The following is a 288,358-nucleotide window of genomic DNA, read 5'->3' as shown; positions in this document are numbered from 1 at the left end:
ATCCCTAGATGTCCCTTACAACATCATTCTGTGACTCGGTGTGAATATTTCAGTACTTACATATTAGCTCTTCATGGAGAAGATTCTTTTTGGTTGGTTGTGGTTTTTTTCTTTCAAAATATATTTTTGTTTGTTTTAAAGACTAAAACAACTTTTAACATCCATTTTTTCTGTTGGTTTCTCTTTTGCTTTCAAGACACAACGCATGCATCTCATTTAAACAGTAGGTCATTCACTATGGAAAAATGACAGGAAAAATATATTTAGTGTCAAACACTATAATAAATTTGTCTATCCTAATACAGTGATAGGAATGAATTAGAAAGCATGCAAACAAACAACATAGAAGAATTACAGGGACCTCCATGTTGACTACTGAATCTTTAAGTATTTGAAACATTTACAAGCTATGGGAACCTTGTTTAAGCACTAGTATAATATCAATGTATTAGAATTTTGATCCTCCAGCACTGGATTAAAACTCAAAATCATTCACGAAACTGAGAACTAATACTCATTTATTGTATCACAGTAACTGATTTTTAGGATATATTATAGTTTTGGGATTCAGTTCTTTGAGTAGATATTTGGGGATGGGGTAGGAGTGGGGCTTTGTTTAATGTTTCCTGTTGGGCACGAAGATCTACACTAAATTCAATAATTATATCTTTGCTTCCTTTTTTTTCTTAAGACTAAGCATGATTTGGATGAAAAATTTAAAGCAAAGAATTTAAAGCAAAGGCTTCAGTCCCAGACCACAGAACCAGAACTTTATGCTTATTTTTAACTTGACATGAAAGGGGAAAGATCATATTAACTAAAATTGACTTTGAAGTTTTCATAACATACATTAACATAAATTGTCATGTTTCCACTCAGGACAAACTTTCTTTGTTTTGTTTTGGGTTGTTTTTGTAATTTTATAGGATCAACACATGAAAATTTTGCCAAGATTATATGACAAATTTATATATGACTAACCTAAATGGCCACAATGAAGACAGGAGTCATATCTCTAATTTTTGAAACCTTACAAAAACCTTATGCTGTCATGATGATTGCACTGATCCTTCCATGGCCCTCTTTTTACTGGTAAAAATACTAAGACACGCTTGGCATTTTAAAAACACAGCACAAACATAATTTGATTGGTAAGGCAAGAGGCAATGGTTTCAAACTGGAAGAGGAAAGATTTATATTCACCAAAAGAAAGAAGTTCTTTACAATAAGAGTGGTAAGATACTGGAAGCAGTTGCCCAGAGAAGCTGTTTAAGCCCCATCCCTGGAAGTGCTGAAGACTGGATACGGCTGTGGGCAATCTGTTATATTGGAAGATGTCTCTGGCCACAGAAGAGTCTTTGGACAAGATGATCCTTAGAGGTCCCTCCCATCGCAAACCATTCTATGATTCCATGAAATTTGTTTTCAAGAGGAGAAAATTGGTGAATATGGAAAAAAACAAATACCAAGGAAATGGGGAGGAAAATATCTTCCACTCTGAAAGTTGGTATTTTGATTATCTTACGATCTTTCATGGTTTTCCCCATGCGTTGTATTCTCTGATTCAGCTCCAAGGGAAACAATAGCTGAAGGAAATATCAGAGGAATATCAGATAGTAGTCACTGTTAGATAAATGACACTATTTTCATCAAAGACACAACTCAATATGCTATTATATTCCTCCAGCTCCTAAATATACCTATATTTCTTCCCCAACCTTCTCCTAGATCTAAGCAAAGTTATGTGGAGACTGACAATATTAGGTCAAGATTTGGACCTAGTTCTTAACACAGGAGAGAATTGCAAAGTATATAAATCTACATATTATTCACACTCAGGTGTCATATTCCCTTTGCAATTCCTAAGTGTTCTGAATTGCATGTTTTATAAACATTTACAAGGAAAAAACATATGTACTGCTACACTAATAAGATAGAAAAGACATGATAAACTTTTAGAGTTTGCTTCTTGGATTCCAAATCTTACATAGTAGTCACAACAGATTTATTGAACACTGGGTCTAATTTTTTGTATGCCTACTAGTCTTAAAGTCTTTTAGTTAAAACAAAGTAAGTTACAAAAAAGAAAAAAATCTAAACTTGCAATATAAGTTCAATATAATAGTGAGCTATTTCACTATGGATACATATTGTTATTATTATTGCTGCAATATTACTGGGATAGTTGTTGCTGGCCTTGCTAATTCAAAATCTGTGTTAGAAAACTAGATTTGACTGTGAAGTGTATATGCTGTCGTGTGCATATAAGTCCCTATGATCCAGATAGATAAAAAAAGTAATAAAAATGGGAATATGGAATTGCACAAAAATAACATAGTATATGGTACTGAACACCTAAATAAAACACAAAAGATACATAAACATCGACTAGATTACTTTTATGTTCAGAAACATGAAATTTTTTCAGGTTGCAATGGATAAAAATATATGTGGATAAATTTTCAGAGATGCTAGTAACAACAATAAATTTTACTAATATATGTACATTTCTTAAAATACAAAGCTTTTTGATGTTTTTTAATTTATTAATTATCTGTATGAATACAACAAAGAATGGTAAATATTTTCAATATCAATAATTTGTTTACTGTTTTCATCTAAAGCAATTAAAGAAAATAAAATACTTTAACTTCCCCAAATAAACAAATTTTGTATGTGGAGTTATTGTTGGACCTATAATTGAAATACTGACCTCTCCCTGTTAAAAAGCTAGATTTATATGTAACTTTGTTAAGCATAAGCCATTTAAAATGAAAATTTCCACTTAGTATGAAAGTTACCAGATTAATTTATTATGACGAAAGAAAAAGGTGTGTGTGGGGGGGAATTATTAACATTTGTACACAGAATTTCAGTGAATTTGTATGCAGAATTTTCACTGAAGGTCTTGATGCTTGATGTGACGGGGAGGAAGGTCCACTGAATTACCACTGACACAATTTCTCTAGTCTACCTATTAATTCAGGTTGTTTTGGTCACATTAAAAATACTGGGATAAGTCTTTGAGTTTTAGATAATATTCATTTCAAGATCTGGTGGATATGTATCCTAAAGATTGCATCTGCAGTACTCATACTTTAATCCTTCACAATTCCTATTTGCTGTTTGAAGGATGTGTTTGATGCTAAAAAAGCAGAAAAGTTGACTTGTCTAAAAGAGACTAAAAAGGTTTTTCCTTCCAAAAAACAACTGCTTTGAGAATAACACCAGACACAAAAGACTAGATGAAGTTTTCTTTCCTATAATTCCCTCTATCCTTCTGATGGTTCCAGCTACCTTAAAGATGAACATTTCTGAATGAAATTTAAGGAGTGTAGTAAGCAAGGCATAGAGGAAAAAAGGAAAGACAAAGGTACCATCTTAGAGGAGGTTTCTAAGAAATAGTTACAGAACCTGAAGATCACTGGGAAGCATGAGATGTGAGAGTGGGGATTACAACTGAAAATGCTAGACTGGAAAAGAGAGTTTGAGGAGAAGACAGGGCAGGCAGGGAGCGAGACAAAGTCTTTTAGTATTTCATTTATCATAGGCACAGTTTAGTGTTGGGAAAAAGACACTGAAAAGGTTAGCTGGCAGAACAAGATAAAAGCGCAAAATTATGGTAGCTGTAAGTACTGATTATTTTCCTCAGAATCCAAAAATCACCTGAATTCAGTGGCTAAATAAAAAAAAAAATTAAAAAAAAGGAACTTCTTTATTATAGGTGAGTGAAAAGGTGTCCTGTTTACCAAAAAACTACCCCACATCAAAAATGATTTTCTACTACTACCACTAGTTTATGAAATCTTAAGGACTGTGAACCATGTGATTGTTACTTTCCAAGCCCTGCTAGTAACAGAATTTTTCCAGAACAATGCATTTTTTTTTCCCCCTCATATGGGTTCCTCCTGGTTTTGTTTCAGTTTTTAACACTGGAAAAGAATTTGATAAGGAAGGCCTGGCTGAGGATTTTGGAAACAACCTAGACTATGGTACATAATGGGACCTCCAATTACTAAAGAGACCACTAGTTAGGAGAGTGATCACACAGTGTGCATCTAGGAATAAGATTTTTAGATGGAGAAGGAAAGTCCTAGAAAAAAATACCCTGAAAATGGAGGCATATCCTTGGAGGTGAATGTCATGGAGTACCCAGGGACACGGTGGGTGATGCTCAAGCAGCTATGCAGTACCCACCAACATGGCTTTCCATCTGTCTTTACTAGACCAGAAATGATCTCCATTATAGAAGTGGAGACCAAGTGAGTGTGCCTTTGAGAGGTGTAAGGGACTGAGAAATTCCCTGTGGTAATCAAGAAGGGTAAAATCTCTACTCCCATTTCTTTTTAAATAAACTTTAGTATCCAGATCTGCTATGGGTTGTAATGTATCTTATCCATAGAATCATAGAATCATAGAATAGATTGGGTTGGAAGAGACCTCCGAGATTATCAAGTCCAATCCTTGATCCAACCCCACTGATTACTAGATCATGGCACTCAGTGCCACATCCAGCCTCATCTTAAAAACCTCCAGGGATGGTGAATCCACCACCTGTCTGGGCAGGCCATTCCAATGCCTGATCACTCTCTCTGTAAAGAACTTCTTTCTAATATCCAACCTAAACCTCCCCTGGCAGAGCTTAAGCCCCTGCCCTCTTGTCCTGCTGCTGATTGCCCAGGAGACTCGACCCCCACCTGGCTACAACCTCCTCTCAGGTAGTTGTAGAGAGTGATGAGGTCACCCCTGAGCCTTCTCTTCTCCAGACTAAACAATCCCAGCTCCCTCAGCCTATCCTCATAGGACTTGTGCTCAAGTCCCTTCACCAGCCTCATCCATGGCACTTTGTACAGAAGTAGTTAAACACTGTTTAAATCAGAGCCAAAGATTAAAACAAGTTGCAAAATGCATTATTTGGAATGCAGCGATTTTATTTTACAATTTTGTGTTTCTTCTTTCACATTGTATTTTGTCAGGGTCAAATTAGTGTGTTGCCTGTGAAGTCTGTAATGTCTTTTCTCCTTGCAAGACAGTAAGTCTGGAATGATTCAATTGTCTTCATCGAAGACAGCCAGATTTAAAGTCAAATTTCATTGACAGTTTTGGAGTTTTTAGTTTTGAGGGAGGATTGAATGGATTACTCAGAGTTGAAAGAACATGAGATTTTTTTCCTTTGCTGTAATAGTATCTAATCATAACTAATTGTTATTTATATTACAGTAGGATTTTTCCTTTAAAATATATAATTTTATTTCCTCCTTCTCACTCATAATTTCAGAGACTAAACTGTCACAAAATATACTGCCCAAACAGTAAGAAGTTGGAGTGGTAATTTCTCTTTGACATTGGAGAGGGAAAAAAAAATTTTGCAGTTAATATACAACAAACCATGCTATTTCCTGATGAGTTTGCTGCTTTTCTATAAATGTTTCCCAATAAATGTTACTACATGTAAACAACTTAAAACAAGCCTTACCTTTTAATCAAGCTGAAATTCTACCATGTAGGCAGATATCTGGTTCATAATGCAGAAGACATTCACTGTACTCCCTTACCAGATACTACAACATTTCCATTGACTAATGAAATATCACAGATGCAATATCTTACACTAAACAGCCACAAACTTATCTAAATTCCAAATTTTAATTTGTCAACAATATTCCACACTGAATTTAGGCTAATTTCCTAGAGCACTATGAAATTTAAATTAGATGAAACTCACCTACACTATTTTTTTTCCCTTGGAAAACGTTAGTAAGAAATTATGTTCTTTGTATATGACCCCAAGCATGGTACATTATATATTCCAATACACACCATGAAATTCATTAATATGAAGTGGGTGTGAGGATTCATCTTATTATATTTTCTACCATTCCCACTGGTATAATGCCATAATTATACCAATATCTTTATTCATTCAACAGAATAAAAAATATTGTAGGCATTATGTACATTTTATAACAGAATGTTGAATGTACAGACAGATTACACAGAAAGCTTGAATTTCAAGTAAATACTGACAGCTAAAGAATGTCTTATATTTAATTTTTCATTTATCTAATTGAAATGACATCTAAAACGTTTTACATATTGCTGATATTGCTGTAATAAAAAAGTTTTCTTGAAAATATGATTTTATAGCCAGGGAAGGCATTTCCTTGATTTTAGTCCTTGTCACATCGTTTAAAAATAAAGGTAGCCTATTTCCATTTTCCCCGAAGATTGCATAAGGTTTAAATGAAGCTGTCATGACAAAAATGTAAAATGTGAAGAATAGTCTAAAAGATTACAAAAAACTTTCACTTATACTGTGGCTCTGCCATCAAAGGTTATTTGTTACAATTTTCATACTAGCAGATGATGCAGTGTATGTCACCATGAGTAGAAAAAGAATAAAATAGATAGCAGGGTGTATGGGACAGGAAAAAGAAGAATATAATATGAATGCTCTAAAATAACCCCCCAAAACAAGCAAACCAACAAATAAACCATTTAAATATAATAGCCTCCCAAAAAAATTACCCTGCTAGCAGTCCCCAAATTTAAACAAATAAAATCACAATGGAAGGATTGTTTCTGCCACCATTAGGAGACTGTCATTAGCACTTTAAATTTATTTCTCCCAAAACACAAGATTACCTGTCTGACCTGTCTTTGAATTTGGGAAGCTGTGATGAATGACAGATAATACTACTGTGCTCATCTGCGTAGATTTTGTTTTCAGGATGAACTGTCTCACCAAGCAGCATGATTCCAGGTTACAGCAAAATTACACCACCTCTCATTTATTCCATGAACAAAATGATACTGGTCCACAGGTCATTACTTTAAATTTATGAGATAACTCAAGCAGCCTGTAACAAATATCCTACATTGTGTGTCTGTTAGAGATACATACCAGATCATTCTCATTGCTTAACTATCCTCTTCCCTATAGATCCAGCAATCTGCAGCAAAATTTTCCAGGAAAATACACTGGATGATGTGGTATCAGAAGTTCTAAGAGAGGGCAGCTACCTCCTGCAATCTTAAAGGGTTGATTCAAATACCGAGGCATTGTGCATGTCGCCATCTAAGAGTTCCCAAAGCCATTGGTATGAGACTGGTAAATTTAGTGCCTCAATTAAAGGATATTTGTGTACTTCTGCAGCAGTAGCTGCCCTACTAAATGAACCCCATCTTTGGTTTCTGAATGGTGACACAACTAATACGTGCAAATCTATATAAAACCAAATTTTGTTTGATAATTGTTCTAATACACACTGGAAACAGTAATTGAAGACATAATTGTGGTTACTCTATAAGTGAAATTATAAAGTGTTCTCTTAGCCTAGATTTAGAACGGACTGTGTCTTAAGGCAGTCCTTTAAATTGTGCCTACCTTGTCTGTGAATTGAACAGTTTCAAGTTACAGGAATACTTAACCTGAAATGTTGCATTATTAATTTCAGGTAGTTTATTATAACTGATGTTTCCATGGAGACAGGTTTTTGATATTCATTGTAAATTATACTGCTATTATTCTATGAACTCTGTGAAAATTATCGGTATTAATTCCATGGATTTTGTTCTCACATTCCTTGATAAGTGTGTTATGATGCTGACACTATTCAATTTGCAAACTGGTATTAGATTAGCTACCTTCTTCCAGACTATGTTGCAATGACTACTGCCAAGCACTTGAAATGCCTTCTCTTTTGCTTACTCAAATAGCATAAGCAAAGCTATTGTAGGAGTAAACTACTAATTGTACGATGAGAATAAAAATGACCTCTCTACAGGGTACGTGTCTAAACCTACTCCTACTACAATGTTAAGTTAGTGCTTTGTTGAGGCCGTGAACTACATGAAGTAGAAGAATGAAAAATTCATCTCTGATAAAATGGAGTTAGGCTATAAGATATCAAGGGATGCAAATGGAAATATCTATGTTTTGAGATATTAAAAGAAAGGGAATACTACACTGCTTTCCTCTCTTTTATATATTTTCATTTGTGTTTGCTATATAGAGAAAATTCTTACTAAACTGGGAAGTCAAAGCTTCACAGGATTCTAATTGATATTTATAGCACAATATCAGAGATAAACACACTGTTCAGTAAAATGAAGGGTCTTCATTCTACAAAGATATTTCTTTGCTTTCCTACATACATAAAGTTCTGTATTTTGCCTTATTTTTCAACTAACTAACCAAATAATTTAAAGTGGCCAGGAACAGAAATATTTAAAATTGTTTTTTTCTAACTTGTTTGGGTATCACCTAACAAGTTGCAGACCCTATTGTAGTGGATAATGTCTTAGTTAATTAATGCTTAATATGTTACCATTGCTATCAGTTCAGAAAGAACATGTAGCCACCATCAGGCCTTGCAAAGGATGTGGTCTCTATTTCCTCTGTTGTATGATTCTTGTCTGGCCAAAACATTTCCTGAAATGATCATGGGAATACTGAATAACACTGTCATCTATCAATGCTTTCATTTTATAAGCATTAATAATCAGTAAAATCAGCTTAGAATTATGATTTATTCAGCAGGGACACTACTAAGGAGAGTAAAACATTACTGTGAGTGAGAGGTTTTATAAAGTGTTTTTTCATTGAATACCAATCTCATTATGACTTCTGAAATTTGGACAAAAACGACATATTCTCCAGCAGAAAGATAAGAATTTTCATGAGGATGCGTTTTAAACTGAGTAAAAGAAGATGCATGAGGTTAGGTTTCACTTATGCTATTAAAAAAAAATAAATTGATATTTTATATTCTTTTAAAATGAAATTGGGAAAATAAATAGTTCTTCTGAGCACAAGAAAAGCAATGTATTGGATAGGTTTCATGGAAATTAACTTGTACCTTATCTAAAAATAATTATAATTGGTATGTTTAGTACTAACAATGAGAACCACCTTCTTTAGATAGGCTGATATCAGTTAAATATGTTTACATTTTGAAATCTAAAATGCAATTTGCTGTTATAATTATCTCTCTGTAAGAAAAACCTGCAAGAAATACTGAAAGAATGAAACTCCAAGAAACTTCTGCCGAAATTACAGTTGAAACACCTGGAGAAAAAATTGTTACCCCATTTTCATTTCACACCTACAATTTTCTTATTTTTCTTAGATAGACAGGTAGATTTTTCTGTTTAGAAGTCTTAATGTTTAGGGGTCTTTTATATCTCGTTGCACCAAGAAAAGTAGACATTAAGCAGAAAAGCTGCTAGACATCAGACAAGTGTCCTTTTATCCACAGTCTCTCTACTTATTATATTACTTTTGATAAAACTCCATAGTATTTGTAATATTTCTGGTATCACCTTCTGCTGGATAGCACAGTTCAAAGTGTATCTGCTACTTTTGTTAAACAGATTAAGCAGCGGTTACTAAAAATAAAACTTTTGGGGAAGTTAATATCTATTTCAGATATGTACTGAATAATTACAACCTAAATTAGTCTTGATTATCCTTGAGCTTATAAATTAAAAATTGAGCCTGTCAAAAGACTACTTGTAAAAATTTAAGGTAACACTTCCCATTACTTTACTGAGCTCTATATAGCATCTAGTGGAAAGTAATTATTTAGATACTTACAGTGTAAATATATGTGTGTCAGTGTGTGTATACACAAAATGCGTGTGTGTGTGTGTGTGTGTGTAGACAGTGTTTATTTATATCACTGATAAAATGTTGAATATGTATATGTACTTATTTAACTGATAAAATACAGAGGTACACATTTGCCTTCTACCAAAAATTCCTTTATATATATAGCCTGGGGGACTAAGTAGAAGAATATTACTCATTGAACATCCATAAATGCTAGACATATTTACAGTTTGAGTATGGGATTAACTATTGTGGCATTTATGCTTAATGGCAGTCATTAAATTTAAGCCTTCTAAATGAAGAAAATCAAAGTACCCGTTTCAGCTATAACCAAACGAGAACTCTTTTTCATACTGACAGCCTTCACAGATGGAGAGTTTGCTTCTACTTTAATGTTTTTAGTACCATCAGATAAGAAGAACATATTCATTAGAAGCCAACTCAACTAAATTCTAAAATTTAAACACCAGGAATTTTAAATGTGTTTCAGCTCCAAATCAGAAACAAATTTAGTTCTCAAATGCAGTTGTCTGTTTGGGAGAGAGTCAAGTATTCTGCTACTATAATCAGTTGATGACTAGGGAAGAATTCACCTGCACAAAGTTAGCCACTCTTCAGAACGACTCTTTCTTTTCTTTGCTAACTTAACTGGCTTTTTTGTAGTAGTTAATACAGGTCAATCATATGAATACTTAGCAGCTAAGCTTCCTGTGACTTTAATCTTACTGAAAATATAGAAAATAAATATTGGGAAATGAGATCTGTGTTGTTCATGTTTTCACTTTTATTGATTCTTTCATTTGCCATGAAGTTAATTAGAAGTGACATTTTCACGATATAGAAATTACCTTCTCTTGAATTTTTTATTTATTTTTCTTCAGCTGAAAGTCCTTAGCACAAAATGAAACCTCATGTCTGTTTAAAATACATTTCTTAAATGTGATAAAATAGACAAATTATGTATTTTCCTTCAAATAACTATTTAAGGGTACATTTCTGTTATTAAGATTTTTTTAAAACTTCAGAGGTTGCTGGTCATTGGAAATCTATATTTTCCATCAATGATTTCCAAAAATGCAATGCACATTGCAATTTCTTGTCTTTTTCTATACTTTCCTTCATGTGCCACATTCACTAACTCATTGTTTCTATGATCTCTTACCATTACTTTTTGCCATGAAAAAGGACATATTCTAATAAAAACTCAAAATTAGTAGAGAATGTGAACATAAAATATCTGAAGGAACCACATGCGGGACATCTTAACTTCATTTATTCCAGGATGAATATATTGACATTTCAATCAAAATTCTGCAATAATGAGATATTTTTTAAAATTCTAATGTTTCCCAATGAAAATAATAATAAAAATCCTCTCAGTGGTTGCACCAATCACAATTAATCTTCTGGATTAGCTTTACACTTCCTTGACAGCAAGCAAGTGGACTATTTTGTCCTCTTGACTGAGCACTGTCTTGTGGCTATGTCCATTAAAGCATGCATTTTCAGCCCCACTAATGTGCAATTGCATGAATGCAAACACATGGAAATACTACCTCAGGAGCAATTTCAACTATTAGTCTGAATGAGGATTAAACACAGGGTATTTGGATGGGCAGTACTGCAAGCCTAATTAAACAGACAATTGCCAATAAAGCTTTAAAACTAGCTTTATTGCACATATGAAATAATTGCATATACAATTTGGCTTTATCTTGCATCGTGGTTCACACATTTATTTTTAAATAATAGCTCACTTCTTATGGCACTGCTTTTCTCTGAAAAAATTATTTCAGATTTTATTTGTTTCTGTGTATTTGGATTTATGATTTCTTTCTTTTCAGTTCCAATATGAAAGTAGTTTTCTTCACATGTAAAAGAAAAAAAAAATAATACCATGGAAAAGTCTGGCAAATATCTTTTAAACAAAAACAAAAACAAACAAATGAACAAAACTAAAAAAAATCTGCTTTTTTTTTTTTTTGGTCAGAATAGATATTTTGCTTCTATCAGAACACATATGCACAGCCATGGGAGTAAGGGAAACTAGAAGACATTTCATATCAGATGAAAAAAATATAGGTATCATCACTGGAGCAGCATGGGCTTTTCTGGACCACTTTTAGTTCAAAAGCACTGAGTAAGCTGGAGAAAGTAGTTTCAAAAACTAATTTTTTGTATCAGTACTGAGACAAACCAGCTTAGAAAAAGGAATGCACCAACCTATATCAAACTTTCTATTTTGCCATGTCAAATGCCTCATCACCATGTGTTAATATTCACCACGCTGGTAGGCTAGACTTAGCTCTTCAGAGTTTCGATCTCCAATGGAAATTCTCCATCATCTACACTTGCCTTTTACCGCTACTAATGATTACTTTAAGCTACTCTATTTTAAATCTTTTAATTTAATTTGAGCACAGAGATCTCAGATCCTGCAAATCTAGCTCACCTAATCTGCATAAGGCAATACAGTGGAAAACAACAACTGGGAGTTCTTCACCTCGCTTTCTCAGCCCCATATCTCTTAGATTGCATGCAGGTGAGGATGCATGTCTATTTAGCCTTTCCAGTGTCTCCTACAGGTTGTGTAATCTGAAAAACAAAGATTTTTTTTGTTTTGCCTCTTGAGTTCTTGTTTAAACATGAACAAATCAATCAAGTACCTGTTTAGGTGGGAAATGTTCCATTCAAAATTGCCACTGACAAATGTGTTTAAGGAAGCGTGATGGTAGTTTGGGTTGTTTTTCATTTCTTGCTATTTGCAGCAGAGAAAGACAGGGTGAATTAATTTGGGACAGAATAGATGGGAGAGATGAGATGGAGCTAATTTAGAAGGCCTGTAACACTTTCTCTCTTTTCCTCATACCACTTATGACAGGAGAGCAAATGCACACTCATAATAATTCTGCTGGCATCAGTGGAGTTATTCTGTGGAATAATTTGACCTTCCAATTCTATTTTTCCATTTCCTTGCACCTTTTTGAAGTCACAGATACATGCTCTGAATAAACACAGTAACTGTGGTATTTGGTGGTTTATATCTACTCCTCCTGGAGGTTGAATTAACTTATTAAGTGGGAAGGCTTAATGTGGTGTGACTGGACCACCTCAAATCACCATTCTCACCACTCCCTGTTTAAAATATTTTAACTCTGCTATATTTATTATATTTTGGCCGGGCCTTATATGAGACTTAATAAGTGTACTTTAAAGGCTTCTATTGTCATTTGATTAATGCAAGTTTTATTGAAAATGCAGGTTTCAAATATAGGCACAGATTTTTTTATTTATCTATTGCATAAATATAACACTTTATTCACATTTTCTTTTGTAACCACAAATTAAGTTGGAAAAGCTTCTGGAGGTCATATAGGATACTGCTATCTTTTCAGACACTGCTAGACATCTGTTCTGTACTTGAATCCTGAGACACTACTGCTAACATCCCCAGAGGAAGCTAGCTAGCCTTTCAGCTGAACAGCTGAGCAGCTAATAGCATCCCAATTCAACTACCCATGCACTTACATCTAGTGTTATTTGAAGTTTCCCAGTAGACGCCACATGACCTTCAGCAGTTGCACCGGTAAGGCCAGGATCTCTCCTTGTTTTCTCCACCACTTCCATGTCAATGTGTCTGGTTAGCTGTAGAGAACTTTGAATGGCACTGGACATTAATGTTTATGCAATCTGAAGAACTGTAAGTTACTAAAAATAGGCTTATGTACAAGTGAAGCATGTAGTTCAAGGTTTGAAATTTCAGTAATTCTTGAGTAACACATCTTCCCATTTAACCCACAAGTTCTCCAATTACGAAGGAAATCTCTGCTTATGTTTATTTAGACCATAATCTAAATACTGTGCTCTAAACTTCAACAAGGGAAAGTACCAGAATCTGCACCTGGGATGGGGCAACCCTGGATGTTTGTACAGACTGGGGAATGGGATGCTGGAAAGCAGTGCCATGGAAAGGAACCTGGGGGTCCTGATTGATGGCAAGTTGAACGTGAGTCAGCAGTGCCCTGGCAGCCAGGAGGGCCAACTGTGTCCTGAGGGGTATCAGGGAAAGCATTGCCAGCTGGTTGAGGGAGGGGATTGTCCCACTCTGCTCTGTGCTGGGGCAGCCTCACCTTGAATATTGTGGCAGTTTTGGGCACCACAATGTGAGAAAGATACTAAGCTCTTAGTGAGGAAGAGGAGGGGCAGGCACTGATAGAAGCTAAGGGAATGGTCTGAAATTGTGTCAGGAGAGGTTGAGGTTAGATATTAGAAAAAGGTTCTTCACACCGAGAGTGATTGGGCACTGGAACAGGCTCCTCAGGGAAGTGGTCACAGCACGAAGCCTGACAGAGTTGAAGAGGCATTTGGACGATACTCTCAGGTGCATGGTGTGACTCTTGGGGATGGTCCTTTTCAGGCTCAGAAGTTGGACTCGATGATCCTAATAGGTGCCTTCCAACTCAGCATATTCTGTGATTCTGTGATTTTATGATACTTACAATATTTAGCATTTCTCTTCTTCTGTAACCATCAAATTGTTTCTCCACTTGATCTTTTGAAGGTGATTCCAATTTCATCAGAGAACCCCTGGTATGTACTGATATAGTGAACACAATTAATTTGCCTATTTGTAGCTATTTAGTAGTTATTTAGTGCAGGATATTCTGAGATATCCTGCACTTGGATGTCACTTTCCTCTCTATATATTCTAACGTTTAAGTCTTAGTCTTCCATATATTTGACACTGTATTGACCACATTTTTGGTGACTTACTTGTGTAAGAAGTTCCAGAAAAACATGCATTTCAAATCTACATGTCTTCTGGATTATTGTTTTTCCTATTGGCTGAGATTACATCATTCTCCCCTAACTCGCTGATGTTTTGTGCATAACTGCATCTCTGTTAGGCAAGAAGCCAGATGTACAGATTACCAACAAAAGCTGATAGCTAGAAAAAGAATGGTATAGTACACCAAATCATTATCTGATCTTTGCATTTTGCATTTCACATACAAACTTTTCTTGATTTAAGTCTACTATGTGGTACTTACATGGTAAATAAGTGTTGCACTAGTTGCTCATGTACAAGCCGTTCTGATATCCAGACACAAGGGGATCTTTATGGCATTCCTAAATGATGAAAATCCATCCAAACTCCTTAGGATGTGGCAGGCTGGCGTTTTGGAGATTGGATAGTTAAATGAAAGTTTATCGTTGTGATCCACTTTTAACATTAATTTTGACAGAAGTAAATAAATATCTGGACTGAATTTAAGAAAACAAAGCAAGAACTTAATATTTTGTTTAATAGCTTTTGATTATTGGGATTTTCCACTTATAAGTAAAGAGTTCTCAATGTAAAATATTTTATAAATATCTTAGCTTTCAGGGAAAAAAAAAATCAGTTTTTCTCAGTCCTCCAAAATAGTATGTTGAGGAACTAAAAGAAGCATATCAGAAAAATGAGTACTTGTCAAAAATGCTGAGTAAAGGTCATGTCTTATTTATTCACTGAGAAATAACAAGAATAAGTGCATTATGTAATCTGTAGCAATAGATCTTTACATTTCTTGCATTATATGAAAGTTATTTTATTGAGTATTCCTACTTCTGCAAAAATATTTTATATCTGTTCTAAACATTAGAGTTGGATATTTTGAAATTCTGGAGACAAATGATTTCTTGTCAGTTAGTGATTCTGCCTTTCAGTACATTGGCATTCAAAACTACTTTACATGGCTTGCAAGGAATATAAAGATTTTCTAAAAAAAAATATAAAAATGTATGCTATGTATGTAATTTGCAATTCCTGTCCTTTGTAAAATGAAAAAAACCTGCTGCTGAATAAATATCTATCACTTGAACAAAAGAATTTTGTTGTGCACGTCTATCTATAAGCAATGAATTCACTGCATTCACAGAGCTGCACAATATTATACCCGTGTGCTATTATACGGCAGTTGATGAGCAGGAAGGAGTGATTTTTGCAAAATACTTTTTTTATCAGAAACTGTCAGAAATCACATTTTTTATACCTTGAAAATATAACGAGGCATTCTGTAAGATTTAAATCCTTCCTAATTCAACATCAAAATACAATAAAATCTGTTAATTATTCCATTTAAACTGTATAATAATTGCATTTTAAAATATATGTAGCACACTCAAGGTTATTATGAAGAAACAATCTGAAACTCTTCATTAAAATGTTTGTTAAACATTTAGTCTTGCATCAAGTGTTCAGATATTCATAATTTATCCCAATGTCTGTATGTATTTCAGTCCTAATTGCAGCCGTATGAGCTGTGCTTGGGTGTTGGGGCACTACCAGCCCAGAGTCCATGTCCAGGACAGATGATAGCAAATGAAGTCAAGCCAGATCCTGTTGAGCTAGTAGATTTTAGGGAGTTTGTTGTATAACTATTTCCTTTAAGATCACTGTCCAGAGACAAACTGACCCTTATATTTTTGTGCTATAGCAGAATTTTAAAAGCATTAAATAGGAAAAAAACAAAAAAGCATTTATTTTTACTGTGCATGCATTGATATTTAATACATTTTTATTCCTAAGAACTTATAAAATGCCATGAGATGAGTACAGTAACAATTTGAAGAGGAAAGCAGATTCATATTACTCTATATTGCTTCATTTGCAAGTGTATGGATTCAGAGTATGAAATCCACTATTTTGTACATACTTGTCTCTTCCACTGCAGTACCAATTTAAACACCACTCCTTTGTTCAGTGTCATTAACAAGCAAAATCCTGTGCTTCCATTACACATTTTTATAGAGTTGAGGAGGAGACAACAGACACAATGAGGACACTATTATGAGACAAATTTTAGCTGCTAAAATGAGAGATAGCTGACAAGGCCTGCCAGTAAAGGATTCAATAGGTCAAAGAAAAAAATCAGAAGCCAAAGGAGAGAGAACATGCTGTGAAGGAAACAACTGATAAAAGACAAATTCTGGCCTTTTGGGAAGACTAAAGGGGAATAGAGGAAGATAAAGACACTCACTGTTTCTGCTTCTGATAGCAGCAGAAAGAGGAAAGTGAGACTGTCAGTACAGCATTTTCAGTAAATAAATAAATAAATACAACCATGCTGGCAGAAGTCAGGCTAAGTTTGGTATGTTAAGACATTTTAGAGGAGACTGCCACTGAGGTTTCCAACTTGCTCTTCTGCCTTACAGGGCTGAGATAACATTTGTTAAAATATTCAGGCTTTTGGCAGGCTTTTACAAACCAAAAGGAGCTTGTGAAACTTTAGAAAATTACCTGTCACTGCTTGAATACTCTTCTTCCTGTAGAATTTTAAACTTCTGTATGTTGATTCCATGTCTGCAACTCAAGATTAGTTCACATGACACATCAAGGGAACAATTTGGGTGATGTCATGTAGTCACATAACACCATTTAAATTACTAAAATGCACTCAACATAGCCATGGGGTTGGCATATATTACATGGACCTGCAGGAAATCTGTGGGTGGCAGGTATCAGCCATGTGTTAATATACAGTATCTAAAATGTCACCATGTTCAGGCACTAGAATTACACACCTGCCTTCACTTTTAGTAAGAATCATGTAGGTACCAGATGTTCTCCTCAGTTACTCCCCAAAATCTCCCTCAAGATTAGATTTTCTATCCATGCAAATAGTGACTATGCAAGGATAGTTCTGTGTTTGTGTTTCGTATACACAAGCAGGACCAGAAGGTAAGCATGCTGTACTATAGTACTAAGACCATAAGTTATGTCCAAGCAGGGTGTTTGTTTTCTGTCTGCAAGGATCTCATAGGAAAAAAATGACTCCTTAGAAAACTGTTTGGACTTCAGCTCTCAAGCCTCTAAGGTAACCTTTCAGGCAGGTATAATGTACCTCTGGTGGTATGACTTATCACATGGCACTGTAATTTAGAGGTGATATCACTGAAGTTGTTAAGGTCACACACATCCAAGCCACCAGGAGAAGAAAAAATAAAGAGGCCTAATGAATTATGTAAAAGCAGCATTTCTGTTGCAATTGCTGTTCCTATGTTTTCCAAGTTACATATTTCTCAACAAATAGCACATGCTTCAAAATTTCAGCAAGACTCTGCATGCATTCCCATGTACTCCCTTTGGTAGATAAGGTAAAGAATTTATTACTAACAAACTGTTTTCTATGTTCAGAACTATATTGAGCAGGTTATTTATAATAATGAAAAATATCACCTCAAAATAACTAATTCATTATATCTGATGACAAATATTCTTCCTCAAAAAAAAGTAATAGCATATCAACAAAATGTATAACACTTTCATCAAGCAATAGATCTAGTTTTTTGATCCAAGCATTTTGTGTCATCTAGATAACGTTGTCATTCAATCTGGATAATCAGATGCAGTCTATTCTGCCCCAGCTACTAACGTCGTCAATTTGATATCTCCTTTTTAAAACACCAGTTTTCCCAAGAGAATTAGAGTAATGCCTTTTAAGACTGAATTTGACTGAAGAGTTTAGAGTAACAAAAAGAACACAAAGAAAATCATAGAAGTTTGCCAAGATCTTTTCTAGCTATCTGTATTGAGTCTGGCTGAGATGGTGTTCATTTCCCCATAGTAGCCCTCCCAGTGCTGTGCTTTGCATTGGTAGATAGAAGGGTGTTGGTAAGACACCAGTGTTTTGGCTACTGCTGAGCAAAGCATCAGCACTGTAACATTCCTTCCTCAATCAAGGGCAAGACCCTGAGAAGGGACCCAAGTAGGCCAGCTGACCCAAACTGATCAAGGGGATATTCCATACCACATGAAGTCAGCTCAGATATAAAAGCTGAGGCAAGGATTGTCTCCAATGGCTGCCTACTGAGGAACAATTATGTGGGCTGAAGCCCTGCTGCTCAGAGGTGGACAACCATCACTGCTGATGGGAAGTAGAGAATAAACTGCGTTATCTCTCACTTCACTTTTGCTCGCGCAACCTTTTGCTTTGCTTCTACTTTAATAAACTGCCTTATCCCAACCCATGAGTTGTTTTCCGTCTTACTCTCTCCCCTGTCTGGCATCCAGCCAAGGTCAGCCCACCACATTATCCCAGATGAGTTAATGATATCAGCATCCTTCTGGAGATGTGTTACTTGCTCTAACCTAAACCAGGAAAAATCTCAAAATTGTCACCTGGTCCCCATTTAGGAAATCATATGAAAAATCTTTAACAGCAGGAATTCAGTCTGAAAGAGTAAAGGAAACAGTTCCTCACTAGATTATTATCCTATTTTTTGTCATAAATTGGCTTTTGCTTAGCTGTCTGTGTCTCCTATTCACAAAGAAATTTGTACACAGAATTGAATTTATAAACCTGGATCATTTGCTTTGGATTCCTGTAAAATACAAGGAAAAATCTTGATGTATGTTATTGCGATACACAAAATCTACATTGATGAGTTTGAAACCAGAAAAAAACACAAAAGAATATTTTAAACACCTGTTCTCAAATTGACATAAACCAATACGTGGGGAAACTATGCTACTGGGTTGCATCTGTGCTAAAAAATTTAAGATAGCACCAAGACAAAATAGCATAGAACAGCCTGTGCTGACAGTCTTAAACTCTCTGAATTTCCAAAACAACAACTAATCCTGAAGTTTCTTCATGTCCCGTGCCTAGTTTTGAATTATGCCTATGATCAAAACCCATGTAAAAGGACTTTATAAGAGCGTAGAAGGATAAATTATCAAATTTCAACCTGAGAAGATTCCCTGCCACTATTTTATTCATGAGTACAGAAATATCTTGGTTACTAAAATACTACATTTTAGTGCTTTTTATTTCAATATCAGATAATTGTGAGCAGAGTCTGAACTCTTATAACTGTGAAGCCCATTCTGAAATTAGATGACATGACTTTTTCAGTCCATTCTAACATTGGAATGATTGATCTCACTCTACCTAACATTCAGCGTGCATGAACATAGATACCAGGCGTAGTGATCCTCTTCACAAGTCAATTGTGTATTGAGCAGTTAGTGATCCACATAGCAGCTAAACTGAGTAAGTCCAGGTCTGTGCTGCACTATGCTGTGCTATGCCAACCATTATACTATCAGCAAGGCTGTGCCTTTGTCTGAAAGTCCAGCAAGAAGTTATCATGTAACTCGCTTTCTATATAACAGCAGGAATGATACACAGAGTTGTTTTATCTTGAGACAATCTTAAAAAAGCTCAAAATACCAAAAAAGGAGAAGTTCCTCTCCAGGGGTGGGACCTGCTCGGCTTACCATTACTGAATCCATCTGGAGTCTGTCTGAGAATGCAGGGTTCCCAGTATCTAAAGGAACATAAGATTTACTCGCTCTCTGTGTTAAGATTTGCCCACTATCTACATTCCTCTTTTTAGTCTGCCTTATTTAAGTGTCTGCTTTATTATGTCATTTAGTTATGGGCCTTTCCCAACCTCCTTCTGAGGTCCAGGAAGAGCCTTACACTGTCTCTTTCTCACACTGGAGCTCTACCCTAATGCAGAAAACCTTGACCAGTAAAGACCATTTCCCTCAGCTGCAGTACACACAGCATATTCACCAGTGGATATGGCACTTGGGATGTTCCATGAGACGCTACCTAGTTCTTCAAAGGAAAGGGCTACAAACATACAAAGCTTTCAGGAGTGGACTGAGGAAATATCAAAAAAAAAAAGTAAGAAAAGAATTCCAAGTTTTCGTGCCATTTGTTTTATTTTTCTCTCCAGTAAGACATAAGGAGGGGCTGGAAATATCCTCAGAAATACCCCACTGAATAGGGAGGGAACCATCTGCTACAGATTCTGGGCCTCACACAGAAGTGGGAGCAGAAACAGAGTTTTCACTGTCTTTTCCTTTTCACCTTTGTAATTATTGCATTATGCTTCCTCCTACAGACAAATCACATCCCCAGCCAAACATAAATGACTGGTGTCAGGCCTCTGAACACATACACAAATACTTATTCTGAACCTTTAAAAACCAATCAATTCTTCTGGAAACCAAGATTCTTTAATAATGTCCTCACACTTCAGTAGGTTTTTTGGTAATTTAAGAATTTAAGCCTAAGAAAGTCAGTGAATCTTAGAATGATAGAATAATCTGACTTGGAAGCGACCAACAAGTCCAACTTCTGGCTCTGCACAGGACAACCCCAAGAATCACATCACATGACTAAGAGCATTTTCTGAACACTTCTTGAACTCTGTCAGGCTTGGTGCTGTGACCACTATCCTGGGAAACCAGTCCAGTGTCCAAGGAGAATCTTTTCCTAGCGCATAACCCAAACCTCCCCTAATTCAGCTTCATGCCATTCCCTTCAGTTTTGTCACTGGTCACCACAGAAAAGAGATCAGTGTCTGCCTCTCTGCTTCTCCTTCACGAGGAAGTTGTAGACTGCAATGAGATTTCCCCTCAGTCTCCTCTGCTCCAGGTTGAACAGACCAAATTACCTCATCCATTCCTCATATGGCTTCCCCTCAAGACCCTTCACCATCTTCATTACCCTCCTTTGGACACTCTCTAACAGCTTAATATCTTTCTTATAATGTGGTGCCCAAAACCGCACACAATATTCAAGGTGAGGCTGCCCCAGCACAGAGCAGAGAGGGACAATCACCTCCCTCAACCAGCTGGCGATGCTTTGCCTGGTGCCCACCAGGACAAGGTTGGCCCTCCTGACTGCCAGGGCACTGCTGACTCATATTCAACCTGCTGTTGACCAGGACCCTCAGGCTCCTTTCCGCAGTGCTGCTTTCCAGGTTCTGATTCCCCCGTCTGTATGTACATACAGGTTTTTCCAGTTCCAGCTACAGAATCTGGCACTTGTCTTGATTTATCTAGATGTGTGCTGGACATTTTGTCCAGAAGAATACTGTGAGAGACAGTGTCAAAAACTTCACTGAAATCCAAACCAATTACATCAGCTGGATTCCCTCAGTTAAGTGGGTTACCTTGCTGTAAATGGAAATTTTTTGACAAGCAGGATTTTCCCCTCTTGAAGGCATAGTTATGGTATTAAGAGATTTTTCAAATACTGACAACTCAGAAATTGAGACTGTTTTTAATATAAAAGCCTACTTTATTGAGGAATTCACAGAATCCCAGAATGATCGATATTGAAAGAGAACTTCAAGATCATCTAGTCCAACCATCAACCCAGCACCACCATAATCACCCCTAAACCATATCCAATGCCTAACCACTCTTCCAGTGACTTTTTTTTCTAAGGTCTAATCTTAATCTTCCGAGGTGCAACTTCTGGCCATTTCTTCTCCTCCTTTCACTTGAGACAAAGCAGAAGAGACCAACCCCCACCTCACTATATCCTCCCTTCAAGTAGTTGTATAGAACAGTGAGGTTCCCCCTGAGCCTCCCCCTCTGCAGGCTAAACAATCCCTGTTCCCTTGACCACTTCTCATAAGACCTGTTTTATAGACCCTTCACCAGCTTCATATTCCTTCTTGAGGCCAATTCCTCTTGTCCTATTATTTCTTGCTTGGGGGAGAAGCCTGAATCCCACCTTGCTCCCTCCTTTCAGGTAGTTACATGATCCCCCCTCATCCTCCTTTTCCCCAGACTAAACAACTCCAGCTCCCTCAACTTGTCTTTATAAGACTTGTGCTCCAAAACCTTCACCAGCTCTGTGCCTTCTCTGGAGATGCTCCAGCAGCTCTATGTCCATTTTGAAGTAGGAGGCTCAAAATAGAACACAGTACTTGAGGTATGGCCACACCAGTGCCAAGTACAATGTGACAGTCTCTTTCCTGATCCTGCTGGACACATTGTTTCTGATGCAAGACAGGATGCCATTGGCCTTCTTGGCCATCTGGGTGCATTGCTGGCTCATATTCAGCTGGCTGTCAACCAATACCACTAATTCCCACCTGGTAGTTTCAAAACAGTCATCCATTCCCCAAGTCTCCCACAACAAGAAAGAATTGATAGCGTCTATTTTAGATGCCAAATTTCAGACAAGATGAATTACATCTTGTAAGTATCCATTTTTTAGTGAAGGGATTCTATGCAATTAATCCAAATATAGGGTATTCATCTGTCTTCAAGTTCTGTCATGGTGTTTATTTGAAAAGGCAGAATTAAATGAAGAGATCTGAGTATATCAAACTGTTAATGATTCCTAGAAAAGTTATGTGTCTTTATAAGGAAGCATAACTAAATGAAGATTTTGATTTCAGGTGCATCTTTGAGCAAAGGATCTTCTGCTATTATTAAGAATGATGACAAGAGTTACAGTTTCAGCCTGTCACTGATTGAACAGGTAGAAGTGGAGGCATGACATGCTTCAGGATGTTAATTCTTCCTTCATATTTATGTCAAATCAAGTTAGGAAGATACTGCAAAAATGTCTTTTGTCTGACAGATACTGATTTCATATGTTCCAGTAAATTAGGTCTTATTCTCTTAAATGACCTGTGTGCCCATGAACATGAATTTCACAAAGTCATTTTCAAAGGAAATGGAAAATACGATCAACATTTAATTTCTTTATCATTTATTGCATTTTGTCCTATAAAAAGGATGTAATAAAAGAAAAATTTCACATTTGAGATGGATGAGGAGATGTCCTCTGACAGTTGCTTTCTACCTTTGCTACAGGATGCTGGATTCCAACTCCCTTATTTAGCTGAATTTCAGATATCTAAGCTTTGCTAGTCAGCTTGAATTAATGAACAAAAGTAAGCCCATATAGAGGATACTACTGATTCATTTTACTTCTCTTAGATTCCTGTGTTAATGGATATATCTCCCTCTGGAAATATGTATTTCTCTGAAGTGACTACGAAAAAAGTCTAAATAGACTTATTTGGTTTTAAATATTTAGCTATTAGATGTTAGAATTTCAGTGGGATGAATTTCACTCTGTGTGAGATGAAAAAAAAAAAACACATGAAACCACCTAATTTGCCATTTATAATCATACATATCATATTGTGTATATGTATATAAAATAGTGTACATATAAACATATAAGTATGTTTATATTTTATATATATATAGTTTGCAGTTAACATTTATTAACTGTTATTGTTTAGGAAGATAAATAGATTTCTTTTGCATAATTATTCATGTTAAAGTGCAGCTAAATTCTTAAAATATTCCTTACTCTAAAACGATTGTATGGGTGATGATATGCAGAAGAGTTTCCACCAGCATCACACAAGTTCAAAAAAAAATGGTGGCTTTAAAATACATATTTTTCACACTTGTGATTACTCACAGTTGCTCTCAGTCAGTTCACATTTTTCAATGGAGAAAGCTGGCTTCTAGAAACAGACTCTACTGAGCAGACTGTGTGTACTATCAGATATACCTGTTAAGTGATGTCATAAGAGATTACCTCCACATCCACACAGAGCACAGAAAGACAATAGCAGGAGGGGGAGTACAAATACTGTGCCCTCCTTACTTTCTGGCTCATTGCAGGAGTCATCAGCCCATCAAAGCCCCACCTCCACAGAGTGCAGGGGCACCAAGGCAAGCAGTAACCTGATTTTTAAAGACACAGAGGAAGGCATGTCTTGTCTGGCCCTGTCCCAGGGCTGGCCCTGGAGAGCCTCAGACCCCATGTTCACGTGTTGGACCTCCTTTTGGACTGAAGTGGGTTGTTGGCTGAGCTTGTGGGACTAGTAGAGACTGAAATATTAATGGTTAATGACTCAAACAATTGGGTGCTTTCCTGAGGTCAGATCTGCACCCTGCAACTGAAGGGGAGGAGGACAGTTTTGTGTGTGTGGTAGCGAAACCTCACATTCCCATAAGACAAAGGGGGTGCACACCCACCACCAGAGGATGACCACAACAAACCAACCTTTGTTTAGATAAGGTTGAAGCCTGCAACTTATTGTATACCTGATAACCTGTCACTGATGTCTTAAACAAGTTGTTTTCTGGCCAGATAATGGAAAAAAGCCAATAAGAAGCAGATCCTGATGGCTTCTGTCATACCAATTTCCTCTGATAAGGTACAACTGGCTCAACTACACAGATGTGAGAAGCAGGGCCAAACATCTGTCACATCTTAGAGGGGACCATAAATCACCAAAGACCCCTGAAGCACCCGCAGACTCATTATGGGGCCTTCCACCAGAGGACTGCGCATGATCCACAGTTGCAACAGACAGCGCAAAACTCCCCTTCTCCAGCGGAGGTACCTGGGCATTCCCATTTGAACCTGAACATATATTATCCCAAATTTTTTCTTTCTTGGGCTTCCCCCACCGCCAATGGATCAAGACTGCGACCATCACTTTGAACAATAGGCATCAAAATTACAACAATCAAGTCTTGTCACTGCATCTATGGGTAGTGATATCTTTTCTCTCTACTATCTATTCTTAGTCTTTCTTTCTCTTTCTTTCTTTTCCTTATGTATTTCTTTAAGTGATACATCCTTCTGGACTAGTCAGTGAGTAGGTGAAGTGGCCCGGGAGACAGGTGGGGCGGTGCATCCCTGAGAGCAAGATGATAGGAGACTGACTCACATCCTAACCAGATGTGTGTCTGTGTGTAAGTGACAGGGGAGGAGGTGGGGAGGGGAGAAAGGGTGGTCTGTGCTTGAAACACAAGTAGGGATACAGCCTAAAGGGTACATACATCCAACTGCCCGCAACCAAAGAAACTATAATCTAGGGGCAGCTACTGAGCTGACTGCATTTGAGTCCAGCTGTTGAAGGGAACCACCTTGTGCATATGTGTACAGATATATACACTCACACTAGAAACCATCCTGCTCAGCCAAGGAGGGAAGTGGATAAGCTTACTGATGGTGACTGTGTTTGTATGAGTGATGAATGTGTCTGTCTTGTTCTGTTCAGTCATACATATATATATTTATGTTTATATATAGATACATATATATGTATATTCAGTCTAGAAAAAAAGGCTTTGGGGTGATCTAATTGTGGGCTTTCAGTATGTGAAGGGAGCCTGCAAAAAAGACAGAAAGGGACTATTTACAAGAGTATGTGGTGACAAGGGGGAATGGATTCAAACTGAAAGACAGTAGGTTTAGATTAGATATTAGGAAGAAGTTCTTTGCTGTAAGGGCAGTGAGGCACTGGAGCAGGTTGCCCAGAGAAGTTGTGAATGCCCCATCCCTGGAAGTGTTCAAGGCCAGGTTGGATGGGGTTAGTAAAAGGTGTCCCTGTCCATGGTAGGGGGGTAGGAACTCTATAATCTACAAGGTCGCTTCCAAGCCAAACTGTTCTATGATTCTGTGATATATCTGGTGAACATGTGTGCTCTATATATGCTTGCCTACTGGGAGTACGTGCTCAGCTTCACTACAGATTGCATCTGGAAACTGCAGCAGACTCACCTTTGTCAGGCTGTTGGATCCGGCCCAGTATTTTTCCCTTATGATGCGCACTTACAGAAGTGGTTCTGAAGCTGAGCTCTGCTCCACATCTGACTGCCCTGATATAACTAAGTGAATGCACAGATATGCTTTTAAAAGAAAATACCCAGGTAAATGCCCACAGCTTTAGCCCTGCCTCAGTGGATCCACTGTTCTTTCTTAGAACTTAGGGTATGCAGTATTTCATCTGTTTTCTAAGTAAATAAGGTGAGGATGAAGCATAACAAAACATGACTCACCCTTTCTGACATGTTAACAACATTGCCCTGTGTTGTATTTCCATATGTTTTACAAAAATAGCAGCTTAACTTTCCTATCACTTACAATTAAGAACAAATACTGCATTTTCTGTCCTTGGGATATATAAATAGTATGCTTTCCTCATGCCACTGCCACACTCTTTTCACATTTTAAAATTCAAATATTGGTTCTGTGAAAAGAGTCTTCCAAAAATCCAGTGAAATATTGATTACTGATGATATTTTAAAAAGTCATGTGGATCAATTCACTTAGATTTATTTCAAGTACCATATGTCTCTTGAGCCACTGAAAATAAAGAAATTTTGTTCAGCATACATTAACACTTCTCAAAAATCTAAGGAAAATAATGCATCAACTATAAAAAATTCCACAATTATTGCTGGTAGCTGTTACTGTACTTTATAATTAAAAATATTGGAGGTCTCCTACATATTTATAGTAGCCAATATTACTTCAGTGCTTATGAATAATAAAAATAGGCACGATTCCAATGTGACTGGCATGAGTTGTACATTACTACTGTTGTTCAAATTTGAGTGTGGAACTCAGAAAGCTAATTATGATTTCTCTTTTTGTGTTAAGTGATCTTCCCACTTTATTCGACTGTCTTACCTGATGTCAGCAACTGCCAGTGCCCAGGAAGGGTCACCACCAACAGTTTGAGGAATAGTAATCTTTATTAATATAAAATTGTGACAGGTTAATGTTTGAAGGTTGCCGGCAATAGTATCTGACTTCAAAAACATATTTAAAGCAATATACAGACCAATTTTAATCCCCAATAAAGTATTCAGCATGTGTAGGGTATAGTTCTTACCCAACAGGCTTCCCTATGGGAGAGAAGATAGGTTCAGCCTGTCAACTGATCCCAGCAGTTAGGATGGAGTCTTCCCTAACTTTTCCCCCATTTTTTTGTTGCTGATTGGTGTGATTTTCTCTTGCTTCACTTCTAAAGAGCCAAAAAAATAAAGTCAAAAAAATATAGAGTGCATACCCAGTGGGGGGTAGTAACTTTGGGATGGAGATGTGTGTTAGTATTACAATTAGGCTTTAATGAATCAAGTTCATTTAAGGACAGAGATTTCACTAAAGTTTTTGACTCAGCAGGACATCTTCTCCTATTTCCCTTGGCTGACAGATGCTATGTGGTTTATCAGCTGCAGAGTACCACTGCATTTCCCTCCCTGAAAGGATTTCTACAGAACCTGGCTGCAATGTCTCCGCTACATCCTCCACTCCATCCACCTTAGTAGGTCATTACTCTTGTATGGGATAATCATCCTGGAGCACAGCGATTGCATTCCATCCAGGGAATGCAGCAGTGCATTTTACCCTGTAATTTTCATACCATTATAACTTCTGTTAGGATGTGAATGTAACTTCTTGGTTTCCTCCAGTTTTTAACAGCAGCCATCTTCCCACATCAGCTCGCTCTTTCCCTTACTACTCTCACACTGAGTAGCTATATAAAGGCAGAAAGAGGGAGGGAGGGAGGGGGGGAGGAAGGAAGGAAGGAAGGAAGCTTCATCTTATGCAGCTGAGAAAGCATGGAATGCAAACTCTCTGGTTATTGCCAGTGGAGCAAAAACACTCATGAATGAAGCAATGCACTCTTAGAAGGTGAATTAACATTCAGGAACACTCCTCACTGCTATAAACTCATATAACTGATCTTCATTTAAAAAAAAAAAAACAAACAACAAAAAACAACAGTATTTTTTAGTGTTTCTAAGCAAAGTAGCTGACTGGAGATTTAAGATTGAATTTACAAACTGTGGAATCTGCATTCACTAAATATTTCATATTTTTATGATTTGCAGTTTTGTTTAAATAAATCTACCTAATGATATTGAAGGCTATATTGTAATCACAGGCTAATCCTATTTACCTACCCAGAACATGATAACAATGAGCTCCTTTGGGTGACTAAGATTTACCAAATGGTTTTCTTTCTTTCTTTCTTTGTTTATTTATTTATTTATTTTCTCTCTTTCTTTCTTTCTCTTTCTTTCTTTCTTTCTCTTTCTTTCTTTTTCTTTCTTTTTTTCTCTCTCTCCCTTTCTCTCTTTTTTCTCTCTTTCTTTCTCTCTTCCTGTCTCTTTCCTTCCTTCCTTTCTTCTTTTCTTTTTTTAATTTTTTTCTCTTTTTTTTTTCCTAAGAGTGAATCAGCTTTCTTCTTCAGAAGAATCATGTTTATGACCTTAAACCAAAAGTAAGAAAGACAGATAAGTCAATTCTTGACAGTTTCCCACAAAGACCAGACCATCTGGACACTTTGTATTTGTAACAGGTGCTTCTGGGACTTAGAGCCTTATTCTGGCCCAGATTCTGTTCTGTATGGGTGACTCCATTACTGTGTGCAACTGCACATCACATTAATTGAAGGGACTCAAAAAGGCCAAGTAAAGTAATTAGTCAGTTGGTCATGCAGAAAAGAGACTAGTGGCTTAGTGCCACTGAATGTTGAATGCACAGATGTACAGCACCATCAGCTTTTGCTCTCTGCGGTACTCTGCTAATCTCCAGCAGGTAGAACAAAGATCTGTCTTAGTCCAGGTTTTCAGTCTCCTGGAAGCAACAACATAAATATTATATCCACTTGGGAGTGAAAATCATGAGTTTGAATGACCTAAAAAAGAAGCCGCATCAGCATAAAATTGTCAGAATAGTAAAAGTGCCAGATGGGCCAAATATGGCAGTTAGGTTTTTAGGTTCCAGTCTGAGTTTTTAGGTTTATCCAACAGCAACTGGCATATGCAATAGAAACTATAAAATGTGTGTGATTTCTTTTTTTAGAAGCATATTTTTTGAACTATGTTGTTTTTCTTTGCATGTACTTGACTTTTTTTTGTAGGTGTAGCTATTTTGAGGTCAGAGTTTGATCAGAATTGTTAACTAGTGTCACCTGAAAGGTTAAGAATATACCTACTGTGCTACTCATTTCTACTGAGCAGTAGAGCTAAGTGTGGGCAGTGGGGACATTCAAAATGCTTGTAAGTGAAACTGGTTTATAGATGAGTTTTTGCTTGGCTTACAGAAGGAACTCAAATTTTCTTCTGCATCTTTCATAAATGCCATATATGCCATGGTGTTATACATCCTCTCAGAGTGGGTGTCATAAAAGAAGTCTTGATTGTTGCACTCCACTGTAATGTAAAATTTCTAGACGAAGCCTTCATTTTGAAAAACATAATTTTTACTTTCAGATCAGAACAACCAGAATTAAGAGCTGGTAAACTGAAATTATATTTTGTGTACGTCATTATTTTCACTATTATATTAGGTATTACATATACTGCGCCCTTGAAAGAATCATCTGCAATGTGCATTGCAATGTATGTAATATAATGGGATATACTCCATTATCTTCACTTATGGAGCTCACTACAAAAATTACATACAATAGTAAAATGTAATATTTGAAATATTATAGAAATGGCTTTTAATTTCTATTTATTTGAGTTATCTTAAAACTCTGCTATATTTCACATATCCTATGACAAGCAAACAGCAGTGTGAACAACTGCCTCAAGGGCAGAAGGCCCTGCATAGAGACCTTAAAAATTAGAGAGGTGGGCAATCACCAACTGTATGAAGTTTATCAAGGGCAAGTACCAGATTCTGCAACTGGGATGGGGCAAACCCAGACATTCATACAGATGATGAGACTCTGAAAAGCAGTGCCAGGAAAAGGGACAAGGGGGTCCTGGTCAATGGCACGTTAAATATGAGTCAGCACTGCCCTGGCAGTCAGGAGAGCCAACCATGTCCTGGGGCACATCAGGGAAAGCATTGCCAGCCGGCTGAGGGAGGGGATTGTCCCTCTCTGCTCTGCACTTGTGTGGCCTCACCGTGAATATTGTGTGCAGTTTTGGATGTCACAGCATAAGAAAGATATTAAGCTATTAGACAGTGTCCAGAGGAGGGTAATGAAGATGGTGAAGGGCCTTAAGGGGAAGCCATATGAGGAACAGTTGAGGTCACTTGGTCTGTTCTCTTGGAGAAGAGGAGACTGAGGGGAGACCTCATTGCAGTCTTCAACATCCTCACAAGGAGTAGAAGAGGGACAGGTACAGATCTCTTCATTCTCATGACCAGTGACAGGACTTGTGGAAAGGGGAGATTTAGGTTGGATAGAAGGAAAAGGTTTTGACCCAGGAGTGGCTGAGCACTAGAATAGGCTCCCTAGGAAAGTGGTCACACCACCAACCCTGTCTGAGTTCAAGAAGCATTTGAACAATGCTCTCAGGCACATTACTATTTATTTAATTTCATTAATGGGAAAATAATGTTGATAATTTCTAGTGAAGTAAATAATTATTGGTATAAATATAGCCGCATTGCTTTTAGTCCAGCTCTAGACTGGGTTCATCAAATGTGTTCTTTTCCAAGCCTTCTTTCTCTATGTAGGTTGAGGAGGAAATAATGCCTTTTTTTTGGTCAGTTGTTGAAACTGACAACTTTTTACTATTACTTATATTCCGAAACTATAAAAGAAAGTGGACTACATGTCAGAATAACCAGTGTTACTTTAAACTTTACATTTTAAGATGAAAATAACTGCAACAGGTACTGACATATGTAACTTCTTTTTTTAATCACTATGAAGCTTTTAAGGGAGCAGAAGAAAAAATTAACTAAGCTATAATGTTCAGACATATATCAGTGATAAACATGAAAGAAATAAGATTTAAATTGTTCTTGAAGAGTTAAAGTGAGGTAAAAAGACAGGGAAAGATACACGAACCCAAGATACTAATCTTGTTTGATATTATAGATTTCAGTATTACTCATCTGCATTGCCTGTTTAATTTGCATGAGCAGGCAGGGGAATCACATATCCTGAAAAAAAGGATTCAGAAGGCCGATCATCCTGTAAATTTTTCAGTGGGAATTGTGTATATTCATCTCTTGGGATTATTGAGCATTTTACATGTCATATTTCAGTCCCCTACCTAATTAACATACAGAACAGAGCTGAGAGACAGTACAAAGGGATGATGTGATGTGTGCAGTGATTTAAACAGAATTACCAAATCTCATTGTAAGCTCACTGGACTTTTTAATATCCTGAGCACAGAGTGTATGATTAAAAAAACCCCATGTATTAGTTGCTTCAATCGGATAACAAATATTGGAAACAGGTTTATACTTTAGTTGGAACACAGTATTCCTCTGCCCCAAAAAATTCATAAAGACTGGACAAATTACCGGTCTAATTTAAAACATTCACTCATCTGAAGTAGTTTATAGTCTTTTTCAAACCAAGCAGAGTGGTTGTCACAAAATGCATAAATCTTGTTTCAGTTGGAAAAAATTAATGTTGCTTGGAAGGTAATGAAGATTGCAGGCACCCTACCATCATATTCTTTTATTATTTAATTCTCACTCTTCGTGTGCCTTTGCTAAATTTGCTCGACTATTTGTAATTCCAAACACTAATAATCCTGGTGTTATTTGATATAAAGACCACATATTGTTTCATCTGTGGAATTCCTATAACTTAGAAATAGTTTTAAATAGTTACTCCAAATTTGCGCTGAGGTAGCTAAGAGTAAAAGCTCACTCTCAAAGTCTGTGAAAGAAAATTTCATAGCAGCCATCAATACCAATCACAAAAAAAAAAAAAAACAACAAAAAAACAAACAAACAAAAAAACAACAAAAACCAAAACAAAAACAAAACAAAAACAAACAAACAAAAAACCAAAACCCAAAAACCCAAACAAACAAACAAAAAAAAACTTTAACTTTAACCAGCTGGACAACAATGTTTTGAATGAATATAACAGATGGAGAAACATGAAAAATGTATTGATAAAAACAAAGATTGACTTGCTAGAAAATCATAACCCTACCAATCCTTTTAATTCCCTTTGGATGAACACAACTTTTTTGATCACCATTGCCATTCATTGCTGTGTCACTGCTGCTATGCCTTTTGAAATGACATCATTGAGGATAACCTTACCTGACAGATCTGCCAGATGGCAAACTGATTCAAGGATAACACAACAGTAACTACTGTATGAATTCCTTAATTTATCATAATTTTCCTGATGGATACTCCACAGATATAGCTTCTCTGAACATCTGGAAATTTCTTCATTATGTATATATATACATGTGTATGTATTTGACTGTATATATAAATTATATTATTGTCATAGTACCTAACTGTTTAGTATTTCCTAGCAAACATTAGGCATGTATCCAAAGCATGCCTGATTTTACAATGTTGTCCTCTATATTGAAATTAAACTTATAGAAATCCTACTTAGCCTGTACTTTTACTCCAATCTAAGCAGTATAATATTGTCCCAGCAGGGCAGAATAAGGAATAAACAACAATAAAAGTGTTTTGTGGCACCTTATCTCAGCTAAATAATCAAGTTATATAGTGAGAAAGATTACCAAAGTTTTTAGTCTCTAAAAGGAAATAACTTTTCTATTTTCTTCAGTATAATTAATTGAGTCCTGTGAAATTTAATTTGCTGTATATACTTCAGCACATGTAAAAATAGACAGTGCTTGTCAAGTGTCAGTATTGATTTACCATAATTTTTGTTTGAGATTTAGTACTATATTTATGTATTTACTTACTGTTTATTTACTATGTTATTCATGGACACTTGACCTCTACTCTTAGTTCCATGACTACTGCATATGAAAGGTGGAATCACCTGCCTGGACCATAGCACGGCCCCTGAGTGGAGCAGGTAAGTGACAAAGTGTCTGACTCAATAGATAAATATTCTTTAAGGAAAATCGGCAATTTATCTCTGCTGCCCCCATTTGCCATCTCCTCTCGCATGGTACAATATAACCAAATTGGAAGGAGAATCTGGACCTTCAAGAAGAGAATCAAAACCTTCAGCAAAAAAAGCAAAGCTTTTCATATGGAGAACAAAGCCTATTATCAGGAGAATCAAAGTGTCCAAAGACAGAACAAAATCCTTTGAAAACAGAATAAAATCCTTCAAGAGAGGAACAGGGGTGCTTCAGAGGAAACAAAACACCTCCAGAAACAACAGCAAAAGGCCCTCTGACTAAAATAAAGCCCTCAGAGAAGAGATTAGGACTCTCAAAGGATAACAATGAGCATTTGAGTTGAAGGAAAAAGCTCTTTAGCTTTATGGGAGAAATACAAAGCCTTCAAGGACCAGCTTAAAGCTCTTCAAGAGGACAACAAAATCATTCAGGCAGAGAAGAAAGCTCTTTGTGAAGAAAAAAATCCCTCAGTGAGGAGAAATTTCCCCTCAGTGAGGGGAACATGGCCCTTCAGATGAGAAAAAGGCCCTAGGAAGTCAGGAAAGAGCTCTCCAAGAAGAGCACAAAGTCCTCCATGAATGGAACAAGATGCTTCAAGAGAAGGGAAAAAGCAATATAAGTAAAGAATCAGATGCTTAGAGAGATTTAGCAGAAGGAGTGAAGAGCTTAGAAAAACAGTAATTTCATTGTTAGCCAGATATTGTGGTCTAGTCTTCATCACTGAAAATCATCAGCAACTAATAGATAAAACCAGGCATAAAGCAGCCTATTAGACTTAGTGCACAAATCTAACAGAAGTACTGAGACATAAGTCTTGGTACCTTAGATCTCTGAAGCCTAATAAATTAGTGGAGCAATACATAATGCATACCTGTAGACGTGTGCTTTGAGTTACTGAATATCACAGAAAACAGATTTCTTATTATAGTATTTCAAAGTTTAGAAATACTTTTTTTTTTTTTTTTACTATAGAATACTGGAGGATATTCATAGAAAATGGATTCTGACGTAATGAACATTATAGTCATGTACAGGTGAGATTGTGTCAGACTTTCAATTTTTACATCTAGATTCAACCAGTAAAATAATGTTTCTGAAAATAATTTGTGTGAAACACTTTCAGAGTTAACAAATTCTTTGCCTCAGAGGTTTTCCTACAAAGATCCACTTTTAGCATGAGTTTTGAGGGAAATAATTCAGTTTATTTGTGCTACTGAAGAAAAATATTATGAAACAAGCTTGAACACTATCTTCCTGGACCATCCACAGTGCTAATTATCTGCTTCTGCTTTGTGCAATTTCAAAGGCAACAGGTAGGGATGATTACTTCCAAAAGCAATAGTTAGATGAGCCAGGGTCTGTCTTTACATTCCTCCAGTGTCAGCCTTGTAGGCTTTGTACCCTTTGACACCTGCACAGGTATTTGTATCACATTTGAGTACTAACAAAAAATCCTCCACTATCATATGATAAAAACACTGCCCTTATGGTGTGCAAAGATATTACTTCAAAAGCCTGAAACTGGAAAACCACACCAGAATAAAGCCTGCGCACTGAGACCACATTGTGTCCGTAGGAAACCAGAGACAAGAACTCATTGTGGGGATGTGGCCAGTCAACCTTAATTGCATGTAGCCGTAACCAGACTGACACAAGTGAGTATTTGACACTTGACCTTGGGCCTAGGTCTCTGGAAGACATATCCTGTTCACCCAGAAATTGAGGTAGCAACACAATGTATTAAAATACAGAATACTGTTAGTGCTAGAAGAGAAAGTTTTCCAGTCATGGCTCCAAAATCTCAAAGAGAAGGGTTATTTCAGGCAGGGGAGCGAGGACTTGGGTAGCTAGCACCTGAGAGAAACAAATTCACATTTTCTTTCCTTTGCCAAGTGTTAAACTCTTAATATTTATATCTCTGGCCTTAGATAGGTTTTGTAAACTTGAGCACAGTGGTGTAGTAGAGAACATCATGCCTGAGAAAACTGATGCAATTTGGAAATACTGTACTAGAAAAACATTAGGTTTTTTCTTGTACAGATGGTTTCCCAGTGAGAACTCTGACCAGACTACCTTGATTTCAGTTTAGAGATTTTGGATTCAAATCCTTTGTTTGGATTCAGACACATTTATGTTAGAAGCATTGCCAGCAGATGTCTATAATACAGATCTTATTCTATGGTCAGAGTGACCATAGAAGAGAGAGCTAAGGAGAGATGAACAGTGGACTACAGTTCAGTATTTGCACCTTTGTCTGAACACAGGCTAAATCACGTGACTGCTTATGTAAATGTCATATGATAATTGTTGAATATCATGTGAGCTAAAAAACCCCAAACAAAACCTGTACAACCATAGAGCTACGGTCGGTTGATACTGTCTTATTTTCTACAGTTACATGTTCCTCCATGCCTTCCTAAATGATTCTTCCACCTGATGGTTCATATCACTATTTCTAGTTCCACCTATAACTGGTCTTGCCTCACTGGTAAAAAATATCGAAGACCCAAAACAAACTGGGAAGTTTCCTACTACTGAATGAAACAGTTTATCTTTCTACCAATCGAGGAGTCTTTTCAACAACAATCTTGTAGCTTTTTACAGATTTGTCTCCTCTTCTGTAGTGCCCATGATAGGCCAAGACACCTCAGGTATGGTGTGGCACATGTTGTGGGCAGAAGTCTCAATTCAGAGAATTTTACTTAAATTAATTATTGATCTGGGTATTGAGAAAAGGGGGAAAAAAAGAAAACATAAACTAATGAAGAAGTACTTTTCATACCTGTGCTTATTTTGACTGGTTCCCCTCCATATCTCAAACTCCCTTGTTTTCAGTTTACATTACACTCGTCTCTCTCTGATCCTTCAGTCCATGTGTGGGTGTAGGCTCAATGAGAAATGTTTTCTTTCTCCTGGTCTTTGCTGCTTCCCCATTTTTATGTATGGTCACTTAGAATTGTAGCTCCCTTGGAGATGTCTCTTTCCTGACCTATATTGCCTGCAGTCTACAGTCCCTCAGAGATGTGTGTTCTGGCATGGAGTGGTTCTTTTCAATAGTGCAACTTTGTCCTCAACAACATCTCCTTCCATGTGCCCCCTCCATTTCTCTGGAGATCTTTTCTCCATTTTCCCATGTCTCCAGTAACTGCTGTTCTTTCCTGAACAGGTACAAGTCAGGGTGCTGGGGGCTCCCCTGCCTTGCTGCAGTTTTGGCCCAAGACAAGTTGTTTACAGCGGTGTCAGAGCTTGCCAAAGTCAGCTGTGACTGGCCCAGAGTAGCTCAGAGCCTCCTCCATAGAATGCATCTTGCAGCCACCAGAGACCCAGCCAGCCTACCTGTTACACCCAGTACAGTATTCTTGCAGCTGCTTTGTTACATGAGAATGGTTCTGTCCCTGAGCCTGGACCTTTTGTCAGGTAACTCGTTCAACTAGATATAAAATGGATATGTGGGAGAATTTCAATTATGGTTTTTTTCCGTAATGGATACGCAATTACAGTTTCTGTGCTTTTCAACTCCCAAGTACCATTTTCCACCTCCCCTTTTCTCCTATTCTGCCCACTCAGAGTTGAATTGCAGCAAGGTTCTTGAATAACACTTCTAGTCATGATTTGCAAAGCCCAATAATTCACAGTTTTGTCTACACGGCAGTAAGAAATCGTAAGGACTGATTCATACAGTAGATGGAGCAGTTTGTGACCACATCAGATAGAATTTTTAAAATTTTAATGCAAAGACAAAAAAATGACTTTTGGACAAGGAATTCAGGCAGTAAGTTGGTGTAGTTAAGACATGCATTTTGAATCAAATTTCAGACTCATGAAAGTTAGACAGCCTTGGATCACGTATAATTTAATGATAATGCTTTGTTTGTCAGTCAGGACAGGTAAGGAGAAAACCCTTACACAGACATAAGACAGAACTTGCTGTTGTCCAGCAGAAAGTCTCATCTTAGTTCTTTACTACCTGTGTAGTGACCAGCTGATGGAGAACTACCACTTTCCACATGGCAACTTGTTACATCTTGCTGTCTGCCTTATGAGACACTCACACAGACCTTGCACCTAAACTCATGGCTCCCATGGCTGTGAAGAGAAAGGCGTTCTTCATGTATTCTGACAGTCTCATGTCCAAATATATTCCAACTTGTGTTGAAGTATAGAAGGCTGCTCTTCTAGAACGGTTTTCTCTAATCTCTTTCTTCAGTTGATCCCCTTGGAATTTTATGAGGCATTTACTCAGAATTAGGGACTATGATAATAACTTGGCAAGATTATGTGCTAGTGATGATAATATGCCTTTTGGAAAATGCTGCATTTATTTCTAATTACATGAGAGAGTATTTCAATTCTGGGGTTGGATATTTATATAATGAAGAAATATGGTGCTTTAATTTGTCTTTACAGCATTAATATGATTACATTTACTTGCATGCAAATAAATTAATTATTCCATAAATACATTATGTTTAAAACATTACAAAATTATTGTGTGTAATTAAAAACTTCAAGTGTGATTAACAGTGTTTCAAAGTATTTTAAATTAGCTGTTTATTTCTTGTGAAAAACTGAACACCACTGTGGCATTAGGAGTGATGATAAAGCTTCAGCTAAATCCATATAAGCAGCCATGCTCTGACTTCTCTGTGATGCTGAGGTCTTGGGTTGCAGAATGAAGTCCTGTTGGAGGTGTGGTGGGTTTACCCTGACTGGATGCCAGGTGCCCACAAAAGCCACTATATAACAAAAGTTTCATGAGTTGAGATAAGGACAGGGAGAGAGCACTCGCTGATCAACAACATAGGCAAAACAGACTCAGCTGGGGGATATTAAATTAATTTATTACTCATCAAAGCAAGAGCAGGATAATGAGAAGTAGAACAAATCTTAAAAACACCTTCCCCCCACCAGTCCCTCCTTCCTGAGCTCTACCTCCCCCCACCAAGCAGTGCAGGTAGATAGGAAACAGAAGTTACGGTCAAGTTCATCTTACGTTGATTCTGTCACTGCTCAGGGAGAAAGTCCTTCCCCTGCTTCAGTGTGGGGTCACTCCCATGGGAGACAATTCTCAGCAAGCTTCTACGATGGAAGTCCTTCCCACGGGCTACAGTTCTTCACAAACTGCTCCAACATGAGTCCCTTTCCTGCGTTGTGCAGTCCTTCAAGAACAGGCTGCTCCAGTGGGGGTCCCCCACAGGGTCACAAGTCCCACCAGCAAACCTGACAGCATGGGCTCCTCTCTCCGCAGGTCTGCAGGTACCTCCAGGAGGCCAGCATACTTCACGGTGGTCTGCACCCCAGGCTGCAGGGCAATCTCAGTTCTGGTGCCTGGAGCACCTCCTCCCCTTCTTTTCACTTACCTTGGTGTCTGCAGATTTGTCTCACATATTCTCACTCCTCTCTTCTCTCAGCACAATTACATAGGCACAATACCGTTTTTTTTCCTTCTTAAATATGCTATCAGAGAGGTGCTTCCATCATTGCCGATTGGCTTGGCCTTGACCACTGGCAGGTCCATCTTGGAGCTGGTTGGCATTGGCTCTGTTGGACCTGGACAAAGCTTCTGGTAGCTTCTCAGAGAAGCCATCCCTCTAGCCCAATACCCACTACCAAAACCTGACCACACAAACCCGATACTTGAAAAAAACCCCAAAACCCAGCCACCAGCAGTGTGTGTCAGGGATCAACATTAGGGTCCATGCTGTTTAACATCTTCATTAATGACCCAGAGAATTGGATGGCATGCACCCTCAGCAAGTTTGCGGATGACATAAAACCAGGAGGAGTGACTGATATACCCAATGGGTATGCTGATATTCAGATGAACGGGCTGGAGATTTGAACAGATAGGAATCTAATGAAGTTCAGCAAAATCAAATGCACATTTCCCCAGGGAAATTCCTGTGGAGAAACAAGCTCCTGTACCAGTAATGCTTGCTGCTGACCATCTGGAAAACAGTTTTGTAAAAAAGGACCTGTGGCACTGGCAGACACCAAGCTGAAAAGGAGACAGCAGTGTGCCCTTGCAGCATAGAAGGCTAGTGGTATCTTGGGCTGCATTAGGAAAAGTGTTGCCAGCAGGTTGAGGGAGGTCATCCTGCCCCTTACTGTGGATGAGGCCACAATTAAAGTGTGAATACAGCTCTTGACACTCCAGTATAAGAAAGATATGGATTTACTGGAGAGAAACTAGCAAAGAGCCACTCTCTCTCAGTTTAAGCCACTGAGGAGACGCTGAGAGACCTGGGACTGTTCAGCCTGGAGAAGAGGAATCTTATGCATATGTATAGATACCTGATTTGAGCAGCCAAGGAGGGCAGTAAAGAATTAGGAGCTAGACTGTCCTCTGTGTTATCCATGAAAAAGACAAGAAGTAAAAGATAGAAATTAAGATAAAGGAAATCCAGTTAAACATGTGATTAAAACCCCCCACTTTTTATTGTGAGCGTTATCAAACTAGGGAACATGATGTCCAGCGAGACTGTGTAGTCTCCGTCTTTGGAGATATTCAAAACTTGAATGGGATCCGACTAAATTTCACGCCTTAAAAAAATGTAGAAAAGAGATAAATGCTATTAAAAGTCTTTAAATGCAACTATAAGGTGTTCAGTATCAAGATCTTTTAAAAATACAAGACCTTTAACATTACCATTTTTCATAATATTCTTTCATATTTTATCCCTTTTCCTTCTATCCCTGTTATAGTTTTCTAACATGGCTAAGAGTGTAAGACAGGGGTAACTAATATAAATTGAATCTGCCTTATAATAGATACTTTCAAAATTTGGGAAATCGCAAAACCTGAAGGTAAACAACATAAATTATATATTTCCACTGCCACAATGACAGAAAAAGGAGTTAAAGGGAAAGTAACTGCATGAAAATAGTATTGTAATTTCACTTGTCAGGGAGGTAAATTCAAAGTCCCACTCAGTTTCCTTCCCCCAGTCTCTCTAAATTTTTAATGTGCATGTAAATAACTGATGAACATTTGAAGCTACCTGCATTGACACTTTTAACATACAGGAGGGACACAATTTTTGTTACACATTACATGGCCTACTTAAAGGATGATATTAGTTGTAGAGACTGCAGGCACAAAAAAAAAGGAGATAGATATGCTGTGGGTTTAGGACAAAAGAGGCTCAGTACCAAATGCTAACACTGGTGATAAACGTGAAGTGTAAGCTGAAAATCTTATTTATGATCAAACAGGTGTGTTTGTACTTTGGATTCATTTTCCAATGAAATACATCTTCAGACAGTGCTTCCAGATGAGGGACATTTCTGTAACACCAAAAAACTCAGATTTGAGGACTGTATTGTGAACAAAATCATCATAGCAGGATAGTCCAAATTTCAAATATCAACAAAATGCTATGAGTTCTGAAGCAGTCTTTGGAGCTCAAAAATTGTGTGACTATCCAGAACCCTTTGAGACTTAACAGGAAAGAAAGAGGGCTCTTAGATCCCAGGAAAGACTCCTGGTGCTGGCAGAGTCACAGCAAAGATGCAGGGAGATGAATGCACATCCCAGCAACTTTACTGAAGAAGCAATTACACCAATGAAGATGAAAGGACAGTGCTGAAGAGGACTTGTAGGAGCTTTGCAAGAAGTTTACAGAAAAAGTACACCATTAAAATGATGCAGGGGATGAGGCTGTAGGGAGGAAATCTTCAGTAGGGCATTACCTAGAAGCCATATCTCTGCACATTAGTGAGTTTCAGGCTCTTGGTTCCAACAGCAGAAGAACAAAGAAAGTCCTCAGCATGGGACCCACTATGAATAAACTTAGCTCTCAAGCATGTCAAGTCTTTACCATGCAGTACTATCTAATAAAAGTCAGAGTCTTCCAAAAGGCAAAAATAATTGCTAGAAGAGTCTGGAATATATTAACAGCTGGTAAGCAGGAACACTTTCTTCTGCATAAAAATTACATGCTTTTCACTGCACTGTAGAAGAGATCCTCTGTTCTTGTCAGATGTTAGGGAAAGTTGAAGTTACCATAGCAGAAATGTGTTTAACTCTACATTTAGCTCTTACAAAGGAAACTTAATAAAGTTGGTGCCAGCTTAAGGCAAATATAGGAAAGTATGGTTTTAATTGTGTGGAAAAAAATATTTCTCACCTTTGAAAATATTACATTTTGAGTTGCTCCAGGACATTTTTTAAAGTAGATATCTCATTCAAACATCCTCATGGCATTATTTTGGAATATTAAATGTAATGTAAAATAAAATATAAAATCAACAGGGGTCCAGAAGGCAGAATTATCTGTTAAAATAAGGTTTTGATGCTTATTAAAAGGGTCAAAATATTCAAAGATGATAAAATGAAGACAATTGATGTATAAATCTATTATACTAACTCTTTATACTAGAGAATACACATATCTTGGTTGGCATAGTAGTACAGCTTCAAAAATGCTTTGTGCCAGATATATACTTTTTTGTTTCTCCCCTACAGACACTGGATATGCGTCAGCTCAGTGTAGTCAGGAGTCAGTAGACATAGGAATAAATTAAGGGCATGCTCCTATAATTCAGGATGAATTTTAGGAAAATGGAAAATAGAATGATATAGCTTTTACTGAAGTCCCACTTGCTGGTTACTTTACCTGAAGCATAATATTAACAACATCTTTGAGTGAGGAAAGCTGTTTAGAAGCAAGCTAAAATAAGACCAAAAATAGGAAATAAAATAAAATAATAAATAAAAATGGTTAGTCTCATACAGTTCATATTGCTTGGTAAAAAAATTAATAGGAGGGAAAAAAAGAAAAGTGCTTTAGTCTATAGCTGCCCATAGGTTGAAACCGTTTTTCTTACAGCTCTCATGCAAGAGCAAATAATTTAATATGTAGAGTTTTCTTGTCCAATGAGAAGTAGACTGATGAGAAAGGTATCTAGCACACCCAGGACATCCAGTTACTACATATATAATAAACTGTTTGAGGATGGCCCACTGCACTGGGATGCCTGATCACACTTTCACAGAAGAAATTTTTCCTAATATCTAATCTAAACCTCCCATGGTTCAACCTGAGGCCATGTCCTCTGGCCTTGCAAGGTTCGCCTTAGGAGGATCTTATCAGTGTATATAAATATTTGAAGAGAGGGTGTAGAGAAGACAAGGTCAGGCTCTTAACAGTGGTCTTCACTGACAGGACTTCTGAACATCATGAGAATCTATTTTACTATACGGGTAACTGAGCATTGATACCGTTTGCCCAGCAAGGTTGTGGAGTCTCATCTGTGGAGGTATTCAAAAGCCACCTGGACACTGTCCTGGGCAACTGGCTCAAGGAGCCCTGGCTTGAGCAGCAAGGTTAGACCAGGTCACCTCCCAAGGTCAACTTCAACCACCCTGTGATACTGTGGGTCTATGATCAGAACAGTTGTAACTCAGAATTTCAAAAGGTAAAATTCAAAGAATTAAAGAAAATAAAATGAAAGCTAAAAAGACTATCCACAGACATATATGGAAAGAAGATGAAAAGGTAAAAGGACCAGAGTCTGTGGAGGAAAAGATAGAGATCAGGAATGATATAGATGTTACCAACATACTAAATACATGTTTTGCTTTTGTTTCAATAAAGATGATGACGCAAGTAACACCAATGGAAATGTTAATATAAAGACAATGAGAAAAACTTACTAGAAAATCATATATGAGCTGTGGGTCAAGTTGGGTCTTCTTGTAATGATTATATTGAGTATCTGACAAATCTGTATTCAGACTACTAAAATAATTAACATATTAAAGAACACATTAACATACCTCGGCAATGTAGTAGGAGAAAAAAAGTTAGACAAAAAAAAGATAAAAATTAAGCAGAATGAGACAAGTAAAAGTCTGCTACCTTATTGTAAGGATCATGGTGGGTTTTTATAGTTTTTATCAAGGACATCGGTATTATCAGAGACAGAAGGAAATGGACAATGACATAAAATGTAAATGGGCTTATTGAAGATATATCACATTAGAGTTATTAAATATCTTTCCTAATAGGATCATTTCTAAGATAAAGTTAATTGAAAAGATATCTAAACAGTATGGTACTATTTTAAAAAAATATTCAAGTTGGAGATCTTCCATTGGTTAATTAAAAAAATATAACATGGCTGAGGAGACTTTTTGGTGATTATTAAATTCAGGTTACTGAAATGAAAGGGAGATCACAGTGTTTCTTAGGTTTAATCTTGCAATAAATATTTCATAGTTTCTTAATTAGCTGTGTTTTCAGGCTTAGGTCACAAAATTCATGTAAAACACAAGTTTGAAAAGTTTGGCCAAGACTATAGAGAGCAGGTCATGACTCTGGAAGAAATAAATTATGCTGAAAATTGATATCACAGAAATTGTGTTGTAATATGAAGTGCATAACATCTCTTTAAACTAGGGGTTAATTTTCTAGAGGCCGTGACAAATGAAGAGAAACTATGATGACAATGAACTTCCCATGTAGTGCTGTTTTCACATTGACGTTCTGGAACTGCAGCTAAAATAAACAAATAAATAGCCTGGAAATCTTGGTAAAATTTTTGCAGAAGGTAATGTTACTCTACCTGTGGTTGCATCCAGTTCTGCTCATGTGAGGTCAGTTTGAACTGGAAGAAGTGAAGATGAACGGAAAATTCAATTTAAAATATAAGACTGAAAACCTATGGTTAACTTAGTCTAGTAAAATAAGTGTTGAAAAACATGGTTCATCTAAGTAGAATATACAGTGGAGGAAGATATATTTAAGTACATAATCTGTGGACAAACATTGCTCAAAAACCAATTATTAGCAATTATTGCAAAAGTGCTTTTCATTGTAAAACAACTAAAATTGCTCAGTGACCTGTCAGACATGATAGATGCAAGAAACTCACTACCTCACATGTCCTTCCAGGAATTTCCTGTAAATGCCCTTATTTGTTATTAATGTTCCTCTTAATATCTAGTATTTTGGGGGTACTTGTGGTTGCTGAACAGGATTAAGAGATTTTCTACTGCTTACCTCTCATAGCATAGCTTGTCTTCTTTTTCATTGTGCTTATGTAACCAGCAGCTACATTAGCAAGTGAGAAGGACCAGCACTTGATTTGACATCACAAATTTTTGTTCTTGAACTGAATACTCATGGCAGTTTACCAGGGATGTAGTCTGTGTCAGTTGTGTCATTCCCAGGAGTGATGGATACATTCTAAAGAACCAGGCTCTGGACGACCTTGCATATACATTGCTGATGGTATGCCATAGATGCGTTCCACAAATTACTTTGGTCATGATTCAACCAGGAAGAAAATCACTTGGGTGCACCACTGCTGTGCTCAAACACCTACTGTAGAACTACATCTACATATAACAGGTGCGAGACATATTTACAGCGGAAAACAACCTACCACAACCTACCACAGGTGCAAATATCTGATCCTGGCCACAGCCAGAAATTAATGAAGACAAAATGCACTGATGTTATTTAGAATTACTACAAGCATGTTTGCACACATGCAAGCAGGAGCTTGCCTGACTGACACAGAGTGTTCTGTAAACAGCTTCTGCTGTAGCTGAAACAGTACCTTGAAACCAGGCACAAAAGAAGTGACTGGAAAAATAACCTAGACATTCTGTAACTGAACATTTACAGCATAAATTTTAGCAGTTGCCATGGTTTAGACTAACTAGCTTCGAAGACTTTTAAGACTCGTTATGGGATCTATAAAAGGCTTCCTGTCAAGAGACTTTAAGTAAATATGCAACCCCATTTCTGAAAAACAGAGGTTGTTTCCTTAACTAAAACACAAATTAACTTTTTTTTTTTTTTGCATTGAGTATAAGGATGTATTATAAAGTTTTTTGTGAAGAGAAAGGAAACCAGTAATATTATAACATACATAACAATCTATGTTCATAATACTTCTTATTAAATACATATTTTATTGATGTCTGTAGTTACTGAATATCAGAAGTCATGCAGTCTTTTTTTGTTCAATGATTCTGTCTGCTACTCAGTATTAGTTATGAAGTTTATTTCTAGGCTTAGAATACAGTGATCTGTATTTAGTGCAAAGTCCCTACTAGGGAAAGTGAAGCCTGGTGATGTTTTGTTTAAAAGAAAGAAAAATAATTTCTTTTCTTTCCATTCAAATAATAAAACCCTCGAAACCAATGTACTGAACACAAGTGTAACTTTAAATGCATTCATGATTACTGTAAAATTACATAATTAAGGAAAAACATCTGTTTAAGTACTTGTCTGAATTGTGGCCACCTTGGTCATAAAGGGAATATTGACAATATCTGATTTGCAGTTTAAAGGTGCAAAGGTCTTTTCCATATTACATCAAATGACAACAATTCTCCATCATTCCTGTGTAAAAGGGCAAAACTACAAATTAATTCCTGTCTAGACAGAAGAAATAATGGTTTTTATCTAAATTGTCTTGGGCTACTGCTGGGACGTTCCATGAAAAGCTCTACTACTAATGAATAAAAAGACAACTTTTACAATTAATGAGTCACAGATATTTTAAGCACTGCAATTTGAGGACAGAAAGCTATTAGATTTAGAGAAAGAATGGAAGAAAATAATGAGATCAGAAGGGTGAGCTATTTTCGTACCTGACTAAAGTTGTTATTCTAATTCAATATTTATCGTGCCATAGCAACTTTAAAATGAAGAACCTAAAGTAAAGATGCTTGGATCTTGGATACCATCTGGGAAGTTCAGCTGAAGAGAATCAGGCATAAGGAAAGAAATAACATTAGTAACTGAAAATATGTCTGTAAAACACATTTTTTTAATTCAAAACAGGAAAAAAAAAACAGATGGTAGAATTTCTAAGGGAAGATTAGAAATTAACATATTAATGGTCAGATCTTGCAGTCACTGGAATAAACAGAGCTTTACCATTGATTTTAATGGAAGTAGAATAAAGTATGTCATCAGAAATGCTGAGAAAAGGTTGTAAACATAAAAGACCACATTTTCCAATTGATGCAGTTTTCCGCTTTGTAGACACAAATTGAACTTAAAGGGGCTAAACATAACTACTGCCCAAGTCCTCTAGTCAGGGGAACAGTTTTCTGGGAAACAGTTAGCAAAAGTAACTTCATTCCTTTGGATATAAATGATTTTTAAGAGGGCAAGGTGTGACAGAGATAGATACTCATTTGTACTGGTTCAGTCACTGACATAAACTAGGGCAGCATTGTACTTTGATCTTCAACACATCTAGGTAGCTCAAATCAAGAAGGAAGATCTAGCTCCCCTGTGATCCTGTGTTCTCTCTACAAAGTTCAGTTTGTTTTTGAACAAGGTAGGGTATCTGTCATCAAGATATAAGTACTGCTAAATTGCAGACCTCCATTTGGTTACATAACTATGTGTATCATGTTCTATTCTGCATTCACAAAGCATCCTCTTCTAGAATATGGAGAGGTATGTCCTTCTAAGGTCTCAAAGACATAAGCTTGTATTTAAGTACCTAAAAAGGTTTAATTTAACCCACGAAGGGTATGAGGAAGACTTTACCTGATATAAACCTTTTTCTGTAAAGCAAACATTATTGGGAATGGTGCTTCATTTTCATACTGAATTGATATATTTTACCTCTAAGGGTCATCGTATTGTGTAATCAAAGAGCAAAGGATCAAATCTTAGCAAAAATATAATTGCGTAACATAATTTGTATTTAAAAAAATGTAGCTATATATGTTATTTACTGGTTCTTGGTTTTAATTAAAAACAAACAAAAAGGTGAATATAAATGGAATTGGGAATACTGTGCTAATTGGCATCAGTGTTTAATTTCCTGAAATATAATAATTAAAGTAAACACTAATTACTAAAACTATTTTTCATTGTTAAAGTGCAAAATGTACTTATTTCTCAAATAGCCTTATGCTTTTACAAGAGCTCTCTCTTGTGGCTATAACTGTTTCTGCATTGTAACTAGCTCAGATATTTTGAGGACCTTTTTAAAAAGAATTTTATACTGCAATTTAAGGTAGTAGGAAAAACAATAACATAACTCTGTCCAGACATGCAGATAATATATCTACAAATCTGTAAAAATTATCTAGAAATCTATTAATTTATCAAGGCATAAAGACTGTGGAAAATAGTTTCCTATATTTTATTCTAATGGGAAGGCTTTAAGCAATAGCCAGCCTACAAAAGATGGCAAGGACCATATATAGTCAAAACACTCACTATGCTGCAAAAGCAAAGATAGGATAATCAAAATAAATGTAAAAAAGCAAAGATAGGATAATCAAAATAAATTTAACATATGGTCAGGAGAGCTGTTCTGTAGTCACATAACATTGAATAATTCTTTTAAATGGTGAAGGAAAATGCCAAAGATGTAAATGCTTCTGCTGCTTTTGTGCAACCTGTTTTTATCTACTGCATCTCTCTGTTGCAAGGATATACTTGTAGCAAGAGATGTTCAGAAAGGGGTTTGAGCCAAGCTGTTCAGTGATGTGCTTGGTATTGGTTATCTTATAGCAGATACTTATCAAAGTGAACTGGTGCACATCATCTACTGACTGCCTTCATGCCTGGCCTGAACCTTTTACCTGCACTAGGGTGACAACTGGTTCATTCCTACAAAAGGGGTCTTCTGGGAATTCCTTACTGGCCTAGATGTCTGGGCTATCTCCCTTTTCTGTTTGGAATTAAAGGATTTTCAAAGTACAGTCTGCTCATTAGGAGAGAGCACAGAGTAAAACAACTTTGAAAAACGGTGACATAAAGGAACTGTGATTACTATCAAGGAATAGACACTTTATGTTTAAGGCAGAACTTAGACATATGAATAATGGGAGCTAAAACTCTGTAAGAGGGAGAAAATAGCCGTCTGGAGTTTAGTACTAGTGGGAGTTACACTCATCAGTGTTTGGCAAGTAGATTAATTACTCTTTACTAATCTGTTCTCATCATATGATGATGATATCTCTTTAGGGAGGCTATGGGATTTTTGTCTGACATGGCTTTTCGGTTTCCCAGAGCCATGTAGTTGCACTAATAATAAATGATAAATCCAACTTTCAATCTTCCCCAGTTCACTGATATGTTACAAGGTTTCACTGACTCACTTATTAATGTTTTAGCAATACTTTGAAATCCTCAGATGGAAGATGCTATAATCAAAACAGGTGAGTGTCTGATGAAAGCTGTCTGAAAAAATTAAGTTTAAAATATCTGTGATTATAGTGTTTATAATTAGATTTAGTGCTTATAAGTTTCCATATAGCTAATACACAATTTCCTAAAAGGGCAAAAATTTACATTACAAAGCTGTTCTTTCAAATTAGTCAAAATCTTTTCAAAGTACACAAATCTGTACTTCAAATATCATCAGAAGAACATGATAGATGAAATTCTTCATTTCAAGCTCAGAAGTAATGCTATGTCAATAGCTATGTCAGATTAAACAGAACTCAAACACCTTGCTGGGCAAGGAGTTAAATAGAATGACTCATATCTTTTAGTAAATGCTTCCAGTCACAAAAAGAGAGCAGCTACATGCAAACTGCCAGCTGGCATTTGGACACAGTAGTTGGAATATTCAACTTCCTATAACACATCCATGAATTAGTTAAGAACTTGCTAGTTGGCTCAGGTCAAAACTGTTCCAGAGAATGGTCTAAGAGCTTAAAATGTCAGACAATTGCATTTCAGACCTGGGAGCATTGACTGCCTGGTTCTGAGTTACTAACGTAGATGTAGTCTACAAAGTGATTGCTCTTGACATTGTGTAAAAGCTGAGGTCAGCAAAGAGTGGAAGGAATTTATGATGTGATTTAAATAGTTTCTCTAACCACGAAAGCTTTATCAAACTAGTTTGAAAAAACATGTCATTACATTCTTGTCTTAAAACAACTCCTTTATCAAAATTGGAGAGAAAAAGACAAATGGAGTTAAACCCAGCTGTTATTGAGTTTCCTAATATAAATAAAAGTTACATGCAAAGCAAGTAAAATTAATGTCACAATTCTCAAAAAGCATTGTCATTTGACAATAAATAATAACAAAATGTCAATAGCTTTATTTGAATGAGTAGTTTGACTGACTACAGAAGCTATAGGTTTAGGGATTCAAAACATTAGAAAAGTAAACCTGACAAGTTTCTCAGTTTCTCAGTCCCAAGGCTATGTGAAGTCGGTATAAAGCCCATGGCCTAGTACTATCAACAGTATGACCAAATTTACTGCACTACAGAACAATCCTCTCAGACTCAATCCTCTGGCCTTGATCTATTGTTCTTCTACTGTACCTATACGTGGAATCTGCTTGGTGTAGGGAAATTCATGTAATGTCCTGATCTCTGCAGGATAGCAATAAGTTGCTCCAAGTACCCTGCTAGAACTGACATCTTTTTATTGATATTCTTGACTTCCACAAGGGCTTCTAATTCAGTTTAGAATTGGACCAGTAACCAGGGAATAAGAACTGGGAATCAGCATTTCCTGTTGTGGAGCTATTGAGTATATTTTGAGGCTTCTTGCTAAGTAGTGCTTACCCTGAGTCAAGGACTTCCAGTTTCCTGAAACTTCCAGTTTCATCAGTGAGCACAGGCACAAGAAGCTGGGAGGGAGCATAACCAAGACAGCTGACTCAAACTGGCCAAAGGAATATTCCATATTATAGGATGTCATGCCTCGTATATAAACTGAGGGGCTGGTCACTGCTGGGAGATGGACTGGTACAAGGCAGTGGGTGATAAGAAATTGTATTTTTCATCTCTTGTCTTTCTTGTCTTTTATTCCTCTCCCTCTTTTTTTCTTTTTTCTTTTTTTTTCCCCTATTATTATTATTATTTTTTACTTTATTTCTATTATTAAACTGTTCCTATTTCAACTCACGGGATTTTGACTTTTTGCAGTTCTCTCCTCCATCCCTCTACGGCAGATGAGGTGGAGCCAGCAGTTGCTTGGTGCTTAGTTCTCGGTTGAGATTAAACCACGACAGCCCTTTTTGACACCCAAGGTAGGGCATCAAGGGCTGAGACAACATCAGATCTGACAAGAGTATGTTAAAATAAATTTTTTATAACCATTTATTATATAACTTTAATAGTTGCTGTTTACAATGTTCATTTATTTGCTCTCAGAGTTTCTGTGCTTGTTCTCAGACCTGTGTTTAACTTTACTTGCAGCATGTGTTCCGTTGTGCTATACATCACCTCTGGGGACTCGGCTAAGGTTATCATGTTGCTGAACTTTGTAATACTGCCTTATGATACGATAGAATTCCTGGCCCTGAAAGTAATCTGGTGTTTGTACTCGGCATTGCCGTCAGCTCTGTACTTCGGGAGCCATCTATCGGAAACCACTAATAATTACATCTTTTACCTATTAGAGGAGACAGTCCATGGAGGTGACATCTTCTCATATCTTCCTCTTCTCCTTCGGGACAATTACAGTAGCGCTTAAGAATTTTGAAAATTCTGAATATCCTTGGGATGTTGAAACCAGCATGGTAGTATTGCTAGGAACCGTGAATGTGGTTCAGATCTTGTTTATGGTTAAGCAACTATTTGTGATTACTCTCACCCCTGTGACAAGCATTGTGCCTACTTCTACCCCCATGACAAGCACTGCAGCTGCCCAAAGCCCGGTGACAAGCACTGTGGCTACTCATACCCTTGTGACAAACAGTGCAGTACTCAGACCCCGGCAATGTGTGATGCAGCTGAACCAATCCATGCCAGTATCAGTCACCTCTCTATATAAGAAGAAATTAACATGAAAGTCAGTTCATTTACTAAAGGAGAGTGAAGCAGGAACACTACAAGAACAGCAGGAAAAGGTGGAACAGGAGGTAAGCACCAAATTCCTATCTCTGAGTGAGCTGTGGGATATGTGAAAAAATTTCAACATGTTATCACTTGGCTTCTCCAATGCTGTGATAACAGGACTAGTAGCCTGGAATTAGAGGACAGGGAAGCCAAACAGATGGCATCACTTTCCACAGAAAGGGACATTGACAAGGCAATTAAAAAGAGACACAAGTCCTCCATCTCTGGATGGACTCCAACTCCTCTAAAGCCTGAAGGAAAGATATGTCTTTCAAGGAAGATGTATGTCATGCAGGTAAATGGACCACAATGAAGACAGATGTCTAGCACCTGAGGGAATTGGCCCATGATCTGAACAACATGCAGTCCCCCACAGGTCAAGAAGTCCAATGCAGATAACCCATGTGGCAGAAATTTGAATGGAGTACACAATTGCCATATGTCAACTCTTTGGCAGTAATGACCTGGAGAGACAAAGAGTCACCATCAATAGGTGAACTGGCTTGCCAAATCTAGCAATACAAATAAAACCTCTCTTCTTGCTACAGACTTGTATCTTGGCTGTGGAAAAACTGTCCTAAAAGTGGTGAAAACTATCCCAGGGGTTCCAGCAAATCCATTCCCCAACTGTACAGACTTGCATGTCAGCTATCAAGAGTAAGTGTTCTTTACTCCCTGATTGTGATCCATAAGCTGATTTGTCAGCTGGAGAGCCAAGTACTGACCAGTAGGACCCATTCACCCTAGAAGAGTCCCATATGACCCGTGAAAAAGTCTAACAGAGAATAGAGACCAACAGTAGACTGTTGTGGCCTGAATGAAGTCACACCACCACTGACTGCTGCTGTCCCACCGTGCTGAGTACTTAATTGCTGACTGGGGATAAACCACAACAGGCAGCCTTAAGTGTTTATGCTATGTTCTTACTGATACCACTGAGAACACACACTGATGATTCTTGTCCTAATTACTGTCCACCAGGACCCTGAAGGTTTCTTTTTGGTAGAGTGACACCCTAGTGAATTGGACCCTGCTCTGTATTGCTGTTTGACAGATTATTCTGTCAAAGGTGCAGAACATTATATTTTTTACACCTCATGCCATTCTTATTGACTCAATGTTGAGGTCTCTCTCTACAATGGCTCTTCTGGTCTGTCTCATTTTCAGTTTAGTGTTTTGCCCAGACATAGAAAGGATTCATTCATTCTTGTTTCCCCCATAATTTTAAAAATATGGAAACTCAGTATCAATCCCTAAGGAAATCCAGCTGTAAGTTCAACTTTCAACCATTAACCATCTTCCCTGAAGCTTAGTTTGAGCTTGGTGGTTCATCCGGCTTTCCACTTGTATCATGGTACATCTCTCCAGTCCTATTTTACCAGCTTGTCCACAAAGACTGTGTGAAATCCTGTCAAATAAGCAATTGTTCACTCAAATTTTTATTTTTTTTCACCCTAGAAAGTATTTTGGCATTTGCTTTGTCATTCCTTATTCAGATGGATACTTAGGAACTGGAGAATTACCAATGAAAACTAGGGTGTAGAAGACACTGGATACCTCAGACTTTTCTGTGTCATTTGCAATAATCTTGCCAGCCCTGCTTAGAAGAGGACCTGCATCTTCCAAGTGCTTCTCCGTAATTTCTGAGTATGAAAAATAACAAATAAAAATGCAGAAATAAATGAAACATACAGATTCGTGGCACTTTGGGTTTAGGTATTCATGCGTGGATTTTTTTCCTCCATGTGCAAAACGAAGTTTACCAGTTTTCTATCTTCAAAGCACCAGATGTTTGCAAATTCATAGTTTAAAAAACAAAAATTGTTCTATTTTCTGCAGTAGTCATGTAGTATGGTCATAGAACAGTAAATAAAAACATGGTAAATCAAAGGGTTGTATTGCTATACTAGAGCTTTTTTCTGTAATGCAATTATATGTATTGTTTCACTAAAATCTTCTGCTTTAGAAGGCATGTGACTACATTAACCTCATATTCATATAACGAGCAATCTAACAAAACACAACAACAAAAAACAAAAAACCCTCAAACAATAAACGCCTCTTAATTTTTCTGTAGTCAAAGATATCTTTTCCTTCTAATTCTCACAACTTTAAGCCAGGAATGTAACTCTCTAAACTAACTATGACTGTAACTTAACACATAGAATTGTAAAAACAGTCTCCTCTTATTATGGAAATAGGTTACACAATCTAGCAAAAATGAAAGGTTTGTGAGTCTGTCAATATTCAGTGAATAGAAATTCAGGATGTTTCTATTATTATTATACATTACCTCTTAGTGTGAGCAGTAGATGTCTACAGGGCTAAATAAGTGATTAGGTCCTAAAAATTTTGCAGTCTTCGTAAGATAAAATTATCTTTTAAAAGCTTATTTTTATTGGTAGAAATGTGGAAAAAAAAAATCATAACTTAAGCTGTTGAAAGCGATTATGTATTTTTTTCCATGTTACATAGATGAAAAAAGGCTTTCATGAACTCTTATGTTATATGAATATCTTAAAAGATAAAGCATAATTAGAAGTTAAATGCAGTACATACTGCAATAAAAAATTTAATTTTCCAGTTTTGTAACTCATCTACTTCTCACATTGTCTTAACTGTGTTTCCTGCCGAATATTCAGTAGACTTTATTTTAAAATCCTTAATCATTTTTTTCTTGATACCACATAACTTTTTTAACACCCAGGCAACTTATATAGCTTGTCTGTTCACAGAACACTCTGTGATGATATGTATCATCTGCCATCATCTCATATGAAAATATTAATGGCCTTTAAAATATATAGAAAATAAATAAGGGGTTTATGCTTCATCAATGGTGAATGATGGTGAATGGTGAACTGATTTAATCAGTTCAAAAAAAAAAGGAGTATAAGAGCAAAAAAGTTTGAAAATAAAGTCAGAGCTTGGAAAGAGAGGGTAGAAAAGAGAAACTCAGCAGTGAGAAATGGAAGGCCAAAAAAATTATTTTAGAGTAAGAAGCAACAGAAAAACAAACAAACACAGATGGCATTCAAGAACATGCAAAATGAAATGATGGCTGCAAGAATTCACTTTGTGAATTATCAGTTGGAACTGCTGCAATCTGAGTGGATTTAAAGAATAGACTAGACTAGACTAGACTAGACTAGACTAGAATAGAATAGAATAGAATAGAACAGGACAGTTCAGCTGGAATGTACCTACTGCAATCATATAATTCAACTGACTGACTAGTTCAGGGCTGACTAAAAGTTGAAGTATGTTAAGAGAATTGTCCAAATGCCTTGTAAACACCGACACTGTTGGGGCATTGACCACCTCTCTAGGAAGCCTGTTCCAGTGTTTGATCATCCTCTCAGTAAAGAAATACTTCCTAATTTCTGGTCTGATCCTCCCTTGCCACAGTTTTGAACTATTCTCATGCATCCTGGCACTGAATACCAGGAAAAAGATTAGAACCTCCCTCTCTACTTCCCTTCTTTAGGAAGCTGTAGAGAGCAGGGAGGTTACCCCTTAGCCTTCTGTTCACCAACTAGACAAAACCATAGGACATCCCTTGGCCGCTCCTCATAGGACATGCTTTCCAGCTCCTTCACCAGCTTTGCTGTCCTCTCCTGGACACATTTATGGACCTTCACATCCTTCCTAAATTGTGTGGCCCAGACCTGCACACAGCACTCCAGGAGAAGCTGCACCAACATTGAATACAGAGGGGTAACAATCATCTCTTTTGGCCAGCTGTGTTTGACGCAGCCCAGGATGAAGTTTGCCCTCTTGGCTGCCAGGGCACACTGCAGGCTCCTATTGAGCTGCTGTTGACCAACACACTCATTTATTCTTGAACAGCATCTATTCCATGATCACATTAAACACAGCCTCATGGACTAGCATCCAGCAAATGCTGTAATATGGGTTTTTTTGAACTAGTCATGGGTTAAGCTACATCATATACTGCCAGATAGACATATGTGAGTATAGTCATATGTGTTGAAATGGTTCGGCATGTGGTTGTATGTATTGGAAAAGGATTATTTGTTTACAAAGAAAACTAGAAAATATCTAGACTTTCTGTGGAAATCTGCTCTTCCCAAAAAGCATGGCAGCAACAGGAATCTTGATGTTGAAGCCTTTACCTGGGTTTTATTTTCTCCCACAGGTGTTGCTGGAAAGGGGACTCTGATGCAATGAAGCCCACTGTAAGTACCTTCTTTGAACAAGCGTTATGTAGTAGCACTGTTTTACTGAAGTGTTCTGTCAAACACCCACCAGATGTCAGTACATACTTGCACAATCACGTAGGTTGTGGCACAGAAACCTTTCTAACACAAATCTGTTCCTTTGGTACACAACACACAAGTGCAATGTTGCATATCACTGATCCTGCTGCAAAAAAAAAAGTGCAAAATAGTGCAAAGAAAATCCTTATACATTTGAAATTACAGGTAAAAAATATAATTTTGATTCTGATCGAAAGAGAATTTTGATTTGTTCTACATCAAGCATTTTGCTAGCTACTTACAGCTGCTCTGAGATTTTATTTGCGAAAAAAGAAAATGTGGGTCAGAGAAGTGCCCTGCGGACACTATGGCCATTCATATTCTTAATATGAGACATAAGGAAAGAATGAGAGATCTAGACTTCTTCAATCCTAACAAAAGAAGACTAAGAAATAATTTTATTGCTTCCTTCAAATATCTAGGTTCTCTTATAACATAGAAGAAGACAGATACAGGGTGTAGGACAATGGATACAAGGAAAAAAACACAACCTGCAATTGGGTCACACAAATGCTTGTGCCATCTGTCTTCACATATTCAAATATCAATCAAAAGAGATTATAAGCAATCTCACAAAAATTTGTAGTTACATCCAGCTTCAAAGATGGTCTAGCAGGTATGGACCAGGTGACCTCCAGAGGTCCTATCCAACCTAAATTATTCTCTTGTTTTCTTTCATTAGCATTTCAGAAATAGGAGACATTAAGGAACATAAAATGTCACTAGGCTCCAAATCTTCTGTCAGATATTTTTTCTGTAAAGATAGTTCACAGAAGTAAATAAATTGGCCTCCTGACTACAACATTAAGATATTTCTTTTCTCTCAGGTGGTTTGGCAGCTGCACTGAGATGCTTCAGTGATTTTCTGTATTTCTTTGCATGAGGCATCTCCCACATACAACATTGAGAACTCTTCTCAATGACAGTTTAGTGTTTGAAATGTCATCATTTGGGTTTGCATCATTATAAAACTGACCATTTTATTTTATTTCCTGATGCATTATTAAATAGGCCACATAAGTCCAGTGATTTTTAACTACAACTTCAGTTAGGAAGTTTTTTCAGGACCAAGTTTACCTTGCTTGAAGAGTTTAAGAATATACATTGACATATCACCAAAAAAAAAAAAAAAAAAAAAAAAAAAAAAAAAAAAAGTGTAATAAGAACAACTAAAATAATGTGTAATAAGATTTTAGAGAGAATTACTCTATGATACCTAACAGCAATCAAACATATTTTGCCCTGAAAATCTATGAATGCATTAGAGAATAATTTCATTCCCAGTCACTTTTTTGCCAAATTACTCTTAAAAATTTTATTTTGCAGGTCAGAAAGCACAGAAGGAGATGTAGTAGCTAAACTTCTTTTAGGTTTAGAAATTAAAATTATTTTCTCTTTACTTTGGAGAGGAAAACTTAAAGCAAAGAAAAAATAAGAAAGTCCAAAACAAAAACTAGGAAACAATAACTTTAAAGTGTATATATTTGCATGCATACACACTTCTACATTTCCAGTATAAAATCTTGCATTCCCAAATTTTCCTGCCTGTTGGCATTGCCTTGTGTTTTACATGCTGCTTCTGGTTTTGTTGGTCAGATTCAGTATTTTAGCAGTGGGTTGTATTTAGGCTCCAAGTAGTAAATGAGATTTATATCTGTTGGGCTATTTCCTCATCGACATCTCTCCCCTAAACACCTGGTTTTAAATTCCAGTATTGCTGTGAAAGAGGTAGTTCTTGGTGTCATCCAGACCAGCAGCATTCCAAGGCCAGCAGCTGCAGAAAGGGATATGAATGTTTATGTGCGTACACATACAGGCATGTACTTGCAGATGTGTATATATGCATTAAAATCATATAATAACTTGGGTGGGAGGGTACTTGCAGAAGTCATCTTGTCTGCCTGTGCAAGCCCCCACCAAAAGCTTGACCAAAGTTACTCAGGTTACTTCAATGATCTAGTCACCTTTGGAATGGGGCATTAGTCTTTATTTTCAAAATCAAGAAAGCAGATTTTAGTAGAAGAGAAAGATAGTCCTCAAAATTTTCCTCAAAAGATTATTTTTTATAAGCAAGCAATTAGAAACACATAGAGGGACTCTCTCCTTACTGAGAATCAGTGGAAGCTAACATTATAAAAAAGGTGATTCTGCACAATGCAAAATGATCTGATTTCTGAACCCATGCTCATCTAATTTAGACTCCAGCATTGAAATATTCCATTCACCATATCAACAGCCTCATTTGCTAGTTTCAGCAGTTTGTGGGCTGTATGTTTGTTTAGACATTACTTTCATTTATGGATACCTACTTCATAGGTAAAAATTCATAGACTATCTATGACTGTAAATATGTTTCATTCTTGAGTCTTTTGACAGTGTCAGTTATTGGAATTATGGATTTAGGGTCTGTTGTGAGGGACTGCAAACTACAGAATCAAGAAGCTGAAGTTAATTTATGTTCACACAGCCTGATAAGTAGATTTTAAGAACAAAGGCAGCACCTTCCCTCTAAAAACATTAAAGAAGTTTTGATTCCACTGAAGCCAGTGGGGAAATATGTCTTGATTTCTGTGCATTCAGGATTTTGCTGAACGTATTTAAAATCCTACTCCTAGAAACAGGAATTCTGATCCTGTTCTTTAAATCTGTCTTGGTTGGAAATGGCAGGTATATACAGAGTGTATGAATGAAATTATGCAATTTTTCAAATAAAACCAAAGTGTTCTTTTACTTCAAGTGCATTTGTCACTCTTGCACTTGTGAAAATTACTAAGAAAGATTTCAGAATTATGGAGAAAAGTGAAACTCCTTGATTACTTTAATTATTTCTTTGCTCTGTTTAAAGTTTTATTAGCACTTTAATGCTGCTTCTTGATGGTAAACACTTTATCTAAAAAAGTGGTTTTTTAAATAAATGGTTTTTTTAAATATGGTTTTTTTTAATAAATACATAAAAATCTGAAAAGTTTGAAGGGAATTTTGTCATAGTTTTGAGGCTCTTAATACAAATTAATTGAATTATCTTTTCTGCCAACTATATGGAAGCTCATTGCTGTGGTAGTGTTAATTTCTCTTCTGGCTGCTTCCAGAAAGCCAGAAAGTATATCAGACTCTGTTCAGCCTTCACTGTTGGGGAAAGGTGTAAAACACCAACCTCCTCCTATCAAATTAAGTTCAGGAAGTAGCTCTTCAAGTAATTATTTATTGACTCAAGCATCTCCTTTTTATATGTTCTGTCTGTTGTAAAATTACAGGGTATCCTGATAGTAAAGATTTAATTTAAAAATAACAGTATCTTATCTGTGAGAAGAGCATAAATTTTTGATTTCTGATTATATTGGTCATAAAAGTCTATCCTAACAAATATTTGATTTAATCTGTACTCACAGAACAATAACATAATTTAATTACGCTTTTTCAAGGAATATTTTTAGTTCATAACAGTCAAGCAACCATCTAAAGTCCCCAGCTCCTCCTCCTCCTTCTAAGCCTCCTGGTCTTTCTCGGAAACAATCTATGGATCTTAATCAAGTTAGCATGCTCTCTACAGCTGCCATGTCTCCTGCAAGCTCTTCACAAACTGAGTCACAACCTAAATTCTCCATTAAATATTAGGCTTTTGCATAAATGCTTCCTGAGATTAAACTTCTTAACCTGTGGAATGATGAAACTTAAGTGTACAGGGTACCCCAAATTGTATAAGTTGTGCAGCTTTATGCAGGTCTCTTGTTCGCTCTACGTATTTTCTGTTTACTGTAACTGTGTTTGTTTTCTGTATATACATATATGCACCCTCTGTGTATATGTTTTAATAGATTTTATGCAATTAGCATGGTCTCATATATAAAAGGCTGATAGATGATATGATGAGAAAAAATTTCAAAGTGTAGATTTTTTTCCTCCCGTGTAAATTTTTTTCCTCCAGTTTGCCTTTACATAATTTAAGCATCTAGTTTATTAAATGTTATAGGAGCAGGTGCAGCTGTGTATCTTTGTATGTAAATAATTTGATCAGTCCCAAGGTTATGATATAATAAATGATAAGATGATTTTTAAAAAACACTCCTACACTGTTTTAGAAATCACTGCTGATTTCAAGTGTGGTGGCGATGCTGCTGATGATAGCACCATATGCTCAAGTGTTGAAATGCAAATTTCAATCAGAAATTATGTCATAGTTTAAGTTTTTAAAATATGTATGCGTCTTGGGCCATTTCATGAACAGATTTTACAAAGAGGAAACCATAGCTGCAGTTTCTCTGTTTTCTGACAAATAATTGTACACTGCACATTCCAGTATCCTGCATGGTACTATAATATGCTTTTTGAATTAAATAATTTAAAACTGGGTAGCTCAAAAGATGTAACTTTTCTGCCTTCTTGTTTTGCATAAAGAAAAAAAATTTATAAAAGTTTTCTTCTATCATATTGACTCTGGTTTTATATTAGTGCTATGAATTGTGTAAATCTGCTGCTCAAATTGTTACATTAAGGCTCTGGTCACCATTCACATTTATTTCCTTTCTTTACGCAGGACATGAAAGCTGGAAAAAAAAGCTTTTGGGGGGGTTTGTTTTGTTTTTCTATTAATATACTTTGGCTACTGCATCCACAACAAATACAGCTGTATGTGATACATTTAAGCAGAAGGAATTACACAGTAGCTTTTTCTTAAAGATGTACTATTATCCTCTGGTTCTTAAATAATTGATTCATAGTTGATCAAAATTTGGCAAATGGCAGTTTAACTATCTGATGAAATTCAGATCAGTCCCATGATGATTGAGGTAGTACATGTTCTTTGTTGACTCTGTAGTTTTCTGTGATAAGTTTTTAACACTATGCTATTGTGCAGACAGTGCATATATAGTATTTGTTTAACAGTTTAGGACAAAAACATTAATTAGGTTAAAGTGGTCTCTAAGAAATTGTTGTAAAAAAGATGTTCTCTTTAACAGGCAGCCCCTTTGGTCTGAAAAATACAGCAGATCTTCGGCCCTTAAATCTTCTACAGGTAATTGATATACTTGGACACAATAAGAATTATAATTTCTTATCTTTCTATAGAGACCTCTTTACTGCAGTGTCCCACACAGATCTTTGGAGCCAGTTGGACCATTTACAGCAAATTTGACTTGCTTATTTAAAATGCTTAGAATAAGAGAAAAAGCTGCTTCCATAGAGATACCAGGTGGAAGTTATATTCTTAGCTCAGAACAAAGTAGTTAATTTTCAGGAACAGTCTAAAAATGCTGACATTTGAATTCAAAAGATTAATGCTAAAATACAATCTTCTGTTTTCAGGATTTCCCTAAGCTTTTATTGCAAATCATTCTTTATACTGTAATTATGATTATGCTGTACAAAACAGTACAGTAGAATCACTCAGGGGTTACACATAGAATGCCAAAAAGCTGAGCTCAGCATACCCACGTAGCTACAGTAATAGGTTTAAAGAGCTTCTGGTAAGGGAAATAGAAGCTCGTGTAAGATAGGGTGTTTAGAAGGTCAGTAAATGCTTTCTTTCCACTAAGCATAAACACAAACATGAGCAGAACATTGCTTATTATGTCAGAGTTGCATTTAAAGGCAGAACAGGGACTGTTTGTGGAACTGGGTGGAGTTCAGGGATCTTGAAGTCAGATGCCAGCTACAGGTGCAGAACTGCAGCTACAGTGTTCCAGGTGTGTTGCACCACGCTTCAAGAAATGATTACCAGTAAAAGAACAGCTGTAGCTTTGCCACTTCCACCTCCCACTCCTGTACACACTCCAGAAACATGGACAAGAGGCACGGGAGGCAATTACGCCAGAGTAGAGCTCTTCTACTGATCTACATGCTTGCATTTGCATGATTCTACACTGAAGTACATGCTTTCAAGCTAGCTCTGCCACTCACATACAGCAAGAATATTTGGCTGAAATCAGTGCAATTAAAGCTGGGGTAAGGGAGAGGAATCAAGGCCATCTCACTAGCTACTAAAATCCAGTGGAATATTCTGAGAGAAGAAGAAATAATATGCAGGGCTTTTGAAGGCTAACATTTACATTTTCAGTATCAGTACAATATCTACTGTTTTAATTAGAGTAATTAAAATGTATTTTGCTGTGGACACATCTCACTATAATTTCAAGCAAGGTTATTTTTGGAACATAAAACTTTTTCACAAACAGCAGCAATTGTAAACTTTTAGATTTAAAGGAATTAGAAAAACAAAAGAAAAAAGAAACCTCTAGGGAGTACATTATTATCAATGTCATGTTCATCCTAGAACAGTGGGAAACTCAGCAGTTTGATTGAATTATGCCCTTTGTTTTCAATGTTCAACAGCTTCCAGGTGGTTCACTTATTTTTAACCCACTTCAGCAGCAGCTATCACAGTTTTCTCCACAGCAACCTCAGCAGTCTACAACCTGTAGTACTCAGCAACAGGGAGAACAGGGATGTGCTAACAGCAGTTTCTCCTATTCTCCCCATCTTCACAAGTAAATGAGCCTTTACCCTACAGATCTGTAGCAGAGAGGGAGGAAAATCTTTCTCCTAAATCTTCTCAAACAGCAAAGACTGCAGTAGCTTTGTTGCTATGGCTGGAACTGGGTTATACTCCTTTATTTGTACCCTGTATAGAAGAGCTTTAACAAAACAACTGTCTGAGCACTATCTATCATGAAGAGTGCCAGACCACTGTATGAGTGGTGTAAAATCAGCTTACTGTTAATGTTTATCGTAACTAGCAGATACATCAGATAAACAGAGAAAAAAATGCTGTCATGATTATTACAGAGTTAACTAAAACTTCTTACCTACACTGCTGAGTTGGCTACAATCCTCACTGCTGTAGTTCAACAGAATTTTCTTTGCACCAAATGAAGTATCAGTTGGCTTTGAAGCTGTAAGACATTTGCTCTACAGTTGCCTGTAATTGGTGTTAAACACTTTAAGCATTGAAAAAGTACAAAGTCTTGATCGAGATCTATTCTCAAAATGACAAATTTTGAGCGGTTAGTTCTACCTGCACTTAAAAATCTTTACCAATGCTGACGCAGCATTTTGGGAAAACTAGCTGCTCTGCTTTTGTGTTCATCTCCCCAGACACACAAGACTTTTGCTTACCAAATAGTCTCTACTGGATACTAAAGTTTGTCATAATAATTTCACTTGTGCAACTGTAGACTGTTCATAAACAAGATGCCTGTCTCAAATGTTTTATGGTGTATAGTCTCCTGTGTCACAAGCCTTGTTCTGGAATGTGGGAGAGTTTAATGGGAAACTTTCAGATCTGTTCACAGCATCCAAATGTCTGAATGTCAGTTACCAGTTAAATTACTGAAAAAAAATCATGCTAGCTTATACTGTTGGGTTTTATAGTCTAGACATTGAACATCAAGGGCATTTACAAAAAGGCTGATGTAAGCTTAGTCCTTCTTGTGGCAGAAAGTTCTTGTGGAGGAAATCAATCTCTGCATTGGCTAAATTGCCCCAAGGAATTTCTCTCTTACTCTTACATACTCTTCTCTCTTACTCTCTTACATTATAGAGGAAGACTAGGGGGTCATTACCTAAAATGTGCTATTATGAACACTAGACCCCTTACCTTTTATAAGGACAAGAATGTATGTGCTCACGGTGCTTAGTGGAAACAAAGCTCATAATTTTCTTGGCTACCAATAGAACATATGCATTCTCATCTCATTCTTAGGGTTTTCCCCATATGGTGGTTCTATGACTCTGTAAGTCTTAGTCATCACTGAGGTGATGATGTCTTCTTAATGTGCAATCTTGTGGTCTGGTTTACTTAGATCTTAGTTGCATTATATCATATGGTTATGCTAAAGCAGCATCATAGCTCCTCCAATGCACCAGGCTCTTTATCCGACTGATAAGCCCTGCAATTTGCTTAGACTGTGAATATAATGTTTTATTTCCCTATGTTATAAAACAATGCATAATTTAAGTTCTAGAAGAGGTCACACTCCAGCACCCTTTGACTTCAGGAGATACTGTCAGACTCTGCTTATTCCATTTGAGTGATTACTTGAGAACTACTCTATTCTGAAAATATAATTTTAGAAGCAGGGTTTGTATTTTTATGAAATTAAGGGGTGTGTGGCACAATATGAACATGGGAAAGTAAAGTGTGGGATTGGGAGTGGGACAGGAAACAGTCATAAGACTACAACCATAAAGTGTATTCTCTGCTAGACTGCAGAGTTGGGGGAAGTTGACAGCTACATGGAACTTCTGCAGAGTAACAGGTACCATTTCTGCCAAAACAAAGCTGTTTTGGGGCATTCAACATCTGTTCTAATTGTAGTGATTGCGTTACAGCCTGTATCTACATGCACTGGACGACATAGCATTAAATGTTTTTAAACAACACTTCAAAAGTTTGCCTTCACACTGGCTTTGTTTATTCATTGATACCAAAGTTTGGTAACAAGGATCAAGCTTTTCATTTTTGCTAGGGGTCTGACCATGGTCCATGCACTCAAGATCAGGCATTATCTGCCTAACAGGCTGTTGTAATGAACCTCACTGGAGTAGGGAAGTTTATGTAACCTCAAGTATGTGCTTGCTGAGCCTCCTTTTGTAAGTTCACACTAAAACGAAGTTTAGTCTTAAAGAAGTCGTATGTTAGATGAGAACAATTTACTATTATCAGCACGTGAATGACATGAGAAATACTGGACTTTTAACACATGCATTTCTGTTTTCTTTGGCAGTTAAGTGCAACTGATTGTATCACATGAAAATAAGCTATAATTAATACTTCCCCAACTCTGACTAACCCAACCTGACCTCTTTGACCTGCCTTCTGTTCTTTCTCAGTGTTGTCTCAGCTTGGCTCTGCTGTGAACAGACTTGGACAAAGCCTTCCTCAGCAGACTCCAGCTCTCTTTTGCCTTGCAACAGCAACAATCCTTGCAGCAGCAAGAAGAAGAAGATGGCCAGTCTTCGCGAGCGAAGATCCGGGGAAGGTCTTTCCACCTTCCAGCCTGCACATTGGATTTTTTAGGTGAGACACAGTGTGCGCGGAACTGAGCCCACCCTTTAATCCTAAGGTTCATCTGCCGGGGCCAAGCGAGCTTGGACGGTGGCAGCGAGGTCCTTAAGGATGTAGGTGGGTTGCCTTTAAGGGCTAACGAGCCCCACCTGCCCGGGAGTGGCCCTGACCGGGAATCGAACCCGGGTCTCAGCGGTGATAGCGCGGCGCCTTTACCACTAGACCACCAGGGGCTCCTGCAGCAGCAACAGATGTAACTAATCCAGCAACTTCACTCTCTTGGAGTTAAAAAAAAAAAAAACAACAAAACAAAACAAAAAAAAAACCCAACCCACCACAAAACTAAAACTGCAATTCTTGGCTCCAAAATCAAAAATCTTGCCCTTTTGACTTCTTTAACTAACATCACTATAGTCTCACAAATTACAGAAAAACCCATGAATTTGGCAAACTATCATGCAAGATTTATAATCTCTGGTTCTCTCAGCTTGGAGCACTGAATTTATTTTTATTCATTTAAGCCACCCACCTTCCTGATTTGCAAACATTCAAGGGGTGCTTGTGGCACATATCTAAATCAGCTCTGCCAGCTGCCAATAGATTTTAAAATGGCATGAATGTAAGCACCAGCAAGTTCAAATGTGGCACTGCTACAATCAGTACATGGAAGCAACAACTTTGCAAAGCATTCCTTTTACCATTTTGTCATCCAGATGCTTTATGAAAATATTTTAATATTTTTTCAGCACACAGTCTCCTCTTTGTAATATATACAGAAAATGCATATAATGCATACACTGAGAAGGTATTATGTTAAAAATGTACTATGTAACCCAAACATTCACGGAAGTTGCTGAGTTACTGCAGTTACTGCAATGGAGAGAAAGGGCAAAGAAACAAAGCTGGGCACATACACATATAAAATGTTTGCTGTACCCTCAGCAGGCTTCTGTGCCACTGGTGCTGCCTGACTGTACCCACTGCCCCAGTACATGGTGTGTTCCTTTTGTCAACCTGGTGCTTCCTCATTTTTCTACCTTCCCCCCTCACTTTCCTCTCACTCTTCCTGATGTGAGAGCTTTATAGTCAACACTAGCAAGTTTTTCTCCCCCTGCTCCTTCATGGCAGCAGGTTTGATTTTTGCAGCATCAAATGGCTATGGCAGCAGCAGCAGCACAAGCAGCTCACCTGCATCATCAACAGCATTCAGGCAGCCACTCAGAAAATAAAAGGAAAGGAGGCATGCTGGCCCCTCCAAAATCATGAGACTTGCCTCTCCTCCTAAAAAATGATTCAAAGGGGACTTTTTTCAGATTAATAAGGAGAAAGATTAAAGTTAAATTAGTGGTTTTTATTACTGGTGGGAAAATTAACTTTTGACATTACACTAAAAGAAGAAACTGATTTTGGAAGCCAACCCTATAGAACCTAGAAATTTCATTTATAAAGCAGCTAGGATCTGGTTTCCTTAAGTCACTTAAATTTTCTAACTAAATGTTTTATCTTCTATTTCTCTACCACTCAACAGCACTGTACATAGAATAAGGGTGAAAACCGTTTTAGAAAAAGTCATCTTTGTAAAGGTAGTATTGATATTTGTTTATTTAGTATAAAAGGTCTGTGAACACTGTAACAAATACAATTTTTACAAATCCATTTCTTAAAAGATCTCTCCTCTTGTTCACTTGGGCATTATACTTTTTATTACTTTGTCAATCAGCTTCTTTACTTCTTTGTGTCTTGTAATTGCTCTGGTGATACAGTCCTGAAGCTTGGCTCCTGTAAGAGGACTTCCACCTAAAAATTAAAGGGAACAATTTGATTTTCTACTTATACTTCAGTTATATATCTCTAAATGTGATTTCCAAATAAGAGTATTAATACAGTAATTCTCATGACCAACACCTTTCACCTGGGGATCACGCATCTTCCCCAGCTCTAGCCTCAGGTAAAGATAATGGAAACAATCTAGAGCTGTAACAGGAGACATGCTTAAAATCTGTCCTCTGCTGTATGTAAGTCAAGCTGTGACTTCTTTTTGAACTTCAGTCATGCCACCATCTTAAAAACTAATTTCAAGAGCAAGTAATTTGATGAGTATTTGAGTAGACATTCTGTTATTATAAAGCACCTAAATCTTACAAAACAAAGCAGACAGTCTTTTCTTGACCTAAATGTTATCATGTCCATAGGTTTCTTTGCAATAAATTTGGAAGTACCTGGTTTATGAACAGAACATAGTCTCCCTTCTTCATCAGTGACAATGGTTACTGTTCCAGTTGCTAAATCTTCCTCTTCAGCAGTTGGATCAACAATGAGCAATGTGCTTGTGAAAGAAAAACATGTGCAGACATGTTTGTAAATATTGTTCCATTAACATTATGGAAAATACAGGTAACATTAATTTTTACTGTAGTCTTACAAAATACTTGTAGATGGATTTAGTGCCCAGGCTTACCTGTTTTCTTACCAAAGTGCACTGATTTTAAAAAATTAAAAAGTCAAAAAATATGGGAGATTCCACATAATCAAGTGTACATATGTCTATTGAAAATAAAGCTTTATGCCTGAAGTTTCCTAGATTTGTGACATCCATGTATTGCAGGAAAATGCCACTAAACTGCCATTTGAAGGATGCAGTCACTTATTGTGTAGTTACACAAAGACTGGCATGGGGTGTAGGCTGCAACAATCTCTACTAAACACCTTAATGCAAAACTCATTTCTAGTGGTAAGTTCAGAAAAGTAGTTCTCAGTCTCCTGTCAGAGAACTCTAATATCAGTCAGCTTGGGAACAGTTGAAAAAATGGATTTACGGGGTGTTTGACTGTCCTTAAGGCACCCAAAATAAACTTTCATACATCACATGATGTGTATCTTTAAGAGATTAAATACTGTTATTTTTGAACCATTTAAGTTAAAAAAAGAGCAAAATCAATGGAAAAAAGAAGAGGATATAAAATATAAGCCAACTTCGCTCAACAAGAAAAATTCGAACTTGAAGCTGAACTTTAAAACCTCACCAGTATTTCAGATTGCCATTTAATAGCAATAGTAACAAAAACATAAGTCCTTAGCTACCCTGTACAAAAGTGTGGTTTTTTTAAAGTCTAACCCCATGCACTGTGACACATCAGCCCTTTGTGTGATGTATGGACACATGGAGAGTTCAATGTATCATTTATTTTTTAGGTACAAGTTAACACCCCAGGAGCCAGCTGTGGAGCTGCACCACATTCTGCACCAGTGCTCCTCACCCATGGCCACACTATCCAGCAACCTACAAGTTTTATTTATTCAAGGAGGGCTTTTACACATAAGAAAAATGCCTCTGAAAGCCAGAGCATGTAAAGCATTTTATTTAGAGGGCTGTGGAAACAGCTGTAAAAAACCTAATAAACCAGAACTAAAACAAACAAACCAACCACACAACATAGGCACACACGCCCTCGATATTTAGTTTGAGGAGCTAAAGGGAGACTTAAGTAGCTTCTCTGATGCAACAGTTGACTTCAGTGAAGAAAACGAAGCCTGAGAGACATGCATGGAAAGCTTTCTTACAAAGGCAATTTTTTTGTCTATGTGTAAGTGTGATTTGTGTGTATGTCCAGTATGTTACCCAAACTCTCTCACTTTCACTCTACATCAAACTTCAGAGCCATCAGAACTGGTATTAAAGCAATTAACACAGGCACTTTAAAGTACCAATAAAATCCTGCTCTGATTCATTTTGGTAATCACTTCGTCAGTATCTGAGTTTATTGCTCTCCCCACCCCATATCTTATTTGAGTGAAAGGCCCTACTAATCACTTCTGTGAATTCAGATTAATGTGTCATAAACCACTGATGTCTCTAAATAGACCTAAATCTTAAATAATACAGTGGACACTGTCTTGTTTGTCATTTTCTACTTTCAAATGGATGCCACCAGAAATGACTGCGTTTCTTATAATATCCTTAACATGCTTGGAATAATGAAGAGCCAGTAAACAATTTCAGGTGAGGAATAAATTATCAGATTTGACTATTTTGAAATCTCATAATTCAATTATTTTTCTACATGAACAATGACATAAGAGTTCTGGTCATACTTCCTCTTGGGTATTTATGTTTTCAGTTATCCAGAGGTTATATTGTTCTAACCGGACTGTTAGTTCTTACTTCTTTCTGTTGACTATAAGCTGTCAACAGAGGAAGTTGTATAAGCTGTATACAGCTGTATATAGCTTATATAAAAGCTGTTTGAAAACTACCATCTTTTATATCAGTTATTTACACAGGCTTCTAAAACATTAATTGCATTGGTAACATTGTTTCATCTCGCAGATACTTCAAAAACCTACACCAACACCTACCCCGTACTTTTAAGCATATCTTTTAGGTTGGGAAGTAGTTCTGACTGAAGTCACAGGAAGAAGCTATGTAGATTGTGTTTCATTCGGCATATTCATTCACATCACAGAACTACAGGTCAGTTCAACAAGAGAGATCTGGATTTAAGATGAGTTAAACAGCACTGCCTGAGGCTGCACACTCATCACTAGAAGTGCAGAAGCATCACTGGTAGTGTTCTCTGTCATTCATTCAAACTTTTACAGACACAGCTGTTTCCATAAGTACAAAACAGTTATGAACTTACTCATCAAATATAGCAAATGATGTGGCAACAGGATGCTTTCTGACAGCCAAAGGAGTCTTCTGTTTTAAATTCACTTCTGATAAACCAGTTTCTTCATTTATAATAACCGATGGCAATTGTACTGAAGAGATGAAAAAATTACAGTGGTCTAATATTAAACATTGCTGGGTTTAACAGGCCTAAAGATGTCCAAGACTACTGAAATATTTAAGCTGTCCTTTTAACCCACCAAAAATCAATCAGAAGAGAGTTTTGGCTACGTTAACAGTACTCTGTACACAAAAATAAAAATAAAAATCTTGATTTCAAGCACAGTATTTAGCTTAAGACCACCTGTTCAATGAAGTATTTGATTTTTCTCCTCAAGGTAACAGAAGCATTTATCCTTACACAGAAGCATTTTCTATTTCCAAAATGCCATGCAATTAAAATAGTTTGGAGTCAGATTTAACAAAAACTATTTTTTCCCCAAAAAGCCTACTGGAAATATAAAAACCAGGAATATAGTCTCTCCAGGTGTTACACACCTATGGCACCCATATCATCATTTCCACTTTGTGTTTTAGTAATTTAGAACTCAAATGACAGGAAACAAACAGTCCTAACGAACTGTGAACCAGTTACCTCTTAACTGTGGCTCAAAACTAATGCATTTCTCCAAGCAACACTAACCAGAATATGTCTCTTGCTCTAAGGAAGACTTACCATTTTTTAAGGCTGCTAACAAAGCAAAGACACTGGCATCCAAAAGGTTTCCATCATAGTCCAGACATATGATATCACAGTATAACACCCAAGCAAGCTATCAAAAAAGGTTTGCACATGTGAGATATCACAGCACAGCTAAATGGTGCAATATACAAGAAAATTCTGGCCACATTGAATACAGATACTTATTTCTATCATACAACTTTTGCACTTCAGACGTAAACCAAGCTATGAAGACTGAAAAGCAAAACAACAAAACAACCTATAACCCCAGACACCTTTAGCATTTCATTACTGAGATCTTGTCAGTATCCCCCACTTCACTTTGATATACAACTTACCTTGCCATTTGTAATACACAGATCTTCTTTCACGATCATCTGTGAACTAAAATAAGATGAGAGAATAAGCCAGGAAACAGAAAACTGTCTTGCAGAGTTGTCTGTGTTTTAAATGCACTAAGATGGTTCTTACTTTTCAATCACATCTGCAATGAACTGGCTCGCTGCTTGAGCCTCTTCACCAGGTGGTCCAGAGCGAAACCTCTCCGAACAGAGGGATGGCAGTTCTACATTTGGTACTACGTATCAAAAAAGCAGGCAGTGGGATATCAAAAATAGATACAAGTCAGCAGTCACTCTTAATACCATTTTATGTTACTTCAAATGCAAGGCAAGACCAAAAACTTTTCAATCAAGCCTCCCTACTCCCTTTAAAACTAAAGTTACGCATGAGTTGATATTAAAAAACTTGTAGTACTCTGTATTTAGAAACTATGTCATTCATGGTATAACACATCATCCTAACCATCATTTTCTGTTTATAATCCTGCTATAGCTATCATGATCCCATACAAACTCTTCTTTAAGTGTTAGGCACTGTTCAGTAGATCAAGAAACAGCAGTATTTTCATCCCACTGCCTGACTTGACTGGTATGCTATCTGTTTTTCATCAGCCATTAAAAACTGAGGCTTTAAACTTTAAGCAAAAACATGTATAAACATTTGTGAAAAAAAACCCAAGCTCACTGAAAACATCATACTTTGGAGATGCCTTGCAAAAGAGGGATTTGGTCTAACCTCTCAGTTTCACAGAACTATTTTATTTCCAAAGAAACTCCAAACAGGAGCGGGGAGCTACTCCTGGGACTTTTACAGTTTTCTGAGAAATAAACAGAGTTTATTTCAGTGTTTTAAGAGTTACATTTTTAGTCTACTGGGACTTCAAAACACAATTGAAAGTGCCTTTGCACAACCTTGCATGCCACAATCTTTTATAGATTAACTACCTTCCCCCTCTTAATATACACACTTGCCCCTGCTGCAGGTCTGTTTCCAGCCTGGCCTGGAATCAGCAATAAAGAAGTACTTTTACATGGAAAACTCACGAGCAGAGAGCATTCTAAAATTTCTGAAGTACCACGGACTAGATCTCAATTTGGAAACATATTTTACCAAATCCATTTTTTAAAGAAATCTTCCCAACATAATCTGTCATTACAGCCTCTTAGCTGAAGCAATACAAGACCCAAGCCAAGATCCACACTGAAACACTCACCAATATACCCCTTATTAGCAGAATCTGCTGCAGGCGCAGCAAGTTCCTGGAGAAACAAAAAAGACAAGATACGAATGGTCACTTTCTTGCCAGTTATCATTACAGTGAGATTTACAAAAGCCATTTTCAATCAGTCCTTCTCTGTAAATTTCCTATGGAAAAACTCAGTACAGGGGTGTGCAGTGATTTGGCTCATAATTCATGGCAGGCCAGCAGTAAAGTTGAGGCTACAAGGCACTTGATAGTCCAGCCAACTAATCCCCAGTGCACTTATTGATCAATATGTAAGTAACTTTTCCATTACATAGCTTTTATCTAGAAACAACAAGAAGTTTATACTTGTATACATCTTTTCCCATGAATGATGGGCACCACAAAAATACATGTTCTCAGACTATACAGGTAGGATTAGGTAATTAAATTCCATATTAACTTTCACATCTGAAAGTAACTTAGGTGAAAGACTAATTGTGTCTGACTGGTACATTACTGTAACTCTGGGCAATTCATTCTAAACACCAATGCACAAATTCTGCTAACAGATAAATTAAAATAAAACCCAGCCATACCGCTTTCACTCCACAAATCACCGTGGTATTTCCTAACTTCACCAGGGCAGAACCATCTGCAGTTGTAATTGAACCTGAAGAGAGAAAGTACTGTTCAATAAAATCTATTTTTCATTCTAAGAGCATTAATTAACATCCACCTTCACAAAATGTTAACTTTCTATCCTTTTATACTAAACAGAGGCTAAGCAACATCTCAAATCCAGAGTGGGACTGAATCTCTATATTAAACAATCACACAGAATGACTGAGGCTGGGACAGCTGGAGCTCATATGGTGCAACATCCCTACTCAAGGAGGGCCACCTGGTTGCCCAGAACTGTACCCAGATGGCTTTTGATTATCTCCAAGGAAGGAGACTCCACAACTTCTCTGGCCAACCTGTGCCAGTGCTCCACCACTTTCACAGTAAAAAAATGTTTCATGATGTTCAGAGGCAACATCCTGTGTTTCAGCTTATGCCCTTTGACTCCTGTTCTGTCACTGGGCACTAATGAATAGAACCTGGCTTTGTCTCTCCCACACCCTTCCTTTGAGTATTTATAAATATTGCCTGGCATTGGACACAACACTCCAGGTGTGGCCTTACCAGTGCTGAGCAGAGCGCAGGATCACCTTGCTTGATTGCTGGCAGTGCTGTGCCTAATGCAGCCCAGAATAACATTGGCTTCTTTGCAGCAAGGGCACATTGCTGGCTCATTTTGCCTCTGCTCAAGGCAGTTGCCCACCAAGCTCAGAATACAGCAGAAGCCAGGACTCAGTGTCCCTCCCAAGATGCTAAGGCATCAATTTTGTGCTAGTCAGCATATGTCTTCACACTGCCTTCAGCATCTATAAAATATGCTGCTGACCTTAGACAGAGACAAGATTCCACAACCACCTCAATTGTGCTGCACATACCCAGAAAGGAGCAGAACCGAGTAATTACATTGTTTTCAGTCCTGATCCTGTACCATACATTCTATTTCATGCTTACTGAAATAGTAAACAAAAATCCTTTGTCTTCCTTGTTTCAAAGAACCAAGAAAACCAATTAGCAAGTCATTAAGGTCACTATTATAACCTGATATTAATAACATCTCCCCCATTATTATTATTATTATTATTGTTATTATTCCAAATAAGCACTTGCCTATGTTGACAGTGGTTGCCCGGAATTCACCTAACTCCCTTCCATCGGGTCGACAGTTCTCTTTCTAAACAAAAATTACAAAGTTCAAATTAGAAAACATATTTTATTAAATAATACAGCAATATTTATGCCATAGGAGTTGATATAAAATAATATTCTCTTCTTTTTAGCAGAAATATATAGCCTCAAAAATGCTAGGGAGAACTTAGTCACACTCTAGATGTTTTTTCATCAATTGATATGTAGTTTGTGGTTGTAAGCCTGCAAAAAAAAAATCCTTGATTTTTAAAATTTATTATAATTTATTTAGAAAATATAACAATGAATTGATTATCTCAAAAGTAAGTACAACAGGCTAGATTCAGAATATCATCCAAGAACGAATACTCGCTGGTAACTTAAAATGAGAGTTTCCACCCATCTGCACTGTTCAGGTTTCGTAGGCAATTCCCCTTCTCCATCCCCACCTAGTGGAGCTCTAAAGAGAGCTCTAAAGCAAACAGCCTCAAAAGAACTGCAACATTCAAATAGCATCAGGCAGAAGCTGCACAGTACGTGACCCTTAAGTTAGAAATTGAACAATATTCTATCATGTTAGATCTAAAGAACTGCATGAAAGAAAAAATGCATTATAAGCAATTTATACAGGCATCTCACATTTTACTCACCAAAAACCTTCTGTAATATTCCAATGGTTCCACAGTTCTAAAACAAATAGAAAGAGAAGTTCACATGCAAGCTCTTAAGTAGGTAAGAGATAGCAAAAAAAAAAGATAAGCAAGCATTAACGCACAACAACAAACAATTTGATAATTAAGATGCCTGGCAAAGCTGCTTAGCAATATGGTCACAGAAAGATGAGGAAACTCTGAACTGATCTAAGATGTTTTCCTACATTCAGTTACAAAATGCCTCCTCCCTACAAGGAACTTGCCTGCACATATACCTAACAAAAACTACTAGCTTTCACCTCAGTAATTTAAGTTATAAATCAGTAGAAGTGTTTACTGGCAGAAGGGTGTAGAACAGTTTTCAAAAAATGCAGGATGCATAATTTTATAACTGTTTCTGAAATATCTGTTAGTTCAAGGACCGCATTCAGATGTAGAATGGTATAAAACAATTTTAAATGCTACAGTTTTTCTTAGAATCTTTGAGAAAATATAAAATTACAAAATATGTTTCTTGCAGTGCTTCAGGTGAGAAATGATTAACGCTCATTATTAATTACATACTACTAACAGTGTTCGCGTATTAGTATTTTAAGCAGGGATCATTAATGTAAAAAAACCACCCACTCTTTTGACAGAAGTGTTCTTAATACTTAAACAAAGCATTCACAGTTTTGTTAATATAATACTTCTGGTGAAAAAAACCCAAAAGAAGATAAATGGGAAAAGAAAGTTTTCAAAACGCAACCTAACAAACAGAGGTATCACAAACATAATGGCAAGCATGAATTAGCTCCTGCTGGCTCCAGATATGGTGGTCCTGTACTACTGGTTTTCTGAAGCCCAACACAAGGCCTATTCTCTTCCAATTCAGGTAAAAGCACTTGCTAAACACTGTTTTGTGCACTTAAGACATAAATACAGAAGCAAGAACACTAGAAGAGGCTGCCCAGAGAAGCTGTGGATGCTCCATCCCTGGAAGAGTTCAAGGCCTGGTTGGATGGGGCTCTGAGCAACCTGCTCTAGTGGAAGGTGTTCCTGCCCACGGCAGGGGGGGTTGGAATCAGCCGATATTTGAAGATTCCCTCAGACTCAAACCATTTTACGATTCTAAAACAAGTAGTTATAAATGCGAAGCCACTGAATTCTCTACAATTTTAACTTCCTTGTAATGCTATCAGCTTTGTCAGGGGAGATTTAGGGTGAATATCAGGAAAAGGTTCTTCACCCAGAGGTTAGGTGGTGGAAGAGGTTCCCCAGGGAAGTAGTCACAGCACCAAGCCTGACAGAGTCCAGGAATGTTTGGACAACGCTCTCAGGCACGTGATGTGACTCCTGAGTGTCCTGAATAGGGCCAGGACTTAGAGGGGGTGATCCAACTCGGGATACTCCGCGATTCTGTAACACCAGGTAGCTCCGGGCCACACCTTGCTCCGCGCTTTGCCGGGCCTTTTCCCGGCTGGACACCCCTTGCTCGCTCAGCCCCCCCCGCCCACGTCGGGGCCTCGCATCCCCCCCAGCACCGACCCCATCCCTCCCCTCGCGGTGTGGCGGAGGGGCGATCCTCGCGCGCGGGCGGAGCCCCCGGGACGGGCTCGGCGGGACCGCGGCCGCGGGGCCCGGCACTTACTTGAACGCGGCCGCCATGGCGGCACCGGCACCGCCGCCGTCCCGGACGTGGCGCTCCCTGGCGGCCCGGCCCGCCCGGCGGGCTCTGCGGGAGGACCGGCTTTGGCGGCGGCGGTCGGGGCGGCGGGGCTGGCGGGGCCCGGCCCCGGGGGGGCGCCGGCGGCTCCCGGCGCTAAGGCGGGCGGAGCGGCCGCTTCCGCCTCGCTGGTCACGGCTTGCCGCCGGGGCTGATGGCGCTGCCTTCCCCTGTCCCTGCCTGCGGCAGCGCTAACAACCCTCGCCGCCCTCCTCCTCGTCCTGGTGAGAGCTGCGCACCGCGGTCACGGCGGGCACGGGTGGCTCCCTGTCGGGGGCGGTGCGGAGCGGGGGCTCTGCCCGCGGGTCCCGGCCCTGCCGGGGGGTCCCGGGGCCTGCAGAGGGCCCGGGCAGGGCCGGCCCAGGCTGGGGGCAGCGCGGGTGGCACCGGTAGCCTTGCGGGCAGCAGCCGGCGGGGCTGCGCTGGCACTGGGGTTGGTGCGGGCAAGGCGTCCGGGGACCTGCGGAGGGGATAAAGACGCCTTGGGAAATGTCCTGGTGACGCCCGTTCGCGGTAAACATTTCACTGTGTCTCTGCGTGGCTGAAATGCCCTGCGAGTTGCACAAGTTGGACACCCTGGAAGGTGGAATACTTTTGCCTGTCCGCAGTGCCACGTGTGCCTCCTGCCCGGAGAGGTGGTGGAGCCACCGTCCCTGGAGGTGTTTAAGTAAAGACTGCGTGTCACTCAGTGCCATGGTCTAGTTGACATGGTGGTGTTCGGTCATAGGTTGGACTCGATGATCTCAGAGGTCTTTTCCAACCTAATTGATTCTGTGATTCTGTATGTGGTGTCACCAAATAAAGTGCTCCAAACCCCAAGTTCCGACGTTTTATTTTAGCCATTCATAAGGCGATCAGAGCCTCTGTTTTGCAAGCACATGTGGCTGGCTGGTCATGAGCAATGCCATTGATTTCAGTGGTGCAGGGTGGGATCAGAGGCAGCACCAGTTTGTGTGCTTGGGATTACTTGGGGAAGGGTCAGTGGGACTTGGACTATGACTTTAGAGACATCTGCATGCTTTGCGGTCAAAAATAGCAACAAGCCAATGATGCTGACAGTGGGCAGAGTAGGAGTAACCAAATGGCATAAGAGGGTTTTAGTCCTGTGTGATTCAGTCAATGGTTGAAGCTCCACACCACTGACCCACCTCATTATTGAAATACAGTTAGTTGCCCTTTGTAGCACATTCAGTAGCTAGATCAACTTCTAATAGAATGCTCAACAATTTTTCTTATTTCTTTTTCATCACAGATTTGTACAATTGCTTATGTAGCTGCCAAAAAATGCCAACCCTTCACTGACACGAAGAAAAGAAATTCTTTGTAAACGCTGAAGGCTGGAAAGAACCTGTAGCAAGTATACATGATCCCCCTACAAGGGAACTCTCTGTTGTTGTGCCTTCGTACAATGAAGAAGACTGGTGTAAGATTTTTCTTGTTTTGAGGAAAAAAAGAAAATTTATCTGTTGTTACTGTAATAATGCAGAGGTCAGTTATGTTTGGGGTAGATTCTGGCAGGCCAGATTATGTATCAGATTTTGGACACAGTTTCCAGAAAACAGTCCAAGTACACTGAATTTCAAAATTAAGGCATTGTATAACTTGATTTCTGCTGCTAAAAATAGCATGAGGCACTTGTAAGAATCCTCTCTATTTTAATGATCCCCAGAAGAATGGTTGTTCATTGCCCCTGTAAATGCTGCAAGGCAAGAAGTAAAAAAAAGACTTCTAACACTGATTTGAGCGCTTCCCACTCTTTAAACAGCAGCAGCTTCAGATGAGCAGAAAAAAGGATGACCTCACAGGTTTGTGTTTGACTTGGCCATAGATACAATACCTGATATGAGCGAAGGCTTTCAGATGTGATACAAATAATCAAACATGGTAGTACATAAACTGTCAGCTTGTTTAAGTAAATAAAGTCAGTGCTGGTTTTCAAGGTCAGTCATGAAGAATGATTTCTTTTTCTTTTAATCTTGTGTAGAGAATTACAAATTTCAAAATGAAAAGTTGGTTCCTTAGCCTGGCAAAGCTGTAGCAATATGGTCACAGAAAGATGAGAAACTGAACTGATCTAAGATGTTTTCCTACATTCAGTTACAAAATGCCTCCTCCCTACAAGGAACTTGCCTGCACATATACCTAACAAAAACTACTAGCTTTCACCTCAGTAATTTAAATTATAAATCAACAGAAGTGTTTACTGGCAGAAGGGTGTAGAACAGTTTTCAAAAAATGCAGGATGCATAATTTTATAACTGTTTCTGAAATATCTGTTAGTTCAAGGACCGCATTCAGATGTAGAATGGTATAGAAACAATTTTAAATGCTACAGTTTTTCTTAGAATCTTTGAGAAAATATAAAATTACAAAATATGTTTCTTGCAGTGCTTCAGGTGAGAAATGATTAACGCTCATTATTAATTACATACTACTAACAGTGTTCGCGTATTAGTATTTTAAGCAGGGATCATTAATGTAAAAAACCACCACTCTTTTTGACAGAAGTGTTCTTAATACTTAAACAAAGCATTCACAGTTTTGTTAATATAATACTTCTGGTGAAAAAAACCCAAAAGAAGATAAATGGGAAAAGAAAGTTTTCAAAACGCAAACTAACAAACAGAGGTATCACAAACATAATGGCAAGCATGAATTAGCTCCTGTTGGCTCCACATATGGTGGTCCTGTACTACTGGTTTTCTGAAGCCCAACACAAGGCCTATTCTCTTCCAATTCAGGTAAAAGCACTTGCTAAACACTGTTTTGTGCACTTAAGACATAAATACAGAAGCAAGAACACTAGAAGAGGCTGCCCAGAGAAGCTGCGGATGCTCCATCCCTGGAAGAGTTCAAGGCCTGGTTGGATGGGGCTCTGAGCAACCTGCTCTAGAGGAAGGTGTTCCTGCCCACGGCAGGGGGGGTTGGAATCAGCCGATATTTGAAGATTCCCTCAGACTCAAACCATTTTACAATTCTAAAACAAGTAGTTATAAATGCGAAGCCACAGTTTTAACTTCCTTGTAATGTTATCAGCTTTGTCAGGGGAGATTTAGGGTGAATATCAGGAAAAGGTTCACCCAGAGGTTAGGTGGTGGAAGAGGTTCCCCAGGGAAGTAGTCACAGCACCAAGCCTGACAGAGTCCAGGAATGTTTGGACAATGCTCTCAGGCACGTGATGTGACTCTTGGGTGTCCTGAATAGGGCGAGGACTTAGACGCGGTGATCCCTGTGGATCCTCGGGATACTCCGCGATTCTGTAACACCAGCTAGCTCCGGGCCACACCTTGCTCCGCGCTTTGCCGGGCCTTTTCCCGGCTGGACACCCCTTGCTCGCTCAGCCCCCCGCCCACGTCAGGGCCTCGCATCCCCAGCACCGACCCCATCCCTCCCCTCGCGGTGTGGCGGGAGGGCGATCCTCGCGCGCGGGCGGAGCCCCAGGACAGGCTCGGCGGGACCGCGGCCGCGGGGCCCGGCACTTGCGAACGCGGCCGCCATGGCGGCACCAGCACCGCCGCCGTCCCGGACGTGGCGCTCCTGGCGGCCCAGGCCCGCCCGGCGGGCTCTGCGGGAGGACCGGCTTTGGCGGCGGCGGGCGGGCGGTGGGGCTGGCGGGGCCCGGCCCCGGGGGGGCGCCGGCGGCTCCCGGCGCTAAGGCGGGCGGAGCGGCCGCTTCCGCCTCGCTGGTCACCGCTTGCCGCCGGGGCTGATGGCGCTGCCTTCCCCTGTCCCTGCCTGCGGCAGCGCTAACAACCCTCGCCGCCCTCCTCCTCGTCCTGGTGAGAGCTGCGCACCGCGGTCACGGCGGGCACAGGTGGCTCCCTGTCGGGGCGCGGTGCGCCCGAGTGCAGCGGGGCTCTGCCCGCGGGTCCCGGCCCTGCCGAGGGTCCCAGGGCCTGCAGAGGGCCCGGGCAGGGCCGGCCCAGGCTGGGGGCAGCTCGGGTGGCACCGGTAGCCTTGCGGGCAGCAGCCGGCGGGGCTGCGCTGGCACTGGGGTTGGTGCGGGCAAGGCGTCCGGGGACCTGCGGAGGGGATAAAGACGCCTTGGGAAATGTCCGGGGGACGCCCGTTCGCGGTAAACATTTCACTGTGTCTCTGCGTGGCTGAAATACCCTGCGAATTGCAGAAGTTGGACACCCTGGAAGGTGGAATACTGCTGCCTGTCCGCAGTGCCACGTGTGCCTCCTGCCCGGAGAGGTGGTGGAGCCACCGTCCCTGGAGGTGTTTAAGTAAAGACTGCGTGTCACTCAGTGCCATGGTCTAGTTGACATGGTGGTCTTCGGTCATAGGTTGGACTCGATGATCTCAGAGGTCTTTTCCAACCTAATTGATTCTGTGATTCTGTATGTGGTGTCACCAAATAAAGTGCTCCAAACCCCAAGTTCCGACGTTTTATTTTAGCCATTCATAAGGCGATCAGAGCCTCTGTTTTGCAGGCACATGTGGCTGGCTGGTCATGAGCCATGCCATTGATTTCAGTGGTGCAGGGTGGGATCAGAGGCATCACCAGTTTGTGTGCTTGGGATTACTTGGGGAAGGATCAGTGGGACTTGGACTATGGCTTTAGAGACATCTGCATGCTTTGCAGTGAAAAATAGCAACAAGCCAATGATGCTGACAGTGGGCAGAGTAGGAGTAACCAAATGGCATAAGAGGGTTTTAGTCCTGTGTGATGCAGTCAATGGTTGAAGCTCCACACCACTGACCCACCTCATTATTGAAATACAGTTAGTTGCCCTTTGTAGCACATTCAGTAGCTAGATCAACTTCTAATAGAATGCTCAACAATTTTTCTTATTTCTTTTTCATCACAGATTTGTACAATTGCTTATGTAGCTGCCAAAAAAATGCCAACCCTTCACTGACACGAAGAAAAGAAATTCTTTGTAAACGCTGAAGGCTGGAAAGAACCTGTAGCAAGTATACATGATCCCCCTACAAGGGAACTCTCTGTTGTTGTGCCTTCGTACAATGAAGAAGACTGGTGTAAGATTTTTCTTGTTTTGAGGAAAAAAAGAAAATTTATCTGTTGTTACTGTAATAATGCAGAGGTCAGTTATGTTTGGGGTAGATTCTGGCAGGCCAGATTATGTATCAGATTTTGGACACAGTTTCCAGAAAACAGTCCAAGTACACTGAATTTCAAAATTAAGGCATTGTATAACTTGATTTCTGCTGCTAAAAATAGCATGAGGCACTTGTAAGAATCCTCTCTATTTTAATGATCCCCAGAAGAATGGTTGTTCATTGCCCCTGTAAATGCTGCAAGGCAAGAAGTAAAAAAAAGACTTCTAACACTGATTTGAGCGCTTCCCACTCTTTAAACAGCAGCAGCTTCAGATGAGCAGAAAAAAGGATGACCTCACAGGTTTGTGTTTGACTTGGCCATAGATACAATACCTGATATGAGCGAAGGCTTTCAGATGTGATACAAATAATCAAACATGGTAGTACATAAACTGTCAGCTTGTTTAAGTAAATAAAGTCAGTGCTGGTTTTCAAGGTCAGTCATGAAGAATGATTTCTTTTTCTTTTAATCTTGTGTAGAGAATTACAAATTTCAAAATGAAAAGTTGGTTCCTTAGAAGAAATATTTTTATAATGTCTTTTATCATGTGCGTGATTTTCTTCAATGTTTTTTTTGCATTCAGAAAGGACAGAACTTAGAGTTGAAGCTGCTAAGCTTGTTTGCTGAAGGTAGGGTCGTATGAAAGAGTCGATTTTGCTGCTTTTCCTGTTATAATCTACTAATCTGACCTCCTCCACCTTTTCTCTAGTACCTCTTATGATGGATGAAGCTCTGAAATATCTAGAAAAAAGACAGGTATTTTCTTTTTGCATTCAGAATTCATTCTTTTTCGGTGTATTATGTATAAAAAGCTGTGATGTAGTTACTCTGTTATGTTGGTATACATTAAACAGTAATACTTGGCCACTTAGAAGTAACACTTCGGTCTCTTATCAGTTATTTTTAAATCAAGTGCTAAAAAGTATTTTTAAATTAAGTAAAAATTTAATATACTGCTATGGGATGAAAAATCTTCATGTGAATGTTATCTTTCCAAGACAAAGCTAAACTTTCTGAACTAAATCCTAGTTTGTTCGAACAAGTTTTTTAAGTATCAGTTCTTCATTATAATTTGTTCTCTGGGTAAGAAACTCATTGTGAAAGTTTGTGGATTTGGGTTTTTTGGGGTTTTCTTAACAGTGGTGATGTTCCGAGCATTCATCCTTTACGATTGAATTGATTTTTCGGTTCTGGATGGTGTCATGACAACCCAGTGTAATGGCATGTTCATCAAATATGGCAAAATTCTTTAATTATGCCATGTTGACAAATTTACTATGTTAGTAAATTTATTATGTTAGTGTCCGTTGGCAGCCATGAATGATTTAAAACCTGCTAGGGAGAAAAGAATAATGATGTTTGAAAGACCTATTGCCTACTTAAGAAATGGGATTAAATGTATTATTTCTGCTTTTATTTTCAAGAAACGAGACTTAAGAAGTCATAGTAGTTAATGATAGTAGTAAATATCAAACTACAAAGATAAGAAAAAAAATTGTCTTCCTATGCAATCAGAGGTGTTGGGGTTTACACTACATTTGTGGAATATAACAGTTTTTTGCATTTATATTTTGGTACTTGAAATAGTTTACAACTGAAGTTAATATTTCTGAGTGCTTTCTGTCATTGTTCTATATGCATCATGGATGTCACATATGCACATGAATACATACACAATTCCTTTGCAAATTCTAGTTTTCTTGGTTGGTGACTGTGGCAGCTATTTTCCTGCAGCTGAGATTCTCAGAATTCTAATCCTAGCTTCAAGAAATTTCTTACTAAATACTCCATCTATGCATAGTGATGATGTGAATATGAACTTGAGGAAGCTAGAAAGTCTTTTAAAATACCCGATTCATACTGTGAATGACAGAACATCTGACATAGTTCTTCCTCACACCCTTCATGGCATTGTTTATTTAAAAATACCTGTGCCAGTAGTAGTATTTTCAAAATAGGTCTGTATTCTTCTGGTTCAACTCTGATGTATGTCACTGGAAAGGAAGGCTCGCTAACTTGAGGGCTTTTTTTACCATTGCTTGGAAGATGTTTGAGGTAGCTACTAAAATGCATACTGCTTTTTGATTTACTTTCCTTAAGCTTGTCCATTAAGGATTGTTCGTAAATATTTTTGACTACTGTGCATTCCTTCTGGCATCTCTTTTAACTGAGCACACAATGGCTGCAGGCCTCTGGACTTACAAGCACTCAAGACAACCTTTAGAAAAAATTAGGATGAGAAAACTCATGCTGTCTCTTCCTCACAGCATGGAACAATATCTGCAGATCCTTGCAGTGTGAATGGGATTTTAGATCAATGTGAATTTTTGTTTAAAACCACAGATAGCAACAAGACAAATGATAAATAGGTGACTGAAGTAGAAAATTATATTACTTTTATTAACTATTGGTGTTAATATAAAAGGTCTGTAATAGTATAAGTTGAAGTAGGATTGAGTTTTTTGGAGGTGGGAGGATGGGGTTTGGAGTATCCTTTTCTTTTGAACATGACTAGTTTCTTCAGTCTTCTTGTTTTGACTGTGAACTGGTTTTTATTTTCCTGAACAGACTCCAGCGAACAGTGGCAATGTATTTGTGCTGACTGAAGTGATTATACCTCTGTGCTGTTGATTTATTTTCTTTTAAAGGGTGAACAAATATAAGCTTCTACCTTGATTCCTGGGTTTGTTTTATCCTGGTTTTTTGTGTGTCTATCAGGTTGCAATGGAGTACTGGAAGAAATATGGAAGCGACAAAGCGTGAGTGCTTTCTTTGGTAAAAAATAGAGGGAAAGAAGGAGTAGTCAGGATGGTAATTGATACTTTCATCTCCTTCTCTGTTTGAGCCACCAAATATGCAGAAGATAGAGCTGTGCTGATTGACATTTTGAATTCAATGCATTAACAAATGATTATGAGAAAACTGAGTACAGATTCTATAAATAAAAGCAAAAACTTTTTTCAAAATAAGCTGATTTGAGATCTTGGAAACAGTATTTTCTTACCAGGAAGATCAATAATGAAGACATTTTTTTGTATGAGATTTCAAAGGGAAAATAAATACTTGAATTTCATATTCATGTTAGTTCCACTTAGAAATAGACTTGTGTTTATGGCTTATAAAAGCCAACCAAAAAAAAACCCAACCAAACTGTTACAGATTAAAGTTAAGGTTTTGTAGACAAAATACAGCCAAATTTGCAAACTTTGTTCTTCAGGTCATAGATGTGTTTTTTAAAATAGCTAATAAAGAAGCATTCTCATCCTTCAAAGTTTGTTTTTAGTGAAACCCACTGTTATCACCCACACTCGATAGCAGAAACAGCACAATTTATGCTTTCACACAGACATTATCATGAAATCATCATGTCCTAAAAATAAAATAGCTGTTACACATTTAGAAGGACTATCTTCTTCCTAAGATGAATGATACCTTATTTTTATGAAAAAGGATGATATCATCTGTGAGTTATCAGTGACTTGTCTTCATCTGTATTTTGTGCTCTATCTTTAACATATTTTTTTATGAAAAATGAGTAAATATAGGAAATGGAGAGAACATTATATTAGATTATATGGAATTTTTGTAAGATATATACTTCTGAAGTTATTTCCAGAGAAGAAGAAAATTCTCGTGTGTGATACACTTCTGCAACGCAGAGTGTAGAGTGGATGTGTATACAACTACTTCCTTGACAGGATTTTCCAAACTCACACATGCTTGGTTGCAACAGTACTTCAGTCAAACTACTGCTAATTGTTTTCCTGTCTGGACCCCTTCAAAAATTGTGAAATTTTTCTGACCAAGAATATAGCAAAACAGGTTGTGAGACCTCTGCATCACAAATGTTTTGCAGTGATACTGTGACTTAAGACTGAATCTTAAATTAGTTTTGAGAAACAGCTCTTGAATTCTTTTGAAACAGTGTTGGGAAAAACTAGCTCTACATCCTCCTTTCCGTAGCTCAAATGGCAAAGAAAAGCCATCCAGTGCAGTGGCAGCTGCTAATCAGTGCTTCTTGTGCTCCCCTCTACAGCTGACTGTAGCAACTTGTTGACTGTTAGATTTTGGATTGTAAAGCTTTTAATTTGCAACCATCTCTTCAGAAGGATTGTTAGCCTTTTGTGTTCATGCTTTGTCTGTCACTGTGGGACACTACGCAGTGTGTAAAGTCTCTTGATGCTATTATAATATAAATTGGTAAATTGTTGTGAGTAGCAGAACATTAGGACTCACTTGTTGTGTTGAATCTGTGAGATATCACTGTTCTTGTTACTACCTTAGTTTTCTGGAGTCTTTTGCACCTAACTTATGACAAATACTGATTTCAAAAGTGTTGATTTTTATTGACTCTTTTCATTGCAAGGTGTCTTTAGTTCTCAGGGAAAAAATTCTTATGGCTGATGCAGATGGAGCTACAAAATTTGCAGATATTGAAAAAGTAGAAGAAGGTCTAAAAAATCTCCAGCCATGGCCTGTGAGTATAAATTCTCATAGCTTTAGTTTAATACACATGCACACAGATTGACCTTTGTAATTCTCTTCAACCTGAGTTTTTTGAGATCCGACTGAAGATGTAGGTGTAAGTCTGAAGACCTAGGTGTAAGCTTAGAAGCTTCAAGAATGGGCTGTCAGAAAGAGCTCCCACAGATTTCTTAACTCCTTTACATCCACTGTGCCTACTTCAATGCAGTACAGAATGTTCTATTTATCCTTTCTTTTAACTTCTTTGAAGTTGTTCTGTTCTGTATAAATACCATGTGTTGCCTACTTAGTTTTCTTTGTTAACTGTTTTGTATTTTCATTTTATCTGATGTCATCCTATATACCTTTAAGGATGCATCCTAATTTCACCCTCTTTTAAAGAGGTTTTCTTTTCTCAGGGTCCTTAGTTAAATGACAGTGTTTGGAAGAACTTTTATTGTAAATAAAAATTCAAAAACCTGTGGAAGAGGAACACCTCCCTGCATAGTCATTCTCTTTTGGGAGCTTGACTTGAAAGAACTGAGGTTTATTTTCTGCTTAAACACAGACGAGTGAGGTACTTGTAGCTAGTTTCCCAAAGTGCCAGAAGTGATGTGCAAGCTTCCAGCCAGAGCTGCAAGGGATGTGCCTGTGGAATGGGTCATGTCTGTGAGTTCAGAAGCACAAGTGCAGGACCAACAGGCAGTGGTGTGACCATGATGCTCTTTGCTACAAGGGCAGCAGGAGCTGCTACTTCTCCAGCATCAGTCCCACACTCTCAAATATAGTAGATTTGAGTGATTTCATATGAGAAATAGCAGCACGAGAACAATGCTAAACCTTTTGTTTTCATCGCATTTACTTAATTTGAAGTTACATGTTTGTCTAACACTGTGGCATTTTATTTGTTGAAGGTACATCAGTGCAACAAATATTTTGTTCTGTTACCCTTCCATTGCACAGTATTTAAGGAAAACAGTTTCTAGGAATGCTGCATGCTTATCTGTGCTGTTAAACACTTATACTGTATGCATACAGTAAACAGTGTAAGCTAAACCAAGCTTGAATAGATTGAAGTAATTTGTATGCACCATATGCAAACTGTAATAAACTTTAGATTATCCATAAACCGTAGAAAAGACTGATTTGGGCTCAGAATTTAGCAGTAGAAGAGGTGCAGCTAGAGGGAGCAGAAAAGTATACTGCTTTGAAGTTTTTATATGGTTCTCAACACAAGATTCCACTGATTCTGAAATACTAGTTTAAGTAATAACTCTTTAATTTATATTCCTATACAGAACTAGATGGCTATTTCCTGTGGTTCTAGAGCTTATCGAAAAAGGATGATATCATCTGTGAGTTATCAGTGACTTGTCTTCATCTGTATTTTGTGCTCTATCTTTAACATATTTTTTTATGAAAAATGAGTAAATATAGGAAATGGAGAGAACATTATATTAGATTATATGGAATTTTTGTAAGATATATACTTCTGAAGTTATTTCCAGAGAAGAAGAAAATTCTCGTGTGTGATACACTTCTGCAACGCAGAGTGTAGAGTGGATGTGTATACAACTACTTCCTTGACAGGATTTTCCAAACTCACACATGCTTGGTTGCAACAGTACTTCAGTCAAACTACTGCTAATTGTTTTCCTGTCTGGAACCCTTCAAAAATTGTGAAATTTTTCTGACCAAGAATATAGCAAAACAGGTTGTGAGACCTCTGCATCACAAATGTTTTGCAGTGATACTGTGACTTAAGACTGAATCTTAAATTAGTTTTGAGAAACAGCTCTTGAATTCTTTTGAAACAGTGTTGGGAAAAACTAGCTCTACATCCTCCTTTCCGTAGCTCAAATGGCAAAGAAAAGCCATCCAGTGCAGTGGCAGCTGCTAATCAGTGCTTCTTGTGCTCCCCTCTACAGCTGACTGTAGCAACTTGTTGACTGTTAGATTTTGGATTGTAAAGCTTTTAATTTGCAACCATCTCTTCAGAAGGATTGTTAGCCTTTTGTGTTCATGCTTTGTCTGTCACTGTGGGACACTACGCAGTGTGTAAAGTCTCTAGATGCTATTATAATATAAATTGGTAAATTGTTGTGAGTAGCAGAACATTAGGACTCACTTGTTGTGTTGAATCTGTGAGATATCACTGTTCTTGTTACTACCTTAGTTTTCTGGAGTCTTTTGCACCTAGCTTATGACAAATACTGATTTCAAAAGTGTTGATTTTTATTGACTCTTTTCATTGCAAGGTGTCTTTAGTTCTCAGGGGAAAAAATTCTTATGGCTGATGCAGATGGAGCTACAAAATTTGCAGATATTGAAAAAGTAGAAGAAGGTCTAAAAAATCTCCAGCCATGGCCTGTGAGTATAAATTCTCATAGCTTTAGTTCAATACACGTGCACACAGATTGACCTTTGTAATTCTCTTCAACCTGAGTTTTTTGAGATCCGACTGAAGATGTAGGTGTAAGTCTGAAGACCTAGGTGTAAGCTTAGAAGCTTCAAGAATGGGCTGTCAGAAAGAGCTTCCACAGATTTCTTAACTCCTTTGCATCCACTGTGCCTACTTCAATGCAGTACAGAATGTTCTATTTATCCTTTCTTTTAACTTCTTTGAAGTTGTTCTGTTCTGTATAAATACCATGTGTTGCCTACTTAGTTTTCTTTGTTAACTGTTTTGTATTTTCATTTTATCTGATGTCATCCTATATACCTTTAAGGATGCATCCTAATTTCACCCTCTTTTAAAGAGGTTTTCTTTTCTCAGGGTCCTTAGTTAAATGACAGTGTTTGGAAGAACTTTTATTGTAAATAAAAATTCAAAAACCTGTGGAACAGGAACACCTCCCTGCATAGTCATTCTCTTTTGGGAGCTTGACTTGAAAGAACTGAGGTTTATTTTCTGCTTAAACACAGACGAGTGAGGTACTTGTAGCTAGTTTCCCAAAGTGCCAGAAGTGATGTGCAAGCTTCCAGCCAGAGCTGCAAGGGATGTGCCTGTGGAATGGGTCATGTCTGTGAGTTCAGAAGCACAAGTGCAGGACCAACAGGCAGCGGTGTGACCATGATGCTCTTTGCTATGAGGGCAGCAGGAGCTGCTGCTTCTCCAGCATCAGTCCCACACTCTCAGATATAGTAGATTTGAGTGATTTCATGTGAGAAATAGCAGCACGAGAACAATGCTAAACCTTTTGTTTTCATCACATTTACTTAATTTGAAGTTACATGTTTGTCTAACACTGTGGCATTTTATTTGTTGAAGGTACATCAGTGCAACAAGTACTTTGTTCTGTTACCCTTCCATTGCACAGTATTTAAGGAAAACAGTTTCTAGGAATGCTGCATGCTTATCTGTGCTGTTAAACACTTATACTGTATGCATACAGTAAACAGTGTAAGCTAAACCAAGCTTGAATAGATTGAAGTAATTTGTATGCACCATATGCAAACTGTAATAAACTTTAGATTATCTGTAAACCATAGAAAAGACTGATTTGGGCTCAGAATTTAGCAGTAGAAGAAGTGCAGCTAGAGGGAGCAGAAAAGTATACTGCTTTGAAGTTTTTATATGGTTCTCAACACAAGATTCCACTGATTCTGAAATACTAGTTTAAGTAATAACTCTTTAATTTATATTCCTATACAGAACTAGATGGCTATTTCCTGTGGTTCTAGAGCTTATCTGGAGAAGAACTCAGTAGCAAAGGTTTGTTTCCATTTCCTGCTATGTACTAATACCCAAATACTTTCATTATTTGTTTCTGCTCTACAGATTTTGCAATTAAATAATCCATATTTGTAAAAGAATGCAAGCTAAAAATAAGGAAAAGATTGTCATAAGTGTAGGATGTGCTCCATCATATACAGAGGACGTGTTCTAGATTTCAGGCACTTTGTACTTGTTTCAGTCTGTGCTCCAATTTATGGATTTAATTTTTCAAGTTGAGAACATGTCATGAGCAGAGCCTCTACACCCTGATAAAATTGGTAACTAGTAACCAGTACTGGGGCTAGAGTGGAAGGAAACTGAGTTCATTTATTACTGATTCCCTTCCCGTGCAAGAGCTTGACCTGCAGATCTTGAAACCTGTTTAAAGTGATTTAGGAATAATTAGCAGTGAACTGTTTGAAGAGTATCTCAGTTCGTGGGAAAGTGGTGTAATTTTTCTGTATTACTCATCATAAAATTTGTGAGTTTTGAACACAGAGACAGTACTGTTCTATGTGTGACTCTTGTGGAATAAACAGTGATGCATAGGCACATGACCTTATCTTGCATCTGGTTTTCTGATGTCTTGGCAGAGAGTAGTTGACAAACTACAGGCATGGGACTTGTATTGCAACAGACGCATTGCTGGGCTCATTTTTTCAGCATCATTGGATGTGCTCATCATGTTGTATGTTTTCATGAGTAAGCTTTGTTTATACTGATGCTTAATACTTGAAATCATTCTAAAATATATACACAACTACTAAAATAGTTACAAAAGTTCAAAACAAGTTATACAGGTAATGTTCAGACAGTTGAGCCCAGAAAAAAAATGCTTCATTGTATGGTCAGGTACTGAATGTAGATAAACTTTCTTCAGTGCATTCATATTTTCTTTTCATCTTTGAAGATCTTGCTACACAGGGGAGACGAATTGGAACAGGACTTTTATCTTTTAATTCAAAAGTACAATTTTTAGGATGTGTCTATGCTTTTTTTCCTGTTTCTCCATGTATTTCTGATTTTAATAAAGGAATCACCAACTGGTTAGGTAGAACTGATTTGTTTGAAATATGTAGCCCATTTCATTTCATCATCCAGCTGTATCTAGTCTGGAACAGAAAGACTACTGCAGTGGGAAGAAAATACCTATTGTGTAGTGCAATAGGTGTAAAACAGTTGCAGAACAATCTTTCAGATGTTGTGATTTCTGTCTGTACTTAGTGGCATCTAAAACAGTAGAATGAAGCTGTGATAAGCAGCTGTATGGGATTTATTGAGACCAGAACTTCACCTTAAATTCAGTGAGAAGATATCAAGAATTCTGTTCTGCCTCCAGAATTGTTAATATACTTTAATGAATCCAAAATATGACATGTATAAATAGTCTTAGGAGTGATAATCATAACCCAGGAACTCTTTGTGAAGTAAGTGCACAGTTAAACTGTCTGACAATCATGCAGCCTCTTAGCGCTTCCCTTTTGGCACTAGTGGCAGACAGCCTTGTGTTCTTGGTCACAGAGCCATGAGAGTCAAAGAAGCCACACCAGATCTATCATTAACCTGGGACTGGAGCACTTTTTGAAAGGCACAAGCTGTGAATTTTAATTTTAGCCAAAGGCTGTTGCCTAATAAGTCGAGCATCTTTTCATTTTTCAAGTGAGGTTCTAAATTGTTAGGTTTGAAGGCATCTCTTTTCACCCAGAGATGCTTACCAGTTACATTGGTGGCTCCTAAACATTTTATATGATATTTGGTTTGCAGTCTTAAATACAATTGCTTAAATTGAGCTTAAGACCAGCAGTGAGTTCAGAAGTGATTTGTAAATCAGAGTTCTAGTTGTTTAGGAACTGTCTTGAATAAAAGACTAAGAGTGACCTCTGCAAATCTAGACTCCAGCCTCTGGAGTCCATGGACAAACTTATCTGTATGATTGTTGCATCAGGAACAAAAGTGTAACCAAAGAGTAGGCTGGAAAAACATTTACCAGGAACGTAAAATATATCTGTGAAAGCAAAAGAACAAAAGAGATGACTGTGTAAATTGCTGGAAATATAAAATGAAGTATTATCTTGCTCAGTAGACTTTACTTAAGACCTGATTTTTACTTGGTCCATCATATACTGCAAACAGGTGCATTCTCCAGTTGCATTCTCTTAAGTGCTTTAATATAGTGTGTGCAAGTTCTGGAGATCATTCAGTCTTGAATGAAAGAAGTTGGGTGGCAAATAACAGGAAATGCTCCCATTTGGGTTTTTTAATAATAAAAAACTTTTTTCAGTTTTTGTGTTGGATTAGCAGCTGGAACCTGTTTAGTTTAAATCTGTGTTCTTAAAGAGTAGCACTTTATGGAGTCCTGCTGGCTTAATGTCCATTGTCTATCTTGGTAACTTTTGAATTTGTTGCATCTGTTCAGCCAGTTTTTAGAAACACAAGAAGTCTAGACAGTGGGGAAAAGTAGCTTGTAAGTGTCAAGTGGATTAGAGTGTGTAACATGCCATCCTCTTCCTCTTTCACTCTTCTTTTCCTTGGGGAATTCCCAAAGAATCATGCAGAAGATACTGTGGCCATCACACTCATTATTTGAAATCCAGGTGCAGGTTCCTGCTTTACTTAATAAAACATTTTTCCAAGTGAAAAGCTGCTGTGAGTTGGGGAAAGCAGAAAAAAGGACTTGGACTTCTCCTATCCTAGGCTGTGCTTGATTGGCAAATCCTTCCCTTTCAGCTGCAGTTTTTTTCTCTGTAACAATTGATAGGTTCTGTTTTGGTTCCAGTGCAAAACAAAAACAGTTTACAAACTTTGAAAGGTGTCACAAAACCGGATTATTGTCCTGTAAGACCACTCTGTTCAAGCACTTCTCTCATCACTTAAATGAAACCATCTAACTTCCTGCCTTTTGTCCACAGTGCTCTTAATTTCAAACTCTTCTTATGTTCAGGTTCCACTTCCTTGTTTGGTTCCTCTGTGTCAAAGAGATCAGGGAGACACAGTGAGGATTTAAACTTCTAACCAGGGAAGATGCCTTGCAGACTTTCTCAACTCTTCATATAGAATGCTTGATAAATTGTTCCTTTTTTTGTTGTTGGGGTTTTTTTAATAATTGAACGTGGTTTTGAAAAAGTAATTTTGATATTGCAGCTACTAGGAAGCATGTCATGTCTGTGTATAAATCCTAGCTGCTCAGTTTAACCAGTTATAGTTCTGCTTGCGTAGCAGCTTAGATTTCTTGTTATGTTAAAATATCCTGGTAATTGCTAGAAATTCTATGTTCTTTACAATTCAGTAATGCTTAAGCAAAACATTTTACCTAGAATCAATATCTGATGTTTGTAATTGCTGAAGACTCAAAGTGAAAGCAAATGCTTATTCTTTATTTATTTTCTTGGTAAAATATTTGATGAGAGGCCTACTGATACATATCATTAATTCGAGACAATAAAAGATGATTCATATTCTTTGAATTACTTCAGTGCTCCTTTTGTTGTAACGTAGCTAGAACAGTTCCCTTATGAGAGTGATAGAGTCATGAGTACTGTTATGGGACTGAAACATTGTTTCCACACAATTACTATAATTTCTTTAAATTTCCTGCACCGAAATTGTTGCTAAAAAGGGTAGTTTAATTAAGTATAATCAAATATTTTCAAACTGTTTGTCTTCATTCAAGAAGATCTCTCGTGGGCTACTGCTTGCTGACAGGGAACAGAACTACTGAACAGCGTTCCTGTACAAGAATGTGCAAGCCTACAGTACCTAGTCAAGTCCAATACATCTAGTTTTAGGTTGAGGTTTGGCAGCGATAGTTGAGCTACATTGCTCCTCCAGAATGAAATTGTGAATATAATGTTTGGGCATACAAGTGTGGAACACAGAGCTTCTGTTGTATGGAATCTGTAACTGTGAGCAGTCAATGTTCAAAAAATCACTTTTCTATCCAAGTGGTTTTCTTATTGCTCTAAAGGAAACTATAGCTGAGCCAGAAGTATGATTTGTGCTGCTACCTCCAAACCCAAACTTGATCTGTAAAGTTCTGTCAGTTTCACATAGAGGGATTTTCTAAATGCATGGTTAAACACATATGTGAGGTCCAGAAGTGCATATCACAAAATTGCCCTATTTAGCTTCACTTTATAAATTAAGCTCTTCCAGAAGAAAACTGAAAAAGATAAATGAGGATAATTAGTTTAAGCTGCAAAAATGCAATCTTAAGTTTTATTTTTTTCAAACTGAAGATTCTGATTCTAATTGCACTTACTGGTTATATGAAGTGTTTTCTACAGAAAAAATCTTAACAAGCTTTCTTCTGCCACTTCAATTCTGTAGCACCAAAGGAAGGAAAGAGTGAAAATAAATGTGTTGTACCCCATTACGTGGGAATAGAGGCAATGAAAAAAGGATATTGCTAACTTATAGTAATTATATTGTTGATGTGTAACACACCAGATCTTCATATCTTAATTCATTGTGCCTTGTATGTACTGCTATAAAATTTGCCTTCTATTCTTGCTCTTTTATTTACAGTAATCAAAAAAGTAATCCCCTGTGCGTTTTCTTATTTATCAAAAATGTACTGGTTAGTGATGAAGAATGTTTTGTTTGTCAAGGAAAGAATAATTCAAATTCTTCCAATAAAGAAGCTCTTCAGATAATTCCAAGTCACAAATTTGCCTAAAACAACAATAGTTTGTTTGGGGTTTTTTAGTTTGGTTTAATTTTCTGCTAAAACAGGAAATATGTTGTCTGTTTTTATCTTCATCTGTCCATCAACAGTCTCCATTTCCCTGCTTTCAATTTCATGTTTATTGGCTAATTTAAACCAAATCTGGCAGAACAGTAGAGATTTCAAGATCAAAAGCTTTGGCAAGTTTTGTGGAAACTGAAACCCTCTTAGAGGAGAGAAACTAGTATTATTGCCACTGCTGAAGAAAAAAAAACTACAGTAAGGATTCAAAAGTCACTTACCATCTTCACAGCTAGTCATTTAGCATGTATAAGATAACTTGTCAGTGCACAAAACTGAATATTGTCCCTTTCCCAGTTAATATTTATAAGACCTGGAAATAAACTGGGACATGGGGAGATACAAGTATATGGGGAGAGTGGATAAATTAAAAGAAACTATTCTTTTAGGACTCTTCAAGTCCTAAGTGAAATGTCAATGTTATACAAACAAGTGGGATAATTGCAATTGGAAATTATATAGGGATGTCAAATAGTCATCCCACAGATCTTCCATTAGAGTCTTTTGTATGTAATTATGTAAGAATCAGAAATAGCCCAGTAGTGGAAACCTTTTATTTTAAACAAATATGGCCCCTGATACTTTTCCATTGCATAACAAGTGTGTGAAAAGGAAAATAAAAACTGGTTAGATATTGTGCCATAGAGGTTCTGTACATACCACGAGTATGAAGACGTAAGAGTAAGAAATACTCGTTGGTATTGTATTTCTGCTGGAACCTGGAACAGTGTGGGGTCCCCAGCTGTGTCACAGAACAGCTCATTCAAACTGAGACCATCAGCAAGGGGTTGCAGAGAAACCACTATCTTGATATTGGGTAAGAGGCTCCGAAATCTGGGTTTGTTACAGCCTCTGCATCATTGCACTGGGACTATTCAACACCTGAAGAAATTGTTTGATTCTCTTTGAGTCTTAAAAGCCTACAAGTGAAGTGCAGCTCTGTTAGGTATTGAAAGAAGAGTTCAGTTCAGGATGGTCAGAGCTCAGATGGAGGAGAGCACTGGAGAATATTCAACAAACAAGCAGCATTCAATTGAATAAAAGCCATCTGAGAGCATCCTGGTGCTGGAGTCTGTTGAGCACTCCCCAGCTGCTGCACTGGAGCTTGTGGTGAGCTGTTGAAAGGAATGAACATGAGGCTTCTGCAAGAACCAGATCATCTGTGCTGTCTGCTCAAGTTTTGTCAGGCTTGGATTTTTTGGGGTACTACAGTGCCAGGTGAATTCTTACGTGAGCACATAACAAATATTTAGACTAAAATTCATGCAAAACGTGTTTACTCAGGATGTTAATATAAAATTACTATAAAATCAGCTATCTAGTAATTCCTACCTGCTTAGACCTTCACTTTTTTATGCTTGCTTTGTGCTTTTTCCATTCCAGTGGACTTGATGGGAATATCACCTCTTTAATATTAAAAACACTAGGAAATAGACCACATTTTTCCTCTTGCTGTGGTGAATTTGATTTGTAGATGCTTATATTTAGGAAATCTTGAAAGCAAACTGAAGTATACAAGGAAAAATACAGTTTTATCATTATGGCAATAAGGATCATGTAACTTTTTAAAGAGAGACCAACATGTTTCCTAGAATGTTTTATTAATCTAACCTTAAAGTTTAGAAAGCATTTGAAAATCAATAGATACTGCAAACTGTATATATTCAATATTAAGAAGTAATGCCTAAATCCTAAACTAGCTTGTTTTTTGAGTGTTCTCATTGTCTTTTTGTTTAACTGTCCTTTGAAGAGCTGACTGTGTGTATATGAACACAAACCAAACATTCTTGAAATTTACTTTCTAAATAGCAATGTTTTGACATTAGTTTGAAATGAGAGCAATCTTTTGAACAGAGAGCATGTGCTTTTTGTTTTAGGTTCTGAATCTGATTACACCATTAATCTCTTTTTCAGAAATGGATGGAACACATTTTTTAATTTAAAACTTAAAATTAAAAGAGATATTATAAAAACATAACAAAGACAGCTGTAATTACTCCAGGGTACAAAAGAAGGTCTAGTTCTGCATCTACAGTCTTGACTTAAGAAATGTAACTTTGTTAAATTTTGATGCACAGGAGAAATACTGGAAAAATAAATGGTCTCACTGGCAGAAGTTTCATATCCTAAATTTGATCACTGCTTTCTTCTGACAACCAAAAAAAATTATAAATCTCCTTTCATCCAGAAAATGTCCATCCTTAGGAGAACTAGGCATAGCAGCAATCACTGTCCTACCTCGAATAATGGTTAAAGGAGGGAAATTCAAAACATTGTTCTAGTCCTGGTTTGACTGACAAACTTTTTTGAAGTTGCAATTTATAATGACATTACCCAAGCCAGCAGATCACTGATTAGATCAAATGGTTGCTATTGCTTTTGTCTATAAAAGTTGCCTTGTGCACTGAACAAGCCATGCTGTTTCACTTTTAAAACTGGAAAGATCAATATAAAAAATTAATGTTTGTTTCTCCAGTTTGTCATTAATCTCTAAATGTGAGTCACCATATAAAAATTACAGAAAAATAAGCATTTATTGTTACAGGAATTTTTTTTCCCCACTTCTTTGGCACTGTAGACCAACATAAGCAGTGGAATGATTTTTTTCCTGGTTTTCTGCATGGCAAGTAGAATTGTTTATTAATATCTAATCAACACAAAAACATTTTGCTATTTTAGCTTTGTCTCTTTTGTCTTGCAGAAAGTCCTGCTCCTGGCAGACATATGTGGACTTTTAAAAGCCCCAGTTTAGCTAGAGCAGTGCTGGCAGACTAACCCATTTGACATCCTGTTTCATTCTTAAAACCTCTTTGACCATTGGAAGTTTTCTCTACCCAGTAAGAATTTACTGGAAAAACAAATCTTGGGTGTACAAAAGTCCTGAATTCCAGTTAAAACTTTATAACTGAAGGTCTGAATTTGTTTTTTGAAACTCATAATATAGGATGAGGGAAAAAAGAAGAGTTCTAGTGCAATTTTAAAATACAGAATAATTTTTCAGGATAGGTATTTTATAAGCTCAAGGATTTTAAGGGTTCAGTTTAAACGAATGTAATTCAATTAAACACCTACCAGCTTGGTGTTTGAATGAATTTTAGCCAGCATTGCCTTAAATTGTAACTTAAGCAAAACACAACTACATGGAGAAATTTTTATTTTACATTACATCTTAGTGTCAATTAACACATAATGGAGCCACTATTAGAAATAGATGGGGAAATTGTTCACACCATGTATTTTTGTGTGTCTAAATTTTTCATCTAAACTTAAAGTAGAGCCTGAATTTATTCAGGCTAGAGCCAAACATAGGTATTCTGAGCTGTGTGTCCCTCTTCCAAGAGGCACCTATTTTCAGTCTCCGCAGCAGGATGAAGTACATGGTATGAGTAATACCTTGCTGTTTCTAAGAGTGCTTCTGTCACATGTTAACTAGTCACAAATGGCTTCCTGGCAAATCGCACTCACCAACTCAACCACTGGTGTGGCTTTGATCTCCTTTAGGACAGGCTCCATGTAACATACCCACGCTTAAATCCTGGCTGTGGAGTGTTCTGTGTGGTTCTTCTATACCATCTGGGTCCGGTGATCTGCAGTATGGATGTAAAGCTATCAGTCTATTGAGTACACTGTGGTCAGTATTCTCTGATTAACTATTGTGGAAAAGTGGTGGGGGAAAGGGAACCAGAAAGATACCCCAGTGATGTTCTGCTAAAGTCATTCTCCCGTCAGCTTTGAATAGATTTTTTTTTAATTTTGGGATATGTTCACTGTTACCCAAATGGCAACCACATGTAACAATATTAGTGTTCAACCTGATTAATTTATGTGCTTTTAATCTTTTACTTTAAGCACTGTAGTTCACAGAACTATTTAATATTGTTGTTCTGTGATATATATGCTGACATCCCAGTAATCAGTTGTCCACAGGAATTGTTGCAAATACCAGTTCACTAGGCTAATAATTTATGTAGTAATACTTTTAGAGGAGCTCATGTAGTCTAATTCATCAGACAACTATTCTGTGTCTCTTAAGATTTTTAGTCATTTAAGTAGTAAGTATTACAAAATTAGATTTAGTCTTTATACACATGATTCATAAACATTCAAAGGTGAATACATGGGGTTTTTGGCTTACAAACTAAAATGTCAGCAAAATAATTAAATACTATAACTTCAGTAAAAGAGACCGTGGAGTAATTAATGAAATAATATTCAGCCCTCATTTAAAGAAAGCAGTGAAATGGCAAGGCTGCTTGGAGCAGATTCAGTTCACCAAGAAAAAAATGTATTCTGTGACTGTTTTGTTGACAATTAAAAGGCCTGTGTCGTGATCAAAATCAAATTTAGAAAATAGCTCTAAACTCTTCATACACAGTAAGTGTAGTCTCTGTAGATAACATCTGTTTATGCTGCCTTTGCATGTTCAATGCTGTCCAGTGATATCTGTAGTTCTCTTGTAATGTACACGGGGAGCACGAGTTCAGGTCAATGCCTGTTTGCCCGTGATTTGCCTGTGGTCTGCACTTCAGTGGGAACCTACATATGTGTGTCATACCTAAAGGCACATTTCAAAGTCAATTGCTGTTGTTGCATTCATTGATAGTTTTGCAGAAATACACTGCTAAAATGGAGAGGGTGGCTTGAAGTAGAAGGAAGTAACATCTGAACTTGGCTAGCACCCTGCTAAAGGATGTCTTTGTGCCTGCTCTTGATCACCTGTCTGTCTCTTTCTACCCTTTCTGTAATCTTAAATGGAATTACCAATGACTTGAATTGAAGCAACCCTTGAAGCATGAATGAATAATGTGGGATTTTTATTGCATACATTTTCTCCAGTAACAAAAGATTTTTTTTATTTCAAAAGAAAAATGTCTTGGACTTAGCAATGAGAATTTAAGGATAATCTAAACTTATGAAGTTACTGAGAGAAAATGTGGACTAATGTTGAATCTTACTTGACTGCCTCACAGCTGCATTTTCAAGACCCCTCTGTAAGCTGGCCTTGAACATCTGTTCCCTTGACTTCAAACTGGGAATCTTACCAACAGCTTGGATAAAATGTTTCCAGTTCCTTAACCTTCAAGGTCTAGTTTTCTGGGGAAAAAACCCCAAGCCTCTGTAATGAATGTTTTGAATCTAGTAGAAACTACATGTAGAAGGCCATTGACGTTTTTTCCAATACTGACTAGGATTTTTAAAAAGCTGCTTATTGGGGGGAATGGGGGACTGTGTAGCTTAAATACCAGTTATTAAAACTCATTTAAGCAACAAGAATGTCCCTACTGAAGACTATAAAGAGGGGGGAAAAAAGACCTAGCTATCAATAAATCTAAGAAATTTAACAGAAATCACCAGAATCTTCATAATTGTGATTTGCATTCACTCTTGTCAATAGTGGCAACTGGCAGTTTCATATGCTGATTTTTACATGAGCATGACAAGCTGCCAAGCTACTTGTCTAATACCAAAAGCTTCAGTGCTTCAGGTCCAGAAGGCCCATTTGAGCACACAGTTGCAAGAATGAAACACGCATCAATTCTCTGTGCAGAGAATTCAGAGGATTGAAGTATATTTTGGACAAAGTGGGCAGAAAAGGGCAGCTGACTTAGAGCAGTATCACTTCCCCAGTTCATTTTGCTGCACAACCTGCAAAAAATTTTGCCAGCAAACAACACAAGTGTCTTGAGAGGGTTTCTGTGTTGTGCTTTAAATGGCCACTGGATAAAGTAAAACTGTTGTTCAGGTTCTGTTATGCACAGTAACTTAGATAATTTTCTGTGCTGCTGCCTAGAGCTTCTTGACTTAGAAAGTACAAGGAGAGACCATCAGATCTGCATAAAGCCACAGCAAGTAGTTGTCCCCTTTGATGAAACTCCTAGAAATGTGGAGTGACCTTGTATGTTTGCCTGCTTGGTCTTCATGGTCTTTAAAAATGTTTAAATCCTGATAGTGGCTGGAATGACAGGCGAGCAGTGGTCTGAACACAGCATGACCTTCAAAAACAGGATGCAGTGAAGTGTTGTTGTTATTGTTGTAATATTGTATATTGCTTGTGTTCTGAGATGTTCAGTCAGGGAAATAAATTTCCCTTCCATGTGCATCTGACCTGTAGAGCACTGGGATCAGCTGCATAACTGAACAATTAGTTCAGTTATGCACTTGATACCAATTAAATTGGGCAAGGGATTTAATTAACATTGCCACTGTCTTTCTTCTGGAAATAAGTGTGACTGTATTTTCTATTTCCTGTTCTTCTTCAGGCCGTTTGATGTGGAACTTCTTTATATAGCCTAGCGCTTGAAAATACCTAGAGCAGAAGTTGCTGTCAACTGGACTGAAATAGAAGGTAGGCAAATTGTTTATATTCTTGTAAGATTCCTTACATGTTAATCCAGAGTAAAGTATCCAAGATCTGCCCATATTTCACTCAGTTTTGATAACACACAGCCTTCTTTCCATATAAATTTTGAATTTCATGTCCTTGCCAGCCTTCTTCCATGGCTTGGTACAGGAAGAGTAACTCTGCACTCCCACTGGGGGCAAAAGTAGGTAGTTACACTGCTAGGACAAAACACTGTTTGGGCATGTCCTCTTGCTGTAATGTGTTAATAAAAATAGAGCAATTGTAAAACACTGTGCAGGAAGTCTGACCATCATCGCTTATTGATTCAACTCCATTTCACTGTGTCCTGCCTTCCAAAATTGTCAGCTATTAAGGCCTCCTCTAAGGCACCATCTCTTTTTAAGATGTGATGCTCTTTCAGACTCATAGGGAGGTCTCTGACACTGGGTTACTGGAAAGTATAGCTCCATGCATATTTTGTCATAGCAAAGCCAGCTTAAGAGGTACTGCTTGCTTCTGCTCACTTCCCTCCCATCAAATGCAGTTCCTCCATTTTTTTTACCTTTTTCATGTTTTTATCTTTTCTTAATCTGAATCTCTTCCCCTCAACACAACTCCTGAACAGGTAGTACGATGAACTGCAGTGATGACGAAGGGTGCAAGTAGAGAATGTCCTGAGACAGCTTTGGTAGAAAAGAAGTGCTTCCTTTTAATGCAGTTCCATAGATGCGTTACGCCTATCACAAATTTAGCAGAGATGGAAGAAGGCTGAGTTTCCTGGTGTAGGTTCCTTACTTGCCTGAAGATTGGCACGTTCATATTACTGCTGTAACATAAGGTGGTCATCTTTTTCTCCAAAGTCGATAAAAACATTATTTGCCTAATTATTGTTGCTCAGGTTCCTATTTACTTGAATAAAGCCTTGTCATGGAGAAGACTGTGCATCTTGTCACCTACATGGAATTACTGTGCTGCTTGCAAACTAGATTCTCCCACCTATGGCATAGTGTAGTTACTGTAAAGCAATAACTTTCAAAATATTCATTTTTATTAGTGTTAAGATGTAGGTTGTGGGACTCAGTGTGCTGGGAATGCAGAGTTTCAAGACTGCTTAAGTGTGTGTCTTGGCAGTGCTCTTTTTTTTCTAACAATGTCTTTTCTGATTTTCTTCTTCATTAATCATAGGTTCTAAGTTAGTAGAAGTTTGGAGCTGGCTGCAGATGGGCAGGGATCTTCATTTTATACGACTGCGATATATGACTGGTGCCTGGCAGCTTGAAAGAAGAAAATATAATTAGGTTATTTACATTTTCCAAATATATTATTATACTTAATGGAACATGAGAACAGTTTCAATCAAGTGAAGTGGTGATGAAAGTTGAGGTAATTCTTCATTGCTCCTCTTGTATGTTTCATTTTTGCAGCATGTATGTGTTTTGTAAGATTACCAGCAAGGAATTTTTACATTTTGAAAAGAGAAACCATTTCAAAAAAGGTTTTCTTCCCTGGTAATCGGTTTTTATTTTATTAGATAGTAGCTTTAACATGTCTTATAAATTAATTCAAATAAATATATCTGCTTTTGTCTCATCACACTTCTGGAATTTCCATATACATATTAAAAAGAGGCGCTCTGTTCTATGTTGTGCAATGCTGTGTCATGAATTACCGTAACCATTTGTTTCTGTGATATCTGGAAATTTTAGGCCATATTGCAACTTGGAATTATCATTCATGGTTCACACTGATGCATGTTTAGATTCAATGTTAGTGGAAACATTAATGGATTTTACTGAGTTATAACAGTAATATTCTTTAGGTTGTTCTCAGGACTTTCAGTAGTCTCTTTACATTCCAAATGTTTTTGTCTGAAGCTGAAATAGTTTTCCTGAGATCAAACTGCAGGTCATGTCCAGACTGTAGAAGGTCCAACGGCAAGTACATTTAGTTTTACAGTGTTGTCTTTTATAAATGTGTTTTGTTCATTTGTATGAATTATTCCTGCCTGCTCAAGGCTAGAAGTCCTTGGCATCTACAGTCTGAAGTGAAGAGGGTATGGAAAGCTAGTTCAGAGCATACTAAAATGAGACTCAGTGTACACTGAGGGCTGTGCATTAGTGATGCCAATGTGATGTTGTCACACTTCAACTGAGATCAGAGAGGGAGGGGCGGGTCTTGAGTCTGTCATAGGAATGTCATACTGTGTTACAGTACTGTAACATAGTGGCATTTGTGCTTTCAAAATAGTTGTGGATTTCCAACAAATTAAGCCAATCTGTCTTTCAGAAACATGTACAAATTTGAACAGATGTAAGGAATGAATGGTATATGGTTGTACTTTCACATGTAAATTCACTGGTGATTTTTCTTATTCTTTCTGTAATATTGACTTGAGTTTTGCTCCTGTTAGGGTTGCCTCAGTTTTCTACCAAGTGCTGGAATAAATTCTCAAAAAATATATTCAGTTTGATTTCGTGGGCTTTATTCTCTTGCCTAGTCCAGATACATCTCTGTCACTTCTGCAGAATCAATCACAATTCCTCAATGCCACTACTAGAATAAAATACCAGCTTCTCAGTTTTTGTAAAGTGAATTTCTATGACCAGACATGAACAGTAATAGCTCTGCTTATAATTGAAGTTGCCCACCAGTTTTCAAAAGCAGATTCCCCAAATTTTCTTCACATCTTACCTTAGAATTGAGCATGTTTAAAATTGAGCATGTTTAATTTCAATTAGGAGGCATAGGCCATGCATTATTTTTTGCACAATAATGTTTACTTTTGAATCATATGCCAAAGGTTGAAAGGAGGGTGCTAAATTTATTATATTTTTTTAATAATTTCACAGAATCACAGGATAGTTAGGGTTGGAATGGACCTCTGGAGATCATCTGTTACCTTGCCAGGGCAGGTCTCACAGGAATGTATCTGGGTGGTGTTTGAATGCCTCCAGAGACTCCATGGCCTCCCTGGTCAGCCTGTTCTAGTGCTCTGCCACCCTCAGTTTAAAGAAGTACTTCCTCATGTTGTGGTAGAACTTGTGTTTTATTTTATGGTCACTTGTGCATATTCTACAAACTTTTTTCAAAACTTTGCAGATAAACTCCCCAGTAACTCTCTCCTTATTGAGCAGTCTCCTTTAGCAACTGTGCATATGTCAGGCCAACAAAATACTCAGTTCCTTCCACCTTAGAGATGTAGAAGTAAGACCACATTTATAGCACTTTGTGGAGTTGGGTGCTGGAACTTGTTGGCAGGGAATTCTCTTATTGTTTCATTGGATTTGAGCTGTCGATGAACGTCACTACGTCTCCATAGTCTGTAGACTCTGAGGTGGACAGACACGGCACTGGTCACATCTGTATGTCCCTTCTCAGCTGCCTTTCAAAGCAGTCTTGCTTCTTCTAAACTGCCTGCTGGGAGTAGTCCTTGACCTGCACTGACTGCCACACTGTGCCCAAAAGAATTTTGGGAGTAGAGATAGACAGCTGTGAGACACCTGCTACAGTGTGGTTTGTGTCTATAGGTGTGGCCTGATGCATTCCATTGCAGTGAGGATAAAAGCTGAACTTGAATTAAAAAAAAAAAGGACTAAACTGGAACAGAAGGAGAATGGGAGAAGTAAGAAAACGAGACTGATCTGGGGCTGAGATTGAAAGAGTGAAATGGAAGACTTACTTCACCTGAGAAGGATAGTTGGCTTCACCTTCTGTCACTCATGGACCAGTCAGAAGTCTTCTGGGTAACATACCCAGCTCCTACCTAGTATTTGCATATTATGAAATACAAGACACACAGGCTGTTACAGGTGACCAGGACACCACCAGGCACATGCTCTAACAGAAGTTTATAGACTCACACTTGGTTTTAGGTTTTCACTCTGCTCTGTGTTCCTTCAGGCCCAACATACCTCAGCTGTTGCACAGCAATCCCAGAATCAAGGGAAGATTCTCCTAAGCACCATTTCAGAAGCAGATGTACTGGTTTAAATGCACAGAGCCATAGAGAGGAGCGTTCCTGCTCCCTCTACACCTGTTCTGGGGCTGCTTAGAGGCTCCCTCAAGCCACTTCAGCTCACAAGAATGGCAGGATGCTGTCTTGTTTGCTATTTTTTCCTTTTTTCTGAGGTAGTTTTCTGCCATTTCAGTGATCCAGAATGACTCCCTGAGTGGTCCAGCAGGTACAGGGTGCAGCAGCAAGAGGAGGGCTTCCCCTTTTTACAGCTGTGAACTCACCACAAGTTTAAAGACTGACTTGTCGCTGGAAGGTAGTACACTTTTCAAGGACAGGAAGCATGAATTTAAATTCTCCCTTTTTTAAGCCTAGATAAGACCTGAGGTCTTGTTGCCCTTAAAATGAGACCTTTAATTACTAAGCAAGAAAGTCCTGCCTCTGGCTCTTGATGTATTCCAGCGTCCCCCCTTGATTTTACAGAGTGTCACAACATGGAATGTTCTCTGCCTAACTGGTCCTCACTCTTCTCTTTATAGATTTGCAGAGATGCATTTGTATTTCAGTGGACTCTTAACCTTTGCTATTTCATCCTACCATTGCATTTGCAAGGGTGACTAGGGAGGTGAAAGTCTTCTATGCTACTCACTGTCCTGCATGACCCAGCTCTCCAAAGACACATCAAAATAAATTATTCTCACAGACTTTGAAAAGGAAATAAAAACAAATTGAGTAAATTTACATGGGAATTTTGTAACATTCTTAGCAACATCAATGTCTGCATAGATAATGCTTTCATAAATAGACATTTCAGTTTTTAAAAATACATTTTATATCTCTGCATAAAAACCCTACTTTTCTGCACACTTTGACTAATACTTCATAAGAGACTTTTTCAAGCAGCGACTTAATGTCAAAGAGTTGTCTTTGAAAAATGCATGCAGAAAAAACAAGTTACTGAAAAAAGGTTCAGTAGTTTACACAAGTGTCTTCACTGTTTTCATTTTTTATCACAACCCAAAGCAACAGCAATGCAGTATCCCTTGATACACCCTTAGCTTTTATCCTTACTAGCTATTTTATTAAATCATATTTTAAATATCGATTGGAAAACCAGTAAAAATATCTCTTTTTACTCTCAGACAGATCTGCAGATGTGCAGTATGTTTTCTTTGACAACTCTAGCAGTTAATATCCCAAACAGGTTTCAGCAACACTGCAGCATTATCATAAGGCAAGGTAACTCTTAAATGAGTAATAACACAGCTTTAATCAGTTTTAACCTATATAAAGTTGTCACAGATCGCTGTTGTGAAGTGTAAGCAGACAAACGTAGAAGATGGCTCCACCTCATTCTGCAGAATTGCATTCAGTAATATATCAGTTTGAAACTCTCAAAGCTTCTGTGCAGACCATTCCACCACTGCCAATGTCCAGGTTAGTTTTTTCACCATAGGAAATTAAATTATAAATTATATCAATATGTATAAGCACAGCAACATTTCCAAGCCACTGAATAGTCCCAGACAGTATTTAACTTGAATCCTCTGCTAATGTTTAAGGCTCTGGAGACCTATCTATAATTATTTATGTACCTATTGTCCAAGTGTTCCTTGAGTTCACAGTCATAATGCTGACTGCAAACTAAAAATAGTTGAAATGAAGAGACAGGCGAAGACAGAAGGCTGCAGTGAAGCTTCTGTATCTCAGTGTTTATTACTTAAAATAACATCTAACCTTATTTATGATCCGTGTATGTTTCTTAGGGATGCAGTGGCATGTCTGTAATAGCTCAAGGGGCATGAATTAAAGTAGTGCTCCAGCACTGTTGAAGGCTGCACCCTGCCAGTTGAACTATAAGTTATCTACCTCTTTGGGATAGGGATTTAGAGGTTAAGAATTGGATGCTACTACGACCTGCCTATTACATTAGCCAACAGCACATAAGGGAGTATTGAGCACACAAGCCCTCAGAGGCTCAGGGGAGAAGCTACAGACAAACCTTTGTTTCTTACTGGGAAAAGAAATGGCATTTTCATATGACCAAGCTTAACTAATAGTTGTGAGATCATAGCTGAGAGGGGTGTGCTAGAATATGATTTCATTTAATAGATCCATCAGAAAAGAAAGAGCTAACTAGCCTCCATTTTCCTGGATATTTTTTAACCTAGTTTTCTTTATACTGTTCATCGAGCTGTTCAACTGCCCAAGCCTTATAATTAGGTATTTCCCTCATGTAAGAAAGAAACAAAACTTCTCCAGTCCTGCTTGCTGGGCACAGTCTTCCAAGTACCTGTACACTCTTGCAGGTGTATCAGTCTGTAAATCAGTCTGTAAGTTGTCAGTCTGTCTGCCAGATCCTTAAACTACACACATTTACACACACTAACACAGTGTGTTTGTGTTAGCACAAAGAGTAGACCGTAGACCTGCTTTTTGCTAAAGCAATGTTTTCAATGTCACTTTCTGCAGAAGGAGATGAACTCTTGCTGGATGCAAAATCCACTGGTAGTATCACTCCACACCTGAAGTTAAATGGTCTAGCCCGTTTCAGATCGGCAGCCAGGTCAGCAGTAGCTCTTCAATGCACTGTAAATGCATGACTGCAGTTACTAGAAATACTAGAAATATTCTGACTTACTTGAGGCAAACAGCAGCAAGCAAGCTGCAGCAGCATGGGCTGTGGGGCAGCTAGGCATGTTGGCCAACTGCAAAGTAAGCATTTCTACAGCAGGACCCAGGGGAAATGCTTCCAGTTTCCCTTGAGGAAAGCCACCGCAAGCAGGGAATACTCTTTTTCAAACTTTCTGCAGCTTCCAGGTATTGCATTAAGGCCTCTGAATTCTCAGACCTTTTCTAAGGACAACCTACCATCAGCGAGCAGTATTCAGTCATAAGTGCTTTAACAGGCTGTGAGAGGTTATCCTTTGTCTACATTTACTCTACCACACTTCCTAGCACTCCCATGCAAGCAGCAAATTCTATAAATAATTTACTTATATTCACAGTCTCTTTCTACATGTACACTCAGTATTCAAGAAACAGCTGCAGACCAAACACCCTCCCAAACTGGCTTAGCCACAGGTGATTCTTCTTACCTACGTGATCTTAACTGTCTCTCAGGTCCATGCCTTTGCATGTCAGGCTCTGCCTTCCTTGAATCTTCACATTTTGCTGTCAAGATCACTTTCCTCCTTTGAACGTTGATCAATTCATCATTTTAGCAGAGCGAACTTCAGTGTCTAGACTGAATCCAAGCCTTTGTCACTGGCATGTTCTGTGCAATATTCTTGAAGAATGAGGTGACATTAGTTCTGGCATTCCCATCTGGTTTTTGCCATGTTCTGATGTTTCATCTGGGGTTATTCTGAAGCTGTATAAAGATCGTGTTACAAAACAAAGGGAAATCTTGACTGTCAGCTTTTGTACTGGATATCAGAAGAGTTATTTGAACCACAGGATGATGAAGAATCATTGAGCTCTGCAAACAGTTTTGGCAAATTTACTCTGCGTGGTCTCTGGAAAGCAGCCTTCCACATGTGGGACAAATCCTTATCTTCCTATCTTTGTAGAGTAGAGAAAGGTTTAGCTAATTATGTCAAAGACAGACTTCACCCAGTTGTACAGGCTGTCATAAACCACCCGCTGCATACTCTGAATCATCTGCTGTCAAACTAGGAACAAGGTCAAAACCACAAGAAATTTCTAACTCCGTTTGGCTGACTAGGTCTGATGCCATCTAAGGTCTCAACAACAGAACTGCTGATAACTTTCATACCTTGTTGCCAAAAAAACAAAAACCCAAAACCATATCCATGGCCATCTTCCAGTCTTTAAGCCAAGTCATAAGTTTTGGAAATGGTAATCAACCGTGTCAGCTCTCCCTTTGGTTGTTTTACAAGTCTGGCTAGGTTCTGCCTGCTAGAAGCTTTCATGATAATGAAAGCTTAAGTGCCGATGAGGTTAGAACAACCTCTACTGTTTTTTTCATCAAACAGTAAAATTCTGTTTTCACAAAAATGTTTTCTGATGTTATGTTTGATTTTACTATTCTTGACAATTTATTTTCTCAATAAAAAGCTCCATAAGAACAGTACCAGAAGAAAAACAGTTTTCAGTAGGAGTACTGCAGTGAGGACTACAAGAAGGACCAATTATTCTCATAAAGGAGACAACAAGCAATTTTATTCCAGTATTTGCTAGAAAGCTAGAAAAAAAGAAGTGGTTGAATGCACAAGAATATATTAGTTTGAGCAGCTGCTGCATGCACTATTCATGTTTTCATACATTGCCTCAACTTCCATGATACCTCTGAAATTCTTACACCCACACTCATGTCTGCATATGGTGACCAGTGGCAGAAGAAATCTGAACATTTTCAGTTCACTTATAAAATGAATTAATTACTGAAAAATTTTTTACCATAATTAATAAATACAGCTAGACAACTTAATAGACCCATTAATTTTAAGTATTAAAAAAGGAATAAGGAATGCTGTAATTTTTCAGATCCTACAGAAATAGATGTGGAGATGTTACTTGCCATTTTGTCTACATGTGTGATGTTTTTCTTTCATATACTTGCCAGTGCCTTCAAGGAAGAGCTAACTTATTATCCTGGACATTACCTTCCCCAGAAAATAGAAGAGAATCATCGTAAAATCCCAAATACAGGTTCACTGCTCAGGTATGCTAGAACTTAGTTACACCTGAACAGTCATTCAAAGGAGAGAGATGTGGTTGCATCCTACGCTGAGAAGACTGAAGGAATTAAAATTCAGTATAAGGCCCACTCCATTCCCTGAAACCATGGATGCTCTGCCTCTCATATGGAAAGGTTTCGGAGAAAATAGCAAGGGAAGATTATCTTGCCATGTGCCCCCTCCACTATCATGAAGGAATTTCAGGAGTGGCTTGAACAGACCTGCATGGTTACAGGAATCTAATTTCACATGTAATGATTTCTCTGGGTCGTAAAATAATGAAGCATTCTTTCTATTCCAGGCTACTCCCGATTTACTCAAGGTTATACAATACATCAGTCTAGCCCTAATCTGGAAGATGGGCATGATAATTTATTTACCCTCAAAAAACCCCTACTGAATTTTCCAGTCATAGGAGAAAAGATTTTAATATGCTAGAATAGAAACTCCTTGCTATGAGCAGCAAACATTCACAGGGGATATGACATAATTTTGTTGATTACTTGGTACCCCAATTACCCTGTCTGCAGGCTTCACTAAAAATCCTGGGGTTTAGCTTCTGTCCTCCTAAGATGTTCTCTATTAGTGTAAGCACTAGGCTTATAGTTCTGTAGGTGTGCAGTCAACACCAAGCAATTATGTTCCCCACTTTAAAGAAGCTTTATTATGCACAGTGATTACTTTGGGGAGAATACCATCTTTGCTACTAAGTGCAAATGTAATGCATAATATCACTGTACAAGTTTGAGCAATGTGCAAGAGCTTTTATTTTCCCATCAAGCAAAATGTTTGGAGAAACCATTTGCAGAATGGTCATTTGTAAAGCCTTTACTGCACTCACTTCAGATATTTAAGAACCTAGGAAAATTCAGCAGGTAGACTGCTATTCTCAGCTGTGTCTAGATAATAATTTACGAGGACCCTAAAAGTTTCCTAGGAAACTCACATTCCTAGCTCTGCAAAAGGTTTGTTCTTTCCATGTTTCTTCTGCAGACTTGTCAACATTTTGTCCCTTAATTTAATCTGCATTTATATCTACTCAGGGTTGAATTCCATACAGTCCTTCTAGATGGGACTGAGTCCTTTAGAGATAAATTCTTCATTCTCAAAGAAGAGGATAGACCAAAGTGAGCAATGCACCTAAGATGGCTGTTGCCTTTGTAGTCAGTATCACACTAAAGAACGTCAAAATAAATGGGCTCACATTTCCCAGGGCTTTGCTTAACATAGCAGAAAAGTTTGTGGGAAACATTCACTGGATGTAAAGTCAGTGGCAAACATTATCTTTCATATCAGAGAGATAATGTAATTAAAAAAAAAAAAAGGGAAAAAAGAAGATGTAGTTGTCGTTTTGCTAAGATGCAAACCTGACATCAAAATGTTATATGGCAACACAGCATTTGTGTTTGATAAGTGTCACTAAGTCTGAGGGAGCAGACCTTCAAGTACAAGAAGGGTTTACAGCATAGAAGTAGTTTCATGCAAAAAGCTCACCAAATGCTAGATTAGAGCCAGAACACAGTAGCGCTACCAGTATTTTGTTTTCTATTGTGAGGCATTATACATGCACACAATATTTCAAATATAGCTGTCATTGAGTAGATTGATTACATTAGTGCAAGGCTTCTCAAGTTTTATGATGCCATGGCTTTCTCAGCAGCAGGGAACAGTCATTCTTACAGATCTACTACATTTTTGCCAGAAAATAAAAGGATAATGACTTGAAATATGAATGCCACAGTAAGGCACATGATTAATAGCCACTGAGTAATAAAATCATTGCTGACAAAATATATCCAATGACAAGTTTAAATCTTTTCCAATGAAAAGTTTAAATATCCTCTTGGGAAAGGAGTCCTCTGTCTTGTTTCCAGTGCTACAGAGGCATTTTATTCAATGGCTTCTCAGGCAAGTGTTGTGAAGCACTTTCCAGCACATGGACAAGAACCAAGACTTCCCATTCTCAGACACATTCCTCTGTTAAAAAGGAGGGTGTGTCTCCATTTAGTCTATGTCCTCAAGAGTCTTTCACTCCTTGCTGAACAGTGGCCCAATTTCAAACAGAGTTCAGTGGCCTCATGCTAGACCTTTCCATAACTCAGTGGCTATTTCAGAAAGGAGGTACCACAGACTAAATTCCTTTAAGCTAAGCAGGACTCAGAACCACTCTGCTCCATTTTGCTGTAACCATTACGTTGTTGTGGTAATATAGTCCCTACTTCCTACCTTCCTCAGAAGATGGTCTGGTGTTCACTCTCCTACAAAGAGGTGCAAGTCTCTTGTGAAGCCCTGACAACTGCCTCTTGAAGCACACATTTCAAGTGTATTGTGTGTTTTCTACAAGCTGATTCCAAATGGCTTTGCTCCTACAGACATTAAAAGAAACACAGAAATTGCCATGCAGCAGCATATGGAGCCCCCATACCATGAAGAGATAGCCTACATAAGGTTCTCACACTGCTGTAAGGTGGAGTCTTGATCATCTTGTTTGTCATCGTCATCTCCTCCCTCATGTCACTACTGCACGACCACACCTACAGCAGCATGTTGCCCAGTTGTCCATTTGAAGTGTGCTTCATTTTCAGCAGAACCTTTTACCCATCAAACTCCCCATATGGGGACTCAATTACAAACACCTGTGTAAGGGAAGGGATAAGAAGCCACAGCCAAGGGAAGGTAGATTGGTGCCTACTGAGAGCAGTCCTGCATTCATCAGCTGGAGACCACCATGGAGCCATACACACACTGCACTCACCCTCCTGTGGGAGTATCCAGCCTTGTCCATCATGAAGAGCCCGACCACCTGCCTTCCACTGAGAGAATCACCCTACTGTGACCAAGTACCATCTCTTATGCTCAACAACTTTCAACTGAGGGACTAAGGCAGGCAGGAAGATCACTATTACTATCATCAAAACTTTACCAAAAGGGATTATACAGCCATGTTGTGGAAATGAGATCTGTTCCCTAACTCTTCATTAAGACATAATCAATTGAGATGTTTTGTAGCATAAGACAAAAAGCAACAGAATGATTGGTTACTTCTGCTACAGAAAACTAGATTGGGAGTATCATGGGAAAATACTGAACAAGGAGATTTTTCTAAAATACACTCAGTCCATGGTCTTCGTCCCCTGGACTATGTGGTAGTTGTTTACAGTACTCAGTTCAAGTCTTGTCTTCATAAGATACACAGTACAATACCCCAGTAAGTGCCACCAGGCCCCTGGAAGTACCAAATTACCTTAAAGAAACCTGAAGGGAGAAGTTGCTTCAGCCGAGAAGAATATGGGCCAGGTGATGGACTCCACCTTTTGGAGTGGCTGCCCCCATGAGCAGAGTCCTGTCCATCAGATGGTCAGCCAAAACACAAACCCCTAACCCAAGGCAAAGATTCAACCTGACATCTAGAGATGGGGGGACTGAGAGTGTAACATGATCACACCCTGGCCCCTGCCCTCACTATTTTCATGTTCTTAGCATCCTTGACTTGGTACCATCTCAGTTGTAGGCCCAGCTGGTCTACAAAGTGAAAACAGCATCCACCTTTTCTTCTAAAGCTTTTGGTCATTCTTGCTCATATCATTTGGCCTCCTGGACATGACACAAGAGGGTACTAAGCACTACAAGCACTAAGTGCCTGTCCCCCATCTTCCCTGTCTGTCTCTCTTCCCAGCAAAGCCCCACAAGGCTGCACCGGCCCCAGTACTGGTTATTCACAGTGCAAGCAGCCTGGACAAGAATTACTGCTGGTTTCTCATTGCTTTCAGTAGACCTCTGCAATGACCGTCTCTCATTACTGGCCAAAGCACACAGCTACTGCTGCTGCTGCTCTTCCCACATCAGTATCTCTGAGTCCTTATTTCCCTAAACTGCAGCCTCTCAACCTGCATTCTCCATCACCTGGAGACTGCCAGGCAGGACAGCAAATATCTTGCACAGGCCGGTGAAGAAAGTCTTCATCAATTTTATCTAAAACCACAGAGGAAAAGGGCAGCCCCATCCAAATGCCAGTTGAAATACACAGTACAGCAGGCCCTTGCCCCATTCACATTAGAAGTGTCACCTTCTAGGTAGCCCTCTACTTCCCAGAACTTCCCCACACAACCTTCAAAAAGCAACTAAACCAAAAATCATTCATCCCCAGAAAAACTTTGAAAATATACCAGCTAGGACATAAATTCCTGCTGATTCTTTTAACACCTGCAACCCAGTTTTCCAACACGGCTGGACTGCTGGTGGATCGTTAGAGGCCTTAGATGCCCTAATGCAGACACATGTCAGTATAGGCTGATGTACCAACTGAATTAGACATACAGCCCTTAATGCAGCAAAGGGTAACAGCAGTGGTGGTGCTGCAGTATATATTAAATATAAGGCATCTTTGCCTGGGACCTGGTATTTTACACAGTGTTGCGATTTGTTATCCACAGATGCCCAGACCACATCATATTTTCTCTCTCACAAGAACTTAAGAACTCTGGCTTTCCTAAATGTAAATGGAGAGTTTGAGGAAACACAAGCCTTTGATGTGTGTGGGGAGATGTAACGCATTTAGGCAGAATATTTTAATTACGTGAATTACAACAGGACAGCCTGCTCTTTTTAGCATACTGAGTCATTTCCACTTGGGCTCTGCAAACATGGACCCTTGCACTGAGTGTTTAAGTCTTTGGAATAAACAATTAATGTTGTGCTCCAGCAAGCCTTAAGCAGAAAAAAGAAATCACTCCTTTTCTTCTTTATTTCCCTGTGCTTGTTAGTGCCTCCTTTGGAAGAGACTGGAGCTAGTTGAACGTCCCAGTTTGAGACACACAGTGCCGAGGGCCAGTTTGCTGAAACTATCCCATCCTGTTCCCAGGGACTGACTTCTGAGCCTTCTCTGAGGCTTTCAGTTGCCATCCAGTCTCATTTGTGTACAAAATATGGAGCGATGAGTCAGAGTAATTTCTTGCCCTTTATGAAAAAAATCTGATACCTTGTGCATAGTTGTGGTATTTCTATACACAGTTTATATACTTGCCACCAACCTAGTTTTATTTTTGAGTCCTTTGATTTTTTTCATACAGTAATTGTTCTGCTGAAGTCTGTAGCTAAATGAGGTGTTTATTCAGCATCTGTTATTTCTAAATATTTACTAATTAAGATCTTTTTAAAAACTTTTTCCCTCAGCCTGTTCACTAGGCAGCGTAACTTTTTCCATTTCTTTGATCCTGAAGCCCCCTTTATTTTTAATCATTCTCCCCTTGGCAGCTGAAAGGAAAACGTGGCAATATATACCAAGCCCTTCCCCATCCCTCCAGTTAACAAAGATACCAGTTGTACATCAAAGAATCCATCAGAACAAACTGCTTCCTATGCAATAAGCCCTCTGTCTCTGGAATAAGCAAGTTTATCTTCATTGTGCATTCCGATAAGATATTATTATAGTAGTGACTTTAATTACATTTCTCATTATTACATTAGTGTGCAGTAACATAGGGTTTCACTGAATCTAAATGTGTTAAATTGTAGAATATGGTGCCTTTAAGTCTTGTGATGGAGGGAAGTAAAATTCTGGAAGCCACAAAACAATAACAACAAAAAAAAAAAGGTCCATTTTACAGTTGGGTAGATGTCTCTGTGGAAGGAGCGAGGAAATTTTTTTGGAATGTGGTCTGGAGGGCAGGAAAAGATGAAGAGGCATCATGAAAAGGCAACAGTATATGCATCGCCATACACCTCTGTAGTGCAAATGTGGTAAGACTCTAGAAAATAAGTAGCTGCTTTATAATTTAAGGAATAAATACTTTTCTGGCTGAAGTTCATATAGTGATATACCTACAGATATGTTTTAGTGGCATATCTTTAAATGTTGATCTATTTTCATCCATTAGAAATAGCTTTTCTCCCCCTATTTCTGTTTTGGTTTGGTTTGGATTTTTTATGATAAGACTAGAAGACTAATGCACTATCTCAAAGTATTTCATCCTAGGCACAGAGTGGGTTAAAATTGTTTGTAGGCATAAAAGTATTCTTTAAGATTTCTACATTTTGGATGCTGATAGTCACTAAACAGATATTCAGCAAAACAGATCTTCTTGTGTCTCAGTTTCTCTGATAGCTTGATTAAATGTGAGGCCTGGAATTTGGTGCCAGGTGATTCCCAGGAGAGTGAATTTATCACATGCTTAGTCTTGCAATCCTTACTTAATAACTGCTTGATCTATAACTTAATGAAAATGGCAGTAGTTCCTACAAGCTACAGTCAACTTTAAATTAGGGTATAAATTACCAAATGTATCTCCCTTTGAAAGGTACAGACCTCCAGACTATTGCTGCTGGTAGTATGGAGCAGTAATAACTTCATGATCTCCAAGACAACTGCTGTTAACATATTTGCAAGAAGTGGATTGGAGTGCAATGGTCTACTTCGTGGAACTCCTAAGCAAACTATTCAGTCAGTACCTAACTTGTGTTAAAGCAAACAGATGGTAAAATGATGCATTGCTTGACCCCTATTGCTTGAAGCAACTATAAGTTTATGAGGTTCTTTTTACTTCTGCCAAATAATGAAAATACAGATAAATCTGATCCATATAAATCAAGGTTTTAATTAAAATACATTGAGTTTTTTAATACAAATGGCATTTTCCCTTCTCAGTGCATCCTGCTTTAATGCCAACACTGAAAAAATAAGCTGTGCTTATCAGTACAATGTTTTTGTCTGTCAGATATCACTGAGGGTTTTTTCCTCTTTTTATATTTTGAGTTTTAAATAGTCTAGTTTATAAAGTCTTATAATGTCTCATATGTCTTTGTTTAAACCGTGGGAGTGTTTTAAAATAAAGTATTATTAAGGAGATGTTTGCCATCGACATTAATTGTGAACATCTTTTCATGTTTTCATCTGGAGACGGAAGGTCAAGATGGGCTTTCTCAGAAGTGACACACATCTTTACAGTCTCTGTTTTGAAACATTTATTAATGAGCTTGTAAATCCATGAAAAAAAAAAAAAAAGGAGCAGGAGGTGAGTTACTGGCCTGTTGTTGTGACCATTCTTTTCCCTTTCTACAGCAAAAATATGAAGAAACCATATAAACATGTGAAAATCCAAACAACCATACCTTCTAGATAACCACAACACACCAGGGCATTTTAGGGATTACTGCTGCACTACAACAGATAAAGACAAAACATGGTGAGAGATATGGTTGCACGAGTGACTAAGGTAATGCTTCTATAACTCCATACCTTGACATTATAAAGACAAAAGTATTTTGTTTCTATTTTCCCCAAACTTTTGTACATCATAGAATCATAGAATCTCAGAATGGTTTGTGTTGGAAGGGACATTAAAGATCATCTAGTTTTGGTGCCCCTGCCATAGGCAGGGACACCTTCCATTAGACCAGGTTGCTCAGAGTCCCATCCAACCAGGCCTTGAACAATTCCAGGAATGGGGCATCCGCAGCTTCTCTGAGCAACCTGTTCCAGTGTCTCACCACCCTCACAGTAAAGAATTTCTTCCTAATATCTAATCTAAACCTACCCTCTGTCAGTTTACAGCTATTCCCCCTTGTCTTATCACTTCATGACCTTCAAAAAGCCTTCCTCCAGCTTTCTTGCAGGGCCCCTTTAGGTACTGGAAGGCTGCTCTGAGGTCTACCCAGAGACTTCTCTTCTCCAGGCTGAACAACCCCAGCTCTTTCAGCCTGTTGTCATAGGATAGGTATTCCAGCATTCTGATCTTCTTCAGTCCTCCTCTGGACTCACTCCAACAGGTTCATGTCCTTAATGGACCAGTTCTTCTGAGATCATAGAATCAATAAGGTTGGAAAAGACCTCCAAGATCAGCAAATCCAACCTCCAACTGAATGCCGCCATGCCCACTAGACTATATCAAATGTGCCATGTCTTCCTGGGTTTTAAACACTTCCAGGGATGGTGACTCCACCATTTCCTGGGGAACCTGTTCCAATGGCTAGTCACTCTATCAGTGAAAAATATTTTTTCTAATATCTGACCTGAACCTCCCCACGTGCAAGGTGAGGCCATTTCCCCTGTGTCATAGTTCGGATTTTTAGCAAGGAATTTTTCTTTCCTTTCCCCCTGCCGTGTGTGTGTGCTCTGTATATGGGCCATTAGTTGAACAAAAGAATCAGCCCGAGACCACTAATGGCTGAGATTAGTTTCCTTGACAACGAAGGGGGGGAGTTGGCTGGTGTGTGACTGGAAGGGGGTGGAGGCTGGGAGGAGAGGGGAGTCTCTCTCTCTGCCCTGGGGAGAGCCTGCTGCGGGCTGCAGACACTGCCGGGTTCCTTTGTCTCTTTCCTGTCGGAGGGGAGTTCTGGCTGCTGCTCTTGGCTCAGCTGTGGCTGGTTGCAGGCCCTGCTTACAACGGACCCTAATCAGCTGAAGTTTGTGAGTTTTCTTCCATTGGGAGAACTTTCTGTTTTATTGCTGTTGTTTTCCTTCCCCTTCTTCCCCCCCACCACCACCTGGCGGCAGCCAGGGATCTCACAGCGCCGCCTGGTGACGGGCACTGGACATTACAAGTTCTACTCCTTCAGTGACCCAACAGCGCCACCTGGTGAATGGTACAGGACATTACAAATTTTGCATCTCCAGTGACCCGACGGCGCCCCCTGCTGACTGTGGTTGGAACTGCACCAAAGAGTGCAGGAAAATGAACTATTTTTCCTTTTGCCGGTTTATCGGTTTTGTTCTTGGAGGGGATTATTGGTGGGTATAGGAGTATTACTTAGTTATTTTACTTGGGTTTTTTTTTTCATGTTCCTGTTAATACACACATACCTTTTAATAAAGGACTGTTATTTTCCCTTTTCCATAATTTGTTTTCCTTCAATCGAAGCCTCTTAGTTTTGGATTTATAATTGCTTGGAAAAAGAAGTTTGGGTCTTTTCCTCCTAATCCATCCTCAGCAAAAGACCCTTGTCTCATTTAAACTGGGACACCCTGTCTTATCACTAGTTTCCTGGGAGAAGAGGCCAACCTTACTACAGCCGCCTTTCAGGTACTTGTAGAGAGCAATGGAACTGTTTAAGCTGAGTTTCAAATGGAAGAAGGCACATCAGAACTGAAATTAGCACATCAAGAAGACCCCACTCAATATTTCCAAAATCTGCTTATCTTCTTCATTGCCAACATGACCAAGTGAAAAATCTCTTCACAGACTCACTTTAAATCTACTGCCAGGAAGGGTCAGGAATAATATCCTGTCAGGTCAATAGTTTCTTGTGAAAAGTTCTACTCATTAAGGAAGGCTTCCCTGGCCTCAGAAATTCAGCATCTAACATGAAAGGAATATATGTTAGTCTTGTTGGTAGAGAAATCTATCACTAAATTGTAGAGATTGCTTAAGTCCAAGGTATTGTGACTTGATCGCATTTGTGATGTGTGACTAGAAGACAGTTCAGACAGCTGTATGTGTTCTTGGAAATAATAAAAAAAAAATCCACAAAAATCTCCAGCCATCCAGTCTCACAAAGCTGAAAACAGTTAAAAGCTAAATCAGCTGAAAAGAAAGAAAATAAATAGAAAAAGGAATAATAATTAGGAACTGCTAAAACATTCTAGGGGATGCTTTCAAAACCACAATCCAACTGAGAACGGAAGCTATTCTGGTTTGACAGAGAACAGACAGACTCAGAACAAGTATGAATACAAATATATTCTATAAAACACGGGAGACAAAAAAGTAATAGAGATTTTAGAAAAAAAAATCATAACGGAAAAAAGAGGAGGACAAATCCCTGGCTAGCAGAAGTAACAGTAAGAAAACAGTTAAGCATTCCATAAGTTAAAGTAATTCAAACAATTATTTGTATCAGTACTAGTTGGAAATGATAGAACTGAGAATAATAAAGCAAAGATTTCAAAAAGTATCTGGAAAAGAAAAAAGTTAAATGATAAATTACTTATACTGCAAGGTAGTAACATATTTTCTATTTTAATAATAACCAAAGATGATGTTAAAAAGCAAATCCTAACTTAAGACATTTTGAAATCATCAAGTTCTGACACCTTGCTCTCAAGAATTTTAAATGTGAGCACTAAGGAGCTCTCTGACCAACACAGGCTACTTCAACAGATTTTGAAAGTAGAAGATGGTTAATATTATATCAGCATTTTGAGATATATGGAATAGGTGGTATGATTAGAGGTCTTTCAGAGCTAAAAGCAATTCCAGGGAAAACACTGGAACAGTTAACACAGGTCATAGTCACTATAGAATTAAGGGAGGACAACATAAGTATCACCACTCAACAAATACATCTGGTGAAATTAAAACTGAATTAAAAGATTAGCTGATAAAGGAAATGAGTTTGATACTACATACCTTTCAGAGGTATTCAGCTTCACGCTACCTGACATTTTAATTAGGAAATTAATGTAAGCTGTATTGAATTTGCATTATTCTACATTGATTAAAAACTGACTAGTTCCTAAATCTGAAAATGGCACCATAAAAGAGGAAAATTTTATCAGTTTAATGGGTTATTAATGAGGGCTCAAAGAGATAATTTCTTGATCCAACAATATTTAACTTTGTTTTTAACAGTGACGCAAAACAATCCATGAAGTTGTTACTGAGAACTTTGCCAATGATACAAAGTGTGGCATTGTTGAAAAGGGAAGAGGAAAAAATTAAAGAGATTATGTAGTTAGATTATCAATAGGGCAGGTGAGGACTTCAAGGTCACTCCATGCCTCCCCATTTCCAAGGAAGGACCAGCTGTTCTGACAGATTTTTGTTTAATCTGCTCTTCAGAGGGAGAGTTTCACCCTCATCCATTAGGAAGTTTTTCTAGTACTTCCTTGTAAGCCTGGCACAAGAAAACAGCAGATGTTTCTGCACACTCAAAAAGTAAGGTGACATGCTGGAGTGAAGAATGTTTGCAGGTGAAGGTATGAGAAGATGGGGAGTCTAACCTGGAATCTAAATAAATCTTGGGTTTCATCTCAGCATGAGCCAAAATTATTAAATGCTGATGTTATCTCTATAGGCTGAAACAAAGACATACAAGTTTAACAAAGCTGACTGTGCTCTCTGTATGTTCCCTGATGTTTGGTAGAGTTGGAGAAGGCTGGGTTTTTGAAGTTCACAATTTAAAAAGATGTTAAGAATTTGGAAAGGGCTCAAAGGACAGCCCAGCAACTCTTAGAATGATTTAATCACCTAATTAATATAGCCATTGCCAAGTGTATGAAAGAAAAGGTAGCACTAACACAGATGTAAATGAACAGATATGTAATAATGAACTCTCAATCTCATGTGTAAAGACACAAGACCAAACTGCTAGTAGCTGAAGTTAAAAAAATTCAGAGCAGACAAAGCCATTTTTCTTTACAATCAAGGATAAGCCTAACCATGGAACAACTTAGCAGGGCTTGTAATGGATTTTCCATCACTAAATATTTCAAAATCTCTTTATCCAGAAGATTTGCTCTAGCTCAACCATAGCTGCTGGCTTTGATGCCACAGTTCAGTGAAATCCTGGGACCTCTGTATGTATCTGAGGTTGGAGGACAGTGGTTCATTCTTACCATTTATGAATCTTTACATACTGTTTCTTTTCATCCAAGCAAATCATCAACAATAAGAAAACTGTTCAGGTTAGTACGATAAAGAGTGGACTTACATAAAATGGCTGACAGTTCATCTGATTCTTTCCAACATTAGGTGTGAAGTTCAGAAGGTGAAGTGAAGGCAAGGGATTACAGTGGTTCTTGAGCCAATGCCAGCTGAGCCAGAGGCACATAAATATTTCATCCAGGTCAAGCAAAGATCAGGGAAGTGATTTATTACACACAATGCTGGCTAAAAAGAATCCTTCTAGAATTTACCTTCTAAGGTTTACTAAGTCATCAACATTGCTATGCAAAAGGAACAAAAAGTACAAAAGTAGATTGTGTCTGTCCTCTTCCTCCATATGGTCTCATAGTTTCGAGGAGGAGGTAACTGACTCCATCAACTGGAAGATCTTGAACTTCAAACTAAACTCAGCTAGTCTGGGGTCAATCCATATCTCTTGGAGTAAAAAGGCTTCTCAACCATCATATTGTTCTGAGCATCTTGAGTCTTATTCTCTGCAGCAGAAAACAAACCCAGCACGAATAACAAGACAGGTAGCTGGATCTCAATGCATTAAAAAGTTTGGTGAATTAAAGCCAAGCCTTTGTACATGAACCAAAAAAAAAAAAAAAAAAACACAAAACAAAACAAGGGAGTCTATAGAGCTTTGGTATAATACAATGATGACAAATTTCACTGGAATGCCTTAAAATTTATGGGATTTTAGCTCAGAGCCAAATTTGGCCCCAAAATCTTTAATCACAAATAATATGATTTTATTCTTGTGCAACTGCTTTGGCAGGTACTTACATACACACATTAACAAAAATCTTTAGCTCAATTACAGTTCTGGGTAGGAAATTATCCTTTCCACTTCTGAAAACTGTAGTAACCTGGCCAATGTTTTCCTGAGTCTTTTTCGGCTACTAATTGAAAGTTACCAAGACTGTTTTAAGTTCATTTGTCCATAACACAGTATGCTCATTCACTTCATGACACCTCTTTCAACTCCAGATGAAAAGTGCCATGAAAAGAAGCTAAATGATAGATTTTAGATCTTACTGATCATCTGATCGAAAAGGGTCAGAATCCACATCCTGGTGGCAGTACATGAAGCCACTCAGCCTGGTCACCTCTGTGGCTCCCAGTATTTCTGAACTATTGTTTTACAGTCTTCTCAGGTGATCCTTGTTACACATCCACTCTACTGAGGATTCCCTTTTTTCCTTCTCTCCCTTTAGGCACAGATTTCCAAACCTGCCTGCCTACCTCCTTATTCTGTCTGTCTAGATTTATAGCTTCACTTTTAGAGTCTGAAGCAAAGAGCAGTAAGATGAGCAATTGTAATGCCTTTGCTGTGACGGAACAGAGAACTCAGCTGCCCAGCACAATCTCTGCAATGCCTCATTCACCAACATGTTGCACAAGATTGCAGCTGCTTTTTCCACCTGCTTTTCTTCCGAGAATTAGCATCTTAAGCCACAAACATTCAGGAAAATTGATGCGAGTAGCATGAAACATGTTTGTAAAGAGCAAATGTTTCATCCTGCTGGTGCTGGAAAAGAGGTGTGACAGAAGATTCCCTGATGGTTTGAGTGTTTATTTTTAAACCTGCCACAGATGTGTCCAAACTGGATGGACGTTAGTTAGGATACTGAGATATCCAAACTGCCTGTGAATAAGAAGCAGGGTAAACTGAGCAAGGTCCAAGCTTCTAGACAGCACAAGAGACATCAAACTTAGTCAAACCCAAGGGTGAGGGACTGGCCCAGGCCCAGGCCTTCCCTGGAAAGGGGAGCCAAAAGTGTGGAGCTAGGCATCCTGGCAGGCCTTAGACTCATTTTTCAGGCACCTATGGAGGGAGTGAAATGGTGATTGCTGCTGCTTGAATAGTCAGCTTCTTCTTGGACATGTTGCCCTGCATGTCTGACTCCACCCTGCAATACAGGAACAGCCCTCACTTTTCAGGGCTCTGGCACAGGCAAAGTGGGCAACAGAACCACAGCTATGTTCATGTTCTCAAAAATCTGTTGCCAGAGGCAAGTGCCTCTGTGTCTTTGCCTGGAGAAAGCCCTTGAGGAAAATGTAACTCACTCAGTAAATCCATGATAATGTGGCTAGAAGTCTTCTAGTGCCTGCACCAGCACTAGAGCTGTTTGAGGTATCTCCATCACATAGCACATGACACTGCTGTTGTAACAGCTATTCCTTGTTAGGTGGAGGACAGTGCCAGTACTTCAGCGGAGCCCTGGAGCAATACATACTGAGTCAATAGATTTACAGCTCTTAGGAACTTACAGTTCTCTCCAAGTGGAAAATTCATGTTATTCTATGTGTTTTACACAGTTTTAATGCTAAAAGGAATTAGAATGCTTCCTTCTCTTTTACAGCCACATCCAATCTTTACTATTTTCTACTTAACCTTTTATTTGATTTTCTTTACAGAGCTATCCAGCATAAAAAGACAAAATACAGACCAAAATAAGGAGAATACCCCCATATCAGGGTTTTGTTTATGATTAAAGAAGGTTGGTCCATGTTCTACAGGACAGGATTTGAGAAGATAAGTTACATCATGTGCAGACTAAGGGAGGGCATTTACAAGGGGCAAGATGGGAAATGAGGCACTCAAGAGGGATAGCAGCAAATGAGAAATAGAATTAGCAGAGCCCACGCGGTGCAGAGGAGGGACAGGTGATGAGTCACTCTGGCAGAAGGAGCAGAGCCTTACAAAGTGGATACAGGTTTTGAAAACCATGCTGAAGATTTGGAATGGGGAATGGGTCTGAAAACATGTGTGGAGAGAGGGGGAAGGAGACTAGGATATATCAGCCCTGCTCCTGAGAAGACACATAGTTCAAAGGGTTTATCAGATCACAGGTAATACCAGCAGCTATTGTAATAAAACACCTATGTGCACATGCCACATGATCTGATACAACTGTATGCAAAAAAAATTGTTGACTGCTCTATAATCTATAGTATAGCAAACTCTAGTAGTATATATACCCATCTAATCTCTGTTAGCTAGACCTTTTTCATAATGGCACAGTTAAAATTGGCGCCACAGAAATATGAATACAATTCAATCATTTCACAAATAGTTTATGCCCATTTAACTGGAAGCTTCAATCAAAGTAAAGCTTTAGGAACTGAACGATCAATCTCAGCAGCAGCTCTGCTGCTATCCCCCACTGGCTGGGATTGCTCCAGTAGCAGTACTGGCATTTTAATGAACCCTGCCAATGAAGATAGACTGGAGATAGCACATCAGGCTCTGCACTAGAGCGGCAAGAGTACAGACCCACCTTGCCCTGCCATCCCTTTGTTGGTAACAGCAACTGTGAGCAGAGGCACGGGAAACCAGCGGTTTCAACACCTGAAAGAGATGCAGTGAGGCCCAGGAGTGAGAGCCCTCAGATTCACGATCAAGAGCCATGCCTCACTAAGTTACACACCACACCTCAGCCGAGCCACCCCAACTGTCTCTGTGTGTAGCGTTTACAATCTGATGTTTTCAGTTAAAAACAAACATCATTATGGGTATAAAATCTGAAATCATGCCAAGTTAGAATGTGTGACCAGCACTTTATTAACGTTTACAGTGATTTATAAATAACAGCATCTCTTCTGCCACTCATCTGTCGAGAAGTCTCCTGTAGAAGCCAGACAGCAGTGGGGAATCTGCTGGTATTTTAAGATGTTTCAGGCCAAAGTGGGAAAGAAAGATATTTTGGGGCATTACATTGTATATCTCCTTATTACACCACAACCCTCACGCGCGCATGCTTGGATAAATTTGCGCTGTGGAGCTGTAATTCCATTGTGGCTTTTTGACGTCTCCTCAAACAATATTAGCTTTGCTGTCATGTTTACAATGTAAAAAAATTTTGGTGAAAATGTCAGCAGGATTGTATCTTTAATCATATTTATTGATTGACCTGAAAAGGCTCAGCGCAATTTAACTGGAACCCTTCAATGCAGCCACAGTCAGGTTAAGCCGATGCCTATTCCTAGCACTGCCTGGAGCCCCAGTTTCTCAAGTAGCTTTTATGTCTAGTGTCCTTGAAGCTACTTGACTTCCCTGATATTTCTCTTTCAGCCCTTTCTTATTACAGATAATACAAAACACTACATACCTAGAGATGGTTACTCCTAAGTAATATGAGGGCTTAACAGATAATCTCTGGAGCAGAAAATTCATCTGCTCGCCAGTGCCTATTGCAGTTTGTTGTTCTCTGACCAGTCCTGTGCAAGGATGGGATCCCTGTACAGTCGGTGTGGAAAGATGCAGCCTGGCCCCCGAGGCCCTCTGCAGCTGTGCTGTCCAACCGCTCCACAGTGACATTGTCCAAGTTTCTCCCCACAGCCGGGATTTGTCCCCTATCCCCAGAGGCCGGGATCCCCAGCAGCACCCATTGCAGCGCAGGACGGAGAAGATGCCCCACGCCCCGCTTGGCCGCAGTGTCCATCCTCGGGGGCTCGGAGGCTTGCCAGAAGGGCCACGGGGAAGGGCCGGCTGCGGGGGCACCGGGCGGAGGCTCTACTCCGGAGCGGCCCGGCGGCCGCACACAAACGCCGCGCCGACCCCGCACAGCACCGGGCAGGGCAGTGACCGGGGTGCCCCCTCAGCGCGGAGCCGCGGGACGGGGAAACGGCGGCGCTTCAGGGGGCTGCGCTGCCGCGGGGCGCTGGGCTGGGTGCGAGTAGGAGCGTGTGTGAGTCTGTGTGTGTGTGCGTGTGTATGTGTGCGAGGGGCGGGTTCCGCCCTGGCGGGGGGGCGTATGGCTGTGCCTTGCGGTGAACTCTGTCAGAGGGGTGCCCGTGCGCCGGAGGGGGCAGAACTCGCCGTCTGCGGCCGGGTGAGCCCGGGGAGGGGGCGGCGTGCGGCGGGTGCGTGTGCTGGGCGGTGCGCGGTGTGTGAGAGAGCGTGCAAGTGTGCCAAAGTGCGTGTGTGCCGATGTGCCCTTGCGGGTGCGTGCGCGGCTCTGAGTTGTGTGCGGGGGCGGCGCGGCCGGGGGCGCAGGGCGGGGGTGCAGGGGCGGGCCGGCGGCCGCGGCGCTGCTGGCCGCGGTCCAGCCCGGCGCACTAATACAGCCTGGCGGCTCCCGCCTGACTGACGCCGGCCGGGGCTGCTGCTGCTGCTGCTGCCGCCGCCGCCGCCGCTGCGCCCTGGCTCCGCAGCCGCCGCCGCGCAGCTGCAGCCCCGCTCCCGTCCGCGGCGCGCCGAGACCCCAGCCCGTGCCCGCTGGCAGGTAAGAGCCGGGGCTCCCGCCCGCGTCCCGGGAAGGACGGAGGGGGTGGCAGGGGGGGACGGAGGACAGTCCCGCCGCCGTCGCCCCAAACTTTGCAGCGGCGCTGCCCCGCGCCGTGTCCCCCCGGCTGGCGGACCCGGCCCCGCTGGGCTGGGGCGCTGTGCGGGCGGGGGCTGGGGCCGCGGAGCAGCGAGATGAGACAGACCGACGCCAGGGCGGCGAGCGAAAGGAGGAGCGCGGGGAAAAACATTTTTATGGATGGCTAAACGCTGACAAGTCTTCCCGCTGTCAGGGTTTCTTTCCTCTTCGTTTAAGTAGGAGAGGGAATAAAAGAAAACGAACAACAGAGCCCCGCATGACACGTTTGGAAATACTTTTCCTTTCAAAGGTTATTTTCTGTTCAAGAAATCCCGCTCCTGGACTTTCTGCTCCCAGGCAAAACGGAGCAGAATTACTGGGATTTGGGTTTTTTATTCCACCTACTAACGGTGACTCTGTTTTGTTGTTGTGTTCTCTGGGGGGTTTTTTGCCTCTTAGGTTCAAACGTTATATGTTAGCAAGTACCCAACATTTCCAAAAACAATAGCCCTCGATATGGCAAATTAGAAATCATTGTAATTTTATCTCCATGTCCAGGCAACTCTAAGTGGAGGGAATTCAGAGTTCGGCTCATTTGGAACAATTCGGATATTGTGTGGTAACTTTGATTTTATGGGTAAATTTATTTGATGCTAGCCAGGTCTGGTTTAAAAGAGGCATTAGTGGGAACGAAAATAAATCACGCACACATGGACGTGCGTGCACGCACACACCCACACACACACAAGCGTGTGCACTGTTAATTACTTGGATTTTATAAACTAGTGAAAAAAATTTCAGCCCAAAACGATCAACTATTCAGGGAATGAGCTCTCCCTTGGCAGAAGTGAGAAATGATGTGCACAGCTCGGGAATGTATTCAGGTTGGTAGTGGTTTGGAAAGGACACTGCAGATAATGCAAGTTTCAGTGCTCTCTATATCCGAGGTGTGAAAGTGTGCCTCTCTTTACGTGCAAGTATTTGTGTAGTAGGACTAATCTTCTCATCTTCAGTAGTATAAGCTGAAGAAAATGCTGCAAAATTCTTCCCCTCCGCAATGGTAGGACAAATGTCATCACTCAAACAAACCTCATCCGTTTTAATCCAGCCAGACAACTCCCTTCTTTCAGATTTGATAAGTACCAGTGTCTGGCTGGTTCATCTTTGCTTCCTGTTAGATTTTAAAGCAGAGGCTGGGGAGGTTTGTGGTTTGTTTGTTGGTTTTTTAAATATTGAGTTAATTTGACTTAATAGCTAAAATAAACATGCCCAAAAATACATTTAAAGTCAGTTGTATCAAGGATATCATGTATTTACTGAGTTTGGCACTGGTTCCCAATCCTGCCTATCGTTTGTAATGGAATTAGAAACCTTTTTTTCTTCACTTGGTTAACTTGCACATAAACTGATACATAGTAATTCTGCAAAAATGACTGGAGTACAGGTCAAGTCTATTTTATCATGAATCCTTATCATATCCATATGATATACGCAAAATGGAAGATTTACCAATTTATGCATCACATCAATATCAAGATTTGTAAATTGATGTGAGGTGGAGATAGTATGAATATGAAATGAATATGCACAAAGCTGTCAACTGCACAACTTTGTGAAGAAGTTGAGTATTAGTATTTTATTAACATGCTTGCCCAAGACTTAAAGTCATGCATACATGTGCCAGATATCTGCAGAAGGTGGGGATGTGTGTAGAGGAATTAGGTAGCACCTCGGGTTTGAAAGCTAATCTCACAGAAACTGGTAGTAGTGCCCTGTCTCGCCTTCAGTGGGTACAAGAGGAGGCCTAGTTCACTAAAACAGGAGTGTAGAAGTGTCAGTATAATGTATCACATAACATCTGGACAGTTAATCCTCCTTTCTCTCCTTTTATTCTTTTGCAGACCTTCTGCATCTCACATTTGAATCCTTAGTTATCTGCTGTTATCAGTCTGGGAGATAATGTGTCATGTAATCTTCTCTCCTGAATGCTAAAGTGCTGTAATTTTGATGGCCAGGCTAATCTGTCGCTATAAAGTTTTATTTTTCCATTGTTAAATTCAAAGGACAATGACTACTAATTGCGAGTGACCTCTAAGCAAAGCACTAGCTGGAGTTTATCACCAGTGCTGATAGTGACTAACAGTAATTCCAGCATCAGCAGTACTAGGCACCCTTTTGAAAGAAACTTTATAGAATAAGGGGAACCAGAAGAAAAACATATATGTGCTCTAGGTAATTTGTCTGCTGCAAAAAATACAGTGAAAGTGTACAGATATTCCATTTGCTGTGCAATATACCTTTTACAAATAATAATTACAGGGAAGAAAACAAAAACAACCCATCATAAATATTTTAACTGAAAACAACACAGCAAAAACATACTTAGGAAAGATTGTTCTCTTAGACTGCCTGATTTCCTGCTACAGGCATGTATAAAGAATCATTAGTGTTGTTATACATGAACACCAAAAGATAGCAATAACAATGACAATTCTAAATAATCACTGCAGTCCTCTTACTGTCTTCGAGAACATTGGTTTTAAGGAAGCATTAGACTCTGAATAGAGTACAATAAAATTAATTTTTAAAAAATATTCCAAATTATTTCCCATCTTATATTTTGTCTGTAATGTTTGAATGGTTAATACTGTGGGAATTTTACAGACAGACAGGTGACTTAAAGAGTTTTGGGCCCTGTGTGTTTATTAGCACAGCTAAAAACCTTTCTGTGCTTTTGCAGATGAGTGGATCTAATAGATTGTGGGATCAGAGCCCAGACTGAGATCCTGACTAATACATGTTCGCATTTAAATCAAAGCAGGTGAAACATTATCTGCCCAAATTTTGTGTGGATACATGTGGTTTTTAGACAGATTGTTCTACAGGACCACTTGCAGATTTCTGCAGGAACTATTGCAACATCTTAGACAGATGTAAGGTTGAGCAGTTCTCTTTGAGGTTAGGCTCCTCTGGACAAGGGTTCATCAAGGACACGGTGGAGAGGGACATAGAGCAGAGATTTCCCAATTTGTGCAGTCACCCCTACGTAAAACAAACAAACAAAACCAAACAAACAAAAAAACCCACCAAAACAACAACAAAACCAACCAAACAAACAAAAACCAGAAAAAACTGAAGAAGAAAATCTGATAATTGATTTCTGTTTTTCTGAGATAATATTAAGATTGAGGTGTGTTTCTGATTGGGCGGAGCAATGCCTTATCTTTCTCACATCCTTCTCTCTAGACCTTGTTTCCTTTCCACTCTTTTCCCTTGTCAGTAGCATTGCCATAGAATCATAGACTCATAGAATAGATTGGGTTGGAAAAGACCTCCAAGATCATCAAGTCCAACCCCTGATCCAACTCTAATTACTATAACATGGCACTAAGGGCCATGTCCAATCTCTTTTTAAAAACCTCCAGGGATGGTGAATCCACCACCTCTCTGGGCAGGCCGTTCCAATGCCTGATCACCCTCTCTGTAAAGAATTTCTTCCTAACATCTAACCTAAACTTCCCCTGGCAGAGCTTGAGCCCATGTCCCCTTGTCCTGTTGTTGGTTGCCTGGGAGAAGAGACCAACCCCCACCTGGCTATAACTTCCCTTCAGGTAGTTGAAGAGAGTGATGAGGTCACCTCTAAGCCTTCTCTTCTCTAGACTAAATAACCCCAGCTCCCTCAGCCTCTCCTCATAGGACTTGTGCTCCTCCCTTCTGCCAAACTTAGCATCATCTTTGCCTCTTCTGTTTCTCACAGGTCTTGATACTTCCAGATACCTCTTGACACTTTTTCTTCATGTTGCTTCTTACATTCCTCCTTCCTTTTGGTTGCAGCTGCCAAAGCATTAGTCCACACTGTGGCAACCTTCCAGCTTGATACTGCAACCTCCAGTTTCCCAACAAGCTCTTTTCTCCCACCTGCATTCTGCTCCCAGTCAGCATGACCCATGCCAAGATCCTGCAGCTTTTGCTTTTCTTTCTGAAACATCCCCTTTTCTGGAGTATCTATATGCCTGGTCTTTTTGTAGGCTTTGAAAATGTTCCCCACATCCAGAGTTCCCCAGACCTGCTGGCCTCAAACTCAGTGTCCGTCCATTAAAAGAGAGAAATGAGGAGGAAAGAAAATTAATAGATGCGCCTGGGTCATTAGAGTTTGTTCTGCTTCAGGCTTCCCTTCACCCTTATTACCTGGCTACAGTAGGAGGCAGATTGGCTGTTTCTTGATAACGGTGGTTCTGTGTTTGTTCGGTCTGGTGGTGTGCTTGGTCAGGCAGCCGTGCTGTGCAGAACAGCAGGCAGGAGCTGGCGATGGAGAGACTCCTTCCAGAAGGCAACGTCTGCGAACAGCAAAGCTCCGTGTAGTGAAGACTCCTTTGTAAAATGAATAACCCTGATGATGAGGTCAATACATTTCAACAATACCTAATCTTTTTTTGTGTGTTTTCTTGCTGTGCCTTTCCTTAACAAAAATCCTTTTTTTTTTTTTTTTTTTTTAAAACATTCCTGTGCAGTGTTCACTATTCAGGAGAGTTCATAGTGCTTTACAAAGCCATCCCTGTCAGGGTGCTTATAAGACAGATGCAGAAACCAAGGCACCTGAGGGAAAGCCACTCACCCAGAGGCTTGTGGCAGGAGGTGATCCCACACGCTACCCAGTAGACACAGAACTGACTGGAGGCACAAGCAGTTCATGTGGCTTTTCAAGACTCTCTTATGGTTACTTGCTGGTCTTGTCTATCCAAACCTACTTGTCTCTGTCAAATTACTCTGGCCCAGCTACCAATGTGCAGTTTCTTACCCTACAGCATATATGAGGTATCTAGTTTATCTCTCTCATCAACAGACCTTGAATTACTTCACACAGGGCATGAGGCCTTCACAGAGACATCTAGAGCAGAGAAACCAAAATTTATTCCTGTGTGAGGCTCAAGTCTGCCCTGCTGGTCCTATAGGACCAACTCAGGCTTCTTGGTGGCGACCTCCTTGGGACCCTTGGGCTGTAGGGGCTGCATGGGCCAGAGCTGAGTGCTAGGAGGGGAGAAGAAGGGGAAAAACAGCCCTGGAGAGAGGGGGTATTCCTTGCAATCCTGGGGTGGATTTACAGAGGAGTGATATGTTTCTTTTAAAGACACAGGGCCCAATTTGTGCCTTTTACTCGGTGTTTTCCAAAGCTGGTAGTTAACACGACATGTCGTCTTACATGCTGAAGAGAATCCAGCCCTTGTTTTACACTCCCAGGCTCAAATACAGGCATATGAAGCCTCTTTAATCTCAGTAGCAAGTGTTCTGGTTTAGAGAGTCTGAGCACCCACATCTTCAGCTGAAGTCACTGGAAATAGCCAGCTGTCTCCTCCTTTCCCCCCACAGAAGGGAACTAGATAGACAAGTTCTTGGTCCTTTTGTTCTTAGTCCTGTGAAATAACTTCCATAGAAAGTCCAAGTGTATCCAGATATTTTTCGTAGAAAATGCCTCAGTGCTGTTGCTTGGGAGCATTGGTCCCTCATCCAAGGCAATCCTACCACTGAATCAAATCTTTATGTGGATAAAGCATACTAATATTAGTGCTTACCTGTCCTCCACACTCTTATTTGTTCCAGTTCTCCAAGATGTAAGCCCTGTGGATGCTCCACCCTTCCTCCCCCCCTGCAGGGTTTCACAAGCCACTGAGGGCTCAATTAGCACAGATTACTGCGGATGTTCATGCAGGAGAACCTATATGTCAATCTTATTGCATTAGCAATTTCCCACAGTGATGCACAATGAAAGCCTTTTAGGAAAAACAGATTTGAATGTGATATGGTTTGAACACAGTGAAATGCTAATGCAATTCCATGGAAAACTGCTAACATGATGTATGTGGAAAGTCTTTTGTGTGTGAAACCTATCCCCCTTTACGCAGTTGGCCAGGCCAGGCTGTCTCACCTGCAAAGGAGAGGTGGCCAGCAGTACTGCTGCTCCCTCTCCAGGCCTGCTGCCAGTCAGAGGGGAAGCACTTCTGGAAGTTCTTCCTTTTGAGTCTTTTATTGATGATCCATATGATCTATTGATCTGTATTTCACTTGCCAAATTGTGTAATGCTATATGGCCAGCAAAAGATGTCTGCTGTGTTAACACCATAACTAAGTAACCCTTCAGGCAGACCTCCCCGATGTGTGTCTCTCTGGGACCCTGGGTGTTAGGCAGGGAGTGTCTTCGCCAGGCTACAGCCAGAAGCATGGCTCAGGGTGCCCTGTCAGCATGGGATGCTGGAGACAACAGACTCCACAGCTAATTCCCAGTGCCGCAGGTTATTTCTGACTTTGTGGCATTAGATTCCTGTCACAACTAGGCAGCAGATCTCAGAAACACGAGGTGTAGTTCTTGCATGGAGAGAACCTGGCACCAGGTTTCATTGCTGGGATCAGACCTTGCAGATCTGCCAAGGGGAGCCAGCCTCCCAGTTCTGTGCATTCCCCCAGGAAATGAAGGTATCTGTCATGGTGCTCGCCCAGCTGGCCCTCAGGTCTCCTCTAAGGTAGGTGGATGTGCTACCTTGCAACGTGAGGAGAACATTTGCTTTATCCTTCTTCCCTGTGTGCACCATAGATGCACAACCAGAGCTCCAAAACGTATTCTCTTCTAACAGCTTAAGACACTAAACTTCCAGAATAGGTTCCCATCAGACTGGAGTGCCACATCCTCGGTGAAGTAATTGTTCTTTAGATGTATACATATTCACAACATTCTTAACATCTAACTCTAAGCAAACCCTTTTCCTAAAATGGGTATGTGGGAATGATTCCAAGAATGCCAGTGATTGATAACAAGGATTACGGGATCTGATTAGTGTGGATATAAACTTTAGGCCAGCACTGAAGGTGAAATTCTTTTCAAGTCCCCTTCTTCCTTTGAGAAGTGTTTGTTCTGGAGGCACTTGGCTGCATGTTTTGTATTAGAGACGAGTGAGCTTTTATTTTAAAAGCAGGAATTCTGCTTTTTGCTATTTCTAACCATTCCATTTTTAGAAACACCGATGGGCTTTGCTGCAGTTTCTCTGGAAATGGTGGGTATGTGAGGAATGTAGGACTGACTGGCTACAAAGTGGGGATAACCAGAGCCATGAGAAAACATTTTGGCTTCCCAGAGAAGGTTGATGTGCCTCCCCATCACCCTACTGCCTCCTGCCTTCTCCCACAAATACGTACTCAGAGCTTCTCCATGGCATATGTGGCTCCTTAGCCTTCAGCTCTGATGGTGGAAAGCAGCTGGGAGAGGGACTGTTCCTCAGAGCTGCTGGTTTGAGGCTTAGCAAGGTAGCCACAGGAAGGGGTAAGGCAGGGGCTGGGTGGATGAGTCTTCCTCCTGCCTGCAGGGAGCAGGGTGTGAAGCAGAGAAGAGGATGTGTCCCTGTGGGATTGGATCTTAGAAACTTCACTGTGGCCCAGCCAGGGAACACAGTGCAGTTCACTCCTTATAAACATCACAGTCACTGGTTTCCTTTAAGAATTAATATCAAGGAAGGAAGTGCAGTCAAAGAGAGATCATAGTGATAAATTGGTCTGGTTTAATGTTTTTGCACAGACATTGGTTGTGGTAATTTTGTGGGGTACCTTCAAATAGCGTGGGAGATTTTTGAAGGCAAAAATCAGTGATAACATCCAGCCCTCTGGTTTGGGTTTACCCTCAGCAGCTGAATGCAAACCCAGGGGCCAAAGCCAGCATAGCCACATTAGCCTAGTGCTGCACCTGAAGAGAGAGGCTCTTTGGTTGGTCATAGTAGGGCATGTAGGGTCATGAGGGCTTGTCTCAAGGGATTTTCCAGTCCCTTTTTCATCTCCAAGGCCAGCACAGTTATTCTTGAAGCAAGCTGTGTAATGTGCACTCACAGACTTCCAGCAGCAGCTATCCCCTAACATGTATCTATCCTATTCGAATGCCTTCCCTGTTTCTTCTGGTGGACGTGAAAGACAGATTGCCCCTATCCTGCCTGCAACAGCCTTTTGCATGTGGGCTAATTGTTACCATGTCCATGCCCCTCTGATCTCCCCATCTTATGTCACACCAATGAAGCTTTGTTGAAACATTTGTCATTGTGCTCACCCAGAGTGGTCCCACTGCCGGAATTGGTACATCCTTTCTTCCTAGTCAGGCATCATGGGCATACCAAAAGTGACCTTGGTACTTAATTTTCTTTTGTGACAGAATTTATGCATCTTAAACATTTCCACAGTTGTTTGCTCCATGAAAGTGCCTGTAGCTGTCCTCAGGTGTGCAACTTATATACCTGAATCTTTCCCTCTTTATATCAAAGGAGAATGTGTTATTCCTGTCAAGAGAAGCTAAATGATGCGGAGCGGATGAGGTAATATTTGAGCAATTACACTCAAAATTCAGAGTTCAGAGAAGTTATTTGGGTGTCACAGATTTTTAGGCACCAGCATCAAATTTTGTCCTTACTTTATTTGGGAGGCAGTGAATTCCAGTGAAAGCTCCACAGAACAGATGAGTGGTTGGAGAGGCATGAGGTGCTGTGTAGTTTTCTGTTTGATATTAATGCCTTCACATAAAGTTCATTGTAGAAGGTATTTCAGAAAAAAATCAAGAAAGTCAGTTTCAGAAGTTTGCATTATTCATTTAAGTTTATAGGAATAAACAACACGATGTTGCCAGGGCTGTGTGAAACATGGATAAATTTAAGTCCCAAGCACTCTACCTCCTGTCATTGCAGCTGTTTTCAATTGAAGCAGACCAGGGTCAAACCAAGAAGAGATTTAGTTTCTTAATTAAAAAACAAAAAAACAAAAAAACCCAAACAAACAAAAAAAACAAACAAAAAAAAAAGGGAAGGAAAAACCACAAAACAAACAAACAAAACCAACCAAACAAACAAACAAAAACAACCAAAAAAACAACCCAACCTTCTTTACATCCCATTTAATTAAAATGCTGGGTATCAGGTTCTGTGGTTGTTAGTAAGAAGAAGGAGGTAACATTGTAATGAATAATTCATTCACTGTATTTTCTTGGGTGTGAAAGACCGTGGTTTCAGATAGGTTCATAATAGCACCCTTGTCTGGCAGGTCCCAAGCACAACAAGAAGCCTCGGGGAACCCCAAATGATGTTGTGGGTGCCACAAGTGGAACATGAGTCTTTTCAAGTGATTTACATGTGTCAAGAGTAACATGCGGCCACCGTTCCCAAGCCATGAACTGGTTACTGGGCTGTGCAGCTCAGGTATGTGCTTCCACACTGCTCTTCCGCAGTGAGTGCACATATGAAACCTCTCCTGCCCAGCTCTGAGCTACTGTGCCTGCAAAAAAACCAAAACGGGTTGTGCATGAGTCCCAAAGCAAGGTTGGTGAGGTTCCTCGCTCTTTTGAGGCCCAAGTATTTGAACACACTTCTGTTAGTTAGTTAGTTTATTTATTTATTTATTTGTTTGTTTGTTTGTTTTAAAGCCCTTTCCCCTTCTGATATGTGGAAGATCCCCATAAGCGAGTGGCAGTGCTGATGTAACTCAGGAGGTTCTTTGCCAGCCCTGGGTGTTTGCTGGCTGCTGCCATCTGGCCACATTTGAAAACATATCAAGACTCAGCTTTAAGAAAACTTGCATGCTTCTCTCTTTCATAGTAGGTAGAAGTAACTAAATCAGTGCTAGGTAAAAATAACTAACCAAGATCATGTTCACAGCATTCCTCTTTTCACTGATTGACTGAAATGATTTTCTCCCTTCCAATTCTGTTGTGATTTAGTCGCCGAGCGGCAGACTTCCAGCTATAATTGTCGCACTACTCCATTTTCCAGCTGCATTCATCTCCAAGAACTGCACAGCTTATGTCTAGACAACCCTCTGAGGAATCTCCCTCTGTGGCCTTACATAGCTTTTGCAGTGACACCAAGACTGATGTCAGCCATTTTCGAGACAGATAGCCCTGCCTCTGCCTCTCACAGCGCAGTCAGCCCAGACAAGCGCTTCAAGTGGAGGCAGCGTGTTGAATCTTTATTCCAAAGCATACATAATCTGCATTCATGTGTGCTTACACACATATGCACAGATATGCTTTTGAGGGAGACTGGACCCTTTGCCTTTTTATGCAGTTTTGTTTTAAGTCTGCCTTTGTTAGCGTCCATGCAGTTTTCCTTTTTGACTTCTGTGGAAAACTTAGGATGAAATGTAACAAGGACTGGTACAATTTCCCTGCTGTTGCTGTGGTAGGGAGATGCGCCCAACCTGAGGGAATGGTACGAAGCTGTGTCTGGGGAGGTGTAGGTTAAACATTAGTAAAAACATGCCTTATACTGTTCCTAGGCTTGAGGCTTACTTCCATGCAATGGCTGTTTCACCCTCCAAGACAGGGTGGCTCTCTGCAGGCTTATTATCAGGAGTGACCTGTGTTCCCTCCTGACTCTTGAGCTACACACACACACGAGTCAGTTGGGAGAGTGCTACTGTAACAGACCGAAGCTATTCCAGGTGCCGTGGTAATAACATGCTATAGGTAATCACCTTCCAGTTTCCCATCACTGTTGTGCCATAGCTAAGGTAGGCACCCTATGTTTAGGGGGAATGGAGCCAGGGAACTGGGCTGACGCATTTCCAGTCTCACCTTCTCCTGCAGGCCACAGAAGTGAAAGGGTGGGTCCATGCTCACATACCTCTTCCCTAAATCAAGCTTCAGACCTTAGGCTAAACTCAGTGATGGAATAAAGATTTATGGCATGGAAGACTGACCATGTTTAGTGTTGACCAGTCACTTAGCTGACAGACAGATAAAGCTTTCGTTATAGTCCTAGAGGAGAGGGAATCATGTTAGGAATGTACCCTGAATGATGCCTGACTCGTACTCAGGATAGCACATCATGCTGTCGCTGAGGGAGAGAGAGGTGATCAGACCAGAACTACCACCATGATATGGGCTTTACACACGTGGTGGGAATATGGATCAAAACTGTAACGCTTCCCTCCTCGCTGCCACTCTAAAGTGTTGAGCATCAAGAAGCACAATGGACCATCAGCGCAGAAAATACATCAACCATGGTTTTGAAACATTTCAACATTGGAAGTTTCCAGTTGGGTAGGCAAGTTGCTTGTTACCAAAGGCATAGAGCTGAAGCAACTACTGTTCTAAAAGACTGTTAAAATTAAATTGTGAATTTACATCTCTGTCATTGCAGCCCTGGAGCAGAGTGGCTGCCTAGGTATTTCATAATGGAGAATATAAGTGTAGCAACACAGGATTTAGTCTGCTGAATAGTATGCAGTATTATGTAATTTAATAACATTAAACTAGGATGTTCAGATAATATTTGAAATCTGTTTAATATCATTTATATTTTATATGTCAGTTGAATTTGGGGGAAAAAAAGATTTTAGAAGAAACGGGGAGAGCACAGTAGGAAATTGTGCAGAGTACTTATCTGAGACTACATCACATGATCTGCAAAGCACGGCTTTTGCTTTTATACACATAGTCTTGGCTACTCTCCCACTAGCAACAATAGTGCTCAGACTCATACTGATGTCACTGTTGAGTTATTTAATTTGACTGAACGAGATTAATGTGTTTATTTAAAACCTTGGTCAAAATGGAAAAGAAAATCTTGGGACAATACTTTTACGTGAACGTGTATGTTTTCATATCTGATGATTGTAATGTTGCATTAACTTATCAGAAGCAGTTGTTTACACATGTTAATGCCCAGGAGACCCCCTCAGATAAGAAGCGTGAGCCATTTTCCCTCTCAGCCTGGAGCAGAGACTTCACTGCTGTTGGTCCAGTGGGCTTTCATTCCAGGCTTTCCTTGCTTCCTGTTGCTGCTTTCAGGGCTGATCCACAGCGATCCCAGCATTGATTCATTTTCTACACGAGGATGGGTTTGATGCCACCAAGCAGTAATAGCAGTGTGGTGGTGGATCCTCCAGAGGTTCTCACTGGGGCAGTGAGGGACAGACACCTGCACTGCACAGGACGTCGAGATGCGGCTGGTGCTGTAGCTTCTGTAGGCTGAGCCTGCTCCTGCAAAGGCTAACTGCCTAAGTTTGATCCACATTATGTTTTACAAGCAGCTTGAGGGTTTTTTTCCTGTGATACATCATTCTGAATTTACTTCATTCTCACATGTACCCTCTAAGTGTTTAGAATAGACTTTGGTTTTGACTAAGAGGCATTATTAAGTATCCAGTTAAATACTCCAGGTCATTGGATTTTCACTAATACAGAGCGGGGAAAGAATCTGGAATATGAAGTTTCTCTTGGTCTGAAGGGACAAGTTCAGGCAGTTTTGCATGAAATCAATTGATCATTGACTGATGAATGGCACAAGCAAGGGGGTTTCTGCTGTGTTCTGTCAAGAACCTCTCTTGACAGTTGAGTACAAATGGACACACACATTGATTGGTAATGTAGAAATTGCGTAAGCCACAGATCAGTGCTGTGGTAGGTGCCTGAAGCAAGGTGGGCCTGCTCTGCCTTTCAGTTTTATGGTCCCTCTGTGCATACTTTCATGCAGCCTCCTGTTCACTGGTTCTTGGAATATTAGTCTCTTGGGGAATAGCAACTACTGATGGCATTTGTGACATGCCAAGGTGTTGCTTTTATGCTGCTTCCATCTTTCTAGTGCAGTAGAAGGCTTTTAGGAATTTGAGCCCCCGCCCTTGCCATTGCTGCTGTTGTGGAAGAAGGGAAAAAGCTTGTTATGCATCCATGTACCTGGAGTTCTCAGAGTGCTTGGCGTCTTAAAGGGTAATGCAGTGGGGCAGAGGGATGGGCATGGGAACAGAAGAGCTGGTAGAAAAAACAGCTCCAGGCAATCCTTGGTTCTCAGGTTGTCTAAGAGGCTCTGATGCCCTGGGCCATGTGTGCTTACTCTGCAGCATGCTCCAGAGCTGTGTGATGCTGAGGGTATCAGACTATGCCAAATCTTTGGGATTTGCCTCCTGTATCAATGTGTTGTACCCTGTGCCTGCACATGATGTCCCCAGGTGCCCTTTGAACCCTTACTAGAACTGTATGTCGAAGGAAAGTGCAGAATAATATGGTTTGTGAAGCTCTGCTGCTCCCAGTGCCGGGCAACATCTGTCTCCTCAGTGGCTGCATATAAGTGATGCTGAGGACTATATGAGCAGACCTTTACTGGATGGGGGGAAAGATCCACAAGAGTGGACCAGGGCAGTCATGCTGCTCCTTTTCTAGAGGCATCCATTTAAAGGCTGCCCCCATCTCCTGTTCTAAGTGCCCTCTGTATATATAGTTCAGACCTTTGGACTAACTATGCACAGGGGGTCCATGAAGTATATATTTAAAGCAGTAAATAGCTTGACATACATCTTTCCTCAGAGTTCCAGTCAGTGGAAATATGCCATTTACAGCTAAAATTAGACTGGCTCCAGCTACATGAAGGAAAAAAAAGTAAACCCTCTCAAGAACTAAACTCCTTCTGTTGGACTGTGTCAGATGTAGCAACTCCTAGCAAAAATAACTGAGGATCCATCCAGCACAAACTGTGTCCAAAAGTCTGTGAGTGGGATCCAGAAAGCTGTGAATTGTTGAAGAGAAAGAAACAGACTGTCAAGGCAAACAAGGTTTTTCTATTTCATGTGAGAAAATATAAATAAGCTTAGAGAATACTAACAGATCTTTCAAAGGCCCTAAGTGAAATCTGGGAGTAGTCATTTTAAATTAGTTTTGCAGTTAATACCTTACAGTTCTTGACAGTACACTGTGAGACTGGAGTGGCAGAGGGAGTTGAAATCAGTACAATATTCTACTCATTGCTTCCATAAAATTTGATATTACAGATTTAATTTCCTAGAAGATGCTTGAACTGAACCTGCAGCTACCAGCATGCAAAAAAGAGCTATGTTTTGTTTTCTAGTAAATATAACCCTAGCTGTGCAACCATTTGCCTGGTGCATTAAACTCTAAACAGAGTTGAAGTGGCTGGATTCTTAATGATTTCCATGGTCCAACTCTAAAATGAGTGGGGAGGGTAATGGGGAGGAGAGACTTGGACCCAAAATAAACATCAAAAACCAAACAGAAAACCATTGCAAATTAACTACACATTTTGGATAATTTCTCTTTCAAAATATTTTATTGAAGGAACAATGAAAATAGTGTGTGAAGCCTAACTATGTATTGTGTTGCTGTTCCAGGCTTCATCAGCAGTTTCTCAATGTTTGGAAAGTTCTGAGACCCACCCTGTTGCACCACTTGCAACCAGTGCCTAAGACTACAAAAACATATGTGTGGAAGAACCTTTCCTTGAAGGAAGTGTCCCTCGCTATACTGTGGAAACTCCGTTCAAGCCTTGCCAGGCAGGAGAGCGATTTGTGCTTCCATTGGCATTTGTTTGTAATCTCTGCTTCTTATGCACTCCAGCACCCCTATCAGTTCCTTGTTCTCCTTCACCAGCCCTGCAGTGAAAAGGCTGCTGGGCTGGAAACAAGGAGATGAAGAAGAAAAGTGGGCAGAAAAAGCTGTCGATTCCTTGGTGAAGAAGTTAAAGAAGAAAAAGGGTGCCATGGAAGAACTGGAAAGGGCTCTGAGCTGCCCGGGTCAGCCCAGTAAATGTGTCACGATCCCTCGTTCCTTGGATGGGCGGCTGCAGGTGTCTCACCGCAAGGGGCTTCCCCATGTCATATATTGCAGAGTGTGGCGCTGGCCTGATTTACAATCTCACCATGAGTTGAAACCACTGGAATGTTGTGAATTCCCATTTGGCTCAAAACAAAAAGAAGTGTGCATTAACCCCTACCATTACCGGCGGGTGGAAACCCCAGGTAATTATGTCATCTGCGAATGATTCACATCTCTCTATTAGCTCCTGCTCTAGCAGGTCTAGTCTTGGTGCATCCTACGAGTTGTGCTCTTAAATGTGAAAAGGCAGGCTCCATCTAATGGAAGGATCTTGGGTCTTACCCTGCCCTGTGGCATCATAGCTCTGGCAGCCAGGAGTAAGGAGGAAGTAAGGAGCCCCTTGCCTGGTGGGGTCTGCATCCCATCGAGGGTGCCCAGATGTTGTCCAGGGTGCTGAAAGCAGCTTCCTCTCCATGGATGTGGGTGCAGAATCCACCCCTTGTGAACTGGTGTCCATTTGCATTAAGTCTAGGCACCACCCTAGATCTTACCACCCTGGCAAGATTTACTCTCATTGTCTCAAAATCAGCAATCGACTCATTAACCCACAGGAAACACGAGCTCTCCCTTTAAAGATAAGAGTTGCAGTAAGATAGCATATTTTGCAGTAGATATGAAACCAGGTCGGTTGATTCTTCCTAAAATGCCTGGTGACCTGCCTTAAATGGAATTTACTTACCTAAATGGAGAGTTTATGTGAAAAAAATTCCGCCAAGTTCTCATAAAACTTTGAAATTTTCCCCTGATGATCCTCTTTAGGCTGGACTTGGCTGGCACTAAAAACTCATGACCTCACTGAAGGGTCATTTAATTGGGCTTTATGTCAATGAAACAGCTGTTAAAAAGTCACAGTGTTCAGTGTTGACTTCTGTAGGGATGTTAGAAAGCAGGACTGGCAGAGATCTCAAGCAGTCATCCTGTTTTCCTCTGGCCAGACCACCAAACCAAAACAAATGACCAGGTACATTCCTGACGGATCTTTTTCTAATAAGCTCTAAAAATCCCATGTGATACAGGCTCTACAACCTCCCCAGGCAAGTGAATCTATTGCTTTGCTCTCCTTACAGTTCAAAATGATTTCTAATGCCTAACCTAACTCTCCCTTTCTGCCAAAAATCACACTAATTTAATTTACTAATGGATACGGTTGGTAAGTGTATACTTATTATTCTGTGATTAGTCTTTGTCTGGCGTGAACTTTACTCTGAGGTGACATTAGGATCAGATAAGTGAACTGCGGGATGCTTCTTTTCACACAGATGAAATAAGGGAAAGACAGTGGTTAATATTTGTTAAACAACAGGGGCTGCTTCCTCTTCTGATAGTCCTTCCATTGCAACAGAACTGTTGCTGTGAAGTTGTATCTGAACTGCTGTAAACATTGTCACAACGTTTAAATTTTACAGCTACACTGAGCGCTGCTTGCTGTCAACAGTTTTCAGTGGAGAAAGCTTATTGCCTGCCTTGCTAAATAAACTCTTCAGTAATCTAAGAGAAGATGCTCATAAAGTATCCCATTTTGTGTATCTTTCTGTTTGAAGGCTGCAGTCTTTAGTGTCTTTTCATTTCTTCTGGTGTAATTCCTGTGTAGTTAATGGAGTCTCCTCAGTGCAGTAGCTGACAGCACTGCACAGTGCTGTTTTCAGCTGTGGTCTTGTCATCTGTTCAGTGTCAGCTAACAAGCATTAGTACTGGAATAGTACAGCAGTGCTAAATGGCTGCCAAACCTTTTATAATCTACATACCAGTATTATTTTCATTTTAATGTTCCATCCTTCTGCGGACCACTTTGCATTACTGCAGTCTTTCTAACTGAGTCAACTACTCAATGACCAGACCTGTTGACTTTTATCCAGAATGAATGAGTTGTATCAAAGATGGGAGGGCCTCGCCCTTTCTTCAGTGGCCTGGCAGATCCCTAGACCTCTGTTACTAGAGAGCAGCTTTAAACTGTGGTTGAAGATTCAGAGGTTTTATTTCCTGCCCAACCAAATTTTAGGCCTTGCTGACCAATACTACACAGACTATGCATAGCTTTTATTGCTGCTACCAGTGTCCCCAGCAGATTTCTTGTCAGGTCTGCTGAGTATCAGGTGCCAGTCAGAAAAAAACAAGAAATATTTCCTCTATTTGTGCAATATCCCACTGCAGAGAGGGCTTAGGCCACCTAGCCTGAAGGAGACAGGTATGATGGTTATGCTCTACTTCCCCCTTCATTGTTTTCTTTGAAGAGCTCGTCAGAAGTCTGAATTGTGTGTTGTCAGAAGAAGCCATAGTTTGAGAACAATCTGGAAGCTGCCTCAACAGTTACCCTATTTTTTTTTAATGTGAGATCATTCATGTGTAGATACTGCAAATTTGAGGGTACACCATTGCTGTAGACAGCAGGAGCCTAAATGAATTTTTGATTTAGACTGACTACTTTCATCAAGCCTGAGTGGGAGTCAGATTTGATAGCCTCCCAGGTGGAAGACCACCTGATGATCTCACTATTGACCATGTGTTTGGTGTTTGGGAATCGTTGTGGGCCCAGGGATTAGGTGGATCTCACCAGAGAGATCTCCAAAGGTAGTAAACTCTGCAGAGGTGGACTGATGTGTGAGAAATCGCAGTGTGGATGTTGCACCTGGAACTAAACTGAGACAGATAGTTTGTTTGCAAGCCTCTGAAGTCAGGGGCTCTGGGCACAGCCAGGTTTCCAGCAAAAACTGTTGCAGCTAAAGGGAACAGGAGAAAGCCTTGTGAATGAAAGGCAGTAGCAGGACTCAAGACGTGACTGTATATGACTTCAGTTAAACAAAAATCATCAATACTTGAGCATGTATAGAAGGAAGAATCCACCTCTGGCTCTTGGTAGACAATAGCAGGTAGGAGTAAAGGACCCCATTCAGTGGAGAAAGTGCGGTGATTTATGAGGGAAGACAAGTCCAAATACACTCAGTTACTCAGTTTTGTGCCTCTGGTCACACTTCCTTCAGAGTGGTTGAGCCCTGGAGAATGGCGAAAGAGCAAGGAGAATAAGGCCCTCAGGGGTACTCTTTAGCCACAAAAAAGAAAATTCCTGAATTCCTCACCACCACAGAGGCTTCAGCCCTCTAGGCAGTCACATAACAGGTGGTGGAAAGATTAAGTGAGGTGGCAAAAACTCTACAGCAGAGCAGAAATTAAGAGTACCCTGGTCAGAGCTGGGAAGGAGTTCAAGGCTTGAAAATTCTTCTAGCATGCTGACTCACTCAAGGCAAATCAAAGGCTTTCCCTGGCAAGTGCTGTTCACACATCCAGATTCTCAGCTTTCATTTAGAGGAGTTATGTGAGTTCTCACAGGGCTGAAGAAAGCAGCTTCCTTAGCAATGGCACCCACAGTGAGGTGCCAGCCTCTCAGTGCTGCATGGTGTTGCTGTAGCCCAGCTGTCCCTTGCTCAGCACCTCTTCTGGGTGCAAAGGGATCACCAGCTCCCCATTTTCTAAGGCTACTGGTCAGAGCTGGCTGAGCAGCAGCAAACCTGGCAAGCATTATACCAGTTTCGTGAAGCAGCACAGGAAAACTCCAGAAGCAGCAACAGCTCACAGCCTGGGGCTGCTCACAAGACCATGGGATGGGAGCGATCCTGCTTGCCCAGAACACGTCTCCAGTGGTTATACTGGTCTTGTCCCAATATATAACAGATGAACTTAGCAGTAAAAGAGTCTGTTTTTCTCCCCTGGCTATCCATGTGAATAAGATGTGACTACTTGTATTGCCTGTATGAGTCCTACCTGGAAAGTGTAGGAAATCCATAAAGCTAAAAACACAGTAAAGAAGCAGAAACACCTTTCTCTACCAATGGACTTAAGAAAGTGGTGGCAGAATTTTCATGCCGCAGATAGGGGCATATCAGATCCAGAAGGAAAGAAAGTAGTCTCCAAAGCACAATCCTTATCCTAGCTGGAAGCTAATTAGAAATGCACCAGGCCAGAGAAGGGTTTATGTCCAGTCTCTTAATAGGTATCTCAGTGCCTGTGTTTCCAGGCAGCTAAGAAGACTTCTGCAGTAAACTCCCTGACATCAGTTCAATCTTTTGTATGGTTTTAAGGCTCAGTTCTTCAGCTCATAGGTGACTGACAAATTCCCAAATGGTATATGCTAGTGGGTGGGCAGATGCGTGGCTTAATCCTGCCCCAGCTGCAGCATAGTGCTACATCAAGCAAGAAACTGTAAACCTGTTCTGGTTACCAGGCACTGGTATCTGCCTCAGCTCTCTGAGCTATTGATGTGCTTTTCAAGGGGAGTGTTCCTGCAGCCTCTTCTCATGCACATGTTTTGCATTATCTATATATTACTTGCTTTATAGCAATTATTTCACACTTTCATTAAGCTGGATAAATGAGAGTTTGCTATAATTAAAAGGTGTTAGCTAACCTACCTAAAAAGGATTTGCCTTACCTAAGCAGAGCTTTTGGGCCCAAGCAGTGTGTTAAAACATGTATTATGGTGTTAAACCATATATTCCCAACAACATTTAAGACTGCACATTGCTGTTTGTTTCTATAAACTATTAAGGGTAGACTGAAAGATTGCATGCTGCTGGGTTTTAAGACAGAGGAACTCTGAACACTAGGTCAATCAATACAAGCCTGCTGAATTGTCCCTGGTGTTGGGACAATTCATCCTTGTCACAATAACTCAAATTGCCTCCTTATCTCTTTTCTGGTGGCTTTTAGATACTCATGACAGCTTAAGGCTACATGAATCGCCCACTGCAGGTGCTGTTCTCCCCCCAAGTTCTAGGGGGGATCCCATTAAAGCCTCAAGCTGAACTCTCATATAAGTAGACCTACTTAGCAAGCTCCTTTGTGTTCCAGCCTAGGGACTTAATAGTAACTCACTAGTCAGGATTTTTAAAGTGTTTTGATTACAGTTCTGCTCTTGCTCCTCATGTCAGAATCCAGAGTAATTTTGATCCACTTTGGGTTTCTCAAAGGAGCAATGGTGTTAACAGCACTGACAGTGGGAGATGTAAGTGAAGAGAGTTTGTGAAGAGAGGTGGTATCTTCTACTAATTTTTACATTGGTTAATTTGGATTTCAGTTTTCTGACCTGCATTTTTCATGTCCTAAATACCAAGCATTGACATATGCCTTCTTATGCTAGATCTTTTCTAACTATATTGGAAGAGCTAAATTGGTATTGCTGCAATATTTTAATTGCCATTTACATTTCCTTTTAAAGATCCCACTGTCTGGCTGGTAATGTTTTCAAGTACCTGAGAACATTCTAAATCTGGTGTCTAGCTTCCAGTCTGTACTTCCTTTTGCACATCTGTGACCCACTGGTAGTAAAATACGTGGTGTATTGCAGAGTACTATTAATTGTTATTAAACGTGACTGTGAATCTGGCACATCCTGGTGATAATATTTAGCAAATTCTTGACATGCTCAGTCTTTGAAGAAGGAAAGAATGGATAATTTTGAGGGGGAGAGATGTGCCACTTGCATTTCTGTAAGAGGACTGTGTGTGCATGCCGTACCTGTGAATTTTTTGGTACTTTGCTCAAGACAGGATTCTGTATTTTGCATGTGGAACTGCTGTAACTGGCTGCAAATCTGCAGGAAAAAAAGTCCCAAGAATCAGCTTTTGATTCTTGATTTTGAACAGGTTTGTTGCCCTTCAATGACATATATGGACAGCAATATTTGAGCAGCATGGAATATGCCTCTTTTTAACTTGCAAAGAGATGTACTTTCAAGAATGCAGTTTTAACCATTTTATTTCTGTTGTTTTTGGTTTTATTTTCAGTCTTACCTCCTGTACTCGTTCCAAGACACAGCGAGTTTAACCCTCACCTCAGCCTCCTCGCCAAGTTTCGAAACACTTCTCTGCACAGTGAGCCACTGATGCCGCACAATGCCACTTATCCTGATTCTTTCCAGCATCCTCCATGCACCCCTTTTCCGTCATCACCCAGCCACATGTTTTCCCAGTCACCTAACAGCATCAGCTATCCCAACTCACCAGAAAGCTCTTCTGGACCAGGAAGTCCCTATCAGCTCACAGGTAATAATGAGCTTTTAGACATCCTGACTGAGGTTTTTGCCAGGGCCTGGAGTCAGGTGACAATTCTGTATGCTTCCCCCAGGCTGTAGCTACAGATTGAACTGTTGGACAGAGTGGACTTGGAATGTGATTTCTTGTGACTGCCTCTTGTGTATTTGACTCCCAGTCCTTCTGGCGATGGATGCTCAAGGGACTAAGAATTGTAGTCATCACACTCCTAGAAGAACCTGGGTGAGATTTCATGATTACTGTAAGGAGGAAGTTGAGGAGAGAAGCAGGTGTGCCAGGCCACCTTCTGTCTAAAGCCGTCCATCCAAGCTTCCAATACAATTCATGGAAAAGAGCACTTGCAAGACCCAAGTAATGGACCTAAGATGGTCAGGGTAGGAACCTTTAGAAACTCCATCAGGAGAGAGGATAAAATGGGGAAATTGGTGTGCAGAAATATTTTTAAATGTGTGGTGATCCCACTGACTGTATAAATTTCAGGAAATACAGGTGTTTACCAATCTGGCCCAACACTTGTGGAAGCCACTAGGAACATTCCTATGACTTTGGAATGCGTTCCACAGTTCTGAGATTGGCAGGGTTGTGTCACTCAGATTGTTTGTGTTGTGAACTCCTTAGTACTGCTCTGATTACCTGAAAATTTAACTATGCATTTGCTGTTAATGCAACACAGCTGAGAGGTAGTTTTAATATCAGAACATGTTTCAGATTCACTTCTGCACTTTAACTTTCAAATAATTTCAGTGATCTCAGCTTTTTCAAAGAAGATGAATTCAGGTCAGAATCTTGTAGCTTAAAATTTTAGTATCTCATCTGGAAAGTGTTTAAATTCATGTCCTTAATGACATGCCTATTTTCATTTTAAGTGCAAGAAGTTTACTTTTACAAGGTATTTGTAGTATTTGAACTTCCTTTTAAGCTGGATACTTTCAACACAGTTTTTCCTTCCCTCTCCATTCATTGAATATGCCTTCATTAATTTCTTCTCTAGATCTGTATTTCAGATTAAATCATATTTAGCAACACTGAAACACTTCATCAAGTAGTAAGACTTGTTTTTCTTCTCCGATATTTTTTCTCTCACCTCTGTGTAACCAAGCTGGATTCAGTGGAGCTGGTCCTGACAGGTAAATCAGGCCCATTCCAGATATGTAATGACTCTGACTCGTGCATTTAACTGAACTTGGGACCTTGCAAAGCTACTTAAAAATGGAAGTGGCTCAACCTGAGCTTCAGTATATCACAGCACATGGCATGCTGATAAGCATAATTTGCCTGTGTAACAATCAGTGATGGAAGCAAACTGGAGTTACATCAAGAACCTTGAGCAGGATTGCTGTGACAAAATATAGATGTCAGCTATGCTACTTTCTGCATCTCATGCAATTCTCTATACTCTCCTATAATCAGTGGAGAAAAACAGGCACTCCTACAACAGGATTCATTGCATCTTCTTGTATATGTTTTAGGTACCTGAGATACACTGTGTCTGCAGGTGCCTATGTTTATGTTGTGGGTAAGAGCTTGTGGTGACTATCTTAGGCATAGACATCAAAAATAGCCATATAACCACATGACTGTGTGATTATATTCCTTTCTGTGACTTGTTTTCCACTATTTCTTGATTTTGTTCTACCATTCTCGCTTGTATTTTATGTGGGAGGCTTATGTCATCCATATGTTAGAAGTATCATATGGTGTATGAAATTCCTAAATCCTGAACAGTGCTTAAGTAAAATTACATTCCTGTTCAGTTAAGATTCAGTGGTTGTCTTATGAGACAGTTCACAGTCATCCACCTCCAGATGAAGTTGCTCTGTTTTGAGGGCCAGCCAACAGACCCCAAACACAAAGAGGGAATTTCAATCTGGAACTTAATTAAACAGTGCTTAAAGTGATCCATACTCCTACAAGCTTCTATATTGGCTATAATTAGCACATAAGCCCACAGAGTTTCTGTTCAAATGAACAAAACTACATGCTTTTAGTGCTTATGCAGTGAATGTTGACATTTTTTTAATTTAAAAATGAAGATCTTTTTTCTTTGGCTTCTTTTTTGAAGCCTTCTGTCTTTCTTGAGAATCCCTGCTATAGAGTCACCTATTTTCTATCTCATGTTGCTGGAAACAACAGCCACCTTGTTTGGGCAGGTTGAGAGTTGATATTTTTCTGCTAATGTTTTTATCACATGCATTGCTCTTTGACAGGAGATGGAACAAACTGGGAGAGGGACAGACTTCCCTTGTAGGACAGAGGTAAAAAAAACAAATCTGGAGGGAGTTTTGCCAAGTCTGATTTTAAGAGTGTAAATGCTTTCCATAGGTTTTTTTTTATAGACTGTGAAGAGAGCTTTCTCCCAGAGGATCATTTAAAGTTAGCTTCTCTTAAATCATCTCCTTAAGTTTTAAATTAATGAGAGAAGTCTGGAACTGAAGGATCAAACTTCATTACTTTTGTGGTGTAGCAATTGGTGTTAAGAGAGAACTTGACACAGAACTTGCCTCTGGGCCTGAGGCACTGTTGCGACTGTCCCTCTCACAAGTGCTGCAAGCCCAACATGACAGCCCTTCCTTCCCATCTCCTCTGAACACACAATGGTCTTAATGTAGAGACTGAAGGAAGGTCAGGTTCAGATTTGTGCTATTTTCAGCCTTTCTAGCAAAACAATGCCAAAGAAATAAAATATTCACCAGGAAAAACCAAGAAGGAATTTACCAAAATACTGATTTAGGTTTCTTTTTCTTTCTTTCCCTTTTTCTTTCTTTTTCTTTCTTTCTGTTTCTTTCTTTCTTTTTTCTTTTTCTTTCTTTCCCTTTTTCTCTTTTTCTTTTTCTTTCTTTCCCTTTTTCTCTTTTTCTTTTTATTTTTCTTTTTCTTTGTCTTTTTCTTTTTCTTTTCCTTTTTCTTTTCATTTTCCTTTTCCTTTTTCTTTTCCTTTTTCTTTCATTTTCTTTCTTCTTTCTTTCTTCTTTTTTGTCTTTTTCTTTCCTTTTTTGTCTTTTTCTTTCTTTCATTTTCTTTCATTTTCTTTCATTTTCTTTCATTTTCTTTCATTTTCTTTCATTTTCTTTCATTTTCTTTCATTTTCTTCTCTCTTTTTCTTTCATTTACTTTCTCTTTCTTTCTCTCTCTTTCCTTCTATTTCTTTCTTTTCCTTTCTTTCTTTCTTTTGTATTTTTTCTTTTTTCTTCTTTTTTTCTTTCTTTCATTTCTTTCTCTTTCTTTCTTTTGTTTCTTTTCCTTTCTTTCTTTTGTTTCTTTTCCTTTCTTTCGCTTTTTCTTTTCCTTTCTTTCGCTTTCTTTTCCTTTCTTTCGCTTTCTTTTCCTTTCTTTCGCTTTCTTTTCCTTTCTTTCGCTTTCTTTTCCTTTCTTTCGCTTTCTTTTCCTTTCTTTCGCTTTCTTTTCCTTTCTTTCTTTTGTATTTCTTTCTTTTTTTCTTTCTTTTTCTTTTTCTTTTTCTTTTTCTTTTTCTTTTTCTTTTTCTTTTTCTTTTTCTTTTTCTTTTTCTTTTTCTTTTTCTTTTTCTTTTTCTTTTTCTTTTTCTTTTTCTTTCTTTTCCTTTCTTTTCCTTTCTTTTTCTATTTCTTTTTCTTCCTTTTGCTATCTTTCTTTTTCTTTCCTTTTTTTTTTCTTTGTTTATTTCTTTTCTTTCTTTTCTTGTTTCTTTTTGTTTCTTTTTCTTTCCCTTGCATTCGTTTTCTTTCTCTTACTTTTTCTTTTTCTTTTTCTTTTTCTTTTTCTTTTTCTTTTTCTTTTTCTTTTTCTTTTTCTTTTTCTTTTTCTTTTTCTTTTTCTTTTTCTTTTTCTTTTTCTTTTTCTTTTTCTTTTTCTTTTTCTTTTTCTTTTTCTTTCTTTTGGTAACTTTCTTTTTCTTTTGCTTTTTTTTCTTTTTCTTTTCTTTCTTTTTTCTTTCTTTTGCTATCTTTATTTTTCTTTTTTTTTCTTTTTCTTTCCTTTTTTCTTTCTTTTTCTGCCGTTTTCTTTCTCTTGCTTGCTTTCTTTCTTTTGCTTGCTTTCTTTCTTTCTTTGCTTTCCTTCCTTCCCTCCCTCTCTCTCTCCTTCTCCCTTCCCTTCCCTCTCTCCTACTTGCTCCCTTCACTTCCCTCTCCCTTTCTTTCTTCCAGTGGAAACTCCACCTCCACCCTACCACACAAGAGAACCTGCAGGAATCCACAATGGACGGTCAATGGATGCAATAGCTGAAAGTCAACTAGTGCTTTCTTTGCCCAATGGAGGTAAATCTGCCGATGGAGAAGCTGAAAGTAAATAACCATTTGTACTATTTTTTACATAAAAACTATTGAGAAAAATAATTGTCATTTGAACAAGAGGGTTCAGTGGTCTCTACTAATAGGTTTCAGGCAGTTCTGCAGTAAGGCTCTGTGCTAGACCCATCCATTACCTAGCAGAATAGGTTGATGTAAGAATACCATGTATTATGTGCAAAGTTACAGAGTTTAGACTCTGTATTTTGTATTTTTATTTGTATTTTTGTACTTTAAGTACTTTATGTAGTTTATTTGTATCTATGTACTATTACATTTAAAAGCTGTTCATGAAAGCAAGCCCTATTATCTACATCGTAAAGATAAACATATCAAAACAAGCATGGTGCGGCAGTATAACACACAAAAGCATTATCAATATCAGAACTCATTGTTTTTACCACCTTCAGCTCTGGGTTTCCAGTACTTTAAAGTCTTGTGGTAGGAACCTTTTTGCTGCCATCTTTATATAAATGTTACATTACTGACTGGCTAGGAAAGAAAAGGACATGTTCTAGTGAAGTACAAAGATTTTTACAGAAGACCAACCTCTGTCCTCTGATGAGAATGCTTTAGTGGGAGAGGGCAAGGATGGTCAGAGAAGAAGGGGCTGGGATCCTCCTTGCACTTGATGTCATCTCCATCATAGTCTCTGCTACCTTTGCACTATCACTGGCAAATAATGCCTCCACTATTCAAAGCCCGTTGCTGCAGAGTACCAAGGGGAAATGGAGTTCCTCTGCTGGGTTTTACTTTGGCTTCCTGCTACTGCAAATGAAAAATCAGCATTGTTCTTTTAGTCCATCATATTGTATTCTTAAAGAAATGTAGTTTATAGAATGAGGACTGAACACTGTGCACACACATGCACATTAAAAAAATATTGCCACTTCTTTTGAAAAAAGGAGAAGGCTGTATGTAGCATGGAACTGGAGCAGAAGGAAGATGAGGGGGATAGTGCTTATTACAGATGGGTACACAAAATGGCCAGATAATAATAAGTTATCAGACACTAATACTTTTAAATAAATTGTCAAGCTACTTTAATCTCTTTATCATATTTTACCATCCCTGATCACTATCCTAGTGAATATTAGGAGTTTATTAGAGGTTATGCACAGAGGTGCTCTGGGGGCAGGCAGGCTCATATGCCTGTGGTGAACAGGAAGGATAAGGTTTCCTTCTAATTTCTGTAGGACAAATGAGGCTCAGAGATTCTGTTACATTTTTTAATCTGTCTCTACCTTAGAAAACCTGGACATGGGTAGATCGAAAAGAAATGACCTTGCTGACATTTCTGCTTATGATCCTACATGGAAGCAGAAAGCCTGAAAGCATCTAAAAATTGAGGGTGGGAGGTGGGGGGAGTTATTTATTACTTCTGAACTACAGAGTTTGGTGTTAGGCTGAAGGCTTGCCTTAGTTTTGACTTGCTTTGAGCCCATCTGTCATCCCTAGCTCCTGCTGGTGTGTAGAGGTATCCCTTACTATTTTAAGTGTATAGTTTGGGTCCCAGTTCAGCGAGGAATGTCTGTGCTGGATTTAATGCAGTGGAGTTACCATTTTTAAGAAGCAGAGCTCCTCAGAGGCTTAGAGTTGAGCTGGTGCATCAAACTTTTGCATGTTTGGGACTTCACGAAAATAAGTTAAGAAGCAAGGGAAGCTGCTTTTGAGATAAAGCATGACATAAGTGACTGTTCAGATGAAGAGATGAGGGCCTGAGAATGTGTGGGAGGAAAGAAAACAGAGAAGGATTGTTTAAAAAATATTACTGAGACCTGAGCAGCTGACTAACTTTATTTCCTACAGACTTTCGGCCTGTTTGTTATGAGGAACCCCAACACTGGTGCTCAGTTGCCTACTATGAACTCAACAACCGCGTAGGGGAGACTTTCCAGGCTTCCTCTCGAAGCATCCTTATAGATGGATTTACAGATCCCTCAAATAACAAAAACAGGTTCTGCTTGGGTCTGCTCTCAAATGTAAATCGCAACTCTACTATAGAAAACACCAGGAGACACATAGGAAAAGGTAAGAGGAAATCCCTTCTTGGGAATATTCAGAACTCAAAAGATCCACACATTGCATTAACACACCTATCTGATTTGTCAAATGTGCTTGTTTTAAAATAAAAGCTCTGAGATTATTCTGAAATAGAAGAAAAGCATCTGATTCTTTTCTGACTGGATAACAATCAGCAGAGTAACTCCTTACAAAAGCTATTTACTTGGCCAGCGAAGAGAAAAATGTTGTTTATAGTTATGTGTTCTAATTTAGCAGTATAATAAATAATTTTCATTTATTTATTAGAGCTTCTGGCAACTGGGAATATTGCCATCGAAATGCCACTACAAGGGTAATTGCTGGTGCCTCAGGGCTGGTTCTCTTCCCACCAAATAACAAAGGGAGATGGATGAAACACTTAGTAGTTGAGTTACTTAGCTGAAGAACTCTACTGGAGTTGTCTTTGCAGCTCCCCCTCACCCCTCCACCCCTTGCTGCCACCACCAGTCTGATTCCCTGCTTTGCCAACTTTTCACCAGTAAAACCAATTCTCCCGCCAGTGGTTTTCTATGTATGCTCCACTTCTGGTGCACAGCATGCAGAATCATATGCTGCCAGTGAGAGACCACACCTGGACATACGTGGCCATACACCGTCTGTCCCAGCTCGCTGGGGCTGTGTAGGGCCTGATACTCTCCCAGAACTTACTGTTGTTTGTGATGGTGAGTCAGAAGCCCTGTGCCAGCCACTTCTCCGTGCAGATGAAGCTGTTCATGTTCTGGTATATCCAGTCTAGACTCATTATCTTGCCAACCCAGCCTCGCACCAGTAGCTACCTGGGAATGTATTTCCCACTGGGCTAATTAACTCTAATTGTTCCACTGCTATTATCTTGTCAACCTCACCTCATTTCCCAGGCCTAGAGCAATATTTTAATTGGCTCTTGATAGTCTAGCGTTGAATGACTGAATACAAGGAAGCTCTGAGACAAATATGATACAGTTTTTACAAACAGCAGTGAATCTGAAGGCTGGTGCAGGAGACGATGTGCTTCACTCTTGCACTTTTCTCTGGGAGGGAAAGCACTTGTGTTGCAGATGCATTGTGTGAAGCCAGTTTGATGCTACAAGTGTCTGTCATAGTGGTTCGTTGTGAGAGGTGCAAATGTAGTTCCAACTTAGTAAATAAAGCAAAGCTTCCCTATCAGTGTAAGTTGTCAGAGCGATGTAGATGAAAGATGAGCCTGGCCCTAAAAGAATGACAAAAGATCCCAGCTGTCCTTTGAGGATGTTACATCCTGTGACTTTCTGCCCCAAAAGAGGAAGAGACAGAACAGAAATAAAATTAGGTAAATGCTAATGGTCTTCATCCATTTAAACCTGAAGATCTGTCTTCATTGCTTAAAAGTCCTTTAAAGTCCTACACTAGGAATCTGCCCAAGGGAAGGGAGCAGGCTGCCCACAAAGGAGTTTAGTTTATCAGAGATCCTTGATTTTACTGCTCTTGCCTGTTTATGCAAATCTTAAAAAAACATATACAAGTGGAGTGCAAGTGGCACCAGCACAAGCCTGCAGAAGAGCACAGAGCAGCTCCAAAATGTGTAGTTCAAAGGCATGGTGGACAGATGAAAGCTACTGAAATGGATACAATTGTCACATGTTAACAGGGGAGAAAAAAGAGTGAGTAAACAAGATTAGCTCAGTAGGATAAGGATATGTGATTGAATTGTCATCTAGTGTATCAGCGTGAAACGGTTTCCTGGAAATACCACATCAAAGCTAAAAACAATCCAGAACACAATGCAACATCTACTAGCAATTGGACCTGTTTCAGCAGTCAGACTTCAAGGACAAAAAAGGGACTTTTGATCAGTGTCAAAAAGATGTGGATGCTTGAAGTCTGCAGAATTTCCAGTTTCTGCATGGAGCAGTGAAATCCCAATAAAACATACGGACCCTTGATTTGGTCTTCTACAAATATGTATCTAGCAGCTTGGTTTCCTTGAGGGTGCTTTCCTTTGGTGAATGAATACTAGAAGAATAGAAATACATGCTGATATTTCATTACTGCTGTATTTATTGCTTTTAAAAAGTCCGCAAGGAAAAAGCAATTTGTAGCATATTCTTTTGGGACTGACATTGGTGGTTTTGTTACTATAGCACACTGTTTGGGCAATGCCTTTGAAAGCATTAATTTTTTTCAGAAAATGAGTTACTCAATATACTTCAAAAAAACAGCCTTTAAAATTTTTCACCTTAGGACCATAAAGTGTGGTGACCCTAAATCAGTAGCCACACTTGAAGATTTGAAATATGGTGAATATTTATGTCTTTATTCTTCTCTCCTTGCCCTCTGTTCTTACTCTATCTGATTATTTCATAAAGTTATACGGACTCCATCAAGGTCCTTCATGTTTTCAGTCCTTCCCTTTTATGCATTTCCAAGGTAAGGAAAGGAGAGTAGGCCAAGTAACAGCAGTCACAGTGTGCAGCACCCCACAGTGTCTGGCATGGTCGTAGCAGACCTGAGGACTGGTGGAATGGAGCGATCCCCTCCCCTGTGTTCCCAGTGAAGCACCAGTGTGTGTTTTGAGCCACACCCCCACCGCTTGCATCTCATTTGAGATCTTGTGGATGCACAGAAGTCAAGTGGTGGCTTGAAGACAGACTTTAAGGTTCCTGTCTGAGTCACCCTAGAAAACTGTGGGAGAACATATTTTTCCCAGATTCCTTTCCCACTCAACCTGCTTTTCCCTGAGCCTTTCCCACTTCTGTTTAGAGGCTGGTTTTGTCCTAAGGATGTGCTGGGAACACACATGAATAGACTGGGAATATGTAACCAGTCTTTTTTTATGAAAGACACCAGGAATAAAAGTAATTTCAACTGCATTATTAAAGCATAGTTATCACTAGCTTTGCAGACAGTCCACTGAGGCTCTGTGAAAATGTGCATTTGTATGTAAGCGTCTGAATGCGGTACCTGGGATTAGAGAGGAAGATTTTACATTTATTTGGTGGTGGGTTTTATGAGAAAAAAGAACTGAGTTCTTCCACCTCTCTTGTCCATGGGAGGGGTTCATTTCCCTTAATCCAGCCATGGGAAAGGTGACTGCCTGGGTATTTTCACAGGATGACTTGGCCCCTTTCAGGATATGGCTTCATGCTCCCATTTAAGTGGGCTGGGTCCCTATTGCCATGCTTGCACTGATGAAGATCTCACTGCAAACAAATTTTGTGGGTTTTTTTTTCATTTTTAAGTTTATTAGCTGGTTCCCAATCCTCAGCCATTGTTGCCAGCATGAAAGCAGGTGTGAGAAGAAACAGCAGGGGCGGGGAATGGGAGAGCCTTTTCAGCACCTGCACAGACTTCTATGGGGTTAAGCTGGCTGTGAGCCTGAACTCTGTAGCAAATGCAGTGAATCGTCTGGTCACAGTCCCTCTCACATATCAGCTAGGGATGGAGTCTACACAATTAGCTTACACAAGATTCCTAAGTTTAAGGTTGCTGAATTAGACTAAGATAAATTCTCATAGCACATTAGGTATATTTTCATGCAAGCAGATATCCTGAGGGGATCAGACTGTTTGAATGGATAGAAGTGCTTCCACCTTCATTTCCCTAAGGCACAGTAGAAATTTGAAAGTTCAGAATAAAATCAGTCCTTTTCTTGCTAAAGGTCACTTGGAACAGGATCTGATGAGTCAGTCACATCATGTAAATGCAGATACTCAGTTCTGATGTGACGGATAAAGCAAAATACAGAAAAGCTATTTTAAGTACACACTATGCTGTGTTTTAACTGTATGACATAGGATCCTGTAGTAAAATAACAGCGTGCAGTGAAGTGGGTTTTGGTTAGCATGCATGTGCTCAACAGAGAAAGTACACTTAGATATGTAATCTAATACTGATTTTTCAGTTCTTGGATAGTTTTGATTCATGCTTTGTATATGGTTGACACGTGTTTGATATTTATGTATGTGTCTAGGTATGTGTATGTGTGTCTTGTCAAAATACTGTGCTGTTGGGTAAAAGACGTAAACCAGGTTTCACTGAAAAACAAAAATACCACCTTCCAAGACTTTTGTCTCCTAGACCAGTACCTCAAAATAGTGTTTATGACATTTTCCTCCTAATGTTGGTGGTCCCTTGTACAGTACATGGATATGCACACGTTTTACTATCTTCTAAAAGGTAATGCGTATCTGCATTGATCCTGGGTTTGTATGACAGGATAAAAGAAAAAATTACCCATGTCAAGTGTGTTGTGAAAACATTATATTTTCTTTTTCAAGGTGTTCATCTTTACTACGTTGGTGGGGAAGTTTATGCTGAATGTGTCAGTGACAGCAGTATTTTTGTGCAAAGCCGCAACTGTAACTACCAGCATGGTTTCCACCCAGCCACTGTCTGCAAGATCCCCAGTGGCTGCAGCCTCAAGATCTTCAACAACCAGCTCTTCGCCCAGCTGCTTGCCCAGTCAGTCAATCATGGTTTTGAAGTGGTGTATGAGCTGACCAAGATGTGTACTATTCGAATGAGCTTTGTTAAAGTAAGGATTATTTGTTTTCTCTTGCATTTCCGAAAAGGCAAATCCCATTACTTTGTAGCTCCCATCAAATCATTTCTGAAGCAATTCAGACTGCCTCTTTTCCAGTATTGCCTTAAACTTCAAGAAGGAAGTCTAGAGTGCACAGGAACAGGCTGTACCAGTGTGCCAAAAGGCAAGCCGGCGAGGTAGGCGACCAGCTTGGTTGAACAGGGAGATTCTGAAGGAAATCAGGGATAAAAAGAGAGCTTACAGACTATGGAAAATAGGGCTGGCTACTCAGGATGAGTTTAGGAGTATAACTAGGTCATGCAGAAAGAAAATTAGAGAGGCAAAAGCGCAATTTGAAGTCAATTTGGCTACTTCTGTTAAGGATAACAAAAAGCGCTTCTATAAATACATTAATAACAAAAGGAGGGGCAAGGAAAGCCTCCATTCCTTGTTGGACTTGGGGGGGAACATAGTTAACAGGGATGAGGAGAAGGCTGAGGTACTTAACACCTACTTTGCCTCAGTATTCACCAGTAGAACAGATGGCCCTCAGGACAACTGTCCTCTGGAGCTGGTAGACAGGGACAGGAAGCCAAACAGCCCCCCTGTATTCCAGGAGGAAATAGTCAGTGACTTACTGAGCCACCTGGATCCACACAAGTCCATGGGACCAGATGGGATCCATCCTAGGGTAATGAGGGAGCTGGCAGAAGAGCTTGCCAAGCCGCTCTCCATCATTTACCAACAGTCCTGGCTCTCCAGGGAGATGACTGGAAGTTGGCGAATATCACTCCGATCTACAAAAAGGGCTGCAAGGAGGACCCGGGAAACTACAGGCCTGTCAGCCTGACCTCAGTGCCTGGCAAGGTTATGGAGCAGATCATCGTGCGTGCAATCACACAGCACCTACAGGATGGACAAGGGATCAGAGCCAGCCAGCACGGGGGGCAGGTCCTGTCTGACCAACCTGATCTCCTTTTACGATCAGGTGACCCACCTGGTGGATGAGGGTAAGGCTGTGGATGTGTCTGTCTGGACTTCAGCAAAGCCTTTGACACTGTCTCCCATAATATACTCCTGGAAAAGCTGGCAGCCCATGGCTTGGACAGGGGCACTCTCTGCTGGGTTAAGAACTGGCTGGAGGGCTGGGCCCAGAGAGTGCTGGTGAATGGGGCTGCATCCAGCTGGCAGCCGGTCACCAGTGGTGTCCCCCAGGGATCAGTGCTGGGCCCAGTCCTGTTTAACATCTTTATCGATGATCTGGATGAGGGGATTGAGTTCATCATTAGCAAATTTGTAGACCAAGTTGGGAGGGAGTGTCGACCTGCTGGAAGGCAGGAGGGCTCTGCAGAGGGACCTGGATAGGCTGGAGAGTTGGGCTGATTCCAACGGGATGAGGTTCAACAAGGCCAAGTGCCAGGTCCTGCACTTTGGCCACAACAACCCTGCAGCGCTACAGGCTGGGGACAGAGTGGCTGGAGAGCAGCCAGGCAGAAAGGGACCTGGGAGTGCTGGATTGACAGGAAGCTGAACATGAGCCAGCAGTGTGCCCAGGGGACCAAGAAGGCCAATGGCATCCTGGCCTGCATCAAGAACATGTGGGCCAGCAGGAGCAGGGAAGTGATCCTTCCCCTGTACTCAGCACTGGGGAGGCTGGAGTATTGTGTTCAGCTCTGGGCCCCTCAGTTCAGGAAGGATATTGAAGTGCTGGAGCAGGTCCAGAGAAGAGCAACCAGGCTGGTGAAGGGATTTGAGCACAAGTCCTATGAGGAGAGGCTGAGGGAGCTGGGGTTGTTTAGTCTGGAGAGCAGGAGGCTCAGGGGTGACCTCATCACTCTCTACAACTCCCTGAAAGGAGGTTGTAGCCGGGTGGGGGTCGGTCTCTTCTCCCAGGCAATCAGTAATAGGACAAGAGGGCACGGGCTTAAGCTCTGTCAGGGGAGGTTTAGGTTGAATATTAGGAAGAAATTTTTTACAGAGAGGGTAATCAGGCATTGGAATGGGCTGACCAGGGAGGTGGTGGATTCACCGTCCCTGGAGGTTTTTAAGATGAGGCTGGATGTGGCACTGAGTGCCATGATCTAGTAATCACAGTGGGGTTGGATCAAGGGTTGGACTTGATGATCTCGGAGGTCTCTTCCAACCCAGTTGATTCTATGATTCTAGGTCCTTACAATCATTAGTTTTGAGATCAACGTGGAAATTCCTTAGATTCCAAAATCTGGGTATTCCATAGGCTCTCTATGGAAAATAGTCAGAGAATGCATGGTGGAGTTCCCCCATTGATTGGACAAAAAGCTCAACTTGGAAGGGCTTAGCAAAATGTAAATGTCTTGGGCAGTTGTGATCTCTCATTGTTATGGGTTTGCAATAGAGCTTGATAGAGCCACAGGTCAATCTATCCATTTTTCTCTAGGCTAATTTACAGTCTCAGCAGTACTATAGACTGATATATATGGTCTCAGTCAAGAAACACTGGGTCCTTCTTTATCCCCTACTGAGTTTGCAGGGAATTGTTTGTCATCTGCCTGATCCCTGGCAAAAGATTGTCATAATTTCTTATGACATTCCCTCTGGCCAACCACATGATCAGAAGGGCTTCTTGCAAGCAGAATAGAAAACCCAAAAGAATATCTGACCTTCTCCCTGTTACTTGGAAGAGACAGGAGGCCACCAAAGCCATTACTGTTTCGATGTCTTTCGTATCTGAACTTCACAGTCTGACTGCTCTATGTGATATCTGTCAGTCTTTGTAGGAGTTTCTCAAATCTTCTGAATGGCCTTTGTACCAGAATTGGATCTCTTGACTCCTTTTAGCATTTAGAATTTACTTAGGTGCCTGTTGTAGCATCTGAAACCCAAAGAATGGTGGGTATTTCAAGATTGTTTGCACATGTGCTAGACTGACTTGCTATAGTGCTGCTGGGGAGAGCTGGCAGCAATGTTCAGCCTGCTAACTAGAGGAGCTGCACCATTAGGAGCAAGTTGGTCCTGCTAGGTACCATAAAAAATGGCTTGAGTAGATCTCTTTGTCTTGCAGATTTGTTTCTGTACAAATGACTGAACCAAGACGATTGAATTCACATCTAAGATACTGAGAAGTTGCTTGAGGCTTGAGCCCAGTTACCTTTTGTTCTACAGAACAGATGAGTTGAGTCCCACACATCTTTCTGACTTTTCCAAGCCATCCTTGGGGAGCCATCTGCTTAAGTGTCTGAGAGCATTAAGAGTGCTCTGTAACTTCTCCCAGGAGACCAAACCATGCCCACAACAATGCTGTTGCTTTGTTCTTGTGAAGGAACTGACATCTTGTTCATACAGAAACTTTAGGGGGAAAAAGGAAAGCAAGGAACTCAACAAACATTTCCTTTAATGAATGGAAGACATGAATGGGCATGTTGCTTGTAAGGGCAATGTAGCCAATTACGCAATATTTTCATTATCTCAGCAACTTGGGGACAGTCTCTTTGATGTATTATCTACCTCCATGCTCAGCATGGCAGCAGAAAGGTGATGTTGATGCACTCTATATTGCTGCTGCCTTATTATCACCTTGCTTTGTTGAAACAATAGCAGCTGCTACAGTGCCTCAGGCACCGGAAGACCAGTGCAAGGAGTTATTTTGAACCCTTTCCCATGACCTTTGGAAAACTGCTATGCAAATCTCATCTAGGTTCTTTGCTCCTGGCCTGCAAATACCCTTTCCTGTACTCAGTCTTCTCAAAATACTTCTCTCCCAAGGTGTAAGCCCCTGTGTGTTCAGTCTGAGGTCAGGAGTGCCACTGAGTGTTTGGTATGCAGTTGCAGACACGGACATGTTTTCTCTCAGAGCCACACCCCAAGAGAGCCCCTAGGTGCAGGGTGATGCTGTGGCTGCTCCTCTGATTTGTGTCCAGATGCTGCTGGTCACCTACAACCCACAGGGCGAGCAGAGCTAAAGGGCTGGAGACCCTGTCTTCTACCCCACCAATGCTTGAGCTACCAGCTGGGAGACAGGGATGGGGAGGGACCAAGACATGAGAAACTTGCCAGAACAGTGTTGTCTTTTGGAGGCAGGACATGGGACAGAGGGAAGTAAATATCTTGTCCCCTCTGATGTCTGCTGTGTGCCCACAGAGCAGCTAGAAGCTCAGTTGTGGATGTATCATCAGTGAGAGCAGTTTCCATCCACTGAGCACTTATGATAACCAAAGCAGGATGGCATTGGCCTCTCTCCACAGCTGAGGCAGCTGAAGCACAAAGGGTAGAGATGGAGAGTTTCTCCAAGCTGAGGTCTGAACTCAGCACAGCCCCTCACACAAGTCTTTCCCCAAGTCTTGGGGCTAAGGGGAAGACCCAGCAGGTAACTCAGTACTCTGGGACATGGCTGGAGCCTGGGCTGGAGAGAGCTGTTGCCCACAGGAGGCAGGAAGGAGTGGCAGGAGCAGCAGGACCCTTTGGGGATACTGGTATCCTCTTCCAACCGTCTGTGCAAAACACCATCACAGCTTTGCAAATTGTACTCATTTTATTCACTCATTAAGAGAGTCTGGGTTCATTTTGACCCTGGGGATAAAGGAGGCTACCTGCGACTCTAGAGTGATATACAAGGGGCCACAGGGGCCTTGTCCTCCTAGTATTTCCCCTATCAGGGCTCCAGCCAGAGACAGCATCACTGGGAGTGTTTGGGAGTTGCCAGCAGAGGGAGATGGCCAGCCACCTGCATGCACTGCCACACTCTCCCAAATCTGACAGGTTATACTTTTACCTACAGTTGCTATTCCTCTGGCTCTTCCATTCTGCCAGTCAGCAGAGTTGCGTTGGCTCATCTGATGCCCTTCTAGCTGTGTATCTTCGTTGCAGCTGAGTACTTGCAACTTCATCATCTCAGGAGTGTGACTGCGCTGGCATTTTATGCAAACATTTCCAGAACATCAGTCTGAGGTCCTGTGAACACAGGCCCTTTCTAGCTTGATAAATGCTCTGCAGTTCAGAAAAATGCTGCCTGTTTAGAAGTACTCTGGGCTTTTGTGAGTCTGTATCTTACTCTTCTGCTTTCTTTCCCCTTTTCATCATTTAGTATGATGATTCATCTGGATTTTATCCAGACCACTTATTATGGCATCCTGTTTCAGTGTTGATCTTAATTTCACAGCTGAACATCTAAAGAAGTGGGCTCTGGCAGCTTCACATGTTGGAGTTATTCAGAACTCTACAATTTAGGTGCCTTTGGCAGCATCGTTCTTAATATACCTCCATGTCCTTTTTCCATAACAAGAATACCATCCTGCCTGACTAGCATAATGATAGGTAAGACTTAGTGTCTGATCAGCATCCCACAAATGAAGATCCTCATCCTGTAGTGAGACCATGTTTTACACATTGCCCTGTGGAAATCCCAGTTAATTCTGCCAGTGAGACAGCTGGTGAGCTGCAAGACTTTGGGCTGTGACTCGGAGGCCTCGTGTTGCTGTGAAATCAGGCTGCCTGCTTAGCGAGCAGACACTGTGCCTGCTTGAATCATAGTATCATAGAATATACTGAGTTAGAAGGGACCCATGAGAATCATCGAGTCCAACTCCTGGCCCTGCACAGTAGAATCACACCATATGCCTGAAACGGTTGTCCAAACACTTCTTGAACTCAGACGGGCTTGGTACTGTGACCACTTCCCTGGGGTGCCAGTTCCAGTGCTCACTACCCTCTGGGTGAAAAACCTTTTCCTGATATGTAACCTAAACCTGTCCCTTGAGGCATGGGAACTCCAGGTTCTCTTTTCTCCCTGCCAGCATCAAATCCCCATCTTCTGTCAGATGCTCTGTGTCCCTTATCGCACCAAAAGAGCTGGAGAAATTACTGCAGGACTTCCCACAGCAGACAGCTGGGAACTCCCATGGGAAAAGAGGACATGTTCAAGGATAGAAAAGATATGGAAAATATCTATACATAGGCTAGATATAGTACATGGGAACTGCTGAAAGTTTCTAGAGGTTTAGATAAACACCTAGAACTTCTAGGGTCTCAGACTCATAGAATGTATCCCTACCAATACATGAAGCAGTGCCCAGGATCATTCCCAGTTCCTATTAAAATGTTTATTGGTCTGCTTTTCGTCTGTGCCATGCAGCAGTCTGCCAGACTTTCCTGGGCATGTCTCTGTGGTGCAAACAGCAGGGACCATTCCCCATGGGCTATTTGCAGGCAGCAAGCTTGGAAACAGGCATTTCCATGCCAGTTGTTCTCAACACTTGGAAGTGTGACTGAGATTTTTAATTTAATACCATAGAGTAACTGCATAAGTAACTGTGATAACAATGACCTTAAAAAGTAGCAAAGTTTCTAGAGGAAATTAGCCCTAGGACAAAGCATTAAATCTTGGGAACTTGGGTGGTGGACTACCTGTAGTTGTGTTAGATTGTCAGCACTGGAGTTGTGATTTAATGTTTTGGTTTTTTTGAAAAAAAACACTCTCTTTTTGGTCCTTTTGTAGGGCTGGGGAGCAGAGTATCATCGCCAAGATGTTACAAGCACGCCTTGCTGGATTGAGATCCACCTGCATGGACCATTGCAATGGCTGGATAAGGTGCTGACACAGATGGGCTCACCTCACAACCCCATCTCCTCAGTCTCTTAAGAATCATCTCTAGAATTCCTTTAGGATGGATGCTATTGCAGGCAGTGGCTTATAGAATTCCCAGTGAACAGAAGCTTCTATATGTAGATGTATGTAGATGTAAATATATCCATACATGGTCTACTTTCTTCTTTTTTTTTCATGCTACATTTTGTGGTTTCTAGTTACTCTGATGCCAGTAAAACAAGTTTAGAAATTCAGGTATAGCATATCTGTTCTCTAGTGCAAAATAAGCCAAATTCCTGCAAAAGTGTCAAACATTTCCTGTGAGCATCTTCATTCCCCAGCCAAGCCAGTAAATGGTGCGATTTCTCAGCACTTTCATGTGGGTTTGGAAACCTGGCTGTAGCTGTTCCTAGTAGGTGAAATTCACCCATCTGCAGGCAACCAAAGTCAGATCTCTATGCCATTTATATCCATTTTACATCCTAATTTCAGGTCTAAAACAGGACCTTAGATGGTGCACAGGACTTATGCATAGAGATGACTTTTATCTAGTGAACTGAAGGACTAAATTGCAATTCCAGTCTGACTCCCTACTGCAAAGCATGATGGGACAACAAATCCTTGGAGGAGCTGAGGCACCCACATCTCCCCTAGGATTTGGCAGGAGGAGAGAGCCCTCAGGACACACTCAGCACTGGAGCCTTATCAGAGCATTCTGGACACCTCCAAGTAGTCTGTTACTGTTGACACAGTAGGGTACGGTACTGCTGCACTGAAAAGCAACAAGCTCCTAAGAAAAAAATAATAATTGAAATGTATGCCTATGAGTAAAAAAACTAATTAACTTCCAGTGCTTTTTTTGCATACATACATACTTGCATATGTATCCGGCATGTAAACTGAATCCTATCCATTATACAGTATTGATGTAGTTTGTTTTAAAGTTAGGACTGTCTGTAGATAGAATACTGTGCTGATATCAAGGGTACACCTCAAAGGGGTTTGAACTGTGATTCAGAAAAGAGAAATGAAGTGTGCATTGAAGAAGCAAATAATTAGTTTATCATTCACCTTGGGATAGTCTCCATACTGGGAGCAGGAAGCCCCATGCCCACAGGATGCAATGAGAAGGAGGCGGGAGTCAGCCACATCCATCCCCTGTACTGGGCCAGTCCTTGGGATCTGACTGCGTTGCTTGGGTCTGACAGAGAGAGGGCTTCCCTGCCAGCCACACATCGTTCCTCATCTTAGATACAGGTTCCATCATTTGCTGTGCTTTTGCCTTGCCTGCAGGGGCTGGTGAGGCAGTGTAAGCAGAGAACAAGCGAAGAGTGAATCGATGTGCAGTGCATCGCTGTGTTCCTTCTGTAAGCAGGAAAACCTGTTGCCCATACCCTCATCCACAGAGCCAGCCTTGCAAAATGCTGTTCACTTTGTAACCTTCTCTGAGGAAACAGGTGAAACTCTTAATACGTTTTGATGGTCTCCATCATTTTGCTGAAAGAATCAAGTATTATTTCTTTCAAGGCATAACAGTTCACTGGAAAATTGTTTTGCTTTAAGGATCAGAAAGAGTGATACCTTCTGCAATCGCATTCCTCCATAGAATACACTAGAAGTATCATGAGGAAAAAAAAATGTTTTACAGAATGTTTCTTTTCTTCTCACACAATATCTGGTGCTACACATTTTGCTGCATAATTCAAAGAGGATGCCTGAAATCTTCAGCTATATCACATATGCAAAGGAAATAACCTTCACTGGAAAGACAGTAAGTAAACTAACAGTGTTATTTCATTTCAATGCATCTTCAGCTGCCTGTAGAATTTGCAGGACACAGAAGGATAAATTATTGTTAAGTTTGAGCAGTAATAGCAAGTTGTATATGAAATTTGTACATGCGAAGAACCCTGTTCTGTCATCATTTGACGTCAGCAGTGTCACTGTGAGATAGGAAAAGCTTTACAGTCTCTTGCAGCAATGAAATACAATAATAATATTACACAGAAATTCCAGAAGTGCCATTTACTGTTTAGCAGACTTGAGAGACATCAATTTGAAAAAATGCATTTTCCTCAGCTCCCTCTGTCATCAGTGACCCTGTACCAAGGTACTGGTAACATGGTTTTTTGCATGTTTATTGCACCTCTTCTCCAGTAGCACCTTTGCTCTAGGATGAGCACCTTTACATGTTGCTCATTTCTTTGCTTTCTTTAAGGACAGAGAAAATCACCTCTTCTGTCTAGGATCTTGCTCTGTCCTTTATCCTAGGTTCTTTCTTGCCTTTTAGGCTGAAACCTCTTTCTCTTCTAATATAGAGAGAAGCTTTTATAGAGAGAAGACATTCCCAGCATTGTCATCTTTCTCACAGAAAGCAAAAAGGAGATGTTCTGAGGTATATCTGGTCTTGCGCAGCTCCAGAACCCAGTTTCTGCCAATGCTGAAAAACTGGCCAGTGAAGAGAAGCAGGTCCTTTTGGGGCATCATTCATTTCATCATAAGACAGGCATTTCAAGTATGTGAAACGGTGCTTTGGGCATGCTTATGTTTCCCCACTGAGTATAAGGGGAACTTGTGTCATTAGCGCAAATGTGGACTGCTACACTGGACATTCCAAAAGTAGATGAGGTCAACCCTAAGGACGATGTGGTAGCTTTCCCAGCCTAGTAATGATGCTTGCTCAGTTAAGTGTCTGTGTTGTTTGAATAAAAGTTGGTAAAATCAGAGCAGTTCTTTCTGTCCTGTATGTCTACTTTTATAGTAATCCTTACATTAGTGGAATTTGGCTTCCATGCAGTCCATACATGCATCTCATTTAAGGCAGTCACCTTAATACTACCTTACTAGTAAGTAAAGAGGAATCTCTGAAGCATGATTCTTCTGACCTATTTAAAACATCTGTATTAGAATGAAATGAATTTCAGCAAATTTAACTACTTGTCCAAAATTGGATCAAAGCACCTGATTCTGGGCAATTGAAGCCATTGGCCATCTCAGAGTTGTTAGCATTGGAAAGGCTGGTATCAGTGTGTCAAACTGTTTCTTCCTGTTTTGGTGGCCTTTGGGGACTTATCCCACCGTGTGAGATGCTGTGCAAACACAGAGAAGCTGACAGCTCCTTTCCGAGTGAAGGGGAGAGTCCACAGTACATGGGAGAAGTGATAATAGTGGATGAGGCAAACAAGTAAATAGGAAGATAATCCCTGCCCAGATGCAAAGATAAAAAGTAAGGTTATTAAACCATTTATTTCCCTTTCTTTTTGAACAAAGTTTCTTTTACAGGCTTCTCTAGTATATGTGAATTGAACTGGGTTAAAAATTCAGGTTTCTCTTAATCTACAGCAGTGTAACTTGATATCTCTAATGCCTCCCCAATATGGAAGGAGATATTTGCTGCTGAAAGTTCTTCATAAACCTATCCACCTGTAGTCAACTTAAGACCTTTAAATGTATTCATTAATACTCAAACTTTGGAGGTAGTCTTCCTGAGAGATTTAAAACCACTTACAGGTAGACTACAATCAGCCGACCAGGGGTGGAGCCAAGGTCGTTTCCCAGGGATTTAAACTGCTCCAGGGAGCACAAGTGACCCGGAGTGGTCAAACAGGGATGTGGCATGGCAGTTTGCACAGGCAGGGCGAGCAGGAAGAGCACAGCCACCCCCGCAGCTTTCTCTGTGGGTTGTCGGGTAGGTGTGTGGCTATGGTTTATTTGTTTGGTTTTGGTGTGGTTTTTTTTTCCTGCAAGTCAACTAGACCCAGAAATGGTTTCCAAATGAGCAAAAGCCATTGCTGTTGCTGTCAGGGGGAGTGTGCTAACGCAGACAGAACCCCCCAGGAAGGACGTAGTTCTTACGGTCACTGTCTGCAGTATGTCTGAGCCTGTTGTTAGTACCAGAGGACAGTGCAAGAGACGCCTGCATACAATGCGAGCAGATGAATGATTTGCTTAGTGGCAGAGCTCAAGGAAGAAGTAGAGAGGCTAAGAAGTATTAGAGAGAGGGAAATAGACTGGTGGAGTCGCACCCTTTAGACCCCAAAAGAAGTCCAGCAGAAGCCCTGCCCCTCCTGCCATCAGGCAGATGGAGCAAACCAAGTAGATGGGGGCGAATGGAAAAAGGTCCCTGATCAAAGAGGTAAAAGGATCCCCTCCTGACCCCCATCACCTACCCAGGTGCCCTTAAAGAACAGGTATGAGGCCCTGGACCCAGACAGGCAGAGGGCAGTCAAGAAGAGGATCTTTCTGGAGGGTCTCCTGGTTGCACCCTGTCTACCAGACGGATCACAACCACAGCTATAAAGAAAAAAGGGTAGTTGTAGTAGGCAACTCCCTTTTGAGGGGAGCAGAAGGCCCTCTATGCCAACTGGACCCATCCCACAGGAAAGTCTGCTGCCTTCCTGGGGCCCGGGTGAGGGATGTTAGTAGGAGACTCACTGAGCTAATCCAGCCCTTGGATTATTGTCCACTGCTGGTGGTCCAGGCTGGCAGTGATGACATTAATGAAAGAGGTACCAGGCTAATTAAAGAGGACTTCAAGGTGCTGGGTTGATTAGTTAATGGGACAGGAGCACAGGTGGTGTTCACCTCAGTTCCTGCAGGAGGAGGGATGAATGAGGAGAAGAGTAGGAAAACCTGTCTAATTAATAGGTGGCTAAAGGATTGGTGCCACCGGCAGAATTTCAGTTTTTTGACCATGGGGCAAATTCTGTGGTACAGCTAGAGTCAGATGGGCTTCATCTGTCTAGCAAGGGCAAAAGGACTTCAGCCCGTAACTTGTCAGGGCTGATCAGGAGGGCTTTAAACTAGATTTGAAGGGGGAAGGGGTTGAAACCAGGCTCTTCAGAGATGAGCTTAGGGGTACAAAGCCCAAGTTAAGAGTGATAGCAGCAGCCCAGCTGAAGTGCATGTACATCAGTGCACACAGTATGGGTAACAAGCAAGAGGAGCTGGTGGAAGAGCTTGCCAACCTGCTCTCCATCATTTACCAACAGTCCTGGCTCTCCAGGGAGGTCCCAGACGATTGGAAGTTGGTGAATGTCACGCCAATCCACAAAAAGAGCTGCAAGGAGGACCCGGGAAACTACAGTCCCGTCAGCCTGACCTCAGTGCCTGGCAAGGTTATGGAGCAGATCATCCTGAGTGCAATCACACAGCACCTACAGGATGGACAAGGGATCAGAGCCAGCCAGCACGGGTTTAGGAGGGGCAGGTCCTGTCTGACCAACCTGATCTCCTTGTATGACCAGGTGATCCACCTGGTGGATGAGGGGAAGGCTGTAGATGTGTCTATCTGGACTTCAGCAAAGCCTTTGACACTGTCTCCCATAATATACTCCTGGAAAAGCTGGCAACCCACGGCTTGGACAGGGGCACTCTGTGCTGGGTTAAGAACTGGCTGGAGGGCCGGGCCCAGAGAGTGCTGGTGAACGGGGCTGCATCCAGCTGGCGGCCGGTCACCAGTGGTGTCCCCCAGGGATCAGTGCTGGGCCCAGTCCTGTTTAATATGTTTACTGATGATCTGAATGAGGGGATTGAGTTCACCATTAGCACATTTACAGATGACACCAAGCTGAGGGGGAGTGTTGATCTGCTGGAAGGCAGGAGGGCCCTTCAGAGAGATCTGGACAAACTGGAGAGATGATCTGATTCCAACAGGATGAAGTTCAACAAGGCCAAGTGCCGGGTTCTGCACTTTGGCAACAACAACCCCTGCAGCGCTACAGGCTGGGCACAGAGTGGCTGGAGAGCAGCCAGGCAGAAAGGGACCTGGGGGTGCTGATTGACAGGAAGCTGAACATGAGCCAGCAGTGTGCCCAGGTGGCCAAGAAGGACAATGGCATCCTGGCCTGGATCAAGAACAGTGTGGCCAGCAGGAGCAGGGAAGTGATCCTTCCCCTGTACTCAGCGCTGGGGAGGCCACACTTTGAGTATTGTGTTCAGCTCTGGGCCCCTCAGTTCAGGAAGGATATTGAGGTGCTGGAGCAGGTCCAGAGAAGAGCAACAAGGCTGGTGCAGGGACTCGAACACAAGTCCTATGAGGAGAGGCTGAGGGAGCTGGGGTTGTTTAGTCTGGAAAAGAGGAGGCTCAGGGGTGACCTCATCACTCTCTACAGCTCCCTGAAAGGAGGTTGTAGCCGGGTGGGGGTTGGTCTCTTCTCCCAGGCAACCAGTAATAGGACAAGAGGGCATGGTCTTAAGCTCTGCCAGGGGAGGTTTAGGTTGAATATTAGTTAGAAATTTTTTACAGAGAGAGTAATCAGACATTGGAATGGGCTGGCCAAGGAGGTGGTGGATTCACCGTCCCTGGAGGTTTTTAAGACGAGGCTGGATGTGGCACTTAGTGCCATGGTCTAGTAACCATGGCAGTGTTGGATTAAGGGTTGAACTTAATGATCTCAGAGCTGTTTTCCAACCCAGTTGATTCTATGATTCTATGATAAAGGGGAACTGTGGCCTAAAGTAACACAAGCTGGAGTTGAGGAAACTCCTTCCATGTCTCCAGCGGTTACTGTGTCAAAACTTTTACCATCCTGAGCAACCTTCTCCATGTGGTCCTTGTCTTGAGCAGGGCATCAGACTTGATGCCTGCTGAGATCTCTTCCAATATACATTATCCCATGGAGACTTAGTGATAACGAGTTGCCACAGGAAGGAGCTCTGTTAACAGGGACAGTTTCAGGATGAAACATGTTTATCCTCAGCTATTTCTGCATGAGTTCAGTGCAGGACAGAGTTACGAGATATTAATATTCCCTCAGCATAAAATCAACACTGCGAACATCTCTCACTGTAAATATCACCTCCACCATGCTACTCTTAAAATGCAGAAAATAAGGCATTTGTGACTGTACCTTTATCTAATCTTCTCTTGTTCTTCCTGGTTTACAATACCCACCTTTGTCTATCAGCTCTACAAGTCAGTCTCATAACTGACTGATGAGTTTACTAGCTGGATTTACAGTAGCAGCTCAGGCAGAGACTGTTTGCTTCTTAGCTGGGTGGAAATAGTTTATAAAGAAGCCTGACAGAATTTAGTAACTTTGAAGGAGTCTCAAGTACATGACTAATTTTCTTGGATCAAGACTTCTCTAGTGCAACTATACCTTTCAGGAATGCTTGAGCACTACATGGTGCTCAGCACAGGAAAGAAACATTACATTCTCTGTACTATTCACCACTTCCCCAGGCTCCCCATAATCTAACTTAGTAAAACCAAAAACAAACACAACAAAAAAAGGTTAATGAGTCATAACTAAAAATACCATTTTTGCAAGGTTGAGAAGTGCTGCCTAGAATGTAGGTTTATATCCTCAGGCAGCCATGTAATGATAGGACATGGCTTTAAACTGAAAGAGGGTAGCTTTAGATATTAGGAAGAAATTCTTTACTGTGAGGGTGGTGAGGCACTAGCACAGGTTGCCCAGAGAAGTTGTAGATGCCCCATCCCTGAAAGTGTCCATGGCCAGGTTGGATGGCGCTTTGAGCAACCTGGTCTAGAGGAAAGTGTCCCTGCCCATGGCAGGGTGTTAGGACTTGATCATCTTTAAAGGTCCCTTCCAACCCAAACCATTTGATGATGATGAAGTCCCACATGCTCTCCAAGCCAAAGGGAGCTCCTTGTTTTGGAGAAACCTGGAGAGCAGACTGTTGCTTAGACATCTGAACCCAAGCCCTTCTGGGTGAGTGGAAACCCCACTGAAGGAGCTGAGATTTTTATAGAGGATTTACAATTCATGGTTGTTTAAGTAGCCAGAAATGCACTGAGATGCTGAAGAGACTGAGGAGGAGGGAGCATATGGCCAGCTAAGCTCAGTGGTCATTGCCAGAGGTATCAAGGCAGTACGTGCTCAGGCAGCTATTGTGTTCACTAGAGCTTTTTACATTCACATCTAACCAAATTGTCAATACTTGTTTTAGGAGCAGCTTGGAGTATGACAATCCTTGCTATGGTTCTTCCTGTAAATCCAGCCTGTGTGAGTGTGCCAGATTTCCCAATTAAGCCATTTGATATGTTGGGGCAAATGGTGTCCCATGTAATCCAGAGTGGGCTCTGGTTGCATCTGGGTACTGCACTTGAAAGGTTACCCTCTGCCTTGCTGCAACACTAATGAGTTCAGTTCTGGGGCAAGTGTTCAAGGACAATACCAGTACATCCAGTGTGTGCTCCTCAAAGAAAGATGCAGTCTGAACAGAAACTGCACGACTGAAAGACGTGGTCTATATAAGAGCATCTACCTGGGAACTGTGATAAACCAACTCACTTCATGCATAGTTAGCAAATTACAGTGCCCAAAGGAAAATGTAGTCAACAGGAACTTTCATGGGCATTCACATTCTTATCAGTACCTAAGAATGGACAAATGTGCTTCCTTGAGAGGGACTAAGAGGTCAGGTCACCATCAAAAAGATCTTGCAGCAGGGAGAGAGAGATTATGTGAGACTTTAGATCTGTGAATGAAAAGTTGCTCAACCTGGAGGTTTCATTGCACCCATTGAAACAGGGCTTCTTCCTCATGGCAGCTTCAGAAGTACCTTACTGCAAGATACAGGAAGCCTGACTGGGCATTTAAGTCTTTGTTCAGCTGAGAGAAATCCTTTTGTCTCTAGTGCGGACAGACACTTCTGCATGTTGGGCACCAGCACACAACACAGCCTTTGGTTTGTACCCATCATCTATTCACAGAAAGCTCTGAATGGGCAGGAGCAGCCATTACAGTGTTACCTGTTCACCCCACGGCTTTCCAGACAGCTTGCCCAGCCGTGCCTTACATTACATTGCCATATTGATGCCCCACTTCCCTTCCTGCCAGGGAGGTGAGGTGCATGAGAGTCCTACCAAGAGGACACCTGCACTTGCACCTGGGCCATGCTTGCAAACAGTGCCTATACAGATAACTAATCTAATTTGCAGGCCACATCTCTTACGCTAGGTAGACGTAACCACTACATCCTCCAGAGTCAGCTACTCTTCATTATAGTCAATGTGAACATTTGCAGCTAATTGTGAACAGATTTTAGATCTTCGGTCATGGTGTTTTTATTATCCATGGATGCTGCTATTTTATATTCTGTGTTAGTATTCAAATAATATTGCATATGAATAGCATAGGATGAAATAGACCAACCAGTTAATAATTTTAAATACAGACCTCATCAGCAAAGAAAAGCTAAAAAAAACTTGATAAAGTTTGACCCCTTGCACTTTCACAGTAGTGAGTGAGCAAATCATATTTCAAAGTGCTTTATTTGATGCTAAAGTGTATGTTGTCTTATTAGTTCACAGTTATGTCCACGAGAAGCTTTGCAAACAAGAGAGCAAGGGAACAAACATAATGATGAGCAGAGATAATGCACATTCAGATAAAATTTCTTCACTTACTCAAGCAATTGGGAGTTTTTAATTATTTATAATACTTCTAAAGTACAAGCTAAATGTACCACAGTATACTTTTTGCAAATATGTCAGTGTTAGCAATTTAAACCCTCACTTCAGCATCACCTCTGTGATTAAATGGGGCTGAGAAGTGAGACAAGAAAGTGAAGAAACAGGCCGTTTAGTGTGGAACAATGAAGCCATACAGGTTGCAAAGTTCTATGCAGTCAAGGGGCTGAAATGGTGGATTTGAGCAAGGTGTGTGTGGGGGGGTTGTGTTAAATACAAGCTATTGGTCTGGTGCAGAAAAGCAATGTGAGTCATGCATGATTTAACAGAGTCACTTCTGTCTATGAACAATTCTGCCCTCTCTTTTCCATCAGAAGCAAAGCAAAACATCTGCGCCATCCACAAGTATTATTCACGGTTCATGATATTCTATAAACCAGCACAGATCGCTGTATAAAGAACAATACTTGGACTCTTTCCTCTTGAGAATGAAAAATCTCAGATGTAGCTTCAGGAGCCTTCAGAGATCAGGGCAGCTCCGAGTCCTCCACTCAGCCCCAGAATACTCTATTCCATGCTGTGTTGTATCAAGAAAGATGTAATGACTGCTAACCAAGAGGACATTTTCACAAGCACTACTTCTGCTGCATTTGATTTGAGGCATTGTGAAGTCAACACATTTAGTCTGATGTTTGAACAATACACTTTTTAACACACTCCATTTTCTTTGGCTGAAATTATTCTATTGTAAAAGGGATTATTCACGTCTTGTGTTTTACTGTTAATAAAGAGATTTCTGATTTAAGAGCTCTTTTCCTTGTCGTCTCCCATTCTTCTCTTTGGAAGAGACTGGCCATGGAAAGCTGTAGGTCCCGGTCAGACCACAAGTGACTTTGGGAACTGGAGCATTTAGAAAGCCTTTATCCATAAAAGTCTGTCTTGGGCAAGAGAATCAGTGATTGCACTAAGCGAGTGATGGTATGCTAGACACAGGAAAACATACTGAAAATAAATACGACATAAAATCTGGATGTATAGTATATGGATCCTTCACTGTTCTGTGGTAGATTTGGTGATTTAAGAGGATGGTTCAGCTTACTTTTGAAGGAGACAGCTTTCATCTGACAAGCAGTCAATGAGCAGTGATGTTGCCCTATGACAGAGGCCCTTGCTCTGCACCAGACTGACCTTAGTGGAAAAACAGACTTGCAGCTGCACAGTTTTTGAACTGTTCAAGGAGAAAGACAGATATAGTAAGAATGCACTGTTACAGAAATGTCATGTTTTAATCTTCCTAAAATTCAGATTTTGTTCTGCAATAACAGAAGGAAGGGAATAAACAACATAATGGATCTCAGAGCCATGCAGGCACTGCTGGGTTCACACACAGCTTGGGACTCCCATCTGAAACTGCCCAAACAGGACAGCCCTGCTACCAGCAGATCTCCCAACACTGCACCCAACTGCAAGGCACTGGTATCACAGACCACCAAAAATACAGGATAGGTGAGCTGCACTGTACTGAAATCTCTATGCACAGTTTCAACAAGTTGCATTTGTTTTGACATAACCGACTTGTTTAGCACTGTCTTTACAAACACTCCCTGTGCCACCTTTCTGCCATCAGGGTTTGGGTTTTTTAAAAGTTTAATCAGATCTGTTCACCTAAATGATCTATTCTCCTTTCATAAGCTGACCATTTAAAACAAAATCAAATACTTTATTCTGCAATTTCAGCCAATTTTGTTTTCACATATATTCTAATACACTGAAAAGTAACCTGATTTTACCTAAAGCTAAAATAACTTTCTATACCAAGAGCCTTGGAAAACAGAATGCCATCTAGTCAGAGCTGGCTGTTTTAGTAATGGGAAAAAAATCCCAAACATGTAAATTTAACAAAACAAAAAAGAACAGGCTTGTTTTTTTAAAGAAAAACAAAGATTTTACTCAAACACTTATTGGTCCAGATATACAAAGTTTTTCAAGATCTTTTTTAAAGAACAACTTACACTAAATACAACAAATCCCTACTGAACAAGTTTTATACATACAAAAAGCACAGCTTGAAAAAATCTTGAAGACTTACAAATACTCTTGAAAAGACACTATTTCATAGATCAAACTGCTGCAATAACAAAGTAGTACTTTATAATAATCACGTACCCCATCCGGATAACCTCTATTCAGAAATGTGGTTTAATTCAAAACTTTGTTTTAAAAACAAAACGTGGGATTTAACACATAATATAGTGTTTGGATGTTTAACCAAATCAACTGCAAGTTCATCTGATTTGGATGAAAACCTTTATCAGCACTGCAGCTGACATGGTATCAGTTGTCTTAAAAGAATTTTAACTGTACTTTTTTTGGAAGACTAGTTTTTGGATTAATTTGCTATTACAAGTTAAAAGCTTTAAAATTTAATTTAGTAACTTAAAAATTAATTATAGTCAAATCTGCAATTAATTTATATTTCACATATAAGAAGTTGGCCATTACAAATACTCCACAAAACAAGATCTAACTCCAGTTTCATACATTCCACCTAATTCTTCTATAAAGCTTTTTGCCATTTATCTGTCTTGGAACTTTTAAACGCAAATTCTTTTACATGCTATGCACAGGAAGCATTTCAAACCTACTCAGCTTGCAGATAATGAACAGATAGCAGGAGGATCACCTACTTATACTTTTCTGAGCCACTGGATTGATGACTTCTTGATGGCATGTTCACTTTGCCTTTAGTGCAAGATTCTGCTGGACATTTCTCATATCCCTGAGCAATTACTGTTAGGTCATGCCACTGGACTGGCTCAACTTCAGAACTTTATTTCACAACTTCCATAGAAAGTAACTGACTTCCTTCAATGATTATCATCAAAGACTGATTTAACTGTAAATCTTTATATAAAAAAAGTTTAAATTAAATGGAAGACTTTGGTAGGAAAAGGGTATACAGCTAAACATTACTACTATAAACAAGTTTTTATTAAAAAATTAAACAGTAACATGAAGTTTTAAAAATAATCAAAAAATAGACTCCTCCAGATTTGCAGATGACACCAAGCTGAGTAGTGTGGTTGACACAACTGAGGGATGGGATGCCACACAGAGGGATCTGGACAAGCTGTGGATTCAAGAAGTGGGCCCATGGGAATATCACACTGTTGAACAAGACCAAGTGCAAAGTGCTGCACCTGGATCAGGGCAGCCCCTGGTATCAGTACAGGTTGGGGGATGATCAAGAGCAGCCCTATCATGAAGGACTTCGGGGGCTGGTGAATGAGGGGCTGGATGTGAGCTGGCAACTGTCTCCTGGGCTGCATCAAAAGGAGCATGGCCAGCAGGTCAAGGGAGGTGATTCTGTATGTTGATGCTGGAATAACAGGGTCTACAGTCAGCAATGAGGAGGTCATGAAGCCAAACAGCTGGGATCCCTTGCTAGAGATCAGGTAATTGAAAGAGGCATTGGAAAAGGGGCAGCAATTTGCAGTCTCAGGAGATGGCTCACCTCAAGTGTGAGGGCAAGATATTTAAGAAAGATCTTGTGAACTTCCCAAGAAAGTGGAGCACTCCTGATGAAGGTATCCAGAGAATTAGCAGTGCTAATAATGAGAAATCATCTATAGTAATCTAGGATGGGATAACGCTCCTAAAGATTCAAAGGACGTTCCTTGCACAAAGGCCAGGTGGAGGAAGGTGGTTCAAAATGCCCCTGCATCATATTCCCACAGCCTGGTGGCATTATAGTAACTGAAGAAGAATCCACCTGTAGAGGTGATGTCCTCCTGGCTCCATAACATAGAATAAACTCTGGGCACTTCCTCATTCCCATGGGCCAACACCTCAGCCCTCAGGGGCAGCCCAAGAGATCGGTCCTCTCCCAGGTCAGAGGGTAAGGAAGCCTCAAGCGCAGGCCACGTGGTGAACTCTGGTTCTTTCTGCATGACCACGGGGAAGACGTAAGGAAGGGGGATGGTGAACCCACCTTTAAGCTGGAAGCCCAGGTATGTGAATTGAGAGGAAAGAGAACTGTTAAGAAGGGGTTACCCAAGAAGGCCGTCAACATAGTTGCCACAGAGACCCAAGAAAGCAATCAGCAACCTCCCAGACATGAAAGGACTGAAATCAACTCCTTTGATCCTGCTGAGGGGACTTCTGATCTGGCATCACAAAGGTCAGACAGTGAATACTCTGACCAGGAACGGGAATAGAAGGTCCTGCCTTCAGACAGGAGAAAAGGGATGACAGGGTCTACTGGACTATGTGGATTTGATGGCCTGGCACATCAGATCCACAGAGGTATAGACCTGTAGTGGATACCGGTGCACAGTGCACACTGATGCCATCAAGACTCAAAAGTGCAGAACCCATCTGGACCTCTGGAGTGACAGGAGGATGCCAAAAATTGTCTGTATTAGAGGCTGAGGTGAGCACAGCAGGTGACAAGTGGGAAAAGCACCTTATTTTGACTGACCCAGAGGTCTCTTGTATCCTTGGCATCAATTACCTCAGGAGTGGGTATTTCAAGTGTCCAAAGGAGTACCAATGGGCTTCTGATGTAGCTACTGTGAAAGAGAAGATCAAGCAGCTATCTACCCTGCCTGGCCTCTCAGAAGTTCTCTTCATCATGGGATTGCTGCAAGTTGAAGACCAATGAGTGCTACCAGGACAGTGCACTGGTGGCAATATCGCACAAACCCTGGCTCCCATCCATGAGCTGATTCATCAAATGGAAAGCTAAGACATGATCAGCAAGACTCTCTTGCCTTTTAATGGTCCCATTGTGGCCAGTGCAAAAGTCTGATGGAGAGTGGAAGTTAACAGTAGGCTATCATGGCCTAAACAAGGCAACACTGAGCACTGCTGTGCTGGACACGTTAAGAGTTCCATTGTGAGCTGAAGGCAGCCAAATGGTGCGCTACAGCTGACACTGCCAAAGCATTTTTCTCAAATCCTTTGGCAGTAGAGTGCAGACCACAGTTTGCTTTCACTAGCCCTTAAGATTGCTGAACAAGAAAAGTGGCCTGTACTATACCTGTGTACTGACTCCTGGATGGTGGCTAATGGCCTGTGAGCATGGCTACAGCAATGGAAGAAGGCCAACTGGCAACGCAGGGGTAAACCCATCTGGGCTGCTGCATTGTGGCAGGACATTGCTGCATGATCTGAGGGTACATCAGGTAGATGCTTACTGCCCAAAAGTCGTGCCACTGAAAAACATCAGAACAATAAGCAGGTAGATAAGGCTGACAAAATTGAAATAGCACAGGTAGAACTAGACTGGGAGAAGGGTGAGCTATTTACAGCCCAATGAGCCCATGAAACATCATTAAGACAAGAGGACACGGGCTTAAGCTGTGCCAGGAGAGGTTTAGGTTGGATATTAGAAAGTTCTTTCCAGAGAGAGTGATCAGGCATTGGAATGGCCTGCCCAGAGAGGTGGTGGATTCACTGTCCTTGGAGGTATTTAAGATGAGACTGGATGTGGCACTGAGTGCCATGATCTAGTAATCACAGTGGGGTTGGATCAAGGGTTGGACTTGATGATCTCGGAGGTCTCTTCCAACCCAATTAATTCTATGATCAGGATTATCTAGGAAGAGATGCGACAATGGGCTCACGATCAGGGGTGGTCGTGACCATGGAGTCCATCACACAGATCATTTGTGAATGAAAAATGTGCTACAATCAAGAGAGCTACACATGTAAAATTTCCCTGGAATTGAGGGAACTGGGATTTCTGATATGGTGAGGCCTGGCAAACTGACACCAAGTAAGCGTTACATACTCACCCCAGTGAAGGCAACCACTGGTTGGCTAGAAGCAAACCCTGTAAACCAAACCACTGCTCAAAACACTGTCTTAGGCCTTGAAAGGTACATTTTGTAGCAACATGGTACTCTAGAAAGAACTGAATCAGACAGGCTGACTTTCAAAATAACCTTATAAACTCTGGGACAAAGAAACATGTCACTGAGTGCATATATCCCATCTCCTATAAGCCTCTAGAAAAACTGAGACTACTACAGACTGTTAAGAGCATTAGGCAATGAGGCATGGAAGCACCGAGATGCTAATTTAGCAGAAGTCAACTGGCTGATTGATTTACACTAGAGGACCTGCTAACCACCCTAGTCCTGCCCAAACATACTGAGGGGGGAGGTAAGCTCCCCATACTACACACAGGGAAGCTGAGTGTGGATTTCTTCTCCCGTGGGAAAAGCAAACCCATTCGTGGGATTGTCTTTGCTCAAGGACCCAGGTGTACTTGACAGGTAATGCAGAAGGATGGGGAGAACCGGTGTGTGCCTAAAGGAGATTTAACCTTGGGGGAAAAATAATCTGTGGTGTAAATTGTATGTTGCAGGAAGTAAAGTAGCAGGAATGACATGAAGCAACGAAGAGTGAATTTTGCGAGGCACAAGGAGAGTGTGACAATGCCCCAAGCTGGACTATGGTGCTGCCCAATGATTGAGTGTGCTGCTGCTTCAGTCCTAACCACCCATCCTGATGGAATGAAATCCAACTCATGGCCTGGTTCTGAACATCTGGAGGGGTAGAGGAAGCCCATGGGAAAAACATAGCTATCTGTGAAAGGACAGGGGATAGCAGTTAATGCAAATGTATACATCTATATGTCTAGCCAAGGTCAACCCACTACAGCCCCTCTACTTCGCTCTGGTGAGACCCTGGAGTACTGTGTCCAGTTCTGGGGCTCCCAATCCACCTGTTAGTGCAAGTCCAGAGGACGGCCACCAAGTTGTGATTAGAGGGATGGAGCACCTCTCCTGTGAGGAAGCTTTAAGGTCCCTTGCAACTGTTGAGGAATACATCTGGTGCAGGTAGCTCGGTTTGCAAGCTGCAATTTAGAGATGCAGACTGAGATGCAAATTGAGCTCTAACTAGGAGCCAAGAAAGACAAGAAGTCATGAACTGCCAAGCCAACCCTTTGCATAACAAAAGGCATGAAGTCCAATGGCACTAGCCAGGTGAGTGGACATAGAGCCACATCAGGAGCCACAGATTTGGGAGGAAGAGCAAGACTTGCTGGCACTTAGACCATGAGGACATAAAAGTCCAGAGGTTCCTCTGCTGGAGGCCTCTCCTCAGAGGCACCAGCTGGGGCTGTTTCTCTGTGACTGCGCTATGAATAAATTGCTTTATGGAATGAGACATCTGAGACCCTGCTATAGGAAACCTGAGGTCGAACCTGTAAGGAAATCTGGTCTGACTGCACGTGAGTGGGGTTTGTAGGGAGTCAAGCAGGGCTCACTGGAGCCACCCACAGTGAAGGGGCTTTGGTCTCAGCAGTTAAAGTCTCTGGCACTGGGAGTGTGACTGCCAGAGTCCGGTGAATGGTCAGATTGGGAAGACTCCTTAATATAACCCAGTCCAATCTATGATTCTATGATTTGCTCACAAGTTTGAAGACACCCAAGCAGCTCAAAACCTCAAAAGTGCAACCAAGAAACAAATACATAACAACAGCAACTTTCATTTTCCTTTGAACATTGAGATTCTTTGTATTTATACAAAACACAGATCCTATCCCCTCCTTCAGCACCAGACTCATCTGAAGGTCATTGATCTGTTCTCATTACCCAGGGGCTCCTTGAAACTGTTGTTGCCTTTGTTCCAAAGCTTGTTGACTTAACAGTTGCTGTTGTTTCTGTAGAAACTGCACTACTTCTGGGCTTCTGAGTAGGGACTAAAAGAAAGAAAAAGAGAACTTTACTTTAGAGAACTCACATACGTTAAACAGCTATATTATATTTATATTATAATATTTTTCCATTAAATTAATTTACGCATTACTCCTGGCTGTTCTTTAACCCTGGCAGATAACTTAAGCATCAGCCACTGCTCACTCCCTCCCCCACTCCCTCCCTGCTGTGGAATGAAGCACTGTTCAGCAATAACTAAAACAACACTGCATTATCAACACTCTTTTCATCACAAACCCAAAGTGCAGTCCCATACAAGCTGTATGGGAAGAAAATTAACTGTATCCCAGCAACAACCAGTACATCCATCCAAATGAGAGTTCAGTCAAATGAAGAATTACAAAACATGCTCACAAGACATCTAAGAACTGTTTCAAGACACCATCAGGTAACCAGAAGCAGCATTAGCACACATCCTGAAAGCAGGTTCAGAATGTATAGAATATATAGTATTGCAAAAAAAAAATCATGAATATAACAAACAGGAATAATCTACTGACACACTGAAAACAGACACCTTGCAACTGTGTCTTCAGTTTTGAGCCAATTTCTACATTTCCCACCAAAGATAGCTCAAAAAGAGTATAATAAACAAACAAAATACTGTAATTCTGCAGCAAAGATCATGTTCCTATCAAGAGTTCAAGCATTTGGAGTATTAGCCACATGTTTTAGTTTTAGGTAGACCTGCGAGGAGCAGGGAGTTGGACTCAATGATCCTTATGGGTCCCTTCCAACTTGGGATATTCTATGATGCTGTGTTCACTCAGTGTTCAGAATTTCCCAACATTTCAAAACAGCAGTCCAGCCACAAGGAATGAAAGTTGTGATGGAGAAGCCAAAGAAACTGTAAGTACTGAATTATTTCCCTTCACTGGGCTTAATTCTTGAAAGGAACAACAAAGCATTTAAAACCTAGAACACATATCATTCATGCACTCTACAAATGAGTCATACTGTTTACAGTTTATCAACACATACATACACAATTTTAAGTGTGATATGATACATCTACAATTTCTAAAACACACCACAGTAATTACAGTTTACATCAGACCTAAACTCCACACAATGTTCTACCTAAAGCTTTGGTTTAACAAGCTAAAACCCCTCAGTTATACATAAGCACTATTTACCCTGAAGAAATAACCATGCCTGTTTATTACTACCAAAATACACAACCTCAGTTAATGTGGCAGTGATCACTAAATTCAGTTATCTTAGTATTATTCACAGAGAGGCTGAGGCACACGTCTGCTCTGCAGTGTATTTCAAATTTGAAAATATGCACATGTAGTGTACAGTCTTAAACTGATCTTCTTTCACATCAGTGACAAGTAAATAAAGGTTGTGTAAACAATTTTTGAGTTCAAAACCTCTATGGAAACAAGACTTACCAGCCTTTTTTTATTCAATACTTGTTCTAAAAGAGTAGGTCTTGCCGGGCGATCTCCAATGGATCCTGTTCTCTGCTTTGTAACAGGAACTGAACCTTCAACACTATCCTGCACATGAAAGAAAAAAAAAAGAAAAAGTGAGACTATCAACTCTGATATAATGATACAGAGAAAATCCCAAGGGTAAAGAACATTTGCCTCCTAATCTGCAGAGGAAAGTAACAGCACAGGAGTGGAAGTGTATCTATTCAAGACCTGGCCTCTTCTTTCCATATCCTTTCACCGTTTCACCAGTCACAGTGAAGCAATATAGCTCATTTAAGTCTTCCACACTGCAAAAATAACCAGGTTACTAGGGCTATTTGTAGCCTTGAATTTATTTGATTGCATTTCTTAAAAACGAAGTAACTCTCAACAGCTCAGTCTCCAGCTCCTGAAAGTGAGTGATATTTACTATTTACAACTGGGCAGGAATGAAAATACAAAATTGGCAAAACAAAACAGTACCAAAACAAAACATACTTCAGAACACTATTATGAATTTGCTAAAGCCCCAGGCTTTTCTCTTTGCAAGTTTATTCTGTTTGTTGTACAATCACCAGTCATTTGAATTAGACATATGAATACAATACGGCTCTACAATCTGCTCTGAAGAAAGTATCAATGGTTTGGAAAATTTAAACCTATGTTGAATTCTATATGTATTAAATTCATAACTTACTGATACTTCCATTTACCTGAAAGGGATCAAAAGCAAAGAACAACAAAGTATGCCAGTATCTTTCACTTCAATCCTGTCCACAGACATGAAAAATGAAAACATCTACCGGGAATCTAACTCTCACCCCACAAGACAACAGTATCTTGTGAAGTCTTAACAGAGACCACTGCAAAAAACCATACTAAGTTTAGGACTAAATAACCTGCTTTCTTCTGCAAGTTGAGGCCTTAATTTCATAACGTTCAAAGCAACCTGCATTTGCAAAAACTGGGAAAAGCAAGCCCCCTTTCTTCCAAAATGCAATAATCACTATTTCATGTTACAGATCAAAAGATTTTAACTCATCACTATGCAAAATGCTACAATTTTGCCCTTTCCCCCACACTGTCTTTTTTTCTGAACTAGAACAAGTATTTCTGTAGACTGAGCAGGAAGTAGTCCTGTAGACTCAGCTGACGAACTGAGCAGGAAGACCTATCAGAGAAGAAAGAGAGAAGAGGGGAGGTCATGCCAGTATATAAATCTAGAATTCATTTTGATCTTGATTGAATACTGTGTGCAGCTTCTGTTCCCTCATCTAAAAGAGAAGTAGCCACTAGCAGTGGTCTAAACACATAACTGCCATTTAATTAAAAAAAAAAAAATAACTGAAAAGCATGTTGAAGAACCTACACAACTGATTTTTATATACAATATAACCTGATATCTGACGGCCTTTGTGACTTTAAAACTCATTTCAGCATCAACTGAACAAGAAATCTGACAAGAAGTCTCTCTTAGGTCTATACTTTCACCTTTCCTCCGGTGAAAAAACACACATGCTACACAGCGAAGCATCCTCTAGCAAGAATTCTTTCCCTGGAATGGCCTGGTCTAGCTGTACACTACTACAATTTATGTCAGAGGGTTAAGAAGAAACGGAATTTGCTCGGGCAAACCGGAGGACGAGCGAGCTGTAGGACCGCCCTAGATTTCTTCCCTTTCCCCTGGACAGCAAGGTCCCATTCCCAGGTCTGACAGAATCCAATTTTCCAGGGAAGCCGCAGCCCCCGGGCACCGCCGAGTGTCCTGGCCGAGGCCCCGCCGCCCCCCCCCACCTCACCTCGGCCCGGGGGCCTCCCCCGGCGGTCGCCGCCGCCCCGCCGCCCCCCAGGGCCTGGTCGCTCTTCTTGCGCTTGTATTTGTCCTTGTAGATCTTGTTGCGGTGCCGCTTGCACATCCAGGGCTTGCGCTGCTTCACCACCTGCGTGGTGGTCTCGCTGCAGCCCTGGTACGTGCAGCTCTTGCACTCGCCGCCCGCCGCCGCCTCGCCGCTCGAAGCCGCCGCCGGCCCCGCCTCCGCCTCCTCCTCCTCCAGCTCCTCCAGGCTGGCCGTGCTCTCGCCGCCCGCCGCCTCGGCCTCGGCCTCCTCCTCCCTCGCCTCGGCCCCGCCGGGCCCCCCCAGCCCGTACAGCACCATGATGCCGCCGCTAGAGGAGGGCGGCAGCGGCGCGTCGGCGCTCGGCACCGGCTGCAGCGCCACCCCCGCCGTGCCAGCCGCCGCCTCCCCGCCGCCGCACGGCTGCATCAGAAGCAGCGCCAGTTGCTGCTGCTGCGGCGGCGAGGAGGAGGAGCAGGAGGAGCAGGAAGCGGAGGAAGAGGAGTAGGCGAAAGCGGGAGGCAGAGCTGCAGCAACGAAGCCGCCGGGACACCCGTCCCGGCCAGCCCCCAAGTCCTCGCCGCGCCCCCAGCGCGCAGGCGCCGCGAGAGGGGAGATGTCAGGAGGTTCTGGCAGCCACGGTGTGATTTGGGCCTGTGTGACGTCCTACCCTTAAGGGGAAGAGAACACCCGAGATTCGTAAATGCTCGTGGTTAAAAGGAACGACAGAAGTCAAGAGGGTCCGCAAACAATCAAAGTTTTATTAGTAAATTGCACACTCGGCATGGAAATCGGTGTGTTAGCCCCCGACCTACTACATAAGCATATGGCAGTGGGGTTTGGATAAAGGGAAAGGCTGAAAGTGAAGAGAGAAAGGAAGAGATGAAATGAGGGAAGGATAGGAGAGAGAGAGAAAGAAATGAAGGAAGGGAGAGAGAAAGAGAAAAAGGTGTTCAGAGTCCTGGAGGTACTGCCCTGGTTTGTGGGGATACCATTTCATGGATAGGTTTCCCGACTCTGAAGATGCTCTTCTTGCTTTCCATGTAAATTAGTCGTCATGTTGTAATGAGTAGTAGTGGTTTAATTTACTCATCAAATTAGTAATAGTGGCTTACTCATTAAACTGTAGTGCATGTTATATTCTTATATATATATGTCATTATAATCACTGTTCTGTTACTGGTAAGAAACTGTAAGTTGTAGAATGGTTCATTAATCTATCAGCATTGTAAGCTGAAAAAGCATGAAGTTTGCAGTTCTAAAGCTAGAAAGACAAACCATTGTGCCTTGTTAAGTAAATATTTTTGTATCTTATTTTTCTAAAAAGCTTATTGTCTCACAACACGCATAAAGTAACGAAAGAAAGGACAAGGATTGAAGAGTCAGGAACTGAAACAATACAGAATATCCAAGATAGACATCTGGAGATGCCTGCACGCTAGGCCTCAAGGTCTAGGGACTGATTGGAACTATGGGAGGAGAAAGCACCTGGCAACCGAAGCGAGAATGCAGAGAGGCCAACCAGAATCAGACCTGCAAAGCTCAGATCCAATAGAAAAACAACAAGTGACAATGGGAGGGAAACCAATAAGGGAATAAAAGTTACTGTTTTTGTTCACTGCGCTTGCGTGCCGTGAGTGGAGCAGGAGACTCCCCGGCCGCCCAGCATGCTGTTTTGCTTATTTGCATTTTCTATAAATCTTCAATAAATTTTTATTACTATATTTCAACTCAGTTTCATTTTACTTATAACAATGTGCATTCTGTTCTTTCAGATCTTTCTGGGAATGGGTTGGAGGACTTTGGGTGTCTTGGGTGGTCTTGATCCCCCCCTACAGTCCTTGCCAATTTCTTGGCCTCATTCCTGGACTTGCACAGTACTGTGTTGTGCTTATCTCCAGAGCAAGGGTGTTTGTCCCAGAAAACTGCTGTCCTACCTCTGTGTGTTCCCCTTCTTCAGTCACATCTTGTTCTTTCTCACAGCATGTTAGTACCAACAATCCTTGTCTATTAGTATCAACAATCCTTGTCTGGCTTTCACAGCCATCCAACTCTCTGTTCTTGAGACATACACATTAGCCCCTTATCTTCTTGGGTTCTATGCCTTGTCAGCCTGCTCAGCCTCCTGTCCTGCTCTGGTCCTGTGATGGCTGTCTAGACCCAAACATTCCTGCCACTGATCTTCACAAGTGCTGTCTGTAGGCTGTACTTGTGTCCTTGTTTTTCAGCCACTGTCACTTCAGACTGGGGACAAAGTGATGCAGTTTGGCTTCTCCCACTTAGCCTTTTTGTTTTCTCTAGCTTGCTGTTGCCCATGTAGCTTTCAGCATGCTGCTTCTTTCCCTTTCTTCCTTTGGAAATTGATTCTCTCTTTGGGTTACTTCTGCATGGTGGTTTGGATACTTTACAGGGCTCATCTGAGCAGTTAAGCTGATCTGCACCCAATTCCTGCCACGTATATTATTGCTAAGTAAATTTCTTTATTCTACAAAGTAAATGAATGCTCTATCCATAATCTTAGATGTTTTGTCACTCCTCAGTCCTGTCTTTTTCTCTGCAAAGCTCTTGCATTTTATTCCAAGAAAAAAATTACCTGTAATGCAACTGTTGTGCCTACCTTCAGTGTTCCTCTTGCTTACTCTTTCTGTGTCAGGCACTGGATTTTCCTCACTCCTGCAGAGAAGGCCCATTGAATTCCATCTCCTTGATTACCTGCTGTTTTCCCCTTAATTTTTCTTACCTCCTTACTGTCTGCGGGCTCTTCCCTGTCTCATTGCACGCATCAGTTCATCCCATATTAAAGAAAAGTGCTGACTCCATTTATTCCCTGGTAATTACCACAACTCCCTTTTCCTTTCATTAAGGTAAATGATTATGCTGTTTACAGTTGTGGCCATTCCATTTCACCCTTGATCTTGTCATAATACAGTCCTCCCTCATTTGTCAAAATAGTTACTGATGTGGTATAGTCACAGGCAAATCACAGTGAGCAGAGTAACTGTCCTCATTGCCTTTGACCCACCTCTAATATGGACAAGGTGACTTCCAGCTGTAGTGTTTAAACTGGAATTACAAATTCTTTTTCTTGTCAGTGAAGATTTACCCTCCCCACATCTGCCTCAGTGTCTTCATCTCTGTTACAGCCATGCTGGGACAACTTACCAAAAGCTTTCTTTAGAACTCAGCCTTGTATCTGTGCCAGTAGTGAAACATGTAGAAGTTACACCTAGCCTTCTTTTCCTCCTGCCTCACCTCTTTTGATGTCAGCTCCTTAAGACAGAGGCTGCCACTAAATGTTTGTTGTGTTTTTTTCCACATTATAGTTCCATTGAAATAATTCTAGATTTTTTTTCTTTAAATGCATCTTGAAAGAATTCCTTCTAAAAATTCTAAGTGCTATTGACATTAATTAAAATAAAAATCCAAAGTAATAACGAACCAAAAGCAATAACATTTTTCTCCAGCCACACTCCCTGCACATATCCACACAATAACTAATTAAAAGAAATGGGAAGTTGATAACCTTTAAGTTCCTAGGAAGAAGAGTTGCTTGTGTCCTTCACCCCCACTTCTCTGAAGCCCCTGTGAGACACAGAGGTTTGTCATGAGCTGGTCAGAGCAGTAAACTGAAGCAGTGAAAGGCTACATGAGAAAATTTTTCATGGAGTTAGGGTTTCCAACTAAATACTCTGGTGAAAACTCCCTCTCTTTTAGAATAGGTTGGGTTCTACCTTAGACACCTTGGTAACACATGGGGATCTCACTGAAGAATGTGCCTGGAAGCATACTTCAACTCCATAGTTCTCATTTTCCTCATCTGAAGAACAAAGAGCAACAGAAAGCTGCAGAAAACCAGCAATACCTTACAAAGGTACTGAAAGGGTTAATTAATTAGCAAATCAATTTGATATTTAATGAGCCTATTACGGTATTGCAATGTGAAGCTTTATCCAATTCTTCTTACCCAAGAACCTTATCATCTACTTCCTTTAGGGCATAGAAACATAAACGGGAATTAAACTAGTGTGAGCTAACAAATTAAACCCTTCTTAAAAAGCTACCATTGATGCTTTCTTTTCTTATATGCCAAGTTTGCTCAGAAAAGAGAAATCTGTGATGTAAAAGAAATAAAGTAGTCCTTTCCTTGGGCTGCACTTCTGTCAATCTGGCTCTTGGGGGAGGAGTGTCATGTTTGGAAAATTTTGTCACCAGTCTGTACATCATTGCCATCCAGCTGCATCATGTTTTGTCATCCCAGGTGCAATTAAAAGGAGATTCCTAATGCAATTATTGAAATCTAATAAATTAATTTGTCCATATGCTGACATCTTGTTGTTTAAATGGATTCTGTAATTTTCTACTGTCTCTTTTGTTTGTGTTTGAAATAGTTCATTTTAATATTCTAGATTTCTATACTAGTTCCTAATATCCAGTTCTTAGTTGTCTTGGGAAACAACATGCATTAAAAAACCAGATACAGATTATGATTCAGGAAGGTAATCATCATTGGAGAGGCTGATTTTTCCTACATACAGACCAAGATAGTACTAATGATTATAGCTGAAGTAATATTTTCAAATGTTGAAAGTTATCTTATCACTATTCAATGAGTTATGATATGAATTTTCTTCACTCAGTATGTCTATCTATCTATCTGTCTATCTATCTTCTATCTTTTACACAGAAGTGCATTTGTCTTTATCATTTGCTGTAACAGCACAGGCCCTACTAAGAACTTCTATGAGATGTGAAACTATGAAATTCATACCTCCAGTGTTGTGATAACCCTACAAAGGAGACATAATCTAAATGCAAATTATCTTGTAGCCTTATTGCTATAGGTTATTTGTTATAAAATGAACAGGTTGACTCAAGGAGAGCATTTGGGTTTTTAAAACAGGAGTGAAGGGTGCTCAAAAGATGCATGGGAATGAAGACTGATGAAAGGCTGAGAACAAATAGTTTTTAAAGCACATCTCTTCAAAAACACATCGTTTGCTAATGGAATCAAAATGTCAAGATATGTATATAGTCACATAAGATTTTTCTGCTTTGTTGTACCTTGTGCTGCTTAGCAAACTCCCTATTTATTCTTCCTACCTGCCCTTGGGGTTCAAGTCGAATTGCACAGTGATACAGTCATGGAAAGATTCAAAAGCTCAGCAGTCTAAAAAGAGATCTGCCTTCAAAGGAGAGCAAAGCTCAGACTGATCAATATGCTTACTGATACAAATGCCCAGGTGACAATGGGTGCTGAAGTCTTATGAATAATAGAAAGCAAAGGACTTCAAGCTGCTGTAGTCAGCCTGTTAAAGCTTGGTTTTCAGATAAGTGTACAAAAGTTTGATACCAATTTCATCAAACTTTTCACTTTATAAAAATAAACATCCTCTTTTACACCATTCAAATATATGAAATGAGTATGTTCAGAAACTCATTAGGTTTTGTGAACTGCAGATAAATTTATTTTTGCAAATCATGGAAATAAAAATCTAAACAGAAGTTTTGTTTGCATCAAGGATATGTGTTCTGGGTTTAGTAAATTTGTAACAAAAAATAGTCATAAGAAATAAGTTTTGAAAGAAAACCAGGACCTCTCTCATTTTGCATGGATATCTTTGTCCCATGTAAATGGATAAGTTAAACAGCTCTGCTGAAAGTAAGTCTCCCCTTTCATGTATTTACATTTAATTAGACATAAATTATTCAGCTTAAAAATAAAATTGCATTCACATTCACAATATAATAAAACCAGTCAGAAATAGGCATGAATAAAAGTGTGTGGGACAGGAGTTAGAATATGCTCTGATCCTCACATTGAACATTTTGTTAGTCTAGGTGATTTCCATTCATGATGAATGTATAGGTTGATTACTGCTTTTGGCATCTGAGCAAGATCAGTGTCATTCTGTTCTCTCATGCGGGGCTAGCATCCTTGGATCCTTGTGTCCTGAAATGAGTCCTAGTCTGTGTAAATCATGATATACAGCTTTGTGGTATGGAACAGTTATCACCTTGGCAGAGGTCAGTGTTGCTAGTTCTAGTTATTACTGTTTCACAGATTGATACCCTCTCAGTGTAAATTACTGAATTTAGGCCTACTTTAAAACAACATCTCTCTCCTTATAGCCAAGAAACCGTGAATAACAGAAAAGAAAATGGCTTACTGTAGCAAAAGTAGGGATAGTCACTCTGCTTAATGAGGCAGTAAATGTCAATAACAGGATATATTTACCCAAAAAAATCAAAAAAAGGAAAAGGAGCGAGCTTGGCTTTAGAGTATGAAACATTCTCTTTCAGTAGAAGAAGGGAGAGCCTTGCTTATTAAGGAAGTTAAAACTAGATGGAAGCAAAGCTCTAGATAAGGGAAGTAATCCTCTGTTGGCAGGGAAATATGTCACATTAGCTGCTTTGTCCATTGCCAACAGCTGTGGCTGCCAAATACAAGCAACTCGTAACTGTATCTGAATGTCAGCATCTTTTCCTTCCTATTTTATAACAATTGCTAACATTGATCGTGTGTTTTGGCCTTTGTGCTGGCATACATAAAATCATAGAACAGTTTGGATTGGAAGGGACCTTAAAGATCATCTAGTTCCAACTCCCCTGTCATGGGCAAGGGCATTTTCCACAAGACCAGGCTGCTCAAAACCCAGTTCAGTCTTGGCTTTGAACACTTCCAGGAGTGGGACATCCACAACATCTCTGGGCAATCTGTGCCCATGTCTCACCACCCCTATCTTGGGACTCATAAGCAGTACTCATAAGCACGGAGCAGAGGGGCAGAATCACCTCCCTCACCGTGCTGACCATGCTGCTTTTGATGCAGCCCAGAATACAACTGGCTTTCTGGGCTGCAAGCACACATTCTGGGTCATGTTGAGCTTATTGTCGTTGACTTCCTTTCATGATCTATCGGAGTCACACCTTTGGGTCACTCCACAAGTTACTCACAAGTTGTGTTCTTTGTAGTCTTTTGTCACTTAAATCGAGCAGTGAAATACTTCCTGTATAGTTCTCATAAGTATGTTTTACATGTCATTTCATGCAAAAGCTGGATGATTTACTTCTGGCGTAGTTATTTGGACAGCAAAATTTATGTTCTATTTCTGGCTTAATGCCACACATTTCTCACATGTAAGTGTTATCAAAGGTGCCTAGTTTTTCTGAAAGATGTATTTCACAACTGAGAGTCCCCTTCATGGAAGGGGATGGTTCTGACCCATTAACAAGAATTTCTTTCTTGAACTGGAGCTATTTTTGCACACTTTTCTAGCACTTCGTTGAAGCTGTGAAATAGCAACTTTGTCAGTTCTTCTACACATTTTTCTGTTTTGTTTTTCAATACGAGGCTGAGAAGTTTGTTTTGATGTGTTCTGTTTAAGCCACCATTCTTCAAAGAGTAAGAGAATCACAATCCCTTTGTCTTCTTTGTACTGCAGCGATGGGGCAAGCACCCAGAAAGGGAAGGACAGAGGCATAGAATGTTCCTGGCACGGGAAAGTCAAAATGATCTGGTTTATGAAATTGCATGTTAAGAACTGTAAGTAAATAAGACTTGTAGGTTCCTTATATATATCTATATGTATCTATATATAATAATATATTATATATATATATATATATGCTCTACTAGGCCACTCTTCTCCTTTACAGAAAGTCAGGGAAAAAGGAGTTAAATTCATGGCTTTTAAACTCTTTTGTTATATTCTGCTAAATAACCTATTCCTGTTCTGTTTGAAATGCTTGGCAAATATAGGTACAACGGGAGTTCATATGTAGGGACTTTATTATGACCAGGCTCAGGCTATGAGAGATCAAAAGGGGTACATTTCTGTGGGTAAGAGGTAAAGGAATTATCACTGTGCATGACTGAACCTTGGCTTGATACTCAGAAAACAACAAATTTCTTCCTAAGCTATTTATTCTCTCCTTTCTTAGGCTGGCTTTAGAAGACTTGTGTATTTGGGTACAGGAGTAACATTTTCTAGACAAGTATGCTGTCTGCTATCTTTGTACTGTGTGCATACAGCTATTCTGCCTTTCATCTTGGCAACCAAGAATATGTCTAATTTGTACCTGAATGCTGCCCCTGAAGCATCTATGATAAACAGCCTGTTGGAAAGCCCTTGGGTACCCACCTGTTTTCAAAGTCATTCTATTAAAGCTAGATATTTAAACAGTTTAATTTTGGAGGAGTCAGGGTCCTGTCACACAACCTTACCTTAAGCATTTGTATTGATCTACAGTCATTTTACCATTCTGGAATTGCAGCTTCACACAACTGATGCAAGTATTTCTGGAGGCATGTCACAGACTTTGTTGTATTTCAGCATCAAAAGCTATTTCTAGGCAAAAGAGCTCCTCTATGTGTTTTTACAGAAAGTTTTTGTGAACCCAGAAGTCCCATTTGGCCAAGGCACATCTGGTTCTATGTAATTCTTATCCATTCCAGCCTGAAGGATAAATGCTGTTGAAGAATAAATGTTGTTCAGCCACAGGCTGAACTTCTCCCAGTTGGGATCAATGGCTTGTATTATTCAGTAGACACTCAGACCTTGACCAGATCCTGGTTATTGTTTTAGAAGCAGCTATCTGCATACAGAAAAATAGAAGTTCATTTGGTCACTGCAGACTTAATAGCTGTGCTGACTAATGCTACTGGTTGCATATTCTGGTACAGGAACATTAAAGAAGATTATGTTCCTTTGTACATTGGAGATGGTCAGCTTCAGATACATCGTTTTTCCAAGAAGAGGCAGATAGTCGTGGAGCTTTGTGGAGGAGTTATTGTGTTATAGCACTTAGAGGAGACCACCTCCTTAAAGAAGCGGGGCATATTTTCCTCTTTGAACAGTTCCACCTCAGCTGCTGCAGGTTTTCAGTAACTCTCCAGTGGAGTGTTCTGTAATGGTTTTCTTTTGAGTTGACGATACGTAATGAACTTTATAAATGGTACGGAGTAAATGACTTGCAGAAAAGTAGGATTCCTCACTTCCCAAGGGCCACAGCTACTATCCTAGAGGAGAAAATGAGTTGTTGAATCTGCAAGTCTACCTTAAAAGGTAGAAAGATTCACGGATAACTGTATGGGAAATATGGAAAAAGTGCTGAGTGGCCTTGGCATATTAAATGTCAAGAGAAGTAAGGACAAGTGCTCCCTGAAGAGTTTATATGTGTAATTGTGAAGTTAATTTCATGTTCTAGATAGATGTCAACTTGTAGGCTTAATGAATTGGTAGCATTGAAGATCCTTTTCTATGTTTTGTGAGCAGTCTTACAGCAGTCTGTGCCACACAATCCATTGAATTGTGTTTCAAAGTGAAAAATGTGCAGCCTAGATGATTCTGCCCTCCATCTTGGCTTTCTAGACTGCTTTGTGCACCCTGTATAGAGTTTGGCATTTAAATTATTGAAAGCAGAGGTAGGAAGCTTAAAATGCAACTTGAATATCCTCAGGCCATTGAGGAATTCTGTTTGGCTCCCCCTATATTAACATACTGATAATTATGACTTATCTCTTTTCAACAGAATATTTAGTATTAAATAATTTGACTACTTCTAAATGTTCCTCTTTATATTGCAACTGTTGTACAATGTTATGTAATAGAGAAAATGGTTCCTGTGGTATTATTTTCTTACTATAAATTATTCTTCACATAAGAGTTTTAGTGAAGACAGTCTTATTCCAAGTAATGTGTAAAAGTTGACTAAGGACTAGGTAATTCTTACTCAGCTGCTTTTTCTCAATAAATAATTATAAGTCATGTTTAGAAACATGTAAAAGTCTGGAAACTGTAAATCTGTTCCTCTTTGCTTGTCTTTGGCACTCCAATCCACCAAGAGTTTCCTTACCTCTTCTTTATACTGAAATGAGTACGACCAGTAGCTTCAGACCAGTGCTTTGAGAATAAAGCGTAAGGAGTACACAGATGCAGATTTTGGACTTGATTAGTGGTGATGAAAAATACAAATGCTGTGTTTTATATAATAAACACAAGCTGGAAGTTTAAATCATTGTCTTCCCCTGAAACTATCTGTATTACAAAAGACCTTTAGATCCAGAGAATCTAGATGTTACAGTCTGCTGTCTCATCTATTTTTAAACAGGCACTATTGGTTACATTGTTTTTAAAACAGTATGAATAAAGTGACTCTATGTCTATGTATATTTGTTTACTATCTAGTGTGAAGAAATACTAATTGCAAAATTCAGCTCTGATTGAAGGTCAACCCTGCCAATTTCCACATAGTTATATGCAAATACCACTCAGAGATGAACTGGGACCTACAAGCCATTTATTTGTTGACAATCTCTTCTTCTACTCAAGCTTTACTGTCAAGGAAATCACAATGCCTTTACTTTACTAAGGCAAGGTCTGGAAGATCCATCTGGCTTGTAGGAAGAAAGAAAAAGAAACATTTATATAAAAATAAGTCACCACTACTGACTGCAATGGGATCCCTGAAGGCTAATGATTTATTTCACTCTGTTTAGTCTGCCTAGTTTGCCCATGACCTGGATCCCCTGTTACAAGAGTAAGTGTGTCAGATGTTTGCAATGACGTGGCCAATTGCAGCTGTGTTTGGCCTATTTCCACTGGCAGCAGACTTGAGCTTATATATAGTATCCTTAATTTCTTGGTAGCTTGTTGACAGGCAAGACAGCCAGCACTGCTTAGTGTATTAATGTAATCCATGAGAATTGTTCTTTAACTGATGTCTAGCCTTCTTTACTCCTACATAATAAAGTGATTGTACTTAAAGTAATCTGCTTCTTTACTCCTATATAATAAAGTGATTGTACTTAAAGTAATGGTCTTTCAAGCATGCCCTAGCCAGGAAAATCGACAAAACTTTTGGTCTTTTAACAGCAGTTTATTCTATAACAAAATACATCATCCTGTTACATTAAAAGTGTAGAGTACCGAGAGAGGGCTCAGACTGCCAGTGCTAAGACATTATTACACTTTCTAAAAATTTGAGATAGTAATTTTCTTACATGAGAGATACTGCCCTATTAAGTGCCAGATTACAGTAAAGAAGAATTAATCATAGAGTACAAGATTGGTGAACCAGTAGCCAAGATTAATTGTGGAAAAAAGATTACCCTAAACAGTAATTATAGAAATATGTACTATGCATTAAGATACACATCATGCATATAGGAGTTAACTTTTAAAAAATTGTGAGCAAAATAGTGTAGGGGAAAAAAACCCAGAAAATAGTTGATTTTAAGGAAGATTTTATTAGATGGTTGAAAAAGACAGTTCCAATTTATCAGAAAGGACAACTTTGGCTTAGAGGAAGTCTTGGCACAGTAATATAGCCAGGGCAGGACTTGTGAATACAAAATGATATGTAATGAAAAATGGGTAAGGAGGCATATATGATCATGAAATGTAAAGAAGTGGCTAAGAATGTTATCAACAAATAAAATAAAGGAGAAGCTGAAGATTTTTAGAAAAGAAATTCTTCCTAGATTTGCTGTTAAAGGGAGATGATAAAGTTACTATTAAGGAAAACAACAGAGGTTTAATAAATATTTCTATTAATTCATTGAAAAAAGTACCATGCTTTTTTCCCATCATAAGAGAAAATTAAAAGTATCTTTCATTTCCATAGCAACTAAGAAGGATATTAAACATCTGCAAAAGAAAAGTTCTGTTAAATCTGCAGGCCTGTATAATTTGTACCCAGAGACCAGAGGAGCTGGATCCCTTTTCTGTTGAAATTCAGTTTTAATAAATTTTGGAAAACCACAGTTGTTCCAAGAGGCAAGAAGATTGTCAATGCTGCAGTAATATTCCAAAGACAGGGATGATGGCTTAAAGCAATATATACTGGTTATTGTGATGTAAGTCACAAGTGTATAAATCTTCAGTAGTCAAGACTAGACATGAATCACAACTATCAAGGAGTTGGATATCAAATATACAACAACTGCCAATGAAAGTTCATTTTCGTAGGAAATAGAACTTTTAAAGTTGAGTCTGATTTTGGTTGGGGGTTTTTGAATGTTTTTAATTGTATTTTTAAGGTAGTGTATGTTTGAGAAAAGTACAAAGTGTAATTTATTTAGGCTTTGGTAAGTAATTTGGCTGCACACCACTGTGTTCTGATTAAGATCAGTATTGTATATGAAGAGTAAAGGAACAGTAAGAACATATTACTGGAAGTAATTTTTTAAACAGGTGCCAATGATGAATTGTCCACATAGAGTCATAACTGAGTTTGAATGTCTGCAGTGGGATTTTACATGGACCTGCAGTAATTTTGATATTTTTCAACATTTGAATTAATGATGTGAAAATAAATACAAAGAGCTGATGAAATTTGCAGGCTGTATGAAGGTACATGGTATGGTAAATTACAGACTGTGGCTGTGTTCCTGTCATCCTCTAAAAATGTGCTTTAGCACAGTACAAGACTAAGAACATGAAATTCAGGCCAAGTTCACAGAATGGTGAACTTTTACTGCAAGAACATGGTTTCTGAAAATGATTTAAAGGTCACAATATGCAAGCATCTCACAAAACCTCCCACTGTGATGTTCAGGTAAAAATGTCATTTTCAATACTCACACTTAGGGGACACAAGTTCATTTTCTTATGGAACACTGGCGAAACTTTGTTGTGAAATATAACTGAGAAGTTACCTGAGCTTTTCTGTTTCAGAAAAAATTTATAAAAATTGAATATATGCATGGAAAACAACAAAAAATAAACCAAAAATACCCCACCCTTTACAGCAGAGATTTAAGTACAAGAATGGCTTTAGAGTGAGGCATCAAGTTCACTCAATAAGAAAACCTGAGATGTGATATCATTATAAGTAGTTTTTTGAAGAGAAATTAATAGTAAGTGAATTAAATTAAATTGAATTAAATAAGGAAAACCTCAGGAGGGAAAACAAACAAACAAACAAAAAACCCCAAACACCAGTTTCAGGAAACTAAAGTCATACAGATTCAAATGGGACATTAGGCACAAATTTTTAACAGTGAAGCTAATTAACCACTGAACTAAGCTAATAAAACAGCGGTGGATTTTCCAGCTTTCTGTTTCTTGGATTCAAGCCTAGCTAGATTGCTGGAAAATGTGTTTAGCCAAACACAAGATAGCACAATAAAAGAGGAGCTGGGTGATACATCTGTGAAATGGTCTGTGAAATACTGGAGATTCAAATCAGGTGATTCAATACCCACTTTCCATTTGTGAAGTCTGTAACCTCCCTTCAGTTCAGCTATAGATACCATGAATCTTACTTTTGATAGTACTCAGGTTATTAATATCAGAGGACCACAGGGCTCAGTCATACTAACTAGAAGAAGGTTGTAATACTGTTGCCTGTTTAAATATACTGGACAACCCAAATCTAGCGGAAACATGTTCTGTAGGTATTTCATATCTCAAAAGAGATACAGCAAAGAAAGACCTGGTAGCTTCATACACAATTATATATTTGAAATGTTCTGACCTGAATGATCTTACAAAGAAGAACACTTCCTTACAGAGAAGTTGTCACTGTAGTGACTGTCCAGTAGGCTGAGACCACAGCAGTACAGTCAGCGTAAGGGACAGGTTTTGCAGATTATGTGGGAACAACAGAAGAAATAGGCAAAATTTTCTGTCTCCCCAAGACACTGCTAGTTCTGGCAGCCCTTGCCATGCAAGGACAAAGCAGTCTCACAGCAAAGGTCGCAAAGGTCTGAAGATTTTTTATACTTCCATTTTCTCCTAGAAGTAGCATTTCATCTTGCTGTTCCCATGCATATGCCAACAGAAAGGCTTCCCAGCAGAAAGGCTTGGCTGGGGGGTGGTTATAGCTTGCAGAAACCAAGAAGCATAACATACATTGACACAATTCTCTGTCCCCTGCAGCATGTAATTTCTAGTTTTCAAAGCTATCCTGTGACTTCTGGTCCAGAGGAAAGAAATGGAACAAAATTCTAATTCTAAAAATTCTTGACCTGGGCTTTCCCTTTAAAGTTTTATATAAAAGCTAATTATTTTCTGGTCCCACTGTCTGATAACTATCCATACTGATATCCATACAAATAAATTAATATGTTCCAAAATTAAATATTAAAAGGTTCTAGCTCAAGGAAAACTATTTCTACTGCTCTAGCTGTGAATATTTGAGATTAATTGTAGAAAAGACACCTGTACTTCACCTCCCTCTTCACAGAGAAGAGGGAGGAAGGATATGGGAGGGATGAGGTATGAGGTATGAGCCATCAAGAAAAATTTCTTGAAAAGAAAATGTGTTAAGTCCCTATTCTCATGTGGGTGAGGTATGTTTTACCTACCAGATTGTGTTCTTTCTGGTACTCACCCAGAAATTCTTGTGACACAGAGACTGTCTCTGCCATTTGCCATGCTGCACCTACTAAAAGTCCCAGAATCATCAACTGACATTGCCAAGAATCATCATAAGAAAATGGCAAAAGCTAAAATTATCTAAATAAGCTGAAACATGTTAAACAGGTCAAATAAGTTAAAGCCAAAGACATACTGGTGATAATCTGTTTGTTAAGAAAAAAAAAAAAAGGCTAATAAATCAACACTTCTCATCCCTCTCAAAACACAATAATAAAAGACCTGTTTGGAAAACTGGAAATGTGAGAATATTTGCTCTCTTGCTGAGTAGAGTATGCCACTCTCAGAGATTGTGGGGCCAGGAAGTAAACTATGGTGCAGTAAGGAAGGAAGGACATTTACAAGCCCTATATGATCAAAAACTCCACCATCGCTAATTTCATCCAGCAGGGTTAGTTTCCTTTTTTTACCCATCTCATTCTTGCAAAGCCTAGAGAGCTTTTATTGAAATAGCAAACCCTAGTCTTGATTTTAAATGAACTTATGTTTTTGACTTGAGTATAAGGGAGTTAGATTTGTCTTCAGACAATTCCATGGGATTCTCTAGTGAATGAAAATATTCCAGATTTCTTCAGGAAGGGATGCCTGAAATTGTGAGTGCTGCAGGATTCTGATGGGGCTACAACAGGGTAGTTTAGTGAGTTGAAATGTAGAACAACATGCGAAGAAGTTGAACTTTTAATGTTTTTCCATTTTCTCCACAACAGATCTGTTCTGTAGATAAGGCCCAAGAATTTTAAGTGTTCCCTTCAGCATCAGCATCTCTGAATAGCTTGAGTAAATCAAGTTGAACCTGATACTGGAAATATTATGGATCACCCATACCTAGTTCTAAATTAGTCTTCTCTCCTTTGGCTTCTTTTTCCTTTATTGGTCATTCTCAGAAGACAAATTTCTCTCAAGCTTCACTCTTCTCAGTTTTCTTATGTGTGCCATAAAAATCTCTCCAAAGCACTGATAACACAGCTATAGCAGTTCTGTTGTTGCTCTCATTCAGTTGATGCTACTCTGTCTCTATGCATATTCATTTCCTTGTTTTCCTGCTTAAAATTCTGCCTGTCGTGGCTCAAATTTCAAACCTTGATTACTTGTCAAAGCCACAAAATTCTGAGAAGCATCCTCGCAGTGCCTGTTCTCCAAATGGTGCCTTGTGTTTGTGTTGACTCCAGCCAAATCTCTATGGAAAACACTGAACTGAAAGAAATGCTTTAGTATTCAAAGACCTTTTGCTGGATCAAAATTAAATCAGTCTTAATCATCATAATTATAAAGCGTGGAAGTATTTCCTCCCAAATAAAAAACTTGGAATTGCTGGAGGCACCTTCTTCTGGGCTGCTAGCTAACAGTGTCAGCAAGCAGTAGCCTCACAAACCCCAGCTTCCATGCAAGTAATGAAAGCTCGTTAGGAAGCTGTCCCATCTGAGAACTGTAAAGTCTTAATCTAAATCTCCTTCTGATCCAGTGAGTCTCAAAATATGCTCAAACACTGGCCACTTGGAAATGTCATAGCCCTTCCACAGAGCAATAAATGCTGGCAAGAAAAGCCAAAGGTTAATCAAAGTATTATTTTTAACATAAGTTCTAATTTAAGACAGTTCCTCAGGCGTCAGTAGGAGGCAGTGGTCTTTATACGAGTTATGAGCATATGTGTGATTTCTTTACACCTATAGCATCTTTGCTGCTCTTGCATTCGGTATGCCAAGATCAGTTCTTACCTCACTGGTGCTAAGCGATAATCTAGGCTATTTTCTTGTTATTTCTCTAATGTATTCATAATTATTTTGTTTGGAAGCAAAAAGGAACTAGTGTATTAAAAATTATCAGGAAAACAATGGTAAACAAAACAGAAAATAATGTGCATAGTATACTTGTAGTTGCTCAGTACAGTTCTGGTTATTCTATCTCAAGGGCAATAACAAACCTGGAAGAAGCACAGAGATGAGTGATAAGAATGATAAAAGGTATGGAACTGCTAAATAATAAATAGACAAGAGAGTATACTGGCAGAGAGATAACTGAGAGGGTAAAAGCTCTATGAAAATGAGTGGCTAGAAAAGAAAATTATAAATTTTTATTATAAGCTGTTTCATCCAGTACAAAAGCAAGAGAACTTCAAGTGAAACCAGCAGATGACTAGATAAAAGCAAACAAAAGAGGTGAATTTTCATACAGTATTCAGTCAAGCTGTGGAAAGTTTCCCTGCAGAAAGTTATGGGTACAAGTTTGCATAATTCAGAGTGACTGGAGGAATTCACGAAAGAAAATTTCAACCAAAGTAAAATGCAGATGTATTGTGTGAGGTGCAATGGTGTTATATGCAACATATGGTTAAAATATCCGTTGCATATGTCACAATTGCACAGTACAGTTCTGATATACATAGTGACAATACCTCTGGCTCAGGAAGTCTTCAAATGATTATTTGCTGCATAGCTGCCATGGGAGCATTTGGAAGAAACACTACTGTGAGAGTACTGTTCTTATTACCTTTATCCAGTCTGCTAAGCTCTGTTCTCCTGGGATTGTTGTTGTTGTTTTCTTCCTTTTCTCATTTTTTCCTCTCAAAAGAAACTAGCCTTCAGTGCCACAATCTGCTCAATTTGTTTCAGCAAACATCCCTTAACTAAGGGATATTACCATCTGTTCCTGGCACCTTTGAAGTCTGTCTGCTGCCATGGGCACATGATTGACTAAAACCTTGCTCTACTCCGCTGGCTGGTGCTTTAGTCAGTGGGTGGGAGAAAAGAGAATAAAAACGTGGGAGGAGCTGGTATTTCCTGGTGTCTTGTCTGTCACTGCCCTTGTATTCAGGTTCTGTGATTCCCAGAAGCACCAGTTCTGTTATCAGTTGTTGGATACTGGCAATTATTTATGGTCCATTCTTCTGGGAAACTGAGAGTTATTGCCAAGAGGAACGTAGCTAAACTGAGATATCTGAGGCCATATGTGCCACATATCAAGTGCTACCTCTGACAAACCACACAGTAACTCATTTTGAGGGCTGAATCCTAGGGTAGATGAATACTTCTTTTGACTCTTGCAGCCAATTTCATATTCTTAAAAACATGGGGGAAAGGTTATTCCTGATCATATCACAGTTTCCCCTTAAGCTGACTCTTTCATAGTAGTATTTGTAGGAGATTTCACTGAGACTAAGAGCTAATATCCTAGTGAATATGAGGTTTATGAGACAAGAATCTTAAAAAAGACCATTGTATTTGTTTGGAAAGGTCATTGTGGTTCTTGTAGGTAGCAGCTTGTAACCTGTCTGGCCATGATTCCATATCCGTTTACAGCTGGATCAAAACCAAATAGGCTCTAGACTTGTATTTATAAACTTGAGTTCACAGCTTTAGCAGAACAATCAAGTGTCCTCCATAGCGGAAGACTTGACAGAATCCCAGAGGTCGTACTTTAGTCACAATTGCAGTAATCAGTGGGGTTCACTGTAGTTTAAAAAAAACCAAAAAACATAATAGAATGTCTGAATATGAACCTTTTCTTTTTTTTTTTTTTTTTTTCTTTTGTTTGTTTGTTTGTTTCCCAGAAACTGGATGGGGGGCAAGAACAACAAAACAGCTAATACACTGACTGTTATGAAATGGTACTGGGAAATTGTACTGAAATGGGCACTTCTGGCTTCCTGATACCTGCATTTGATACATAGAATAACAGAAGGGAAAGACTTCCCTGCAATATTTTGTGGTTTCTTTGAAACATACCACTAGAAAAAAATTGTCACTGTAATTTCTTCCATCTGCTCCCTTTGGCTAATAGGTACAAGACTGTCAATTCATCATACACAAGAAGAAACCTGGGGCCAAATTCTCTGTTGGCATAACTCCACAAAAGTCTTGGACTCAGTCTTCCCTGTGAAGAATTGATTCTGAAAGATTCACTGGAAAAACAAGAGAAAAATGGAAAAAGTATAACATGACCATTTTTCTCATAGGTGTTCAACCATATAAAAAACCCCATGGAACCATTTACAACAGATATCTGAGGCAAATACTTTCAAGACCTGAACACCAACAAAGTACTGAAGCAGTAGGCCCTGCCTATTTCTCTATGCAAAAAGGAATGTATGTGTCGTGGTTTTGCTCTGGCTCAATTTACTTTTATACCCCCACATATAAAAAACGACAGTATGGCATCATATCTACTAGATGCTGGATACACTGTCACAGAATTTTCATACTTGACCATCCCTATTTGCAGATTGCTTTCTCTCCATCAGGAAATGGAGGTGATCTCATATCCATCAGTCTGTGAAATGCCTTGGAATAGAAGATGGACAAGTAACTAACATTTCTATGTAAACGCTGTTCTTTATCACTGACTATTATTATCAGTTCTGTAAATATTAACAGTGTCTAAAGCATAGGCAGGCCTTAAATCTCTAACAGTCATTTGTAAGAAAGAACAGAACATTAGAAAAGTCCAGAATAACCATTCTGTGTTCAAGTGCTGGCATTGGAATTACAAGTGTGCACTGTAAACTGCAGATTCCTGTTTGGCTTCTAGCACCAGATTTTCCTCCACAAGAATGTACATATCTGTGAATGGTCTGTGCTGGTAAGAGTGTGCCATCAAGTGAAAGGATGAGAGAAAATGGTCTTAAGTTGCACCAGACAAGGTTCAGATTAGATATTAGAAATTTTCTTTTCATTGTGGTGAAACTGTGGTTAGGCATTAGAATAAATTGCCCAGGGAGGTGCTGGTCACTATTTCTGGAAGTGTTCCAGATGTGTCTGGATGTGGCACTTGGGGATATGGTTTAGGGGTGATTATGGTGGTGCTAGGTTGACATTTGGACTAGATGGTCTTGAAGGTCTCTTCCGATCTTGGTAACTGTGATTCTGCAACTCTGTGATTCTGTGATCTGACTGTATCAATTCAGAAAACAAGAAATCTATCCCAGGAATCGTAATTATTTATAAGTCACTGCAACCATAACAGGATCAGCGTCTCTTTAAAACTGTGAGTTGGCAGTTAATTGTGCACAACATTTGGTTTGTCATGACTCATGATTGACTCATAATTCTCTTGCAGATGCAGCCACCACCAGCCCCAGGAGAGGTGACTGTGGTGAGAAATTAAGAATCTTGGCATGGGACCACAGGATTAGTTATGTATTTAAAAGATGAGAAACAGGGATTTTGAAGGATCTGTGCTACAGGTCCCAGTGGCAGTTATATGCCCGTCTTGTATTTACATTTGTGGAAATTATAAATAAAGTGAAAATTATAAATAGTGCTGTGACCAAATCTAATGAGACTTCTGGTATTAAGTCAATTTTAAAAAGATCCACAATACCTGCTGATATGTCTCCCACATGGATATTACAGTAGTTAAGAAGTAGCCCTTCAGCCTTAGCAGAGGATGAAGGAGCATGTGAATTAGGAGCCAAGGCAGACAGTATGAAGAGTTAAGACATGGAGAACAGGAAGGGATGTAGGTGTCAGCTAGCACCATTGTTAGAGTGAGGTGGTGAAACACAAATGCAGTAGAGCATCTAGCACTTCATGCTGTTTTCTACATAAGTCATAGGCATGTTCCAGGGCATTTCCAAAGAGCAATCTGGAAAACACAGGAGTTAGTCCACTGGAAAAGGAGTGATTGAACTCCAGTCCTTCTCTACCATCAGAGATAGGAACCCACATTAAGTGCCTCTTTCAGCTTGAGTGCTACATACAGTGCTCATCCTTCACAGAACAGAATTCACATCTTCTAAGAGTCTCAATCATCCAGAAGGTGTTCTAATTAGATTCAGCATCCTCATCAATCTCACAGGAGGTGAGCCATCGACCCTTCCTTATTAGCCTTAAGGCTGTACATCTGAGAGGGGCAGGGTACCCACAGCACCTCCAAGAGAAACCTCTAAGCAGCCACAGGAAGGCAAGCACAGTAGGGTCAAGAGATGAGTCCTCAAAGAGACTGTAAGTATCACAGCTGAGAATTTTATGAGGTGAAAACCTGGGTTCCCTCCTCTGGAATGATCATCAGCTTACAGAGTCCTTGAATAAAACCAGAAGCTATGCTGTGAACAGGAACCCCAACCCCTAGTTTCCCACACCCCCAAACATAGTATCATGTGGAGTGATCTTTGTTAGTCAGTGCCAGATTCTGGTATGATAGCTTTCACTGTTGAAGGGTTTGTATAAAACAACTAGGCATCTGGACCCCCACAGGAGGGCCCACAACCAAACATGATCAAATGCAGAGTCCTGGGGAAATCTAGGGATAACATGATTTAAGGAATTCCAGATGAGGTTGCCATTGGAATTGTGGCTTTGGGACAACTCTTATAACAAGACAAGAACCAATGGCTTTAAACTAAAAGAGATATTTAGATTGGATATTAGGAAGAAAATATTTACTGTGAGGGTAGCAAACCACTTGCACGGGTTGCCCAGAGAAGTTGTGGATGCCCCATCCTTGGAACTGTCCACAGCCAGGCTGGATGGGGCTTTGGGCAACCTAGTCTAGTGGAAGGTGTCACTTCCCACGGCAGGCAGGGTTGGAACTAAATAATCTTTAAGGTCCCTTCCCACACAAACCATTCTATGGTTCTATGATAAGTTGCAAGGTCATTCAGCTTTAGATTAAGAGCAAGCAAACACCTGATGCAAGATATTCTTCAATGTGACTCAGTGGAGATTTTGAAGTGTCTTTAGTGGTCTATATGGAGAGAAAATTGCCTCAGTCCTAGATCTCTTGTCTTGCATTGTGCATTAGCTATTTGAACAGAGAAAAAAATGGATTTATAAGGAGCCTTTGTTTCCTCTTGCACATATAGTTAGTTCTTCCAAATTAGGAAGGAAGTAGCTCAAAAAAAGAAGTCTGAGGAAACTTGCAATAATTTTGTTGTACCAGTAATGCCTGATAATTCTAGCTACTTACGTAAGACCACTTTTTCTTATTAAGGAGCAGAATGATCTCTCAGGGAAACGGCCAAAATCATGGTAAGGATTAAATAGCAGCAAGGTAACAACAGCATTCCATTGCAGAGGGAGATGAAGGTGAGGAGAAAGCAATAGTTGTTGGACTTGCTGTTCTACAACAAATGTATGGATGTAGACAGTTTTCATGCAACAGTCCACTTGCCTGCCATTGCCACACCACCACGTGCTGTCATAGGGTCACCCAGTGTTGTTCAGTGAATGGAGCCACCAGGATTGCTTCTGTAACAGAAGTGCTGGTGTGTTACCCGGCAGCTCACACACTTATGCAGTGGCTCATATATATAGCTGGCCCATATCAGACCCAAATTGTGACAATGATGTCAGAAAACAGAGACAGAAAAAACGTCCTTCCACTTCATAAAGTTCCTCATCGGCTTAATGCAGCCTTCAAAACTTTGATTCATGCCAAGAGTTCTGCATGTACAGCAGTTTTATGTGCTGCTTGATAATGCATTTTGGAGGCATTTTATTAGAACCCTCATTTAGGGCATGCCGTCTGTGTGATCAAGGACTCTGAAAAGTTCAGTGATTACACTGCTGCAGGCTTTCAAGAAACCAAGCCAGCAGGAACGATTTATAGTCCAGCTCTCTCTTTGCTGCCACGTTTTGCCCCTGATGAGATGCAGAATCTCTGAGGGCCTGGTCTTATATCATGTTAGTGAATAAAGCTTAGAAAAATTGATGTTTTATGAAATCCATTTAACTGATAACGCTACCCAGTCACTGTCCAAGCTTCCTTGACTGTTCCACATCTCTCATTCTGATTTGAAATGGATTTTGTTCTTCAGGAGTACACAGTAATTCCCAGTGGTTATTGTTACTGATAGCTTATACTAGAGCTCAGCTGTGCTGCTCCTGGATTTCTAATCAGCTTAGCAATGACAGAACTCCTGTCAGAGAACCGCACTAAGCCTATTTTATATTCAAAACTAGACAAGTGGAAAAAAAAGAGGGGGGAAAATATTTTAATACACTTTATCACAAAAAATGGGATAAAATGAAAAGAGGTAGACATTTTTCACCCATGGGGCACATCTTCAGCTAATCCCTGGAAGTTAGCAGAAGGAATGACTGGCTGCATGAATAGGTTGCCACAGGGCAAATTTACACCACAGTAGCTATTCTGCTGGGAGAGCCTATGAGAATGTTTTCATCCCACAGTAAATGCCAGGTAGCTTAGCCTGTACTCACCAAAGTATAAACCACTTGACACTTAACCACAGTTTAAAGAACAGTCACTACAGGGTGACTAATACTTTGCAAAGTCACAACTCTCATGCCTGTTAGTTGTTTGTGTTGCTGCATTCAAAATTTCAGAGAGGTTATCATCAAAGTGGTCTTCTTGGGATTCCTAACTGCTGTAAACAGAAGTTGGAGACAGTGTTTGGTCATAGTTTTGGGTGCATATTTAACTAATTCATCTTCCTTTTCTTCACAGGCTGGCCAAAGACTCCCTGGTGACCTTTAGCAAACTGCTTTGGCTCAGATCCTTAGAGATAATTAGTCCCACAATTCCACTGAATTCATGATTAATTCAGCTTTGAGGATCTAGGATTAATCCTTCATTTTGTCAATTGAGGAACAAATACAATAATATTCCTTGTTACCTTTTTCATCTATACAGCCTGTAGTCTTTTTGGGTATAAACCACAATTATTGCACTGACTGCAATGTAGTGTAGATCTACCTAGCTTTGAAGGAGGTGCTTTTGCGTTTGATTTTTCTTTTCTTCAGAGTGATAGCTTCATGTTGGAAGAGTATGCTGTGATGTTTTATAGTATCCTGATGATTTCTCTCCTCTAATGACTGTCATTTTGGAACCAAACCAACTAATTTAAAATTGGTAAAAAATGCCAGCTACTGATTGTCACATTCAAATGTTTATTAATCTGTTTGCCCCAGAAGGGATATATGCCACATTTGGTCAGCAGTCAGTGAGGAATGAAGCTCTCCATGGCACCGATTTTGGATGTTGATGACTAAACAAACTTGCATCTCCTGAACTGAATTCAAGCCTACACTGAAAGAATCTAACCTTATTTTCATTCTAGGCACATTCACACCATGGATACCTTAGACCATTTAACATTTGTAAGTCAGTGAGAAGATTCATTTAAAACCTGAACTGGGTGCACATTTGTCTGTAATCTCTGTAATAAGCCAAAAACCTGCATTTCAACTGGACAAATTAGTTTAATTCTCAATAATTATCTATATAAGGACTAAGTCACTTTCCAACAGCCTTTCATCTCTCTCTGAAAAGGCACTAACCTATTGTGAAACAGAAGCTGGGAATGCTATGCAGAAGTCCTCCCACAGAAGGGAACAAGTTCCTTTCTAGCCCTCTGCTCTCAGTGAAACCCTTCTCTTTTTTGGTTTTCTTCTTAGCATTTCTTGCTGTGAGCAGTATGCTGCTTTCAGACTAGAGGTGTTTGAAGGGTATCTGTGAAAATGCAAGAGATTATGATTGGGATGTTCGTACCTGCCACTTTAGGGTTCCCTTTCTGTCAGCGAAGTGAATAACTGTATTAATTGTAAAATAGAAAGCTTAGGTCATCTGACCATCATGCATGCCTTCACAGTGTCTGTGTTTCATCCCTGGCAGTAAAGGCAGCACTGGGTGCTCTGAAGTAGGTACATGGTGTTAAAGGTAGGTAAGACAAAAAGAATTCCACAACGTTGGGTTACACAGACCAGCAATTTTTTTTTTTGTGTCATCCAACACTGGTTTTGTTGCCTCTAAACCCTCTCAGGATTTCTGGCATTATAACTTCACTAGGCATCTAGCTCTTCCTTTCCCATACTAGCTTTTATGCTACTCTCAACATCACTGCTTACTGGGCAGACTCCAGTTAGCCCTCCAGATGATAAAGGGACAAATCTATTGTAAACAACTGCTGCTTTTTTTGAGCCCCCTTGCTGTGGAGAGATAACTATGCATCTCTAGGGAGCAGAGAAATTGGCAAATGTTTTGTTCTGCTTGTAAATGAAGAGAAAAGAGAGGGAAGCTTCTTGTTGCAGATGCATTAATTTCTCTGTGCAGGTGTCCTGACATGAGGTCCTTCAGAAAAGGTTAATTTTCTAGGGGAATGTGGCTTCTTCTTAAGCAAAATGTGGCTTCTTAAGCAAAATGCCTGTGTGTCACAAGGCAGTTCTCCTATGGCTGATGCTGGCAGGGCTGTTTGTGAGGAAATGCTGTGAATATGATAAGGAACTAGATCAAGCTGAAAACAAATCCAAAAAGATACATCTTTGTTCAGTTGCCTTGTCCAGTCCATTAGCAAAACTGGGAGTGAACCTCCAGCTGTGGGGAAGGGAGGACCTTAGGGGAAACAGTGTTTGACTTTCAGAGTTCTTCAGTCACATCTGATATGCTTCTGAGGCAAAACCGCTAATACCTTTTGGACTGTTGAAATATTAAGGGCATCAGGATTTAACTCACAGAACCTCTGTAGGGGACATAAAGGTCCAAGGATAAAAATGTGAGGTTGTCATGAGTATTTGTGACCACTGTGTACTAACACTTGTATTATTCAGCTTTTTTCTGAAATTTGTTCAACAAAACAGGGCTTATCCACCCCCTACTACCTGTTCCATCTCTGAATGACAGGATATTCTACATCAGGATCTTGTTTTGTTCTTATCTATGGTAAGTCAGCATGAAATCCATGACAGAAGACAGTTCAGGCCAATGAATTTAGAGGTATACATAGTGACTTTTTAATCTTTTTTTTCTTTTTTTTTTGCACAAAAAGACGTTGCAAAGCAATGAAAATGGAAAAGAGCAAGATTTCAGCTGCCTGCCTGACAAATGGCAATCCAAAAGTGGCTTGAATCTGTAAGACATTGTGTAGTACATCAAATGGGCCTTTTGTTAAATTCTGCTTCACTACGTTCCACTTAAAGGAACTGACACAGATTCACAGGACTTTTCTGGGTGCAAATCCACTTAGAAGCCTTTTATGTCATACTTAGTATCCTATTAAAAAGATATACTACCAGTCTTTAGTGTGTCCTTTCTCCTCAAATATTTGAGCAAAAAGAGGCTGTGTTTCATGACCTGAAGATCCAAAATTGGGTTTAAAAAATCATCATGAATATCTGAGGCCTCAGCTTCAAAGATGTCTCTTTGTTTCTCTTAGCTGTGTGTCTGGATCCTGTGTTATGCCCACGCTGACAAGATCAGAAGATATCTGAGGCAGCCAGTAACCTTGAAGATTTTTTCTAACACTGATCTACCTCCCCAGTAGTTTTAAGAGAAACAGAAAGTTAAAAACTGCCAAAAAGTCAGTGGGAACATGTCCCCAGTTGCATTTTGAGTAGTTATGGTACTGGAATTTCCTTAACATAATCTGTCACCTTCCCACCCAAAGGAACTGTTGACAGCCTTCATTAGCAATGGACCCATTTCTTCCTCACTAGCCCATAACTAACTTCACTTCAGCACCAGATTCATCATCTCTGTTAGAAACACATTTGATGAGAGTTGTTACAGTGGAGATTAAAATATTCTACATGTCCACAAGGCAGACAAGCCCTAATTTTTTTTTCATATGATATTATAAAAGTAAATATAACTGTTGAAGCAAATCTGTACTTTTTTTTTTTTTGGCTGTTTTGTGCTGCCAGCAGGTAAATAGTAAGAATGTGTAGCTATTGAAGTCTTGCCAAAATTTTCTTATCAACTCAGTTGGAAGAGATGTCAAATGATAAGACTAAAGAGAATTTATTAATTTATTCTTAAATTGTGTGAGTATGATTAACTGATTTTTCCCATCTCCCAAGCTTTTTCTTATAACTCTGCTGGTAAAGGCTTCACTTTTAAGAATACAGCTTTGCATGCCAAGGTGTTGGGAAGTGTTACTTCAATTAAACATCTCTAAAAGTGTTAAGATTTTTTTCACTTACTCCTATTTGCCCACCATGGATTATCAACTCCAATGCAGTGTTTTTCTCAACTCAGCAGTGAGCAATACACCCAGTAGTCTCCTGCATTCTCTTGCAGAGAGCTGTGCAGGAGCCTACCAATGTACACTGTAACCTTTCCTGGTGAAATCAATGCAGTAGTTGTGTTTGAGTATACCTAGAAGCACGTTCTGTCCCAAGGAAGTCAACAGGCAAGGTTTAAGCACACGTGTAGGACTGACTCAGCCTAGTTGCACAAAGTTGGAGAACTGGGCAGGGATGCAGAAAATAACAACATCCTGCAAGAGAAATAGAGAAATTCTGGCTCCTTGGCCTACCCTGAAGGGACTAGAGTGACTTATCTTCTGTTAGTGTCAAATATCAAATTTAAAGTGATTTCACTACTAGAATACACTGATGATATGTCAACATTGTTTTTCTTTTGGTGTGAACTAAAATAGGGTTAAGAAATTTAGGAAGGTAGACTGATAGAGCATGAACCTACAATCTGCCAAGGAACCAAGCTATCCGTTTAGAGTTTCAACTGTCCAGCACTCTGGATAGATCTCAGTTTTGGTTCTCAGTGAGACAATATAGGATTTACCTTGCAGTTTCAGAAATTATTATTCCTCAACAAAACTCTCAGACAAAAACTAGTTGCTTCTCCATTTAGAAAGAAATTTATTGACTCAGGAAGACAAAATTAACATTGTTTCCTGAAGCCATACAACAAAAAGGAATATGCAATTTGGTTTATTCCCATACTTGAAATGACTAACATGAGCAAGACATGCTTTCTCACCAGACAACTCATTCTTGGGTAAAAATCCCAGCTAGAATAAAAGTTCTTAAGGCTCCATGAAGGAGCTAAAATTACTGTGCATCCTTTGTGACTACCATGACTCAGAGCACAAGAGATGGCATTTAAAAAAGCAGTTCAGCAGGTGCACACATTATTCTTTAAACAGAATAATTTGTCTCTTTCTGTAAAAGGTCTGCCATCTTTCATTAGAGAGGAACTATAGTATTTGATTTTTATTCTGTTTTTAATTTATAACTCACTATCTCCCAAATATTTTTTTTCCAAAACCCTTGAGACTCTGTCTGCACTAGCAGGAGCATGAACAGGTTCTTGCCGTAAATGCCTTAATTCTAGAATTGAGTAACCACTGAGGATTTAACAGCAAAATGCTGCTGCTCTACCTGCCATTGCTATGGCTTCATTAATTTTACAGGATATATCAGAGTGCATTGTCAAAAATAATTATTGTGTAACCATTCTCTGGAAAGCAGATATTTAAAATGCAGTCTTCTTACACAGGAGGCCATTGGCCTGTGAGCATACAGTCCCTATTTTGTGACAGAAATACTCTTTTTTATGTTTCAGTTCTGCAAGCACCTTGTTTATACAATATCAGTAAAACTGAATATGTTGAATCCCTCAAGGGCATTCTCATCACAGTGATCACCAAACCTGGGTTCATGGAGTTGTGCACAAATTTTAGAAAAGCACAGTTGGAAGATCTTAGGGCTGATGAATCTTGAGTGAGTTCACAGCTTGATTTTCTATAGGCATCAAAGCAGACATAATGAGAAGAGAATCTAGTCTAAGTTTTAGGAGGCAGGCAGAATTTCCAGAGCTAGCAAAGCACATCTCATATAGATAGAGGCAATGTGTTTGATCTGAAAGTAATTAAGCTGTAACAAATATGGAATCAAAAAATGTCATTTTACATCACTTCCATTTTCAAACAACTTTATAAAGTCAAGCTGTAATTGTCCAGTGTTACATTTTATTGTGTAAGAGCCTTGTTTCAGCAAGGCTGCTCTCATAATCGTGTTGCTTTATTTCTTTATTAATTCACATAACGTCACATTGTAGGATATCCATCTTTCTTCACTGTTGACTTAGTCCTTAAAACCCTGACCAATTTAGTTTCATCTGAAATATCACAACAGCCTGTTACCCACCTCCCCTTCCAGCTCATTTATGTCTTTACTAACTGTTTAGTAAATCGGTGTGCTGGGTGTGGCCACAGGTGTTTTTCCTTGTGTAAATAGCAGAAGTGACAATACACAACCTTTAATTGAGTGGCATTAATTTTACTTTAATGAGAAACAAATATGCATCTGAGTGAAGAGTTGCAAGCTTCCCCCAAGATACCAAACTAAACTGTAAACCACATTAAACAATAACAAATAACACAACACTTATAAAAGTAATTGTGTGGGTGCTTGCACAGCCCAGGCTTGGCAAATGGCCTGAATAAAAACACCTGATAACACAAAAGTGTGAGGTAAAGTGTGTGGGTGTCTGTGGGGGGTGTGTTGAATACACAAAACTGTCTGGAGGACATTTTTCCATGTTAACTGGTGATAAGGACCATCAACCCCACATCAACAGTGTTAAAAGTAAAGAGAGAACTTCAGTCGATTAAACAATAGGCAGGGAACTTAGAAGAGCAGTTTTGAAAAGAGAAGTTTTGAAACAAAGGAGGAGCCAGCCTGAAAAGACATATGAAAGAAGCATGAAAACTGGGGTGGGGGAGACACCTTGAAGGGTAACCAGAAGTAGTCAAACCTGGTTTGATGTGTTCATAAACTGCCCTGCCAGCACCTACATCCAACAGATCATCATCCTTGTGGAATTCCTCGTGGAACATGTGCTCAGCAGGTGGCGTGACTGGATGGGATGCCACAAGCAGGAACCCACACTCAGGATGCAGCTAAGGGGGCTAGTGAAAGGGACCTTTCTTAGCCTGCAGGAGACATGGTTTATCTCTTGTGTTACTAATATTGATCCTGAATGTTCTGCAGATGAGTTATGTGTCGTTAACAAATCAATAAACTGCTTTAATCCTTATTTGGTTTAAATTATGAGGGCTGAACTGTTTTCCTCTGCTTCATTATTTGTGCAGTGGATGGTAACAAAAGAGAAATCTTTCCATTGGAGAACACTGCTTTGCAGAATGGGCTTGTAATTTTCAACTGTCTAGTGGCTAGAGAATGAGGTCCAGTCTGAGATTTGCCATACATCTCTAGTATGACTTTGGAAAAGACATTTAACATCCCACTTGAAAGACCTAATCACTTATCTGTAAAAAAGAATAATAGCTGTGAGCTTTTTCCGCTTCCATTGTGTTCAGACTGGGCATATTTTGGAGCAAGCATTGCCCTATTAGCTGTTGCAGTTTCGTTTGGGGCTGCAAGTATGATAAAATAAGTCCAAAAATCTGTTTCAGGAGCAGTGCTGGTGAACAAAAAACTGAGGCAAGGATATCTCCATTGAAACACATTGCAAAGGTACCCTGCTCTAGTACGTCTCACGGTGAGGTCTAACTGTGACTCCTGAAAGTCAGTGATTTCCATCGCCCAACATAAGGACTCAGCAGAGACTAAATGATGGCTGCACAACCTGATTCCAGAGGAAGGAACTTCAACACTATGAAAAACTGTGGCTTTCTGAAATGGATGAGCAGGGAAACAGGGACAGCAAGAATAATTCTTTGGCAAAGGCTTTCAGTTCATGTAGTTCATGCCCAACACTTCTCTAAGTGCCATGACCTTTCCACATTTTCTTTTCCATTTATAAACATATATTCATGCCTCAGATTGACACTGATACCCAAGCTGGATTTCAAAATATTCCAAAATTCCTTTGAAGAAGATTTGGATTTTCTTACTATTTTATAGAGTTTGCTTCAATAAAAAATTTTCTATTTCTTTTAAGAGCCAGCTCTGCAAGTCATTGCAGAAGATACTGTAGTTGATTACTGAGGTTAAGATGTGGGAAACAATATGTTTGAAAACACTACTTTGAGTCTTTTAAATAAAATTAAAGTGTTTTTTTTTCTCCCTGAATAATGCAGTGAGGCTTAAAATGTGGTATCTAATGTCCTATTAACTATTTCTTTAGGGTGACTCAGACATTCCCTATTTTAGGTAATCTTCTGTCAAAATCTTTGAGTTTAAAACAAGGTAAGTAGAGCATAATACTGCTGTACTGGCCACCTCACATCTTATGGTAAAACAAATGCCTCCGAAATGACAAAATATTTTGAATTATTCATTTTAACTGTTGACTTAGGTGGGACAGAATTTACTGTAGGAAAGAGGTCTAATAACTTGGAAGGGCTGAGATTGGTTGAGTTTGTGATTCTGCAGAAAAAAAAGTCTCTCTTAGTCCCTTTCATCGGCTTAATAGCAATTTCAGCAAATACTTTCCCTGAATAGAAGTGGACCTGTGTACTATGCTCTGCTACTGCCATGCTCCAAGGTTACGTGGCACTAAGTGGGAAGCTAACTGCCTTCAGTGGCCAGGAGTGATATTCTCTCTCAGCATGGCTAAGCAATCCATACCAGAAGGCACTCATCCTTTAATCAAGTGTTTAGTATTATGCTTAAGGCTGAGATCTCAGGAGTACTTTCTATTTTGCTTCTTCCCCATCATCCTCATCTTCAGGTCTAGACCAATGAGCTACACAGAAGAGCTGAGATCAAAGAAAGTCTGCAAAACCAGAACAAAACAAAAAGAGAGAATCAGCTAAGGCTTTTAAGGAAAACATATAAGTAGGAAAGCCAGTAGAAATGTAGTTGGAAATGATCAAAGGACAAATGAAAAATATAACACATTTTACTGAAGGCCACTTCCTACCTGAAAAAGGGTTGCCAGAAGGGAAAACCATCCAGAAACTGGTGAGGGCTTTATCTGATTCTAAAGATGTTATGTCATACTGAGAAAGTAAAATAAGAGCATTTAGGAAGTAAAGGAGATCTAATAAAAGACCTGTTAATTGCTAAACCAGACATGGACTCCCAGAAAATATGAACATGAAAAAGGCAGTGGATTCAGGTCATATGGGGACTGTGGTATTTATGCAGCAAATGTAGGTTTAACTGGGGGCAGCCACACTGCACTGCTCTGCACATCCTGCAGAACCTGAGCCATCTGAGACGCTGTCTGGGAGGAGCTGTTAATCCCAAGTAGCTTCAATGGCACTCCTGGATCTGGATGTGCTGCCCAGACTAAGATCAGTGGCTGAGATACAGCAGAAAAGGAACAGCTGGCATGAGACTTCCAGCAGTGGTTTGAGGTTTGAATCAGGAAGAAGTGGATGAAGAGCTATGAAGAGCACTGCCACCCTCTGTATCCTGCTTCAAGGGGAGGTCTTACAGAGACTGCCTGTTAGTTGGTGGTGTTGACCTCAGGGTGCAGGAAACTCCCCAGTAAGGCAACTCAGCTCCAGGTTGTCTGTGAACAAGAAGAGAAAATCAAACGCAGTTTGGTTTCTCTAGAAGGGAGGAACAATCATGGCAGTTACATTTGGATAAGGATAAGCTCCCATCCTGTTTTATGAAAATTCTGAGGAGAAAATTCTGAGGAAAGAAAACACTAGACATCTGTGGAAGGGAAGTGGGAACCACTGAGGACAGTACTGTAGACTTTTCCCATCCAATGCAGCAGTCTGTAACTCTCCCAGCTGTACCTGCTCCAAAGTATCTCATGGATCCATGTACTTGCTGCCCAAACACCCTTCTTGCTCCTAGGCCCTGTCTCTGTCTCAAACAAGCAAATTAGGAAGAAGAAAAGCAGAGGAGGTAACAGTAGCAGTTATATATGAATATAACATGCCTAATTCTGTTGATAGCTCTGACAATTTACACCAATATAATTACATTTTATTAATGCACTAGATAGAGTCACTTATGAAATATTACTTTGTAATTGTCTCGATAGATTGACTGGGATAAAAACACCCTGAATTGTAAACAAAGGGTAATGATAAATGTTAATGTATCAGATTGGTGCTTAGTGGCTTACTGCTGAGACTGGCTCTTCATTCAGGCTTATTTACCATCTTATTTAATGATCTGAATAGATGGGTAAACAGAGTATTAAAAGAAATCCCAAGGGTGAGCTGTACTGGGACAAGGTGAGCACAGTGGAGGCAAAAAACTGATGAGAGGATCTTAAGTGAAAGGATGGTTTGGGGTTAATGGAGTGGAGCAGGGTTCAGTTTTCTGATTATACCATGTTCAATGTGCCTCTGCCCAGGCTTTCATCTCTGCCGATTGATTTGAGACTCATACAGATGCTTTGGAGCTAAAAAATTATTAAATCTGAGGTTGCCACAATATATGACCAGTTTGGGTCTGTTTATGCAGAAACATCTCTTTGCAAAGTGAGGAATCCAGCAAATGCTCTACATGCCTGTGGGGTGACAGGAGCTGCAACACTGAGTGGGATGCAGTGTATCTTCCTAGGAGTGACTGGAAAATTCAGAGAAGAATGGCAGAAGTAACTGGGAGGATGGAGGAGTTTGGTGACATACACACAAGCCCACAAATATAGATGTGTATGTAAGAGTGAGAGAAAGTAAAACGAACTAATTTGGCATTGTCAACAAACATTTGCAGGATGTCACAAACCTGTGTTTCATAACATATGTACTGAAAGCCATCACTGTGAGGCTTGTTTTGGTCCATGGCTTTGTGAAATCATAGCCTTAGCAAGTCCAAAAACCTGCACTGAAGTTGTGTCTTTACTGTTTTTAATCCAGACTGTAATACTGAATTTTGCATGGGAGAAAAATAATCCTGAAATGATAAGGAAGACTTGTTAATTAAAATTTTGTATTTCAATCCTCTAAACCCACAAATCTTTGGGGACTTCCAGAAAACCAGGATGCATTGGTGAAGAGGTATAACTATTCAGAGGGGGTGGGTTATGAAAACAAAATAGAAATTATCTGAAATAACTTAGAAAATAGTATTTTCAGAATGCATATTATAAAATAACACCAGTGAGAAAGAGAGAATTCTCTCAGAGGCAATCCCACCCCATGAAGCCTGACTACTGGGAATTCACTTAACAATTCCTTCATTGGACTTTAGTCCAGAGATATAAATGACTCAGAATTTTACTTCCAGGTTCCGGACAATGAAATGACATAGAAAACACTGACACAGTTTTTTAGTCCTTGTATTACAGCTGTGGCCAAGAAAAATCTCAAAAAGTCTAATTCTCTCAGGGATCCAAGACTGTTGCTTTCTCAAGTGTTACTTTATCATAAACATATTCTAATTCTTTATCTATGAGCTGTTAATAATTTTATCATACTGTAATTTATTAGGATTATAATGTAAAACTTCTATAAACATACATGTGATATAAACATACATGTGATATAACACTCAATTATTATTAATATAAGTAACAATGCTTTTCATTGAAAAATCATATTTGTACTTTCTGCTGTATAACCAGATTATATTTCTTTAAACTAAGAATACCTTGTTGAGTGTCCAACTGAGATGTTTTTTTTTCCAAGGCTTTCAAGAGAAAAAAATGGGAAGAGAAAAAAATGCATTAATTTTACAAAGTTACATCTTTACTAAGGTTTTTTGATTGATTGTTTTCATGCACTAAGTCATGAATTTTGGATAGTCTTTTTGGGTTTTCCACGAAAATTTTTCCAGGTTTCTGCAAGTTATAAGGCCTAGAGATTGAGACAGCACATCTGTGTTTACTGTACTGTGCAAACCTCCATGTGCTGATATTAATCATAGAAACATAAAATGGTTTGGTTTGGAAGGGACCTTAAAGATCATGCATCTCCAGCTCCCCTGCCATGGGCAGGGACACTTTCCACTAGACCAGGTTGCTCAGAGCGAGCCCCATTCAACATGGTCTTGAATGACTCTGGGGCTTTGATAGAGCAAATCAGTGCCTCCATCATGGAGCTCAAAGTCCTGAGCTGCATTTGTCTAGTAATTCCTTCTCCTGGCTGCCAGCTTTGCTGTGGCACTGCACCCCAGTCCTTCTAGGACAAAGGGCAACTCTTTCATCCTTTGAAAAAAGGTTGGAATGGGTTTGGGCATATAAGGGAAAAAGCCTCTCTCCCAATCCAAGTTCACAGATGTGAATTGTGAGAGAAAGCAGTTGTTTCTCTGAATGCTAGCACAGGTTGTTTAATACTTAGGACAGGGATGGAAAGGATTCTCCATCCCCACTTCTCCTAGTCTGAGCAGCAACTCCGAGAATTCCATATTTAATCATACATCCTTCTTGGTGCCTGTGTATAGAAAAGGGGCCCTGTATATACTCAGGGCATATAGATATGCAGTACTCACCCTAGGATATCTATCTATCTATCTATCTATCTATCTATCTATCTATCTATCTATCTATCTATCTATCTATCTATCTATCTATCTATCTATCTTCAATACAGATTACTATAGAACTAAGGAAATTAAACAGTCCCAGTGAATGATGGTAGAATATGTAGTAGCCATAAGCACATTTTCATAAAAAGGCTTATAAATGTGACAGAACCACCTTTAATAAATGAAACTAATTTATTTTTATCTTTCCTGGTAGACAGACAGCCTGAAATAATATTTGCAGCATTTCTCTATTTAACTCTAGAGAGTTTTCCCATTATGTGCTCATCAGGTAGGCTCACTGAGTTTACCAGGACTCAGGAGGTGCCTGGAGAATTGGGTTGAGAAAGCTGGGGCTGTTCAGCCTGGAGGAGGGGAGGTTGCGTGGAGACCTCATAGCAACCTTCCAGTATGTGAAAGGGACCTACAGGGAAGCTGGAGAGGAACTCTTCATCAGGAATTGTAGTGATAGGACAAGGAATAATGGGTACAAACCGAAAGAGGGGAAACTTAGGCTAGATATTAGGAAGATTTTTTTTACTGTGAGAGGGGTGAGACACTAAAACTGGACACTCACCAGGGAGGTTGTGGATGCCCCAGCACTGGCAGAGTTCAAAGCCAGGTTGGATAAAGCCTTGAGCAACCTGGTCTAGTGGGAGGTGTCCCTGCCCATGGCAGGGGGGCTTGGGAATAGATGATCTTTAAACTAATCCATTCCAACCCATTAACATTCTCTGATTCTGTGGTTCTATGATTCATTGTTGATAGAAATCCAAACCCTAAATGAGGTGCTGTATAGTGATATCCAGATGAGAGGAATGTGATCTTTATTAGACACCATCTCCACTTAAAATTTGCTACAGACAGGCAGGATGAGTAGAGTTGCTGGCAAGAAGTATTTGTTCATTTGATCTAAAGCAGATGTTACTAATTATCAGAAGAAGGCCTGCGTTGCATGCTAAACAAAGTCAGTAATACTTAGTAAAGGGCCTTGATAAAGGTACATGTGAGAGTTGATAGACATGTATTACTTACTTCTGTCATGTTACCCAACTGTTTCACTGCAGTTTTTATTGCAGAGGCTTTCTAGGCTCAATAAATTAGTGGGGTCAAGTCATACTTAGTTACTGCACCACAGGGTTTAAGGTTGCGTAGCATAAAGTGCCACATACATAGGACAAGCTGTAATTTCAGGAAAAACAAAGAGTCTAGGAAAAAAAACCCAAAGAAAATAGGAAAAAAAAAAAGAGGTTCCTTAAGTATCTACATACAAGGGGACTCAGTTGAAGTCACTGTCATGTTTTATTTGAACAACCACAACATACTTTCTTTGTGTCATTGCTGCTGTTTTGAGTCACTTCTTTCCCCCCTGTAGGCTGAATTAATGGAGAATGTAATTAGATCCATCCTGTGGACAATTCACAAATCATTGTCCTTAATGCAGATGGTCCAGTCTTCCTCTTTAGTGCTCCAAAGGTCTCTGTATGGTGATGCACACTGTTTAGTTATTGACACTCAGTTTTTCAAAGCAGATGTTTTACACGTTTTCAGGGATGTGGTTTTCTGAATACAAATTAGTTGAAGTGGCAACGGAAATGGAAATCAGTGGCATTTGTAATTCAAATGAAAACATTCACATTTACCAATTGCTCTGTTTCTGGAGCGCTAATATAATGTTAACTATTTTTCTTATCTGATTACATTCCAGCATACATTTCTTTTTCCCATTAAGAGCCAGTAACTTGGTCTCTAAGCTGTGGAAAAATTAAACACCAATTAGAGGAATTAGAAAACCACTAATTTTGTCTGCTGAGTCTGGTTCTGCATTCCCTTTAGATGTGCAACTTCCATGGAGGTCAACAGAAGGTCTATGTGCAACTGTGCATTAGGATCAAGCCATAAAAGAAAATTAGATCAAGGTTTTATTAATAATTGACTTTTCCTTTTTTTTTTTTTTTTGTAGATGAATTAAATAATTGAAAAAATTCATCACAGGTCTATCAGAAGTAAATTTTCTTCACAAAAAGATGAGCCTGTTTTTGAAAAAAAAATTTACAAAAGTCTACTTTTACCTTAAACAAGATTGTTTCATTTAATTTGTACAGCCATCCTTTGGATACTTCTTTTTAAAAAAGATATTTATGAATCACTTTTAAGTATAGTTAAAAACAATCTGATAACAATCCTTGTTTCAAAAATGTTGTAATAAGACATTTCAACTAATAATGGTGTTTATTTAATTCAAATTATTTTGACAGTGAACGTCATGCTTGTAGTGTTACTCTTTTCCTGCCTCTCTCAGGTGCAATATGCAGAGACAAAAATTGGTGCATTAATACTCCTGCAAAACATCTTTTGGATCAGAGAGCAGGCAAAGTGGTAGCGTATGGCAGGCTGGGTAGGTGTCCCATCTCAGGAACCAGAGTGCTGGCACAGGAAAAATCCACTTCTGTACTGAGGGCTTGGAGTTACTTTAAGGTCAATGATGTTCAGGGCTCCAGGAATGGTGGTGGTCTCCTTTACAGCCTTGGAACCATCACTTTCCTCAGTTTGTCCCAGAAGAAGTGTATGAACTATCACAGGTCCTGCTTTCATTGGGACTTTAAAGCATTGTGAAGTAAGAATATTAAGGATAACCATAGAAACTGCTTAAATCATAGTAGGATTCATATTATGATTTACACTGAACTAGACTTTACTAAGTGGAAATGTAAACATTAAGTGTTACAACCTATAGCAGGGGACAAGCTTTGTACTTCTACATTAATTTCTTCTCTCCTTTTTCAGCATTGGTCTCAGATTAACTCATATCATGGAATTGTAGAAACATTAAATTAGAAGGGAGATATGGAGAGCTCAATTAGTCCAATCCCCTGCTCAGTACAAGGACATTTCAAAGCCAGAGAAGACTGTCCAGAGGCTTCCCCAGATGAGTTTTGATTATCTCCAGGGATAGTGTTTCCATAGTTTCTGTAATATGTGCCTATAATTTAATGGCTGATATATGTACCAACACAATAGAAAGAATTGAAAACATGTGTCTGCAGGGATGGATATGGATAGCTATGAACTTTTTCTGCTGATGCTCTGAGCTAGATGAACAAGAGGAGGTCTGTTCTAGAGGTAATACAGATTTTAGGCTGGGATAGCACTACACTGACACAGGCTGTGGCCCCTACACCAGGCACTGTCTGAGTCCTGGAATCCTTGGGTCACCCTGCATCCTGCATCCTTGTGTCACTCCACCCAACCGTGTGGACTAACACAGCTCTGGTGAGGGTTGGTGAGGGGGGAATAGCTGGGTTGCTTCGAGCCTAATTTCTTTACAATTTTAATTTTGAAAAAAAAGAATAGACTAGAACAACTGCAAATCCTGTGATCCTTGGGAATTATGTAGGGCAAAGTTGGACCCTCACTTCTGTACTCTGCCTTGCTCTCATTCTCCTTTTATTTCTTTCTTCACTATGCCACAGTCCTCATGGTAGCAGACAAGTCCAGTTTAACAGAAGTCAGTATCTTCAGATACAAATGAAGTCTGTTTTTCCAAGTTGCTTTTTTATGCCTTAGCTATAAAGAAAACACAACAAAATGGAAAAAGAAAAATATAACCTCCTTTTTTTTTTTCCAGGCAAGAGAGAGGCCAGATAACTACTTTAGGTGGCCATAAAGCTGTCCTAAGGCATTTAAAACTGGTCACTATGCAAACATTCACAGGAGTTACACTGCCTCACAGCAGCTCCTGCAGCATCCTGGCTTCTGAGGAGAGGGGGAAGCAGTGGATGGCACATGCTGGCCGTGGACACCTGAAGATGCCAGTCCAGTCCCTGAGGGTGTCTGGAAGGGATGTAGGTGGAAACAGATGAGAAACAGATCCTGCTTGCTCAAATCCCACTCAGAGTTCATGGATCCTAGTGTTTCTGAAGGGAGAGTCCACCCGCCTGCTATTTCTTGTCTGCAGAGATGGCTGTTTCTCCATTATCTCTGGCACATTTCCTGCAGCAGCTGAATACAGGGGCAGAGAAGATACCATGCTCCCCAAACATTTAATCATATCCGTTTTCCTAATTACCCTTCCACTTATCTATTTTGCATGGCGGGTTTCTAGTTGTAAATAGGAAGTAACTGGGGGGTGGTTTGCCTCAAAGAAAAATTTTTTCTATTTTTTTCCCTCTTCTCTGTCTGCAACCAGTTTTTTGAGATAGAATTAAACTGCATTTGCACCTCTTCTGCGGCTCTATCTAAGCATAATTTCCAACCCCTTTTCCTTGTTCTCTATTTATTTATTTGTATATCTATTTATTTATATATCCAGTTCTATTCTCATTAAAATGCCCTTGCTTTTTGCTTTTCACTTTTCCCTCTACTGGGATGTGTCTTTGGGGAAGAAAACCAAAGACCACCCCAGAAGACCATCTATAGGATTACTATAGAAGGACAACTACTCAGACAGACCAGGGCATGTGAGAGAGCAACAGTGGAGCTTTGCTGTTTTTGATAACCACTTTGAAAAAGTCCAGATCACAGAAGCCAGGAGTACTCTGTCTGTCTTGCTGGGTTTTTTTCACTTTCTCTCTGCAACCACCCTCTTATTACAAAATTATAATCATTTTCTGTAATGCAAAATCATGCAGAGCTATTTTTTTTCTGCTTTCTCTTCCCCTTCAACTGAAGCACTCTGATTCTAGTACCTAACTAATTGCTTTTGATCTTGCCAAAGTTCAAGTTACTGTATGTCATATTCTTCTTCATTGCAGCAGGCTAGGTTTCCACTTAATGAATACTGATGAGTTAGGCACTAGGAAGCACCTTTGGTGAAACAGCTTGCCTTGTTCTGAATTCTCAGCAAATCTAAGTAATTACAACCCTGTCAGTCCAATCTTATTTACCTTCAAAATGAGCTGCAATGTGTTTTAAATGTTTCTACATTTCTAAATGTTTCTACATTTCTAAAACTATTTACCTATAATATTTTTTCTGGAAGTTTTTTTGCTTGATTAGGTTTCTCATACATCTGCAGGGTCCCTTTAAAAAACATACATGTAGCTTGAGCTATTGAGGCCAGCTAAAGTGTCCATCAGTTAATTAACATTTTTATCTACCTGCAATAGTAGATTGCAGATTTTATGATATGGAAACCAGAAGAAATCTCTGCATCCTACATGAAAAAATACATATGTAAGAGGATGGCAGAGTCTTCTAGTCAGTAACATTTGACCCTACATGGTGACAACCACAGAAAAGCACTCAAAGACTGCACCTGGGCTGACAGGGGTGTGGTACAGGTGCAGTCATGAGAAGCATCAGAGGGTGTTGCTGTTATTGTGTGTATAATACATGCTAAAGGGACACTTCACTGGCTTTGCTCTTTTTAAACACACCTATGGCACTGTGAGGAGCTTATTTAGAGGGTTATGGGAGTCACAGAGCCCATCAAACACATGTGGTGTGGACTTGCCCAAGCTAGGATCCTTCTAGAGCATTTCTGCAACAACCAGGTCTGACCAGCCCATGCAAGAGCAGATGATGTGGGAGAATGTAGCAGTGCAGGAGGGAACCTGTGTACTGGATACCCATTCTGGCTGAGGATGAGATCACAGGATCTCACCACAACTGCTACAAAGCACAGACTTGCCCTTTGCTTGGCATTAGCAAAGTTGGCCCTTTCTTACAACAAACACCATGAAATCTGAAACACCTGGGTCTAACAAAATAGTCTGGCAAATCTAACCCAGCCTTTAACCCGCTGTTGGGATCAGACATTGGGATTACCCTTTTTCCCCACAAGCACTTGTTTTCATATTAATGGCTGAAATGGCAAAGTTGGACATTTCTTTGGGAATGTAACATAGGGCTGTAATTTAAAATAGTGTATTTGCAAGCTTCTCAAATGTAGAAAAATCAATAAGGAAAAATTATTCCTGCAGAGATACAGTGACATGTTTGCTCAGGAGTTAATTTCTGAATAAAACTAACCTCTTAAAGCATGAATGGAAACTGAAAACCATGAAGCAGCTACTGTTTTAAAGTAACTACTGAAAATATCTGTTACTCATTCTTCAGACTTCTCACTATAGAGATTAGGCATAGGCCTTTGGGGTTTCCAACAATGTTAAAATAACATGCAAAATTACTATGAGAATAGAGGCATTTCTCATTGAAAAGACCTCTCTGGACATGTAAGGAGCAGTTTTTGAGGAGTACTTAGTTCCATGTGTGCTGAAGCGTGCTACATAGCATAAGAGCTGGGGCACTGACAGGTGGCAGGACAGGAAACACCAACTCAGTGCCTCTAGATGAGGAGACCTGTCGGGTCACACCATTAGTGCTGTGTTTGGTGAAGCCAAACTTCCCTGTAAAGGTTGCTGCTTGCTGCTATGCACGTGTGCCAGGTTCCCTGTGCCATTGGTCACAGCTGCCCCCTGCCTTGCCTGTGACTCGGGGCAAGTAGGGGCTGCAGACCCAGGGTGGTGTTAGCAGGGTGCCCTGGGGCAGCTGCTCTGGCTCCTGCCCAGCAGCCCAGGCTACGCAGAGATGCATCATGATAACCAGGGAGAGCCTTTCTGTGATATCCCAGATGGAGTGCAGTTTATTGAGCAACCCTTTGGAGGCTTCAGGTGCAAGGAGACAGCAAAAGGAGCACTACAGCAAAGGAAGAAGTAGGCTCTCATACAGCCTGAGCAGAAAATGCTTTGCCAGAGGCAAAGGATTCAGGAGCAGAGCAGCAACAGCCAGAGCTGCAGCAGGAAGGGAGTATGTGATGGGTTGGGGGGGCGCTTTCCCATGTGTTACTTGCCCAGATAACTAATCTTGCTTTTCCCCTGCCATTACCTGTCCCATGGCAGGAGAAAAAGGGACAATGTGCCTAATCGGAGATGTTAGCCTCCCTTATCTTTTTGCTGCAGTATTGCCTATTTGTGTCTAATTCACCACCTCCTCTCACCAGAAGATGCTTTTCTGTCACTGCTACCACCTGTTTCTCTAGCCACCAGTGGTCCTTCTGCACTTTACTCCTGCCTCAGACACACTCATTTGCATACTTTTCAGGTGGCATCTTCTTTTGCTCCCTGCCACGCTTCTGTTCTTGCTGGGTGCCTTTGTATCACCATTCCTTTTTCCTGGCAGGTGTTTGCAGCTTGCAGTTTAATAAGTTTCATCTTCTGCATTCTGATGAAGCTGTTTGGAAAAAGGGGGGGTACCTTGGCAGAAAGCCCCCGGCACACAGCTCCCAGTGCTGGAATAGCATCCAGTGAGCTGGAGCAGGATTTGCCCTGAACAAACCACATGGGGAATCTCCAAGATAAATATGTCCTTTGCACTTATTTCTTACTTCTCAGCAACTGCTGAGCCCAGGCTCAAGATAAAGCCATGCAAATGATCTATGGGCTGTAACTAATATTCTAAGACAAATGACAAACTGATCCCTGTGCTGAAAGGGCAGTGAGGGTAGAATTTGTTAACTAACAGCTGTCTCTATCTTATATTTAACTAATAATACTTTATGAGAAACAAAAAAACAAACAAACAAAGAGACGTAACTGTATTTTAGGACCTTGTCTCTATGACCAAATCAGCATGCAGTATTAGGAGTGCAACTTCATAAGTAAATATGTGTGGCAAAAATGCTCTGACAGACACCTGCTCATTTACTGAGGATAAGGCAGAGAAATAATTGGATAGAGTAATTTTAAGTCACCTTAAACAGGGAAAAATCTGTGGGCAAAAATATTTATGTTAGCACAGCTGGAATAAAATGTTCCATTTTTAACAACTCAACCAAATAGTTTTTCCATTATTTTTTAAAAATTGATTTTTTGGCAAAAATGTAATTTTCCAAAGAAAACTTTCCAAGTTTTTTTTTTTGTAAAGAGGTGTACATTAGATTATACATTAAAGAAGTATACTTTTTTCCTTCTGAACTTTTAACTGAAGCTGCTCACAGATGTCTATTTTATTAAAGCCGCATCTTTTGGCACTGAAACAAATGCAGCCATTGTGTTGCTGCTTTCCATAAGGAACAGAAGGTGAACTGAAACCATTCAAAGAAGCCCAGTCCAATTTCCTGAAGGCAACTGGAGATCCTATGTATGTTGATAGCCACCTACTCTGATTTTCAGACTTACAGTGGGTAATCAGCTCCCACTGGTATAAAACAAAGGAAACAGAAGTGAAAAATAGCTCATCATCCCGGTCGTGCCTCACTGTCACCTGCATGGTGATTACCATGATTACACTAATGCGCCTATCTGGCCTTGGAAGTAAATACACAGGAGGTTGATGCTGCTTTTATTTCCAAAGCACAGTGCTGGGAGGAGCTGTGGAAACAGCTGGCATGAGGAAAGTGTCCCTGGCCAAGCCCCAGACAGGGGGGGACAGCATCTAAAATGAGGTTTTAGCCACCTCATTTACAGGCAGCGTGAGTGACCTAGGAGCTTTGTGTACCTGTGGTGTGAGCGTGGGGTTGTGGCTGCAGGTGGGTCCCATTGCAACATCAAACTGGCTGGCATCACATTGATCATTTAGTGTAAAGCAACTTGAGAGCTGCTCTAGGTTATGCCAAAGACATAGGCAAGAGCAAGCCCACTTCTCTTGGAGAAAAAACCCCGGTGTTTTCAGGCTACTTTTGCACCCTGCATTTGGGGCATGTAATCCTCCGCTGTAGCCACAGAGTGGGGCCGTTGTTTTTGGAAGCCTACAAAGGGCAGTGGATGTGAAAAGGTCATTCAGCTGGGGAAGCAGCTGGGCTGTGATTCACTATGTTTCCTTAGACAAGCATAACAGATGCAGTGAAAACAGTCCTATCAAGAAAAATGGGAGGTATATGGACCTCATAAATAACCTTCCCACGCAGATGTCATTCCCAGTGCTCTCACAAAACAAAACAAAACAAAGCAAAACAAAACAAAACAAAAAAAAAAAAAAAAAAAAAAAAAAAAAAAAAAAAAAAAAAAAAAAAAAAGAAAAAAAAAGACTGAAGGAAAAAAGCTCAAATATGGCACAGCATGATGCTCCATGGGAATTTGGCCTTGCCAGAGTACCACAGGGTTAGACAGTGAGAGCAGGGCAAACAAGCTGCACAGAGGGGGAATTACAATTATTCCCAAGTTAAAAGATATCTATAGGAAATCCAGACAAGACTTTCAGCTTACAGAGAGAAACCTTTCAGGTGAGCTGGCAGACAGAGAAGGGATGAACGGTGAAAATAATTCTGGTGGAATAAACTCTTGACAGTTGAAGAGTTGTTAAGTGGCACTAAGAGCATCATATGTTTCAGGATGGGAATAATTTGGTAGTGTTGAGGACAAACTAATATGATGGGTTAGTTTGACAAGTAGGGCCAAGGTGGCCAGCAGTATAAGAGAGTCCTAGATATAGAGCCTGCTACAGCCTTCACCAAGTACTCTTGGATTAAATATGCTTAAATGGACCATATTTGTGGAACTTTTCTCATCCCTGCTTTATCCACATTTTTCTTCCTATATATTTCCAAGTATACTTTGCAACTACCAACTACCTGATGCCATACAGTCTTGGAGTCAAATATTACCAAAGCTAATGGCACTGTTGGAGTCAGAGGGCTTAGTAAAAACTAAAAGGGCTCAGGGCAAGAGTTGACTGTTAAATGTCAAAATTGCAAAAAAACCCCACACCACAACAGTGGGAAAGCTGGAAAAATATGTGGCTGCAGGCAGAAGGGAGAGCAGAGCAGCTCTTTAATAACAAATTATTGAACAAATCACCTCCTTACTCAGCTCCAGGGATGAGAAAACACATCAGGAGGAGGCAGCAAGCCAGAAGCCACTGAGTTTTTGCACTGATGTTGTCTATAGGATCACAGCATGGATAGGGGACCTCTGAGGATTATCTGGTCCAGCCCTCTTGCCCAAAGCAGGGTGAGCTGCAGGGAGGTCAATGCATGCAGATACCACAGCCCCTCTGGGCAGCCTATGCCAGTGTTTGACTACCCTCATAGTAAAATATTTTCTTGTGATCAGGTTGAATTTCCTGTGTTTCAGTTTGGTCCCATTGACTCTTGTCCTGTCATTGGGCATCACCAGGAAGACCCTGGCTCCCTCTTCTTCCTCTCTCTCATGAGGTATTTATACATATTGATGGGATCCTTCTGAGCCTTCTCTAGACTAAACAGTCCCAGGTTTCTCAGCCTCTTCTCACATGAGAGATGCTCCATCCCTTAATCATCTTAGTAGCCAAGCACTGGCCACTGCAGTATCTCCACATCTCTCTTCTACTGGGGACCCCAGGAATGGACACAGGGAAAAAAAAATCCTGATAGAATAGAATAGAATAGAATAGAATAGAATAGAATAGAATAGAATAGAATAGAATAGAATAGAATAGAATATTTTTCCTTGGAAGGGACCTACAGTGACCATCTAGTCCAACTCACTGACCAATCCAGGGTTGACCAACAGTTAGAACATGTTAAAGGGAATTGTCCAAGTGCCTCTTAAACACTGACAGGCTGGGGGTATCAACCACCTGTCTAGGAATCCTGTTCCACTGTTCTCGAGTTAACTCATGCTGAGGTTCTCAGATTGGTTTGTTTTTTCTTTCCTCTTTTTTTTTTCTTGAAGAACTGGTACTTAGCAATCCTCAAAAATGCCATGGTACTTCTTGCCTGTGGCTTCTCCTGACCCTATTTTGTTGGATCCTACTTGTTTCTACTCAAATCTGTCCTGAAGAGAACAGGTGCAACTCAGCTGAAATCACGATGACTACACAATCCCATATGTCACTGCAGAGTGGGAAAAAATTAACAGCATCTAGTAAACTACAAAGCAAAATCAAATGTGTGGTTTCAGTTATCGTTGCAACTTTTTGCAGTCTGAAAAATACTTTTTGGTCTTCTGAAGTTTGACAACAGCCAATTGAACAAAGCCAATGGGGTTTCAACAGTCTGTATTTTAGTATTAAATGCCTCTATATCTGCAAGCATAAACACATTGCTGGGAACAAATACCCATCTCAACCTCTGGTCTCATCTCTGGTTTTGATTAAATTCCTGCATTTGTAGCAGAGGAAGCAACAAATTTACAACTTTGTCAGTAAGAGAAAATAGTTGAACAGTTGCCCTGTCTTGATTTACAGTTCATTTATTTTTATCTGCCAGTCAACACACAAATACATTCTGTTACCGGCTTGGGATTTGGAAGAGCTTTCAAAAAGCAAATTATGTTTCCTGATCCCTCTTAAATTGTTACCTCTTTTCTCAAAGCCTATCATCACTTACAGTGAAAATGACATACAAGAAATTTTAGTCTAGATGAATAAAATATTCCAAGCAATAAACATATTCATCAAATCAGTTTGGCTCAGGGAACTTGAAGGGTTAAATTCTTTATTAGTCAGCAAATTCTTTGACTTTTGTAAGAAGCTAATCACCACAGTAAATCACTATCATTTACCATACTCTATACTCACTTTTGAAAATTGAAAACACCAACTCCAGAATCATCTGTTGTTGTCTGGCACTGAGAAGCTGCATTTCTAATTATTATATTTACACCAGGCTTTCCAAATTTCTCTTTTAGAGCTTGTATAGTTAATGACAGTCTGTCTTGTTGACGAACACATTGACGGCTTGGCAGGAGGTATAAATCTGGTTGGGAGGTCTTCTGCAGCTCGCTAACCCCTCAGCCTGCTGGGCAGTAGGCTTGCCACGCAAGGGGAGGGCAGCTGCCCTGTGTTCCTGTCCAGACCAACCCATCACCGAGAGCTGTGCCTGCTGTTATGTCAGCAACAGAAACAGCAGCGACATCACCATACCCTTCCTCAGGTCTCTCCAATGGCTTGGATCCTGCCATGAGTGCAAAATTTGCATGGGCTTGAGTGGCAGGATGGGGCTGTGATCTCACAGCATAGTAAGGCAACAAGGCATCACACTGCAGTATGGGGCTGCAGTCCTAGCAGGTCACACCTAGCATTCCAAATCACTACTTTGAATGTTTGGCTTGATTTAAAGCCCAGTGGACCAAAGGACCCTATTCACAAAGCTTTTAGTTATTTTACTGCAGAAATTGAGTGATGTGCTATATTTTGCGCTAGGGGAATCATAACCCAGACTGTGACATGGCAAAAAGGAGTGAGATTGATGAAACATCAACCATTTCTCTCCCATCTCTTCCTACCCTCTGCAGGTACAGCTCTGAGGCTCAGGACACAGATCTGCCTGGCCATAACGCAGATCTTCCAGTCCCCGCTCCAATCCAGTGTGCATTTGTGAAATCACAGGACAAAACCTGGCTCAGAAACTCTTCACCAGTGCAAGGAATGTCTGTCCCTGCTGACCCTGCTTACATGAGTACAAACATCTTGTTCCTAAAGGACAGCTTAGGAGCTATTTCCTTGCTAACTGTATTTGTTGAATGCAGGTCTTTAAAAAGAAACCACTGGTTTATCCTGGTATCCAGTAAGAATAAGCTACAGTATCAGTGAAGAATGCAAAGGAGTTGAGTGGTATTTATGATTCAGCAGCAAAAGCTGCCCCCTGGAGGAAAAGGTCATTAAGCAAATGAGATGCAACACAGTCCAAAAATACCTCCACACATTCCATAGTGAGTATTGTTATTAAAGTTGCTTTACTAAGTTAACCAGAGACTCAAAAACTGAAATACAGACTTTATACAGAACAAGTTGGGAGTACAAATAAACAAAGGCAATAACCTTCAAGAAATGGATTTTAGTTGTGTTTTATAAACATCAATAAATACAAAAAAAGACATGAAAATTAAAACCAAAACAAAGCAATACCATAGCTTTAAATTGTCATAATATTTATAATTTAATCAGATTTTTTAATATACTTTTGCAATAGGGATTTCATTCAGAAGTCCTTATATAATTAAAAAACAAGAAAGAAAATTAGTCAGCATATTACTGACACAAAACCAGGGAAGGCGTCACAACTAGGGCAGAAAAATGACACATCCAGTTAAAACTGTGTTACAATTTGGCAGGAATACTCTTAATGAACATCATATATGTGTGAGAAAGACACAGCATTGCTATTACAGGCAAGAAATGATGATCAAGTATCATTATCCATTGTCCAAAATGAAAATTAGTTAAAGGGGAAATGAAGACTAGAAAAGGAAATGGAAAAAAAATAAGGAAACTTTAAAAACCTTCTCTTCATAATAGTCTTCTAAGGCAAATGTTGCATGCACTACCTCCCCAAGAAACTAGACAGAGCTCTTCCATTCCGCATGTATTACCTTTCATTTAGTTTCATGAAGAAAGGTTTGAGAGAGCAGAGCGCTGGGAAGAAATACTGCAAACCTCTAAGTTAGTGAATGAACTTCCAGCATCACTATTGTATTCTGGGTAGGAGGAACTGGAAGAAATTATGTTTTTCAGCCTCTGAAGTGCAATGATCAATAGCAAAAGGAGAAAAGCTAAGAGACTAAGGAATATAGAAACATAGACATAGACATTGGATAAACGGCCAGGTGATGAATCCACTGAAGTTGAAAGGGATGTGGGATACAGCTCCAGAAAAGTCCCATTTTCCATGTTTCCTACAAATCCAGATGAAGGGTCGGGTTCTGACATTATTGTGTTGGTGTTTTAAAAATCACAACAGATCTTGTATTCAAAGGTTTTAGTAGAATAAAAAGGGTTTATTTTAAGAGAGCATTTTTCCATCACAACGGTGAGATGACAAGTCAGCCAGTGAACAAATTTATCCTTTACTGCTGAAGCCAGGACAATTTAAGATTATGTCCTTTGGAACTGCAAGGAAAAAAAAAAAAAAAAAAAGAGGCAAGATTAATACACTAGCAGATAATGTGCACCTGATACAATTTAACTCTTAAGAGTTACAAGTTATTATTCCTTAGCACAAAGCTGCAATTCTTAAACAATTGGCTAGCAACCATCTTCATATCTCAATTTTCCAAAATGCAGGGTCTAGGAGAAATCCTATTGAATCCTAATGAATTAAAATTGACTCTTCTCCATCATGAGTTGTTTAACTGAAAGGTAAAATCAAAAATGTGCTTTATATGGGACAGAGATATTGGAATCCAAATTCATCTTATGGAAAAAATTTAGTCAAGGAACGAAACTCCTTCTCAAGACTTCAGCTCCTCAACCTAGATGGATGATGAATCCATTAGCCACTTACTCCATAGTGGCTAGCCAGAGGTATGCAGAATGAGAAAATCTGCCAGACTTGCTTTCTTACTATATATTTTTAAAATGGTTTGAATCATTTCAAGTATCAAAATGCATCTTGCTGTAATTCTGCCACAGCAGATCTCAATGGCAGGCAGGTTTCAGTGAAGTGATGCAGCTTCTGATACCTACAATCAAAATCCCAAGGGAATAGGCAGCCCTGTCAGCTTAGCAAGCATGAGGTGACTATCTAACGGCAGCAAACACTAACTAGGAAGAGATCCCATCTTTGAAAAAGCTTTGCCTCCAGCCATTTGCCAGAACCTGGAAGCTCCAGTGCTGGCAAAGGTCAGAGTAGCATAGGATAAGCAGATCAGGAAATGGTAGGGTACTTTCCTTTAAACAAACCTGGTCAGTCCCCTGGTGCAGGCTGGAAGCATAAGAGAAGACCTGGTGATGGGGAATTGCTTGTAAAAAACTGACATGCTGTAGCTGAATTACATAGCATAACCCTTGCTTTTGTCTGGGTACAAAACAGATAATGCGAGTTGTACACAGGCAGGAAATTAAGATCATTCTCTCCATATAATCATCCACATGCAATCTTGCCATCCATCCATCCATGGTCAGCCCCTCACTGCAGATACCCAGGCACTGCAAGGAAAGTCAGTAAGCTTTCCTCCCACAAGGAAAACAATATCCATACAGAACTACCTTCCCAGTGTGGTTCCTCTCATCCTGACCATGCTTTCAGCCACGTCCTGTGGTCCCAGTTCAATACAATTATCTCTAACTCACAGTTAGAAGCTTTGAGGAAAATTCCACTGATTTTCATAGTGATAGAGAGCACAAACACCATCAGCATCAGTCAGAGAGACAGAATCAGATGCCTGAACTGATGATGTGACTGTCTGGAGTCTCTCCTTCTCTGTGTCACATAATGGCCCAAGTATCTATCCGGGTTTCCATGGGAGTGCCCCACTAGCGTTCCCAGCAATGACCTGCCTTATAATTTTTCCTTTAAACGTGAAACTTTTTCTAACTTTCTTCAAGTACCTCTTTCTTCAAGAGGCTGACACTTTTTGACATCAGGTGTGACCACAAAAGACCCTGAACTAAGGATGCTTAGAAAGTATAAGGTATTTAAAATTGCCAGAAGTTTGCTTTCCAGACACTGAAGTTATTTGCATAGTTACCTACTGTACTTTGGCACTGTAAATTAAATTTAGGTTATGCTAAATGCCATTAAAAGCCCTAAGTACCCAAGTAAACAAATACTACATTAAGTTGGAGGTAGAATTTAATTGTACATTTTTAAACCCTTCTTTTATTTTCCAGAACTCTGAACTCACCTGTACTACTACATGAAACAGTTCAAGGTTATTCTCTGGTCCTGGGGACAACTTATGTGTCATGCTGCATCAGGATGGCTAAACTTTTATCTGCAGGGACAGGATGGCCAAATCACAGCTGACTTTGGGAATGAAAGATGGCCAATCCTAACCCCAAATATGTCCAGGCATTGCTTGAAGGGTGCTAGCTGGCCAAAACCATGCCAGGAGGTCAGTTTGCTCATTCAACAGGAGCCTATGCCCTGGCCTGGATTAATTTACTAGTACACACACATCCATAATGCCTTTATGGACAAAAGGTTACATTCCAGATGTTATTTTATTGTTTATTGCTTTTATTGTTTTATAGTGGAGCTTTTGGTAGTCTTAAGCATCCCAATAGGCTACAAGGCATTCAGGAGTACAGAACTGCACCTAAAAATACCAGAAAAAAATATTCTTATCCTTGTGGTATACAGTTCATACTGATGCATAAAATATATTAAACCAAAACAATTTTATAACCTTAATAATATTTAGCCCCACAGGAAACAGTATTTAAGTACCTTGTGAAATAACTCATAACAGACTGAACAGAGAGAGATCCTTATGAGATTATACTCCTTTTGAACTTGTCTTTAATTTAGTGATCCAAAATTAACTAATGGAACAATATGTGTTCATTTCATGTTCTGGAAGAAGTTAAGTGTGTTATAGCTAATTTATCCTTTTTAAAAAATAAGCTTTGATATAGGAGATATTTATCCTTCCTTACTCGTCATAATGAAAAGCAGATCCATTATTAATTGAATTGCTCCATAATAACTTAAGTAATTAATTCACATGAATTCTTTAACATGGCAGAAGTTAAAAGTCTTTAAATTTTTCACAAATTTTAAACCTACTACATTCTACTTTTACCATTAACATTTCTGGCCCTGGTACAGTACACCACATCTACCACTTCAGCTGAGGTTCCTACTTCTGCTGGGAGAAGATGATAAGTGGCACAACCATTTGTCTATCTTACCCCAGTTCTCCCAAAGGAATAGACCCCATAAAGCCAGATGTCAGCTTTAACCTCATGTTTGGTTATTGGTTTTTTTGCACTTCAGAAAGTGAAATAGAACAACACTATAACATGTCGCCCAAACCTAGTCCCAAAAAAATGTCTGGAAAATTTGTCACTGACTTCAAAGCATAATGGCAAAACTGGCTAACTGCAATAAACCCATTGTCTTTGTGAGAGCCACAGACTGATCAAGGAATTTAACAAAAGAGCCAAAGTTTTCAATTTCTGTAGTGGTCTCTGCCTTCCCTTTATCTATTGTTGGAAAGCTGCGTTGGTTTAAGGCAAATAATTAATTGAAAGTGTTGTTCCTGAGTGACTGCAGATGGAGAAGAATTCTGACTCTATTTGACAGGAGAAGACTTTCCAGCTAACTCCTGAAAACTCCTGGGACAGGAGAACTGGGACCTGCCTGTGGGGGACTCAGATTTTGTGGTGTAGCCTGCATCTGGATTACTTTGTCAGAGGCACTTCTGCAATGCCAGGGTAGGGTTCTGTGACTTGAGGAGTCTACGTGAGTCATTGAGTCCTGCCCCACTGCTGAAAGATCCAAGTGCCTTTCTGACACTGGCTGATTCTTCCTGCTGCTATTACTCCATTATTACACAGCCTTGCTGCTCTGATGGACAAACTGCTTAGAAGACTCACACATTTCAGTTAAACAACTCACTGTTTCAAGAAGTCAAAGACTCTACCTCCATGCTCTGCTGGTTTTAGATGTACAAGAGAGCAAAACCTTGTTCTGTTACTTTAGTCCCCAAATATGAGGATTGGCACACGAGGAGAGGCTCTCCTAGACACATGGTGTCATTTGTACATCCTGGCTTTTCAACCAGAACTACTATTTAAGTTATTTTCTTCAAGCTATGCAATGTTTCTCCATTCATGTGGTTGGTATAAATCATCTTTCTCAGCTGAGGACAACCACTCATATTCCAAGGGTAGGCCTACCTGGCAGATACTATAGGCAGGCTCAGTTCGAGTTTTTAATATTTTCTTTTATCCTGTGCTAAGTGGGAGATAGGCAAAGAGGCACTCATCAGAAGGAGGGCAAACTGGGTAGGTGAGGGATCAAGCAAGGCATCATTATGTAAGCAGTCAGTCCCAGGTACCGTGCAGTACCATGCCTGGGTAGCCACGCCAGAGCTATTCACTGTTTGCATATTTGACAGTACTGGTCATAAAAACTATTTTGTCAGAAAATGCAAATGTGGTCAGGAGCAGAGGCCTCACAATTAGCATATGCCCTGAGTGCCAAATTATAGGTAACATATGTAATTTAATCTTTAGCATCGCTGAGACAGTAGTCATCTCCGTGTTCAAACTAAGGTGAATGTCAAGTGAGACTGCAACACTCCCCAGGACGGCATGCAGCAAACTGAGCTTTTTTATAGTCCCAATGCCATAAACGCTTTACCATTCAGACATCTGTATTGCATGCCTCCACATATCTTGATGGAATAACTCTATTTCTCCAGGCTCAGTGACATATTATTTAATGGAGCATACTCACAACCACTGAAACCCTAAAAATTGAGGAACAGGAAGCAAAGATAAGTCTGGTAGATTGAATTTCTTGGGAATTTATCAGCCATAGAAAAGCACTTTGTTTTCTTGGTTCTTCCTGTGTTTTTGTGACTACAGGCTGAGAAATACCTTGGCTATTTCAGACGCTTCAAAATGTTTCAGCAGAGAGACAGATTGACATCAAAGCAAGTTTATTTATGCAAAATAAACTAACATTTTTGTCCCTTGAACTCTTTACTTTACAGGTAGAAGGTATTCTAGAAAGCCCTTATCATAAACAACTCCTAACAGATGAGACCTTAATTTGCCTTTAGTAGTTACAACAGTGGGGTCCCTCATTTGGATAAACTTTAACATGCTGTTAATTGTACCTGCCTTCTTTCCCTAAAAATTTAAAATCCTGTTGGCTGATTTCAGCCCAATGTATACAGAAGGGCAAAGGATGAGTGCAACAAAAAGGATAGATTTAATCTTCAAAAGAGAGGGCTCTGTGAAGCTGGACAGGGAGTCCCTCACTGACCCATGCAGGACAACTGAAGAAACTTGCCCTCGTCAGATGTCTCTGGATCCTCGCAGAGGGAGCCTCTGGCCACCAAGATTTGTTGTTTTGTACACCTCGCTATCCTGTGAATCTAATTCCCATGCTAGCACACATGTGTGTCTCAGGTGACATGGAGATGAAGGTCAAAGCAGCATATCACACTAGTGGAATAATGCATCCACTATGGATGACTTGGGACCTGCCCATGATGGAGAGGATCTGGTGGTTAGCAGATCCTAGATGGCACTGACTAGAAAATGGCTAGGAAAGGGAGATGGGTTGCAGGATGGTACTCTGGGCCTGTGCAAAAATTGCTTCCTCTGTATGAGGCAAACAGCTCTTTGTTTTGGGTAGGAGAGGGGAGGCAGACGACATTCATTAAAAGTGACACTGATTATCTCTATTAAAGAACTCTCAAATGTGTTCTCTGCTCCATTTTGCCCTTTTGTAAAGTTAAAGCCAGGAGTGAGCAGATAATGATATCATTCTCTCATGACCTGAAACCAGAACCACATGGCCTTTGATCAGTATCAGGGCAGGAAGAGCAGGAGGTTCCCAGGCAATATGGTGATGCCAGCTCCAGGATGGGACCACCTCATCCCTAAAGGTGTGGCGCCCCCCACCTCCAAGTTCTGTTATTGCAGTGACTCCTTCCAAAAGCTAGCAGCAAGTTTTTACTAGATCAATATATGTATGAAGGCCAGTGAGCTTCTGGTTTCATCTTCCCCCTCACCGCCTTTGTTTTCTACATTTATTTCCTTTAGCACATAGAACTATATTACCAATATTGTCTTTCCAGCTAACTTGTAACACGAAGCATTTAATGCCAATAAAAATATGTTTGCACACTCATCTTGAAGGGCTGAATGGACTTTAAGTGGCATGAACACTTCAGCCTTGAAAGGCAATTTGCTCTAGACTGGAAAAAAATAGCAATTTAACATCATTCGACTAAATAAGATGGTAGCTCTAGAAAGAAAAAAGACGTAAATAGCATCTTATTCCATTGAAAATGTAGGTAGGAAAGGCAAAGAATGACTGCTCACTTGGAGTTTACCAAGAATATGATCCTTAATACTTCTTATTCTTGCATAAATGCCTTTGGCAATTAAAAGACCTGAAGTAAGTAGGATGCTTCTTTTTCCCATTACAGTTGGACCCTCTAGGAGCAGTGAATCCCTTTACCACTCTGCCTAGCAAACAGGATCAGCTGGCAATTGACTCAATAAAATAGAGTACAGCAGGAAAAGAAAAAACTATTTCCTGCCACAAGCAAAGTTTTCCTTTTAATTTATGATCTAATTTCATTTTTTTATTATGATTTAATATGATTTAAATTTATCTCTTTGAAAATCTAAGAGGACAAGTGCCCAGATGGCTTGGCTGAGGGTTAAAATCAAGTTATATTTTGTTTGGGGTTTTGTGTGGGGATGGGAAAAGGAAACTCTCAGAGCCATAAGGATACTTAGATTAATTCAGATAGGCTCAGATGATTCAATAATTTACATTTCCCATGGATCTGCAGACTATAGAGTCATTTATATTAATGTAAAGCAAAGACACCATGACATCAGATTAGACCCAGAACCTGCCAGTTGAATCTGGTCTTTTAAAGTAACAGAAAAATGAGCAAGGAGAATGAATAAAATACTTACAAGCAGGAAGAAGATATGGGGATACAAGCCAAATGTCCAATGCGCAGGTTGGTTATCACAGCCAAATCTAAAGGGACTGCATGGTGAAAAAAGCACCTATACAAAAGCAAATCAAAGCTTTAGTAATCAAAGTTTAGTAATAATAACTACAATAGTAATAAAAAACAAGGAGGAAAAGTGCTCAATTTTGACTGCTCTTAGTGCCAGAAATTTCAGAAAAAAACCCAAACCGACTGGAATCCTGGCTTGTGTTTTATTCCTGCTAGCGACATCCTTCTGCTGTCCAGTTACAGCACTGCATGTGCAATATAAAAACCATGATCTTGAACTCTGCTTTACAGCCATTCTTTGATAACACCTTTCTCCTCTTCTTTTGCAATGTGCTCCAGGACCAAGACAGACATCTGTCCCCTGGCACCTTTCTAAGCAACAGAGCACTGTATCTGCACTCCAATTCATTTCACATTATCCTCTAAAAATTCCTGCCAAGAATCAGCTCATTCAGATGACACACTATTATTTATTTATTCTCTTTATTTCATCTGCAATTTAAGTTCACATACCTGAAATCCCCAAACTGAATACTGTATATGCACAAGGATAATTAGAAGAATTGTGTGTGCTACTTGCATTCAATATCTAGAATTAAAATGTAGCCCCTGAACTGTTTTTACTAAAGTAAATTAAATATCTTGTATATGAAGAAACAATCCCAGAAAATGCAGATTAAAGCAAAAGTAGGGCTACTTTCAAAAAGATCCTCCCCTCTGGGAGGGAAAAGACACTTTCACAATCATTGTACATCTTGGAGCTCTACCTTTTCAGCACATTTGTTTCAACTGCTTTAGAGAAGCAGATCTCTGGGGATGGATGTTAATGCATTGTTGTGTTGCTTTTATCCCTTCAATCACTGAATCACTTATGGTTTAAGCCTCTCCAAGTTCAATATAGAAAATTATCTAATGCAGCTGTTAAAAGTCAGTACTGTTGAAATCCAAATGTTTTGATAACATTGACTATAGTAATGTTCTACCCAAAGGAAGTCAGACAGCTTCCTGACCATCTCGCTGTGCAGAAGGAGAAGTAGGAGGCTGCAGATGAGTACCAATGTCAGCTTCCCCAAGTATGGACCCAGGACATCCTCTGGATGTGAGGGCATGCACCATGCCACCTTGCCCAGAAGCAGGTAGGCTGAAGCAGGCGGTGGTACTAGGATGGAGAGGGGGTACATGAGCCCCATATACCTTTTCTCCAGCAAATATGCCTCATGTAACAAAGAGCTCTATACTGTGTCCCTCAGTTTTGTCCGCTGACAGCAGGCACCCTTTCCCTTCCCTTCCCTTTTACTTCTTTCAGAACAGCTCTCTTGAGGAAAAGAGGCATGAATCTCTGCCACAGGGACTGTATCTTCAACCAAGACAAGTATAAATGATTTTGCTTCTTTTCTAGCTTTCTTTTGTCTCTCTACCCCCAGATACACAGAGCACTGCTTTTGCCCATTTAGTCCTTCATTCACCCCAACAGCTGGCGAGGCGAAGGAAACAGAACCCACCAAGTCTTGAACTTACTGAACAAGCCAGAGATGAAGTGCAAAACACAAGGCATCCTCAAGGCTCCTTAAATGCAGGCATCTTATTCAAATGGCAAGTGTACTCAGTGAGAAGGGGAGGTCTGAGCTTTTGATTACCTTTGAAGAATAAATATCTGGACCAGTTTGATTACCTTTGAAAAACAGAGAAATATTTGGACCAGAACATCAAGAAGCTTATCTTCAGAAGACCCCTGGGCATACACAGTTGTATCCCACAGTCCTTCATCCTTCTTGCACCACTCTAATGCCCTTCAGAGCTGTTTTCACTGTCTCAGCTGCAGCACTAGCCCACAGAAGGATTTGGCCCAAACAGTGTATTCATTCTCATTGACATCAAGATATGTGAAGTAGGGACCTATCTGTTTCCTGTATCTCTCAGGATGTGAATGGGGTAAGGAATCTCACTGCTGTACATCTGGGACCTTAGATAGAGAAACGGGGTCCTTCTGGTCCTGCCTCCCATGGGAGCATCAATTTGAATCTCACCCCAAAAGACATACAGTCACCAGGGAAATTAGTCTCCTTCTTATGCTGATGTGCTAAAAATATTTTTTCCCAGTTTCATTGAAAATTTCTTGTGAAAAATTACAGGCTGCAGAAAAAAAAAAAAGCACCCAAAACTCAACAGTCAACTCCTGACTGACAATAGTGATGGGTCAGATTTCCTGATGTCCAGTCCCAGCTTTATTCCCTTCATTGGCCCTCTAACTTTTGTTACTGACACTCTCAGCCAAATTCAACCCAGTCAGAAATCTCAAAAACCTTTGAGTTTCTAAAGTTTAATGACAGTGGGTGATCAGATAGAGGGGACTTGAAGGTTCACAGAGCCATTTGGTTGCTCCTAATAGCTTTAAATCTTGGTAATTGATTTCTACCATCAAACACAGCTGCTAAGTTGTCACTGTCAAAGTAACAGATCCCCAGTGCCCAGCTGGAAAGGAGGTCCAGGGCCAGGCTAGACAAGGAAGAGGGAGAAACCAGCGGGTATCAGGAATCCTTAATTTCTGCATTTTGTGTAATGACTTCTTGTTTGATTTCCTGCAACCCCAGATTTGGAAGTTCTGTTTGAACAGAAAATTTAGTGTAGTGTGGAATGGCTGCTTAATGAGAAATGAAAATTCCATTAAAATCCATTTTCATCAGCGGAACAAGTATATGAAAATATTTCAACTGTTCCTGCTTTATTGTCTCCTTTCATGGTTGAGCCATCCCATTCCTGCTACCCCTCCTTGCCAAGGCCGCAAGTGGCTGTGCGGAGCATCCCACTGACACTGATAAGCCTTTCAGGAGAAGGTGCCATCCAGCTGGAGAGGGGGGGTTGAGGGGTGAGGGGAGAGGAACGATGATGTAATTAACCTCAGAACAAACAAAAACTAATCAAACTGTGCTACGTTATGCCTGACTCTTAACATGGGCTGCTGATAACCACCTTTTATGTTTGACACAAACAGACTGGTGCTGGGCTCCACAACTGGGGCCAAATGGCCAGTGCAGTGGAGGGCTGTGTACTGTGTTTGCCCTTCTGGAAGCCACACAGATGTCTCATGGGGCAGTGCTTCAGCTCCTCCACACCGTTTACTCAGAGTAAAACCTACCAGATAAAACATCAAGCCCCAGGGCAAGCAGTCCTTGTTATCAGAGCTTGCTTTCATTTTTTATCATGCTCACATGTGAGGCTAACAACTTGCAGGGCTCAGACCCTCAGATTCAGCATCCCTCCAGGTAAAGGGGGGAAAAAACCCTCAGAAATATCAGGCATAGTCCCTTCCATGTACAAGGAATACAGTCTTAGGACAAAATGTGGCTAAATCTGGAATTGAATGGATTTAAGGCCTCTATTGTCTCTTTCAGTGCTGCAGCACAGCAACCTGCCCGATGCCAGATGAGGTGGCTGCACAACACGAGTGTACCTGAGAGCCTGCATCTCTCACACTCCATGTGGGCACATCCACTCCCATCTCAGGAGACCTCTGTGCAGACTTCAGCAAGGGGCTCTGCTGAACAATAAGTGGCCTTTACCTTTGCTAGTCAATAGGCTTATTAGTCCTTAACTAATGAAGCTGTGACCCAGAAAGCGGAGTCCTGATTAATAAGAAAACACTTTCCTATTGTAAAATTCAGCTGACATACTGGCTTCAATGTATTTTATAAAAACAAAGGATATAGTACCTATAAAACCCAAAAATGTCAAGCAGATTTCATTTTAGCTTAGAAACCCTGACACAATATAAAGCTAGGACAGAATTTTGTATCTCTTAATGCATCATTCTGTTTCAGATTTTTTTCTCTGCAAAAAAAGGCAGATTGCAGTACCAACTACATACTGTGAACTTCAGTGCAAGGGAACTTTAGACGCAGATGTGTTATCACAGTAACTTCACTCACTATAACTCTGCTTCCAGATACCAGTGGCTCAGCGTACTTTACCGAGAAAAATAAGAAAATAACCTTCTCCCTTGATTCTCTGTTTCCCCTCACTGCTATAACAAAGATCTCTATCCTGTGACATTCATTATTTTATCAATGCAGGCTGCATGCACGCCATCCCTTGACAAAGAGACCATGGCATTATCCTATCTGTGTTTCTGTGCCTAATATTTACATATAGTCACTGTTTGCAATACAGTCTGCAACAACTTGGGCAAAGATACAACACTATTGCAAAGGGAGTTGCACTGAACCACGCTGAGCTGTGTAAGCATAAGGGGGCAGGGTTGCACCTGAAATGCCAAAAAAGAGCAAGCAAGGATAACATGGACTATGAAAGGAGACTTTCTGCTGGTGCTAGATGGAGTGATTCTGTTTGACAAGTGCCTCTCAGATGTCCTAGCTTTAGAGGACACTGTTGTGCTCAAATCCAGAGCCAGAATAATTCCAGTGACAGGGATGATGGTAGCAGTGGTGAAGATTTGTCTTAAGCATCTCACCAGACGGCTGCTGAAAGCATCACAGCAAAAGCGAATGTGCTGGGACATTTCAAAGAAATTAAAGAAATTATGGACAAGGTGCCTGCATGAAACTACAAGTAAGTGCAAGTTGGAGCTCAGGGAAACACAAAGATGATGGCTTGAGGGAGAAAGATGCTGAGAGCACAGGCTAATCAAAGCCAGTGGGGTATGTCTTGGTAAAGCCCGAGAGGTGGTACATCACAAGAGGTGGTACATCACGAATGGGGACACCTGAAAGTGAAGCCTGCGACTGACATGTCCGAGTGCAGGGGAGAAGGGGGAGCAGCAGAAGGACTGACAAAGAAGGGAGATGAAGTGACAGGCTAAGAGGTGGGCTTTGCAGCAGCGCCATGGATCGGCTATGTCATAACAGGATTTCCTCTGCGCAAGCCAGGAAAAGGAGGTAACCGCAGTCATGAAGACACGGGGAGGAATGCTTGCAAAAGAGTGGAGGAGGTAGAGGTGAAAATATATTGACTTTTTAGTAATGGACTTTTTAAATTCCAAGTCTCAAACCTATCAGAAACATCAGATTTTTCAGCAACTTCTGAATGTACTCTGCCGTTAAGATAATTCCTCTTCTTCTTCTACACAGATAGGGTGCCAGGAGGAAAAACTGCGTTGCTTCCTGGCTCTGATGAGGAATTTACAGAATAAGCTTATTTGCACTGCACCAGTAAGACCCAACTATGAATAAAGACACTTGCCAGACATGAGCTATCCCAGTTCAGCCTTTTACATTTGAATAGGTTAACAAAATGCAAACGGCAATAACTGCATATACACACAGTCATCTACACAGTGATAGTACTAGATTAGACTTTGATGCTGAAATAGCCCAGGACCCCTTCCCCACCAGTTCAAGGTCCTACAGCATTTATCCTGTTGACAGCAAAGCAGGCTTACTAGATACAGCAAGTAGCAGTCAGCACGCAGGCAAGCCTGTACACCAGAGGAGAGGAAAGCTGGGGAAACATGAGGGAGGCAGGGGTGACATGCCTGCCTTTCCTTCCCCCACCTTGGGTGACATGGATGACCCAGTCTGAGGAAGAGGTGGGGAAGGAAGGCAGTCAGTATACAGCTACAACCAGAAACAGTCCCGAAAGGGTAAAAGCCCTTCTAAGTATTATAGAGAGAAAGCAGCTGGTGGTTTCAGGTTGCCTTTCGTTTCGGTCTGTTCAGGCACAGAAAAGTCATAGTGGGTTCAAAATGACTGTAAAAAGCAAAATCACAAGGAAACAGGTATCGACCCTCCATCTGGATACCTTATCAGAATAAAACTGCCAGTATGACATACATCTGTAGGGTCCAGATTTTATACATCTCCACTTTTCTCCCATTCTACTGTAATTAACTAAGATTAAATGATAGCCAATATGTATTCCGAACTGTCTTTGCTTATATAAATGTTAATCGACATGGCACACGCTCAGCCCTTTACCACTATTTTCACAATTTTCCTCCAACTGTTTAGCATTTGCAAGGGTAGGAAGAGTTTGCTTTCTGCTCCAAACTTTATTACCTCTACCAAGATGATGTTGTAACAGCCTGCAGCTTTTGGCTAGATATAAAGTGTTTGGAAAAGGCACATTTTTATGCACCCATCCTGTTTTCTTTTTCTACTGCTGTGCTGTCTAAGCTCAGCTCTTTTTTCAGTATGTTGGATAGGCATGTTACAATTTATTTGCAGAGGGAGCAATTCTTTTCCCGTCATCTTCCCGCAAACAATGTGAAAGAGCACACGGATGGCAATCTATGCTTATGCTCACAGAGCCAAGAATGTGCTTGCACAGTGATGACCCAATGCTCTGCACTATCACACCCCTGGTCTGCAGCATCTTTCAGCAATGGAAACCAGCCTGTGCCTCCCTTCTCTCCGCATCCCTCCTTCCAGAACCAGCGCAATCCCCATGCTGTCCCCACGCTCTATCAGTGCGTTCCCCTTTCGGCCTCCAACAAAAGCGATTTCTCTGATCCGAAGAAGCGTTCATTCAGTTCAAGCACTTTGACAACCCACGAAGTCAGCTAGGCTAGAAACAGGTTCTTTACAAAACACGTTTGCGAAGACAGGCCTAACACGTACCTCAGTTAAACGCTTGTGAAAACCAAATGCCCTTGGTTACGGCACAGGACAGGCAAACCACTGAGAAGGCTCTCTCGGAGCAGCAGCAGCACCGGCGAGGCACGGCGGGCGCTGCTCCTGAGCTCACGGCGGCTTCCCAAGCCCGCCGGGACCCGGCTCAGCCGGTGCCGGACAGCGGGAGGAGCAAGCCCCGGCGCAGCGGGACGTGCGAGCAACAGCGCCCGGCGGCGGAGCAGCCCTGCCCTCCCAGGGCACCAACAACGCGCACGGGGTACTAGGACAGGGAAGAAAAAAAACCCAAGCCCAGAGTGCCCACCTCCCTTGGCAAAGGGAGACGGCTGACCCCGCCGGGATGCTCCGGCTCAGGCGCAACCGGCAAGCGCGGCACCTTCCTGCCCGCAGCCGCCCCGCTGGGGCTGGGGCCGGGGCAGCTCCGCTCTCCGCTCTCCGCTCACCACGCCCGGCTCCCACTGCGGCTCCTCCTGCCCGGCTCGGACTCCGGCTCCGTTCCCGGATCCCGCTGCCGTCCGTCCCGCGCGGCCGCCAGGGCGGCACCGCCCCGGCCCGCCCCCCGCCCGGCCCCACCGCCCCCCGCCCGCTGCCTCTCACTGCTGCGGGGCCGCGGCGCAGGAGGGCAGCCGCTGCCGCATCGCCCCGCACGGGCGGTCCTCTCCCCGCTGTCAGGGGCTGAGGGCTGGGGACTGGGGGTCGTCCCGCCCGCGCGGCGCGCCCTCTGTGTGCGAGCCTGGGAGAGGCGCTGCACTCACCTGGGAGGGAGGCGAACCCCCCGCCTCACTGGCGTTGGAGGGTGGAGGTCACCGGGCATCGTGACAAACCCGCCCCAACGCCTGGGTCTTACCGTCCCACGGCCGTCCCACAGCATACATCCCCGGGGCTGATCTTTTCCCGAAGAGATCGTGTGAAGTCCGTACGCCGCAGGGCAGAGTGACCCGTGGGAAACGCAGGCTCCTTCGTCTACAAAGGGTCAGATAGCGGCAGCACAGCCGGGAGCTGGGCACAGAGAGGGAGTGGGTTAGAAAAGAGGCGCCCTGGGAAGTGGAAACTTGCAGGTGTCTTTTGAAAACTCTTCCAAGTTTTCAAGGTCTCTCAGGGATAGTCGGACATCATGTACATGACAGTGAATTAATTGTTATGCCAGGACCAAGTGAGATAATGACCATAAGGCAGTGTAAGTGACAATAAAATCTCTCCTCTCTAGTTTATTTGGAGCATGACTTACCTACAGATATCACATGCTCTGGAACCAAATAGTGAGAAAATGCTGGCTGGATCAGACACATTTCCTTCTGTGGACACTGTGGCAAGAAAGGCTCAGCTGGCTTCTGGTATACTTGTCTCATCCACTATGATTTTTTTTGGCCAAATGACTTTACTGTGGGTTAGAAATCAGTGATGAGCACTGTGAAGAGCAGATGGGGAGTATAATGCACCCTCTGCAGCTCAGTCTTGTATCTGGCTAATGTCCATGTGAAGTTCTGAAAGGATGCTGGGAAAGGTTGTTCTTCATTTTAAATTGCTCTTAGGGAGCTGTGCAGTTCTTAATGTGCTGCGGAGGCACTTCTGTGAATTGTGCTTTCTTTGATACAGTCTACACAGTTTCAGTAGAAGAGTAACTTGGAATTTCACAGAACAGTCAGTTTTGGAAGAACAAGACATATGAATAAGTAGATAAAAGTTAAAGGAAAATCATTCCCAAGACTGAACCATATTTCTCCTTGATAAAACCGGTGAGTGCAGTGGCATAAAAAAGATACAAGGTTGGCTTTCAAGTGGCAAAAATGCTCTTTCTGTATTTCACCTCTGAAAAAGGAAGTAAATGTTTTTGTGGATTTGGGGGTGTTTTTTTATGTGGGTATGGCTTTTCAGGATAGAAAGTGATGTGCATGGTATATGCACACAAAAAGCATAGCCTATCTTTTACTGCTATGATATCCCTAACCTGGAAGCAGACCACTGGCTCACTTCAACTTGTAGCCACACTTGACAGTGAACTTGCTGATTGCAAGAGCTTTTGTGGAAATAATACACAAAGCCTGTTGAAACTGGAGGGAAAGAAAAATTGTAGACACCTACTACAGTACTGGCAATGATTAGATTAGTTGTGAAGAATCCTGCTGAAGTCATTTTTTAAAATACCAAGAATTTGCTATATCCTTTCTTATTTGTGTACTCAGACTAGAGGATTCTTCAGTACAAGCCCTGTGCCTGGGATGTCACTGGATATAAACAGAGACAGATGGTGCATTAAAGTTCTCAACATTGATTTTGCATATAGATAGGAGCCCAGGTACAAAACTCTAAGGAGACAAGAGAAGCAAAAGTGGTAAAGCAAAATGATTGGATCTTGAAAAAAGAAAGAAGCCAAGAGAAATGCTTCTGTTATAGCTCTATTGTTCTAGCAGTGGAATTGCAAACTGGGACATACATCAAGAGTGTCCCCAAGGTCAAGCAGGAGGAAGACAAGGAAAGGCAAAAGCAACAGAGCTGAAGTGACTGCTAAGCCAGGCATGCTGTTGCTAGCACTGGCCACAAAAATCAGTGTTTTCTAAAGAAAATGAATTGTGATCCCTTGGACTTCTATCACTTTACTGGATTTTAGTTCAAAGCCTAATCCACTAAGGAATGAGGAAGTTCTCAAGTGCTTCCTACTGATGACCGTGCTTATGCCACATCATCAGCCATAATAATCCTTGACTCTAGAAGAAACTCAGAAGTCAGATCCAGATCTATCCAGTAAGTGTCACAATCTCAACCTACATGACGTTGGTTAGGTCAATCTTGTACAGATACAAAAGACATACCAGTACTTGGGCAATGAGTGGGAATTCATTTTTGCAGCTGTGGTCTGATTTTTCACTCTTTTCCTGAATAAAGCAGCTCTCAAGGGGAGGTGAACAACACTGCTAGAAGAGGTACAATTTGTTCAGCAAAGGAGAACAGGGCAAAAAGGCTTTTGTGCTTCTTGGAGGTCATTGGTATTTCTTTAAGTGTTTTAGCTTGAGTTACATCACTTATGTCCTGGTGCTCTTTGTGGCTTGTTCATTTGCCGTGAGCTGCTCAGTGACATTGGGTAAAGCTGCACCAGAGGAGTTGTCAGCAAGATCAGGCCTCTCAGTCAACTCTGGTGGCTGTGTCAGAACCTCATGCAGAGGCCATGGTAGTGGGAAGTGCTGCAGCTCCAAAGTAATTAAGTTGCTCTTTTATTGCTCTTCCTCCTTCTGGCTTTTTGTGCAAACAGCACAGTGTGAGCTGGCCCTTCCTCAGGATGGTGTCTTTCATGCAAAATGTGTCTCAAAATGTTTTGCAATGATAAAATACACCAATGGAACATTAAACAGAAAAATGGGAAGACAGATCGTTTCAGAGAAGGTTTGAAAAAGAGATGACAGTACAGTAGAAAAAAAGCAGAAAAAATATATAGAGTCTTCAGATGGTGAGAATAAAAAAAAAAAAAGGTAATTACAAATCCACTTTTTTTCTTTTTTTTTTTTTTTTTAGTGCAGTTGCAGCCAGATAAGTACTGACTTTTCCTTGGAGTCAGAGTGTCAGGTTGAAGGTCAGAAGAGTGTATATGGTTGACTCTGAGGTTCTGGCCTGGAAAGGGCACATCAAGGAGACACGGCTTGACTGTTGCTGTGTGAGATTAGGCCTCCAGAGCAATGTCATTCCTGCTGCTACTGGGCTGCCTACAAGACAGCATGGCTGTAGTGAATTTAATAGCTTTTCTGTCTTAGAATGCAGAAAAGTATGGGAAATTCCAAATTACTGTTATTATTATTACTGCTTTGGTGGTTCTGAATATGATTTCCTGTACCTGCTCAGAGTCATTAGGTGGTGGAGTAAGCAAACAGTTTCTTAATTCCTCCAAGCAGCAGGAATGTCTGCCGACAGAGTTGCTATAACCATGCTGTCTGCTTGGCTTCACTGTCTTTTCTGCTTTAGTATTCCATCCAGGTGTACCACAGTTTGGGGAACTTCAAAGAAGTAGATGGAATTCCAGCCTTCTGCAGGCTATTACAATGTGAAATACTGAACATTTTATATTGTCATGAAATCAGTCACCAAAGAAATGTTTTATCCAAATTTCTCCCTTTATCTTTGTGGTTAGAATCTGTGCCTGGCAACTTTTTATCCTCACAAAGACACAGTAATTTATTTATTGAAGTGTATGGTTGGATGCTGGTCAGCCAAATTATGCATCTAACAGAACCATATCTTAGGACTCTGGAGCCCCTGGTGGTCCAGTGGTAAAGGCGCCGCGCTATCACCGTGGAGACCCGGGTTCGATTCCCGGTCAGGGACACTCCCGGGCAGGTGGGGCTCGTTAGCCCTTAAAGGCAACCCACCTACGTCCTAAGGACCTCGCTGCCACCGTCCAAGCTCGCTTGGCCCCGGCAGATGAACCTTAGGATTAAAGGGTGGGCTCAGTTCCGCGCACACTGTGTCTCACCTAAAAAATCCAATGCGCAGGCTGGAAGGTGGAAAGACCTTCCCCGGATCTTCGCTCGCGAAGACTGGCCATTATTATTTATCTTAGGACTCTGAAGATAAGTCTTTCTGAAATGTTTAAATTCCCTTTGTTGTCAGTGGAAAGTGTCAGGTGATCATGAAAACCTCCAGAGGGAGTTCTTACTCATCGAAGTTTGAGTACAGGCGTTAGGTGTACATGACCTTTTCTGGTGGCTTTAAAGCCATTTATCTTTCTCCTTTTGACTACCTAGGGAATTTAGGGACTTCCTCAGAAAGGGCTGCTTTGCTACACTCCTAGGATACAGAAACATAGCAGTTAAATAAACTAAATCTCACTCAAGAAAATCAGATCCTCATCTGTCCAGCTGAGATATGCACTTTCAATACATACATATAGAAAATGCAGTTCTCCTGAGAGCCAGGATAAAAATAAACCCCTCTGCTATTTAGAAAGATAGTCCTTTCCCCGGAATGTTGGCTCTGCCCTTGTTCTTCACAGAGCTTACAGGGGAAGGCAGTGAGTAGTGATGCCTTCCTGAACCTGACCATGTTGTCTTAGTGCCTGGATTTGTACTCAGGTTGTAGCACTGCCTTCAGCACCTATTTTGTCTTGTATTTTTTTGTGAACATGGTGGCTGAAAATTAATGAGTTTTCAGGGTAACATTTTCTGGTATTGGAAAGGTTTCAGCACTATAATTTACATAAACATTACTATTTAATAATGGCTGACACTGCAAATAGGAAAAGTCTTAAAAGACTTATTTAGCCAATATTTAACTTCTAATTCCTCCATCACATAAAAGATACTTGTTAATGCAAGGACTGTCTGAATGAATTCTAAAGCTCAATTAACTCCATCGTTAGATGTTTTTAAAATACTGTTACATGACTATTAGACCTAGAATTCTCCAGATACCTCTGGTCTTTTTAATTACCTGCAGTCATTATAAAGAGCAGTCACTGTAAAGTTCATTCATTTTTTCCATGCTTCCTACTAATCCATTTAGGAACTTTGCCATTGAGCAACCTCAGGAGAGGTCGTCTTTAATGAGACCCCTATGGAATAATGGGATATTCATTTCCCTAAATGTCACTTGTATCATATTAGCATATTCACATGCTAATAAAGGGACAAGTGCCTCATATGCTGCTTATTTGTGATGTAAAACCTTGACATGGGTCAAATCTGTCTGTTGATAATTAACATTTTTCAGAGAATCTTTTTAATGTTTATGAGTTGGTTCTTTGTTTAGGACATATCTGCATTGAGGTACATTAAGTACACAGGTAATGTCCAAGGTCAGACAGTGATGTCTTCTCATGTCCAAGGACTGCTGCTTCTTCTGGGAATCAGGGTGCATGAATAGTCAACAGCAAATCCTGCACAGAGCCAGATGAGAAGGTTGCACTTGATTTTAAAGGCAATGAAATTCATACATAACTTACGATGAATAAATAGTTCTGCAAGCACTGCAACCACAAAAATTTGTTTTCTTGGAGATTTGTGTTTTGTGGCTAATGACAGATTAAACCCCTAATCTGTGGCGTCTTGGACTTGATTCAGTTGCCCACAGATACCATTCATGACATTTTAGATACCATAGGATACCTGAGACATTGTGGAATGCTGGTAGATACAAAAAGGGCTTATAGAAAACATTCAGGTTTCTTACTTGGTAACTAGGATGCAGGTAGGATACCTAGGAACATCTCAAATGGCACTTAGCTGAGATGAGCACTAGTTCTCCACTATCTGTATTGGGATCTTGAGTGCTCAGCTCCCATAAGACATCTCCAAATATGCACATACAATTAAGTACTTTAATGAAAATCCAAGTAGCCAACTCCCATCCCCCTTTATATTCGTTTATTTATTTTTTTTTTTATTTTATTCTATTACTTATGTCAGGCAGTGGCTGTCGTCTGGAAAGGGTTTCTGTCCTCATAAATCTCATAGTGGAACTAGAAAAGCTTTAAGTGCAAAACCAGGATTTCCAAAATCAAGTGTTGTTCTGTACCTTTGACTTCCCTGCAGCCCATAATCTCTCCCAAAAGCATATCTATTTTTCACTGATATCTATAGCCTTTGCTGATATAACCAGTTGGTGGTTTTGCTCAGATTATATGTATGTGTATTTTTCTATGAAGCCAGACTGAGCATGGCTTTGAAACTGTAGAGTCTGGTCACAGCTATGTGGTGCATTTCCTCACTTTCATTGCTATATCATATAAAGAGTCAGCCAACACTATTCTCTGTAATAGTTTCTGATAAACTCCCAGATCAGAGTTTCTCTCCTTATAATACACATTCAAAGTGCTGTTCGAGACATAATTTTGTCTTTAGTCAGATGATCCACTTATGAGTACTGAATATACCCAAGGAAGAGCTACTGTGGTATCCTTACCTATGATGTTTTAACGTTCATGTCATTTTCAAAAGATAGTTACGTAGCTGTTAATTAATCATAACATTACAGATCTGATGCCAATGTGCTCTACAATCATCTAATACCATTCTGTCAGAGCAGAAGTGCTTTAAAGTGGGTACAAATGTGATCTAAGATGATTTTTAAAGCCCCATTACATTGCCAGGTACTCCAAAGTGGCCTAATTGAAAATCAGGATCTCCATTACAAAGATAAACGATCCTGCCAAAAGATCAAACTCATCTCCACAAAATAGCAGAAGCAACAATAGTAGAGACAAATCTCATCAGAGGCCTCCTGTCTGAAGCCTACAGAGCCAGCTGTGGAACCAATAATGAGAAGAGAAAACAAACACAAAGTACAAGACATATCTCATGTGGGGCTGTCTTTTACTCAGGGGATGAAGCACAGCTACTGCAGCCCATCTATTTATGTCAGATGAAATATTCCCAAAGGAGTCCTCTCTCTCCTTAAAAGGCACCTTTTTTTTTTTTTTTTAATACATTAATAAATTCTGAACTGAGAAAAACCTAAAACACTATAAGGAAAGGATATATTATAATTCAGAGAAGTGGGAGGTTTTTTGATAATTTTAGCATCTCAAAGGTAAGTGGCTGCTGCTTCTCTTTGTCCCTGAGGAGTAACATTGCCTTTTCCTGCAGTGTCTCTGTTTCATCAGAAATCAGAGGAAATCTATGAGCTGTGTGATAACCTTAGCTAATTTTTCAGAGAGTGGTAATGTGAAGGGCTGTGACATCAGCACTGAGATTGAATAATTCTGATAACGTATCAGCTTTTGAGTGCATCTGCGCATGCCAGCCTAGGAACTAGGAATTCTGAGAAGATAGGCTTTTCATCTCAACACCATAATAAAATGCAAGTTCTGTCACCAACCAAGAGTGAAGAAATAACAGCTGTTCCTGCCTCTTTCTGTGATCTATTCACATTTGAAGCACTAGCAAAAAAAGAAGCAGATTCCCTACTGGTTTAGAGTCTGAAAATATCAAAGGCAAATAATCATAGGTTGTCTTTGGCCAGACACACCAAAGATAAATAAAAGGGATTTGAGTTCTTTTTCTTCCCAAAACTCAGCTATGTTAATTGCAAGTGCAATTTTCACTGGCTTTTTGATTGAGACAGTGTTTAAATAAGCTGGATCTGGTTTTGAGGAGTACTAAACATGCACTTGTTAATACATGAGGGGAGTCCTTCATTGACATTAACATCAGATCCATTGCCTTTGGAATCTCTTGACTGCAGTCAGAGGTGCTAAGCATAAGACTGACAGAAAGACACATAAACCTTCACTGGACATGCTTATCTCCTTGTTGGAATTGGAGCTTTTTTTCTACATTCTTATCCTAAAGCAAGCATATAATATATGCTATGTTATGCAGCTGGGCTTCAGACCACTTACAGACTACAATTCCCTTATTCCTGCCTCCTTATGTTCCTTTTGTTGCCTCTCCTCAAATTTTAAACAGAGAACTCAGGACAGGAATAGTTATACTTTCTCATCTGATTTGATGCATATCTATCAAAATGCAATTATTTTTTCTTATGGCTTTTTGACTGTATTTCAAATCAGAGGAAACCTAGGAGACAGGCTCTTCCTATGTTGCACCTTTTGAGTCTTGGAAGCTCAAAGCTCTGCTGAAGCGTAAACCACAGCAGTAAGAGAGGTGCCTGATCCAGCCATTTAGAGAGACAGGTTTTGTCTGTGAAAGGTAGATCAACTAGGTCATATTAGACTTCTGGGTTATGCTCTCCAGCCTGGGCTGATGCTGGCTACAAGCAAGACTATTACCCTGGTCTAGACAAACAGAGAGGGTAGTGCAACACTTAGTCATGTGTACGTTGTGTCATGAATACAGTGCCCTGTATTTTGTCAGTCTGATTAATTTTAATATTAAGTTTTTCCCTTTCCTGATCTTCAGTTTTTGCTAGCTTGGAAAACCTTACTCTTATTTTCAAAAATCACCCAAGGTCTTTAGAGGGCCAGCTCTGTGGTGGAAGAGACAAGGCAGCATGTGGAGAGCAGGACCTGTCTTGGTGTCTCTAATGAGCCTCCTTCATTACATTTCCCAATGTCCTTTCCTTTTGCTAGACTATTTGAGAGCTCTTTCAATGAAAGACGCTAGAAAAAGATTTTATTTTGTAATGATTTGTTATTAACCAATAAAATGGAGCAAAGCTAAGCACATCACTGTTGAGAAGACTCAAGGGATGACTGAGAAAGATGGTTTAGCAGTTTCAGGATGGGGGGCTAATAGCTGCATGCTGGGGATGATTTACTTGTCATATAATTTTATGCATATGCAGTTCTATGGGCATCACTGATTCACATGAGTGTCAAAAGAAAGCCCTATAAAGGAAAAGTCAGCCAGAAACTGATTTATTCCCATCACTCCCTCTGGAAGATAGCTTTCTTGAGCCATGTTCCCCAGTATTGAAATCCATGAAACTATTCTGTTTGGCAACTATTTCTTTTTGTCAGCCGAAGAGCTATGACAAACAAATTTGTGATTTGATTTATAATCTCTGTTCCCAGTTGTCCTCCATAACTAATTAAAGGAGATCAACTGGTGCCAGTCTTTCATTCTCTGGCACTACAACACACTCATCACTGCTTAAAATCTGAATTTTCATGGAATGAAATGAAAAATTCCACCAGCTTTTTATGATTTGACTTTTTGTTGCTTTCTCATAATTTACACATTGATGTGTGCACACATTTTAGTAAGTTGGTGCGTTTCTTGGTCTGTAGTCCTGATTATCAGTAAGAGGTAAATTCATATTCCTGGTTATGGTCACATGAACTGTGAAGGACTTGACATTTGGAAGCAGGAAAACATCAAAGAGTGCTATTTAATCAACCTTTTAAGTTTTGGACATGCTGTCATGTAATGGATGCAAAGTCCTCAGCAAATAACATCACAGGTGAAGGAAGGATTTGATTTGGTATTTCCGTTGCCCTTAAACCGAAGTAATTGGTTTAAATATGTGTAAAATAGTTGACCATAACAAAGGATTGATTACTATTCAGCAGTAATAAATTCCCAGAAAAGAAGTTGAATATATGAGTTTGACTTTTTTCACCTAGTACATAAAAAGGCATCAGAATTAGTTATAAAAATTCACAAGTTTTCAATGTGAGATGTATATTTAAGCCTTTCTCCCAAGATAATTTATTTCCATTAAGCCCAGCTTAGTAATTACCAAAGTCTTCAATTTTACCAGTTCCTAGTTGTTTACTTGTCTATCTGAAAAAAGACTAGTTGTTTCGATCCAATCAACCCACGACAAGTTGAATGGATTAACACAGCTCTTTTCATGTCAAATCACTTCACAAAGTTCTAAATGTATATTATAGCTCTGAACTGTACCAGTGTACTTTTGGTAGGCTTTAGCAATACTCCCATGGAGAGTTATACCCTATGAGCTTGTTTTATTGCTTTAAAATATTCTTTGTACAAGTACCAGAGACACAAAAATTTAAAGTTATCACTTGAATTAAATCAAAGACATTCCACTTTTCCCCAAAATTAATTCTTAACAAACTACTGTTCCTATTTTCTATCATGCAAGTTGTGACATTATGCCTCCTGGCTTTCTATTAACTGAAGTATATTAAATTACTAGCTGATAAAGGATAATAATTTTTTCTTTAATTTATTAATGTTCCCACTAATTCTGTATGTTGATGTATCTCTGAAATAACACTGTTGTCCCTTGGTGAAAGGACAGAGGTCTAAAACTAGAACAAGCAATATACTGTCCTGGTACAAAAAACTAGCTATGTTAGTGATACACATATTTCAAATTAATTCTATCACTCCCTTATGGCAGAGCCTTATTTTCCTCTATTTCTTACCCTTGCATGGGCTGCAAAAATACAGGTGGGCATATAGTGACTGCAGGAGAGAAAGCCTGCACATTTCCAGAGGTCTCCAAGGGCTCAAGAGGCATAAAAACTCTTGCTTTCTCTGATTTTTTTTTCCCCACACTATAACCCACAGTAGGATTATAAGGCCAGAATTTATCCCTTAAACCTCACCAGGGTATTTGAGTTTCTGTAGTATATCACTGTTTTGAACTTAGGAAATAATTATAGCATTTAAAACTGCCACCTTCATCTAAGAAGGTAACCAACCTGGAGCTCACATGTGTTTTCTTCTATAGGATGTCAACAGCCATGTGTGAATATGCCTCTTCTCTTCATTTATCCCTCCTAGCTGAGCTGTTTTATATGTTAAAAATGTTCTTTCATTCATTTAATCTTGTTCTGGGAGACACTGAAGCACTTCTAAGAGAGCACTTAATTTCATTAGCTTTTCTGAAAACAAAAGCACAGCATGAACACCTAAGTAGAAAAATTAAATTACTAGATGCAAGTCAGAGGAGGGAAATGCCCTGATACCAGCTTTACAGACCGCAGACTCTTGATAAACTCATCACTGCGGTAACTAAAATTATAGCCACAGTCTCAATAACAAAACTTGGTTCAAGGAGGAGCAAGACAGACTGGCTTACTGCTGTGGTGCTCTGTGTGTGAGGAAAACACAGTTATGTCTGAAATTCAAAGAGCTATCAAAGCAGTCTCATATGGTCCTCTTCGATTAATCAAATAGTTTCACTATAATATTGAACATTTTTCCTCTCTGAGCTACATTTTGTCTCCTTTTATCTAGTGTCTGAAAGTCATGGCTGCACAGGTGTTTTCTCTCCAGTATCTGAAAATCTTGATGTTGATTTATTTGCTTCTGAATGTAATTGAAACAACTGAATGCTATTTTTCCTCTGAATAATGCTAATAATCAGATAGATGAATATAAATGTCAGGAAAATGTATATAAAGTTTATAAATTTTCATTTTATACATATTTTAAAGATGCATTGTTTTGCTTTAGCCAGTGAGAGTTCATTATCAAGGTCTTGCAATTAAAACAAAAATAAGGAGGTTTTTTAAATCCATTCAGCAATAGTAGAATACATCCACAATAATTCAGCAGAAAACAATTTAATTCCTCTGATACAACATCAGCTACAAGGAATAAAAATCTTTTTCAATAACTTTAATTTACAAATCAAAATTCTTATAGATATTTATGCCTCTACTTTCAACATTATTCCTTAAATTTCACACACAAAATGCTGATACTCATCAGTTACTCAAGCAAAAAGCGTTTATACAAGAAGGGTATGTTCTTGGGTGGGTCACATGAGATTTGCATATAAATACATGGTATCACAGGTAAAGTGTCCTGTGGTTACTACAGGAGATTGCGCATAAAATAACCTGATTTATAGTTTTTCTACTGTAATTGCCAATCCTGTAAAGTGCTGTTTGCTCTCAACATCTCCCAAAACCAAAGCCGTGGTCATTCACCCTGTTGCACGTAATACAAGCAGTAACAGTAGATGTCACAATGAAAACATTGAATATTGATGTTAATGAGACAGTGGCAATCCTAGCCCTGATGAAGCTGAGAAAGCAACAAAGTGCAACCTGGAAACAGACCTGAGCACCTTCATACAGGGGTTTCAGAGTGGAGCAGAGCCACAACTGGGACTGAGCATGGCCAAGCACATCGCAGCCACTGCTGCCATGGGCACTGCTGGTATGGCAAGTCTGCCAGCCTGTGCCAGACAAGATGATATTGCATGTCCTCCAAACACTGCCAATTGCACAGATAATAGTAATTAATAGCACTTTTTTTCTCAGGTGACACTGTAGGCAGAAAGGGACATAAGATGCAGAAAAGTAATAAACACTATATTGGCTCTAGGCTTTTGTCAATATTTTCAATTTCGGAGATAATATAAAGCCTGACTGTAGGGTCATTCAGTGTTATTTTACTTACAAGTTAAGCAGAATGGTAGCTGGTGATAAAATTTCTAGTTTTATGTGCAGTCACTCAACCATGAATTTAAAGGGATTTGAATGGATAAATCCCCACCCATTTAAAGCAAATCAAAAGAAGGATAGTAGAGTCTTCTTGAATGGTCCATGTTCCATATTTCAGTGAAAATATTTAATGCAAAAGCATATTGGATTTTTGGCCTTCTTCAGGGCTTTTGGGCTGGAGGTATTGTTACTTTTGGTTATCAAAAAGGCTAATAATGGGTGAGTCATCCGCAATGACAATGGGAACAGCAGTGGTTAAACATGGACTGGTGACAGAATTTCATCTCTTACAATTTGAAGTCTAATTAGCATTAATATATTCTTCAAGCTAAATTGTACCAAGTGTTTTGCATACATAAGTACAGGAAAATATCATTTAATAGCTTCATAGATCAAAGCACTCTTTGTAAGACCTGGGTATCTGCTACACACAGAACAGCAGCATCAGTTGGGATTTTTGGCCCTTCTTCTGAGTGAACACTATGATGGAATGCAGGAAGCAAACAGAGGTGGAGGGACTGGGAGGATGGTGTGGAACCTAAGGATGTGGAGGTGAACCCCAGATGCCTTATGGATCTGCACTTTTTAAAGAACAGAAATGTCTGACCCCAGGTGCCCCACACAAATTAATTCTACCTTTGACAGAAACAGGTGACACAAAAAGACTATGACTGATGTTGGCTTTAGAGAGACCTTGCGCAGAATATACAGTAAAAATAAAAGATATGCTGTGATAGTCTTAGAATCATGGAGCCACAGGATGCTTTGGATTGGAAGCAACCTTAAAGATTACCTAATTCCAACCTCCCTGCCATGGACAGAGACACCTTCCACTAGACCAAATTGCTCAAAACCACATCCAACCTGGCCTTGAACACTTCCAGTGATGGGGCATCCACAACTTCTCTGGGCAACCTGTGCCTCACCACACTCAGAGTAAAGAATTCTTCCTAATACCTAATCTAGACCCTCTTTCAGTTTAAAACCATTACCCCTTGTCCTGTCACTACATGCCCTTGTAAAAAATGCCTCTCCATCTTCCTTGTAGGTTCCTTTTAGGTACTGAAAGGTTGCTATGAGGTCTCCTTGGAGCTTTCTCCTCTTCAGGCTGAACAACCCCAGCTGTCTCAGCCTGTCTTCACAGCAGAGGTGCTCCAGCCCCCTGATGAACTTCATGGTCCTCCTTGAAGGCCCTGCTTTGTGGGTCCTCCTCTTCATATTATTCTTATTCTATATGCCATATTCTAGCTGAAAGAGAACAATAATCTCACCTATTTGTTGCAATGAATTTAATGTATAACACTTAATATAATGCTTACAAAGTATTTTGAAAACATAATGTGAAAGGGCTAAGGGCTGTTATTGTAATGGATGTTTTAATTTTTGCGTAAAAGACTTGTAGCAGAGAGTTTTAAAGCAATATTGTGAAAGACAACAAGCAATTATTACTTTGATGGTAAGAAATATATAATGGATAGCCATTCTTTAGAGATTTTGCTTCTTTGGGTAGTGTTATTTGTTCCTTAATTTATTACTTATTTATCCCAAGACATATATGGCTGTTTGTAGGCCTGAGTGAGATGGATGAGACCAAAGGACTGGGGAGGAGCTGGAAAAGGAGGAAGAAAAACACCACCACTAAGAGCATATAATTATCAGAGAGGAAGGTGACAGCTCTTTGCATTCACCTTTAGGGTTTTCCTTGAGCAGTTTTGTCCTTGACCTTGGGAAGGAAATACAGTACTAAATCATCATTGATGCAGCAGGATACCCCATCAGTGGAGTTGTTTCAGGAGGAGACAAAGGTTGGTGAGGTGCCAGGCATGGACAGGTTGGAGTTTCCCATAAATCCTTTGAGGGTGCATTGGTGAGAAGAGGTAAGGCTGATGTGATTTAGGGGTCTTAGTTTCCTATGTAAAATACATTCAAACCTGAGCAGAAACCGTAATTTTTGTGCTGCAGAGTTCTTTAGGTATTTATTTTCACAAAGGAACAAATTCTTTACCCATTAGATCAGCTGGGCAAATTTCAGTATCCTTTTCAGTCAGTTATTTGTGAAACTAGCCATCAACCTGTCTGCATGGCTTGGCAGTGAAGCTGCTCTCCTGTAATTCAAGGCTGTTTGCATAGCCCCACTGAGTATAGCTCTGTATCCCCCAGTCAGGGAGCCACCTTTTCCAAAGGTTCATTTTACTTATAAAACCCCAAAGACTTGCTTTGCAGTCTTTAAGCAACGGCACAGTGTCCAATTTACCAAGTGTGATAAGCCCAGCCGAGGAGTGAGTTGCTGCTGCTATTTCAGTTTAGGCATTGATCTGTCAGTCTTGGGCTTGACAGTTGTCAGCTCATCTGAGACATGCTTTGGGGGTGATCAATTGCTTTTTCCACATTTTGAACCATAGTTTCTGCTGCTGCTGTTATCTGCTTTTCCAGTGCTGTGCCCCAGCACAAAGCTACATAAAAAGGGGATTTTTTTCATGCATATGACTGCTCACCTGCCCGAGCCCGAGGATGTGATGGGCTGTTGGGCAGCATTCATGGTGCTGTATGCTGCTGTGAGGGAGGTCAGCACCTCCCCCAGGCCATGGCTGTACTTGGAAACTGCTGTGAACATGTTCCTAGGTGACATACCCTAGCAATGGAAAGAGGCTGTCGTCATGTTATCATAAACTGGCAATATGGATGTGTACATTTATATTTGGCATCAAGGAAAATATGTGTGCTAGCCATGAGGAGGGGAGTAGCTTTCACTGCTGGAGCAGAGGGAGCACTGCCAAAGGATCAACTTTCTGGGTAAATCATTCTTGGTGTGCTGTTAAGGCATGAGGAAATGCCCACAGAAACCAGAGGGCATCTGTCAGGCAATTAAAATCGTGCTTCACATTTGGGGGTCAGTCAGAACTGCTGACAACCTCAGGTTGCAGGCAACTAAAAGTCAGGATAAAATTTGTTAAGGAGAAATAAGAAGATGTTTCTTCCAATTGTTTGGGACCTAATGTGGTTGAACAGAGTTTTAAATCCTTCCAAAGGATTATTATCATATTCTAAAGTGAACTTTTCTCTTTTTTCCCAATAGCCTTCTCTTTTTTTTTTCTGCTGTGAAAACCAAGGTATTTTCATTTGAGGGTATGTGGGGAATTTTAGATTAACCCAGTTGAATCAGATGTTAATGCTTAAAATTTTTGAAGTTCTCCTGCTTTTAAAATTCATTAATTATTACTTATCTGATAGGAGGAAATCTGTTGTTAAGTAATCCTCAGGCACAAGTTTACAATGCCTTTAAATTCAAAGAGAAACTATTTCTTCTGCCATTTCCTAGGGCTTATAATCTATGTTCCACTAATTAACACCCTGTTTGAGTTATACAATAGTTCCTCTTCTTGCTCCTATATAGCACACAGACTAACCTACAGTTTCACTTTTTCCCTTTCAGCTGTCAGCCCTGGGAATCAGGCCGAGGTTTTGTGTGGTACCACTATTGTCCAGCTGGGGTGAGACCTCCTCTGTTTTCACTATTCTCAGCTCCATTTGAACAACTGGAACAAAAGGAATTTTTTGGTGTATGGGTCTTTTCCTCTTTTCCCTCCCCTCTGTTTTATGTTTTGTTTTGTCTTCTCTTGGGCTAAAAAGCATGTTGTTAGTAATACTGCTCTTGAGGTAGGATGGTTTGTACCATTCTCTGAACGTAGTTAAGGAAAACTTCAAGTCGGTGACCAAAAAAGTCTGATAAATCTGATAAACCCACATCTGACTAGGAAATTAGCCAAGGGGAAGAGGCACATCTGCACCCATCCTGCAAGGATGCAGATGCCAGCAAACCCACTATCAATTGATTCCAGAGTTTTAATGGTCTCATCACCTTTCTGTGGCCACCATGTATTCTACATTTCTTGCAGGTAACACTGTCTACCCCCAACAGCACCCTCCAGAAAAAAAACCAAGGCAGCAGCACATTGAGTGTCAAAGGTATGCGGCAACTCTGAGCCTCACAGACAGGTGTCAAAAATATGACAAATATTAACCCGGGCGTCAGAAGAACTTACAGCTGTTTCATCTTTCTGCTGCTGGTTTACAGTCTGGCTTGCGTTTGGACCATTAAAATTTCCTCTTCACAGAAGAAAAATAACCATATAAAGATAATAGCATATGATTTATGAATGCTTGCATTTCTGGGTTCCAATGTACACACATCACAGATACATTCACGTTTGTACATGTATAGTTCTTAAAGAGCATTATATAAAAAATTACAAATATATATGCATATATTAATATATCATTCCAGCCTGTACTAAAATATTTTGCATATTTTGGTGCCTTTTTTCTTTTTTAAAATCCAGAAATAATTTATTTGTAACCAGAAAAAGAAATTGCATACTGAGACTTTTTCTATGGTTACATTTGTATGTACATGTATACACAAAGCAAATGAATATTTGTGAAGTGCCAAAGTATTCTTAACACTGAATTATATGAAACAGACTCATTTTTGCCTTTATTAATTAGTTAAAATTTGTATTATTTCGTATTTTCTGCTGATGATCATGGCTTCTTAGTTGTTTTTTAAGCTAAAAATGAATGTTCTGCTACTGTTTTCATTCAACTGAATATGGAAAAGAGATATTACATTTGCTGAAATCCAAAACATTTTCGTAATGCATTTTGTACATCTTCTTAACAGTGGCAGAGGAAATTGTGCCGACAGTTTCAACTAGTGTAAGATTTTCTCCAGACCTTTAGCAACTTTTGTTCTCTGAATTCCCTGTAGCCCCAGTGCAGAGCAGCATGCAAGTGCTCTGCTTGCTTTTTGAGTGTGTTCTGACAAATCTTCTCATCTGAAGCTCTGTTGTAAGCAGAACCCTTTTGTAACATTCTCCCTTCTCTTGAATATAGCAATTTCAAATTATTTTATTTTCAGATACCTTTTGTTCCCTCTTCTAATTCTTATCAACAGCATGGTTTGGATTCTTTAATTTTACAGATCATTTTAACTGATAATAAAAAGACTAGACTTGATTGGGTAAATGCAAAATCTCAGTATTTGTTACAAAGTTGTAGCCTACACGAAACATGCGAGAACATCATATTAGTTATTTGCCAGTCTAGGGTCTAAAGTGTCAGTAATTTTGTGCCCCAACAGGACAGGTACTTACTTAATCAGTGGCTGCCTCTTCTTAAAGCTTTAGTTTGAGTCTGTACCAGAAGCTAAAGAGCAGTTTCATCTCCACAGCCCTCCAATATTTGATAAGGTGACTGAGTTCACCAAGCAGGCTTTCCCTCATTCAATTAACTGACTCAAATCTGTTCCCACCCCCACATTGCCAATTTGCATGAAAATAGTGGGATTTAGTAATTTTAAGATTTTTTTTCTCTGAAAATAGACAACATTGAAAAGACGCAAAGAGGCAGGAAATTATACACAGATGAGACAGATGAGACTGTGTCAGCTCTACTTACATAGGAAATCAGGCATGTAATCTGTAAAATTTACCTTCTTGTAATATAAGAAACATTGCTGCTATAACTCCTAATAAGAAAATGCAATTGCCTTTTCTCATCCTTGCCTCCACTCGTTAGAGTGTCAATGGAGTTTCTGTCATGGCCAAGGAGTCTGGATAAGTAGGGTTCTGCAGGACTCAGATCTTGAACCTAAAATAAAGTACACATAGGATATAATTCTTCGCTTCCCTTGGGAAATGGATTTCTTCTGATCATAGAAATAATACAGGGCCCAACTCCACTGTCACTGTAAATATGAGTGTCCCTTACTCTTGTAAGCATTATGTTGCACAATCAGGTCTTATTTTTTCTCATGTCTTTATAAAACCATTCCATACCTCAAAATATCAGTCCTATTTCTGGATCCGTCACATCTTTCTTCCCAAATGATGTTTTGAAGAAAACTACTTCAGGTCGTTAACTTTTCCTTTTGGAACATGATCAAAGCCTGTGATTTGGGGCCTGCATATATTGTAAAAGAACAAGCAGTGCACAGTAGGTAAGTTTGTCATGTGCATGAATACCTGAAGTCACACAAACCTCAAACAAATAAGTGTAAACCACAATTACTGGTATACAACATGATCTTTTTGGTGGAAATAGTGGATTTAAGAGGTCATATGTGCTAAAGAACTTTTTTTTTTTCCTAGAACAGGATTATCCCTGCCAAATAATAGGGCAGACTTCTAGTAGGGTTATAACTCCATGCAAGTAAAAATAGTTTGATGCAAAGAACTTTCAGTTTAGCAACCAAAAGGGTTTCATAATTCATAAAACTGATGTCAATGTCAATGGTTTTCAGCAGCAACAAAATAGTCCCTAAATTACTAACTGGAGGGATAATTTTCACATTGTTATGAATTAGTTCACTTTTTAAACTATCAGTTTTATTTGTTTTCATCAGATATTTCTTCAAAGTCTCATAAATCTCATGCAGCTTTTTGTCATTATTTTTTCCTAACACCTTAGATTTTAGTGAACTTTCAAAGGCCCTTGTGCTAACTCTGCAAGGCTTGACAGGCACCTGCATCCTGTGTCTGCTGGATCTGTATGTGCAAAGAACTGAGATTCCAAAGCTAAACTGTTATTTAGTTTTAGTAGTAATGATTATCATAAAAGCCAAAAATCAATGAAGTATAACTCTGGTTTTGCACCATAGTTTCTCTAGAATCTTACCTGGGATTAAATTGGAGAAATATAAGTAAATAAATATTATTTATGTTAGAACTGGAATGTCATTACTTACAACTAAATACAATGCCTCATTGTTTTTATTCACTTCAGGAAAAAATTCTACCATTGCTGCTGCTTTTCCTTTGGTGTTACTACAATAAACTGTGCATATCATATTTTGCACTTACTATTCTTTTTTAATTTGCTCTAGCACCAAAAGACTTCAAATTGAAAAACTCAGTTGAACATCTGGATAACACATGGTTGCCCTAACTCCACGGTGCTATAATACAAAGTTTCACTAGTCCAAGCGGTGCTACGGCTTCAGCGTGTTTTGGTGTGCATGGTCCTATCATGTGTTAACAACACTAGAGTTAATTTTCATGCATATATTAGATGTGTTTCTAAATCAACATCACGTACAAAATAATGTTGAGGGGTTTTTTCTCCTTTGTGCATGTAATTGCTGATTTTACCACCATTGTAATCAAATAATGCTATCAGTTTTAAGGCTAGTGGGCTCATATTTTATGTCAAAAGCTGACTTATTTATATACCATGTCAACTTCACTCTCACAGTGAGGTTTCCTTTGCATAATGGATTCACTTTAGAGATTGGAAAAGTCATAAGTATAGCTCATCCCCCACTTTCTCATATATGGAGAGTGAAAATGAAATTTGGAGTAAAGATATTATAAGAAAGAAGACCCATATCTTCTAAGATAACAGTTATTAAGCAGTATTATTTTTCCCTTTAGTAAAGATGCATATCCCAACATCTACTCCTGCTCAGTTGAACTTACATCCACAATCAAACAATTTTCCACAATCAAAATTCCTGTTCTCAAATAACTAATTACATCTGGTGCTGTATGAAGAGGATATCCTGATCAGGTGTCTGCTGATGGTTCCATTTTGACATCAAACAGTCCATGGCTTGGGTCACAGAATGGTTTGGGTTGAAAGAGACTGTAAAGATCATCTAATTCCACCCCCCACCACCCCAAGACCAAGGGCACCTTCCAACAGACCAGGTTGCTCAAAACCCTATCCAGCTTGGCCTGGAACACTTTCAGGAATGGAGCATCCACAGCTTTGTGCAGCTTGTTCCAGTCTCACATTATAAAAACACTCTTCCACTTCTTTGAATGTTAGTATTACTTTTGAGTCCCTCATTTCTAAAAGCAAAAACAAACAAACAAAAACCAAGTGAAATCAATTTGCCTAAAATAGAAAATGGGCATACATCCCTTTTATTACACAAATTATCTTTGCAATGCCGAGCACCAGTAAAGAGCTGATCTCCTAATTCAAATTATTCTGCACAAAATATAAACTTTTTTGTCTTAAAACCCCCACATATGTCTCTTTAACCAATGGTTACCTCCCGCTAGGTGATAGAGCATTTTTTCTTATCATTTGGATGGAAGTACTACTTGTCCCATTCACTGGCTCTGATTTTCAGAAGCCTTCAGGGACTTGCGGATTTCCAGTCTTTCACATTCATAATGAGAAATCTTTTTAGCAAAAACCTGATGGTGCAGATCAGACTTTCTACTTGCTGTAATGATTGAGGACAAAAAAAAGATATGAAGCCTGTTCTATTTCATGTATTAACTGTCAGTTTTCCTGTAAAGTGTTTCCCTGGTTCAATTTCACTTTGACAGATCAACTCCCATGGATCTATTTCACCAAAACATGAAAAATGCATATCACACGTGGCATATTTTAGCTTATTATCACCTAAGTTAACTCTTAGTCTCAGTGGTTAACCATAAGGTACAGGTAGATCCTATAAGACTGATAAAAACTATATTAAAAACTATACTAAAAACTAGTGGTTTGGATTATAAGTGTTTTGAAATTCTGTGCATTTGCCTAAATTAGAGATGGCTTTAATTTATCCAAAGAATTAGGAGTGTGCTTTCTCATAGGAGAGATTTCCTTTAACCAGAACTAAGCTTGGTTGCAAATGGTTTGAGGTCCTTTTAAGCCAACTGTGTTCTATTATTTTATGAAGTTCAAAAAAGGGCACTCTCCTCCCTGCTTGTAGGATTAATTATTACATACATTATATTATTTTCACAGTATTTTTCCCATCCAAATTTGATTAACAGCCTTCTACTTGCAAGAAGCTCTCTTGTTCTCTTCAGAGATTCATTAACCAGAGAGAAAATTCACACTGCATGCTCAGTTTTATCTACACCTGAATGTAACTCAGGTGCTCCTTTTTTGCCTTGTCCTGCTGTTGTGGCTTAAATTTTTGCCTTTATTCTAGCTGTATATAGCTTCAGAAAATTCCTCTTCCTTTCTTCTTTCATTTTTCCAACATTTGTGCAGAAATTTGTATTGGCCTGAGCTACATTTTCTATTCACTACTTTTATTTATTGTTTGCCTATTCTCTTAATTTAAGCTTCCATGCCACTTCCATATCCTTGTTCTTATTTGTGTTCCTTGGATGCTGAGAGTCACAAAAGACATACCTGAGCCACCCACCACCTTCTCTTCTGATTTCACTGTGCCTTAGTGAACTGTTTGGGAACATCAAATGGGTTTCAAGGGCATATTTTTGTTAATTGTGCCGAGTTCTGCTGATGACCTGTGGCCATATTAGATTATGAAGAGCCAGCACATATCCTTCTCCTGTTTTCCTGCAGCCTGGCTCTTGTTTTGTTGGATGGCACTTTACCAATACATTAGCACAGTGCTATATTAAGTCTGTGTCAATTAGTTATCAAAGCATTTTGTTATGGCAAATATTTTTTCCTTAGTTGTTCAATGTACATGGCAGCAAGATTATGTTAGGTATGTGATATAGGTTGGTTTGCAGCACAAATACTCTCACCTTTTAAGATTGGGCTGCAATTCCTGTTATTCAGTTTTGTAGATATGAGCTCATGACAGCTTTCAAAGGTGATAATCATATTAGCTGGTTTACCAACTCCTGTAGCTCAAAAATGAGAGAGTTTCTCTCAGATAAGTAAGTCAAATCAATTAGTATTCATTAATATTCAACATCAACATTAAATCTCCATACATTACCTAAAGGAAATTGTGCTCGTAACGCTCACATCCTCATTTTCCAAAACTATGAGCTCAGAATTGTTCCTATTTATATGCCACTTGTTTATGGCACTTGAAACATTTAATTTCACTGCTGTGGATCTCTCCCACGCCTGTCTTCACTCAGTGTTTTTAAGTCAATTGCTGTCATGCTTTTAAAGACTGTCATACTAAGTGTACCTAGCATAAGTACAGTTCTGCTGTGCTTCATTAGACACAGCAGAACACGTGTCTCGTATATGATCACATGCAAACCCAGAAATTACAGTAGTTAGTTGCTTTCCCAACCAAATCCTAGCATGAATACAAACCATTATGGGAGTAAGTTCATGATTAGGTAATTTACCCCATGTACATTGCAGTCTGGACATTTATTGTACTAGATGACTGAAAAATGACATTTGGCCCATGCTTAGAATCACAGAATCATTTAGGTTGGAAAAGACTGGTAAGATCATCCAGTCCAATATCAAAACCTACCCCTAAAGTGGGATGGGCTCCACTCAATAATATTTAAACAGATCTTGCTCTTAGCATGCTTTCCCTGGCCTAGGAATGGATGAGACTCTTTCTTATTTGAAGCGCTTTAATGAAATTCAGATAAGCATCTCTCCAGTATGGTCCAAGGATACGTAATTCTCAGTATGGTGGGATGATAGCCCTTCTTTGCAGCATTTCTATAATTCTACTAAAATCCTAAATTCTGAAATAAACACCAAAATCTGCAATTAAATGAATCTGTCATCACTTGCTCCCCCAAACTGACATTTCTGTGTAATATTGTCACTTTTAACAAGAGAAGGAAAAACACATAAACTAAAAGAATTGCCTTGTCTTTCCCTATTATCCATTAAGATATAGGATCTCTTTCTTAGTGTCTCAGTTTGAGAAAACTTGGAGCAGCGGAGGCATCAGTCAGAAGTCTCCTCCTTCAGATTAAAATACCCCTGGTTTCTCCAATACAGAGAGAGAGACCAAACACACCCAGATGTAAGTGAAAAAATAACTCTTTACCAAGAAGAATGCTAACAACAATACTGATAAAAGTCGGTTAAACCAACCAACGAGGAGAAACTTCCCAAGCCCCACGCACTGGACCAAATCAGAATGGTAGCTGGCCTCCCCACCTGGAAAACCTGGCAGGAAACAGCAGATAGCTGGGATTCAATATCAGCAGATACTTGTGCTGCGCTGGAGTGAGGCTGCTGTGCTGGTACAGGCAGTGGGAGCAGGGCTGCGGACCTCCCCAGGCAACTGGAAGGACCCACAAGACACGCAGTGGATCCAGCAACGAGACTCAGTTGTTGCAATTTTGATGTTCGTCTGTCAAAGTGGTGACTGTAGTCCCATCGAAGTGGTGGTCAAAGTCTGGATACATGGAGGTGGTGGGGGAAACCCCCGTGGCGAGGGAAGCCCTGAAACTCAGTTACTTGTGCTTAGAATTGGATGGGAATGCCTTCTGTACCTCTCCTGGGGTGGGGAATTTTACCCTGGATAATGTAATACTGGGAGTCATGGAACACATCAGGGAATCTCTGACACCTTCTAAGAAGGTGCAGCTGTTTCTTAACCTCAGTGCAGCTGAGTCAATTTTGGCCCACTATGGCTCATCAACAAGAGGTGAATATCTTCAGGCTGTGTGTGAATGTTCTGCTGAGTTATCACAACTGAATCATCTGTGTAAGCAAAAAGAAACGCTATCCCACCTCATAGGGTTTGCCCCTTTCCTTATCTTGTTTAACACCCAGCTTGTAGCCTGAGGTGTGGGATGTGTATGCCTTCAGCCTCTGGCCTGAGTGGCCACTCTGCACATTGTTAGCAAAGCACACTGCTTATTGAGCCGTGAGCACCAATAGTCCAGTCTCTAAAAAAACCTGGGCTGTCACTGCAGCCAGTGGAATGTTTGAGTCATTCTCCTTAAAGTTTCTTTAGAAAGAAGGCAAAATAGTCTTTTTATTTGAGTTGTATTAGAAAAAGAAAATGTCACATAAAAGTTGTTTTTCTAGGTATCATTTATTTATTTCACCTACCACCTAATTATTAGGAACAGGGTTTTTTTTCCCCAAAACAAGTTTCTAACCAAGAAGGTGTGCTCAAATATCAATATATAATATAAGCTTTTGTGTAGGCTATTAGGGTATTTTTTTTTAAATTACTTTAAAAACAGGCCATGACAGGCGACTTACCCTGACAAAGCCTGGTGTTGTTCTCAGAGGATGAGCACGGTCTTTAATTAACCTGTAGCATTTTTATGTCAATGAGTGTAAAGAAATGAAAGCACTTCATACCCTTCTGGATGAATAACAGGGTATGTGGGTCTTTTTTTCACAGTATAGTTATTGGAAGATGAAGAGATCAATTGGTGACTGAAAATTCGGAACAAATTCACTGCAAGTCATGCTTTATGTAGACACATAGCTCACTGACAGGTAGTAGCCATATGATATTATGATGAACTATGAGAACTCTGTGTTCAAGACCAAGTTGGATGGGGCTTTGAGCAACTCAGTCTAGAGGGTAGCATCACTGCCGATGGCAGGGGGATTGAAACAAGATGATCTTTAAGGTCCCTTCCAACCCAAACCATTCTATGTGTCTATGATAAAAAAAAAGATTAAGTAATTTTGAATAATTTTCTGAACTGTGACTCAGGTCTTGGTGTTCAACCAAATTAAAGGACAGGCAACTAGGCTGTTTAATTTCAAGCTTGTGTTGCATATAGAATATATATAAAAGATACTCAGGGAAAAGCTCATCACATATACAGGTAATTTCATGTCTGTTACATAGGGTTAAATTTGTCTCTCTTTTGACAATCCATATCTACAATTAAATATGTCTTTTATCAAAGCAAGTGATAGATCATAGATGGTCAGGTATTTCTAGTAACTTGAGAGCCAACAGTTGTTACTAAGGAGCAAAGAAGAAATTAATCCTGTAGAGAAGTATGTCTTAGACCAAAGAGAGGCAGCTCTGGCCATTCTGGCCCTAGGCAGCTGTTTGGTAGCTGTAAAGTGTGTGAAGAAAGGACCTGGATCCCTGATACTGGGTGGGTTAGGAATGTACTACATAAGAGAAATGGGAGAAAGGCTTTTTTAGCAGAGAAGAATTCTGTTGCCTTTGCACTCTCTCTGCTACTCAGGGGAGAGAGTGATGAAATCATAACTGTTAGGTTAAGATGCACTTAGCCTGAATGATGTGGTCTGATAAGTCATTTGGGAACTGGGGTGGTGCATTACATACCTGTGAGTTCACCAGGACCCCAATAATTTTTTACTATAGAAATGCCAAAACATAAATAAATCTATGTTTAATCAGAGAAATGAGGTTCCCCAAATGAACTGTGGAATATATGACAGCAGAGAAATAAATATTTAAATGACATCATCTATGTTGTAAAAGAATAAGTGCCTGGAGTGATTCTTTGGCACTCTCCCAAAGACGATACCTTTAAAATATGACAGTTATATTGCTCTGCTAGGTTAAGAAAGTTGCAAATTGGAAAGGGATGACAAGCTGCTGCCAAAGGTTTGCTTTATGAAAGTGTTGTTTCAACGGTTAGTGATCAAGAGTGCTACCTTTACCTCCCACCTTTACCTACCTTTAAGTTCGGAGATAACAACCAAAATGTGAAGCCTTGCAAAACACAAGTGATAACTGGCTTGCGTAGTTGCAGTCCAGTCTGAGGGAGACAGGTAAAGTGGTCTGGGCTTTAATTAGTTAAAAATCTTAACATGGTTTTTTAACTACCTGTTTCGCAGCTTTTTTTTCTTAGATAAAATACCTGTAAAAGTCTCTGAGTATGAATAGTGATCATGATTATTTTTGTAGCAGTCACACAGTTCTTAATCTCTCACACAAGATAAAGGATGCTGTGTGGAGAGCATGGTACAATAAATGCACCTAATCAGCTGCCGATTATCTAACTAGCAAATTTAAAAATGGGTGGAGAGATTTAGAAAATTTAGGGGTGGCTGGTATTTTCTTGCCGGCATTTACTTACCAGCATTTATTTGTAGAAGGAGGTCAAGTTGCTCCTGTTTCTTGGCATAATAAATGTCCTTATGCACTCTCAGATTAAATGAATAATTTCAGACATAAAGGAGCTGATGAATCACTATGAACAAGGCTCTCCTTTACCTCTGGTCATCTGAAAACCATGGAGCTGCCTCAGTGGTACCAATGGAGAAAAGCAATGCTCATCAGCACTTCAGGTCCTCCCATCCTCAGCTTAACAGATAAACCAGGTTTTGGTGGCACTTGAGTGTCTCCTCTTTCCTGAGAAAGCCCAGACAGCTAATTTTGACTAGAAACAACCTTTCAGAGAGCTCACATGAATGAGGAAGAAGTTTGCACATACCTTTTGACAAATCAAGGTAGCTGAGGAAAATCCCCTTTATACTTGTCTATGGCTTTCTTTCTTTTCTTTAGGGTTGTGGAGCTATTTGGTGCTCTCCTTATTTTTATCTAACCATATCTGAGGTATGCTAAAAACTAGAATTTTGCACTCCTAGCTACAAAGGTAGCTAGAAAGCAAGTAAGTATTACTCAGTCAATATTGAACAGCTGAATTAGCACAGCCAAAAAGCTTTAGAGCTTCCTTCATACTGTGGATCAACTCCAAAGTCCTTACCATACCTGGGAAGAACAACAAGAAAAAAATAAAAATCAACTGAAAACCTTAAATATACACCTATCTTAATTGTTTCTTACATGGAAAGAGCTCAGTGAAACAAATTAGGTCAAAAGCAATTTTGACACATTTTAGAAGGAGTAGGGAGAACATCTTAAAAGTCTGGAGAAGACAATAGATACTGACTTAGTTTATTATAACCTTAAATTATTATTATGTTAAATTGATATTTAATATCCACATATCGATGTTTTAAAAGTAATGTGCATAGGGGATTTATCTTCTTTCCCAAGTATTCATTTCATGCTCTAGCAGAACTTAAAGACTTGAACAGAACAGGACTCATTATACTGAGTCTTGTTATATTATACTTTAAGCTACTTAAAAAGGTGTAGAAGGACTATCATTTTCTAGTACATTTTTTTAGACATTTCTCTTTGTGTGTTTTATCCTGAAACTATTTTGTCTCTTGTTAGGAGAAAGTGTCTAGAAACACATTCATAACAAAATTTCTCTAATTCAGTTGTTAAATCCCTTGAAGTAGCTTCCTTTTTTTTCTTGTCCTGCTCTCCTGGTTTCCAGAAACAGAGGAGTAGTCTTTTATTGCATAAACAAAGCCATGACTTGTAGAGATTTTCAGAAAAAATGTAAATAATTGCAGTCAATAGTTTATGTGCTTATGCACTTAAGTTACACTTTGCCCTTTTATTTTTTTCCCTAAACAAATGAAATCTCAGAATTACTAGGTGAAGGTTGCAAAGTTCCCACATCAAAAATTTTAGCTTCTTTTATTATACTGTGGTTTTACATTTGGAGGGAGACTTGGTAATATGTGCTTTTATTTCTGTGTTTCATATTTCAATATTGCTTCTAGGACTATTTGAAGATATGAGGTTTTTCCTATGATTTTGCAACAAAATGGGTATTTACAGCTCTTTACACATGTTAAAATTGCAGTGGAGGTATAAAATCAGATAGGAAACTTCCCACAAATTTAAGGAAAGTAAGGAAAATATGAATCATTCCCTGAGAAAGAGAATAATATGAGCTGAAGAAGCCAAGATAGGAAAATAATTGACATGAAGAAGCCAAGATGGGTAAACAATTGGGGTGCTCAGTACTGCCAGTGTTTTCCTGAGGGAAGCTGCTGCTTTTCTATGAACAGACTCAGAAATGCTTTGACTGCACAGTGCACAGTGGTGAGGCTGCTGCCCTCCTCCTATCTGAGCAATGAGTAATTGGTGTGCCTGCCTTTCCTGAGGGCGTTTGTCTTCTTGAAAGTTGCCCTTCTCCTGGGGCTGGGCTGAAGTCAGGAGATGCTTATGCATGAAAATCCTGGAGTGTGTTCTTGGACTAAGTTTTCTCTTAAGAAGTGACTTTTATCATTTTTCCCTCTTTGTTCCTCCTCAGTTACACACTGCACTGGTTTGCTGTTTGCCAGCTGTGTTGACCTGAAGGTGCTGTTTTCCAGCTCTAAGAGAAACAAAACTGCTCAGTTTCTGTGGTGTGTGCTGTTGGAGGCTATGTGATTTTATTTTCATTCTCTGGTATGATTTGCCTTAGGAGCTTTTAGTGGTGGCTGGGGTCCTTCATTCCCCTTCCTAGTACAAGCATGCACCTATCCTTGTGCAGCTTTTCATCCACACACACATGTCCACAGCAGAGCCATGAACACAGAGAAGCAACAGGATATTTCAGAGGCACGAATTACACTTGCAGACAGTTCTTTCCTGAATTTTATCCTCTGCCCACTGTTAGAATCAACAGTCTCTCTGTTATTATTTCAAAGCACTGGCTACCATAGAAGAGAGTGTGCTAAAACTTTCACACTCTTAATTCTGATTAAAAACAAGAGCCCGTTTCTTTGCAAGCAAAACAGGTAAGTAATACAGAAAAAGGAATGAAAATACTATAATCTCTTCTTCTGGTTGCCCAGGTCAAATTTTTGTTACTGTTTAAGCTTTAGACTTCTTCTGATTTTCAGAGGCAAAATTGCAAGTTTTAGTCACTTCTTATATCCCTAAAAGGAAGAACTGTCAGTTGCACAGCAGTGACTGGAGCTGTTAAGGGGGCTCTGGCTGCCCCAGATGGAACCACATCGCAGCTGCTGGGAGGTGACAGGTTTTTTCCTGCTGAAATTCATCCTCATCAGAAAACTGTCACATCATCAGCTTTTAAGCTCTATGCAGACCATATTTCTTTGGACAGGATTTCCTAATATAACCTTGACGGTTGGCTGACCATCTCCTGTGCTTTCAGAAAGTCTTATGCAACACACATACTGTGCCTTGCAGGAGAGCAACTCTTTTTTCTTTAGTCATTAAATATAAAAAGACTGCTCAGATGTGATGGCGATAAAGGCCTTTAGAAAAAACAACACATTCTCCCTGGTGACATTTTGGGGTGATTTTTCTCTTATTTATACTGCTCTAATCCCTATCCAAATCATTCTATCTGACTTCTTCCAAGCTGTTTCACCAGAAATAAGAATAAAAAATTATGACAAATGCTACAATCAGCTGTTATGAGGAATAACAATTTTGTGACTTTTTTAAGAAAATGAATGTTTGCACACTAAAGCAGAGTGACATTCAACTCTTTTTCCTTTGAACAAATATAAAGACACCACAAAGAATATTTTAATTCCACCATAAGGAAAAATATGTACATAAGTTTTACATGAGGAAAGAAAATTGTTAATTGTAAGCCCAAAATAAGAAAACTCATATGTCATGCTGAGGTCAAATGAGATTGTATATGAGAAAGAAAGATGCAATTGTGAAAACACATAATTTCCCTTTTGTGTTAACATGTGGGAGGTGAAATTTTACCACCTTACATGGCAATTGCATCTGCTATTGAACATCTCTTTACATCCATAGTGGTTAGTCTCTGAATGTTACTAGTGTCTTTCCTTCTCTTTTATATGAAAAAGACAAGACATATGCAACATTCTTTGAAGAATCTCCATGCTCAGGAGTGCTGCTGTTCTCCCACCTCATTGAGACCCTTGAATACCCTTGAACCCCCTTGCAGTAGCAATCACCCCACGCTGCTTTCTCCCAAGCCGATGCTAGCAGTTTTGGGTAATGTTTTTCCTATTTGAATTGGTTATATATGTGTGTGGACAGAGCAGTCGGATCAGCAGAGACAACCTGGCTGGGTGAGGGCCAGTGGAGCCAGACAATGATGTTTTTTCTCTGGGGGGCTTACGCTTGACCCTGAACATTGCAGGGACCAGAACCACTGCTATCGAGCCCCAGAGAAAGGAAAGGAGTGTGTGAAGCTGTAGGAGCGCACCTTGGTAAAAGATGTGTCCTGGAGATATCCAGCTGGAGGCAATTAGGGAGATTGAAGACACGGACAGGAAAAAAAATTACTGTGTTTTTAAAACAACATGAGAAATAGTTAAGATGCACAGCAACATATGTTAATACCACTCCAGCCCCACAACTGCTCTCTTTTTCCTGTGCTTCCTTACTCTTAGCCTGAGTTTTGCTTATTTTGGGACTAAATTTGCTTCCCTCCCCATTGGTTTGCATTTCACATTAACCTGCTTGAAGTAAAGTCTGCATATCAGGTTGGAGACAGGCAGAAAGAATCACTCTTACTTTCAGACAGGTCTTTTATAGAAGCTATTTCCCCCTCCCATTCTTTCACCACATATCTGCTTGGGACACATCCCTCTACCATGTGCAGATCCCCATGTCCCTGTTGGGACAGTGTCCTGCTGCAATGGCATCCTGAGAGTGTGCCTTGAAGCTGCCCCAAGTACTGGGCATCCTGCAGGATTACTCACTCTCAACTCACATTTCTTTTGGGCACCTCAGCCTCACATTTTTCCTTCCACTAATTAACGTCAGAGATGTTTTATTGTCATGCTTTCTTTATCCCAACATCCCTCTAATTAGCTCGGTGAGTTATTCAGTGTGCATTTGAGGCTGTTCAATGTTAATGAGCCTGTCAGTCACAGTCTTCAAAGACTCATAGCTTCAGAGAAACCAGGGATGGTTACTTCCTTTCTCTGAAAGCAAGAGTCCTCTAGGGTTAGTTTAGCCACTTGTAAAATTGGCAGTGTTTCTTTTTGGCTTTAGGGGTGGCATATGCGTTTTATTCAGCTCAGCAGTTTGACCAAGCCAAACTTTGCATGCTAAAATGGAAAGGTACTGCCAGGTGTCAAAGGCACACGAGAAGATGATACCTGATTTGAAATTATCCTGCTCTGCATTCTGGTCTTGTTTTCACAGCATACCTATGTTGGAACTGCATTTTATGGAAATAAAATCCTTTCTGATGTTGCTAAGACAGGGACAGTACAGAAGCCAATGAATCCTCTAAAATGCACATGGGATTTTTGAAAACCAGACACACTGAACCTAGGATTTTACACTTGGCCTTTTACCAGGTTCTGAACTACCTTTTCAATTTAGATCTACTTCATGCATATCTGGATTCATCCTTTTTGGCTGCTGCTGCAGACTTTCATTAAGCCACAGCTCCAAAGAGACACTGTTTTCTGACCCAACGAACCTTTCCTATTTTATTTATTTTAATGTTTCAGAGTTTCTAGCTACTTGAATGACGGCTGGATGGTTTCTATTCACTGATGTCTCTGCTACAGAAGGGGCATCATTCTGGGGCTGCTTCATCCAACCGCAGTGCGGAGATCTGGCCTTTCATTCAGGGAACTGCTTTCTCTGTCTCCTGAATATGTGGCTCCACTGTCTGAGATGATTTGACAAGGTTGAAATTCAATAATCAGAGCTAAAATATGGCAATAGCACATCATGACAAGGGCTTATTTCCATGGGGACTCTTGATAGTAGCAGTTGATTCAACTGCATAGATATTTTTCATGAATTGCAAGCGTCCATTTGCTTTTCTCATCTCCTTCTGTCTCTGCATCAGCACCATAGTCATGACAAATGAGAAAAGCAGTGGCAAGGTCCTTGGAGAGATTTATGCGAGTCTGTTTTTTTATTTGGAAGCTGCTCAGAGTCACTGATGTGATTGGACCAAAAGCTGCAAAGCTCTGGGGAATTCAGTAACATTTCAGCTCCAGCCCCATCCACCTGGCAGAGGAGCTGTGGGGAGCTGGGTCCTTGGCTTGCCATGGAGGGCTGGTTGCTTATATTGCGTTACTCAATGACATTGATGTCTGCTAAAGTTTCCAAGGAGTTGCACCAAAAAACCTGCAAGATTTTTCAGCTTTTCACTGAAGTTATTAAACACAGCTCATCCTTAAGCCGTTGCAATGCCATCTCCTCCAGCCCAGCCAGACCCACCCACACTGTTTCTATGGGGCTGTTTGGCAGACAAGTCCTTTGGGCTGCAGTTCACACAGAGACTTGGAGGATGCAGAGCTGAAAGATGTCTCAGTGGACAGGATCCTCCCTGCTTTTAAGGCTCCTGACAGCTTTCAGCTTCCAAGAAGTAGTGCAAGCCCATGACCTCCCACAAGCCCACACCAGGCAGAGATCAGCTTTTCTTCCTTTTGGCAGTCACCTCTCATACTTACACACCAACCTCCTCTCTGCAGGCTAAACCATCCCAATGCATTTGATCTTTCCTTGTAAGCCATACTTTGCCCTTCCTCCAACCATTTTCTTTGCTTTTTTGCAGCAAGAAAAATTGGTCACAGAAATCCAGAACTGACCATAAAATAGCTGAGAGAACCAGACAACTCCTTGCCTTGTTGGTAGGCTATCTTCCTGTTCAGGGCTGGTGCTTGCCTGCTTTACTTTTCAGAACCATGCAATTCCTGCCTCATATTCAGGAGTGACTGTAACTCAACCTGTCTTCCACCACACTGTCTTGGGACATTTAGCCCTAAGTAATCTCAGTAAACCCATGAAAATTCATACATCTGGCTTTCTTCTAAGTGCTTCCAAAAATCTTACTTCTTGCGGGATCTTTCTGAGACCTGAAGACTGGCTTGACTGGTTCTCCCCTCCCCTCTCACATAGGCTCAGCAGTGTCCCTGCCTTTCCCAGCCTCCTAGGAGCTCATATATTTCACAACTTCACACAGCTCTGCTCTTGCTGCAGCTGCTATACCCCTGAGGTGCATCTTGTCCCTTTGTCATGGTATGAAACGATTAGTCAGTTGATTGCAGTTAACCTTTTTACTAAGGGAAGCAAAAAAATCATTTAATGCAAGCAAATGCTGTTGAGCATAGTCAGTTAATAGCTTTCCCTCTCTACTGATAATGGATTACACATTTTCCGTTTGTCTCCTTATTACTGGTGTTCCTAAAGAAGCTAACAAGAAATCACACTATGAGCAGAGACAGGGGTATCTCATTTCATGCTTTTCTTTTCCTGATTTCACTATGTTTTAGAGTTGCACTCAACAATCTTCTCTCACTTGTCTTTTTATGTGCTCCTTGAGCTTGGGTCAATGAAGAGGTCAGTAATTAGCCACACTCACCTCTTTCTAAACTTCTCATACCTCCTCATCTCTGGGACAGTTGGCAGGTTTTTCTTCAAGAACATTTCCTTAAAGAAATGGCCATCTACTCCATTTCCAATTTAATTGCTTTCCTTGAGATCTTACTATCAGTTGCCTAAGTCTATCAAAATCTGCTTACCTCAAAGCTCATCTTAGCTTGCTGCTTTCCCTCCTGAAGCGAGATCTTTCCATTCTGGCACATTCCCTTGTGTCCTGTCCTCTCCTTGTCTGAAAACAAAGATGAAGAGAATCTCCCCTTTCATGACTAGCTTTCATATTAAACATAAATTCTACATGTTGTGCCACTTTCTTGGAGACATTCTGTGCTTTACTTGGTCTCTTTGGATTGGTTACATTCTGGTTTTTCATTGCTTACAGCTCATGGCTTTTTGTCCTTATGTACTGGTTTTAGCTAGGATAGAGTTATTTCTCTTCATAGATATTGTGTTTTGAATTTGTGGTGGAAGCAGTGTCGATGACATACCAATGTTTCAGTTATTGCTGAGCAATGCTTATACAGCATAAAGGTCTTTTCTGTTTCCCACTCTGCCCTGCCACTGAATGGGCTGGGGGTGCACAAGAAGTTGAGAGGAAACAACTGGGACAGCTGATCCCAACTGGCCAAGAAGATATGCCATACCACATGGTGCCATGCTCAACAATAAAATGGGATGGAAGCCAGGTGTAGACTCAGGGGGAGGTTGTCCAGGGATGCCATTTCTTGGGATCTAGCTGAGTATCATTTGGTTGATGGTGAACAACTGGAATTTTTTTTGCATCACTTGTTTTTCTTAGTTTAGTTTTATCTTCTTTTTTTTTTTCCCCCTTTTTTGTAGGGGATGTATATTTCAGTTTTTGTGCTTTTGGTTGGTTGACTGGTTGATTGGTTGGGGTTTTTTTGTTTGTTTGTTTTGGTTTTAACTATTAAACCGTTCCTAATCTCGAACTAAGATTTTTTTCTCTTTTACCCTCCCCCATCCCACTGGAGGGGGAGTGAGTGAGTGGCTGTGTGGTGCTTAGCTGCCTGCTGGAGTTAAACCATGACAGCTTGCCAACCAAATTCTCATTCATCTCATGCCTTGCTCCTGAACCTTTAGTTTGCTCACGTGTCTAAGTCACACATGATTAAACGTAATTAGTCCTGAAAAAATCATGCTCAAGCAATGAATTGAATTGGAAGCAATAGAGTGACTGTGGTAGAAGTACTTGTTTAATGTATCATGAGCAAGGTCACAGTCAGTCATGGCTTGCCTCCACAGATAGATACAGACAGTGCCTGTTTTTTGCAATTTATGTGGTAGGGCTACTGAATCCCTAGAGCTGGGTCACAACTTGGAAATGGGTGTGTGAAGGGCATGTCCAAGTCTTTTAGTACCACCTTCAAGCCCTCGCAGATGAGTGTGCTTCTGTAGCTATTGACCCTTAGATGCAGGGTGCAGCTGTCAAGGAAGAAGGGGAGAACAAGGTCTTTTTTTGCTGCCTGCCAAAAGTGTCCAGGTATAACTGCAGTCTCTGCAATCCCTCCTGGCAGACATGAGGGACAAGCCATTTCAGAAACACAGAAGAAAAACACTGACCTTAGGTGATGGCAGCATTTGTCATGGCAGCAACCAGACTGCTGCTCTTTCAGCAGAAAGGTGCAGCCTTGTAGGTTCCCAAAAAAAGTGAAGCCAAGCTTCAGGCTTCCTCCACAGAGTCTCAGTAGGTATTAGCTGGCCAGATCTTATCAACTATCTGTTCAATGGCTCACAGGAGAGCTGTCGCAATCCACATGTATCCTCAGTCAACAGAGGAGAAAGGCCTTCTCTGGAACATCTGTGTTTTTTTCTAGATGTGTAGCAAGTACAATAGTCATCTGGGCTATGGCATTTTTCTTATGATAGCAAAAAATTGTATGCAGGGCCAGCAAGACATAGTCAATCAGCAGTAAACACAAACAGTAATAAGGGCTAAAGCACAGACCCAGTATTAGAAAAGCAAATGACTGACTGTAACATCTTGGCTTGCGTATCTTTATCTCAGGTTCTTAGTTAATTTTAAGAGAATTACTTGTCCTTACGGTTTTCTTCTGCTGTTGTTTTTGTGTTTTGGGGTTTTTTGATTGAGGATGGGGTGATTGCAATTCATAAAAAGTGACTTTTATATGACCCTGACCATTAAATCTCACCAACAGTCCCTAGAAGAACTACTCAGAGATTATAGCAACTCTGATTGCTAAAACCTTTCTAATGAAATATCCCAGCAGTAAGAACATCAAAAGCTAAATTTTTGAAATATGTACTGAAAAAGAGAATCTCCAAGAGCTGTTCAGGCTGTTTTTACACACTCTACATTCAGAGAAACATTGTGGGGATGTTGGGATGACCTCTGGTTTTGCTTCTCCATTGATGGAAGACTAGTGCACTGCTAAAGTTGTGTTTCAGCTTTAGCATTAGCTGCAACAGCAGTGTTTCAGCTCATTGGATGCCAACTCCCATATGAATATCTGAAAGCTGAATGACTAAGCCATTAGAACAGAATAAACTCAGTTCTAGTAATTCTACACGCTGTTGTAAAACAACCCCTATCAGTGCATTAGCTCTGGCTGCACAAGGGGGCTCTAGGGAAGGGATATGGGATTTGTGGATGAAGGGTTTTTTGCTGCTTACTTCCTGTTCCACCACAGACTCCCTATGTCATCTCTGACAGGTTACTTAAGCCCTTTGTGCTTCAGTTTTCTGCTGGAAATGCAGCTAATGTGATTTCTCTGAATTGCAGGAGGGAGTTTTGTGGCTAATTAAATGGAGGTATGTGAGAGGCTCTCAAATATTGCAATACCAAGGTCACAATTAGTATCTTTCAGAGAGTGACTGATGTAGCAAATATGGGGAACAATAACTCCTGCAAACAATAAAAGACTAAGTCTCTTTTCAACTGGACTACTGTCTACCAGTTGTTCTCTCTGTGCTAGGAAGCTTCCTGGCCCCAGTCCTTTCCTCTTATAGTACATGATCAGATAACATTATCCCCATGCTGAAGAAATCTTATGTATTTGAAAAGGGAAAGGCCACTGGGAGTGTTTCCTTCGAAATCTCATTCACCACTTTCATCCTCTCATTGAGTTCAGAGTGAGCCAACAGTATCTAAGCTGTAAATCCATAAACTCACAGAGAACTACTTATCTGATCTATATTATAATGTTGCTACAGAATTTAGAAAATATTCATTAACCAATTAGTAAAACTAGTAACACATTTCAATTTCTCTTGATTCCTGTTCTGCCACTATAACTTTTTTATTTTCCTGAACTTCTAACAAATGTATAAACGTAAGTTCTTTTGTTGCTACAATCAGTTGGGATTTGATGAACTGCTACACTCTCCTGGATATCTGAAATGTGACTGGATGGAATTTGACTGAACTTCATCCTCTTGGGAATGGGTATACTAGCCACAACATTGCCTATAGATTATCAAACATGGTTTTGTTTTACTTTTACATTTATATTTACTCTTCTGTAGCTAAATAAAATGTCTCTAATGCCTCCTAGATACTGCTCAGCCTCCCAGTATCGCATTCCTCCAGAACTGAGTACATTTCTAAATCTCTTTATAGGAGGAGAAGGAGGAGGAAGGGGAGGGGTAGGAGGAGAAGGAAGAGGAGTAGTAGGAGGAAATATCAACAGGAGGAGTAAGAAAATGCAAGAGGAGGCAAGAGGCAAGAGTAGAGGATGAGGCAAGAGGAACAGGAAAAGTAGGAGAAGGAGTTTGAAGAAAAATGGGGAGGAACTGGGGGTGCTGATTGACAGGAGGCTGAACATGAGCCAGCAGTGTGCCCAGGTGGCCAAGAAGGCCAATGGCATCCTGGCCTGCATCAAGAACAGTGTGGCCAGCAGGAGCAGGGAAGTGATCCTTCTCCTGTACTCTGCGTTGGTGAGGCCGCACCTTGAGTATTGTGTTCAGTTCTGGGCCCCTCAGTTCAGGAAGGATATTGAGGTGCTGGAGCGGGTCCAGAGAAGAGCAACCAGGCTGGTGAAGGGACTTGAGCACAAGTCCTATGAGGAGAGGCTGAGGGAGCTGGGGTTGTTTAGTCTAGAGAAGAGAAGGCTTAGAGGTGACCTCATCACTCTCTACAATTACCTGAAAGGAGGTTGTAGCCAGGTGGGGGTTGGTCTCTTCTCCCAGGCAACCAACATCAGGACAAGGGGACATGGGCTCAAGCTCTGCCAGGGGAAGTTTAGGTTAGATGTTAGGAAGAAATTCTTTACAGAGAGGGTGATCAGGCATTGGAACGACCTGCCCAGAGAGGTGGTGGATTCACCATCCCTGGAAGTTTTTAAAAAGAGATTGGACATGGCCCTTAGTGCCATGATATAGTAATTAGAGTTGGATCAGGGGTTGGACTTGATGATCTTGGAGGTCTTTTCCAACCCAATCTATTCTATGATTCTATGATTCTATGAACAGAATGAGAAGGTGATGGGAAAAGAGGAACAGTGGTAACAAAGGAAGGTGAAAGATAAAAAAAAGAATGAAGATGAACAAAATCAGGAGGAACTGTATAGCAAAAAAAAAAAAAAGAAGATAAAAAGCTGAAAGAAAAAGGGGAAAAACAAGCAGGAGAAGAAATAGGAGGAAGAAGAAAAGGAAGGCTGGGACTCAGTGATCTTAAGAGTCTTTTCCAATCTCAGTGGTTCTGTGATTCCTAACTGATGGTGAAACTTTAAATGCTGTCCCTATCCTTCCTTGAATTCACATGCCTTTTTGTTGGCAGCTGCTCATGTGCATGAGAACAAAAAAAACCCAAAGAACTGGCTCAGCAGAAGGGTGTCTATCTCCCAGACTATTCTCTCTGGTAGCAGCCTGTAGTATATGAGTAGGGATAAAAGATCTCTTTGTCTTCATCTGACAACCTTTAATCATTCATAGCCTTCCAAAAGAACTACTTTTTTCATAGTGCCAAGAAAGGTAATGAATGAAACAACTAGCAAACTGAAAGACAAAAAGAAAACTTCTTTGGTGATGACTTCTTTTGCACATCCATCCTCTAGACAGTAAATATTCTGGAGTGGGGACCATGCTGCTGCTTAAACTTTTTATGAAACAGCAGGTATATTGTAAGGATCTGCCGAACAATTAGAATAATTTCTCATTATTTTCACCATAAATACTTCCTAATTAACCAGTATATTTTTTTTTAATTACAAAATTCACCTGCTCTTTTTTACTGTAAACTTCATACTCTTTATTTTCAAGAACTACTTTTTTTCCCAAAGTGTTAGCAATTATCCTTTCAACAAATCCTTAACACTGCAGTCGAGCCTCAATATTCACTGGAGACCAGAGCTGGTGGCCAAGTCCCATCCTCTGCAGTGACTGTTATAAACACACTTGTATGTACGTTCCCTTCTGCTCTGAAGATTATGCAACCTACACTTACTGTGGACAAAGAACTGTTGTTGTCCTTGTCCCAGCCATGCAAATCCAGACCATCTCATGGAAAACAAAACAACACTCTTTCACACCACGGCAATAAAGCATTCCAGTGTAATAATTTGACCCTCTTTCTTTTTCTATAGTGTACAAGAGGAATGTCAAATGCATGCAGGCTGCTTGTTCAAAGTTTCCTGATTTTGTAGTCACTACAAAGATATAGTTAATGATCACAGTGCCTGTATAGAAAAAGAAAATTAAATGAAAGATTCAGTAGGGAAAAAAAAATCTGTTTCTTAAGTTCAAGTTTATCAAATCCCCCTTCTGCTAAAATTAGTTGATTAAAATCACTTGATTAAAATCACAAGAAATTTCAGTGGCAAAATCGCTGTTTTCACTATCACTATGTGAAATCCTACAGATCAGAAATAAAAGCAGTGGTATCAATGCAGCAGGTAGCAGAGAGCACTGCAGTAGCCAGGTCATCAGCACACTGTTGGCACTGCAAAGGTTGCTTCACATTGGCTTCAGGAGCAGAACTTTGCAAAATTAATTGCCATATCAAGAGCTTCAAAGTTTGGGTCTCAAAAAGACTGAACACTTGCAAGTTTGGTTTAAAGGACCCAGCAATTCAGGAACAGAGATAGATTCTGGGCTGAGACCTCCTGTGTGCCGGTCCCCTGTCTTCAGCTTGCAAACCCTCCCCTCACAAGGTTCATCACTCCCATCTGGCTTCACCAGCCTCCCCTTTCCTTGACAAGCATGAATCTGTATTTCTGACTTGATGTACCTGACCCAGAAGCCAAACTAGGATTAGCACTTGGATTCTGTATCACATAGTTTGCAGGATTCAGCTTTACAGTTTGGATTCAAACCCATATACACTGTGAGTTGTTTTTTGATGGCATGGCTTTGTTTGGGTTGTGTTTTCCAGGTTTTGTTTGTTTCTTTAATAAACTGTTCATACCGGGTTTCACTTCCAACAGATAGTTCAAAAGACATGACCTTCCACATTGGTATGCATTTCTCAGAGGATGCCTGAAGAGCTGAGTAAAGGCCTTTGAAGAATTCTTTTCTAAGAAAATGCAACAGAATTTTTCATATTTCCAGCTTTAGCACAATGTATAATTAACATGTGGAATTCATTGAAGCAGGAGATAAGAGAGGCCAAGGTCTCATCTATGTGGACTGTAATAACATCTGCAGTTATAAATAGACAGCCCTCCACAAAATGATCCTCAATAATATTTTCAATAATTCAGTTACTGGTTGACAAGTGTGGGGGAGAAGCTTTCCGTGGGGTAGAAGAAATCCCAGCTGTGGCACCAGTATGTGAAGCACCTGGTACATAGCTCTGTGAGGTGGCAGCTAGTGGATTAAATGGACCGCTCGGGCAAATGTTAAGTTCACAAGACTGCGTCCAGTAGAAATCTTCTTGCAACTGCAGTTGAGATACCTGCAGCTTTTTCTTACCACTGTAGCTGTTACCAAAGATGAGGGTTAGGCAGATTTACACCACAGTGGTGTGAAAGGAGACTATTCCATTCCCTTTACCCTCCCCTTCAGGCAAACCCAGAGATTTCTTAAGAAGTTGCTCTTCCAATATTGCTTTATTTTCACATCTGCCCTCTCTACCTTTCCTCTGTGAGAGGCAGACCTCTCTTGCAGCTTTGCAAAGCACTGATTATATAAGCCAATGATCTTACAAAATAAATGCCAGAAGTTAGATCCCTGAACAGGCAGTCTGCATTGCAAGCGTCTGTGCACCTACCGTTTTTCTTGCCTTCAGAAGCACTCAAACCTTTTCCAACCTGAATTATTTAGCGAGCTGTTTACTATTGACCTGGTGAGGTTACAATAGGTACTTTAGTTTAGTAACCTTCAGCTGATACTCAGCAAATAACTACTAACAAAATCAATTTACATTGTCAGCGATAAGATAGTGCAAAGCATTACATTTATCAAAGTAGAAGTGCACCCAGTGTGTTAAGATTGCATCTAGTTCTTCCTTGCCATTAATAGCACCTCTATTAATTCTGGCTTGTATCCCAGTGAAGAACTGATGGAATAACAGACTGAGTCTTTGTCTTCCTAACCTACTCTGAAGGAATTTACTAGACCTGACCTTTTGCTACTGGAATTTTACCAGCAAGATATAGGCTTGTCATGGGGCTGTCTATTGTCTGTTACAGTTTGAATCAAGGTACTCATAAAAATAATTTTACTGAAAACCCCCCGATGCAGTAAATTGGTGAATTAAAAAACTTCCAAACTGTTACAAGTTCTCTTAGCATACTCATTAGCAACAAGTAAAGAAGATATATTTTCTTCAGAATTCTGTTCCACCTTAAAACCATTGTTTGGAAATGATGTTTGCATTCTCTCTAAATTCTTGCTGAGGGGAAGTAACCCCGAATCGATACTTGTACTACAGTTGCTGTAGCTCTGAAGATTTGAGGTCTTCAGCTTCCCAGTTTGCAGTTCTACTACTAAATTGCAGTAACTTTTGCTGCAATGGTCTGAACTCCAAAAAACCACATATTTCTGTAGGTTAAAACTGACATTCTCATCTAGTTTTTTTTTTTCCTTAAAATGAACTTCCTCTCCCTTAAGAGATGTTGAGAAAGAAGCCATTTTAAAAATCTGTGCCATAGCAACTATTTGAACCTTACTTTGTGAATCCAATAGAAGGTGAATGATGGTATGGTAATAGAGCACTAATAATAAAAGCTTTGTCAGAAAACTGTGGCAAGAGCTGTGCTAAATAGACTAGATTTGTTCTTCATGGTTTGTGCCTGTAGGGGGTCATTTGATTAAAATGCCTTCAGATTTCATCCCAGTTCTGCTATCTTTATTCATAATGGCAGCACTTATTGGAAGACTGACAAACTCACAACACTACTATCTGAGCTTTTAAATGCTTTTGGCTGTGCAGTGCTCTCTGGAAGTAGGAAGCTTCCATGATGGAGAAGGATATCTCCTCTCACAGAAGATAAATATCTGACATTTTAAAGCATCTATAATTTCAGAAAGTCACATTTATGGAATATTTTTGTGAATCATAAGATGCAAGAACCTGAAAAGTTGTTCTAGGGAAGTCTTAAAGACCTTACTATGCAAATGTGTAAGCAGACATTTGTGGACACAGCGTCTTTCAGGCACTTTACATTGGAATTCTAAATCCCAATTCAGTATCACCAAGTATTACTGCAAAATGAAATGTAGAAAGAAACTTAAGGTTTGCAGCTTGATTTTCCAAACATTGCAAGCCTAGAACCAGGGCTCGGTTTTTGCATTAACAGCCTTATTTTCAGGAGGGCTGCTGAACTACAGGTTCTGATTCCTGTGATGTGAACATCTGCAAATTTGAAACCTTTTATTTTGGTGCCTCAGAATGGATTTAGCAACCTGCTTTAGACTGAAGTATTTGATTCTCCTACAGGCAAAATAGGGCAGAGTTAAAAAAATGCTGGCTTCTTTTTCTCATCAAATGTATGATCCTCCCCATGATGGGCTGGACTACTGGAGGGTTGTTACTGGAAGTGGAAGAAGCTGCTATGTTTTGAGACATGACACACCATGTTCCAGAATTCTTAAATACAGAGAGAAAAAGACACCTAGGAGCCAAAAGGCTCCTGCATGGTCACTGGGTCATGCATCTCCTGATGTAAATCTCACAGAAGGAAGAGGGTAGAAGGAAATCTCACACTGTGGTTCTCTGTGGGATGAGTGACAGATAGTTCCATAAACTCTGTGGATCACCAGGAGATCATAGGAGACCTGAAAATCTAGAGAGACAGTAATTACATTAGCACTGCTAATGAGAACAAACCAGGAACAAAGCTTTCATGTCTCACCTGTATTGGCTACAGTGCTCAGCTAATGGTTCATTTCCTGCTGGGCTTTCAGCTACTTCACCCAGTTTTCTTCTGGGAAAAACAGAAGTATACTTCACTCCAGAAAGAGCCCTCCAAAGACATTATGAATGACACTGCAGCAGGTTTGGCTCCTTATGCCCCACACAGTCCTCTGATGCTATCCCCAACTGCCTATACACACTCAAGCACTCTCATGTGTCCTCCTGCCCCAGGCCAAGGTATTCAACACAAGTACTCAGTTTCAGGCTATAGAAACAGAATTCAGGTGACCTGCAACACCATTATAAGGTACTCTGAAATGGAAAAAATTGTGCAAAAGAGTGTAGTCTTCTATGAAAGCCACAACACATTACATAGGACCTAGGAAACACTCCAAGTCAAAAGCTTGAGATACAGTTGGCTCTGTTCTTTTCTGCTTTTCCCTGTGGTGAACCCTAAGCCGTGTAGGCAAGAACCAGCTGATACTCCTTGGCCTGAAGACTGTAAGGTTCCTCTCTGGCTCTCTACCACTTGGTATATCTATGTAGATATAGGTTATAAGTCCTAGAACTCCCCAAAGGAGCCATCGTGCCATCTCCACTACCTGGCCATGCTTTCCACAAGACTCTGCAGGAACATGTAAACAAAACAGCAGGAATTTTCCTACTTTCAGTAGGCCTATGTAGAGAAAATAGGAGCTTTCCCTAGTTAAATTCATAAGCTGGAAGAGGTAGTAAATGGCACCAGCCATCTTTGTCCC

The 288,358-nt window shown here is 40.0% G+C and overlaps 4 protein-coding genes and 1 long non-coding RNA gene across 24 annotated transcripts; 2 read left to right on the top strand and 3 right to left on the bottom strand.

Moving 5' to 3' along the window:
- Window positions 1-65,677: 65,677 nt before the first annotated feature.
- EXOSC8 (exosome component 8) lies at window positions 65,678-75,128 on the bottom strand. Its single transcript, XM_050331876.1, has 11 exons — window positions 75,012-75,128; window positions 73,379-73,415; window positions 72,711-72,774; window positions 71,579-71,652; window positions 71,010-71,055; window positions 69,926-70,031; window positions 69,793-69,838; window positions 69,449-69,545; window positions 68,744-68,864; window positions 66,323-66,429; window positions 65,678-65,900 (listed from the first exon to the last, which is right to left on the bottom strand). The coding sequence occupies exons 1-11, from the start codon at window positions 75,026-75,028 to the stop codon at window positions 65,785-65,787; spliced, it is 831 nt and encodes a 276-aa protein (XP_050187833.1). The 5' UTR covers window positions 75,029-75,128; the 3' UTR covers window positions 65,678-65,784.
- On the top strand, window positions 74,655-101,883 carry LOC126648614 (uncharacterized). 13 transcript variants are annotated; one of them, XR_007630860.1, is made up of 9 exons: window positions 78,761-78,865; window positions 79,901-80,072; window positions 80,738-80,783; window positions 80,864-80,910; window positions 82,873-84,520; window positions 86,877-86,988; window positions 88,274-88,333; window positions 99,341-99,426; window positions 100,609-101,883. It is a non-coding gene; the product is annotated as an uncharacterized LOC126648614 (long non-coding RNA). The 13 variants fall into 13 exon arrangements; XR_007630859.1 differs by lacking the exons at window positions 78,761-78,865; window positions 79,901-80,072 and adding exons at window positions 75,060-75,310; window positions 76,339-76,509 and having other exon boundaries at window positions 80,864-84,520; XR_007630857.1 differs by lacking the exons at window positions 78,761-78,865; window positions 79,901-80,072; window positions 80,738-80,783 and adding exons at window positions 75,062-75,310; window positions 76,339-76,509.
- A 22,929-nt stretch (window positions 101,884-124,812) lies between these two features.
- SMAD9 (SMAD family member 9) lies at window positions 124,813-282,406 on the top strand. Of its 4 annotated transcripts, XR_007630798.1 has the most exons (8): window positions 124,813-124,912; window positions 139,127-139,753; window positions 145,388-145,645; window positions 149,779-149,916; window positions 151,729-151,950; window positions 156,219-156,475; window positions 162,933-168,995; window positions 282,305-282,406. XR_007630798.1 is itself a non-coding variant. In XM_050331260.1 (7 exons), exons 2-7 carry the CDS (start codon window positions 139,342-139,344, stop codon window positions 163,074-163,076), a joined length of 1,404 nt encoding a protein of 467 aa, XP_050187217.1. In that variant the 5' UTR covers window positions 124,813-124,912; window positions 139,127-139,341; the 3' UTR covers window positions 163,077-173,209. The 4 variants fall into 4 exon arrangements, 3 of the variants coding, with proteins under 3 accessions (XP_050187217.1, XP_050187216.1, XP_050187218.1); XM_050331260.1 differs by lacking the exon at window positions 282,305-282,406 and having other exon boundaries at window positions 149,779-149,889; window positions 162,933-173,209; XM_050331259.1 differs by lacking the exon at window positions 282,305-282,406 and having other exon boundaries at window positions 162,933-173,209.
- RFXAP (regulatory factor X associated protein) lies at window positions 172,044-220,402 on the bottom strand. Its single transcript, XM_050332150.1, has 4 exons — window positions 220,280-220,402; window positions 183,355-184,056; window positions 181,532-181,639; window positions 172,044-180,118 (listed from the first exon to the last, which is right to left on the bottom strand). The coding sequence occupies exons 1-4, from the start codon at window positions 220,400-220,402 to the stop codon at window positions 180,008-180,010; spliced, it is 1,044 nt and encodes a 347-aa protein (XP_050188107.1). The 3' UTR covers window positions 172,044-180,007.
- On the bottom strand, window positions 230,588-245,653 carry SERTM1 (serine rich and transmembrane domain containing 1). Of its 5 annotated transcripts, none has more exons than XR_007630799.1 (3): window positions 239,632-244,678; window positions 238,064-238,159; window positions 230,588-231,556 (listed from the first exon to the last, which is right to left on the bottom strand). XR_007630799.1 is itself a non-coding variant. In XM_050331266.1 (3 exons), the coding sequence occupies exon 3, from the start codon at window positions 231,374-231,376 to the stop codon at window positions 231,053-231,055; it is 324 nt and encodes a 107-aa protein (XP_050187223.1). In that variant the 5' UTR covers window positions 231,377-231,556; window positions 238,064-238,159; window positions 245,545-245,653; the 3' UTR covers window positions 230,901-231,052. The 5 variants fall into 5 exon arrangements, 4 of the variants coding, with proteins under 4 accessions (XP_050187223.1, XP_050187222.1, XP_050187221.1 ...); XM_050331266.1 differs by lacking the exon at window positions 239,632-244,678 and adding an exon at window positions 245,545-245,653 and having other exon boundaries at window positions 230,901-231,556; XM_050331265.1 differs by lacking the exon at window positions 239,632-244,678 and adding an exon at window positions 245,453-245,570 and having other exon boundaries at window positions 230,901-231,556.
- Window positions 282,407-288,358: the final 5,952 nt, after the last annotated feature.

Source organism: Myiozetetes cayanensis, unplaced genomic scaffold, assembly GCF_022539395.1.
Source record: "Myiozetetes cayanensis isolate MyiCay16 unplaced genomic scaffold, myiCay2020 scf5-8, whole genome shotgun sequence".
In the NCBI taxonomy this organism is placed as follows: Eukaryota; Metazoa; Chordata; class Aves; order Passeriformes; family Tyrannidae; genus Myiozetetes; species Myiozetetes cayanensis.
The sequence above is the reverse complement of the archived record's forward strand: the minus strand, read 5'-3'. Positions and strand labels throughout refer to the sequence as shown.

Excerpts from the sequence above, each read along its gene's own strand:
- EXOSC8 (XM_050331876.1), bottom strand. Across the intron at positions 69,839-69,925 it reads ATTGCAGATGTGATTGAAAA|TTCACAGATGATCGTGAAAG; the intron begins GTAAGAACCATC and ends ATCTTATTTTAG. Across the intron at positions 65,901-66,322 it reads ATGTTCTGTTCATAAACCAG|GTGGAAGTCCTCTTACAGGA; the intron begins GTACTTCCAAAT and ends TTTAATTTTTAG.
- SERTM1 (XM_050331266.1), bottom strand. The coding sequence starts at position 231,376 with ATGTCAGAACCCGACCCTTCATCTGGATTTGTAGGAAACATGGAAAAT.
- RFXAP (XM_050332150.1), bottom strand. The coding sequence starts at position 220,402 with ATGAAAGCAGGACCTGTGATAGTTCATACACTTCTTCTGGGACAAACT. Across the intron at positions 184,057-220,279 it reads TGAACATCATTGACCTTAAA|GACGTCACACAGGCCCAAAT; the intron begins GTAACTCCAAGC and ends CCTTAAGGGTAG. Across the intron at positions 181,640-183,354 it reads GGGGAGGCCCCCGGGCCGAG|GATAGTGTTGAAGGTTCAGT; the intron begins GTGAGGTGGGGG and ends TTTCATGTGCAG.
- SMAD9 (XM_050331259.1), top strand. The coding sequence starts at position 139,342 with ATGCACTCCAGCACCCCTATCAGTTCCTTGTTCTCCTTCACCAGCCCT. Across the intron at positions 145,646-149,778 it reads AAGTCCCTATCAGCTCACAG|TGGAAACTCCACCTCCACCC; the intron begins GTAATAATGAGC and ends TCTTTCTTCCAG. Across the intron at positions 149,917-151,728 it reads TGCCGATGGAGAAGCTGAAA|ACTTTCGGCCTGTTTGTTAT; the intron begins GTAAATAACCAT and ends TATTTCCTACAG.